Source organism: Lytechinus pictus, chromosome 2 (assembly GCF_037042905.1).
Source record: "Lytechinus pictus isolate F3 Inbred chromosome 2, Lp3.0, whole genome shotgun sequence".
Lineage (NCBI taxonomy): Eukaryota > Metazoa > Echinodermata > Echinoidea > Temnopleuroida > Toxopneustidae > Lytechinus > Lytechinus pictus.
The window spans coordinates 28569468-28827878 of NC_087246.1; the positions used below are offsets into that span (position 1 = coordinate 28569468).

Below are 258411 nucleotides of genomic sequence, written 5' to 3' on the forward strand. Positions count from 1 at the left end.
GGGAGTTTTGAATTCTAAGGGGGGTTTGGGTATCAACAAAATTTAAGGGGGGGTTTGAACCCCTGTAACCACTACACTACTGAACTGATATGAATTGTAATGCACCCACTCTCCAGAGTGCTCATGGTGCGAATGTCTATATTACATTCCCAAGTCCAACATTTCTTCCTATTACCATTTTGTAATATTCAAAATGAACTCATCGCCATTGAACTCACCTATCCATGAGAACAATAAAGAGTAGGATATTGATGATAGTACAGGCGTCTCCTTTTAGAATATTCAACTTTGCTAGATCCCTCTCCCAAGCATTCCTTGTGAACAAATTAAAAAAGAAATAAAGAAATCATTGTGCATGATAAATATAGTGTAAGTACAGAGTATACTGATTATTGAGAAATATGATATTAATGATGCATGAGAGCTCAAAATGATACACTATTAAAAGCGAATAATGATTTCATACTTCAAGAAAACATAATTAAGATTTGTCATTAAATGGCGAACAAATAACTGCAGGCAGAAAGAATGAAAATGTGTCCAAAATCATACTAAATACTGCCGAAATGGCATGATATCTACAAGAGATATTTGGGAAGATTCTGAGGAGTTACTTCTATAGTAGCATAGAAATCACGAGAATAAACCATGCATTCTTGATATAACTGACCTTTGATTACTTATTTAAGAACCACCCTGTAAATCAATCTCTCCTTACCTCACAGGTTCTTTGATACCCTCTGCCATGGTTGTCATGGTTGGCTGCTTCTGTGTCTGTTCCTCCTTTCTTCCTCTCCTTGTGAAAGACTGGTTCCTGGTCTCACCTTTACTACGGCCCTCTTTTGTTGATGCTGCCCTTGTGGTCGCCCGTCCTGTTGGATCGTGGTACCGTTTGAACCCAGCAACATAGGCCTCGGCATCTGCTTTCCGCAGGAAGATTGATGAGAAGAGCGTCTCGTAAGGGTGTTCTGCAAAACTGCTGAATCTGCATTGATTTTTAAGAAATAAAATGTCAAATTTCTTAATCGAAGAATAATAATTCTGATAAAAAAAGGATAGGCATTATGGTATGCACATTCCCAAGAATTTGCAATTTAGTGATGTTGGTAACTTATTCTCGATCAAATATTATCTGAAATCATGATGCCATGGATTGGCCTAATAACATTAAAAACAACTCTGTTGAGGGGGGAGGAGTTCCTGAAACAGTATAAAGATAAAGCAGTCTGTGATGTATGTATTCAAAGTTTAAGCTCAGCAATGCAAAAAGATTTCAGCAAAGCAAAGATGATAAAGAGCTATGTTAACTGCATTCTGGTTGGTGTAAAATAAAGTGCTTAAATACTTACACTGCACAAGCATGTTGTCTAGATGGAAAATCAGTGCAATGCTGACCTACTTAGATCTACAGATTGTTTCAGGAAAGTTGTCTGCATTTACTGAATTGTTAGCTCTGACAATGTCAGTTAAATCCTTGGTTTTGCTTGGCTGAGAAGCACCGGTCTCTTGACTATTATTCTGTCAATAGTCAGAGTGTTAAAATATATAAGAGCTGACAACTTTCATGAAATACCCCCCAGCCAAGGTCTGTCTCAGATTTTAACCCAGTTTTCATGGTAACATCTTTGTGGTCCACTTCAAAAGAGCCTAACTACTTGGCCTCCTCCCAATACATCACTCTTTTATAGACCAGGGGATATGTCTTACTGTTCAACTCCTGTATCCCTGTCAGTCTCAATAAAGTGAAAGATGTATTTCTTAGAGCCCCTTTTGTACTCTCTTCCTTCTTCAGTCAATGAAAAGATAACCTATATAGAGACATGATCAAGAAAAAGAGGACTCTGACTGATTAGCATATATACTTCAATACAAATACCCATTTATTTAAATTATATAACAACACTTTTCCATTCCATTTTCTTTTTAAAGAAAATTTTCTTAAAACTTTGAAGTGCCAATATATACATAACCTGAAAAAAAGAAGACTGATCATCATGAATAATCCACCAGACAAATATATAGAGTGATGAAAATTTATCAATAATTAGAAGAAAAATCTTGTGTTTGAAACACATACTAGTTATAATAGTGCTACTATATCACTTACATCAGAAACTTACTTAGAAACCTGCAGAATGCTTTGAAGGACTAACAACCATGTTTAACTTACACATGTATATATTAGCACCTGCACTACACAAACAAGAGCTTAATTTATCATGAAATAACAGTATGTGTAAGTTCCACACATACACACACAACCAGTGGGTTTATTTTCATTACCTTGAAGCAGCACTCACTCTGGAAGAAGAGTTAGAACCACTCCTTCAATGATCGAGAGACTAAAAACCATTCCTTGAATATGTGATGGCCTAGGAACGATTCCCTGAATGCTTAATGAACAGGGAAATATTCCTTTGAATGGTGAAGTGCTTGATGGCCAAAGAACTATTCCTTAAGTTTTCAATGGACAAGGATTCATTCCTACAACATTTGATTGACTACTCATTTGAATGGTAGACTATGAGCCATTCCTTGAATTGCTTGACGGACAAAGAACTAAGTTTTCAATGGACAAGGATTCACTCCTACAACATTTGATTGACTGGGAACCATTCTTAAATTGCTAGATGGACTAGAAACCATTCCTTGTATGCTTGATAGACTAGGAACCATCCGTTAAATGCTTGATGAACTGATTGACAAACCACGAACCATTCCTTGAACATGTAATGGACTAGGATTATTCCTTGAATGCTTAGACTGTGAACCGTTCTTTGAAATCTTGATAAGACTAGGAACCATTTCTTATATGCATGATGCAAGTAGAAAACATCCCTTCAATGCTTGACGGACCAGGGGCCCGTTTCATAAAGCTATTCGTAAGTTACGAATGACTTTACGCACGACTGGTCACCATTTCTTGTGCTACATGATATCTCTATGTAACTGATTTAGTGCCTAAGAACAGGTTCCAGTCGTGCGTAAAGTTGTGCGTATCTTTACCAACAGCTTTATGAAACACCACCCAGGAACAATTCCTTGAATGCTAGAGAAGGCAGGGACTCAGTTTTAAGGGGGGTGAGAGTGATCACTTGCTACCGCTCTCCCTAATCCATTTTGGTAGAGCGATTTATCACTCGCCTCAGCAATTTTGAAGAGTAACGGTCAATTATCAAAGTGTTAGAGTCAACCTTGAAAACCTCATTCTCTGTCAAGGTTTTGTAAATAACACACAATTATATTGTAAGCAATGCACACTTGCAAGAATGACATTAAAAAGCTCAATAAGATAAATACTGCATAGATCTACATGTATATCTGATTGTTTGTCTCCTTTGGTTGTGGGTTGTAACTTAGTGTACGTTCCTCCATCCATTTTGAAATCGGACAAGAGAGCTCCCCCTGTATGTCAAAGAAGAGCTTTTTGTGGTGCTCCCCTAAAAAGTTTTAGGAGAGCTTTTTATTGCTCCCCATGAGGTTGATCTTACCTTCATGATTGGAGGATTGCGCTTCTTGACGGCTTCTTCCACAGCAGCAAAGAATGCATCTTTCTCCAATTCAACTCTCTTCTTATCCCAAAGTGTTGGTTTGCCACCAGTAGCTGTCACAATACCTTTACAAGATGGATTTGAAAACATAAAACCATTAATTCTTTATAAACAAAGCTATTTTGCATATGAAGTGTTACTCAATATCTGAAAATATGTGGATTAACATGCTCATTAAAATACTATATTTTCAAAAAGATTGCTAGTCGCCACTCGACTACTAACTAAATCATAATAAGGTGGTTTCAAACAGCCTCGATCACAAGAATCCCCGTTAAATTACGAGAACTTTTTTAGGCTGAAAAATACCCATTAATTATTCCTGCATTCACACCGCCCTGAAACATATCCTTCGGGATAAGTTTCTGAAGTTACGAGCATGCGCAGTATGGTCTGATAAGCAGCAAGGCGCGAAATTCAAAATCACTAGCCCAGCAGCAACCCATGCACGGCGCCGCACCCAACGACACGCTGGGCTAAAAGTTCCCGTAATTTGCTTTCAGACCGCCAAAATACCCACGACCTTGGAAAAATCCCCGCGAAAGTTCTCGTAATTTCGCCAAGTACCTACTATTTATCGGGTATTTTCTTTCGGGGATATTACGCGTAGTTTGCTTTCACACCGCCAAAATACCTGGTATTTTCTGATCGGGGTAAATTTCCCGATCAGAGAATACCTGGAACTGGCGAACTTCGAGGCGGTCTGAAACCACCTATAGACTATAAGCACTACTAAGTGCCACATCATCTTGAAGACAGTCTGCTGACATTTTCTCCACAAAACCTGTTTTTTAAAACAAAATATGAATAAGCAAGATTTAATAGATAGCTACATGATATTCTTTGCTTTTAAGAATGTGAATCCAAAGACGACTCATTTTGTTGAACACATCTCGTTACGTTTACATGCCACATCTGTGTCAAATTTAGAGCACTTGGTTTGATATGCAAAGAATTTAACAAGAAGTTTCGAAATTCTTTTTCACGACAAGAACTACTGCCATCTAAATTGATGCCTAAACCAAATGCAGCAGAGAATTAAGACAGAAGGAAGTGCTACTTCACCCCATTTTGGGGTACCGGTATGGGCACCATTAGCATAAATAAGGCATTGGACATGCATTATCTATTCAAATAATCAAGTACAGCTCCTATTAACAGTTGGAAATTTGTTCAAAATTTTTAATGATGAAAGGATCTTACCAAGAAAGCAGTGTGGAAATTTGCTAGAGGTCATTCTCTTGACATCATCCCTCAAGGTCTTGGTGAATACCTTCAAGGCCTGAAAGGATCAATTTATCAATTCAATTAAACTAGTCACTATTAAAACTTATAACAATCAGAATGTTCATTTCAAATTTGGTTTAGTACCATGAAATTTGGATGTACTAGATGGGCCAAAGTTCATGCTCCCCCTTAGAAATTATATATTGTCTTTCCATTTGATTAAATGCTCCAAGGCACTTAGGAAACAGCAAAACAATAGGTAAAGGTAAATACAAGAACAAGCACATTACATTATAGGAAAAATTGTCCATCTTCAAACCAGGCCCTGCTGGTGAACAAATGCAATTTTAGGTTGCCCTTAAAGGATGTGGCAGAGTTTGTGAGTTTTCCAGCTCCTGTGGTAAGGAATTCAACAGGGCTGGACCGGCGTGAGCAAAGGCTCGATTGTCCCAAGATTTTTTTGGATAGTGGAATATGTAAAAGACCTGATATACAATAAAGATTACATTTCTATTATACATGTACAATAATAATTCAATATTAGATCATCAGTGACATGTCCCAGTTCCCTGAATTTACACTCATCATTTGTAAGGTTTAGACAAACCATTATGTGTGTGGTGAACATAGGGGCAACAAGCATCATAAATTCTGTAAAAGCAAGTCATGTGATCTTATCAACTTTAGTATCACATGAGAAACATGATCTTACCATATCAAGCTTGGTGCCATACATCATAAACTCAAGACTGAAGTCAATGGTAGGTGGGTCAGGATAGAATGTACCACTAAAGATTGCAGGACCAGTAAGAGCTAGTAATATATCCCCCTATCAAGGAGAACAATAATTATACTAATGATAATAATAATTGGATTCATAACGTGAGAGGATAAAAATTGCAACTATTATTGCACTGGCTAATCTTGATTTATATGTTGCAGACCTGAGCTAAAAGTGAAATTGACAAATGAGAAACATGGAAGCAAATTTATACAGTTACTATTGTACATTATTACCTATACAAGGCATTTTAGGAAATAAATAAGTCATATTTCGCTCGCTACTTTCAATTCGAGACCAATGAGGTAAACATTTGCCATGTTGCCCTCCCGGGCTTTGCCCATAGAAATCCTGTACAAAATAGAGGGCAATATTGGCCATATTTCTGCTAGTGCACTTGCGCAATAGGAGCCGATTTCAATTGCTAATTTCAGTATTTCAGAAATCTGACTGGAACCAGTTTATGAACCAATGCATTGTAGATAATGCGTAACGCGACCAGTGCATGCATAAACGTAACCCAAATGCAAGATTTCTACGCGTTGAGTGTATGTGCGCGCACTGCTTGATGCGCGACTGCAAGGTAACAATTACGTCACAGTTGCTTATAAAGGGTTACTTCGCTAAGGTCGTGAATAACTTGAAATCAGAAGTAGTGATAAGCAAACAGGCATATAAATTGTTCCAAATAGTAGCTTGAGTTACACATTGTACAGCCTCTTGTAATAATAATAATATTGACTGGCTCTTCTTTCGGGAAACATCAAATATGTCGCCCTTAAAAGAACCACATTGCCCTCGTCTAAAGACTCGGGCCAATATGATTCTGTTGCGGGCGACATATTTGATGTTCCCCTCAAGGCCAGTCAATATTATATATATATCTACCCACTACCCAGCTGGCTGAATGCAAGTTTATTGGAACTGAAACAAGCAACATTTGTGCCATCGCACCACATACCCTCAAAAACATATCACTGCAGAGCAACATACATAATTATGATAATAATAGGCACTTTATATAATTCATTCCTAGATGTAATATTATCAATACCCGGCTTTAGCTCGAGCTGCCGTTTCCAGTGCTCAGTGCATTCACAGAATTTAAGCTGCAGTGTAACCATTCACTTCACCTGGGTCGGGTACGGCACAATGTGGGTAAATTAATTGCTGAACGAATCATGGCAAGGCTGGAATTTGAATTTGGAACCCTCTGATTGAAAGACGAGAGTCAGAACCAGTAGATCAAGATAGGTCCCAATGATGGTGATGGTAATGATAATGTAACAACAATGACTAGCTGTGATGGTGATCATAATAATGAAATGAATATGATGCTGATGGTGGTGATGATGATTATAATGATGATGATTATGATGATGATGATAATGGTTGTGATTATGATGATGGTACAATGATGATAATGGTATGATTAAGATGATTATGGTTATAATTATGATGATGGTGACATTATGATAATGATGATGACAATGATAATGTTTATGATGATGTTGGTGATAATGATGATAATGGCCATGATTATGATGATGATGGTGATAATGATGATAGTGATTATGATTATGACGATGATAATGTTTATGATTATGATGATGGTGATAATGATGATGTATGGCTATGGTCTATTCTTTACCTTCACGCCGCTGTTCTCAACCTCAGCAATCTGAGGAGGAGGAACAGAAGCCAGCAACCAGGAGTAATCACTGATGACCTTTGGGTCCACAGCATGGACAATATCCTTTAAACCCCAGACATTGGTGTGACCTTTGACCCCCCATATCACTGGTGTACTCGTCTTCTGTAAGGGGTTGGTAAGAATGGCAGCAATTGATTCTGGCGTCTCTCTGTGCATGTGGAATCTGGAAGAAAATATAAACATGATAGCCATGGTCAGGATTAGGCATACAATAAGTTCCTTCACAGGTAGCAATTGTTTAAACTTTAAAGATATAAGAGCTTCATTTCAAAATCTTTTGATGACATTTGAGTTATTGATATAAAACCAATCTTCTGGTATACACCTCTTGTTGAACAAGTTTGAATTGTATTATTTGAGAACCTGTAAAAATGCACTTTCTAATGTCATTTTCGAAAGAAATCTGTAAAAAATATATATAGAAAAAGAAGCATTGTACCGAATAGAAAATTTGTATCTTATTGGACTCAGCTTTACTTTCCTCAAAGGTAGTAATGAACTTTCAATCTACAGACAAATCATTAGCAATGGCATTTTTGGGCATTTCATAAGGCTGTTATGCACAAACATACACACGACTCTGCATGGCTTTGCGCACGACTAGCGCGACTGGTGACCTACATGTACATGTATTCTAGGGGTGGTAACCCCAGTTTCTCACTGTTTTAACATAGTAAGACTGAATGCTCTGCAACCCTATTTATACACTCTACATCAATTCACTCATCAACAACACGAACTGCAAATGATAAAGGTAAGATTTTAGCTTCAGCTTAAAAAGGGAGTCAAAATGATTGAGAATCTAAATAGCACCAAAGAACAGTTGTGTTTACTGCCATTTGTAACTCATTTAACACCTCTATGAGACACCACAGTGCATGTTGTTTTTAATCATTCTTTCGCTTTACAATAAACCATTCAGACCATATTACATTCAATACTCATATTGATTTAGATCTCTTGGAACATGAGACAAAGAGGGACTTACGCTTCAGCAAGGTGTCTCAGCCGAAGGAGGAACGCCGGGTAAGGGTTGTACGGTAAGTTTGGGTTTGTAAGTAAACCTTGGCAGAGAGAGAGCATGTGAGCATTGACAAAGGCATCATCTAGATACTGTGTAACGATGTTCATCTCACTGGCTGCCATGTTATCTACAGGAGGGTTGTAGGTGTAGCGAGGCTTCGGAATGTCACTGGTCAACTGAAAAAAAAACAACACAAAAATGCATACTCGACAAATTAATAAAGGTTCGCTGCAGCTTGGTAAAATATTGAAGAATTGGCTTGCCACCGTAGGAAAAGTGGCTCCAAATGTCTTGGTTCTGCAATGCAGGTGAGACAAAAGATAGCCCTGTGAATTTTTCAATTTGGTAATCCATACTTTGCTTTACTTCACTGTACTACTATTTATAATAATTTACATAAGAATTTTGCAGAGGGCAATACTGACATACTGAATTTTGGCTTGAGGAGGTAATTTAAAAGAACTACATGTATGAGGGAAATAATCCTTGATCAACTCCTCTTTTCCATTCTCCTCGATACTCACTGCTGTGATGATTGAATTGGAGTCTGATCGGTCTTCATCAATAGTACTCAGCTGATCTTGATGAAGTGTGTCTCTTTGGCTGGGTCCACGAGGCTCGGCCGTTGACGCTCTGGTGCTCCTGCTTTCAGAACGACGTGGCGCTACGGTGACCATCGGCCGATAATGAGCCTATTCCAAGAAACCATAACAGAAAATTTATCTATAGCTAAAATGTACTCTAAATCTCTTTTTTGAAATTATTCTGCCTTTACAAGTTTTCTATGATATCAAAGAAAATAAAAATATGATTTAATCTTTCCACAATTACTTTAGGGGTTGTGATTGCATGGTTTACTTATAAGAACAAAAAAATTAACAATATGATCTCTAGAGAAAATATAATCAATCAATTTATCTTGATCAGTTTATCAATCCTTTATTGCTGAAGTTAAATCAACCCCCAACATAAGGAGATACAATCAATCTTACAATAAATTCTTACTGATTAGAGTAGACCCAGATTATATACATCTCACAATGCATATTACAAGATTAATTTCTTCTCCTACATGGAGGGCACAATTATTATTTCAAAGGTCATACAAACCTTTTTGTTACCCCTGAAACTTTGACCACGATGAAGACTAGACTGTCTAGACCTTGAAGCCATACTTGGTGGTCTTGTGCTCGTAGCTCCATCTCTAGGTCCCGACTGGGCCCTGGTAGGAGCACGGGAGGGGTTGCTTGACATTATGGAGTTGTGGGGTGAGTTGTTAAAGGCACTGACATTCTTCAATCGATGTTACATCATGCTACAGTACATGTATGATGATCAAAATAAAAGAAAAGCAAGATGATATAGTTGATAAAGTAATCAACTTGGTGACAAATGTCTTTAGGTATTTTTTCATGTGTAGATTGTTCGCAGATAAAAAGATATACTGTACATCCTCCACAGATATCAGACCGGGGGTGTTTTACAAAGAGTTAAAGTATGACTTAGAGTCGCACTTAAAATCCTAGTTGCGTGCGGTATAAAAGGCATGACCACATTGGTCAGATCATATGATACCAAAAGGATATGACTACTGCGTATGGATCAATAAGATCGTGCATTTTATATCGTGTATGCGTCAGCATTTAAGTGCGACTCTAAGTCATACATAAATCTTTGTGAAACACCCCCAGGTTTGAAATGCGATCACAACGTCATTTCACTTTAATAACTAAAAGAGCAAAAACAAAAACAAAGTAATGGATGATGAGAAATACATTGCTGAGACAGAAAGTCAAGACACATGGCCGTAACTTAAACACTATTCATGTGAAAAGTACGAGATGATTTTACATACGATCTCGCCTTATAATAATTTGGAACAAAGCAATATACTTAAATTATATTAAGTGACAAAATCATGAGCGTGTGAATGAATGTAGGCATAGAGGCTATATACAGTAGCTGCAATGATTTATTGGTCAATCAGAATGTACTTACCAAGTTAGATGATAGAACATCGAAAATCCTTTTTTTTTCTTAGTCTAATAATAACAACCTGGTGGTATGTATGCTTGTGTTTTTTCACCTGTCTTCACCAAACGTTCATCTAGAGAGTGGATGTAAAAGTCAGTTTATTCTTTTTGTAGGAAGGGGGCATTTTCTTAGATTGTGTTGCCGAACTTTACTGGTTTAAGTTTTTTATTTATTATTCAAAATAAACTATTATACAAAATAAACTGTTAAAAGGCTAACCTACTTTTTTATTCTTGGCTCCTGGTAATTGAAGCATGTCTCTCAGATATCCCAAACTATGTAGTTTCAAATCATAAAGTAACACATGTTCCTATTCATTATTATGTTCAATAGTTTATATACACTTTATGGGCCTTAAAGGGATGGTCTGGGCTGAAAATATTTATATCTTAATACATGGAGTAGAATTCACTGAGCAAAATGCCAAAAATTTCATCAAAATCAGATAACAAATAATAAACATTTTGTGAAAACAGTCGTCATGAATATTTATTAGGTAGGCTGATGTCACATACCCACTTTCCGTTTTCTTATGTTATTACATAAAATAATAATTTCTTCATTATATCATACTTGTTTGAATAATATGTCTCCCTTATAATGAAATAGGTTGTAGCAATAAATATCTAATGCACTAAATCAGTTGTCGATTCAATTTTTCTAGTTCTTGAAAGAAAAAATTTGAATAAACCTTATTTCATATAATAAAATACAAAAGAAAAAGTGGAGATGTGACATCATCAGCCCACTGAATGAATATTCATGAAGACTGTTTTCACAAAATATTGCTAAACTTTACAATTCAATAACTTTGTTATTTGTTATCCGATTTTGATGAAATTTTCGACATTTTGCTCAGTGAATTCTACTCTATTTATTAAGCTATAAATACTTTCAGCCCGGACCATCCCTTTAATTTTCCAGGGTTTGGCGACTGAACAGGAGCATGGGTGATCTACTTGAAATAAGAATCACTCAAACTCAGATTTTTAGGGGACATACAATATTTTTAACCTTTACTAGAGACTTTTCTTTCCTCTTTTTTTGGTGCAGGAGTCAAATAATCAGAATCTTCAGATTCAACTTCTTCAAAGCTGTCTGGCATAAATGTGTGCTACACCTTTGTCATATCCCTTGGACTGCTTGGACCTGGCCTGTCTTCAGAAGCCATGAATTGGAAGGTCATCAGTCCCTGAATCCCATTTAAAGGGCATAACTGTGCTAAATTAGAATGGTCTGGACAGCTTTGTCTACATCTGCAGGTGCGTGTGTAAAGTTGTAAATCCGGTGGATGCTAATTTCATCAACACTCTGCCCTAATTGGAATGTGTCAAAGAGGGGTCTCGGTGCTGTCATTCTCAGGAGCACAAACCATGGGTAGAAGTTTGTCATCTTGGAAGAAAATTCCTGGTATATGTAATATTTTGGATTATCTCGGCCCTTTGTGAAAATTCCTCCAAATCACCTCAGATAAATGAGCCAAAAAATTTTCTGTCATTGTACCATGAATGTGGAGAAAATGGGCCTTTGAGTGGGCCTAACTGCCCTCAATAGTGATCGATTCAAATAGCATCATGTGACCAAATATATTTCAACTACAATGTTGCGTGACGTCAGACCCACTAGCGTACCTACGGGGGGGGGGGGGGGCAGTCTGCCCCCCCTGACGAGCCACAACCCATGCAAAGGACGTATCCCTGCCCCCCCTGACGAGCTTGAAGACCTTTTTTTTTTGCTTGCCAATTTTTTTTTCTGGTACGAAATCCTTTATTTGTGATTGAAGACCTTTTTTTTTTTTTTTTTGGCTTGTCAAATTTTTTTGGCGGACGGTTTTGCCCCCCCCCCCCCCCTCCTGTGGAAAATCCTAGGTACGCTACTGGTCAGACCTCGATATATTTATCGCTATTCCAATATTCTGTCATTATTTCAGAAAACTGGAAATTTAGGTAAACTCTCGGGCGCACCGGTCAGCGAGCTGTCTCTCCCAGGAAAGTCCTGTTTAATATGCTTTGACACAGGCACTAATCCGCGTTCTGCTGAGCGCAGTGGCTTGGGGAAAAGTAGATAATTTAACGCAAGTAACCGGGCTCTGCAAGCTCAGCGCATATAATAGTGGGAATGATTAATCCTCGGTTGGACTGGCAAAGCTACTATATTTCCCTTGGGGCTTCGCCCTTCTGGAAAAATAGTCATTGCTAGACCAACCTCGGATAAATAATTCCACTATATTTTCTCAAAGCCTGATATATTTGTTTACTGTAGGCTAGTGGCCAAAAAAGGCTTTATTATAAAGCCTATTTATTTAAAGCCAGGGCAGTATAATACTGCCCTGGGAGTGTGTTTAGCTTCCCGTAGGAGCTGTGGAAACATGTCACATTGATAGACCATCAACTGCCAGCTGCCAGAAAATGTGAAGATACCTCTAAAGATACTCTAAACATAACTAAATGAACCACTCAAAATATGCAAGAACACTTGGAGCCAACTTAGCCTTGAGGACTCTGTGATTATATTCTAAAATTATATACTTTTTCATGACGGAGCCTTGAAATAAGCATAAGCGAGACTTGAATACAAGGATGGATTTCCCAAGGAAATCCATATTTAGAGGGTGAAATCGGTTTGTTTCTGTCTTGATTTTATTTATTTTATTTTATCTATGAACCTTCATTCACCTAATGCGTATGAAGGGATTAAAATATTGTTAGTATAAATATGAAAAATGAGAGTTTTTGACCAGACCGATCTCGTGTAGATCCCTCTGTCCATTCGTAAACACCGCAAATACAATAGGCTTGACCCTTGAACCGCTTTGTTATTATGTAGCTTCAATAAGCGAGTTACAAAATGCCGTTTCGAAGAACTATTTATAGATAAAAATTTTCATTTAACAAATAATCAAATATGAAACTTGATTATAAAAATTATTTATAATCAAGTTTCAAATTTTTATTAGGACCCTATTTGTTAAATAATAATTTTTATCTATAAATTGTTCTTCAAAACGGCATTTTGTAACATTGCTTATCGAAGCTACGTCATAACTTTGTTAAAGTTGAATTAAGAAGACGATTCCAAATATTGAGATATTTACATTAATAGCAACCTTACAACCCCCCAAACACTAAGAGGTGATTCGACCCCCCATTTTCTTTTTTCAAAATAGTGAATTTGAACGATTTATCCCTACCCATTTCCCCTGAGTTCGCTCCTGCAATGCCTACCGAGACGGGTGTTCTTTGAGTGTGACGTCACCGGGGGTATTCGGTCTCGGTGTAGTAAAACAAGGCAGTGCCGCTTTGTGTACTATGCACTTACGCCTTCATATGGAATAACTGCAGTTGAAGTTGTATCTGCGAGCCATAGAGCTTGCAAAGAGGAAATGATTAAAATATTTGTGGCCGTACTATTATTCCAAATATGTAAATTCCCTCAGAATGATACCATAGACCCTAAAGGAATAATTTCAAGGTGAATAATATGAAATTTGATCGAGATCTTCTCACCAGTCGATAACGTAGCAGACGTGTTATTATGACATATTTATCCGCGTGTGACGCGGCTCTTGCAAAAAAACACAGTTGGTTGCGGAATTGCTTTGTGCCGACCGGCCGCCCGCTCCGGCGCAGCTAGCTGTCGAGCTACCGTACCGCATACCTTTCTTGTTGTCTTCAACCATAGATATGTATACTAATTACTATAATATCCCTCTGTCTTCAACTCACTTGCGAATTGCGTTTGTATGTGTGACGGTGACCCCTATAGCGTAATTAAATATAGAAAACAACTCAGAAGGCCGAGAAAGAATAATACGTTTGGTTCAAGATTGTTCTGTGGAATGAGCTATGAGTGGAAATGATCCAGAGGATATAAAAGTGGAGTCAAAGACAAAAGAAAAGAAGAAAAAACGCCAGGGGATCGCTGCACGGCCATGAACTAAGTCGACGTACCAGACCATAACAGTACACTCAATGCCTGGGTGTTGTGTCTACTAGTATTATGCGTTCAGCGCGCGCTGAGCGAGAGCTGAGCTAGCCGCCGGAATTACTTTCCAGCTATTCACTTGATTGAACATCGTGATAAAATAAATGAGAAATAGTGAAAATATCATTCAATAACTCACTGTTTGCTATCTTACATCATGATTGAAGAGTTCATGATGGTTATTCATACTGTTTTTTATACAGGGAAAGTAAAGATTTGTACATATCAGTCCTATTTGTTTGATTTGAGTTGCTTTGAAAAAAAATTGTAAAATATCTTTCTCTCTCTGCATAGCATTTCTGTATGACATTCAGGCACCTCTTATACTAAATTCCCCCCGGTGACGTCACACTCCGAGTGGCTTTTCTGTACACTCGTCTCTCGGGCTCTGACAGGTGGCTAATTTCATAGACTTTCAAAGCAAAATATCGAGAAGGCAGAGGATTTTTGTGACATGCTATCTGTTTGAACAACTTATATATACTATATATTGTGTGTAGAACCTATATTTATGGAAACTCACCCCCTTCTTAATTCAACTTTAAAGTGAATAGCCTAGGGCGTAGAGTAGATCTAGACCTATGGAGCAAGTTTTTCTTTGTTCAGTCTTTCAAGAACGGTTTAGGCCCTAGATCTAGATCTATATAAAAACTAAGAAATATTTCTCTCAAATATGAGATTTTTGATTTGGCACACTTACTCAAGAATATAACTTATATTATAAGGAACATTATTAACTAAATTTTCTCAAATACCGAAAAATCATGTCCTCATGATTAATATTAATCTAAACTAGATTTTAATTCGTCATGCGGACGAATTAGGTGGTCTGTCGTAGACAGACAAATACTAGTAGATAAACATACATAATTATTTAACAAATGAGTAGATATAAGATTGAAAGATAAATATACAGTCAGATAGACATACATATTTAAACAGAAACACATAAGAAAGATAGATAAACATACATAGTAAATGAAACACATAAATATATATTAAATTGAAAGATAAATGGATCGATAGACAGATAGACAAATTCAAACAGATAGATATACGATAGATAAATAGAACATAGCTAGATAGAAAATAGATAGATAGAGAGACAGACATACAGATAGAGAGATAGAAAGAAAGATAGATAGTTAGATAAATATATCATGTAGGTAGATAGATAGATATAGATAGACAGACAGATATAGAGATAGAGAAAGAGCGAGAGACAGACAAATAGATTGATATAGAAAGATAGACATTTTCAAACAGATAGATATATATTAGAGAAATAGATAGATAGATGGATCGATACATAGATAGACATATTTAAACAGATAGATATATATATATTAGACAGAGAGAGAGAGAGATCGATAGATAGACAGATAGATAGATATACTGTAGGTCTACAATATAGACAGACAGACGTATGGATAGATAGATAGAGTGAGAGAGAGAGAGAGACATATTCAAACAGATAGATATATATTAGATAGAGAGATAGATAGATATGTCATGTCAGGTAGATAGATAGACAGACAGATAGATAGATTTTAACATAGACAGCGGATAGATAGACGGATATGATTAGATATCAAAAAAGTAATTATAATCTGTTTTATTTTGCAATATTTTAACTATTATTTATCAGAATTCTTATAATTGATCGTGCACAAGTAAAGAAAGAAAAAAAAAATGATAATCATGTTCAACCGCGGACTCGAACCCCTGCCCGCATGATTGAATGAGATGCAAGTCTGACGCCTAACCGATTGAGCTAGAATATTTCCCATAGACTTTACACGTAAGGAAAATACGAGAATCTCAAATCCAATTTTGCAAGTGAAATACGGGCATGATCCCGGCATCTGATCGAAAAATAAAGGCAACACTTCCGAAAGCTTAGAATCTCAGCTACCACATACTAAGAGCTCAGGGATAACTGACAAGAAAAAATGGAGATATGACTCACGAAATAAAGGAATGTAGAATCTAGTTTTGAGAAAAAGTCATGTCCCATAGAGATTACACGCAAAATGAGTAAAAATGACATGCCTTTATTATTTGCAATTTTTGAGGATGATTCGTTATTAAAATGAAAAATAAAGGGAATAATTCAGAAAGAGTAAGACCTAAGCTACAACATATAAAAAATTGGGCGAAATTTGATCAATATTCACGGAGTTAGAGCCAAATTTGCATAATTATAATGACGTCATAACACGCAAAATGGATATTTTGACTTCCGACGCCATTTTGATGACGTCATAATATACGTTAGGGTCAAATGAGACATGAAATCATATGTATGATTCATATTCTATCGAAATATGAAAAAAAATTGGGGGTCCTCGTTTGTTCTGAAGAGCTACAGTGAATTTTTAATAGGCATGTTTTTGCCCATATAGAGCCTATGGAAAGAGCTCGCGCGCACGTGTGCTGCAAACTTTAATGGGTGCTCATTCCATCATTAATGATCGTAAAGAGCTTATCGAGGTATCAATTTGATCAGAATTATATCAATAATAGATACTCATAGAAAAAACAGCGAATTTATGCTACGTAACGCCGTTACGCACGAAAACTTGAAATGCTTGAAATGCTTAAAAAATCTTGAAATGCTTAAAATGACCTGAAACGTACCCCAAAAAAAATTATGGGCCATTTGGAGATTTTTTTTAGCTTTGACGCGCGCGTCATGACCTTTGATGACATTGACAGACGACCTTTGACCTAAAGTTTATTTGATGTGAATATGATTGACTATCGATTATCACTCTAGGCGACACCCCAATACTTACCCGTGCTAATAAACTGGGACTCCACTCACGCGCATTTGGGCCGCCCTAGCTTAGAACTAAGCTTTGTTTTACTAAAAAATAAATCTTGTAATGATTCAATAAATGTTACTTAATAAATTAGTACTGTTAAATCGGTACTCACCGGTTCTTTTCTTGAATTTTCTGGCAATTTCCCACGCTTCTGGCTTCAATTCTGCGGCTGTTCCTGTCGCGGTAGACAGCTACATATGCAACTTTATTTATAAATAGAGCGCCCTTTACGATAGTTGTTAAGAACGCGGCCAAATTGTTAGGTTTTTTGCACTGTGTCCAAGGCGTTTTTATTTTGTTTGATTTTTTATTTTTAATAAATATTTTGTTAAATAGCGATTTTTACGTCAAATATTAAATTCATATCACAAAATATTTTTAATTGTAGAAATATATATAATATCATGCAATTATTCATTCTATATATATTTTATTATAAAATTTATAATTGTTGCGGTCTTTAAAAAAGGATAGTCGATTGATCAGGTGATGACCACACGTATCACGTGATCTGAAAATCAGCTTGATACCGCTTTGATCGCACTCGACGGTGACCGGACTGACTGCCAAAAAAAGAACGAAAAATGACTCAAATGTAAGTTTCCCTTTATTTTATTAAATTCAAATTAGGAATAGGAATATATTTAATGGGCAATCTTTTAATAAATGATAAACAAACGAGGACAAAACTCATATTTTGGGAGTAATATCATACTTGGGTGCAGGAAACAGTACGTTTAGAAGTTCTAACCTGTTTTTAACGCATTGTCGCCTATGAGGTCCATACATGTTAATGTTTGGACCTCATTGGTAGGATGGGGGATCGGGTGTCCGGACAGTTTATATTTTTTCGGCCTTCTTTTTTGTCTTTGGATTGCACTAAAAATATGAATTCGATAGTTGTAATCATCTTCTATTTTGTTCTCTATAATATTTCCTAACATTTTGTAATAACATTTGATGAAACTTCACTTGTAAATTTTTCCAAATGATTTTCTAAATTGATCGTCCGGACACACAACAACTGGGTATACTATTACTAGGAGTGATCGATTATCAGTTATGTAGATATGATCAAATTAATAATTTTACAAAATGGCGGGTAGCTGACGTCATCATGACCAGGTGACCTTGAAAAGCTACGTATGCCGTCTCTATGATGGACTCTATACATGACAAAAATTCAGCAAAATTGATCTAGCCGATTCGGAGAAAACTTGGCGACAAACATAGGTGCGAAAAATAAATAAATAAATAAAGAAAGAAAGAAAGAAAGAAAATTCTGACGAAATTAAGAGGTGATCTGTCATAGACAGACCACCTAATTATAAGGTGCGCAGATATAGGGCCCCTTCATCATACAGTCAGATTAGTTATTCAGATTACATACAAAGCTTTGAGTTTGGTCCACTCCAAGGTAAGATCATCTAGATTAGTCCCAAATTGCAGTCCCACTAATACAATTTTATGTTTGTTCAGCCTGAATTTAAGTTGGTTTTGATGTTTTTCAACAATACAGTGAATGTAGGCTAGACTTTGTTTGAAAGTGGTGTAGCTAGTCTTGGTAAAAAAAAAACTAAAATTATACATTACTGAAATTCATTAGTCCAAAATACAAAAAAAAAAACTCACCTAATAAACTTCCCCTCTTATCTGAGTGTAACATTCGGAATCGGAGCTAGGCCTACGTCAAAAGCGTCGTTCGTTTCCGTGGCTCCGCAAAAAGTAGATTCCGGTAACCGCGGATGGGGGGGGGGGGGGGGGGGGTACAACTTACAGGTAAACAGGAATGACCGTCTCTTGGGATTTAATTCCCGGATTTATTATTTTTTTTTAAATGACGTTTGACTATTTCCATCACATGAACTAGTCGAAACTCGAAATTCTAGTAGAAATAACAAAATTGAGATACAAGTGAAGTTGCATGACAATAAAAATTGTTCAATATAGGGCCTATATATCCCGGGCCTAAATGGCAAGCATATTGTAGTGAATTGTAGTAATCAAGATCCATAATATAATCAACAGACAACATAGTTTGCATGAAAATAAATATATTTGTATAGTGTATAAATAGTAATATATCTAGACAGTATAGATTTTTATTTATATATTTATCAATTCATTTATTTACTTTTTTTTTGGGGGGGGGGGAGGGAGGCAATATATCCTACAGTCTTTCAAATGCACCGACTCACTATAACACCACACCCATTATAATATCGATTGTATAACCACTACAGACAATCATATCAGTTAGCAAAACTACTTTTGTTCCATATTGAAATAGGTCGCCTCTTTAAACAAGCGTCAAAAATCATTGATAAGTGCTATGATAAATGCACAACATGTCATCATTCCACAGTATTATAAGAACCGATTACATATTTGACAGCTCTTATCCAGATCAATAAAAATCGTTATGTACACACTTGAAATGTTGGGCAAAATACTATCCACTGTGTTGGGAAATGTATGTTAGTAAAAAATATATATATTCTGGGCTATTATTATCTAATTGAGCAAGTCTATTACCCAAATATTAGTTTTTATTACCCAATTTGGACAGATTTTAACCAATTCCTACTGTTGTGTGGCAAGTATGTTGCCCAGTGATGGTTAAAATTTGGTCTTTTTTGCCCAACCTTTTTAAGAGGTTAAATATTAAGACAATGATGCTCTGTGTATGTAGTTTAAGTATTCAACTTTATTTCCATGAAAAGTTGCACTTACAATCTTTTAAAAAAAATCAAAGCTATTCAATAAGTTAATTTGAATGTAGTAATTAAACCGTTGAATGAATAAAGTAAACCGTGAAAAAAATCCTGTGATAGTTGATATTCCGGCCCTAAAATGGAACATTTTATAAAGCAGGGGCGGATCCAGGATTTTTCAAAAGGGGGAGGGGGACAGAATTTCCCGAGGAAAAAAGGTCCTCGCTTTCAAGGGGGGGGGGGGGTGCGGCAAGGGCCGACTGTGCCCCTCCATCCCCTGGATCAGCCAGTGATTTTAAGTATGTTTTTGAGAGATCGAGAACAAGATGCGTATCTCTAGAAGCGCTATATACTATAAAAAAATTAGACCGGGGGGGGGGGGGGGTTTAAGACCTAATGATAGGACATTCTACAGACTTTTGTAATCATTGAATAACTTAAGTATTACATTTTATTCAATCTAGCTTATCTACAAAATAATGTGTAATATCTCTAGGGTATCAACTGTTTCTTCATCAAATTTCCTTAAACATACATACTCTTGATGCATTTCACATTGAAAATTGCCGTTTCTTTTGACATTATTTTTTAACTTATTTTCAATTTATATCAATGTTTCTAATTCACTCAAAGTAATGTGCTCTATACAACCATGACATGTTTTTAATTAATTCAATCACATTTGGCATATTGACCTTAATAAACCATTTATTTTCTCTTATTTTTTTATATTTATCTTTTTGACCATTTGCTTCTGTATTTGAAGTAAAAAATAGTAGAAACTAATGAATTATATTATTTTATCAGTCGCAGTTGGCATTTTATCTATGTTAAATTAACCCATTATATGTGTCTTACCTTTGCACACTAATACTATTTCTTTCATTTTTTTGTAAATTGAACATTTTGAGCCTGTGAGCCACCTGTTTCATTTTTTAATAAGCCAATTCAATTCAATATTATTAAATTGAGAAAAGGAAAATAATGTCACCTTCCCCCTTCTCCTTAATTGTCTTCCCCTTGTAACATTGAATCTCCCCTGTGTATGTCTATTTAGATCAAGAAATCTCTGAAGTAAGTTGAAATTAATATAAACATGATTATCAGAACTTAAGTAAAATTCTGTAAAGAACGCAAATAATCAAAAACACAATTGAGTGCAATAAGGTTGAATTGCCTCGAGTGTGTCTTCTGTGCTCATTATATTCGAGGATTCCCCGGTGTTAATTAGCTGAAAAGGAAATGAAAGAAATGGGAAAAATCATGATGATCGGATTTTTTGCTTAATGGAAAAATTCTGACTGAAAAAGAAATAACTAAACACCTGTGTCAAGAAATCATGAAAAAGTGCTTTAGAAGTGTATGTATGGTAATACAGAGCAAATTTTTTTTTTTCTATATATACGGTTACGGAAATAGAGTACTGGCCATTGGTTTAGATATCATTAGATATCTCCTTGAGCTACAATGTCTAAACTACGACAAATACATGTATAAGAAGAGATTTGCTTGACTCATAACGTCTTAACTGGGATATAAGATTAGCTTGACCCATAACATCGTAAATACGATATAAGGAGAGACCCATAAACGCCATGACTACGATGAAATAGAGATTAGCTTGACATAATTATAACCATGATAACAACTCAACGATTTTAGAAGAGGTATTCCGTACTCTTATACTAGTACATGACCCTGAATGTCTCACCTACGATGTAAGAAGAGGGATGTTTGACCCAGAGTATTTACTTATGAGATACATAATAATGACATGGAATGTCTTACCTCCGATATAAGAAGAAGTCTGCTTGACCCAGAACGTTGAGAAATATTTCACAAACGTCGCCCTAAAAGGTAACAAGTACATTCTCCAAATAACTCCTTAAAACAAATGCATGAATATTCACCGGCACGAACGGTGCTTAATTTTTTTTGTCGCTGGAATGACATTCATTACCCCCCCCCATTGGCGGCGGAAGCCAAAAAAATTAGGGGTGGCCCACCTGAAATTTTTGGATGGACAGAGGGAAAAAAATTGACAAGCCCCCCAAAAAAGGTTATCAACCTAAATTTTAGGAGGGGATCGCGGAAATTTTTGACAAGCAAAAAAAAAAAAAAAAGTCATCAACCTAAATTTTAGGGGGGACCACAAACATTTCAGGGGGAGCCCACGTGAATTCAAGGGGGGGGGGGGGGGCGGAGGAAACAAAATTGACAAGCAAAAAAAAAATCAACAAAAAATTTAGGGGGGACTGTCCCCCCCCCACCTCAAATTTAGGGGGGGGACAGGTCCCCCCCCCCGTCCCCCCGCTTCCGCCGCCTATGCCCCCCACAAATTCAAGAAAAATGAAAATAATGCAAGGATGAATGGAATTTTATTACGGCAATATCCATATCAATTTTAATTGATAAAGGTATCACTCATCAGTTATCACTATCTATTACTGATGTCTGCATATGCATGTGTAGACAGTTATAATTTGTCTACGACTCAAAATCTGCGGTTTGTTCATTGTTGTTGTTTATTCATCTTCATGATCTAAGCTAAACCCCCTTTACGTCCATCCTAGATACCCACTACTTTCTGATTATAAAATTAACTATTAAAAGATTCAAAGATAAACGGAAATGTATTTTAAGAAATGTTAGCAATAACCAAGCAATCATGGCTTACAGTGTAAGTCACTAAAAGGTAATGACTCAAAAATGTGTTTTTAGCGTACTCCCGTGTTTGGTGTAAACGTTTATTATGATACGATCAAAGCTAGGTTCAAACATTGGCATTTCACAGCAAATTTGTTTATCAAATCATCAGTTCTATACTGTTTTTCAAAGCTGAAAATGAAAAAGAGGTGAGTTCAGCTTGAAAAGAAGTTAGGGAACATAGTTTTTTTCAAATTTTCTTCCCAAATCCTTCCTTTACATTCCCTTGAGGAGGCCTATCCATCTTTATATTCAATTTGTTTAGTCTGATACACCCCTGCTATTCTTTTGTTCTCTCTTCCGCCTTCATGAGTTTCCTGATTTGCACTTACACAACGTAAACGTCACCAAGATTTGAATCTTGTGGTGCGTTCCACGTGAACGTGTTGGTGGCCCCTTTATCATTCCCATTTGCATGTGTAACGGCATCAGGGTTCCCGTCACACGATATGGTTTTGAAATTAGCAGTATGCACTGTCCATGTACCAACGACATCATCGCTGTCCTTGCTACGCATCTGCATCAGAATTCCTTTGAATCCCGACGAAACAGTGGATGTGACAGTGACTGTAACAATTAATAAAGTTTGCACACAAAAAACAAAACAAATCACCTTCCGAATATTTTCGGGACTTTGAGAATTTCGAGTCCATGACTTCCAACAATGTATGCTTACTTTTATGATAAGCAACTCGTTATGTTGGCACACTAGTTACCAGAGGTATTGGCATATTATTTAAACTGAAATATTGTCTTTCCCAAAGATCACTATTTATGCTGTACGATTCTTTTATTTTCATATATCATATTGCAATATATTGTGGGGGTTAATAGCAATAAAACGAAAATATACTCAATTCTGCGCCTCCAGAAGAAAGCACTCCGCATTTGTTCCCACTCGCATTTTTTTGCACATACTGATCCTATTTATCGAATATTAAAACAAATTTACGACATTCATACTTGCCAAAATGAGATTATTATGTACAAATTCTCAACCAAATCTATACCTACACCCTTTAAAGATAATACAATAGCAACATTCATCTATATACACGTCACTCATCAAACATTCACATAACAAACCCGAAAACAATATTAGCACACAAAACCGATCAGACATCACTGCCCAAATATTTGGAATGATTTGCCTAATGATATTAAACTCACTATCTTTTCTTTCAAAGCTTCATTAAAAAAGTATTTTCATCCAAGTATTCTTAAATATCTCGCCTGCACTTTCACCCACTTGCACACACACGCACACTCCATTTCTTTTCTTTCTCCTTTACCATGTTTACTGATGATTTGTACAGTCAGATTTTTCTTCTAGACCTAAGCAATATAATTGGTTTCCATAGCCCTTTTCCCTTTTGGCTACTATTACTCAAGTATTTATTTTGCTTATATAGTTTGCCACTGCATATTTTTTTCATTACTTCGTCTTATGCATACATTTTTTGTATTTTTATAAAACCATATTTCAGTACTTGGCGTAGTTTATAGTTTTGTTATTACAATATATTAATGTTTTATGCTAACAATAGGACCCCATTGGAAATAAGCCTTTCGGCTTTCATGGGCTATCCTGTCAAGGTATTCTTCAATTTCATTGTAATCTCCTGTGATATTCTTGACGAATAAAATCAATCAATCAATCGATTAAATGTATTTATGAATAAGTTTTGTTATTATTCTGTTGTAAATTTATCACATTGCTATTAACTTTAATATCATTCTACGATTATGTTTACGTATTGTAAATTTATTTTGACTTTACAACAAATGCAGAAACTCCTGCAAAAAAAATCACTATGTGCCAAACGTTTTCAAGGAACAGAATAGTGATTGGTTTATCAAGTATTCCTTCGTTATACAGTTTACAACTGATGGCAGATCCTCACACAAATTCTTACGTTTATTTTTTCATATGAATATTTTGAACACAATAGGCACATTTGTAAAACAAAAATTCACTAGTTACTTTCTATAAATCACCTTTTTATTGATGAATCACACAACTAACTTATACAAATTAATCAATTATTAATTAAAAAAAAATCAAATATTAGTAAAGCAATAAATTAATTAATAAGAGACCCATAAAGGATAACCGTTCTTAGCGAACAAGACGCAGGGGTAACACAACATAACAGTCCAACAAATACATGTAAGAAACATGATTGTAAACAGATAAAAAAAAACATGAATAATAAGCAAGTAAATTCATTGCATAACAATGATATTGAAGAAATCATCAATACTAAATCATGTACGTTTGATTACGCTTCTACATTGTAATGGTCATAAGTCTAACCGAGCAGCTTAATGATTGTGAAGTATTTGGCTGTAACAAAGAAGATGGGGGAAATCGTGAGTAACATGCAGATAGACAAAGAAAGAGAGAGAGAGAGGGGGGGGGGAAGGAGCGGGGTGGGGGGGGGGAGATAGAAAGATGGGATGGATGTCAGTGCATGGAGCTATGTTGACGAACGATGTCGTGTGTCGTGCTCCCCCCAAAAAAAAAAAATAATAATACCCCCTCCATAAAAAGCTTGAAAAGTGTAACCCACCAGATAAGGTCCCTCCAGGTAGGTACTTATCACTTGATGTCGTGATGGAATAAGGACTACCCTCGGTCTGTGGCAACACGGAGTGACCAGGCACCATGGTGTCACATTTTAAAACAGGAGCGCCGAAGGGATATCCGCTGGTCTCTATGGCAACCAAGAAGACGAAGGCTACTGTCCTTGCAATCTTCATGTTGGGCTTTGAATTAGAATGCAATCATTTATCAGCTTTATGTTATTATTTATTTAGTATTATTGTTATTATTAATGTTTATATTATTATTTTATTATTGTTATTATATTTTTTATTATTATTGAATTGTATATTTCACAAATATACTGAAAATAGCAGCCGAAATGCTGAATTACAATCAGTTTTATTGCACAAAATAAGGCAATTTTTTTAGTACCCAAATTGAAACCTGGGTCATGTATGGAATTGTTATAATAGCAAATGCAGAATTTCTACAACAAGTTTGATATCAGCCATTCAAGTCGAATGATATCACTAGCTTAAAAACTTTATTGTAAATTTGATATTATATCAAATTTAATTAAATTGACCCATTCTCTGTCAATTTACTCACCTATGAAAATGAAGACGAACTTTGATCAACGTTGTTGAGTCTGATTCCCAGTCATCTGAATTCAGATGAACCGATTGGTCTGCTTTTATATCTATGATAATGTGTGATTATGTCAACCTTCAATAGCATGTGTTTGCATTACCTATTGTTTTGATGGATCGATATCGCTTTAGGATATTACACATGAAATTATAAATTTTTAAATGCTGGCCTTAATGAAAAACAAGATAAAACCGACTTGAACCGGAATACCTTGTGGAAAAAGAAATATCATGCCAGGACCTCTTATAAAAAAATGCAGTGATTCATTCTATCGAATACATTTGACTATATCAAGCTCGTATCTGAAACAATATCGGTTTGAATCCAAACTGGTGTTGTTTGAACGGCTCACCGTTTCAACACTTCTCTGTTGTGTTCAAATATAGATACCAGGCTGGTGTTAAATTAACACTGGCGTTTTTGCAGTGTACTCACAAGCCAAGGGGAAAGGATTTGAAATGTTCACCTTTGTTCTTATGAACCAATCAGAAGAAATGTGCAAATGAGGTCATTAAAATGCACATATTCCATCGTCACTTTGCATGGTTTTCACCTGCACTACACACTTGCCGAGCGGCATCGAAATCGGAGTTTGCTTTATTGGTCTGATTCACCTTTTGGGGTTGAAATGGTTGATGAGAGACATGCATCCATCCATCCATCAATCTCCCATCCGTTCAAGCGAAAAGATTCAAGATTTATAAAAACTTGTGATCGCATGATTTACCTGATCTTATATAATTTATGCATTTAATAAATATAGTATTTACAATCATTTATCAATACAGAGTTGAAAAATCAAGTAAAAGTAAAATAATCCGAAAACAACAAGCATTGTTATAACTGTATTACATTTATATTAACGTTTTCCATATCACGATGGCAAAATGCATACAAAAATATGTACTTACTCTTACCATGAAATTTTGTCATATCTATTTAACACACTGATAAAAATATAGGTCGTTACGAAGACCCAAGATCAATAGGTTCAAATTCAAACCCAAATTCATTTATTTCAAACACAATAAATATACATTACATTAAGATAAAATCAATAAAATGATTCCATGATAATAGAGTAAAATAACAATGAATTTAGGCTATTTAACATTCATTACTGAAAATCTTGCAGTTAATTCTTTTAGATTGCAAGAAACATATAAAGATATCAAAATCAACCAAAATAGTAAACTAGTAAAAAATTTGAACAAACAAGAAGAGAAAAAAGATGCACATATGCCTTTTTAATCAATTCATATTCCCTAATCATATTCAATAATGAAAATTCAACGAATTTATCGTCATTGCAATGGAAGCATACAAACAGCTAAAACAAAATACAATTTTATAACTACTTGACAATTGACGATAAACTGAGCAACGATTCTCTATGTCAGTGTCTGTCGTGTAATTCTCACATAAATCATTATCTAGGTATTTTACCACTCATTGATAAAATCAGTTGAAGTAAATTCTGACTTGCAATTACTCTTCTTCTGAAGGTCATTGATATGAAACAATGTGAAAATTAAAATAATCCAAGAACATAAATTACTACTCCAATATGTTACACTGACCATCAGAGACCTCAGTAAAGCAGAAACCAAATCAAATCAATTTATATATATTTTAGCTCTTACTATGTAAGAAAGGAAAATTTTCAGTCTATTTGAATTGTTCCGTTTATTTCTCATAATTTCTTTTTTATCTCAATAAGTATTATGATATACAATACCAGGGGGTAATAATACGATAAATGTATTCTTACGTAAACCTCATCTCGATACTGATAGAGTTTTATAGCAGTAATCCTCTCTCTTATAAAGTGTATATATCTGCGATCGTTCTTTTTTGTTATATAAGACTAAATTTTCATATCAATCCTATATTAGTTTTCAACATCGTAAAATTCTTAATTATATGTTTTACTCATAATTTATATATCTTTTATTGTGAATTGCACAATCCTTGGTTGCCCCTCCCCTCAAATCCGTGTTCCTACAACCTGTCTTTCTTACAGCTATCTTCCCCTTTTCTTTCTTTCTTTCTTTCTTTTTTATCTTTCTATCTTTCTTTCTACCTATATGTTTTTCTTTTACTTCTTTCATTCTAATATATTATTCATATTCATTTATTTGATTACAAAAATGCGATTAAAACCATAAATGCGGTCATCATCAGATGCATACTGCATAGCAACTGCCTGCCATTCCCTGTCGTTGATGATCTGTCTGTTAATAACACGGTCCCACTTATTGATTCTGTCGTGGATGGGAGATCTAAAATGAAAGTGAAAATATAAAGCATTTTCCTTCATAACACTCAATGAGAAATAAATGTTTTTATCATGTAGAATTATTGAATGTAAACAATATTGATGCTTCACTTACTCAAAAATTGCATGTAGATACAAGAAAACACTGACAGAGAAATTATGCAACCCAGATTTCTTCTCAGTGGAGGTGTTAAAGGAATATAAATGTTGCTATTTAGTAAACAATGAACAATAAGCGTGAATATATATCGAACGTAACATTGAAGGTGTATCATAACACCTCAAACAAAATTAATATTATGCACACTACAAGTACAACTATTCGTAATACTCCAACTACAAAGAAAGGTAACTAGGAGGTTCATTATGATAAAACTGTCGATTACGAAATATAAAACAAGAAGCCTGAGCACTTCCAATTGTGGTAAAATAAATAATGATCAAATACGTACATAATAATTTAAATTTAGCTCAATGCGATTTAAAATAACGGAGAATCATTAATTGGCACATTAACATATTTTGTAAAGTCAATTGTAACTCTTTATATTAGCTTGAGGAAACATCCCCTGGCAAACTGGCTTTGTGTTGGTATGGGAAAAGGGTTTATAGGGAGGTATCACTTTACCTGGTAGGCATGTAGCTCCTGTATAATTGAAAGGACAGTTACACAAGAAAGTTGCATTATCCGCAGAGTTCGTACAGTTTCCTCCATTAAGACACGGATTCGAATCACAGGGGTTCACTGGCACGGACAGAAAATGAATTTTAACATTGGGAGGATAAAACAGAGGAATATGCAAAATCAATCTTGAAAGTGGAGAATATTCCTCAAGCTCTTATCAGGAAGAAAAATCAAATCGACCTCAATTTCTAGAACTATGTCTAACTCGAGAAAAATATATGATGCTGTCCACTGCCTTTGACAGTTATTTTCATTTTTCAAATATATTTTTAGAGGTAACTCATTCTCTTCCTCTTTTAATGAGACAATGGGGATACGAAATAAACTCTTGCAAAAGTCGTTCTCGACTTTCCTTGAACATAATAGAGTTAGGGTGAGAGTTAAGATGTAGTTTCAGGGTTCAGAATGATAATTATGATTAGGTGTAGGGTTAAGTTCGAGGCTCGCCTTTTTTTTAGATTGACTTATTATGAATATCTAACAGAGGAATGGTCGTCGCATCAAATTTCATGACACCAATCACGTAAGCCTAATATTTAATTCAAAACGTTTTGCTAAGATTGTGCTTCATGAGTACTTAGTGTATATTTGACATTTCAAGCTCTCCATAACGTATATTGTGATGATACAATTTATTTTTGTGACATCGGAAGACAGTTTTCTATAGTTCAATGATGACCTTTACAGGCAGAAGTAATAGAAAGGAAATCCCAAACCACAAAAACACAACTAACCTTTTACTTACATGTCATTTCACATGTTGATCCAGTAGTGAGCTCTGGACAATTACAAGTGAACGTGTCTCCATTTTGATTGCAATCCCCACCGGAAAGACAGGGATTAGGGTTACAAGGGTCAGACGCTGGATCACCTTTTGAAAATAAACATAAAATTGGAATAATAAAAGCAATAATATTTTCATCAGAGTCCAAATAATTTTATTTTACATGATTTGCCATTATTTACTTACATACAGTATAGCACAAGGATAAATGAGTCCAAACTTTCAATTTACCTTATTCTTATATCATGATAATACCTTGGTAATGAATAATGATGGTGCAATCAAGTTTTTTGTCATATTATCAATCTTCTACGTGAGATGCAGTCTGTGAACATATCACCACAAATGAAATAGGAAACATGCACTGTCCAAGAGAAAATTACCTATTTCATACCATTTAAACCTCACTTTGATAAAAATGCTAATTCTTGTATTAAACACTAACAATTTAACTAACAACTAAGTATTCCAACTCATGCATTCATGCATATGTTGAAGTTAACTTTCAATCAATATAATACTCAATAGCAAATACACATTTCAGGCATGAATTTAATGATATATCAATAATTTATTTTAATATATACATATCAAATTGGTGCATGAGCATGGTGTGTGATCATCTTTATACATGTTTTGTCCAAACATTATATTTCAGCTATATAATCTGAGGAAGGGAACTCACTTCGTGAGATACACGCATTGAAGTAAAATACAACAAAAAGACCCTATCGAAAAACAAATATTCGATAGTAGCATGTCTTTTGTGTCTTTGATTGAGAATGAGGATTTTCACATTTCTGTGAAATGTTTTTATTTACATGTTATGCAACAAAATCACTTACGTTCTATACTGCTTGTTGTCTCTGCCACCCAAAACACGCTTCTTGACTGGACAAATGTTGCCCTGAAAAAAAAACTATGCTGGTCATCTCAAAGTAAAGATGTACAAGTCGGGATGTGAGCCTATCATATCTGTTGTTGGATAACAGTTCTCATGTCCATGGGAGATTTGACAGATATGTAAAGACCTCTACCAACCAAAGGGAAGCTTTATATATTCATGAAACTATAATTTCATATTGCCACATACTTTTTTTTTCAATCTATAGAATCTAATGACCAAACCTCACTATTATTTTTACAATATACAAAAAAACTTCCAAAATCTCGGAGACAATCTTAGCTAATTGAAATGGTAAGAGATCGATATGAAGTACATGTCTAGGGAACCACTGAGTCCATACAACGGCAGTGGCGTAGCTAGGACTTTTTTCCTGGGGGGGGGGGGGGCACTGGGGGTCCTTGCTTTTTCAGGGGGGGGGGGGCACCATTTTTTCCGTTGTGTGTGTATGTGTCACAAGGGCGGATCCGACTTTCGCAAATCGGGGACGGGTCCCGAAATTATCTTCACCTATATTTCCCCCGATTAGTCACTTCTTAGTTTTATTCTGATAAAACAACATAAACATGAAATAATCTCATATAAGCCTTATAAAAAGTGTGAGCGCGAAGCGCGAGCGATTTTTGTTTTTTTACTTTCATGTATTTTGTCCTGAAAATTTGATATTCTGGGCAGTGGGCAATGTTATGTGTGATCCTGAACAAGATTCGTATGTAACTAGATGGTTACTGCGAACGCCAAGCGCGAGCAGAAATTTTTATTAACTGTTCTAGCATTATCGAAAAGGGGCCTGTTAAGGACTGCTTACAGTTACCCACGAAGACGGTTTATATTTCAATAATGCGAGCGCGAAGCGCGAGCAGATTTTTTTGACATTCCGACCTAAAAAATGGTCATTCTAAGCACTTTTTGTATTAATAAATGGGATAGGTATGTAACTAAACAATTGATGTGAGCGCGAAGCGCGAGAGGAAGAAAATTGAGATTTTAGATCTAAAAGCGGGACACTCTATTCATATTTTGTAAATCATAAATAGGATATAGTTAATTGGGTATCATTAATAATGCGATCATGAAGCGTGAGCAGACAATTATTGATATTCTGATGTGAAACTGGATAATTTAAGTACATTTAGTATAAAGAACATGCAGGCTATCGAGCATGTTTTAGAATTAGACCTAGAATCTGGGCAGTCTGAATACATTTGTTTAATGGAACATTATGGAATACACGTAGACAATAGGAACTTGGCAAATCAAACAATTTGACCACGCAGCGTGCATGAACTTAAAAATGCTGATATGTAGACTATAAAAGGGACATTTTACAGCTAGAGCACTTAAATTTGTTAATGAAAAAAAATTGCTGAAAGCTCGATGTCCGAGCTAAAATATATTTTGTATATTGACTTCAAAACTTGCTCCATATCAGCCTATGGAGCAAGATATGAATCTCATCGAACAGGCAATTTTGGCGCGAAGCGCAAGCAAAAGTTTTATATAGTAACATGAAAGATTTTTTTTTTGCAAGTCTTCCCTTCACATTATTCCATTCACTCGTCTTCCTCCTCTTATTTTCCTCTTCTTTTTTTCTTCTCTTTCTTCTTCTTTTCCTTTTTTCTTTTCTTCTTTCTCCCTTTTTTTTGCTCTGCCAATTTTTTTCTTCTTCTTTTCCTTTTTTCTTTTCTTCTTTCTCCCTTTTTTTTGCTCTGCCAATTTTTTTCAGGGGGGGGGCACCTGGGGGGGGGGGGCACACCAAATCTCAGGGGGGCACCTGGGGGGGGGGGCACACCAAATCTCAGGGGGGGGCACGTGCCCCCCAGGCCCCCCGTAGCTACGCCACTGAACAACGGTGCCGAAGGTGACATCTGGACAGACTGTCCCTTACCTGGTGACTATAGTGACAAAAAAGAACGGGAAAATCGAAACAGATTTGATACTTTACGTGAAATAGACAGCTCCATTGGTTTCAGGAGGTGTCCAATTGAATTCAATAGTAGCTGCTTTGTCGTCATTATTAGCATGAGTTATGGCCGAATTAGCACTCTCACATGCCAGATATTCAAAATTAGTGGCGTCCCCATGCGACCATGTACCAATGATCGGGTCTCCATCGCTGGAAGTTTCTCGTCGAGCTTGGATCAGAATACCCTTCAAAGCTGCAGAAGCGCTGTCCTTCGAAATTGTGACTAAAGAGAGAGAGAGAAGGGGGACAGGACAGAACAGACAGACAGAAGAGACCGAACAGCGAGTAAAAAGTAGAGAACGAAATGCAAGTGAAGAACAATACTGACAACATGAAATAAAAAAAGATTGGATATTGTAGGCCCAATTATTATTTTTTCATTTTTTCCCTTTACGTTGATTATATTTATTTCTCAACATGACAATACATCTTTCCAGTGACGATCAATTTTATGACAATACCATACACTTCATTATCGCATTAAGAACAAGAGGTTTTGAACTGTTAGGTTTACACAGTGACTAACGTATTTTTAAAAATACATACAAACCAGTAATAAAGGAGGTGTTTGAATGCGCTTGCTCACTCGCTCACATAAAAAAAAAAAACGCCACAAGTTGTTGGTTTAGTTTTATTCATCCAATGATTAATACATTGTAAATTTACTTTGTTGGAAAACGAATTGACATTATTTAAATATTTACTCAGATGCGGATGGATTATTCTTTTCAGAGCAATTGATATATTGGTTTTATTCTTACCCATTTATTCGAATAGCACACCAATGAATCATGCCTTTAACAAATTGAACATTATCCTCAATGCAATTTTATTTAGGTAAGGGATAATTTAATATTCGAAGTCTTGTTGTTTGTGTTATTTTTGATATGTAGATATTTCCTCATGCAGCTAACATAAACGGAAACAAATATATGCAATGTCATAATACGATTGTTCGCCTCTTGTCATGTGAACATTAAAATAAAACATAGTGCCCAGTTGTTGACTATGACACTATATTTCCACTTTTTCACCAAAATTTGAATAATCAAATGATATATAATTTGCTATGAAATGAGACTTCAAAATTTGGACTAGTTAAGGCAAATAATAATTATCCTATATCTTTCGTGTGGATGTTTAATTGGCTAGTGGTAAATGATTGTATAGTTTCCTGGGCTCGTATTACAAAGTGTTGCTACAGATTCAAACCAAACTCAAATTGATATTGATGATATCTCATAATTACACGTATTTATATAGATCAATCGCAATTTGAATTCATCGTAACTCTATGTGAGACGAGGTCCTGAGGCCCGTAACACAGCTTAGCAATCATCGTAGAATAATACCTTTACGATTGATTGCATTGACCAGAATGTTCAATCAATCGTGAAAATCAAGCGTATGATCAATTGCTAACCTTTGTGTAACGGGGCACACATTCATGCGTGATATTTGTTGGCATAATCAGGATGGTGACACGACCAATGACCTGTGCAAAACCTCACTATGTTTGTCACAACAACTCGTAGAATATCCCTCTCTGCCTACACTTTTGTACTCCTCGAGCCATGCAAAACCATTATCTTTCTTTATTTCGAGAACCAACCTGCTTTGTATCCAGAAATGATTATATATAACCATCGACGTATACTATACTTATATGCACCCGACCTTAATGCTCACTGGTATGAAATTTTCCTAACCGATCATGGTATTTCTTTTCCAAGATTGAACTAGGTATGGTAAGTAAACTATCAATGATAAAAGCAGGATTGAGTCTGAGGTTAAAGGGGAATCCAGCCTTGGCCATAAATTGTTGTGCTGGGAAGGAGAAAAATAAATTAAACAGAATGGTGAAAGTTTGAAAGAAATCGGACAAGCAATAAGAAAGTTATAGCTGCTAAAAATTGAGATCACTAATACTATGTAGATTTCAAATTGGCAACTGAGTGAGTAAATTATGACAAGGGGCAAGGACAACTTTCCCATAGGCCATGTACTTTATTCTCAGGGATTTGTGGTTTTCTCCTAAGTACCCATTCCCCTGGGGCAGTAATCTCAATATAACCCAGGTAGTAAATTGTTTTATGTCCTCATGAAAGAAAAATATAATTTGAAATACAACTTTATGGGAAAATGACATTTTAGCCAAAATATGTATTGGAGTACATGGAAGAGTAGTCCTTGCCTTACATCACTATGACATCCCATATGCGGCCAATTTGAAGTCTCCATGGGTATAGTGATTACCAATATGTACAACTTTAAAAATTCATTACTTTCTTGTTGTTTGTCCAATATTGTTCAAACTTTCCCCTATCAACTTGTCTGATTTTTCTTTTCCCTATAAAAACAAGTTTTTATTTGGGTTGGATTCCCCTTTAATCTTTTATTTCATAGTGACAAAAGAGAGCAAGAGGGGTGCGCTTACCGGTTATCTGCTGTCCTGGGGTATAGGCTGCATGACTTATTGACATGGTATAGGGGCTACTCGATGTCTGGGGACTTGCAGGATAATGCTGCGGAGTCATATGGCTGCAGGCTTGTATTGGAGCTCCACCCGGGTAGGCTTTGCTGTTGTGAACTTGACACACGATCATGACAACAATTTTCGAAATGACAAGCAAGTTAAAAGGTTTCGAGCTTCCCGCCATTTCCCCTTTCTTCCTATCCTCCCCTATCCTCCAATTGCGTAAACAAGCAAATTATTTTCTCAGGCCTTTCCCGTTAATCCCAATTAACGTTTGATATGCTACAAAATCGGGAATAACCTCTGCGATTTAAAGAATACTAAATCACCAAAAGTCTTTGTTGAAGATTCCACTGCACACAAATAAAATACAAAAAAACTCCGCAGCATTGTGGTAGGTAGTTTCCGCGTAATTCGTGCTATGAAGTACATGTATACTTCCATGGTTTTTCACAAAGTCACGCATGGGTGTTCAAATCCTTGATCTGTAGAGATGTACGTGCATGGTACAGATCGAACTCACTGTTTTGTTTGTATCTTTGTGATTCCTATTCTGCGCATTGATCATTATGACACAATATCACTGTATTCACTGTACAAGTATGCCATACCTTATTAATGTCTACAGTGAAAAAGTGATCGTACACAATAGAATTATACACCTCAAAAGCAAACTTTCGACGTTTTTTTAGACTTGAAACTTTAATTTCTATTTACTTTTCAAATTCTCGAGGGAAATATTTATCAACTCCATTCTAAGCGCTCAAGGTCGACCGAATTTATTGACGTGGATTAATTTTTTGCAAAGTGCCCTCTCAAGCAAGATTATTATATACCAAATCCACTCTCGCTCTCTCCTTTCTCACACATATACCTTATTCTTAAAATGTTAAATGATATTTTATTTCTTCCTCTTCAAAACATGAAAAGTATTACAATATGTGTCTAATCATACATGATCTTTTTCCATCAGCATACACAGAGAAATGAGGAAATTATTACAAATTTATTCAGAACTACTTAACATCTGTCAATAGAAATTAAAACTCGCATCGACACGATTTCTTCATTCCATTAATGCAATTAATGAATATCATTTTCTTAAATGAAACAGTTTAAATTACACAGAATTATTCATCCTCTTAATATCCCTTCCCCTCACCCTCCTTCATGCAACCCTTTCCCCTCACCTTTGATCCCTTACCACTTAAAACACACACCTACAAAACGCACCAAGTTCCACACCCTCACATACACTTGCATCAGAACAAGACTTGAGAGGGGCTAGTACATTGGCCTGCATTTATCATTATTCATAGTTATTTATTTATTCGTATATACACGGAATTATTGACAGCAGCACAGGATGAAAGGGTCATTCTATAAGCACATTATATAGAATTACAGGGCCTAATGATTGAATTGCATCTATAATAGACACCATCCTGCAATATAATGATAGAAAGAAATGGATATACAGAGAGGGGGAGGTGGGAGGGAGAGATAGAGAGAGAGATAGGGAGGGGGGATGAGTGGAGAATGACGTGAGTAAAAATTGAATGTAGAAAAAGAGGGGAGGGAGGGGGAAAGTGAGTGAGAGAGATAGTATGTGAATTTCACTTTGCTGTTTAAGAAGGAAGAAGTTTTTTTTTATCATTTAAAAATGCAATTAGATCTGTGAAACGTCGAGTATGCATAAGTTTACAAATGGCAAACAAAATATAGTGTACAAACATATTTCATAAAGTCTGGGTTTATTGCCTACAAACATCAACAAAGCCCGCTATTCTTAAGCAAAAAGTCAATTTGTGTATGTCAAATGAGTAATTTGAATCTAGCAGTATAACAATATATATATACATTTATATGAATATTCAAAATGTTTCATTGGATTTAGATGATTTTTTTCCCAGTTACTTCTTTCTATTCTCATTCTGTACTCTGCTAGAGGATTAAATTCCAATTCTAAAACATAACCGTACCGTACATAATCATTTTCCGGTACGTTAAATGTTATGATTAAAACAAAATTGAATACTACTCTAACTGCATCAGTATACATGTCTTCACTGAATACAGTAAAATTGACAAATGCGATGATTAACATTATTGTTACGATTTCTCTACATATTCAACGGAAATGTAATATTTCGGAGTACATCGTGAACAGTACCAAAGTGACGACGTCACTCTCTCTCTCTGAGGTGCCGTGGCCGAGTGGTCTATGGCGCTTGGCTATACATAGAAAGTCCGGGTTCGATCCCCGGCCGCGGCACCTATGTCCGTGAGCAAAGCATTTAATGTACAATGCTCTTTTATCCTGCTTTCAAAAAAATGGAAATGTTATATGCATTATTGGTAACTTGGTGTGCACTTGTTAAAAAAAAAAAAAAAAACCCTTTCCCGCACTTCAGCGTTTTTTATACCATATTTTGGTAGAGCATGATGAAATACCTTCACAACCTAAATAATATGTTAGGAACTGGTCCATTGGGGCCTTAGATATGACTTCATGAATACAAATAGCCCCATTGAAGTCAAAGTAATGTTGACCTGGTTCCTAGAATTTAGAACCAGGCCAATAATATATTGATTCCAATTGGGTTAATTATGCATTCATGAGGTCATATCTAAGGCCCTCATGGACCGGTCCCTACTAGATATGGGTTGTGGAAGTATTTCACCATGCTCTACCAAAATATGGTACACAAAAACGCTGATATGCAAAAAGTGACGTCACACGTCGGTACTCAATAGCATAGATTAATTGTGTTCTTGTTCTTAATCTGCTTGTACAAAAGTGCTGGTTATAAAAGGATGACACATTTACTCTAAAAGTGTTTGATTATGCAACAAAAACATCAACATGGTTATTCAACTTAAACGGCTTCTATAAAGACATATTGCACAAATCTGAAACTTAAATGTACTATGTTCAGTAGAAGTTTGATAGATTTTGAAAATGCATAACAGAGTAAACCTATATAAGAAAATGAATTTGATGATATTAATGTTTTAACAGATTGATCTTACAAACTAACAGACTTAATTGCCAATCAGTACAGTCAGATACAATCAATTCAACGTTTAGATTGATGTTGTTGTTGTTGTTTTTTACTGGGAGATGCATGTTGCCCCCTTCAAATATCCTCACAATTGTTTGGATTTGAAGAGTATTACTGAAATTAAAGTTCCCAATATAAGGAAAACATTTGAAGACAGCTGTCTCCCTGCGCCCGTTGTATTTGTACTGATTGTCGATGATGATAACGTTACATTCATGGATTCTGTCGTAAGTGGAACATCTACACATGGAAATAAAACGAGAATAATTAACCAGATACATTAAGTGACTTCTACATGTAGCTCATATTTACATCCTTATATACATTGGCTCTCTGTAAAAAAGCGTATTATGTTCAAGATTTTGTTGTTAACTTTTCATTGTGTTCATGGCTCATCTCCCCAGTACCTTATTTCACTTATCAAAAGTTATACCCCTTCAAGATCCTTACGTTCCTCCTTTTCCAATTCTCTTATTACCCCCAAAATTTCAAAAACCTGGGGTGAAAGATCATTTGTTTAACTCATCCTCTAAGCTATGGAATAGCCTCTCTCAAAACATCAAACAGTGCTTGACTTCTGAAACTTTCAAACATTTTTTTACCTCAAAACATTTCTGTTCAATTCTTCTTAATTTCTTTTATAATTTCCTAAAAAGCGCCTTGAGCACTCTACAGAGTGGATTTGGCGCGATATAAGTCTAATTATTATTATTAATATTATTATATTTCAGCCCCAGAAACAGGGCATCATTGTAATTACAATTTTATTTCGATACAATCTGTCATATAGTACAGATTTAAACCCATTGGAATACACATGAAATGTGGCATATCGAATAATTTGGTCAAAGAAGGTTTTGTAGTTTAAAATTCAAGTACCCGAAGCGGATGTCCCAATTGGAACGGTAAGCCAACGGATGACATTTCGCCATATCTATTGACAAGCAGTCATTAAATCATATTTTTATTAACAAATGCAAATCTATATATCAAGAAACATGATTTTATAATAAAACGACTTATCATACGTGCGTCAGCATTACGTTAGCTAAATTGTCAAGATGTGACGCAAATGCTTACCTTTTTCTTCTTCACATCGTATCCCTTTAAATCCAGACGCACATGCGCAGTAGAATTCTGTTCTTAAGTTGATATCATAGCATGTTCCTCCATTGGTGCAAGGGTCAGGATGACACGGAGACACTGTAAAGGTATACCGAACTATTTATACATTATCATATGAATATTCATATAATAAAATCACGGATTTTGAACCCAATGCCTCCCAGAAAGAAAAGTTCTACATGTTATAATACAGTTATGGTAATTTTATGAAATATGATCTTCATTCAAAATAGGCCATATATCCTATACCATATTCTTGTTCAAATATATTCAACTGTATATGCCATTAAATTATCAAAACACAAAATGAATGGTAATTACATACTAATTTTGATAGTTTAAATGAAAATAGCAGTATTAGAAATTGAATAAAAACCCGGAATGAAATCAAAGTGAAATCAATATGAACTCCATTTTACATTTCTAGTTTGCAAAGAACCGATGTAGCAGGTATGTTGTTATCTATTCTTGAAACATAATTATATGGTATTTGGCCTAACCTAAGTTGTCGCAGGTCTTGCCCCCATACGAAGGTGGACAATCACACATGAAGTCCCCTCCATTAGGCATAGGTGAGCAAATCCCTTCCCGGAGGCATGGATTTGGATAACAGGGATTGTCTGAAATAGAGGTATGAATAAAAATCATGAAATATGATTGACAGACGGAGATCAAAATTGTGTTTCATGCACAAGACATAATCATGCACTTAACATCACTTCTTCTCTTCCATTTGTATAAACTTAGTAAGCTAAGCAAGGCCTCCTCTTAAAGATCATTGATATGATAGAGAGTCTTTATGATTAATTGAACATTTTTAAAGCATATATACTTTAAATATTTATATGTTATATTCTGCTCATAAACAGAATATAAACTCAAAATTTGACACACCTGGGGCCCGTTGCATAAAACTTTTTACCTGAGAAAACTCAGGTTGTTTTAACCGGAGTTTTTGCCCTGTGTTAAGGTCAATGGCAGAAATTAGACTAACCTTAGTTTTCATTTTTACCAGAGTTTTCTTAGGTAAAAAGTTTTATGCAACAGGCCCCTGGTGGGTGTTTCATACAGGTGTTCTTAAGTTACGACTTACGAGTGACTTTAGAAACGACGGGTGATCCTTTCTTGTAGTAAATTTAGCGCCTAAAACGTTCACCAGTCGTTCGTAAAGTCACTCGTAACTTATGAAACACCCACCTGCTTGAAAGAAAACAGTGTATTCACAGTGATGTTTTCACATTGTGCTTACAGTTGAGGAAAAATTTGAAATCATCCTCACACATCTATATATTCGAGCACTCTAACAGGGTAAATCAAATCTTTCTTCACATAGTGTAAAATGTGAACACACTGTGAACACAATGTTTAACACTGTATTCCCAGCATGGATGTTTTGAATGGCATACTGTTATCCACCTCTCTGCTATTAAAAGAGTTGACGCCCTCTGCGTTCGTTGCCCCTTACCTATTTCACAGACTGTTCCGGAGAATGCCATCTGACAAGCACAAACGAATTCTGTTTGCATGTTAACATCTTGGCACAAACCTCCATTCTGGCAAGGACTTGAGTCACAGGGTAGAACTAGTAGAACGCCAAAGTTTCATCAACAATATTCCAGCACAATTAATAAAAGAAGATACCAATAGCAAAAGAAAAAAAATGTAGAAGTATTAACCACGGTGGTAATGATGATATATAGGGTTGATGTAATTCTAGTAAAAATTAGATATATTTCGAATTAGATTTAAAGTGGAAAGTTCTTTATCTTCAACGTAGATGCCCCATGACACACCAAGTATTATCTCCTAACTACGGTATTACAGACGGTTTCTTGGAGGTTAGAATCTGAAAAGCTGAAATGACTATAACCGGGGTAAACACCCATTTTAAAAGTTGATTTAACATAATTTTTATTGATGTAGTGGTTATGCTGCAGCTGACGATAACAATTAACGTAACTTTGACTTCCAAAAAACTCTTATCCATATATACCTACCTACTTAATCATACGTCCTGCCAGTAGAAAGAGAATGGCAGACACAAAATAATGCATTCAAAGCAGTGATACACGGTCCTTGTTCAAACAAGGATTGGGGATAAATGGATTGCTAGGTACTGGAATGTAAAAAAAAAGAACAACATACATGGATATGAAACAATTAAATGGTAAAGTGAGGTCGATTGAATCAACCAAGCTTAGATCAGATATTGAAGAGTTGAGTTTACTTGCTGATGTCTCCAGCTCTGCTGAAGAATAAGTTCACCAGTGTACGTTATGAGGGAATCACTGGATACAACGTATATGTTTCATTATGGAACAACCTGTGGTGCATTGGTACAACGAATGTATCGGCAATGCCAAACGGAGACAACTTGAACAACGATGCAGGCGAGCAAAGCTCACAGTTAATAAACAATTGACCGGAGAAACGTGGACAAAACATTGTTTGAAGATGCGAAGGCTAAGTACAACAATGAGCATATAGTCGATTGTGGAAATGATCAAAAAGCACTCTATGGAATCGTCAACAAACTTCAGCTGATGGGCTTTCACTTCACTCTTCAGTTGTTGAGTTGGCTAGTGACTTCTCAAGTTATTTCACTGGAAAGATTGAGTCTATCATATGTAACCTACAGTCAAAGGCATCCAAATCTGCTAAAGAGGAATCAGAAAGAGAGTTGGACAAAACTGTACCTTCCTAGTGTGATGATTATCTAACTGCATTTATGCCATCATCTCCTTTAGAAATACAGAGAATCATAAGTAAGACTCCTTTAAAGTCATGATCCCCAAGTCCTATTCCAACTACAGTTGTGAAGAAAAACGATGACTTGATGGCTATGCTGTTCTCGAGGATTGTCAATGCTTCCCTGCAGGAAGGAAAGTTTTACTGGAGAACTGAAACTCGTAGATGTTACTCCTGTGCTGAAGAAGCCGTCACTTGATCGGGAGGAAATGAGCTGTTACCGTTCCATATCAAACCTACCTTTTCTTGCCAAAGTTGTTGAGAAAGATGTTGCGAAGAGACTGACGACACATCTGCAGGACAATGACCTTCATGAGACCATGCAGTCTGCCTACAAACAGCTCCACAGTGTCTAGACAGCTCTTCTTAGGATATCTGATGACATATTGAGAGCAGTTGACAAGAAAGCAGTCATAGTAGTCCTCTTAGATCTGTCAGCAGCTTTTGACACGATAGACAATGAAGTCCTTCTACAGATATTGCATGTAGACTTTAAGGTTGATGCCACTGCCTCAGCATGGTTCCGGTCGTATCTCCACTGCAGACGGCAAATGGTGAATGTCAACGGGACTTTGTCAGAGGAGGCTCTCTTGAAATACGGTGTTCCGCAAGTTTCTGTCCTTGGGAAGCTGCTCTTCACTTTGTACACTGCACACCTTGGGGATATTGCTCGTCATTATCGATTGCAAGTTCATTTCTATGCGGATGATATGCAATTATATGTGACATTCGACCCAAGAGTGAGTGATGATGATGCTGATGCTATTTCACGTCTTACTATCTGCCTAGCAGAAATCCGGCAATGGATGGTAATGAATTTTGTGAAGCTGAATGATGACAAGACTGAATATTTAGTCTTTTCTTCACCACATGTGCGAAACAAGATTGTCCCACAAAATCTTCAACTTGGCAGTGTGTCTGTCCCTCCTTCACAGAATGCTCGTCATCTGGGTGTCTTCTTCGATCAGTGTATGAAGATGGACAAGCGTATTTCCAAGGTATGCCAAACGACCTACTACCAGCTACGAAATATATCGGCTATAAGATCGCTACTTCATTCCTTAATCACCTGTAGGATTGACTTCTGTAACAATCTGCTGGCTGGTCTTATTTCCACTATGCTGAACAGACTCCAGAGCGTACAGAATGCTGCTGCTCGCCTGCTAACAGGTACGAAGAAATATGACCACACCAACCCTATTCTCACGGAGTTGCAATGGCTATACCAATTAAGTACAGGATCGAATTCAAAATCCTTCTAATGACTTTCAAGGCTGCCCATAGTTTAGCTCCCGGATGTGATTTCGCTAATAGAACAACGCCGTCTACGTCCTGGCTTGCGCCCATCTGGTACTGGTGTTACTCTACATGTACCCATCACACACCTAAAGAGGTATGGAGACCGTGCCTTTTCATCTATTGCTCCGCGTCTCTGGAACTCCCTCCCTTCTTCTTTGCGTGAAATTCACAACACTGGACTCTTCAAATCGTCTATCAAAACTCACTTATTTCACCAGATGTGTAATAATGAGCTTAATTGGATATGCCTGCGCCGCTGCGCCTATGATTTTTTTAAACAGAAATATGGTGCAATATAAAAGCTGTGGATCATCATTAGTACAAACAGCCATATATCATTGGCTCAATTCTTCATCTACACATACTGACTAATGGGGAGCAAGAAAGAAAGACAATTACTGTACTGCCAAATAATTGTATAAAAAAGGAATTTGGGAAAGAATAAGTGGGACATAATGCGATTGAACTTCATATAACTTGTGAACGAGATACTGTCGGAAACATAATGACATATCTGAACTTTAAACCATAATCCAAGTTTGATGTTGATCCATCGAACGGTTCTTTGATTATCGCAAGAGCTGGTCCGACGGACGGATGACAGAGGTTGAAAACTGTTTCTATCTGACAACTTATGAATATCTTATTTCTATTATTGACATTTTATTTGATGAATATTCACCTGACAGTTCACATCTTGTTCCACTGAAACCAGAAAGACAAGAACACATAAAAGCAGACTGTTGATTTACATTCACACAAGTTCCTCCGTTAAAACAGGGATTGGAACTACATGGAGAGGCTAAAAGGAAAGGAAAAAAAAATATTCAGCGAGACAGAATCATGGTAAGATTTCTAATTCAAGTTATGAAGTAGATGGATTTTCTACCGTAGGCAGTAAAAATCAATGTCTCCATCATTCAGGGACCAAGAATATACTACAGACACCTAGCTTCATTTTGTATAATGCCCTTTTGAGATCTTTGAATATGTCACCCCAAATCTGTCTCATATATGCACACATGATCTAAGTTTGAAATGATCCCCAAAAGGTTCTATTATCATTGCGTGCAAGATATATTTTCAAGTGTATACTGACATTCGTGACATTTAACATCATGAACCCTGAATCTGATTAGATCATCATTGTTTCTCCGATATGCATACATGAATCAATATTAAAGATGATCCTCAGACGGTTTGTCAGTAATCTCGAGAACCATGTTATCAAATTTAATTCGTTAAATTAATATATTTGGATTTTCACCTGAGAGTTCACATCTTGTTCCAATGAAACCAGGAAGACAAGAACACATAAAAGCAGATTGTTGATTTACATTCACACAAGTTCCTCCGTTAAAACAGGGATTGGAATTACATGGAGAGGCTAAAAGGAATGATAAAAAGGAAGATTTCTTCAGCGAGACAAAATCATGGTAAGATTTCTTTTCTCCTAATTCAAATTACGAACTAGATGGATTTTTTTACTGTAGGCAGTAAAAATCAATGTCTCATTCATTCAGGGACCAATAATATACTACACACGCCTAACTTCATTGTTTTATAATGCCCCTTTTGTGATCTTGAAATTTGTCACCCCAAATCTCTCTCACATATGCATACATGAGCTAAGTTTGAAAATGACCCCCAAAAGGTTCTATTATCATTGCGTGCAAGATAATTATATTTTTAAGTATATACTAACATTGGGGACATTTGACATCATGAACCCCAAATCTGATTAGATTCTCATTGTCTCTCCAATATACATACATGAACCAAGATTAATGATGATCTTTAAAACGGTTTGTCAGTTATCTCGAGAACCAGGTATTCAAATTTATTTCGTATAAAAATTGTACTTGGATTTTCACCTGGTAGTTCACATCTTGTTCCAATAAATCCAGAAAAACAAGAACACATAAAAGCAGATTGTTGATTTACATCCACACAAGTTCCTCCGTTAAAACAGGGATTGGAATTACATGAAGAAGCTAAAAGGAAAGAAAAAAAAGATTTCTTCAGCGAGACAGAATCATGGTAAGATTTCTTTTCTCCTAATTCAAATTACGAACAAGATGGATTTTCTACCGTAGGCTTTAAAATCAATGTCTCAATTTATCAGGGACCAAGAATATGCTACAGACACCTAGCTTCATTTTTTTATAATGCCCTTTTGAGATCTTTGAATTTGTCACCCAAATCTCACTCATATATGTACACATGATCTAAGCTTGTAAATGATTACCCAAAATGTTCTATTGTCATCGCGAGCATGATATATTTTCAAGTGTATATATACTGACATTCGTGACATTTAACATCATGAACCCCAAAGTTTTATTAGATCATTACTGTCTCTCCGATATGCATACATGAATCAATATTAAAGATGATCATCAAAACGGTTTGTCAGTTATCTCGAGAACCAGGTATTCAAATCTATTCCTTTATTATTATATTAGGATATTCACCTGAGAGTTCACATCTTGTTCCAATAAATCCAGAAAGACAAGAACACATAAAAGCAGATTGCTGATTTATATTCCGACAAGTTCCTCCATTTAAACAGGGATTGGAATTACATGGGGAGACTGAAAGGAAAACGAATATCATCATCATAATCATGTGTTGTCATGATGTGATGGCTATACATCAGACACCATCAGATACCATGACAGAATTATAGACCTACTTAATTTGTAATTGAGTGATATATTGCTTTTTCATGATCGACACATCGACCAACCAAACATAAAACAGGCAACTTTTTTTTATTACAATTCTATAAGTCACGGTGTAAATCAAGTAATGATAAAGGCAATGGTGGGGAATCTGACAGAGAACTTGACAGACATTCAGTTTTACAACACGATGTATCAGTTCAGATTCATTTATTAGCCCATGCATATTAAAACACAGACATCTGTCCTCCACAGGCAGTATACATACAATACTAATATTAAGTATATATATAATAATACTATGTCAAGTACAATCATATACACCTGGAATTGAAAATTTGTTTAAAAGCCACATTTCTATTTCTTAACGTGGGCGGGGAGTTTGATTCCTTTTTAATATGAAGTAAGTCCTACTTACCGGTTGCAGTTTGACATGTTTGACCGGTGTACGGAGATGGGCAAGTACAGGTAAACGAGTTCCCATTTTGTTTGCACGATCCGCCGTTCTGGCATGGATTCGGGTTACATGGACCCGATACTTTTTAGAGGAAGGGGCAAAGATTAAACCGACATCCATTAGTGTTTTATCAAATCTCAGACAAAGTCGGAGGAGACCCAAAAGTAGCCAGGAACCACTCCCAAAAAAGTGTGCAATCAAACATGCTTATGTTGAATGTTTATTCTCATTCAATACCATAGCTTCTTGAATCTACTCAATGATTTAATCAATTAATCAATCAAATAACCAATATTAATCGATTAATCTAAATGGTTCATTGATTGATTAATTGTAGATTTACGGGTTCAGACAATACAAAAAATCCAGGTTATCTGTTCAATCATGTCATTGCAAAGTCTGATTGATTCCAAATGTTCAACATTGCTTTATATATTCCGTTTTGTCATGTTGGTCATGAATTTGTGATATATTCTTACATTCTTAGATTATTATCCAACCTTTCATTTTTAACTCTGCCAAACAGGTCATCTGCATTATTCCCAGATAAAAATTTTCGGTGGACATCATGTCCCAACCAGATCCGGCTGTGCATTTGCATGGTTACTTGAACATAACACCTTAATAATATATCTTATGGCTATCTGATCAGGTTTAACGTAATGGCATTTGCCAAAAAATAAATAAATAACAATAGCTAGAAAACAAACAGTCATGCTTAATTCTATCAAGTTTTTATTCCAAGTCTATATTGTTCATGGAATATTTTTTAAGACTCTCCAGTGTATAGTCATCAACTAGCCTGATTGTTATTTATGATAGTTTTTGTAATATTCTATCGATTTTAGCCTGTATTACTGCGTCTAGTTTCGGCACGGGTTTGGATAACTGACTTGAAATCATTACCGACTTATAAGCACTACTCCTAGGCTAACTAGACGTTCGAGGACTAGGTCAAGGCCACACTACTCACCTCAAGACCGTTTTCAGAGAGAACAATACAGCGTTAATGAATTAAAAGTACCGATGAGGTAGGATGAGATTGGGTCACCGTGTCCGGTGTGGTCGTGTTACATATACTGTAAGGAGGATTGAATAGAAATTACTAAATGAAGATGTGGAAGTCCGATTGAGGACTAATAACACTGGAGGACAGTGAAGTCATTCAGCGTTGATAAAACACTTTTTTACGTACCTGAACTTGAGATGGTTAGGCCAATTTCTTTCACCCAAAATATGCTGGTTTGATCGACGTACGTCGCTCTACGGATATAAAATGATTTAAGTAAAACATGTAGGCCTATTGTTAATTATCTTCGAGCACTTTGCCAGCATGATGGCGCAGTGGGATAACATCATTGGATGATCATTGTGTTTGCAATGACAACTTTGCAGCTTCGAATTTCATTATGAGCAGGAACTTAATATGCACATTTTCCCTCGTTTTGTTTCAAAATGGGGTACACGTGGTATGAAACGAAAAAGGTACCGAATCTCGAAAAAAGAGTTCAAAATTAATTTAAATCTGTAGGAAACTGAAAGGATTAACCTCGGTAAGTCGTTGAAAATTCGAAATCCACGATGTAAGACGCCGGACAATTATGTTATAATATAAATATGTGCAGACCAAAGACACAGTAAATACAAAGGAAATTTCTTTCGAACTTTCTTGTACACGCCTCGGCCAGCTACGCACACTAAAAATTCGGTTGTTGTATATTTAGCTGACAGGAAGATTGTTTTCATGGTTGTAGGTAGCTGCTGCTGTCGCATAGTACATTTTTAGAACGATCGGCTACTCGAAGCGCCTCACGCATTCACAATGTCATATACGTCTTACGTAATATAAACAATAAATCCTTTTTAAAAAGATCTTATCTTAATTTAATTTTCTCAGAATCCTGGTGCTCGAAGAGATTTTATCGAGAGCATACAATATTGCCAAAAGGAAATTTGATGTTTAGCCAGCGGCGTAAACATATTCTGTAACTTCTGCTTCATTTTATGAAATACAATCTCCTGATCGACCAGGGGCCCGTTGCAGAAAGAGTTTCGATCAAACGCAACAAAAAAAAAACTTGCGCAACTTGATTTTCAGCCAATGAAGCACCTGTATTCGGGACTTGCGTTTAAACGCAACTCTTTGAGCAACAGGCCTTTGAAAGAGTTGTGATCAAACGCAACTCCTAAAATCAAACACAACTTGACTTTCTACCAATGAAATGCATGTATTAAAGACTTGTCCTTGAATTTGTGAGTATATCTCTATCTGAAACAGTATGCAAGCGGTTAGATTTATACAAGGACAAAAGGAAGAAGTTTGCACTAGCAGTATAGCTTCGCTATATTGGGCTTCAGTTTCGTTTTGTTGTTCAGCGTACACAAGTTTGAAGATTTTTGTTTTTGGAACTTGTTTATCCCTCATAACTATGACGATTTAAAACATGTAATGTAGGTATACTTATAAGGGGCCCAACGATTGGTTCTTTTTCGCCCAGCCAAGGGGTGTGGGAGTTATACTCACACAACATTCACATCTGCAGACTCACTCAAGGGGGCGTTCCATGTGAACGTATTCAGGAATACCTTTTGGGAGTTGTTCTGATGCGTCACAGCATTGTTGCTTCCTCCTTGGCAAGAGACAGTTTTGAAGTTTGTTTGATCGTTGACCGACCATGTACCGGTGATTTGTTCTGTTCCTGTCCGTCTCATCTGCATGAAGATACCTCTAAACCCTGAGACGGATGGATCGAACGTACTCTTGGTAACGGTAACTGCAAACGTGGAATCACAGATTAGACCATTCATCTTTATTTTTTCCAAATTATTTAAAAAAGATTTCAAGGTGATGTTTATGAGGATATCTTGAAAATAGTGCTAAATGATACACAATTTAATATCATCCCTTTGTTTTTATACAATAAGAGAGAATCTATTTATCCTATGAATCTAATCATATTTTGACAAATGTTAAACGGTGCATTCATACACATTCAACAACAACAGTTTGACCAACCAAAGATCAGATTTCTATTATGATTGATGTTATCAAAAATGGTTGAGAATCTTCCATGCATCCAAGAACTGGGCCCAGATTCATAAAAGGTTGCGGAAATAGCAACTCTTGCGGGAGCCAATCAAAAATTAGAATTTCCACTGTTGTCATGGTAGTTGACATTCCAGCCAGACTTGCTATCATAGCAACGTTTTATGAAATGGGACCCTTGGATTCAGTCGTTTAAACCGTCGTAAGAAATCTAAAAACGGCAATTTAGAACACTTATCAGGTTTTACTCCAGTTTCAGCCTCTTCGTATGAATGATGCATTTTAAAGACAGACATGCCATTGTATGATTTATATAGATCATAAGTCAAAAAGCAACCTGAATGTGGTGTCATTCTTTATCGTAATTAAATAACACGGGTAATATTAATGAGTAACATGACCTAGACCTCTCTTTGTGATGTCCTTTTCCCCACTGTCTACATCTTGAAAAAAAGGTCATTGATGTAGGGACCGCCCCTCTCAAAACACAAATGTACTTACTGGTTAATGGTTGGCCAGGAGTGTACCGTGTACTGCCTACCGATATGAAGTATGGACTTGAATCAGATTGTGGCTCTACCTGATGGTTCGGTGTCATGGTATTGCATATATCGGGGTATTGACTGGTAGGTGCGCCACTAGGAAAGGCTTTGACGATGAGGAAATACCAGGACAACGAAGACAGTATATATATTGTTGTCAACATCCTGTTCCTTGCCATTCTGTTTGGGGAGATGTGGTAAGTCAATGAAATAAAGTAAGAAAACCAAAACAAATTCATTCTAAATACGCGAATTGAGCTAGGATTGAGTAAAAAACAGGCCTAAATTTCTTTTTTATTCTTCTTACAACATAGATCATATAGATCATATCATAATGGTTTTTGGTTCCTGGAATTGCATAGTTGGTTGTATGAGGGAAGATAACAATTGTCCCCAATAAGCAACAATATTATTGAAATACTGTTAAAAAAAATCTACATATCCTGTTCATATCTTTTAGAAGACAACCATAAAGATATTCTTTTTAATCGCACCGGTAACTTTTGGTTACAGTAAAAACGACATGAAAATGTAGGACAATGCAATGACAACAATTTTTTTTTCATTTTCTATGGTTGGACCATGAGTTAAAAATAAGCAAAATATATCTTTCAGAAATTTTCGACACATCACTTTAGATGATTGCTCATATCTTATATATCGAAGTAAACTATATTTACAATTAGAATGTCATACATACCTTTCAAGTTATTTTAGGCGGTCCCAGTGGAAGAAACATTTATTTGTAAATCTCCCACTTTCTTTGCAGATTTTGAGCAATTAATTCAAATGGGAGTGGTTGTTCCCCTTTGCAGTTATACTAGATTACCAATCCATTGTTCTAATACCATGGATCATGACAGCTCGATCGTCGCACACGTCTCATGGACATGTATTTTTGTTCGCATTTGCAATTAATATATTGTAGTCTGGATTCAATAAATAGACAAAAATATGTCGGGAATCTGAAATCACGAACGGATCCTTAAACCGGGTAATGAGGGCGAGAGAGTGAGAGAGAGAGATGGGCAAACATTCGAAACTTAAATAAAATGTGAATGAAAAGTGAAATGCATTTCGGATATTTCATATTGTGTCTACTATTTATAAATTTTGCGTGGAAGGAAGACCATATAGAGAATATTGATCGTCATAAAAACTTTTCACACGTGCGCGCCTCGCCTGTGAAAATATATATTCTACGTATTCATTTTGTCATTAGGTCTTTTAGGATAACAAAGAGAGAGATTCAATGACTGACGTGGAAAGTCTTAAAGCACACTGAGATACACATTTCATGTAGTATGTGCTACATAGTGATTACATAGTGCAATTTGTACTTGAAATAAAACTAAACGTGAATTTATGGCGAATATAAGCACGAAACAAAATGGATATAATATACTTGAGTGTATCCATGTGTAGGTGTAGCCATAAGGAATAGAAATGTGACATAAATTTAGATTACCGGTTAGTTTATATTTAGAAAATACTCACGTAAGTACAGGGGTCCGTTTCATAAAACTTGTTTCAATAACAAATTTAAAATAACAGTTATAAGCTACTGAAATCCTTCAACCTGATTGGCTGATAGGTAATTTGTTATAGAATTCTTGCATTTGTTATCATAATAAGTCTTTATGAAACGTGACCCAGATCTAAACCTGGGTTTACATACATGCGTAATTTGCGCCATTTCTTTGCTATTTTGAGTTACATTGTGTTTTATTTACCTTCATGTTATTGTTGTAATTAATGAAGCATTTTATTGTTTATATATTCATATTTTCTATCCATTATTGTAAAGCACATAGAGGGCTACTCTCTACAGAGTCCACTTTTCAAACAGTGGACTCGTGAATGAGATAGCGTACTTAACCATGTGTTTGATAAATAGGCCTACCCTCTACATTAAATACTTAAATAATTGAAAAATCGTGATTCGAAAACAAATAAGAAAAAAGTACAACATAAAAAAGATCTCAAGTCACAAATTATTATTTTACAACACGCCACAGAAATGTTTGGAAAGGATATACTTCTCTCTCTCCCTCTCTGCTTTTAGGTCTCCCTTTCCCCCTGTCTTGTCCCTGTCTAAAATATCGTATCTAAATTCTGCTCTTCTTTTTCACTGCAGGAACTATTTGGGAGATTATATTTTCCTTCCCTGGCCCTCTTTCCTGAGTACATCTCCATTCTTCATCTAAGATTATCATCCGCCACAATTTAACCTGAGAACACCTAGGCTTAGGCTTGTTTTTCTTTCATGTTATGTTGGCTTTTAACTTTATTTACTTTCATTTAGCAGGGTTTATGATTCAATATAATATTATTTAATATATGGCGTGTTATTGATGTAACACAAGTCTTCCTTGTCATTGATGCATCTATTTCTCCAATATTATAAATAGCTATTTATTCTTTTTTATGCACTACAAGAACTACGGCATTTACTTACCGCCAGCCTGGAATCTATGTGTCCACACCAGATAAGTGTTTATACAACACCAATTAGTATCAAAACAGCATCGGTTTGATTCCAAACTAGTGTTGTTTCAATACATCTCTGGTGTGGACAGGCCTATATAGATTCCGGGCTGGTGTTAAATTAACATTAATTACTGTGTGTATGTGTATTCAATTAGATGATCAAAGTGTGTGTCACCCCGTAAAGAGTCACACAATTCTTTACGTTTAATTTTCTTACTTTGTATTCTAAGAAGTATAAACGAGAATATAACACAAATTAAGATTAAAATCGAATTGTCATAGCTTTAAATATCCTGATCACCAGTTTTATATGTGTATTTGTCTTTCTAATTCTTTTTATAATTCCTAAAATTGGGAAATTAGAGCACATCGGAACAAAAACATGGTCGTACCCAGTACGACAATACACCAAACGGTGGACTGTACTTTTTCCAGAAGAAGAAGAAAAGTATTTTAAAAAGGAGAAGAAAAACCATAACAGGGAAATGGATTATCAACTTGAAACAAAAGTTTCTGAAATTTCATTGTAAATTATTCTTTCCATACTTATTTGGTGTTTTGAAAAAGACCATATCATGCAGCAGCCATATATCATGTGTGATAAGTGTTTTTTTTTAATTGACCGTAATCTAATGTATTACATATTTAACATAGACATGATAGAGGGCAGCATTGTAAAGAGTTTTTTCTACCATGTTGCAAGTGTTGCATTGCACGTAGCATTTTTAAGGAAAGAGACGCCACAATTCCAGCTGAATTTGAAACGCGCACTCGAAGATACATATTATTTCATTGATGTAAAACGAAATGGTTAGATATCCATCTAGATTTCCCTTGTTATGCACATCTTATACCCCAAAAGTTAGGGTTAGGATTAGGGTTCGCTCTAGACCAAAAGCTTTGATCTCTGGTAGTTCCACTGAACTCCGTTGATATTTAAAAGCTCCTCGAAACAGACGGCTGCCAGCTGCCTCGGATTGTCTGTCGCAAAAGGAACTCTTTTCCATAACCGGGCCACCGGTTTTACGGCCATGACAAATCAAACCGGCTTTATGCCAAATTTTATATGTTTACATTCATTATACAGTATATTTAGTTATATGGATGAAGTAAGTGTTTTGTTATAAGAAAATGAATTATTTTGAATTGAAATAAAAAAAAACATGTTTGGGGGTGGAACAGATAAAAGCCACCCTTTTCATATTATAAAAGATACAAAAACCAAAAAACAACAACAACAATTTCAGAATTAAAGAACATCTTTTCAATAATGAGCCGTGTCCGTTCTTGCGGAGTGATCTATAAATATTGAAATATTGGCACCCGTTTATTTTTTGAAATGATGAATTTAAACTAAAAATCAAGTCTAAAAACGATAAGTGTTTTGACTTAAAGCTTGCAGCATTGAATTGAATTGCTTTAATCGGTGTAATATTAGTTGAAGATCACTATTGTTGGCTGAGACATCCCGAAAATGTATTCAAGAGGATTTATTTGAAAACAAAGGAAACAGAAAGCTGGTTATTTTAATTAATATTATCACTCAATATTTTAATGTTTTTTAACCTCATCTTCATCCATAGATCTGAAGATTGAATGTTTACACCTGTTTATTAACACCGGCGTTCATTAAGTTACTACATGTAACATCGGCGCAAAAAAGTAACACATCTTATATGGATTTTATACAGTTCTGAGAATGACCGTTGATTAAATTGATAAACGATCAATTCGAGAAGCCTTTCTGAGAATATTTTTTTAGTTGTCTTTATTATGTTAATTCAAGTAAATACATCTATACAGTATCATCATTTTACGAGTAACATAGTGCAAATAAAGTAGACACAATTTTCCAATATTCATAAATATTCATTTAGTAGACTTACCATCGCTATTGAACATTTTTAGTTTAAATCACTTTGTTGTACTATGGAACCCATGTTAATTTTGTGCTACTCTGTACAGGATGAATACATTAGATTGAGTAAATAAGACACACAGTAGTACGATACTAGAACTAACATGGTACCCCTTCCAATGATTCTAACTCATTGATCCGTTACAATGATAACACAAGCAAGGTGTTTGATTATTAAAGCTAATGGCTACTTTGTAATGTAGAATAAAAATCACAACAATAAACAATGTAATCTTGATAAATCTGATTTTTTAACTTAGCTAACCTTCTAAGGAACAATAACATTTAACAAGTTAATTATTCAATATGCATATGTATATATGCATATATATATATATATATATGTGAAGTTATACATGTACAACAGCTTTGGCATCTCTTTTATTTAAATATTGTAAAGAAATGGATGCAAAGAAGAATGATAGGCGTAGCTTAAATCAAGGTTCCCCAGAACTATCTACCCTTTGGACAAATTGGTGATGCCGAAAAAATGTCTATAATTTCCTTTGTCGGGTGAAGGTGGGTTTTGAACAATGACAATATATATATATTTGTCTTTTAAAATGACGCTTTCAATTTTCCTTTTTATAACACGTTCGCATGAAGTAAATAACATCTAATAATGCCCTATAAAGAACATGTAAACATCAGCTAAGATATAAAGCGATTCTGGACTTGGTTCCTTTTGCAATTGAATGTCCTTTTTGCTTACTGCAGATAAATATAATTTTTTATTAAATGGAATCATTTTAGCATAAATAATCATAATAATAGTCATTACAAATTATATAAATAACAAGCATAAAAATAGCATAAAAAATCATGCGATGTTCTCCTCCACATACCAGCCAAAGACGATTCTCATTTAAAAAGCAAGTTAAAAGTAAATGATTCTAGTCTAATTCTTCTCTCCATACTGCTCCTGAAATACTGCCGGATTCAATAATTTTTTCTGCTTTATTACGTAATCAGAGAACATAGAGGGGGATCGAAATTGTGGCAACCAAGGTGCAGATGTTGTAGGTAATCTTGCTTCCATGTCCTGTTGTTGATGCTGAAGTAGAAGCTTGTGTAGTGACAAGCGCTGTTTAAGAAATGTTACAACGGTAAAGGTAAGAAAATTGCGTATTCTGATATGAAAATCGCATATCAACATAATCATTGATAACAATGTTCGTGATTGGTTTTATTTAGCGCTCTTCACACTCTGCGATCTTTCGTATTTCAAGTCTAGTAATAAAACAAAATACATCTCATTTAAGCATCACAAGTTCCTTGTGTGCTGATGATGTCACATCCCCACTTTCCGTTTTCTTACGTTATTACATAAAATCATAATTTTTTCATTATTTCATACTTGTGTGAATAATATGTCTCCCTTATAATGAAATAAGATGCAGCAATTTATATCTATTGCACTAAATCAGTTGTAAATCCAATTTTTCTAGTTCTTGGAGGAAAAAAAATGAATAAACCTAATTTCATATAATAAAATACAAAAGAACAAGTGGGGATGTGACATCATTAGCCCACCTTATTAATATTCATGACGACTGTTTTCACAAAATATTGCTAAACTTTAACATTCAATAACTTTGTTATTTGTTATCCGATTTTGATGAAATTTTCTACATTTTGCTCAGTGAATTATACTCTATTTATTAAGTTATAAATACTTTCAGCCCGGACAATCCCTTTAATATTGAGCAATTACTCTGCTGGCACTCCGATCCGAAATTATTAAGAACTTTATGATAAAAAAAAATGCCTTATGTTGTAATTTCGATTTAAATTACATGTACATCTATTAAGAAAGTCTTGAATCATATTGAACTTGTCATATTGTAATAGTAGGTCTATTTAGGCTTTTTATTTTTTTATCGCATGGCAGCGGATTATCATTCGAATGGAGTTGGGTTGTATGTAATACAGATATCTTACATGTTTCACATAGGGTACCAGTATATTCTGGAAGACAGGTGCAGGTGTACGCCTCACCACCAGGAATCCCATTGCAGGTTGCCCCGTTCTCGCAAGAGTTTTCCTCGCATGGACTGACAGCTACAGTTAAAATGTATCAGAATGAAAAGATAAAGTTCGAAATGACAGAGTCATGATAGTATTGATTGAACGTTGACAGTCTTAACGCTATTCGAAATTGAAATGAATAAAATGGTAAAGCAATGGTAATAGTATGCACCGCTTAGAAACACTGTATTCAGGGCTATATGAATGTTGCATATTTTTAAAATCATTATTGTTATTACTATTATTATTATCATTATTATTATTCTCACCATCATCATCATCATCATCGTTATTATTATTATCATTATTATTATTAACATTATTATCATCAAGAGCCCATCCCTCACAGACATACAAAAATACGTGCAGAATCAATCAAGAATTGAAATGACGTGAATGACCTGAGACGGAATATTTATTTTGGTGGTGTCACTTTGAAATGTCAGTACCCACCTTTTATCTCGTCTGGAAAGCTAAAAACCTTACTCGAGCTCTGTGCAAGCTTCTAACATAAAATTTATATTTTACTGACATTAGGAGTCAGGGATCATTAATTTGAATGCATATTTTCTATTTCTGCTCAATTTATATTTTGTTAAACGGTTCATTCTTTAACCATGCAAACGTTTAACGGGAATGCTATGCTAGATATTGTGGTAGACTATAAACATACCTGTTCCACATCGTGTGCCAGCATATCCCACGGGGCAGTTACATGTATACTCAGAATCCTGGTTACTGCCAATACAAGTTCCTCCGTTCATGCAGGGGTCAGAACTACAGGCAACGACTTTTCAGAAGTAGGGAGAAGAAAATGCTTCTTATCAATATATGCATACATGGTCAAAAGCATTTTGAATAATTAAAAAAAGAGCAAAAGTATCTTTATTTGATTAATTTGTTTGGTATATTTTTCACGTTGACCAAATCACACTTAACATATTACCTGAAGGCCCTATTACCACTCCCGACTGTTTGATAATTATTTTTTGTCCTATTTTCATTTTCTATTATCCGATGTGACATGAGGCAAATAAGCTCTATTCATATATTAGGCATTTAGTTATTCGGCTAAATGAAACAAGACTAAATGTTATAATCGCTGATCTGGTTTATAGACGAACCTAATTCATATTATGAGGCTATAGACCAAGGGTGATCTTCCGGTGTATTATAAAAAACAGGCAAATTTAATTGATCATACTAATTGCATTTATAAATCTATTTGGTCATTTGTAATCAAAGAGTGAACTCAGTGACGTTTTGGTTGAAAACTTTCAACACTTCATTGTAAATGATAAAACCCAAGACACATATTACACGAATAATAACCATTGGCATGGAGCGATTGGATTCATAAAAAACGGTATTGGGGCGGATCCGAAATTTCATAGAAGTGATGGCAGAAACATTTTTAACATTGTTATGTAGCCTTTTCCTAGAAAAATTTCTGCGTCTGAAACTGAATAGACATTTTCAGAATTTTATTGGGTTACACAGCCAATTTTTTTTTCCATCTACTCCAACCCCCTGGATCCGCGTTTGATAAAAGTTATAAATGTCATTGCTGATGAATTGCTGTTACATTTTACATTTTTGTTTTTGTTTATTCATGAATATCAAAACGTTATATTCTTCTTCTTTTCCCCATTTGATATCAATTATTCAGTTGTGATGTTTGCTGAGGAGAATTCTTACAAGTGATTTTGAGTTATGATTTTGCTGAGAGGTAATATGTAGTATATGTACGATATATCAAAAGTCAGCCAGGGGCCCATAACACAAAGCTTAGCAATGATCGTAGAACAATTTTTACGATTGATTCCATTGACTACAATGTGCAATCAATCGTGAAAATCAAGCTTAAGACCAATCGATAACCTTTGTGTTACGGGCCCCAGGAGTAAGGATCTTCATAAAAAATTTACCAAATATAAATCTTATACTATTATAGAAGTTTTAATTGCTTATTTCCGAATTATTTCCGAATTAAAAAAACACAATGAACTTGACTGCGTTGACCTGAATCCATAGGACCATATTCTTAAGTCGGGTTTAATCTAAACTCTGGTCTAATTTTGTGGTTTAACTATGGATAGCCAATTGTGACATAAATCTCTAACAGTAGAGTGTCATAGTATCAGCTCATTTGATTCTCAAATCATTCTTAATTGTCTGGAAATGACGAACAAGATAAATGTCTTCACCATTAAAGAATCAGGAAAGAGCACAGTAAAAATAAGAAACATCCCATGTGACCAAATTTTGACACATTTGACTTCCAGTAATTTTACCACAAAGTTAGACCACGGTCCAAGTTAAAGTTCAGAATATGGGCCATATACTTTTTTTCGAATTATATTTTATTTACCGTCTGCACATGTACGTCCCGTGTAACCAGTTCCACTACATTCGCACAAGAACTCTGTGTTTTGATCTACATTCTGGCACACCCCTCCGTTTAAGCAAGGCAAGGAATCGCAGGGGAAAACTTCACATGCAAGGAAATAACATTTAGACGGAGTTAATAGTTTGGAAAAGAATTTTTTGACATGCAAAGAAGAACTGTAGCAGTAAACATGGCTTATATTATCCTACTACAACCAGACAACTGCAACTCCCCAAACGACAATACTGCTACTGACTCCAACATGTTACTTCTACAACGAGTTCTACTGCTATTCTACTACTACTTATATAAAATAATGACTTTTTGCCATAATCTGTTTATTCAATATTAACCTAATCTTATTTGATTCAATGTCGTTTTACAATATTTCATGATCACATAAAAATATACACACACACACCCACACATTAGTACATCTACCAGTAAATTCCTTGACATCAACTTTGCCAAAATTCATTGTCACCACTGTTATCTCGATAACTCAGTTGTTTTGTTTTATTAGTTACTAATAAGAGCAAAACAACTGCCATTACTACTGTAGCAGTGATGTTTAAGTTGTAAGTATCATCATAGTCATCAGCATCAGCTACATTTTACATTTATATTTGTTGAATTATCTTACCCCTTAGTTCACAAAACCGCCCAGCTTGCCAAGGAGGACAGATACAATAGAAATTAAGCGAGCCTAATGCACCGCAAGTTCCTCCATTAAAGCAAGGGTTAGGGGTGCAAACATCCGCCTCTGTCATTTCTGTCGATATAAACCAAAATCGTTTTGGGAAATGCAATTTCTGTCGTGTTTTTTTTCTTTGTCTAGTGCTAAAATAGCGTTAGGTATAATTTGTGCTGCAGAATTTTGATTAACCCTATTGAGTCCAGGCATGTGATCTGACCCCAGATATGCGTTCACACCGTAACATTGTGTCAGAAATGGATGTCAGCAATGGGCGCTCAGGTTTTGGCCCCTCCTAGACCCCCTCAAAAAATACCCCCTTGTTCTATGTATATATTTTTTTACCCCAAGTTTCCCATGACCAGAAGTATGTTAATATGATAATCTGGGTATAAATTACAAAAATAATTATATAATTATGATTATAATTATAATTATAGGCGGTCGGAAAGGGGGCAGCTGACAACCCCCCCCCCTGTCGAAAATGCATCTGGTTTGTTAAAATTTACCCCATGAAGCCCATGAACCAAACTTGATATGAATTATAATAGGTATACGTAACAAAAATATGGAAGCATAAATACGTTTCCCTCGTTCCGTATTGAAGTTCCTTAAATGTTTGTTTCCAAGGTTTACAGTCTGTAACGAAACTCCCTACTGAATTCGTTAATCCCTGCCAGGCTGGAAAGACGACCCGGGGGGGGGGGGGTCTATTGTGTATGTAATTTGGATGATTTTGTCGACAATAACTGCTGAAGAGATTTATCAATGATGAAAAAATAATTTGTCGTATTCTGAGGTGTTATGACGATAAACAACTACATTCTTGATAGTATATACATACACGGATATTAGCATTGACAAAGTAAAGATACCCATTATCTTCCTTACCTTGGAAAAATGCTCACAATTATGTAAGGCATATAAGAAATTAACTATTTTCTTGTGTGAGAGGGTGTGTGTGTGTATGTGTGTGTGAAAAAAGATCATGCTCGTGACAAACACACTCTTAAAACCTTTCAGAATTTTGGTTAATATTGATCATTTTCATCTGTCGGACACATGTTTCCCAACAGATTCTTATACTTTGACCAATCCTTTTTGAGAGTTTTATGTTTATCCGTTACTTGATTTCCATTGTAATGTGAAGTACAAGAAATTCTTCTCTGACTAGTGTGCATATAAAGGAAACAAATACCTCCAGGGAAAGCCTTTGCTATCACATCATCATCATCGTCATCAACTTCATCATCACCAGCCCATTACCTTGATTGTCACATGTAGTACCGGCGTAGCCAGGCGCACAGGAACAGACAAATTCTGATTCTTGATTCACATCTTCACACGTCCCACCATTTTGACATGGATTGGAGTCACAAGGAAACACTGAGATGAATATTAAAAGAAATAGAATGGCAATTTTGAAGTAAGTTCTCATTTCATTAAAATAATGGAAGCATGATATTTATTCGTGTAGAATAAAAGAAACCACGAATATATCAACTCAATCTTCACAAAAAGATAAAATAGTTTGAAAACAATTAATATTTTTCAACTGAATTCCGATGTAGACTATTTTTGGCCAGTTTCTCAACATTTCAACTCTGTATTCATGACAACCTGAACTATCAAATCCAAAGGAGTCTATCCTTAACAGTGAAAGTCTAACACCAAATCCATTGTATTTTATTTGTTAAATTACCATGTAAACGTCAAATTTGCCACATAACTGTAGCAAATGACAAATCTGTATTATAGTTGAATACGAGTATTATCATCATAATCACGGTCATATCATACGATTCAAAGGAATATGTAAGGTTGGTCTAGAAGTACTTTTCTAATCATACTTTAAGAGTATAATGATTTAGATAACGCCGTTCATTACTTTGTAACAAAAGACTGCCAACGAATCATAATCAAAATCAAATATCGTTATCATATCGCAAACGATTTTCCACTAAGGTGTGCACTTGTTTGAAAAAATTATATATATACAGTACATGTATATATATATATAATAATCATATATACATGTATATATAACAGGTTGGTGGCATAAATCACAAAGATCAAAATAATTAATCGTCCTCAGCGTGATCATCACCCTTATTAATCTTCTTTACCACAATCAGTATTCTCACCAAGGTAATGACAGGTTGGTCCAGCGTATGGAGGTATGCAGTTACACATGAAGCTCCTACCTGATAGTTCGCATGTACCACCAGATAGGCACGGGTTCGGATCGCAGGCATTTGAAACTGATAAATAATATATGCATAATATTATCATTAGTATTATTATCATTATTATCATTATTATCATTAGTAGTAGTAGTAGTAGTAGTAGTAGTAGTAGTAGTAGTAGTAGTAGAAGTAAAAGTAGTAGTAGTAGTAGTAGTAGTAGTAGTAGTAGTAGTAGTAGTAGCAGTAGCAGTAGTAGTAGTAGTAATAGTATTAGTAGTAATAGTAGTAGCAGTAGTAATATTAGTAGCAGTAGTAGTCGTATAGTAGTCGTAGTAGTATAATTATTATCAATGGAAAAGATTGCAAAGTTTTGCTTGCTTATTTCCGAAAAAAAAAACACAATGAACTTGACTGCGTTGACCTGAATCCATAGGACCGTATTCTTAAGTCGGGTTTAATCTAAACTCTGGTCTAATTTTGTGGTTTAACTATGGATAGCCAATTGTGACATAAATCTCTAACAGTAGAGTGTCATAGTATCAGCTCATTTGATTCTTAAATCATTCTTAATTGTCTGGAAATGACAAACAAGATAAATGTCTTCACCATTAAAGAATCAGGAAAGAGCACAGTAAAAATAAGAAACATCCCATATGACCAAATTTTGACACATTTGACTTCCAGTAATTTTACCACAAAGTTAGACCACGGTCCAAGTTAAACCCGAGTTCAGAATACGGGCCATATACTTCTTTTCGAATTATATTTTATTTACCGTCTGCACATGTACGTCCCGTGTAACCAGTTCCACTACATTCGCACAAGAACTCTGTGTTTTGATCTACATTCTGGCACACCCCTCCGTTTAAGCAAGGCAATGAATCGCAGGGGAAAACTTCACATGCAAGGAAATAACATTTAGACGGAGTTAATAGTTTGGAAAAGAATTTTTTGACATGCAAAGAAGAACTGTAGCAGTAAACATGGCTTATATTATCCTACTACAACCAGACAACTGGAATTCTCCAAACGACAATACTGCTACTGACCCCAACATGTTACTTCTACAACGAGTTCTACTGCTATTCTACTACTACTTATATAAAATAATGACTTTTTGCCATAATCTGTTTATTCAATATTAACCTAATCTTATTTGATTCAATGTCGTTTTACAATATTTCATGATTACATAAAATACACACACCCACACATTAGTACATCTACCAGTAAATTCCTTGACATCAACTTCTTTGCCAAAATTCATTGTCACCACTGTTATCTCGATAACTCAGTTGTTTTGTTTTATTAGTTACTAATAAGAGCAAAACAACTGCCTTTACTACTGTAGCAGTGATGTTTTAGTCGTAAACATCATCATAGTCATCAGCATCAGCTACATTTTTGATTTATATTTGTTGAATTATCTTACCCCTTAGTTCACAAAACCGCCCAGCTTGCCAAGGAGGACAGATACAATAGAAATTAAGCGAGCCTAACGCACCACAAGTTCCTCCATTAAAGCAAGGGTTAGGGGTGCAAACATCCGCCTCTGTCATTTCTGTCGATATAAACCAAAATCGTTTTGGGAAATGCAATTTCTGTCGTGTTTTCTTTTTCTTTGTCTAGTGCTAAAATAGCGTTAGGTATATTTTGTGACTGGAGGCTGCAGCATTTTGATTAACCTTATTGGGTCAGTGGAATTTGACCCCAGACATGTGTTTATACTATGACATTGTGTCAGAAATGGATGTCAGCAATGGCCCTTCAGCTTTTGGCCCCTACTAGACCCCCTCCAAAATACCCCCTTGTTCTATATTTTATTCTTTACCCCACGTAGCCCATGACCAGAAGTATGTTAATATGATAATCTGGGTATAAATTACAAAAATAATTATATAATTATGATTATAATTATAATTATATGCGGTCGGAAAGGGGGCAGCTGACAACCCCCCCCCCTGTCGAAAATGCATCTGGTTTGTTATAATTTACCCCATGAAGCCCATGAACCAAACTTGATATGATAATAGGTATACGTAACAAAAATATAGAAGCATATATACGTTTCCCTCTTTTCGTATCAAAGTTCCCTAAATGTTTGCTTCCAAGGTTTACAATCTGTAACGAAACTCCCTACTTCCCTACTGAATTCGTAAACCCCTGCCAGGCTGGAAAGACGACCCGGGGGGGGGGGGGTCTATCGTTCAATGTTCACCAAAAGATTCGTTACCTTGACCTATCCTTTTTAAAAGTGTTTACTTTATCCGTTACTCGATTTCCATTGTAATGCGAAGAGCAAGAAATTCTTCTCTGACTAGCGTGCATATAAAGGAAACAAATACCTCCAGGAACAGATTTTGCAAACACATCATCATCATCGTCATCATCGTCATCATCATCATTATCATCATCATCATCATCATCATCGTCATCAACTTTATCATCACCAGCCCATTACCTTGATTATCACAGGTAGTACCGGCGTAGCCGGGCGCACAGGAACAGACAAATTCTGATTCTTGATTCACATCTTCACACGTCCCACCATTTTGACATGGATTGGAATCACAAGGAAACACTGAGATGAATATTAAAAGAAATAGAATGGCAATTTTGAAGTAAGTTCTCATTTCATTAAAATAATGGAAGCATGATATTTATTCGTGTAGAATAAAAGAAACCACGAATATATCAACTCAATCTTCACAAAAAATATACTAGTTTGCAAGCAATGAAGCTCTTTCAACTGAATTCCGATGTAGACTATTTTTGGCCAGTTTCTCTGCATTTAAACTCTGTTTTGATGACAACCTGAACTATCAAATCCAAAGGAGTCTATCCTTAACAGTGAAAGTCTAACACCAAATCCATTGTATTTTATTTGTTAAATTACCATGTAAAAGTCAAATTTGCCACATAACTGTAGCAAATGACAAATCTGTATTATAGTTGAATACGAGTATTATCATCACGGTCATCCCATACGATTCAAAGAAATATGTAAGGTTGGTCTAGAAGTACTTTTCTAATCATACTTTAAGAGTATAATGATTTAGATAACACCGTTCATTACTTTGTAACAAAAGACTGCCTACGAATCATAATCAAAATCAAATATCATTATCATATCGCAAACTATTTTCCACTAAGGTGTGCACTTGTTTGAAAAAAAAAAAATTTATACATGTGTATACATATATATAATAATTATATATACATGTATATATATATATATATATATATATATATATATATATATATATATAACAGGTTGGTGGCATAAATCACCAAGATCAAATTAATTAATCGTCCTCAGCGTGATCATCACCTTTATCAATCTTCTTTACCACAATCATTATTCTCACCAAGGTAATGACAGGTTGGTCCAGCGTATGGAGGTATGCAGTTACACATGAAGCTCCCACCTGATAGTTCGCATGTACCACCAGCAAGGCACGGGTTCGGATTGCAGGCATTAGAAACTGATAGATAATATATGCATATTATTATTATTATTATTAGTAGTAGTAGTAGTAGTAGTAGTAGTAGTAGTGTAGTTGTAGTAGTAATAGTATTAGTAGCAGTAGTCTAGTAGTCGTAGTAGTAGTAGGGGTCACTGTAGTAGTCCTAGCAGCAGAAGAAGTAGTAAAAGAAGTAGAAGTAGTACGTGTAGTAAAAGTGGTAGTAGTAATAGTAGTAGTAGTAGTAGTAGTAGTAGTAGTAGTAGTTGTAGTTGTAGTTGTAGTTGTAGTAGTAGTAGTAGTAGTAGTAGTAGTAATAATAGTAGTAGTAGTAGTAGTAGTAGTAGTAGTCGTATAGTAGTCGTAGTAATAGTATAATTATTATCAATGGAAAAGATTGCAAAGTGTATGACAATTGACAATATCAAGGATAAAGATAATGCAACCACTTCAACGCCCGGGATTGACAAAGTTAACTTAAAAACTATTAAAAACTAAGTATAATATTGAGATCATATAAACGATAAGCATGGAACCCACATATCAATGTTCAACTCAAACAATGAATGCATGCAATTTAAACAATTCTTGATCAGTTCATAAATATAGTAAGGCAGGCCGATGATCAATGATTACCCTAAAATTGTTTTATTTTTATAGATTTGGGAAGTAGGTCCAAATCCTTGTACTTTTGAAAAATTAGGATGACATTTCAAAATTGTAACCATGTGTAAGGCCTATACACACACACACGCACACACCCTAACACACATATATACATATATTTATATATATGTGCATATATATATATATATATATATATATATATATATATATATATATATATATATATATATATATAAGAGTTTATATATATATATGAGTTTATATTTAAGATAATAACTCCCCCCCCCAAAAAAAAAACACGGCCTTTTCGAAATATAAGGTTGTTTTTTATGTTTACTCAAATCATCTTGATTTGGGGGTAAGACTTCCCCCTCCCTCATTCAAACGGTCAACCATACACATAACATGTATGCTTATGGTTGTTCCAGACTCTTAGGGCACTCACTCATCGGCGTGCAATGCATTCTGGACAGAGTAAAGATTACATGACTTTATTGATTAGAATAATTCATAAGAAATAGACAAAATGTTTGTATATCAAAGAATAAATGATAGAAATAATGCTAATGTTCATACTCTTTCATAGTTAAGGCCATTGAAAGACTAGACTGCATTTAAAAAAAATCTTATTTCAATTATTACTATCCACAATGCAGTTCTGGTTTTTCTCGCATACCGAAATTATGGTTAGTCTTATTTCAGGACAATAACTTTCGTCAAATTTTCCAGCCCCTGGTCCCCCTACCTTTGGGGTGAGATTTCCGCCCTTGGAGAAACCCCCATTAAAGATGGGATTGTGTTCTTTTTTTAATCCCATATTACAAAGAATCTTACTCCCTATCACAGCTACATGTATGTGGCAAGAATGTTACCAAAATCCACCCCCCTAGGTTTGAGGTTGTTCGATCAAGATTAATTAATTACCCCTTCATGAAATATATCTGGGAAAATGCTAAAAGATCCCTATTTCAATTATTTCTAGGATTCTTTTTCTCGGAACTGTGCCCTCTGAATAGTGGCAGTGACCTTTATAAACCTTCAGCATTATCGGGTACGGATGATTTGAAATTATTACCATGGCTAAGCGCGATCTTATCAATGATTTCACATTTTTTAAATAGCAAAATTACTTACTTTGAACATGTTGAATCGTGGGTCCTTGAACCATAACCCAAAATGTATTGTACTGTTGTACAAGTGTACCGCTGTATTAGGGATGGAAAACACACAATGTTATCAATGTTTTGACATTGCGAAAAAAATCACAATTTAATGACGATGCAATTTGACATTTATTTAGCATTTGACAAAGATAATGGAACTCAAAGACTGAGCAACTTCAAGGTACATGGAGCAGATGGAACAGCCCTGCGTGACCCGACACGCAGAGCCGTTGGACTGACGTCTGCCGGCGCCGACAGTTAGTCGGGAACAGACGTTAGTCCGACAGCCCTGTGCTTGCGTAACTGACAATTTATTTTTTTCCCCAACATCTCAGACTCCGCAACTTTATTTACACCGACACACAGGTTTACATATTTAAAACCTCGTCGACCCCGTCCCCTACTCTCTCTGACTTGCTCCTTTTGTTTTCCTTTTCTCTCTTCCTTCCTTTCTTTCTTTCTTTCTTTCTTTCTTTCTTTCTTTCTTTCTTTCTTTCTTTCTTTCTTTCTTTCTTTCTTTCTTTCTTTCTTTCTTTCTTTCTTTCTTTCTTTCATTCTTTTATTCTTTCTCTCTTCCTATTTCTCTTTCTTTTTCTCTTCCTCTTCTTTCTATTTTCTCTCTTCTTTCTCCTTTTTAAAAACCCCTTTTCTCCATTTTTCCCGACGGCAGCGCAGATTTACCGACGATATCCAGGGGTAGTGTGGGGGGGGGGGGGTGTCGCACCCCATCCCCTATAGCGACGCTCCTGCTTCGACTGCGATCAATTGAAATGAAATGTGTTCACATTTCTATAAACATTAAGTACGGAATTTATACAACGACAGGAAAGTTTTATAAATTACAATATATAAAAATATTACAGGTAAACTATATATTTTTTACAATTATAATGTAAAACTGGACGTGTGATCGACCGATCTTCATTCCATTTAATCAAATGAAACATTCATTTATTTTTTTATATAAATTATACAAATCAATAATACCTCACAAAACAATGAATGCATATACAGTATGTAAATTATGTACAGTATGATATGGAAGAAGGCGCAAAAGCCCAGAAAGCAGGTGTTTGTGTAGGGATACGCCTGTAAAACTATTGACTAAACAACAAAAGAAAGGGCTGGTATAAGAGAAGAGAGGAGAAGAAAAATAGAGAGGCGAGCATATGCACGATATCGGGTCTTGAAAACGGGAAATTTGATAACAACTCTTATCTGAAGTCAGTAGCTAAAGTATAAATCCGATCCGTATTTCTTCATTTATTTCGAACTTGACATTATTTTGCTTTGCAGTAAGATCATATACTCTCTCTTTCTCTCATTCACAGTAACATGGATTTTCTCTCTTTCTGTTTTTTTTTAAGTACTAGTACAAGCTAAATTATACATTTCTAACTCACACGACCTTGACATCAGACAGTTTGGTTGCAGGTGCATTCCACTTAAATGTGTTGGTCAGACCTTTGGGGACAGAGTTTTTGTGTGTAAGCGCGTTATTTGATGCCCCATCGCATGACACAGCCTGGAAGTTAGTGGTATCCTCCACGTTCCAAGTCCCCACAATAGCATCGTCATCTACGTTCCTCATTTGCAAGAAGATTCCTTTAAAAGGATCCGACATAGCATCTGTGGAAATGGAAACTGCAAGAAGAAAAACCAGGCAACGAGGATCTCTCATAAAAATCGAGTTTACAACAAATTGCAACGACGAAGCAGTTTCGGTCCTAATCGATTATATGTAGCTTTGATAAAATAGACCTAGATTTGATCTGAAATATGGAAAGTGAATTGTGATTTGCTGACCCCGGGGTAATGAAAAGAACTAGAAATATCTCAAATGAAGTCATTTTAGTGGAACCCGCTAATTTTCTGTCTCAGCGAAAAACAGTATTCACTTCGCCCTGTTGTAATTTTAGTAAACATATTAAGTCGTTACATTTTATTTTTAAGATGTCAAAATTTAATTTAATCATAATTGTGTAACGATGTCAGATTTCATGTTTTCGATTTTGAATGAAAATGTTGTTATTGCTATGGACTTGTTAATAAATGTACAAACTACTATAAAAATGTTATTCAGATACAAGTTAATGTAATACCTGTGACTTGTTGACTGGCTGAGAAGGTGTTGACATCTGCCGTTATAGTATAGGGAATAGGTTCACTCGAAGAGCCGATATAATGACCGATAGGGATCATTGAGGAGCATATACCAGGGTTGTCGGAGACAGGAGCTCCTGTAGACTTGGCCTCACAGACCCGCAGGGAAGAAGCTGTCAGTATCGCAATCACGACCAGCCTAAACCCACTCTTCACTAAATTAGCACTCTCCTTCATGTTTATGATGGGATGGCCACTTTACTTCTTACTTTAAAGGGCAGAAGAAAATATCAATTTGGTGTTATTTAATTAGAAACAAAAAAATCTCATTTTGTTAAACCCACACACGAAGCCGACCGATGGCACATCTTTGAACATAACGTAATAGGTTTGATTGGTCTGGAACATTCTGTTGATGCGACTGCGGCATGCATACACGACGTGTTACCGTGTTACTGTAGAATTTAATATGCCGTTTGGAGGAAAATCTTCTCTTAACTTATGATATTATACAGGGGCTTTATTGGCCAAATAATTTTGAGAAGCACATCATGGTGCATGGCAAAATTTCTAAAAAATTGCGAGCAAACGATTTTTTCCCCACTTCCCCCTCCCCTTCCTGCACGCCAGTAACATAGTAATCGTTAAATCGTTTTTGTTGTTTTCATATAACCAAATACAAAGGAAAATTTGAGTGGATTACGTCATCGTTTCCCTAATTGGAATACCGACCAGGATGTGCATATATCTGTTTTTGTCAAATTAAAGAAACTCTCAAAACAAAGTTACTTTGTTTTCTTAAATCAGATTTTTGATATTGTCAGTGTAACGTTTATTTGATTTTTCTACTCTGTGGCTTGCCTTTGAAGTGAAATACTAGCTTTCGAAGGATTATAAACTTCGCATCCGTTATATACAGTACGTGAGGCACAGATCATAAAATGCAATTGGAATCACGGGCGGATCCAGGATTTTCCAACAAAAGGGATGGGGCACATTTCACATCTTCCCGAGAAAAAAAAATTGACAAGCAAAAATAAAGGTCTTCTCTTTCAAAGGGGGGGTGGGGCACACTTTTGTTTTAACGGCATTTTTACATTACAAGATTGTGCCTCTCAACGGGGAGGGGGGGGGGGGCACGGGCCGGTTGTGCCCCCACCCGGATCCGCCAGTGATTGGAATAATGAAGTGTTGCTGATAGTATAGACCTTCATAAATCATTTTATTAATCGGTCACTAAGTGAAAGATGCCAGAAATGTTTTTTTTTTAATTGTTAATCAAGAATAGACAAAATCAATTTTAATTACTTGGGTAAATAATCTTAAAGGTTATCGTTGATTAAGTAATGTAAAAAGCTTAACCACCTAATCGACAACTTTGAGAATGAAACTAACCTTTATTATGCGATTCCTTCCTGGTAATCTCCGAAGTGAAGACAATAAACTTTATATGCCCAACGGAGATATGAATTATGCAGTATAAAATTGATACATTTTATATAAATAATATATTCCTAAATACCAAAACCAATATGCTGCAAATACTGCGATGAGGAATAGTGTTGAAGATATTTCTACGTACAAGACCATTTCATTTTTTTTTTAATTGATCAGATTTTGTTTAAATGCGATCAAGATAAAATGAATGAGTTGAGTAATTTATTCCAGACTACTCTGTTTGACTAATAATAACAACCCCTTTAATGCGAAAAGAGGATAAATTCATGATATTTGATAATTCAAAAAATCAAAAAATAAAGACTAGTGGCTTGAAAAAGAGATAATGACTAGCCGCGCCGTCTGCCATGTCTGCGAAACCTGTGAAATTCGTTACCTCCTTTCTCTGGCTATCTCATCTGCAAGGTCATTGTTTCTATTACTTTTCTGTTATTTTACTGAATATATTGTGATTTCATTTATGGGCCATTGGAGATTTTTTTCTCATTTGAATGGCCATTATAAGCTTCCACTTACATAGTGGAGACTAAATTATATAGAGCGCCCAATATACGAAATAACATTCGTAATGCATATTTCAAATAAATTGTAAACCTAATAAAGATACTTTTGACGAAAAGAAAACTTTTCACCATATTGAATAAGGGAAGGGGTTTCTTACTTTTGATGAACATATGCCTCAAGATTGCACACAATGTCAATGAAAGAGACAATCAAACTTTTAACGAAATTTAATGTTTAAAGTCTTATGGAGGTTTTGTTTAATTCTGCTTTGTGTTTTTTTAATGATACTTTACAAATGGCTCCAGAGTGACACTAACAATTTAATTCAATTCTTACAGGAACACACGACAAAATAATCATAATATTAACACACGCCAAAATAATTATCAGATTATATCAGCAAATTTTGCTTAGTGCTCATTCAACGGTGAAATTTAAAGTGAGGGTTGTTTCGCATTATAGAAAGTTCATTTTCTAAGCCTCTGAACATGCCTCATATTTGGAAATCTGAAATTCGTTCTTATAAAATGGAACCAAAGTCATGGTTTTATGCTTGTCACTTTGCCTTCTGACTGTGCTCAGTGTAGTTTCCCGTGATATTCACTTAGAAGGTATAGCTTTTTAAACATTTCCTTCACGCATATGTACTACAATTAAGATTAAAGCAGCCAATTTCAATGCAAGATTAATTCATTAGAAAGATCGGGAGAAAGTGAAGTGTAAAGCGAACGTAGTATAGGGAGATGTTGGATTTGTTTCCATTTCTTTATTTTCTAATTCAATCATTAATTATTCATAATATTTATTTTGTTTGTTTGTACTTGTTCATGTCAATCTTCAATCTCGTGATTTCATGTATTTCTGAAAGAATTTTCATTTGAAAATCCTTCCCTTAATCTTTAACAAGATGTTCATGAATAAACCTATAGTCATAGTAGTTGTGTACCGCATACATGTACATTCGTAATTCCGAAGGTTCGTTATTCCGAAGGTTCGGACATTCCGAAGGTTCGTTATTCCGAAGGTTCGTATTTCCGAAGGTTCGTAATTTCGAAGGTTCGTTAGTCCGAAAACGAAGTGAGGTTCGTAATTCCGAAGGTTCGTTAGTCCGAAAACGAAATGATTAACGAACCTTATTTCATTTTCGGACTAACGAACCTTCGGAATAACGAACCTTATTTTGTTTTCAGATTAACGAACCTTCAGAACAACGAACCTTATTTCGTTTTCGGATTATCGAACCTTCGGAATACCGAACCTTCGGAATAACGCCACAAATGTTCGGATTAACGAACCCTTTAAAGTTTTCGGATTAACGAACATCGAGGTATAGGCAATTTAGGTGTTTCGGAATTACGAACCTTCGGAATTACGAAGTGTAACCGTTGTGTACCATCCCCGAGACTTTCGATGCTTTGTGCTATTAACCGGTAAAAGGGCCAGGGAGTACCAATACAACGTAGGACGCAGGCATTTCCAGCTTTGTAATTGAACTTAAAACGGCATGATTCACTCGTTTATAAATAATTCTCATCAGAAAACATGATCATGAACAGGCCTATAGTTGTGTATAATCCCTTATATACTTCCGATGAAGCCTTGTGCTATTAATCGGTAAAGGGGGAGCGCCAATTCTCCGTAAAGCACCGGCCTTTCCATGCACCTTATGTAATTGTAGGCCTACTTAAAACGGTGTAAATCACTTTTTTAAAATTACTCATTAATCACTCACTAATTACTCATCAAAAAAAGATTAAGAGATATATGACACATAGTCTTCACAAACGATATATATCCAGCCATTTGGCATGGCGAACTCCAAAAGAGGGAGCGTAAATGTACTTCTAAACGTAAAAACCCTAAGCTACTCCCTTATCATAAGAGGGACCTTTGGGGTGAACTGTACATCCTTGCATTATAGCTCCTTCCGGAGTGAACTCTGCATTTTAAAGACATATCAACTCCCCAAAAGGGTACAAATATGGAAACACTTTGACACCCCAATTTTTTTTATAAAAAAAAATAATTTAAGATAATTTACATGCCATTATAATAAGCCAGTTCACGGTTAGCTCATGATCAACTTTTCTCCAATGACCTTTGTGATTTTTCATTAGGATAAGCACTATCTATTTCAAATGTAGATGTTGCGTAAGCTTTACTGGTAGAGTATTCAAATTCTAAGAACAAAAGGCATTGTATAGTCCAGGTGACTAGAATAGTACATCAGGGATAAAGTTTGGAAATCTGTTTTATTGTCTGCCTTTGGCACATTTGACTATTGTTTAGGCTACTGTCAAATACCAGTGATTATGAAGGCTCTATTTATTACTCTTCAGCTTGGATGTGATAAATATTTTGAAAGGAATACATGAATAATCATCAAATCACAAATGCCTATGTCAGTGAATTTGAAAGCCACCTTCATGGTTGTCTCCAATGACCTTTTTCTGCTCGTGCGCAGTTTACAACCGTGAACAGGCTTATTGATTTCAGTTGCCAACTTCTTATTTAAGCCTTTCTTAAAGTCGTATGTATAGGCCTAACTTTAACGAAAGTGTCTGTGAAACACCCCTCTACAATTTGGACCATTATATCTTCTCTGTGTCTTTTTGTTTTGGTTCCACACCTCGACTAGGAAGAAATGACATTGGCGGACGTGCACGAAGTGTCATCTTCCCATCGTTAGTTTAAATGTTGAAAGCATAGTTGACAAGGATAACAATTGCAAAGAAAAACAAATTGGTTAGTCTCCCCATTGTGACAATAGCAACAGTGATTTATACAGAAACAGTCATTATAACAAAGAAGTCTCTTTTGTATTATAGGCCTACGTCAGGTCGAGTTTCTTTTTTTTTAGAGGCATAGTCTACAGTTTTGATTTTCATTTTCATTGACACTTGATCTATCTAAACACATAACGCACATATAAAGAAAACAAGTCTTTTTTATTTAAAGGTGGGGGGGGGGGTGGTGGTTGTATCGACGTTAAATTCGTATTCCCTGTAATAACCTCATAAACTGTTCACAAGAAAAGTTTTACTCTGGAAAATAGCGCTCTTGAATTGAATAGAAGTTGCTCGTAAAAACTTTACGCTCACTCGCAAGTGTAAACACCTGAGAAGCTGAGAAACAACACACACATAATTGCCAAATTTGTTTCCCTCATTGCGAAACGAAATCGCAGGCCATACCACGGCGGATATTCGGATAATGTGTTTTATTTTCGCATGGTTTCAAAGCTCTCTTGCATGTTTAAACCATGCTTTCAGGGGGCAGGGGTCGAGAAGTCGAGCTCATATAATATATACACCGTCCTCAGCTGCCTATATTGATTAGACTCCCACCTTCTCGCAGCCTTCGATATGCAATTTCCATTGTATCGAATCTACCATCCTCACATAATTTTTTCAGCCCAAATAGGCCCCAATACATACATGTAGGCGCCTTTTTGGGTTTGAAAAATATGTATATTTCAAAGTGGCTGAAATATAGAAATATTAACAAAACAAAAATGAACATTAGTAATTCCCTTTCTTGTCATGGCCTTGTCATGTTGATGTTATTACTTTTGGGGAACGTTTCATGAAAGGACTTGTCAGACGTTTTATTTGACAATTGTAACAGTGCCTCTCAGCCGATCAGAATCAAGGAAAGTTGTCAGAACTGACAACTTGTCAGACAAAAATGTTGATGAAACACTCCCCAGATATAAAGCAGAGTTCATATTCACGAGTGTTTTTCATGAGCATTACGTATTAAGATGGCGGGGAATCAGAGCCTTCTCATGTATAATACATCTATGCCCACATTATCTGGTGGAACTACCATGCACTGCTGGAGTTAACAAGTGTTCTTTTTACCAGGCAAAATGTTATTGTCATAATTGTTCACATTCATACTGTTCAGCACGGATAATTATCTTTTTTTTCTATTCCACAAAAATATTTCAGGCAATTGTTCATCCTCTCCCCTTCTAGTTCAGATTGAAAAGGTATATTTTAAGCTTTGTCCTTTTTCACGCAAGAATAATCCGCTTGAAACCGATTTTCTACGTCAGCGCTGGTAATCAATTAAGAAGTCATTACAAAATGATAAAAGGGTGTTTTCGCTCCAAGACTCACCACGAATTCAGGAACATAGAAAATGTATTGCCAAATGCCCTTCATGATCACAATGAACGTCCAAGAAGTATTTGTCGAAAATTGGTGAATCAAATCAGCAGTTTTGTCCTGGACTCTGGACAAACGACATATATTTGCAATTTTTCGTCAGCAGGACGATACTGCTGTCTAGGTTCACCAATTTTCGACAAAAACCTCCCAGCTGTTCTTTGTCATTTGGCGGGCGTTTTCAATGCATTTACTCTGTTCTTGAATCCGTTGTGCGTCGGTGCGAAAAGTCCCTAATACCTAGACCGACGTGGGCCAGCTAACTGATGTGCACAATATATGCAAAAGCATTGCTTATTATGGCCGGATATACTAATATAATAATAGCAGGGCCCGCTGGGAGAACAGTTTTCGGAACTGAAGTGGCTACCCTGGGTAAATATGCCGATATTATTATTATTATTATTATTATTATTACTCCAAAATAACTGGTGGGTGTTTCGTAAAGTTGTTCGTAAGATAAGAGCGACTTTGAGAACGACTGGTGATCCTTTCTTTTGGTAAATGGTATACACCATTGGCGATGGTTTAGCTCGTAAGAAAGGTTCACTAGTCGTTCTTAAAGTAGCTCTTAACTTACGAACAGCTTTATGAAACGGCCCCCTGTTCTCTTTAATGCAATATGAGTTTTTTGTTAAAGATGAGGAAATGGTTGTGTACATGCAAAGGTCCCGCCATCACATTCACGCTTCAATGGAGGAGAAACACATAATTACATGTAGGTTTTGTTGGCTCCAAAGTCTCCGAGGAAAAATGCCGCAAAATCATTGGACATACGAAAACCAATTATTTGATTCAATGTACAATGACTGCATGATCTGCATCAAACTTCCTCCCTTTGAAAAAAAAATCTTTAAACATACTTGTTCATTTTGAAGCATTTATTAAAGGTTTTATATCAAATCTATGAGATTATTGTTCATTTGCAGAATTATAGTACATTAACAGTTCAACCCAAACAAAGCCATGCCATTTTACTGTATTGCCTGAGGGTATGTGAGCTTTACTCTACAAAATTCGTAAACAATAGAGGCACAATGAGCGGTACCTGATGGTACAATTGTCTTCGTCGTCAATTTTACTCTGACTGGTATACTTCTCCGACTGCCGTCAGCCATCTTTATCTTAAAGACTACCGGGTGCTCCGGCAATATATATTATGATCAAGAAAACTTTGATCTTCGGCACTCAACATTGAAGAGATATTTCAATCCCTCATTATCATAATCACCATTGTCATCCCCATCATCTTCATCATGATCATCGTAGTCGTCATCATAATCACACTCACAATCATCATCGTCATCACCACCCCGACATGGTCATCGCGACTATCACTATGCCATCATATTGAGAAAACAATATTCAAGGGGATGGGGAATTCGAATATCCTACTAATTATTAAATACATACAATGCTGTATGTAGGCCTAGAATCATTGCAATCATTTCCTCTCCTCGTCATCATAATAATCCCCATCATCATCATCATCATCAGACATTAGTATCATTACCATAGACATTGATGTCAAGTCACCACGCTCACATTTTGTTTATTCACATATTTTTCTAGTTACCTGTTATTCATTCTTGTATCTTTCACCTCTTGTGAATTAATGATCCCCTCTTTCCTATCCATGGATCTGTCTAATTTTTCTTTCCTTCACTCTAGTAACAACTTACTCAAATTAAATAGACATGTTGAGAGATTTTTTTTTTACAATATGATTTATGACTGTAATTCTGGTCGATTATTTGGCTGAAAAAGCAAAAAAACTTTTGATTAAATGTATTAATGTTTACGAGCATCTTTCCGTATTCAGATTCAGATTCATTTATTTAACACCTCCTTTAAACTACATAAAAATACATAAATACAAATAAAATACCTATACAACAGAACAGGTATTGACAAGTATATAGTATAAGTAATCAAAAAACAGATAAAATATATTTTTTCTAGTTACCTGTTATTCATTCTTGTATCTTTCACCTCTTGTGAATTAATGATCCCCTCTTTCCTATCCATGGATCTGTCTAATTTTTTATTTCCTTCACTCTAGTAACAACTTACTCAAATTAAATAGACATGTTGAGAGATTATTTTTTTTTTACAATATGATTTATGACTGTAATTCTGGTCGATTATTTGGCTGAAAAAGCAAAAAAACTTTTGATTAAATGTATTAATGTTTACGAGCATCTTTCCGTATTCAGATTCAGATTCATTTATTTAACACCTCCTTTAAACTACATAAAAATACATAAATACAAATAAAATACCTATACAACAGAACAGGTATTGACAAGTATATAGTATAAGTAATCAAAAAACAGATAAAAAATATTTTTTCTAGTTACCTGTTATTCATTCTTGTATCTTTCACCTCTTGTGAATTAATGATCCCCTCTTTCCTATCCATGGATCTGTCTAATTTTTTCTTTCCTTCACTCTAGTAACAACTTACTCAAATTAAATAGACATGTTGAGAGAATTTTTTTTTTACAATATGATTTATGACTGTAATTCTGGTCGATTATTTGGCTGAAAAAGCAAAAAAACTTTTGATTAAATGTATTAATGTTTACGAGCATCTTTCCGTATTCAGATTCAGATTCATTTATTTAACACCTCCTTTAAACTACATAAAAATACATAAATACAAATAAAATACCTATACAACAGAACAGGTATTGACAAGTATATAGTATAAGTAATCAAAAAACAGATAAAAAATATTTTTTCTAGTTACCTGTTATTCATTCTTGTATCTTTCACCTCTTGTGAATTAATGATCCCCTCTTTCCTATCCATGGATCTGTCTAATTTTTTCTTTCCTTCACTCTAGTAACAACTTACTCAAATTAAATAGACATGTTGAGAAATTTTTTTTTTACAATATGATTTATGACTGTAATTCTGGTCGATTATTTGGCTGAAAAAGCAAAAAAACTTTTGATTAAATGTATTAATGTTTACGAGCATCTTTCCGTATTCAGATTCAGATTCATTTATTTAACACCTCCTTTAAACTACATAAAAATACATAAATACAAATAAAATACCTATACAACAGAACAGGTATTGACAAGTATATAGTATAAGTAATCAAAAAACAGATAAAAAATATTTTTTCTAGTTACCTGTTATTCATTCTTGTATCTTTCACCTCTTGTGAATTAATGATCCCCTCTTTCCTATCCATGGATCTGTCTAATTTTTTCTTTCCTTCACTCTAGTAACAACTTACTCAAATTAAATAGACATGTTGAGAGATTTTTTTTTTACAATATGATTTATGACTGTAATTCTGGTCGATTATTTGGCTGAAAAAGCAAAAAAACTTTTGATTAAATGTATTAATGTTTACGAGCATCTTTCCGTATTCAGATTCAGATTCATTTATTTAACACCTCCTTTAAACTACATAAAAATACATAAATACAAATAAAATACCTATACAACAGAACAGGTATTGACAAGTATATAGTATAAGTAATCAAAAAACAGATAAAATATATTTTTTCTAGTTACCTGTTATTCATTCTTGTATCTTTCACCTCTTGTGAATTAATGATCCCCTCTTTCCTATCCATGGATCTGTCTAATTTTTTCTTTCCTTCACTCTAGTAACAACTTACTCAAATTAAATAGACATGTTGAGAGAATTTTTTTTTTACAATATGATTTATGACTGTAATTCTGGTCGATTATTTGGCTGAAAAAGCAAAAAAACTTTTGATTAAATGTATTAATGTTTACGAGCATCTTTCCGTATTCAGATTCAGATTCATTTATTTAACACCTCCTTTAAACTACATAAAAATACATAAATACAAATAAAATACCTATACAACAGAACAGGTATTGACAAGTATATAGTATAAGTAATCAAAAAACAGATAAAAAATATTTTTTCTAGTTACCTGTTATTCATTCTTGTATCTTTCACCTCTTGTGAATTAATGATCCCCTCTTTCCTATCCATGGATCTGTCTAATTTTTTCTTTCCTTCACTCTAGTAACAACTTACTCAAATTAAATAGACATGTTGAGAAATTTTTTTTTTACAATATGATTTATGACTGTAATTCTGGTCGATTATTTGGCTAAAAAAGCAAAAAAACTTTTGATTAAATGTATTAATGTTTACGAGCATCTTTCCGTATTCAGATTCAGATTCATTTATTTAACACCTCCTTTAAACTACATAAAAATACATAAATACAAATAAAATACCTATACAACAGAACAGGTATTGACAAGTATATAGTATAAGTAATCAAAAAACAGATAAAAAATATTTTTTCTAGTTACCTGTTATTCATTCTTGTATCTTTCACCTCTTGTGAATTAATGATCCCCTCTTTCCTATCCATGGATCTGTCTAATTTTTTCTTTCCTTCACTCTAGTAACAACTTACTCAAATTAAATAGACATGTTGAGAGATTTTTTTTTTACAATATGATTTATGACTGTAATTCTGGTCGATTATTTGGCTGAAAAAGCAAAAAAACTTTTGATTAAATGTATTAATGTTTACGAGCATCTTTCCGTATTCAGATTCAGATTCATTTATTTAACACCTCCTTTAAACTACATAAAAATACATAAATACAAATAAAATACCTATACAACAGAACAGGTATTGACAAGTATATAGTATAAGTAATCAAAAACAGATAAAATGGAACAATTATCACCGCTCTACGGCGGATGTGAAGGAAAGACGGAAAGCCATATTCATCTATCAATTGCCTTTTGAATTACGTTTGTATTCATAATTTAGTACATTTTTAAGAGTGCGAATACGAAATCCGAAATTCATACTTTATTGTTCGAAATTAAAAAATGAAAGAGAAAAACTCTGAAAATGCATTTTGCTCAATTGATCTCTCGTTCGTTTAAGTTCCTCCGCGGTTCGGAGATTGGCAGGTATCACTTCAGAAGCTGAGTCAATGGAGAAGTTGAGTCAGTGCTGAAGTTGATCGTGGGCCTGGCAGCCACTGTGCAGATCCAGATCGACGTTGGTCGATCTCTTAAATTGTTGCGAGCCAAACAGCGTACATCAACTTCTGACACGACTGGGGCTTGAACTTCCGACCTTCCGGTAGTAAGATGTACCTTGTACGCTCTATCCAACACACCGGTTATACGTCACGTTAAGTTGTTTTAAAAGAGTTTTCTACTTTCCGAGATCTCCTCGTTCAATACTCGTAAACAGCTATTAATACTTACCGAATCTTGAGAAAAGTTAGTGACTGAAGCAAAGTATGACCTTACAGAAATGTTTATTTCAATTTCTTTCCTGTTTTATCTGTTGAGTAAATCAGGGGAGCCTACTTTTTAGATGCATCTTCCCATAATCACAGTATTTCATTTCGTCATATTTCGTGAAAGTTGCCAATAAATAATGTCAACGCTAAGTTGAATTTTAAGTTAAAGGTTTTAATTTGAAATAATCGAAAAGGTGTGAACTTTAATTTCATCAATTGCTAATGAAGATTCTAAGTTGAGGCATCAATTTAATTCAATTCAATTCAATTTATTTTTTCATTCTTCAACATAATACGAATAATTACAAGATAAATCAATTCAATTTAAATAAAAGCATGAACAAAATTCAACATTGAATAAATAATATACATATTCAATAAGTGATTCAAATATAAATTAACATGCATGTCAAATTTAAATCAATATAATCAAATATAATTAAATCAATATAATCATGCATCATGAGAAGAATGGAGGGGTCCACTGAAAAGCAAAGCTTGTAAAATGTGTACCCTTCAAAAAGTTAGGATAGAAAGAATATTGAAATATACGTAAAGGAATACATGAAGATAACGAAAGGGGCAAAAAAATCTTATATACAGGATTGTGAAATTCAGAGACAAAAGACAATAACACGACACAACACAACACAGGTACATGAGGGTGAACAATAGTACGATGACAACTGCCTAGAATACAGAAAGAAAAATAAGAAAAATAGAGATAGGGAGAGGGATGTAAAGCTAATCTGCTGCATATATATTATGTCTACACATACATACACATCGTGTACATATATATATACACACACACACACACATATATATATACATGTATATATATATATATATATATATATATATATATATATATATATATATATATATATATATATATATACATACATATACACACATACACACGCACACATACACACACATACATACGGACATACACACATACACGCATACACATATACAATATAAAAAGTAGAATATGATGTATAGACAAGCTATAACCTTTGTATTTTAAATGAAATTACTCAGGTGTGATCGATTTAGTATTAATGCGTAAATTCCTTAATATATTTTTCTTTCAGATTATTATTTTTTCTACATTACTCCGAAAATATTAGAAGAAATATATTGTTTATAAAAACTTTTCTTATTCTCTCTGATCAAAAACAATATTTTGTTATGCTTTCCTCCTTTTCGTTTTTATATGTGAATGAGGGTGTGTTATGATATAGTGTGGTGCGTGTCCGAGTGTGTGTGTGAGGATGTATGTGGGTGCTTGAAGACACTCCGACTTACATTATTTATTCTTATTTTATGTCTATTTGTATTTAATATATGTGAATATGTACCAAAGAGTGGTCCATTTTCCAAAGGCGTACTCCAACCGTTTATATTTACTTTGTGATATTCAGGTAAAAACATATTTCTATGTACTGTAATTTTCCTGTTTCATGGCCAACATTCGAAACAAATCGGTTTGAACTTAAACTAGAACTTTTCAAAAAAAGATTTAAGGACTCACCCTTGTTATTTCTATTGTAGTTATTTCCCGAGAATGAAAGATGTGGTATGGTTTGGTGTGATTTTTCATATAGCAGACGTATCCTGACTAATTTCCAGCGGAGCGTTTCTTGAAAGGACTTGATCCGACAAGTTATCCGATAGTTACCATAGCAACAGTGCTTCTAAGCCAATCAGAATCAAGGAAATTTGTCAGATCTGATGTGTCGGATGAAAATGTTGAAGAAACGCTCCCCAGGATATTAAAAGGATAAACTATATAATTGTGCCTTATGTTTTCTTCTACTGGAAATAATCAAGGTTATTTTTCATTCCTGACGTTGCAGTGGTTGCACTATCTTTATGAAATATTTATCTTTACAATTCTTTCGGTTGCCAATATATGATAACAATCATGATAAACATAATAGCATCAACTATCTTTGTGGTGAATGAAAGACGATTTGGTATACATGGGGGCAGTGTTGTTGTATAAACCTGTTTTGCTTTAAATTACATATACCAAAATTAAGAAGAAGGTATATTCCAGAGCTTTTATATCGTACTCTCTATATAAACCTCGTTTGTAAACCCAAAATGCAAATTACCTTAATACTTATGGTGGTTAAATGTAAGAAAACTGGTCTAAATGTGAGTATCTGATCATGCTGATGGTGGCCTATAATATGGTAAAAGGATTTGATAATGACAGTTTTAATGTTTACCATCAAAAGATGCATCTCTATCGGATTAATGGAGCGCAGTGGGTGACATCATGTTTCGAGGTGTCCCCCACAATGCATTCCAAAATGGTATCAGTCTTAATCAAATTGATTATTACACTGAATTTATCACTTGATGATCGTCTCCGCTGTTTTCGCGGCCAAAGTGATGACTATAATGGGATATATTAACATAAAAGCTTTAAAAAAAGCTAAGAAGCAAACTCTTCTAATACCAATATGGCGTCCCCCCCCCCCTCTCTCTCTCTTTCTCTATGATTCGAGTTCTTTATATTCTGAATGAATGTTTGGTTATGTGTATAATCTCCCATTTCGTAAATCGTTGTTATGACGGACGTATTGACATGCCTCCCCTTTAGTAATTTGGTATTTTTTTCTTCCTTTTTATTTCTCTCTAATTCAATCTAACTTTTTTTATCACAGACTTGCCACCAGTCGGCAGTGTGTGTTACTCGCACTGTTGACTTTGGTGGTGCGATTGTTGACTGCGTGTTTGTGTGTGTGAGTGTGTCTTTATCTTCTGCATGGTCCATTCGTACTATAAGTTGATTCATATCTGAATAAATATGATCAATGCACAAAATATGAGGTAGACAATACAAAAGGGGTGAGAACGAAAAAATAGTTCGATGCCAAGCCCATCCCATAGATCAAGGTTTCAGTTAGTTATGGTCGCTCAAGCATAAAGGCGTGTACACCCATGTATTTGCGAAAGCCACGGAATGAGCAAACACTATTAGAAAGGCGGGTCACAAGGAGATTTTCCGGTATTAGTGTTGTTGGAATCTTTCCTACTCATTTGGATTATTTAGTGGATTTTATAATATTAATCGCCATATATTGTTTCAAATATATCTCGGATACAAATCGCAGCCTTATACTGGCGCATCTCTGAGAAGACTTGGATGTTTCTTCCAAATAACAGACGTTAGAACATAAACCGGAGTTCAGGAGGAAGTGCTATTCCAGAAGCTGACGTACCCGAATAGGAGGGTAGAGCAAGGGTGGTTTAATGATGGAAGGACACATGAGGACCTCTGCTTTTTATATCACCGGCTTACTTTATTTCTTGATATCATGCCTGGTTAGAAACGGCGAAGGTTTCCCCACTGGAGCTCCAACATCGGCTTGCATTAATTTGACACCAAATCATGGTGTATCCGCCCAAACATCAACCAGCCCCTATACCATATCAGTGAGTGCTGCATTTTATACACCGGGAGGGCAGATGGACGGTAAGCACTCCTCTTGTCACATTGGTATCAATAAATATATAACTCAACTTTGTCTCCCGTGGTATACACCACACTAAAAATCAATTAATTCAAACCCCTTTGCCAGGTTTGATCGCCATCTTCATGGCTGTCTCTCACGCCTAAATCTGAGATGATTTGGCTGAATCCAATGATTATATTATAAGAATAAATCAGTGATCCAACGACCAGGTACGCTCCGACGAGATGGCCTTTCTTGTAACACAACGTGGATAAGAATTGTTTCCAATTAGGAGCAGTGGTGTTTAACATAATAGGTTGGTAGGTCCACCAACGTTGATTTAGCACGTTACCAAACCCTTCTCCAGGCCAAAACCAGAAGTTAGATTGTGTGACAGATTTTAATGAAAAAGCATCTCTTGTTGGTGGTGTTGGTATTGGTGACACTTATGATGATAATATGATAATTTTATTGTAATTCAACTGATTGCAAAAAAGAAGAAGTATATAGAGCGTCATAATGATTCAGTCCGATATTAAATTGTTAATGTGTAATGTATATTTCGACAAGTACCTTGGCATTTCTTATAGTATTGTGCAAGTCGATAGGAGCTAGCCACAATGGCCAAGGCAAGCTTATTGCTCTATCCAACTCGCCACTGTGCTTTATGTCTTAATGTAGATGTACATGTATAGACGTCATTTATGTTAATGTTGTTAATGTTAATGGTATTCGTGTTGCATCCATGTGCAGTTTATACCTCAGTCACATTTGCTCTACGGCGCCGTGCGTCGAGTCGAAAACAGCCGTTTTAACATTTCTTGTACCAGCTATATAATATGTGGCGTGAATGAAAATAAAAACAAGTGGACTGCCTCTGGCTGTCTCACCTGCATCACGCAATTCAGTATAGCAGCAGTGCTGACTTTGAAAACTACTATAAAATAATTATTCACAAAAAACACTATTCATATAATGATACAATAGTACGTTCATTGACAGTTGACCTTGATCATGTGACCTAAACTTGTCAGTGATACTTCATTACCCCTATATCCACATTTTATACACTATATCTATAAACTTTGAAAATTATGACAGCAATCTAATAATTACCTCTAAAATGGGCAAAGTTCAATGACCTTAAATTACCTTTGACCTTAGTCATGTGACCTGAAACTCGCATGAGATGTTCAGTGATACTTGATGATTCTTATGTCCAAGTTTTATGAACTAGACCAATATACTTACAGAGTTATGATGGTAATTCAACAAATACCCCCAACATGGCCAAAGTCCATTGACCTTTGACCTTGGTCATGTGACCTGAAAATCGCACAAGGTGTTCAGTGATACTTGGTTACTCTTATGTCCACGTTTTATGAACTAGACCAATACACTTACAGAGATACGATGGTAATTCAACAAATACCCCCAACATGGCCAAAGTTCATTGACCTTAAATGACCTTTGACCTTGATCATGTGACCTTAAACTCGGATGGGATGTTCAAAGATACTTGATTACTCTTATGGCCAAGTGTCATGAATCAGATCCATAAACTGTCAAAGTAATGATGGTAATTCAACAGATACCCCCACATGGCCAAAGTTCATTGACCTTTGACGTTGGTCATGTGACCTGAAATGCGCACAGGATGTTCAGTGATACCTGATTACTCTTATGTCCAAGTTTTATGAACTAGACCAATAAACTTTCAAAGTTATGATGGTAATTCAACAAATACCCCCAATTTAGCCAAAGTTCATTGACCCTAAATGACCTTTGACCTGAATCATGTGACCTGAAACTTGCACAAGATGTTTAGTGATACTTGATTACTATTATGTCCAAGTTTCATGAATCAGATCTATAAACTTTTAAAGTTATGATGGTAATTCAACAGATACCCCCAATTTGGCCAAAGTTCATTGACCCTAAATGACATTTGACCTTGGTCATGTGACGTGAAACTCAAGCAGGATGTTCAGTAATACTTGATTAACCTTATGTCCAAGTTTCATGAACAAGGTGCATATATTATTTAAGTTATGATGACATTTCAAAACTTAACCGTAGGTTAAGATTTTGATGTTGATTCCCCAACATGGTCTAAGTTCATTGACCCTAAATAACCTTTGGTCTTGGTCATATGACCTGAAACTCAGGCAGAATGTTCAGTAATACTTGAATAATATTATGGCCAAGTTTCATGAACTAGGTTTATATACTTTCTAAGTTATGCTGTCATTTTAAAAACTTAACCTTAGGTTAAGATTTGGTGTTGACGCCGCCGCCGTCGGAAAAGCGGCGCCTATAGTCTCACTCAGCTATGCAGGTGAGACAAAAACGGCTGTTTTCGACTTACTGTACGGCTGCCGTAGAGCAAACGAGACTGAGGTATTACTCTTTGTAATGCTCATTCAATCTCTATATACTGGATATATTTTAACGTTGTATATTTCAAACGAGCGGGATAAATATTACATTTTTAAAAATCGTAATATCATCTTATGGAGCTCATGGGAGAAGTGCAGTATACAGTGCATTTCAGGAAAAAGATAATCCAAATATAGGGGGCCGATAATTAAAGCACATTCAATTCTGTAATTTATTTTGCTAGAATATGAAAGAAAAACTCTTCAGCTTTTCATTGATACCCTATATGTACCAGTTGTGTCACATATGACCGAAATAATTAATGTTGAAGACAACACGTGCATATACCACTCTTTCCAAGTTTTTGAAAACATGAATCATGATTAAAGGGCAGGGGTTGGTGTAAATACTTTCGTCGATGCCTGGTTTAGCAACAATCTTTTGATTGGACCCTTTTCTTCCAAAGGAGTGTAAATGTGTGAATGTACTTGCAGATAAACGAGGAGATCGTACCACAGTTGGACCAAAATTTTGAGAGACAGGTTCGAGGAGTGTATATGCATCTTTGTTGGATTCTGGCCTGTGGGTGGCGCTCCTGCCCATCCTTCCAACATTATTTGAGATAAAATAAAAAAAAACTCTTTGGACATCGAGTTTTTGCCCTCAACCATGACGTAGAATGGCCATCAAGATCGCATGACCTCATGCCCTGTGATTATTTCCTTTGGGGACACTGAAAAAACGAGGTGTTTGCAACTCCTCACACCAAGATCTTGATGATTTGCAGGGCCGAATTCAACATGAGATGGATGCTTTGCGCAATAATCCAGCAATGGTGAGACTAGCTGTGCAATATATCTTTCCACGCTGCCGGCTTCGTGTGCAAAGGAGAGAAGGACATGTTGAAAGTGTGGGTGAAGAAGACATTAACCTTTCAATCAGCATTTCAGAGGAATGCCTTGACTCTTCATTCCAAAAATTACTTTGAAATACATTTTATTCTATCAAGCCCACATTTTACCAACTTTACCAAAACTTGGAAAAAGTTGGTATCTGCACCTGTTGTCTTTATCATGAATTAATTCGATCATGCGTGACACAAAATGGTACAAATATGATATCAATGGAAAGCATATCCATGCAGAATAATTTCACAAAATTAAATATGATTCGAATATCAGCCCTCTAGATTTGGATTACAATTTTTTTCTGAATATGTCTTTTCACATTAACAATAATTGTATAGCAAAGACATTTTGTCAAATGGTTGGTGATTTTTTTTACCAGATTTGCTAAGAAAGCATGAGTGCTTGTAAGCAAGCAACCAGAGAACCGAAGGCTTAAGGTCCTCTCCGATGGACATGGTAATGAGGATTAATGCCTTACCAAAGGGTAGCGCACAAAGTGGGAATTGAACCCGGGTCACCGGAATCTGGGACCCCTGCTATCGCGCCTTCGCCGAACATATTATGAAACATTTAACACATTATAACACAAGTAATTAAAATCATGCATAGAATTTTATTATTTTCAAAGTTAGATATCAAATATACGTTTTTTTTTTTCATTATCAAACAAGGTTGCCCTTTTAGTGATAGAAATTACTTACTAAGGAGTCTTTCATAACAAGCATAACTAGAAACATTTACATATTAATGTGTACTACACTCTTAAAAATGTTGGGCAACATACGGTCCACACAACAATTGGTTAAAACTTTATCCAATTCTGGGTAGTTTTACACCAATACTGTGTAGTTTTCACCCAAAGCACACATTATTGGTGTAAAACTACCCAGAATTGGATAAAGTTTTAACCAATTGTTGTGTGGACCGTATGTTGCCCAACATTTTTAAGAGTGTATAAGTATCGAAAAGATAAGAATATAACGCAATATAGAAGAACATAATTGATAAATTTCAAGGTTTGTTAATAGGCTCTATAAATAACAGGATTGATAGGCTAATATTTTAAACGTTTCATAGCAAACATGCGTAGGGATTTGGGATTTGGGATTCTATGATTGTTTTCATATATGTATATGTTTAATGAACTGAAATAAAATTGTTCTCAGATTTGGATTTGGATATAATGAGGGGAGTTAGATGCATATCACACTAGAGGCGCATCCTTAATGAGATTTGAGTGATTCTAAACTATACCGTGTGGTATTTATGTGTCAATTCTTTGGATATTTAAACAGAAGCTATAATTGATTCCAAATTCCTGAATAGAGGCATCAATAATAGATCTTAAATCATGCAAACTAACATTAAAATTGACATTTGTATTTTCCTATTGTAACATCGCCTCGAGACATTACAAAGTTTTATTTTTTAACAGAATTATAAGGAATATTTTTTGGAGGTCCAAGTATTCCACTTTTTAATAGCAAATAGAGATGACCTTTGAGCGATCAGCGTCACACCTATTTCTTCGATCGCACATTGCATACGACCACACACATTTTAGAACTCTCACGCATACAGGAAACTAGGGGCGTAACGCTGTAGTTCAAAATCATTAAACCGAATTTATACAATGGTAGTGGTATTGTGATAGTGAGAAGTTAAAATGGAACTAAGTTTGAGAGTGCATTCTAAAGGGGCAACATATATTAACTATTTTAGTCACATATATCAATGCATAGTCAAAAACTACATACACCTCACGAATATTCATAAACACGAACCGTAAAATTAAAATGTGATTTTAAAAAGGACTCGAGCAACTCGTCGGCGTGGCGCAAAGGGATAATCCTTACGCTTACAATGCTAATTAAGTAAGTGGGTTCGAATCCCAGTATGGGTAAGGACTTAATTTGCAAATATTCTCTCTTAAAAGTGGTAGGGAAAAAAGTCGCTCAGGGAGGGGGTAGGCATTATATGCCCCTTTCCCAAGATCTAAATTTCACTTAATCTGTTTTACTATTTTTATGTGAATCAAATATGCCAATTTAGGCATTCAAAAAATTGAATACATGGACTTTATTGTTTTTCATTTTATTGTTTATTTATTAGATGTGATTTGGCAGTGATATATTTTTGTAATAATAAAATGCATGAAAGTAAAAGGAATTTAATCAGTAAGAGAAAAAAACAATGATGCATTTATGAATTTTGGCTTACCTAAATTTAATAACCACTTGAACATTTCATGGACAGATTTTGGCATATTGCAATAATTATACCTCAGTCACATTTGCTCTATGGCGACCATAGGCGAGTCGAAAACAGCTGTTTTAATATTTTTTGTACCAGGTACAGGTGGTTTGAATAAAAATGAATAAAACGGCTGTTTTCGACGGCCGCCGTATAAAGCAAATGTGAATGAGGTATTTGGGGACATACATTATGCTGACATAATTTCCCATTCTCAGTAGATTGACGATAGGCTATCTGAGATATCATAAACCGCCTTAAATTTCATAATTGTAATCTACCGGCTGAGAAACAAGGTAACTTTTTGCAGATAAAACATAATGCACATATTCGAAATGCATTCATTTCTGTGATTTCGAATATGTCAACTGAAAAGAACAAGAAAAATGTAATTTTGATTACTTACGCGGTGACACGTAATTAAAGTTAAAGGTCACCTTGAATATTTTTGCTTAACAAAAGGCATGTTATTCAGTCAGCTGAATACATGCCTGTTGTATGCTTTCACGGTCTCTGCAATCGTTCAATCTTTTGTTAATCATAAATTAAGCCGTTGAGAAATGTGTGAGATAATTCTATTCCTTTATAAAAGAAAAAAAAAAACGTGGTTCATGGCATTAAACTATGAGCCACATAAATTCCATCTTTCATTCAATTACAATCCTTTCAAATCGATGATCTTTATAGGACAGTCACGCTTCACTCTGGTGATTAAATTTACTTCAATTAGAAAAAAAAAATCTGTATTTGCATTTACTTATACAAGCTCGAAATAAATCATTTCGTTATTTAACATGGTAACTAACTTCAATGTGGTTATTTTCTAAAACATATTTTACTTTTGTTGCATCATGGATCCTACAGTATGATTCATGGTTGGATTCAGAATGTATTGAACACTGATAACAAATATAATAATTATACAGGTTATAATGCTTGTAATAATGGTGATAAGAAGTCAATTATCTATTGCATTACACCATTGTAAAAGCTGTACCGAAGTATTTTGAATTTGACACTGGACCTCCCCCCCCCCCCTATCCCCTATTTTTCCCCTTTTGTTCTAAGAGATTTTTTAAAGAATTTTCTTTATAACTTGTGTTTTAATCATTGGACCCCGTGGAAGAACAGTACTGTCTATGGGCAGAGCTGAACTGGATGTCCTTCCGATTTCACTATTCTCATGTCTCTTTGATATTGTTGTTTCTTTGTATATGTTTGTTCTAACTTGTTATTTTTATATCTTGCTTTTATATGTTCATGTGTACCCTTATGTTTTTTTATTGTGAATTTCGGAGAATAGATAAATACAAATACCGACATGTAAAAAAAAAAACATTTCAGATGAAATTAAGATTAAATTACAAAACAACACTCACGTGTTTTTTTTTTTTTTTTTGGGGGGGGGGGTTACGAAGTAAAATGCTTGTCTGTAAAATTGTACTTGATTTGTATTAATTTATATTACTTTTTATTATGATTTGAATGGAAATGGAATAAAGAATTGAATTGAAAAAAAAAGAATTGAATAATCTTATGTGCACACACAGGTTAACAACCTAGTGGCGCGTGAACTTATCTCATTTGCTCTATCCATTTTATATTTCACATTTCTATTTTCGCCCAAAATTTCACCAGTCTCTTACTCTTATCGATTCCTTATATCAAACCAACATGACGTAATTTTCTACTTATCTCCCAATGATTGTTCGTGAATGATCGTGCAAAAAAAATATATATATTTTTCATTATGCTGATTTTGTTTCTTTCATATACGTTTTTAACCTTTTAATGCCACCGCACACCTAATGATTGTTCTGCGACCCGATTTGGAAATAAACGTAGTAACGAAAGACATAGCACACCTTACTGTGCAAAGCTCTAAATGCTTATAAGAATACAAGATCTGAATATGACGTTATAGCATTCGTAAGATCGGCTACGATTTTAAACCAATTTGGCCCCTACTCCAAAATTAGGGCTTGCAATCATCCAAACTATTTATTGTTATATATAGTATTTCATTCTTTACAATACATTTATTGAGAAAATATGAGATGATTGTAATAGGAATACATAAATATTGCAATTAATTATTTATTCAATTTTTCTAGAAATAGTTTGTGGTGATGCATGCATTAGCATTTGTGTTTGGTCGTATTGCACTTTTTTGAAATGTTTTCAAATCTACCTAAACAGCAATCGGAACAATTCTCCCTAAACATTGTGTTAAGCAGGATGTTCAAATGTTAAATAAGTTTGACTCTGTTCATTTGACCCTATATGTTTCTTATTTTACATAAGTCATTTATATGATCTCTCCATGTTAATCTCTGGAAACCACATGTCATTATTCTGCAAAAGAAATTAATTTTCAGTGTACACATCATTAACATATTGATTATCATCTAGGAAAAATGCATCACTCACACAAGTATTCATTATGAAAGAGTTATCTGCATTTTTGATTTAGTCAAAATGAATTCAAAACGCATAAACATAATCATAATATGACATAATAAAGCACCTTACCATGTGAAAATTTTATCATCGAGGAGTGATAACAGAATTTAGACATTAATACAATACTCTAAGCTCAAGATATAATACTGAAAATTGGAGAGGCCAACCGTCATAAACAAAAAAATGCTTGAGCAATAGTAGCCCAATAAGGATGGACTACAACGAAACCCCCAAAATTACTTGGGTATGTAAGAAGAATAGTGTTTTTGGACGCGCACTTCTGTGTATGGATCAATAAGATTGTGCGTTGCGTATCATGTACGCGTCGGCATTTATGACCGACTTAAGTCATACTTAAATCTTTGTGAAACACCCCCAGGATAAAAGAAAAAAAAACATTCTGAAATCTGGTTCAACTTAAACCGTAGTCTAAAGTTGTAGCTTAACTATGGGAAACCAATAGTGACATCAATTTCTATAAAAAGATAAGCAATATATTATTACATTTAAATTCAAAGCGTAAAGAAATTCTTGAAATGATAATTACGACGGATACACTTTTTTACAATGGGAAGCATCCTAGTAAACACATTAAGCGTTAATATATATACAGTGCGTATAAAAAAAAAATTTACACTTAGAAAAGATCCTGTAAAATTATACATTTGTAATATCCTGAAGATTTTTCCACAATTTAACATTGGTACAGATCCATTTAAGCTAATGACGATATAACTATCGAAAAATACTTCCGCTTGAGTGAGCACCGCTTACTTTTGAAAAGTTAGCGAAAAATTATTTTCGCAGAACTTTGAAATAGTTATGAGAATAAAAGTAGACCTTAATCACGAAGAACACGTGGAATATAGCTAGTAAAATTGAGTTGAAGATATCTTTTACCTTTTTTCACTTGTTTCCTTGCCCAAAATGCTTTGAAGATTGCATTCCGCCCCACCCCACTCCCCAACACACCTAGGCCAACGTGACGATATTTCCTTTACACTGAGCTGTGATTTACATGAAATGGCTTAATTTTCATTTTGTTAATCATTGTCAAGCTTGGGAAAAGTGAAGAGAAACAAGTATTAAATGAAAAATGAAATGTAAACCCACTTTAAATGATAAAAACTTGGTTTAAAAATGCTTGAGATGTCTGATATAAACTTTTGTTCAGATTCAGTTATGTCCTCAGATCCAGCTGGCACAAAAAGGGTAAAGGTTGTGTTTACTAAGTGTTGAAATTTCAATTAGGGTGGCAAAATTGTTACAAAATGCTTGAATGTATCCGTCTTATTTCAATTGACTAAAAGTGCAAGGGAAATGTATGAGAAATGTTTCGCAGGGTAAGTTTGATTTTGTCCTTTCCCCTTGACACAGCGTGAAAACAAGCATTTCTGCGCAAACAGATTTCTGCGAGCTTTACAAAAATGGACAGTGCTCACTCAAGTGGAACATTCTGTCAAAACTTTTACTATCATTGGATAGATAAGACCCAAACCCAAGATTATATGTGAAAAAATTACCCACATGTTGTATATTTTTTAATTCCCAGGGCTTTTTCAAAGTGTAAACTTTTTTTTGATACGCACTGTATATATATATATATATATATATATATATATAAACAAAGGAAGAGAGCCCTTTGCACAACGTGTATTGCAGCGCGTCATGTTCTACGTATAGGCGTAAATAAATCAAGCATTAACGCTAGACGTAGCTTCCAAGTATCTCTTTTATTGCGAGCTTTCGGCCAGTGGGGCCTTCATCAGGCCTATAATGCATTGAAACAAACAAAATAGAACAAAACCATACAAATAAAATCGTAATAACAACAAAGTAAATAATGTGTAACAAGGGGTACAGAACAGAAGGATTACACTAAGATAACAAAAAATAACAACAGAGGGGGTTGAGTACAGAACAGAAGGGTTACAGTAAGATAACAAAAAATAACAACAGAGGGGGTAATGGCTTAAACGAGATGGTGGAATACAATAGAAACGATTGGGAAACTTAAGTGTGTGGAAAGACAAGGTATTTACCAGCATTGAAATTAACTTTGGTTTCTGTTCATCTGGAGGAGTAGTAGTCTTGTGTAGGTAATACTGTGAAAAAGGAGGATAATGTTACAAGTAAAATGGCAACTCGTTTCAATATTATTCTATATCTTGTATTTGAGTACATAACTATATTGATCTGTTTACATAGTATTCAAGTAAAGTCACATGGATTGGAAAGGAAGACCTTCGGGTTATAGTTATTTAGTTAATCTTTTTCCTTTCCCGGCATCCATGTGACTCTCCTATTCCTATTGTTTGTATATGTTGTTTATGTATTGATTATGCCGAATAAAATAATAATAATAATAATAATAATAATAAGTAACTGGTGATACAAGTTATAGTTTGAGAGCTTGACATAAAAAGGTACATTGTCATGCGCAGGGAAATATATACGTATAATTTATATTGATGTTTGAGCGGTAAGCAACATAATGAACAGAATAAACATACTGCCATAAGGAACAAAGTAAACATACAGCCATAAGGAGCAAAGAAATCGTAATAATCAATCAAATAATCAGATATAATCAAGTGATCAAGATACTAAGCATACCAAACTGTATGGGGGTAAAGAGACGTAACTATAAAACTATATGAAGTGGCCTGTTGGGGCGGGTGAGACTGTAAATTAAACAATGAAATTGGTCGAAAAGGTATGCAGAGGTTCAATAATTACCAAACATATTATGCATATATATATATATAAATATGTATATACAAGATCAGATATATTAAGTACGAAAGTGGTTACCTATAGTTCCAGTGTCATGGAGAGTGTGTCGACTAGGTGTGCAGGTATGAGGTAAAGTGAGGTGAAGTGAATGTGTGTATGTGCGTGTGTGTGTGTGTAGGTGTGTGGGGGCATGCAGTTCGACTAATAGAAGATATATTATTTTACTCTAGACATTACTTGGAGCAAGGACAAGGATTTTTGATTGCGGTAGATTTTGAAAAAGCTTTTGACTCTATATCTCATCAATACTTATTGAAAGCACTCAATTTTTTTGGTTTTGGGGAGTCATTTTGTTCTTGGGTGAAAATACTATATAAGAATATAAGTAGTTGTGTTATGAATGGAGGGTATTCCACCGGTTACTTTAATGTAGAAAGGGGGGTCAGACAAGGTGACCCACTGTCGCCCTATCTGTTTTTGATTGCAATAGAATTACTGGCGCATGAAATAAGAAGAGACAAAATTATTAAAGGGATAAGTTTGGGGGAGCATGAAATAAGACAGGTATTGTATGCCGATGATATGACAATCTTTTTGAAAGACATGGATTCAATAAAAAGGTTGCATTATATTTTTGAAGAATTTGAAAAAGTCAGTGGCTTAAAGGTAAATATGGACAAGACACATTTTATGTACATGGGTAAGGAAAATGGAAAAACAAATGACCCTGTATATGTATTTGGAAAATATGTTAGGGAAGTTAAAATTTTAGGAGTAATATTTTCAGTTGATTTTAGATTAAAAGATGATCTGAACTACAAAGAAATATTAAGTAAAATAAAAAAGCTTTTAGGTTGGTGGAAACAACGAGACTTGACTATTATGGGAAAAATACATTTATTGAAAACATATGCATTGACAAAGATAAATTATGTTTCATCCATCCTTGTTGTCCCCTCATGGGTGTATATAGAAATCGAGAAATTATCATTTGATTTTATATGGGGAGGGAAAGATCGTATTAAAAGAAAAATTATGTATCAGAACTATAATTGTGGTGGGGTTAAAATGATAAATTTTAAAATATTTGTTAGAACGCAGCGTATAATGTGGGTAAAAAGACTTTTGTATGGAGAAAAAAATCTGGGGTGGAAGTTATTTTTTGATTATTCCCTAAGTTCAGTTGGAGGAAGGTTAATTTTTCTATGTGATTATGAAATGAAAAAGATAAAAAGTAAGTTGAATATTCCATCTTATTATTTGGAAATGCTAGATGCTTGGCAAGAGATTGATAATTTAAGGCATTTCAATGGTTCTAAAAATCCAATCATTTTCAATAATAAGAATATTTGTATAAAAAATAAGATGATATTTGATAAAGATTTATTAGAACGAGGGTTAATTAAGGTTGAACATATCATTGACAATGGACAGGTTAAACCGGTCGCATACTTTTTGAATCTTGGTATGGGAAGTGATCTTTTGTTTACCATAGGTGAAATATATCATGCAATTCCAAGTGATTGGAGAAATGATTTAGGTTCGATACAGTTTTGTGAGATAGACTTAATTAATTTTAATATAAACTTGCTTCTGTTCGGGAGGGAAATTAGCTTTAAGGAGGTACCATCAAGAAAAATATATGAATATTTTATTAAAGAACTGCAAAAGTCATATGATTTACAGATAAGAGATGGAGAAAATAATTATAATTATACAGAGAAAGAAATTGGTGAATGTTTTTTTAGACCAAGAATAACATTATTAATTGGAAGACATAGGGAATTTCAATTTAAGCTTCTGCATGGGGCAATTTACACTAGAGTTAATTTGTTTAGATTTGGATTTGTTGAAGATAATCTCTGTTCGTACTGTAAACGGGAAACAGAAACATATTCACATATATTTTTGTCTTGCTTAAAGGTCAAACTGATATGGGAAACTTTGATACAGCGATTTGAATTAGATGAAATAAAGGACTTGAAATGGCGGGATATATTTGTTGGTTTGTCAGGCAATACAAATAGAATAAAAAGTTGTAATACTATTATCTTTATGGTAAAATATATATTATTTATATTTAGAAAGGAGGGGGTATTACCAACCATTGACGATATACATAAACTTATTTTAGAATATAAGGATCAAGAAAAGAAAATAGCTATTAAAATGGGGAAATTAGGGCGGCACTTGCAAAAATGGGAAACAGTAAAATTGTGTTAAGGTTAAGTTGTAAGTCTTTAGTTACTTTCAATATATGTAATGCTTCTCCCGTGAGCTTGTTATATTCAAAATTGTTTATCGAATTGTTTTGTACGTTTAATTTATTTATGATGAGTGTGGGCAGATCTTCTGGACAGTGGTGTGTTGTGTGTGTGTGGTGTGTATGTGTGTGTGTTTGTGTGTGTGTTGGGGCGGGGGGAGGGAGGGGGAGGGGGAAGTTTTGGTCTTTAAGTTTTTTTTTTCATAATAACTGATTTCATTGTTTTCTTTAAGATATATATGATTCATGATTTTATTAAGTTAGTGAAAAAAAAGTGAAAATATGAAATGTCAAGTATTATATGTGATTTGAAATGTTAATTTGAAATGTTATGTATTTTTTTTGTTCATGAAATCAGAATAAAAACATTATTCAAAAAAAAAAAAAATGCAATGGGTCATTGGTTCTAATTGTCAACATTGATTCCGTTTGGGGCGAGGGTGCGTAGAGTGGTGATCCAGTATGATTCTCGGTGTAAGATGATTGAGCGGTATTTATTGTCTATCTGTTCTATTGCCATGATTGAAACATCGTTTATAGAATGATCAGGGAGGTTAAAGTGGAGGACATAGGGGATGATTTTAGTGTTGTGATTGGTGGTGCGGTTGTGGTTGCGGATTTCTGATCTGGTGTTGCTGAATCTGGTGTAGAGTGTGTTTTCTGTTTTGCCAACGTATTGTTTATGACATTTTTTGCATGTGATGAGGTATATGATCCATTCAGATTTGCAATTGAGTTGTGAATTGATAGGGTATGTTTGGCTGTTGTGTAATTGTGTAACATGCATCTTTTGGAATGGCAGTTGCGGAAGCCGTTAATGCTGTTATTGTTGTCGATGTCTTTGTGTCTGTTGTGTTTTGGTGTGGGGTCAGCCGCTTTAGTAAGGAGGTCACGTAAAGTGCGGGCTCTCCTGAAGGCTACCATGGGGGGGTCATGGAAGGTCTCCTTCAGGAGAGCCCGCACTTTACGTGACCTCCTTACTAAAGCGGCTGACCCCACACCAAAACACAACAGCCTTCAGGAGAGCCCGCACTTTACGTGACCTCCTTACTAAAGCGGCTGACCCCACACCAAAACACAACAGACACAAAGACATCGACAACAATAACAGCATTAACGGCTTCCGCAACTGCCATTCCAAAAGATGCATGTTACACAATTACACAACAGCCAAACATACCCTATCAATTCACAACTCAATTGCAAATCTGAATGGATCATATACCTCATCACATGCAAAAAATGTCATAAACAATACGTTGGCAAAACAGAAAACACACTCTACACCAGATTCAGCAACACCAGATCAGAAATCCGCAACCACAACCGCACCACCAATCACAACACTAAAATCATCCCCTATGTCCTCCACTTTAACCTCCCTGATCATTCTATAAACGATGTTTCAATCATGGCAATAGAACAGATAGACAATAAATACCGCTCAATCATCTTACACCGAGAATCATACTGGATCACCACTCTACGCACCCTCGCCCCAAACGGAATCAATATTGACAATTAGAACCAATGACCCATTGCATGCCCCCACACACGCACACACATACACGCACATACACACACACACATTCACTTCACCTCACTTTACCTCATACCTGCACACCTAGTCGACACACTCTCCATGACACTGGAACTATAGGTAACCACTTTCGTACTTAATATATCTGATCTTGTATATACATATTTATATATATATATGCATAATATGTTTGGTAATTATTGAACCTCTGCATACCTTTTCGACCAATTTCATTGTTTAATTTACAGTCTCACCCGCCCCAACAGGCCACTTCATATAGTTTTATAGTTACGTCTCTTTACCCCCATACATTTTGGTATGCTTAGTATCTTGATCACTTGATTATATCTGATTATTTGATTGATTATTACGATTTCTTTGCTCCTTATGGCTGTATGTTTACTTTGTTCCTTATGGCAGTATGTTTATTCTGTTCATTATGTTGCTTACCGCTCAAACATCAATATAAATTATACGTATATATTTCCCTGCGCATGACAATGTACCTTTTTATGTCAAGCTCTCAAACTATAACTTGTATCACCAGTTACTTGAATACTATGTAAACAGATCAATATAGTTATGTACTCAAATACAAGATATAGAATAATATTGAAACGAGTTGCCATTTTACTTGTAACATTATCCTCCTTTTTCACAGTATTACCTACACAAGACTACTACTCCTCCAGATGAACAGAAACCAAAGTTAATTTCAATGCTGGTAAATACCTTGTCTTTCCACACACTTAAGTTTCCCAATCGTTTCTATTGTATTCCACCATCTCGTTTAAGCCATTACCCCCTCTGTTGTTATTTTTTGTTATCTTACTGTAACCCTTCTGTTCTGTACTCAACCCCCTCTGTTGTTATTTTTTGTTATCTTAGTGTAATCCTTCTGTTCTGTACCCCTTGTTACACATTATTTACTTTGTTGTTATTACGATTTTATTTGTATGGTTTTGTTCTATTTTGTTTGTTTCAATGCATTATAGGCCTGATGAAGGCCCCACTGGCCGAAAGCTCGCAATAAAAGAGATACTTGGAAGCTACGTCTAGCGTTAATGCTTGATTTATTTACGCCTATATATATATATGAATATATATATATATATATATATATATATATATATATATATATATATATATATATATATATATATATATTACACACAGGCATTGCTTCCCATAATTTTAGACCATATTTAGTCATTTAGTCCATGGTTTTAAGTTAAACCGGAGTTTAGAATACGGGCCAATGAGTTTAATAAGACTGTGCAAATCGTTCAATTTATCTAGGCCTTAGTGTCTGATCTTATTGTGTGCTACGATTACTTTAGAGCTTGTTAAATGAATGTCTGAGGCGCGACGTGCAGGATACGAATGGATGTCGTTATTGTTAAGCAGAAATATTTCGAAAGAAATGTAGGTATAGATTTGGTGGGGAATTTGTACATAGAAATGTCAGTTTACAAATTATGAATATCATCAATTTTCAATGCTTTAGTAAACATGGTAAGGCGATGAATTGTCATTCAAGTATAAAACAGAAAAATAACTTGTTTAATGATGATTCATGAGGTACATTTAAAAAAATGAAAGAAAATTATGTATCAATTAAATAATAAACTTCTATCAACCTTTAATATTTCATTTGACAAAAGCAAACCTCCTCATAAATACCCACACGCCAATCTGACTATTCATCTACCACTATACACCGGACCATCCTTGATATATCAATTAGTGCTTTCGAATGCCCTAGGCTGTGGGACACTCTTGATAATAACAACAACAAAGAATCCACAACCCTAAATTCTTTTAAATCTAAGTTTTAATGGTTTTTCTAACATAATTATCAACTTAATTGACTCTTTATCAATCAAACACACCTATTTTGGATATAGCATTGATATCAATGCGTATAGTAATGCGTTATGCTGTTGATCAGCGAGATTCGTTGTCAGTGCCGCGACAAGATTCTGGAGACCTTTTATCTCCCTCTTTCTCATTCTCTCTTTCTTTATTAAATGCTCAAGTTGTTATCTTGTGGTACCTAATGAGTTTATTTTTTCGAGGGGAGTGTACTATTTCTTAGAATATTTTCAAAAAGGAGGTTGCACCTCGTCTTTATTAACAGCCTCCTCTATATACTCCCCCAACCTGTTTGTATAATAATGTTAACTATTTACCTATTTTTGGAATGTACAAATTTGTTATAGGCTTTATTGCTTATCAAGATGCACGAAAAAAAATCATTGTGATCGTTGGAAATATGAATAAATGAAATGAAAAAAAAAAAGATTTTATTTCAGAAGATACATTATCGACTGAAACATGAATTATTGATGTCTTTTACTTAAATAACATAAGAACCAATCCAAGCAAAAACCAATATAATTTTTTTCTTAAAACATTGTGGTTTTTACATTCAAATTTCCTGGTTTCTTCGTCACTTTTATGTTTTCATCCTTTTGAGTTCATTTTCTCTCTACTCAAAAAGTCACCCCTGTCCCCTCCCTTTTTTGTGGCGACACGCCGCACCCGGAATAAGTACACTGTGACACATTTTAGGCAATGTGTTGACTATTTGATACACCATGTACCCTGACAATATTTTGTGAGCACGGAACATATATAAGTTTTAAAGCTACAAGAGAAAAAACTATCATTAGTAAAAAAAAAATAAAAAAAACATTAAGGAAGAAAGAAAATATCGTGCAGAAACTTTCAAGATATCTGTGACTGAGAATATCATTTAATTTTGTCTCATTGGGAGACACTACACTTTAACTTATATTATAGTGTAAAGAATGAAATCGGTGTGGTGTTTCAAGTCACTTTATATTTTACCTTTTGATGCACCAAATAACGATTTCGGTGCGAATTTTTCAGGGTTTAATTTTGCAAAACATCACAGACATAGGTGGCGAACGTGATCTTGCAGCCAATATTTTTTTTAAGGCAAATAAAATTAATGTTAATAACGGTCTCTAATTCCGATCATTATCCTACTGAACTTTCTTTTGTTGGTTTATTTGCTTCGATCATTCGTGTACTTTGTCATTTCGAAAAGATTAATATTAGCACACCGAATTGGAATGTCTTCTTTATGTAAACGAATTATTTTACACGCATGATGGCATTTCCTAAATTGATGCCATTCAGTTACGAGTTATATGAATACAAATTTCAATAGATCGTTGAAAAGAAGAAAGCAAATAGTTCTTTTGTGGAAAGGGTTTGGGAGATTTATTGAGCTGTGCTCATGGTTAAACCAAACCAGGACAAATATGTCTAAGCAATGGAGATTAATACGCTCTGATTGTCCGATACACGATAATAAAGCGTGATAGTACGTCTACAACATGTATGATATACCGTTAAAATAACTTAAGTAAACCCATATAAAACAGGATTGGTTTAGTAAGAATTGATATTTAAAAATTGGAGTAGGCTATGTCACGGGTAGGTCCATGCCACTTAATGGCACTGATCTGGTGTTCGTAGGCATTATGCTGCATAATAGTATTTACTGTATAATGGGTTAATTTGTCATCCAATAACTTTCCTGAAATTCATGAATCTGGTTACCTAGTAATTAGCATTATAACCTTGGTAGTATACCAATGGATGACAAAGCATATTGTAACTTGTTTGTTTGTTTGTATTGTTTGTATTTATTTCCATATAAAAAGATAAAATATATACATGCTCAATTTAACATAACATACAGATCATATGGAGGATGGCCCATTTCAGCGGTATTAATAAAATACCGCTGTTCTTCCATGGGGTCCTTTAAAACATAAATACATGCATATAAAGCAAATATACAAAAATATACACAAAACTTCAAAACTTAATTTAATGCATGAAAAGAAAAAAAATCACTACCCACCCTTAAAAAAAAAAAAAAAAAAAAAAAAAAGCAACAACAGGCAAAATGATTATGGAAAACCGAGATACAGTTGTAGATTTGATTTAAAGGACTGAATCGTTGAACTAGACGATAAATGAATTGGTAATTTGTTATAAAGTGTAGCCCCCCTATACAAAAATGTCCGTTTACAGCTGTTTGAATTTGGTTTTGGGAGACTGAGATGATTTTAAGTACGCAGAGAGTAAGGGTATGATTTACGAGAAAATTGTGTTTTCATATAATCAGGTGCAAAATTATTCAAAACTTTAAACATCATTACGTACATATGTTCCTTTTGCCGGGTATTTAAAGTCTTCCATTTCAAGATATCATGGATGTATGAGGATGAAGTATGCAAATATGGATTGATTTTTAGAATAATTCTTCCTGCACGATTTTGTAGCTTTTGCAATAAATCCAAATACTTTTTAGATGCAGATTGCCAAACAATATCAGCATAATCAAAGTGTGGAAGGATAACCGAAGAATATATTAGATTTAAACTAGATTCATTAACAAATCGCCTAAGTCTGCCAAGGAAACGAATCATTTTACCGATTTTTGAACACATGTGATCTAAATGAACATTCCATTTAAGTTCCCTATCTATAAAAACTCCAAGATATTTAACACTTTCTACCATTTGAATATCTGTTTCGCGAATGCGTAAGTTAAGATTTTTATGTCTTGCCAACATATGCCGAGTACCTAAAATCATACTTACGGTTTTATTACAGTTAAGTTTTAATCGATTTTTGCTCATCCAATTTGCAACATTATTCAGTTCATTATTAAGTGTTCTTTCAACTACAAGTGGATTTTTGTCCGAGAAATATAAAACAGAGTCATCGGCATATAAATGAAAAGAACATTTATGAAGAGGGCATGACAAATCATTTATGAATATGACAAAAAGAAGCGGACCCAATATATAGCCCTGGGGTACACCATTTGAAATTACATATGCATAAGAAAAGACATTATTCAAACAAGTTTTAATTTTGCGATCGGAAAGATAGCTTAAGAACCAATCGAGTGATTTACCAGTAAGTTTAGATAAAAGCATTTGGTGATTGACTAGGTCAAAGGCTTTTTGTAAGTCTAGAAGCCATTCATCAGTAACCTTTGATAGGGCTGTCGTAGTTGAGTGTTTAGGTCTAAATCCTAATTGTTCAGAAATGAGGATTTGGTTTTTATTCAGATAATGCAATAGCTGTTTTTGAATGACCCTTTCAAGTAACTTAGAAACACATGGGAGTAATGAAATTGGTCTAAAATTATCAGGATTCGATTTTTCCCCCTTTTTGTGTAAAGGTATTATCTTGGCAACTTTCCATTTACCTGGTACTTTTCCGTCTACAATAGATTTATTCATTAAATAGGTAATTGAGGGGACTAATTCATTTGCACAAGTCTTTAGAATAAATGTAGATATACCATCAACCCCAACAGACTTGTTGTTTTTAAGTGTATTGATTTCTTTCAAAATATCACTTTCTTAAACGCAACAGGCCCAGAACATGCTCTGTTAAAGCATAATACTTTAATGGCTAGGTGAGATAAACTTTGTGGGTATGTCCCACTGTGGAGGAGCCTTGGTGTAGTGTTTCTGACTCTCGCCTTGTAAACAGAGGAGTCGTGTGTTCGAATCCCACCACGGTCTGGCGTCCTTTGGCAAGGCGTTAATCCACAGTTTGCCACTCTCGACCCAGGTGCTAAATGGGTACCCGGTAGGATGTGTAAATCACTGTAGCTTGTCCAATACTGTGTGCGCCTCACCGGCGACTGACTGGAATACTCCCCAGGGAGTGGAGGATGTGCACACATTGTGTGCGGAAATGACTGATTGAATCCGATGACTGGGGTAATAATATATATGTAAAGCGCTTAGACACGTCGTTCCGATGTATTAAGCGCTATATGGATGTTGTGTGAAATGGGATGTGTGGGGTTGTAAGGGTGTATGTGTGTTTTTGTGTATTAAAAGATGACAAGCCAAGTTTAGTTTTCCCCTTAGTTTGGTATATATTACTGTATAATGCTGCTCCTCAACTCGCATGCATTCCTTCTCGGAGTCAACACCTTTCATTTATTTGTATTGCGCTTGTATAATTATTATCATTTTTTATGATTGGTCAATTAAACTGTAACTTAAAACTTGAAAGATTCGTATTTCATAAATTTAGTAAGCATAGACAGTTGGCATTTACCGTTATTGTAATAATTAAAATTAAGCCCTACAGTCGCAAAGTTCATGAACCTTTTGGAACTCAATATTGGAATTGGCATTTACACAATATTGGCATATATGGAATGTAATAGATACCTTATAGTGAATAGAATTTAGCATTTTCAGTGTTTCAATCAAATTTGGGATTATCCTATGTAAAGTTTGATATATCCGATATTGTTTGAATGGCGGTATTAACTTAGCTTCTGCATGGATTTTGGTTGGTAAATGGGACGTGAGTTTCTAAATGATTTGCTTTCAATTCTTTAGCCTTATACCATGTATACGTCATGGGACATCTCGAAGAAGAGCCAATTCGCAAATTGGTTTCAAAATAGATGTTTGCATTAAGTTCTCAATTTCCCCATCTCAGACCGATTGCACAAAAATTCAAATTCATTTTCGATAGTTTGGGAATATCTGGCTAATTTCCACCAAGCTTTTGTGTTGAATTGGATAAACGTATCGGAAGATAGCTGTAAAAACTTTATTGTAAATTCAATGCATGTAATTACCAATTATATCGCTTTGAAAATGTTTGCTCTAGACATTAATTGAATTGTTGTCATTGTTCTTGTTATCTTTATTATCACATATTCAGTCGAGATTGTGACGAATGACAACGCTCCAGCTTTGAAGGGTTTTATGTTGCAAGCTCGTCATGCACTTACCAGCGGTAGCCATCCAATCATCGGTACATGGTCGCTGGGGGACACCTCGAATTATAAGTATCTGGATTGTAACGGCGCTAATTCGGCTGTAACCCATTCTAATAATAACGACAAGCCAGCTTCTATTCAGTTTAGTTGGACAACTCCTAACGATGTCGTCACAGGCAATATCTATTTCACGTGAGTATCACTGCTAATGTAAGCTTCATGATTTTACAGCTTTAAATGTCATTGCAATAATTGGAAACCTAATTTCAAAAGGCACTTAATCTAGCTTGGTGATAATGATCTATATATTAATGAAAGTTCTTTTCTCTACCTCATTACCGTTTTTTTTCTTTCGTTTCGATACCAAAATATGAACCTATCTAATAATTTTTCGTCAATGGTTACAATGTAATACCGTGAGCCCGTTGCAGATGGAACTGTATTTAAAAGCAACTCTTCCATTGTGGAAAATCAAACTTATTTTTATTTATTTACACCCTACAAACACTGAGTAAAATATTACCCAATACAGTATAAAGGGAACATGCATGTTTGCTGGGTAGTTTTTTAACTCCATATCGGGCTATTTCAACGCAGCATTGCATAAAATTTACAAAATTTTGTGCATCTTTTTACCCAACCAACACGCATGTTCCCATTTGAACCAATATTGGCTAAACCTTTCATTAGAGTGTGTATTTAGAAATTGCGTTCGATTGTTTTTTTTTTCTTTATATCAGTCCAATTTTATTAATATCTTCGCAAAATGCGAATGTGTTCGAACAAAAGGAATATGGTACGCTTTAATATTCTTGTGGATTATTTCTTACCTCATCAGTTACTGTTCAAAAGGGGATTAAAATAACATATTTGCTTAAACGTTGATAAATGTATCTGAAACACCCCCTTACAACGCGTTTTTAATGAAATAATATGACTGTCTCTACCATGGACATACCTCGATCAGTCACATCAATTCAGTTGGTAGCAAATCGAAGAGTAAAGACGTTGGTAATCATATAGGTCGGGTTACTCTCTAGCATCACATATGATGCCCTATTTGCAATTAATTCGTAATCTTATGTGTAATGTTAGGATAGTTTTATGAAACGCCCCTTATACAATAAGTTTTCAATGAAATAACAAATGTCGATTAGGTGTGTGCATAATTGGTTTTGCATATCTTTTGCATTTTCAGGCCACCCAGTAAACTATTTTTCACCATAGACCGTCTACCCAGTAAACTATTACAATTAAAGTTAATTTTGATTGATCTTAGTTATAACTACGTGTTTTATGATACTATACCCCCTTTTTGCACTGATCATTTCCAAAGTGAATAACTTTCATTTTTAATTTACCTAATATATATATATATATTTTAACGTTTACTTTAAGTTATTATTTTTCATTTCTTTACATAACCTTTAATTTACTTTTCACTTTTTTTTTTTGGGGGGGGGGGATGGGGGGATAGGGGAAGAAAAAAAATTATGAGAATCTGTCATCAACATACATAGACCTACAGGGAAAAGAAAGAATACAACAACATTGGTCCGTAAAGGTAGACAAAAATACATTTTTTTCTTACCGGTCAGAATCGAGAATAGACTAATTAATTAATTAATAGTTTTAATTGTGTCAAAATATTCACACATGTCACGGGCCAAAAAAGAGGGTGAGGTTGCATAATTCATTAGCTACCAACTTCAATTGATTATGCTATTATATGTTATATTGTCCCAAACCCTCTTCCGAATTTAATTAATGCGTCGTTTACCTTCACTGACCCGATTCGTAAGGTGAAAGTCTCGAGTACACGAAAGCCTTCTTTATTTTACACTTTAATTCAATTAATTGTCTCAATGATAAATTCATTAACCCATAGGTGGATCCAGGGGGGCCCCCCTATTGGCGGAGCAAAAAAAAGAAAAAAAGGGAAAGAAAGAAAAAAGAGAAGAAGAAGGGAAAAGAGAGGAGAAAAAAAGAAAGGGAAACATAAAAGGAGGAAGACGAGTGAATAAGATAAGGGGAAGACTTGGAAAGTAATAATAAGAAATCTTTCATGCCGAGATATAAAATTTTTGCTCGCGCTTCGCGCTGGCATCGCCTTTTAGGTGATTTACATATCTTGCTCAATATGGAGCTTAAATATCAAATCATATTTCAGCTCGAAAATTGAACTTTCATTATTTTGTTTGATTTACAAATTGATTTTTATTAACATTTGATAATATATTAACATTTTCTGCTTGCGCTGCACGCTCGCAAAATTCGATTTGTCAGGTACCTATTATTTTCCTGTATTCCATAAAGTTATCAAAATATCCCTATTCAGGTCAGATTGTCAAAACGTATCAGCTAGCGCTGCATGCTCGCATTTTGATTGATGAGTTATGTTTATCTCAATATTAATTCTAAAACAAACAACTTAAAATCCCCATTTGATCACAGTTTATCAAAAATTTCGGCTCGCGATTTCCGCTCGCATTGATTGTTGAAATATATCAACTCATGCATCTTATTCATAATTACAAAAATGCTTTAAACGCGGCGTTTTGGCATGCCTACAATGCATATTTCACCAACATGCCATTCATACTTTGTGCTGAACGTCGTGATAATCGAGTTTACCCATTTTGTTATCTAGAAGTTTTCGAATCTTTCAGAAATTTTCAGTTCTGTTTCTCACATTATTTCATTGTGTTTCTTATACTTTGTTTTCATCGCACTAAGGTCAGTGCTGTCGTCTTTAAGCGGATGTGACGTCACTCTGCCCCCGGCTATACGTGATTTCATAAACATAATCGCAACATGTAATTACGAGCCAAGTAATATAGGCAATCAATGTCCGATTAAAAAATCGAATGACATTTTGATATTGAACGCGTGTTCTTTTTTTTTTTTCTTTTTTTTTTACTCTAATAGGGCAACCTTTGTTCAGTCAAGGAATGTATTTTGGGTCGGAGAGACATCAAGCAACATTACAAATCGTAAGTCATTTTATGTTTCATTCAAGAATGTATCGCAGTAAAATGTGAATATGCACCTCATAGACACCTCTGCATAGAAAAAAAAATAGTTTTTCAGTGTTTAGATTAACATTAGAATTCCAAGTATGATCTAGGATAATAAGTCGCCAAGGTCTTTTGAAAATTCTATTAAATGTGTAACTGCGAATAAAAGGCGTTGTTATATAAATTTTAATATGCGTCTGACTTTCTTTGATTTTTTTTAAATAGTTGAGTATTTGTTGCTTTTTGATAACAATGCCTTTAGCATAAGTTCCCGGCATGCTTTTGCAAAATAATCAATATGCGTCCGTGAAACATGGCTTTAACTTACTTGTTTGCACAGATTGACATTTAGTTTTGTAGAACAAAGAGATTGTTTTGAATTATTGCATGATAATACAGTAGTTGAATTATTAGTTTATGGACGTAGTTCTGTTTCTGTATTAATATTGATATTAATATTGTCATCGTTGATTTATCTCCCTCTCTCTCTTTCTCTTTCCCTCTCTTCCTTTATCTATTTTCCTTACTCTCTCTCTCTCCATTCATCTATTTCTCTCTCTCCCTTCCTCTTCTCGTATCTCTCCCTTTCTTTTTGTCTGTCTTTATTTATCTCTTGTCTGTTGCATATTCTTGTCTTTATCTCTCTTTGTGCCTTTGATTATGCCTATCATACAAATTCTAACTAATGGCTTTATATGAACAGAATGCTTCAACGGAGATATATGTGGTGATAATGGCATTTGTTCGGTTATCAATGGAGGTGTCAGATGTACTTGCACAGACGGATACACAGGCATCATTTGCACCAGTAATTCTTTACTTTGTTCTTTAAAATTTAGTCCAGTGACCCCATTGCAGAAAAATTCCCTTAAACTCAAGTCTAAAAAAAAACGATATTCGACCAATCAGAAGTTTTCATTGCCACTGATTTTTTTTTAGTTGTGTTTAACGCCAATCTTTCTGCAAAGGGCCCAAGGGAATGGTTTACGTTAACACCAAACTTTTAGAATTTGTATCATTCAAAATAATAATAAATCTGTATCACTATTGACTGCCAACGTGAACCAAAGCATACACTTGTAATGTGACAGGCTTTCCACGTGTTACATAATAACAAAATGCCGGAGTGGCGTCTAATGCGTATCAAAAAATCAAACACTTTGAAAAGAGGTCCGTTTAAAGATGTTACCTCTTTATAATAATGCGAGTTTTTTTAAGGGAATGAGAAAGTGACAGTCAACAAAAGTTTGCATGAGGAGTAGGTTTTACTTCGTCGACACTGCGTTTTATTTATTAGAGACGATAGAAGTAATACATGTAAAAATGCAATAGACCAGTTCGTAGTTACTCATGGACAATTTTCGGTCAAATGACCTTTCATTTCTTTCATTATGATAGGCAAATTTCAAAGCAAAACATTACGTAAGCTTGCCTCACATAGCAGGATGAAGAAATCGAGTAGATCAGGTGACTAGAATAGCACACCAATGAACACTTAATGAAGGTATTTGTTGCATTCCTACTTTGAATGCATATCATAGCATGTTGCACAATGTATTGGCAAACTGTGAAAACCAGTCGTTCGTGGACGCGTTGTTGTTTTTTGTGGATGTAAATGAAAACCACAATTCAAAAGAATATATGAATAATCAAGACATCAAAGTTGGTGCTTATCTCATTAGATTTTAAACCACCATGTCACTTTAGTACAAATGACCTTCCTCTGATCATGCGTAGAATCTTTTGATCATGCGCAGAAAGGAACTACGAACTGGCTTATTGCATCTCTGTACCGACCTTTTTAAATGTAATCAAACACACTGAATATGATGGATATTTTACATACATTACTTGTGTCTTTTTCGCACCCCTTTACTAATTTGGTATTGCAGAATATGAAATGGGTATAATCCTAAAACCTTAGGTGATTATTTCAATGGCATGATGTGTGTGTTATAATTACTCAGTATAATACCAACCAAGAATCTGAGCATTTAAAGAAACGATCTACTAATCAATGGTAAAATTTTAGTCAACTGTCAAAAATCAATCAAACTTATCATTTGTTTTTAATCGGAAGCTCCGCCAGCGTCTGACCTTTGTAACCCTAATCCCTGTCTGTCCGGTGGGAATTGTACCCAAAATGGAAACACGTTCACGTGTACCTGCCCAGACCTCACTACAGGATCAACATGTAATATAAAATGTAAGTGAGAAACAAAGTAATTTAACAAAATATTATGTCACTGCTTATTTTCTTAAACGCCATAGTTCTATATGTTACAGAAAACACGAATTCATTGAATTAATGAATTAATTGAAACAGAAGATAAAGATGAAATCAGGAAACACAATATGGAAATTCCGGTCTGCAAATGAGCCAGGATATATATTCAGTCAGTATAGTGAAAAGCTATTTTAACGTGAATTATCTTCATAATATAAAGATAATTCACTTTAAATAGCTGATAATCGAATGTTATTCGATTGTACAGTCAGTGGACCTCAGCAGGACGTCTGACGTAATTTCATTCGACTGAAGACGATTATTTATGTTATCAATATCCAAAAGAGCATTTATGCTCCAACCTCCCCTTTCAAAAATGTAGTTTATGAGCTTATTCAAATTGCACATCGGACAACACAATATTTTTTAAAGTTTTTAATGAGCGATGTGGAAGAGTCCGAATTCACTTGAATTGGAGTCCCTATCCCTGTAAATACCATCTATTGTTTATTGTACATAACTGTCTGTGTAGTGACTCCTTGCGATTCGGATCCGTGTCTAAACGGAGCGACCTGTACGAACTCGGCGGATAATACAACGTTTATGTGCGACTGTCCTTCCGATTATACTGGAACCACGTGCGATACAGGTAAATTCATGACTGTCTGTACCATGTACATACCTCAGTATCATCAATTCAATTTGCACCAATTCGAAGAGTAAATACCCGAATTCAAGTCCCATTCATGTATTGGTCGGTTTACTCTCGATATGGCGTCGGTTTAAATCAAAGTGTGACTGACGTATCGTTTCCACCTGTCATTTGTTTTCATCCCCCAAATCCCATCATACATTAAAGCTCAGAAATATGATGAAATTTCATGCAAAAGGAGCTAAAACAATCACCAAGCAAACAAACGCAAGTTTATGTGTAAGCAAAATAAAATAACAGTTAAGAAGCAAAGAAGTGCGCGTAAAAACATTTAACCATAATATCACCATAACAAATATAATGACCGTTGTAAAATTCCATGTACATTGCTGATTCATTCACTTTAGTAACAAGTAAAATCATATCTCACTTTCCATATAAAACTCCATACTATCGGTGAAATCATTTTCATATCGATGTCATAGCAACATATAGCATAAAAGAAGTAAAGACCACACAGTTTGTATTGTGATATCAATGTCTCCCTGTCGACGAATGTGGACGCAGCGTAGTATTATATTCACATATACCAGCGTGCAAAGATTGTTTGCAATAATTGACTTATCAGTTTCTATCTATGCTACGTCACATGACACATGCCAAAACGGCGCTACTTGTAACCATGTAGCCGGTTCTACTACTAACTACACGTGTCAGTGTCCCACTGGATACACGGGCGATTATTGCCAAACAGGTTTGTATAATACAGTTCTTTTTTTTTTTTACCATTTATTCTTTTTGATAAAGGTGTAAATTTCTATGTAGCCAATTCATTACTCAATGTGCTTTCATAGTATGATTTGTTTAAAACCTTTTGATGTGTTCTTTCCCCGTCATGCTTTAAGTGTTTATTTCATGATAGTTGGAAGTCTTGTTTTTAGTATACATGTAGATATCCTTACTAACAAATATATGTAATCTACCTTGCAAATCACTAAATAGCAAATGTAACTATTGATACCGTGCCCGTATAATCACTTTGTTGTACCTTTATGACATTTAGAAATAGACCCGTGTGATAACAGCTGTTTAAATGGCGCTACATGTAACCCTGTAAACGGTTCTACTACTAACTACACATGTCAATGTCCTGATGGATTCACCGGAGAATATTGCCAAACAGGTTGGTATCATTTTTGTGTGTGTGTGTGTTTTTTATTTATTTATGTGTGCACATGTTTTTGTTGTAGCGCCATATCGTAGTTATTGTAATAGTCTTAACATCTCAATATCCTACTTTAGTGGATTTTATGTTTAACTCATTAAGTACATTTTATTTTCCATGAATATATTTTGTTACAAACCTTCCATCTGTCCTGACACACAAATATCTATATTTGTTACTACATTTTAGTTTTGGTGGTCATTGTGCTTGTCTTGTTAAACCCATTTATGTTCACTTGTGAGTTTATCACACCGAATCCTTTCAAACATACCCTATGTAGAAACGATTATACATTACATTAGAAAAATGATATCATATAATCTTGCATATGCATGTGTGTTATGTAATAATGTGGAATTACATCTGTGTGCTAATAATCCATGTGAGAACGGAGCAACATGCCTCCCAATGCCAAACTCTATGAACTACTCGTGTGAATATGTCGCTGGATACACCGGAGAACGTTGTGAAATCGGTGGCTATTTCAGATTTTTTTGTAAAAATGAAGAAGATAAGATTGAAATATTGATTGGAATTGTGAGGTTCTATAACTTCATAGAATCTGATTTTCAATGACCAGTTAAAGCTAATATAAGTTACAAGTTATGATGATGTATAGCTGCCAAGTATGATTTTATAGAGACTTTCGGCATTTTCCTTCTAGAAACCTGTATATGTAGATATCCTTACTAACAAATATATCTAATCTACCCAGTGTAACTATGGATACCGTGCCTGTATAATCACTTTTTTGTACCTTTATCATGTTTATGATCTTTAGAAATAGACCAATGTAATAACAACAGCTGTCAAAACGGCGCTACATGTAACCCCGTTAACGGTTCTACTACTAACTACACATGTCAATGTCCAACTGGATATACAGGAGAATATTGCCAAACGGGTTGATATCATTTTCGTTCATGATTATTTACAATATATCCACATTTTTTGTAGTTTTTAGTAGAATTGTACAATAGCATGATGAATGTATACACCTAAAGGCCACCGTACACTTTTATTTAGAAATAGACCCCATCCCTTTTACAAGAATATAACGTTTACAAGAGAGTTGGCAGAGGGGGCGATATGAGAAGGAGTATGTTGATAGAAAGTGAATATGTGAATAATAAGAAGTGTATGACTTTGTAAATAATTGTGTTTTGTTTTCTGTGTCAGAAACAACACCCAAAACTTTTAATGTATTTGGCGATATGGCCATGGAACACGAAGTTACAGCAGTTGAGCCTAGATTTTTGTTTCAAGTACACACTTTATAGTTACCAATAATGCATATAGCATTTCCATTTATTTGAAAGCAGGATAAAAGAGCATTGTAGATTAAATGCCTTGCTCACGGGCATAGGTGCCGCAGCCGGGTCGAACCCCGGACTTTCTAAGTATAGCCAGGCGCCTTAGACCACTCGGCCACGGCACCTCCATGGCCGAGTGGCCGAATTGATTGTTTAAAATAATTACATCAGTCACTATCGAATACATCAACGTTTTGTGTGAATATTTGCCAACCCTTGTGTGAAAAGGCGCGCGGGAGCCTGGAAGGAAATCTATCTTTTTTTTCTCTCTACACCTAGCTGACTTATATATCTTATAAAGTTATACAATGCTCCTTTGGGGGTCTGTGCGGTAACTCCGTAACCACTCGGTGTTTTTTTTTTGCCTCCCGAACAAGAATCAAAATATTCGTCAGCCATGTTAGTTATTTCCTTTTGAATTTAGACGCCTGTTTCTTCCGCAATGGTACGTGTAACTGCACTTCTTCCCCCCCTGCGTTACCAGATAAACCAGAATTTTGCAAGCCCAATGGTAAGTATAGCCTTAGGGAAATCATTAATCGAAACCTTGAAAATTTCAATTGCGACCACGGCCCAGATATATTGCAAAGTTGGATTTTCATTACAAACCAAAATATTCATTCAGAACTTGAACATCAAGACATTTCATATTTTACATATCTTGTCGCATGTACTTGTCCTTTAAATTTTGGTAACCTTGCTAGCTAAATCTACTTCCATATCCATTCTGAATCCGATTATTTAGGAGAGAGCACAGTGACCGAGGTGAAAACCGTAATATTTTCATGGAAAAGTGTAATTCAGTAGATATTGAAACTTACATTTTCTGTCTTTCAAATGTATGTAATTTTCCCTTCAAATACTCGAGTACGCTATGCATAGTGTTATCCGTTTAACGGATATGCCTTCAGACATTGAAAATTAACCTTGCAATGAACACAATAATAATCTTTCTCTGTAAGAGCAAATACCCTTTCCCCCATACGCATAATAAAACACAACATAAATTCCATCAGCTGCTTGATTTGTACATTACAATACATATGCCTCCCCTCCTCTCTCAGAAATTTTCAAAACCTATTTTTCATTTGTATATTTTCATAAATTACACTGACAGTGTGCACCAGATGCTTCAGATTTAATCTTAAAAACAAATAAAAAACTTCCGATCTCAACTTGGTCACTTCACTTCCTCTCTTTCTCTCTCTCTCTGCGCTTATACTACGATGTGTCCCAACGGTTCGATTTAGGGCTGAACAATCCTATGGTTTTCAAAAAATAACGTTAAAAGTGATAAACATGTTTTGCATCATCAAAACATCATTTATGCTGTAACACGTTATTTAAGGAAATGCTTGGATCTATCGCAAACTTTAAAGATTGGCTTTCGTTCCTTTACCGTTTTAGTTTTTAGTAGAGTCATCGTGTCGCTATTGCCTCGCTGTATGCTCTCTTATCACTTTTTCTTATTATTCTTACATAATTTTATTTTTCAACCTTCTAGAAATAGCCAATACGTGTACTAACAATACCTGTCAAAATGGCGCTACATGTAACCCTGTAAACGGTTCTCCTACTCATTACACGGATGCACAGGCCTAAAACAGTGGCATTAAAAAAATCATAACATCATCCACATTTATATAAATTGTTGTGTTACAGACACACTGGTGATACCGACTCCAGACCGACCAAATATACTGTTCTTTCCAATGACACACCATCGTTAGGTTTGGAGTCGGTTTTATTGGACTGCCTAAAATCATGCATAATGAACGCACACGTATAATACGCCACCTCATTGATGGCTACGTACGCAGTCGGGCACGCTCATTGAGCTGAGCGTGAGCCGGCACGAGCCACCCCCCCCCAAAAAAAACCCATATAACTTGGAGATTAAGAGCGATGTAACAGCTGAAATCATCTGTCCGGCGAAAAGGTGCTCCACTTCATGCTGCGCATCCAAAAATGATCGCCCTAATTATGAAGCAATGTGCAGCTCTTTCGCTGCTCTGCGGTGGTTGAGCTGTCTGTATGAGTCGCAATGACTATAGCAATAGCGTGCAGCTTTCTTTCTTTTGGTCTTTTGGTCAAGGGAGGGGCACGTCCCCCCCCCCCCTCTCTCTCTCTCTCCGCCCCGATATCACCGTCCGAGAATTGGCATGGGATAGACGTTCAGTGCCAGCTAAGCTGTACCACCTGCGCAAGTTTTGGTACCGAGGCTGATTCACTCTGATAAAGCAACTTATGATAACTGCGCAAGTAGGACAGGAAGTTAATATCTACTGCCCAGCGGCCGAAGGGTGCGTTTATCCGCCACTTTTTTACCCTAGAATCATGATTTGAATCATGATTCAAATCATGATTCTGCAGAATCACGATTGCGTTTAGTCGAAATTGAATATAATCATGATTAGAATCACAAACATGAAACACGAAAAAGGGGGCGTTTGGAAAGACGTTTCTGCAGAATCACGTACGAAAATGTTCGAATACACGATATCGTGATTACAATCATGATTATATGACCTCACTGTTGTGTCGGGCTACTTTCGGTTTGACTCTTGCCAAGCTCAAGGCGCTCTATATGCTCATTGTATGTACATGACTATGTACTATGAATTCATTTCTTGTCATGTTCAAGTTCTGCGTTGGTCATCGCATCGTCCACTACTTTTCATTTTTTGGTCATGTCTTCAACTTCAAGTTCTAGTAAATGAATTAACTGGACAGACAATGATCTCAGTTGTTGTTGAGTATACAGTATCAATATCAAATTGGATCTACGCTGAAATTCACTTCCGAACACCATTTTGGATAAACTAACAAGATGAATAGAAGCATATGGACCCTTTATGATAGAAGTAAACAAAATGAGGTATAGACTGAATTCTGATGGAAGCAAAAGAATTTTCGAGAGCCGAAACACGTGCGAAAAACTTCCTCTGTCAAACTGCGCACTAGTGATGCGCACTGGATTGGCCCGAATCTGAGGAGAAACAGCATTGGAATGAAGGTCGTCTAAACGCTGATTCTGTGATATTGTGATTCATGTTTGTGTTTTAAATCATGATTCAAATCATGATTCAAATCATGATTCTGGCTTGAGGTCGCATAAACGCAGCCGAAGTTGCACTAGGCGTTCTGGCGGAGGGACTACCTCCTCTGATTTTTCAAGAATGAAAAAAAAATTAAATAGAATAAATATTTTTTTTTTCAATCCACTTATTATGAGCATAAGAGCATAATTATGATGAGCATTATGGTTGGCATCATCTTTTAGATCGGCTTGCGCCACCCATTTATCAAAATGTCCTTGTGCTGCCCGTGATTACGCAATCAACACATATACTCACAGTCACCGATACCAAAATTTGTCGACGTGTTTTATCTGAGAATGATTATTATATTTTGTATACTACATCTGTGTGCTAATAACACATGTGAGAATGGAGCAACATGTGTTCCAATGCCTAACTATATGAACTACTCGTGTGAATGTGTGATCGGATTCTCGGGAGAGAGATGTGAAACAGGTTGGTTATTTCATATCAAATAATTTTCTCCATCCATTTCCAATCAAGAATGGATAATTTAATTAATCATGTTAACATATCATGTTCCTCTTGCAATGTGTATGATGCAGAGAATCTATAATCTCCAACAATCACTTTAAATCTACTCAAATTTACTTATTTTCTTTTAATATTGTGTTTCCTTCTACACCAACATCAATAGTTCCAATATTTCAAGTTTTATTTCAGTTTGGCTATTGCTTTTTCATACTTTCCCTCTTTCATTATCTTTTACATGTTTCCATATGTCATGGTAAATATATTTTTAAAGCGAACAAGACTGCAAAAAGGACTGCCAAGGCAGCGAATAAAACCCGATGATCCTTCTTATACAATTAACAATAAATGTCAGATGTAAAAGTATGATTATACTGGATTGTCAGAGGTAATTGGGCTGAACAAGGAATCGATTCTGAACAAGATACATTTATCAATTTGTAAAGACATCAAACTTCTATTTGTTATATATATTTTATTTTGTATATGAATTGAAGTTGTCAATAAAAACTACTTGATACAAAAAAATACAGCGCTTGCATGACTTTTACCGCTTTACTATATCTTTACACACAAATAGATCAATGTGTTAACAGCAACTGTGAAAACGGGGCTTTTCTGATTTTTTTTCATAGAAAAAAGAAATAACTATATATTTACCAAAAAAAAAAAATGTATTTGTGATTGTAACATCATACGTTTAAAGGATTGCTGTGGTATCGGTAATTAATTGCATTCCTTCTTGTGTCAAATTTGAAAAATTGTCACTCGGGATTCGTCATTAAAAAAAGTATCCATATATGATTAACTTACCAAATCAGGACCCCCCCCCCCCCTATAACATTTTAGAAGAAAGTTGGATCTTTCTTTCTCTATTGTCAAAAGTGTTAGAACTGTGTTTATTCTTCTGTAACCTCATTAGTGTTCTACTTTTAACATATATATCACTGTGTCTCTAATCTTGTAGAAATAGATTCCTGTGATAGTAATAGCTGTCAAAATGGCGCTACATGTAACCCTGTAAACGGTTCTTCTACTAACTACACATGTCAATGTCCGACTGGATACACGGGCGATTACTGCAATATAACGGATTCGTACTTTATTACTTGTCTCATGTTCACTTATATTTGTTTATTTTTCAAGATTTTTGTAGGACATTCAAGGGCAACATCATCAATTCAATCATCTTAGAAAGAGACCTTTACAATAGTTTTTTTTCCCCTTTTTCATTAGGACTGTAGATAAGTATATCTTGGTGTTGAAAGTGCGTACCTTTTTAACAAACCAACATTTCAGAAGAAAACATGACATCACACCCTCATTTCTATAACAAAACTGCTGGTTATTATAAAAAATATGCACACAGTTCTCGGTATAATTTAGTTTTAAATACCTCTTACAACCAAGTGCAGTAACAACTTTGATTTCCACATTCACTATGTTCATGTGGAAATATATCCCTGTGCTAATAACCCGTGTGAGAATGGAGCAACATGTGTTCCAATGCCTAACTCTATGAACTACTCGTGTGAATGTGTGATCGGATTCTCGGGAGAGATTACTGACGAACATCGTACGATTTGTGTTGGATAATTAGAGAGCAAAAGACAAGCCATACTTAGGCCATACGAATAACGTGCGACGCCTTTGTGTCCCGATGATACTAGGAGTTCAGTTCAATATACCTTGCCCCCCCCCCCTACTGTTAATAAGCTTGTTTGTAGTCATTGCCAATGCCTCGGTATGCATTCTTACATTTTTTCTTACATAATTTTTTTATAACCTTCTATAAATAGGCCCTTGTGTTAGTAATAGCTGTCAAAATGGCGCTACATGTAACGCTGTAAATGGTTCTTCTACTAACTACACATGTCAATGTCCGACTGGATTCACCGGAGATTATTGTGATACTATGGGTTTGTATAGTCGTTCTTATATTCACTTTCCTCATTTTTACAAATTGTTATGTCACTAACACACTGGTGAGACTGACTCCAGACCGACTAAATATAAGTGTTTTTTCCAAAGACACACCGCTGGAAGGTTTGGAGTCGGTTTCACTGGACTGCGTACTAATTAAGGATTGATTTGGCTAAGTCGTTTAACAATAACAGGAATTAATGCCAATTGTTTCATTGCATTTGCTAGTCATATGCCTACATTTCATCACTCTCTATATTTAATTTCTAATACATTCTGTCCATTTGGCTTAGGATATTTATTGCATATAATACATGTATTTAGAAAGTGTTAGGGCTTATTGGGATAACGACAAGAATACCAAACGAATTTAATTTTGTACTGCTCTATTATAATGTGTGTATTTAACAGTTCCCATTGCATAACTTATCATGCTTTTACATTTCTGTCATATGTTCATGTAGAAATAGATCTGTGTGCTAATAACACATGTGAAAACGGAGCAACATGTGTTCCGATGCCTAACTCTATGAACTACTCGTGCCGTTGCATAAGTGGATTTTTTGGAGAGCGATGTGAAACGGGTTAGTATTTTTAATAGGAAACGTTTAGGCAATTGGGTACTTTTAGGAGGTAAAGAGTTGGAGAGGATTATTTTGTGGATTAAAAAGCCTTGTCCCTGGTACTAAATTTAGTTTACTTCCGAATTCCTCCACTAGGATGTATTACTCGGTGTTCATGAGAGTGGTGGTATTATTTTTAAGTTTTGGCTTTGGGATTAGGGAGGGCCTTTTTTAACTTTTGAAGACTTCGGTGCTTTTTAACTTGTCACTTTCCCATGTGAGTTTGTTCCAATGGGCAATTTTGGCAGTAAAGCACGAGTCTGCCATCTGCGTCGTGTAGATTAAGGTAGAGTTAACCTGTATTGCTCGCCGTGAGAGTGTCACAATCTTGTTGCTTTCTTTGAGACGTATTCAGGTAAATCATGGTTGGTTATTTCATGACTAAATTATGATTTGCTTTTGGAATCAGGTACTCATGATTCGATGAACAAATATTTGAGGTATTCACAAGGTTAAGATTTGAGTATATTTAAGTGAATTTACCTCATGTGACAGTCAACGAATGCTAAGTCAACGCGGTGGCTTTTATTCATCATATATACACAGATACCCTCGACACCAGAGCACATGACAACCTTCCTCGAGAAGAACGCCAGGCTCTCTCATCACTCAAAAACAGGTCCGACATCATCATCAAGCCTGCAGACGAAGGATCAGCCGTCGTTGTTATGGACCGCCAGCAGTACATCGATGAAGCCATGAAACATCTCAATAATCGATCTCACTATGCACTCCTCGATTCTGACCCTACTTGTAATTTCTCCCTACAGATCCAATCGACACTGAATGACATGAAAGACCACAAGCATCTCTCCGAGAAGGCCCACAAATTTCTCTCCCCTACTAATGCTAAACCTGCCCGCTTCTATCTCCTCCCGAAGATCCACAAACCTGGCAACCCCAGTCGACCCATCCTCTCAGGAAATGGTTCCTCAACAGAGAACATCTCCCTTTTTGTTGATTACCACATTAAGCCCCTTGTCTCACGTGCACCCTCTTACATCCACGCGGCATCCACGACACTCCAGACTTTCTCAGGAAACTAAATGACATCAAGGACCAGATACCCGAGACTGCGATCATCGGCACTTTCGATGTTTCTTCACTGTACACCAGCATTCCCCACGACGAAGGTATCCAAGCATCATGTGAAGCCTTGGCCGCCAGTGGCCATTCCAGTCCCCCCATACGCGATATCAAATCTCTGAAGTCTCATGTACTAACAAAAAACAACTTCACATCCATGGGCAAGCACTACCTACAGATATTCGGTACATCAATGGGCACCCGGATGGCTCCTTCATTCGCCTGTCTCTTCATGACCAAGCTGGAACAGCAGATGTTAGATTCTGCCCCCTGTCGCCCATGGATTTGGTGGCGTTACATAGACGACATTTTCTTCATCTGGACTAGGGATGAAGATAGCCTCCATACATTCATTGACCACATCAATTCCTTCCACAGGACCATCAAATTCACTTCTGATTTCTCCCAACAGGAAACCCACTTCCTTGATGTCACAGTCCAGAAAAAGTATAACGTTATCACCACTACCCTATACTCTAAACCCACAGATACCCACCAGTACCTCCACTCATCCAGCTGCCACCCCCGTCACTGCAAAACCGGCATCGCTTACAGTCAAGCCCTCAGACTTCGCCGTATCTGCTCCGAGGACCCTGATTTTTCCTTCCATGCCAGGAATTTGCAGAAACATCTCTGTGCCAGGGGCCATGGGGCCAGGGCAGTCCAACTGGCAATTAACAAAGTTCGTTCTCTCCCCAGATCTGAAGTTCTCAAACCAAAAAGTGACAAGGAGACTACCGACAGAATACCGCTTGTGACCACCTTCCATCCCAATCTACCCCCTCTCCGCAAAATCCTGTGTGATAACCACCACATTTTACACACTTCTGATCGTCTCCAACAGGCCGTTCCCGATACTCCCCTTCTAGCATACCGACGCACACCGAATCTCAGGGACCTCATTGTTCGTGCTGAAGTGCCCTCCCTCACTAACCATTCTTCTCCCATACAGCATGGCACCTTCAAATGCACCAGCAACAGGTGCATCATATGTGAAATACTCCTTCACGAGGGCGACACTTTCACCAGCAACTCTACCAGCCTGTCTCACCAAATCAAGGGCAACATCACATGCACTACCACTAATGTTGTATATCTCATCACTTGCAGAGTTTGTAGGGTACAATACATAGGGGAAACCAAGACCCACTCAAGAAACGATTCTACGGGCACAGATCCACCGTCAACACAGCAAAGCTGGACACTCCAGTTGGCCGCCATTTTAACCTCCCCAACCACTCCATCACTGACATGATGCTACAGGGCATCGAATCTTTAGGTACCCGTCCTGACTCAGTCCGTACTAGCAGAGAGAAGCTCTGGATGAGACGACTTCGCACCACCCAACCTCATGGCCTGAACATCCAAGAGGGGAACGACTGATTATTCTTTCCTATCCACTTTCAATTTATATACACATATAATTTTTCCCCTCAGCTCTTTTGAATAGTTACATTATAGTTTCTTCCTCTACTTTCCTCCCATATCTCATACAAGCTCAGCTCCAATTTTTCCTTCCTTATTCAGGCGATATAATAATTATTATATATATATTTTTTCTCCACTCACCTCTTTTAGATTTACCACATTTGCTTATTTACATGTATACTATGGTTTCTTCATAATACACCCCCTCTCTTCTATATTTGCTTTTACCTTTTAGGCAATTTGCTTCCTCTTTTTCACATATACAGTTTTTTTTTTCCTACTATATAGTCTTATGTTTTTTTTCCCGTCACACCTAGCGGATTACAATATCAGTTACACCATATGTGTATTTATATTTTTTCATATACATTTCCTTTTTGGATATATTTATATACATATCACTTATAGATACATATTTACACTTACCTTCTTCTCTTAGTTTGTTTAATGCTTTATCATATATACTTATATGTCTTTTGCACATTATCAGTTGTTCCCCATTCCTTTCCCTTTTTTCCCCCACTCTTATGCACCAGTTTATTATGCCTTTCTTTGTAACCTGTTTGACCCACCTCTCACTAATTCTCTTGTTATTCATCCCTCTATCACTGTTTGTTCCAGATCCTGTTTGATGTTGCCTGCCTCATTATCTTAATCCCTCTTGGCTTGAGGTCTTTTACTGGCCTTACTTACACTAACTTCCCTTTGTGTCTGCCTACTCCTTTTCTTTCATCCCCTTCACTAACCTGATTGGTCTTACACTAACTTCCCTTTGTGTCTGCCTACTCCTTTTCTTTCATCCCCTTCACTAACCTGATTGGTCTTCTCTACTCACTAAGACCCCTTTTGTCTCCTTGTTTCTAGTGTTGCTGTAGCTTGTTTGTGGTCTATATTATGGTTGTTCCACTGTATATGTTTGTCATTTTGCCTCCGACGAAGATTCTGCTAGGATCGAAAGCTTATGCCCCTTTTTGACTTTCTAATTTACTCCATTGGTTCTCTTGTATTAGATAAGCAGTTTTCAGCAGCTTCTTTTTGCCATCATATATACTAATTAGTTAGTCTAAACAGTGCACTGTTAAAAAAAACACCGTGATTTTACAGAAAAAAGAAGATTTTGCAGAAAGCAATAACAACAGAATCATTCTGTAAATTCATAAAACAGGAATTTTTCTGCAATTTAACAGAACAGGTCTCTTTAAAAGGGGGAAAAGGGTGTTTTATTCAAGGAAATTTGTAAGATTCCAAATACCAATTTCCTGTAAGATTACGCAATCTAGTAATATTACAGATGTTCTCGAGACTCTGCTGCAGGAATTTTTATTTTAAGGATAAATTTTTTAACAGTGTGGGTCAGATGCATAAAAAGTAGCAGTTGCTTCAAGCACATTGAACTTTGGCCATGTTGGGGGTATTTTTTAATTTCTATCGTTACTTTGAAAGTTTATGAATCTGGTATCAAGAATCATTGAACACCCTGCCTGAGTTTTAGGTCACATGAACAAGGTCAGAGGTCATTTACGGTCAATAAACTTAGATTATGTTAGGGAATCAAAACGAGATATCATACTTGTAACTGTGAAAGTATATGGATATAGTTCATGAAACCTGGACATAACAGTAATCAAGCATCAGTGTATATCCTGCGTGATTTTCAGGTCACATGACCAAGGTCAATGTACTTTGGCCGTGTTGGGGGTATTTGTTGAATTGCCATTATAACATGAGGGTAATCAAGTATCACTGATCGTCTTGCACAAGTCTTTGGTCACATGGTCAAGGTCAAATGTCATTTAGGGTCAGTGAACATAGTATTTTTTATCATATGAATGGTGTTTTTGTGAATGATAATTCTATAGTCGTTTTCAAAGTCAGCACTGCTGCTATATTGTATTGCGTAATGCAGGCGAGACTGCAAGAGGCGCTCCACTTGTTAAGGCAACCGCACACCTCAGTTACGACTGCTTGCGATCCGATTTTGGAACAAATCGCATTTTGCTCATTTTCTGAAAATATTAATGGAACATATCATTTTATCTCAGGTTAAAATTGATTGAAAGAATACTGATATAACCATTTTGAAAGATTGCAAGCCTTTATTTTGGAATAAAGGCCAAATTAGTTTCAAATCGTAGCCAATCATACGACTGCTATGACGTCATTACGACTAGATATTAAATTCGCTTTTATTCTAAGAAGGATGATATCATAGTCACAGATTTGAACATAGGTATGCGTAAGAATATTTAAAACATTACACAGTAAGATATTCCAATTCTGAATACTAGCATCAAATTCTACAACATTTTATTCTGAAATCGGGTCGCAGACCAATCGTAAGGTGTGCGGTCGCCTTTTTGCATACGGACTCAAGCAAAAGTCGAGCAAAACAATTGCTACTTTTTATGCATCTGACCCAGTATCAGAAAGGAGAAACCACCTAAAAACAATGAGTCTCGGCGCTTTTCAGTTTTTAGTGTTCACAAATGATGTTAATCATGGTAGTAATAGGTGAATGGGTACCCGGCAGGAGTAATTCCTTGCATGCACTGAGCGCCGGTGATGGTAGCTCGGGGTAATAATAGCAGCGCTTTGTATCCTCTGGCAAAAAGCGCTTTATAAATCGTAGCTATCATTATTATTATTATTATTAATACTAAGCATATCATATTAGTGGCGACGACGATGATGATGAATATTTAATACCACTATCATTATGAATAGGATTTCATCATCATAATCATCATCTTTGCCATAAGAGTTTAATGATTTTCCAATGTTTCTACTTCTTGATAGATATATGTGTAAATCTTGAGGACCTTTGTGTCAATGGAACCTGTGAAGTAATTCCGGATGGTGCCGGTGCAGTCCGATGTAACTGTTTCGAAGGTTTTTCTGGGACCATATGCAACAGTAATTAGAATTCCGCTTATTTTGGACTTGATTAGATTGTTTTCTGTTCAAAACCTAATACTTCACAATAATTTGTTGTTGTTCTTGTTGCTTATGTTGCTATTTGAGGGAAAATGTTCGAAGCTATGGTAATAAGAGAAAGAATAAAAATCTTGTTTAATTTCACGTTGAATGTCGGGAAGATATTAAAATAATAAACGTGCTTTAGTTCTAAATAAATTTTCGGCAATGGTAACAACAATTAAATGATACGCGTGCTTAATTCTAAATGGTTGTTCGGTTAGTCCTATTCACATTATAAACGGAATAGGCCGAAATGCAATCTAAATGGGCCGAAATGATAATTCGTTGCATAATTCGCCATGATGGAATTACAACTGTGAAATTCTTGACTGATATCTGAGAATGTGCAAACGACTCCAGTCTGTTTTTAGTTGTGAAAAATGTTGTCACGATCGTAAATTAGTAAGTGTATCTATTACACACCTACAAGAGAAGTGTCAGGAACAGAATGCTGATCTCTACTCAAATAACGTCGATCTCATCAAGGCTTTTGAGAGGGTCTCTAGAGAATCATGGCGAAGTATTGATGCCCCAAAAAGTTCATCGCCATCGTACAAAAGCTTTATGATAGCATGATGGCAAGACCCGAGGACAACGGCGTGACCTCCGATCCATTCCATGTCTCCAACGGTGTGAAATAAAGTTTGTGTCCTTGCACCCACCTTTTCAGCCTCATGTTCTTAGCCATGCCAACAGATGCATTCAGCAATGTAAACCCAGGCACCGTCATCAGGTTCAGGACTAACTGCTCTGTCTTCAACCTTGTGAGGCTTCAAGCAAAAACCCAAGTCTCGACTGATACTATCAACGACTTCCTGTGCCCTCAACTGACATGCAGCATAGTGTTGACAAGTTGAGGCCTGCGGTAACTTTTGCCTTACCACAAGCACAAAGAAGACCCTGGTATTGCATCAACCAGTTCTCGGAAGGCCATAATGTTGAACCTTACCTAACTCTAAATGGACAACGCCTAAACGTGGGGGACAAGTTCACCTAACTCGGCAGCACACTCTCCAGAAATTTCATTGACGATGAAGTCAACGCCAGACTTGCTAAGGCAAGTGCCTCCTTTGACAGACTGTCCAAGAACTCTTGGTTCAGGAGAGGAATCACGACAGTGACCAAGATGAAGGTATATAGGGCCATGATCTTCTCTACATTGATGTATGGCTGTTGTGAAACATGTAGAGTATGCCAGAAAGTAATAATATGTTCTCATCCAGTAATGATCTTATTCAGTTGGACTTGCTTAAATTCCTATCCCTATCCAGACCGATATCATAAGAGGCTTGGTCAGTCAGTGTTTCGAAATAAACACGGTAATCTGGTGGTGTTTCATAAAAGAACTTGACGGATGATTTATCCGACAAAGTATGCCGTATCCAACAGTTGCCATCGTGACCATAGAAACTGTGCTTCGCAGCTTATCAGAATCAGGGAAAATTGTCCAGCTAATCGGACCACTTGCTAGAAGACAAATGTTGATGAAACGCTCTTCAGTTCTGAGTACAATCAGCAAAGTCCAACTAGGTCTAGTCCTTTATTAGGGATGATCAGAAAAAAATATATTAAGGGGACATAGCGTTTGAATTGATGAACGTTCAAATCCATCGCGAATTCACGAGACGAATATGTGACCAGGCCTCGTGCACCACTCGTACCGGCATTGAAGAGACATTTGCCACATTTCGCAATCCTCACGGACGCTTATATTAGGGTCCCCTAACACAAATAATCATACACTTGATTTTTAAGATTGATTGTACATTATAGTCAATAGAATCAAACGTAGAGAACTGCTCTACAATCAATGCTAAGCTTTGTGTTACAGGGGGGTTACAGGCCCTACAGATCTGCTTTTCGTGTGCAAAATTCTTTCCCGCGACACCCGCACATACATGCATGTACATTACGACTGATAGCTGGAGATATTCAAAATGCAGGACCTAAAATAGATTATGACATGGATAAGAAAGTGGTTTTTCAAACAAATCGAGTACATATTGAGTGAGGAAAAAGTTACTGAATTAAGGCTTAGATATAGATCATTACAGTCCATCGAATCGATATTGCATTTAATGTGGATTATTGGTGGATCTCTGGCAATTGATTCCATGGGTCAAATCACCTCTCCATCCGAAACCATTCGCATGCGTTGATTATGTACACAGCATGTATACGTGCGGGTTTTTTTCTTTTGTTTACTCCTACACGAACGATATGCCTCTAGCACACAATGTAATGGGCATCATGCTTTACTTTCCCCAGAAATGGGGGATTAGATTCGAATTCTCGGGGGGACCACTTCCATTGATGAGTGGATACCAGGCACGACCATGCGGTTTCGAAAAGCACCCTAAACAAGGGAAGCAAGGTTTTTCCAGATTATGAAAATGCATCTCTTAACAAGTATTTAGCTTGTGAAACCTACAAGTATTGAAAACATATCATCCTTTTTCAGTATTTTAAACATCGTTTTTGACACCCTTATAACGTTTCATAGGCCTATACGTAACGTACTTGCCCCCTTATTCCCTTTTTACGCGTGGTCGCGCCTGGTATCCACTCTTCAATGGAATTTGGCCCCCCGGGCGGCCTCTCGAGCTCTGGGAGGAACCAAATGTGGCTTTGGAAAGTCGCCCTAAATCGGATATATCGCTGTTACCATAGTAGCAACCAGAATTTTGCACACGAAACGCAGATTGAATGTTTCCGTTCCAGATGCGAAACGAAAAAAAAATCTCATGTCACACAATTTGCATTGCGGGACAGAGTTTTACGAGCATGACGACGGGCCCAAAAGTCTCTTCCAAAATCAACTACCGTCGCAAATAAGCATTCGCGTTCTCCAACGAAACGTCGGGATTGTCAATGCTTTCACAAAGAATCAAAGTCATGTTTTAAATGTGCCCAAGCTATGATCATATCGATCTGCACATATTGCTCAGAACTGACCTAACACATTATGAGTTAATGTGAAAACGAATTTGTTACGCTACTAATGTCAATTCAAACCAAGATAGATTTTCCTGTCGGCTCATTTAGATTGTTATTGGCTGATTACGAATAAATGTGAAAGGGCTATACATGTTGATATTTTATCAAACAACAAACATCAGAGCATAGGTTATGATATGTCATAATTGGTAGATTAGAAGAGCGAATTGATACCTACCGATTACATATGAGTCTTACAAACGAAAAAGAAATATCGCCTTTCTTAAACCTTGCAAATGAGCCTTTGTCACGTGATTATAAATCAATCGGTGACGTATGTTAATCTTCTCTTGCGAAATATAGTCTCATCCTGTGACGAGAATGAGTGTTCAAATGGAGCTACATGTAACCCTGGTACATTCCCTGAGTACTCATGCACTTGTCCACAAGGATTCATGGGAGATTTCTGTGATCAAGGTATGTTTCTTCTAAAAAAACACATTTATTTTCGGCAAGTAAAACAGACTTATCAATTAGTTTGTGACTTTGAGTTTCTCGATGTACAATATCGCTCAAAAACATATGCTTTTTGTGTTTTAGAGCTATTTGAAATGTTTGGGGTTTTTTTTCAACCGACTTCGCAATTTCCTTTAATACATTTATAGAAACAAATTTATGTGCCAATAGCACATGCGAGAATGGAGCAACATGCGTCCCAATGACTAATTTTATGAACTATTCGAGTGCTTGTGTGGATGGTATCACTGGAGAACGATGTGAAATAAGTTGGTATTTTCGTTGAAATATGTAAGCTGTTCTCTTTATATATTTTCTGATAGCGCTGTTAATAGATCCAAATCCTCTTGAGGTCATCATAACTGTGAACATGTTATCTTTGTTATTTTTTGAAAGTCTTTTAGATATTTCACAATGCAGTGTTGGCCTGTTCACTTTATTACTTTTTGCAATGGTGCCCTGGCCTGCAGTATAATACACATTCCATATGAAGATACAGAATATATAACAATAAGGAAACCTTGTAAACAGACAACTACAATAATTTATTAACGATGTAGGGACTTTATCCAAATATAAAATGAGAAAGTTATATGCAATCATTAAAAAAATGCAATGAGCATGGCGTCTTTTCCAATATTGATTTTTCTTTAAGTTATAGGTCATACCAATTACATCGCTTAGTACCATTGACAGTTTATGTTACCATGGTTACATAAAGTAATTACAATTCAAACCCGGGATTCAAACGCCTAGGTTGTCGGTGACCTACCATTATAACCTAAATTACTATGTTTTCTTTGCATATCAAGATAAACAAATTTTAGGGAGACAATTGATATTGTGTGAGTGTAAAAGTTTTTTGCTCAGTTCCTAAATCCATGAACTACTTTGATCGATTTTTTTCCCGAATGGTGTTGATTATCAGCTTGCTATCCCGGTTTAGTATAACAATGAAAAATACACATTGGCATATTCTTCAAGAGTGGAACAAATCAGCTTTAATACTGCACACCGTATAAAACATTTCAGCTCTTGAAACAGTAGACTCGAACACAAATGATTCAGTTAATCAAGTCAGCCACTGACTATGTAAGTTTTACAGTAGATCCTTCGACCGGTCTTCATCGAATCGTATTTCAGTCATCTTATCTTCAAAGATTTGTTGACATCTTATCACATCTTATTTATCTCTATATCTTTATGACCAATCTTCGTTTCGTTCCACCCCCAAAATATTACACTCACATAAACAAATAGGCTATAACAACAATGCACGTTATTATATATTCCAAACGAATCACATTCATTAATAAAAATATCATTTTCAACCAAATTAAGCAACAACTTTGCTTTCCATCCTGGCATATAGTTATCGCGCGTGAGAAGAGAATAACATGCATTCCAACGCGTATCTTTTTGAACTACTTATGTGATAGTGTGAGATTTTTCGTGAGATCTATGTGAAATAAGTTTGAATTTGCAGTAGAAACATGCACACACACATATCCATACTACCTCATGTTCATGCACCCCCATGTTAAGAAACTTACCCACACACATATTTAATATCATGGACAATCCACCGTTTTTTCACCCATTTATATACCACCTCGCACACACATTTACCAACAGGATTTCTTGAGAAAGTTGTATTGAATGGCAAACTTTCATTCAGAAGAAATTACATTAAAATTGCCTTGTAATTATGCGTATCATTACACACACACACACACACACACACACACACACATATATATATATATATATATATATATATATATGTGAAAGGAATGGATGAAGATAACAATGGTAGCCGTAGCTTAAATCAAGGTTCCCCAGAGCTATCTGCCCTTTGGAAAAATTGGCAAAGAAATCATCCATTTCTTTCACAAAATATTTAAATAAAAGAGTTGCCAAAGCTGTTGTACATGTATAATTTCACACATTTATATATATATATATATATGTAGTCCCATGTATATAATTTTTGTATGGTTCTGATCCTCCTATAAGGAAATGCTTGAGAAAAACAAATAATTATGAGCCCGTTTTGTGTTTTTGAACTTCCATATGAGTTTTGATAGAAAATATTGATCCAGATTTGAAATGGAGCCATTTGTAATTTTTAGAAAATGTCAGTTTTTTGGAATCGCTCATTAACATTTCAACTGCAAGACATGCGGTGGTATTATTGTCATATTGATTTGACCATCAGATACGTCAATCAGTATTTAAGCATAAATCTTGTCGATATCCTTTAGATGGTATTTGCTGACGGTACCAAGCCTCATTTCTGTCATATTTTTTTTTTATCTATCGTCATAGAAATAGGCCCATGTGATAACAATACCTGTCAAAATGGCGCTACTTGTAACCCTGTAAACGGTTCTTCTACTAACTACACATGTCAATGTCCTATTGGATTTACCGGAGAATATTGTGAAACTGGTTTGTATAACTACTTCCCACACATTCACTTTTATTCATGGTGTATTATTAACTTGAATATTTCATTTAGATGATCATGATGACAGGTATTATTTTCATTTTCCTTTAACAACGAATTATCGCTAAATCTCTACATTTATATCAAATCATTAGATTTTGTTGTTAATCAGTCATCGATCGTTCAGTATGGGTATGTTAACTATCTGTTAGCTATTTGTCATCTTAGTAGTAGGTTTAGTTAGAACAACAATCATCATAAATGTAAAAAAAGATAATTTTGCAATGCCTCTAGTATATGCAGCTATGGATTTGAAAAATTATTCTTGCCAGGGATTGTTTTAATCTTACCCTCTGTTTTAGTAAAAATAGATGTCCATGTATTAATATCTTGAAGTAACGTAAGGTCTTACGCCTAGCTCTATTTCAACCTAATACAAAAATGTCAGCAATCCTTTAAACCGATCCATTTCATCAACGAATAAATTCCATCTCTAATATTGTCCTTTCAGTTCCCTACTCACATCAAATGATGTGAAACGACAATGAACAAGTATTTCTTAGATATAATGAAAAGAAAAGAAATACACGCTCAAATATATACGTTAAAATAATTAATAATGTATTTGCGACAGCCTTAGATCCCTGTGACGGGAATAACTGTTCTAATGGTGCGACCTGTAACCCTGATACTTTCCCAAACTACAACTGTACTTGTCCTCCTGGATACACGGGGGAGTTTTGTGACGAAGGTATGTCAAGTTTTGTTGATAATTTTTTACAAAAAAATATGCATTTGTGATTATAATATCATACATCTAAAGGACTGCTTTGGGATTAGTAACTAATCGTTTTCCTTCTTGTGTCAGATTGGAGAAATTTGTCACTCGGGATTTGTCATTGTTAAAGAGGTATCCACATAATTATGATTAACTGACCAAAACAGGACCACCAACCCATACAATTTTCAAAGAAAGTAGGGTCTTTCTTTTTCTGTTGTCAAAATTGTTAGAACTGTTTATATTGCTGTGCCCTCATTGATCTTACATAATTTTATATCGCTGTGTCTTTAACCTTGTAGAAATAAACCCTTGTGATAAAAATACCTGTCAAAATGGCGCTACATGTAACCCTGTAAACGGTTATTCTACTAACTACACATGTCAATGTCCTATTAGATACACGGGAGAATATTGTGAAACTGGTTTGTATAACTACTTCCCACACATTCACCTTCATTCATAATATATTATGACCGTAAAATTGCATTAAGATGATCATGATAAATAGGTATCACTTCCCCTTTCCTGAAAATACGAATTATCACTTAATCTCTTAACTTATATCAAATCATTTGTTAGATTTAGTTGTTTTTCAGTCACCGATCGTACAACATGGGTATGTCTACTACCGGTTGGCTATTTGTTCTTTATATTAGTAGTGGTAGGTTTAGTTATGATTGCTTTTCAAAAATGTAGAAAATAACTTTGCTATGCCTCTAGTATGCAGTTTTAGAATTTCACAATCCTTCTTGCCAAGGCTTATTTGAATATTGCACTCTGTTTTTAATATCTTGGAGTAACATAAGTTCCAATGCCTAAAACTGTATTTAAATCTAAATTTCAGATTATTAATACATTAAAAAAAATTCGCTATCCTTCAAACCGACTTCAGTTGATCGAAGAATAAATTCAGTTTTCCATCCTTGGCCCTTTCAGTTCCCTTTTCTCTATAATATTCACATCAAATGGGAAACAAAAATTGACTAGAAATTTTTAAATGTAACTGCTGTTAACATGGTTAATAATGTATTTGCGACAGTCTTAGATCCCTGTGACGGGAATAACTGTTCTAATGGTGCTACCTGTAACCCTGGTACTTTCCCAAACTACAACTGTACTTGTCCTCCTGGATACACGGGGGAATTTTGTGAGGAAGGTAGGTTTATCATATTGCTTTTCAAAGACCCCCATCCCATATACACAAAGAAACGTGTTTCTTTAAATACTTAATAACAGGGTATTTATCATGATTATAAGAGGCACATTCACGTTGTTTTCCTATTTTAAGATGGAATGAAAAAGTTGAAGGCCCATATCAAAAGCTACACTTTCTATGTATATTCACACACAAACAAATAATCCATATACATTTCCATTGCAAGACGTCACCGTGTCATGCGGTGGTATTATTATGTTGATTTTATCATCAGATTCATTAATCAGATATTAAGCATAAATCTTGTCCATATCCTTTAACTTGTGCTTGCTCTCTTGTAGTATCAAGTCCCATTACTGTCATAATTTTTGTCTTAACGTCATATAAATAGACCCACCTGCGCTGATATTACGATGTCCCTACGATTCGTTTAAGGGATATACAATATAATATTCTTACATCATTTTGTTTTAACCTTGTAGAAATCGGGGTAGAAATAAACCCTTGTGATAACAATACCTGTCAAAATGGCGCTACTTGTAACCCTGTAAACGGTTCTTCTACTAACTACACATGTCAATGTCCTATTGGATTTACCGGAGGATATTGTGAAATTGGTTTGTATAACTACTTCCCACACATTCACTTTTATTCATGGTATATTATTAACTTGAATATTTCATTTAGGTGATCATGATGACAGGTATTATTTTCAATTTCCTCAACAACGAATTATCGCTAAATCTCTACATTTATATCAAATCATTAGATTTTGTTGTTAATCAGTCATCGATCGTTCAGTATGGTTATGTTAACTATCTCTTTGATATTTTGTCATCTTAGTAGTAGGTTTAGTTAGGATAAAAATAATGGACATAAATCTAAAAAAAGAAGATGAATTTGATATGCCTCTAGAATATGCAGCTATGGAATTAAAAAATATCCTTCTTGCCAGGGATTGTTTTAATCTTACCCTCTGTTTTAGTAAAAATAGATGTCCATGTATTAATATCTTGAAGTAACGTAAGGTCTTACGCCTAGCTCTATTTCAACCTAATACAAAAATGTCAGCCATCATTTAAACCGATCCATTTCATCAACGAATAAATTCCATCTCTAATATTGTCCTTTCAGTTCCCTACTCACATCAAATGATGTGAAACGACAATGAACAAGTATTTCTTAGATATAATGAAAAGAAAAGAAATACACGCTCAAATATATACGTTAAAATGATTAATAATGTATTTGCGACAGCCTTAGATCCCTGTGACGGGAATAACTGTTCTAATGGTGCGACCTGTAACCCTGGTACTTTCCCAAACTACAACTGTACTTGTCCTCCTGGATTCACGGGGGAGTTATGTGACGAAGGTATGTCATGTTATTTTGATAATCTTTACAAAAATATATGCATTTGTGATTATAATATCATACATCTAAAGGATTGATGTGGTATCGGTAACTAATCGTTTCCCTTCTTGTGTCAGATTAGAGAAAATTTGTCACTCGGGATTTGTCATTGTTAAAGAGGTATCCACATAATTATGATCAACTGACCAAAACAGGACCACCAACCCATTAAATTTTCGAAGAAAGTAGGGTCTTTCTTTCTCTATAATTGTCAAAATTGTTAGAACTGTTTATATTGCTGTGCCCTCATTGATCTTACATAGATATCACTGTGTCTTTAACCTTGTAGAAATAAACCCTTGTGACAACAATACCTGTCAAAATGGCGCTACATGTAACCCTGTAAACGGTTCTTCTACTAACTACACATGTCAATGTCCTATTGGATACACGGGAGAATATTGTGAAACTGGTTTGTATAACTACTTCCCACACATTAACTTTCATTCATGATAAATTATTACCGTAAAATTACATTAAGATGATCATGATAAATAGGTATCACTTCCCCTTTCCTGAAAATACGAATTATCACTTAATCTCTAAACTTATATCAAATCATTTATTAGATTTAGTTGTTTTTTAGTCACCGATCGTACAATATGGGTATGTCCACTACCGGTTGGCTATTTGTTCTTTATATTAGTAGTGGTAGGTTTAGTTATGATTGCTTTTCAAAAATGTAGAAAATAACTTTGCTATGCCTCTAGTATGCAGTTTTAGAATTTCACAATCCTTCTTGCCAAGGCTAATTTGAATATTGCACTCTGTTTTAATATCTTGGAGTAACATAAGTTCCAATGCCTAAAACTGTATTTAAATCTAAATTTTAGATTATTAATACATTAAAAAAATTAGCTATCCTTCAAACCGACTTCAGTTGATCGAAGAATAAATTCAGTTTTCCATCCTTTGCCCTTTCAGTTCCCTTTTTTAAAAATAATATTCACATCAAATGGGAAACAAAAATTGACTAGAAATGTTTAGATGTAACTGCTGTTGTTATCTTTTCGGATTTTTTTCATGAAACAAGTAAATAATACAGACTAAAAGAGTTAACATGGTTAATAATGTATTTGCGACAGTCTTAGATCCCTGTGACGGGAATAACTGTTCTAATGGTGCTACCTGTAACCCTGGTACTTTCCCAAACTACAACTGTACTTGTCCTCCTGGATACACGGGGGAGTTTTGTGAGGAAGGTAGGTTTATCATATTGCTTTTCAAAGACCCCCACCCCATATACACAAAGAAACGTGTTTCTTTAAATACTTAATAACAGGGTATTTATCATGATTATAAGAGGCACATTCACGTTGTTTTCCTATTTTAAGATGGAATGAAAAAGTTGAAGGCCGATATCAAACGCTACACTTTCTATGTACACTCACACACAAACAAATAATCCATATACATTTCCATTGCAAGACGTCACCTTGTCATGCGGTGGTATTATTATGAAGTTGATTTTATCATCAGATACATTTATCAGAAATTAAGCATAAATCTTGTCCATATCATTTAAATTGTACTTGCTCTCATGTAGTATCAAGTCTCATTACTGTCATAATTTTTGTCTTAACGTCATATAAATAGACCCACCTGCGCTGATAGTACGATGTCCCTACGATTCGTTTAAGGGATATACAATATAATATTCTTACATCATTTTGTTTTAACCTTGTAGAAATCGGGGTAGATATAAACCCTTGTGATAACAATACCTGTCAAAATGGCGCTACTTGTAACCCTGTAAACGGTTCTTCTACTAACTACACATGTCAATGTCCTATTGGATACTCGGGAGAATATTGTGAAACTGGTTTGTATAACTACTTCCCACACATTAACTTTCATTCATGATATATTATTACCGTAAAATTGCATTAAGATGATCATGATAAATAGGTATCACTTCCCCTTTCCTGAAAATACGAATTATCACTTAATCTCTTAACTTATATCAAATCATTTGTTAGATTTAGTTGTTTTTCAGTCACCGATCGTACAACATGGGTATGTCTACTACCGGTTGGCTATTTGTTCTTTATATTAGTAGTGGTAGGTTTAGTTATGATTGCTTTTCAAAAATGTAGAAAATAACTTTGCTATGCCTCTAGTATGCAGTTTTAGAATTTCACAATCCTTCTTGCCGAGGCTAATTTATATATTGCACTCTGTTTTAATATCTTGGAGTAACATTAGTTCCAATGCCTAAAACTGTATTTAAATCTAAATTTTAGAATATTAATACATTAAAAAATTCGCTATCCTTCAAACCGACTTCAGTTGATCGAAGAATAAATTCAGTTTTCCATCCTTGGCCCTTTCAGTTCCCTTTTCTTTTTAATATTCACATCAAATGGGAAACAAAAATTGACTAGAAATTTTTAAATGTAACTGCTGTTGTTATCTTTTCGGATTTTTTCATGAAAAAAGTAAATAATACAGACTAAAAGAGTTAACATGGTTAATAATGTATTTGCGACAGTCTTAGATCCCTGTGACGGGAATAACTGTTCTAATGGTGCTACCTGTAACCCTGGTACTTTCCCAAACTACAACTGTACTTGTCCTCCTGGATACACGGGGGAGTTTTGTGAAGAAGGTAGGTTTATCATATTGCTTTTCAAAGACCCCCACCCCATATACACAAAAAAACGTGTTTCTTTAAATTCTTAATAACAGGGTATTTATCATGATTATAAGAGGCACATTCACGTTGTTTTCCTATTTTAAGATGGAATGAAAAAGTTGAAGGCCGATATCAAACGCTACACTTTCTATGTACATTCACACACAAACAAATAATCCATATATATTTCCATTGCAAGACGTCACCTTGTCATGCGGTGGTAGTATTATCATGTTGATTTTATCATCAGAAACCTTAATCAGAAATTAAGCATAAATCTTGTCCATATCCTTTAAATTGTACTTGCTCTCTTGTAGTATCAAGTCTCATTACTGTCATAATTTTTGTCTTAACGTCATATAAATAGACCCCCCTGCGCTGATAGTACGATGTCCCTACGATTCGTTTAAGGGATATACAATATAATATTCTTACATCATTTTGTTTTAACCTTGTAGAAATCGGGGTAGATATAAACCCTTGTGATAACAATACCTGTCAAAATGGCGCTACTTGTAACCCTGTAAACGGTTCTTCTACTAACTACACATGTCAATGTCCTATTGGATACTCGGGAGAATATTGTGAAACTGGTTTGTATAACTACTTCCCACACATTAACTTTCATTCATGATATATTATTACCGTAAAATTGCATTAAGATGATCATGATAAATAGGTATCACTTCCCCTTTCCTGAAAATACGAATTATCACGTAATCTCTAAACTTATATCAAATCATTTATTAGATTTAGTTGTTTTTTAGTCACCGATCGTACAATATGGGTATGTCCACTACCGGTTGGCTATTTGTTCTTTATATTAGTAGTGGTAGGTTTAGTTATGATTGCTTTTCAAAAATGTAGAAAATAACTTTGCTATGCCTCTACTCTAGTATGCAGTTTTAGAATTTCACAATCCTTCTTGCCAAGGCTAATTTATATATTGCACTCTGTTTTAATATCTTGGAATAACATTAGTTCCAATGCCTAAAACTGTATTTAAATCTAAATTTTAGAATATTAATACATTAAAAAATTCGCTATCCTTCAAACCGACTTCAGTTGATCGAAGAATAAATTCAGTTTTCCATCCTTGGCCCTTTCAGTTCCCTTTTCTTTTTAATATTCACATCAAATGGGAAACAAAAATTGACTAGAAATTTTTTAATGTAACTGCTGTTGTTATCTTTTCGGATTTTTTCATGAAAAAAGTAAATAATACAGACTAAAAGAGTTAACATGGTTAATAATGTATTTGCGACAGTCTTAGATCCCTGTGACGGGAATAACTGTTCTAATGGTGCTACCTGTAACCCTGGTACTTTCCCAAACTACAACTGTACTTGTCCTCCTGGATACACGGGGGAGTTTTGTGAAGAAGGTAGGTTTATCATATTGCTTTTCAAAGACCCCCACCCCATATACACAAAAAAACGTGTTTCTTTAAATTCTTAATAACAGGGTATTTATCATGATTATAAGAGGCACATTCACGTTGTTTTCCTATTTTAAGATGGAATGAAAAAGTTGAAGGCCGATATCAAACGCTACACTTTCTATGTACATTCACACACAAACAAATAATCCATATATATTTCCATTGCAAGACGTCACCTTGTCATGCGGTGGTAGTATTATCATGTTGATTTTATCATCAGAAACCTTAATAAGAAATTAAGCATAAATCTTGTCCATATCCTTTAAATTGTACTTGCTCTCTTGTAGTATCAAGTCTCATTACTGTCATAATTTTTGTCTTAACGTCATATAAATAGACCCCCTGCGCTGATAGTACGATGTCCCTACGATTCGTTTAAGGGATATACAATATAATATTCTTACATCGTTTTGTTTTAACCTTGTAGAAATCGGGGTAGATATAAACCCTTGTGATAACAATACCTGTCAAAATGGCGCTACTTGTAACCCTGTAAACGGTTCTTCTACTAACTACACATGTCAATGTCCTATTGGATACTCGGGAGAATATTGTGAAACTGGTTTGTATAACTACTTCCCACACATTAACTTTCATTCATGATATATTATTACCGTAAAATTGCATTAAGATGATCATGATAAATAGGTATCACTTCCCCTTTCCTGAAAATACGAATTATCACGTAATCTCTAAACTTATATCAAATCATTTATTAGATTTAGTTGTTTTTTAGTCACCGATCGTACAATATGGGTATGTCCACTACCGGTTGGCTATTTGTTCTTTATATTAGTAGTGGTAGGTTTAGTTATGATTGCTTTTCAAAAATGTAGAAAATAACTTTGCTATGCCTCTAGTATGCAGTTTTAGAATTTCACAATCCTTCTTCCCAAGGCTAATTTATATATTGCACTCTGTTTTAATATCTTGGAGTAACATTAGTTCCAATGCCTAAAACTGTATTTAAATCTAAATTTTAGAATATTAATACATTAAAAAATTCGCTATCCTTCAAACCGACTTCAGTTGATCGAAGAATAAATTCAGTTTTCCATTCTTGGCCCTTTCAGTTCCCTTTTCTTTTTAATATTCACATCAAATGGGAAACAAAAATTGACTAGAAATTTTTAAATGTAACTGCTGTTGTTATCTTTTCGGATTTTTTCATGAAAAAAGTAAATAATACAGACTAAAAGAGTTAACATGGTTAATAATGTATTTGCGACAGTCTTAGATCCCTGTGACGGGAATAACTGTTCTAATGGTGCTACCTGTAACCCTGGTACTTTCCCAAACTACAACTGTACTTGTCCTCCTGGATACACGGGGGAGTTTTGTGAGGAAGGTAGGTTTATCATATTGCTTTTCAAAGACCCCCACCCCATATACACAAAAAAACGTGTTTCTTTTAATTCTTAATAACAGGGTATTTATCATGATTATAAGAGGCACATTCACGTTGTTTTCCTATTTTAAGATGGAATGAAAAAGTTGAAGGCCGATATCAAACGCTACACTTTCTATGTACATTCACACACAAACAAATAATCCATATACATTTCCATTGCAAGACGTCACCTTGTCATGCGGTGGTAGTATTATCATGTTGATTTTATCATCAGAAACATTAATCAGAAATTAAGCATAAATCTTGTCCATATCCTTTAAATTGTACTTGCTCTCTTGTAGTATCAAGTCTCATTACTGTCATAATTTTTGTCTTAACGTCATATAAATAGACCCCCCTGCGCTGATAGTACGATGTCCCTACGATTCGTTGAAGGGATATACAATATAATATTCTTACATCATTTTGTTTTAACCTTGTAGAAATCGGGGTAGATATAAACCCTTGTGATAACAATACCTGTCAAAATGGCGCTACTTGTAACCCTGTAAACGGTTCTTCTGCTAACTACACATGTCAATGTCCTATTGGATACTCGGGAGAATATTGTGAAACTGGTTTGTATAACTACTTCCCACACATTAACTTTCATTCATGATATATTATTACCGTAAAATTGCATTAAGATGATCATGATAAATAGGTATCACTTCCCCTTTCCTGAAAATACGAATTATCACGTAATCTCTAAACTTATATCAAATCATTTATTAGATTTAGTTGTTTTTTAGTCACCGATCGTACAATATGGGTATGTCCACTACCGGTTGGCTATTTGTTCTTTATATTAGTAGTGGTAGGTTTAGTTATGATTGCTTTTCAAAAATGTAGAAAATAACTTTGCTATGCCTCTAGTATGCAGTTTTAGAATTTCACAATCCTTCTTGCCAAGGCTAATTTATATATTGCACTCTGTTTTAATATCTTGGAGTAACATTAGTTCCAATGCCTAAAACTGTATTTAAATCTAAATTTTAGATTATTAATACATTAAAAAATTCGCTATCCTTCAAACCGACTTCAGTTGATCCAATAATAAATTCAGTTTTCCATCCTTGGCCCTTTCAGTTCCCTTTTCTTTTTAATATTCACATCAAATGGGAAACAAAAATTGACTAGAAATTTTTAAATGTAACTGCTGTTGTTATATTTTCGGATTTTTTCATGAAAAAAAGTAAATAATACAGACTAAAAGAGTTAACATGGTTAATAATGTATTTGCGACAGTCTTTGATCCCTGTGACGGGAATAACTGTTCTAATGGTGCTACCTGTAACCCTGGTACTTTCCCAAACTACAACTGTACTTGTCCTCCTGGATACACGGGGGAGTTTTGTGAGGAAGATAGGTTTATCATATTGCTTTTCAAAGACCCCCATCCCATATACACAAAGAAACGTGTTTCTTTAAATACTTAATAACAGGGTATTTATCATGATTATAAGAGGCACATTCACGTTGTTTTCCTATTTTAAGATGGAATGAAAAAGTTGAAGGCCGATATCAAACGCTACACTTTCTATATACATTCACACACAATCAAATAATCCATATACATTTCCATTGCAAGACGTCACCTTGTCATGCGGTGGTATTATTATCATGTTGATTTTATCATCAGATACATTAATCAGAAATTAAGCATAAATCTTGTCCATATCCTTTAAATTGTACTTGCTCTCTTGTAGTATCAAGTCTCATTACTGTCATAATTTTTGTCTTAACGTCATATAAATAGACCCCCCTGCGCTGATAGTACGATGTCCCTACGATTCGTTTAAGGGATATACAATATAATATTCTTACATCATTTTGTTTTAACCTTGTAGAAATCGGGGTAGAAATAAACCCTTGTGATAACAATACCTGTCAAAATGGCGCTACTTGTAACCCTGTAAACGGTTCTTCTACTAACTACACATGTCAATGTCCTATTGGATACACGGGAGAATATTGTGAAACTGGTTTGTATAATTACTCATTCATTCGTGATATTATTACCGTGAAAATTGCATGAAGATGATCATGATAAATAAGTATTGTTTCCCCTTTCCTTACAATACGAATCATCACTTAATCTCTAAAATTATATCAAATAATTTTATTAATTTTTTTTAATCACCGATCGTACAATATGGGTATATGTCCACTAATGGTTTGCTATTTTTTTTTTTTTTTTAGTAGTAGTAGGGTTAGCTATGATTGCTTTTCACAAATTTAGAAAATAATTTTGCCATGCCTCTAGTTCGCAGTTATAGAATTTCACAATCCTTCTTGTCAAGGCTAATTTGAATATTGCACTCTGTTTTACACACAAAGATACACGTTTTCTTTAAATATGTAAATAACATGGTCATCATCAGAACTATAATAAACACATTCTCGTATTCACACGTCGAGATGGAATTGTATAAATGCCAAAGGGACACATAGATGCTACACTTTCCAGGAACATTCACTAAGAAAGTTACCCATTGTATTTCCATTGCAGGTTGTCATTATTGCCAAGTGGTTTTATTGTCGATTTGATTTTACCATCAGATTTACTTCAGTCATTTACCATAAGTCTAGTCGATATCATTTAGATTGTACTTGCTGTCAATATCAAGCCTTGTTATTGTCATAACTTCATTTCTAACCTTCTCGAAATAGGCCCATGTCCATGTTGTAACAATAGCTGTCAAAATGGCGCTACATGTAACCCTGTAAACGGTTCTTCTACTAACTACACATGTCAATGTCCTATTGGATACTCGGGAGAATATTGTGAAACTGGTTTGTATAACTGCTTCCCACACATTCACTTTCATTCATAATATATCATTACCGTGAGACTTGCATTTAGGAGATCGTGATTATAGGTATTATTTTTCTTTCTTTGAAAACGAGTTATTACTAAATCTTGAAAATTATATCAAATTATTTATTAGATTCCGTTGTTATTCAGTCATCGATCCGTCGGTATGGGTATGTCCTCTATCTGTTGGCATTTGTTATATTTGTAGTAGATTTAGTAATGATTGCTTTTAATAAATTTCGAAAATATTTTTGTAATCCTCTAGTATGGAATTACAGATTTCAAAATCTTGCCAAGCCTAATTTTTATATTGTACTCCATTTTAGAAGAAATAGATGTCCTTGTATTAATGTATTGGAGTAACACAAGTTCTTATGCCTAACTCTTTTTTAACTAAATTTAGATTATTAATATATTAAAAAAAATTACCAGTTATCCTTCAAATCGACTACAATTCATCCACCAATTGTCCGTTCCCTTTTTCTCTATGATATTCACATCAAATCATGTGAAACTAAAATGGACAAGAAGGATTGAGATACAATTGTTCTTATCACACTTTCCGGACTTTTTCTTTCATGGATAAAAAAATTAAATAAAAATTAAAGATATACGTTAACATGGTCGATAATATATTTACTACAGCCTTAGATCCCTGTGACGGGAATAACTGTTCTAATGGTGCTACCTGTAACCCTGGTACTTTCCCAAACTACAACTGTACTTGTCCTCCTGGATTCACGGGGGAGTTATGTGACGAAGGTATGTCATGTTATTTTGATAATCTTTACAAAAAAATATGTATTTGTGATTGTAACATCATACATCTAAAGGATTGATGTGGTATCGGTAACTAATCGTTTCCCTTCTTGTGTCAGATTAGAGAAAATTTGTCACTCGGCATTCGTCATTGTTAAAGAGGTATCCACATAATTATGATCAACTGACCAAAACAGGACCACTAACCCATAAAATTTTCGAAGAAAGTGGGGTTTTTCTTTCTCTATTGTCAATGTTAGAACTGTTTATATTGCTGTGCCCTCATTGATCTTACATATATATCACTGTGTATTTAACCTTGTAGAAACAAACCCTTGTGATAACAATACCTGTCAAAATGGCGCTACATGTAACCCTGTAAACGGTTCTTCTACTAACTACACATGTCAATGTCCTATTGGATACACGGGAGAATATTGTGAAACTGGTTTGTATAACTACTTCCCACACATTAACTTTCATTCATGATATATTATTACCGTAAAATTGCATTAAGATGATCATGATAAATAGGTATCACTTCCCCTTTCCTGAAAATACGAATTATCACTTAATCTCTAAACTTATATCAAATCATTTATTAGATTTAGTTGTTTTTCAATCACCGATCGTACAATATGGGTATGTCCACTACCGGTTGGCTATTTGTTCTTTATATTGGTAGTGGTAGGTTTAGTTATGATTGCTTTTCAAAAATGTAGAAAATAACTTTGCTATGCCTCTAGTATGCAGTTTTAGAATTTCACAATCCTTCTTGCCAAGGCTAATTTGAATATTGCACTCTGTTTTAATATCTTGGAGTAACATTAGTTCCAATGCCTAAAACTGTATTTAAATCTAAATTTTAGATTATTAATACATTTAAAAAAATCGCTATCCTTCAAACCGACTTCAGTTGATCGAAGAATAAATTCAGTTTTCCATCCTTGGCCCTTTCAGTTCCCTTTTCTTTTTAATATTCACATCAAATGGGGAAAAAATGACTAGAAATGTTTAGATGTAACTGCTGTTGTTTATATTTTCTGATTTTTTTCATGAAACAAGTAAATAATACAGACTAAAAGAGTTAACATGGTTAATAATGTATTTGCGACAATCTTAGATCCCTGTGACGGGAATAACTGTTCTAATGGTGCTACCTGTAACCCTGGTACTTTCCCAAACTACAATTGTACTTGTCCTCCTGGATACACGGGAGAGTTTTGTGAGGAAGGTAGGTTTATCATATTGCTTTTCAAAGACCCCACCCCATATACACAAAGAAACGTGTTTCTTTAAATTCTTAATAACAGGGTATTTATCATGATTATAAGAGGCACATTCACGTTGTTTTCCTATTTTAAGATGGAATGAAAAAGTTGAAGGCCGATATCAAACGCTACACTTTCTATGTACATTCACAAACAAACAAATAATCCATATACATTTCCATTGCAAGACGTCACCTTGTCATGCGGTGGTATTATTATCATGTTGATTTTATCATCAGAAACATTAATCAGAAATTAAGCATAAATCTTGTCCATATCCTTTAAATTGTACTTGCTCTCTTGTAGTATCAAGTCTCATTACTGTCATAATTTTTGTCTTAACGTCATATAAATAGACCCACCTGCGCTGATAGTACGATGTCCCTACGATTCGTTTAAGATATATACAATACAATATTCTTACATCATTTTGTTTTAACCTTGTAGAAATCGCGGTAGAAATAAACCCTTGTGATAACAATACCTGTCAAAATGGCGCTACTTGTAACCTTGTAAACGGTTCTTCTACTAACTACACATGTCAATGTCCTATTGGATACACGGGAGAATATTGTGAAACTGGTTTGTATAATTACTAATTCATTCGTGATATTATTACCGTGAAAATTGCATGAAGATGATCATGATAAATAAGTATTGTTTCCCCTTTCCTTACAGTACGAATTATCAATTAATCTCTAAAATTATATCAAATAATTTAATAGATTTTTTTCAATCACCGATCGTACAATATGGGTATATATCCACTAACGGTTTGCTATTCTTTTAAATATTAGTAGTAGTAGGGTAAGCTATGATTGCTTTCACAAATTTAGAAATTAATTTTGCCATGCCTCTAGTTCGTAGTTATAGAATTTCACAATCCTTCTTGTCAAGGCTAATTTGAATATTGCACTCTGTTTTACACACAAAGATACACGTTTTCTTTAAATATGTAAATAACATGGTCATCATCAGAACTATAATAAACACATTCTCGTATTCACACGTCGAGATGGAATTTTTCAAATGCCGAAGGGACACATAGATGCTACACTTTCCAGGAACATTCACTAAGAAAGTTACCCATTAGTATTTCCATTGCAGGTTGTCATTATTGCCAAGTGGTTTTATTGTCGTTTTGATTTTACCATCAGATTTACTTCAGTCATTTACCATAAGTCTTGTCGATATCATTTAGATTGTACTTGCTGTCAATATCAAGCCTTATTATTGTCATAACTTCATTTCTAACCTTCTCGAAATAGGCACATGTCCATGTTGTAACAATAGCTGTCAAAATGGCGCTACATGTAACCCTGTAAACGGTTCTTCTACTAACTACACATGTCAATGTCCTATTGGATACTCGGGAGAATATTGTGAAACTGGTTTGTATAACTACTTCCCACACATTAACTTTCATTCATGATATATTATTACCGTGAAATTGCATTAAGATGATCATGGTAAATAGGTATCACTTCCCCTTTCCTGAAAATACGAATTATCACTTAATCTCTAAACTTATATCAAATCATTTATTAGATTTAGTTGTTTTTCAATCACCGATCGTACAATATGGGTATGTCCACTACCGGTTGGCTATTTGTTCTTAATATTAGCAGTGGTAGGTTTAGTTATGATTGCTTTTCAAAATTGTAGAAAATAACTTTGCTATGCCTCTAGTATGCAGTTTTAGAATTTTACAATCCTTCTTGCCAAGGCTAATTTGAATATTGCACTCTGTTTTTAATATCTTGGAGTAACATAAGTTCCAATGCCTAAAACTGTATTTAAATCTAAATTTTAGATTATTAATACATTTAAAAAAATTCGCTTTCCTTCAAACCGACTTCAGTTGATCGAAGAATAAATTCAGTTTTCCATCCTTGGCCCTTTCATATCCCTTTTCTTTTTAATATTAAAATCAAATGGGAAACAAAAATTGACTAGAAATTTTTAGATGTAACTGCTTTTGTTATATTTTCTGATTTTTTTCATGAAACAAGTAAATAATACAGACTAAAAGAGTTAACATGGTTAATAATGTATTTGCGACAGTCTTAGATCCCTGTGACGGGAATAACTGTTCTAATGGTGCTACCTGTAACCCTGGTACTTTCCCAAACTACAACTGTACTTGTCCTCCTGGATACACGGGGGAGTTTTGTGAGGAAGGTAGGTTTATCATATTGCTTTTCAAAGACCCCACCCCATATACACAAAGAAACGTGTTTCTTTAAATTCTTAATAACAGGGTATTTATCATGATTATAAGAGGCACATTCACGTTGTTTTCCTATTTTAAGATGGAATGAAAAAGTTGAAGGCCGATATCAAACGCTACACTTTCTATGTACATTCACACACAAACAAATAATCCATATACATTTCCATTGCAAGACGTCACCTTGTCATGCGGTGGTATTATTATCATGTTGATTTTATCATCAGATACATTGATCAGAAATTAAGCATAAATCTTGTCCATATCCTTTAAATTGTACTTGCTCTCATGTAGTATCAAGTCTCATTACTGTCATAATTTTTGTCTTAACGTCATATAAATAGACCCACCTGCGCTGATAGTACGATGTCCCTACGATTCGTTGAAGGGATATACAATATAATATTCTTATATCATTTTGTTTTAACCTTGTAGAAATCGGGGTAGAAATAAACCCTTGTGATAACAATACCTGTCAAAATGGCGCTACTTGTAACCCAGTAAACGGTTCTTCTACTAGCTACACATGTCAATGTCCTATTGGATACACGGGAGAATATTGTGAAACTGGTTTGTATAATTACTAATTCATTCGTGATATTATTACCGTGATAATTGCATGAAGATGATCATGATAAATAAGTATTGTTTCCCCTTTCCTTACAATACGAATCATCACTTAATCTCTAAAATTATATCAAATAATTTAATAAATTTTTTTCAATCACCGATCGTACAATATGGGTATATGTCCACTAACGGTTTGCTATTTTTTTTTATTTTAGTAGTAGTAGGGTTAGCTATGATTGCTTTTCACAAATTTAGAAAATAATTTTGCCATGCCTCTAGTTCGCAGTTATAGAATTTCACAATCCTTCTTGCCAAGGCTAATTTGAATATTGCACTCTGTTTTACACACAAAGATACACGTTTTCTTTAAATATGTAAATAACATGGTCATCATCAGAACTATAATAAACACATTCTCGTATTCACACGTCGAGATGGAATTGTAAAAATGCCAAAGGGACACATAGATGCTACACTTTCCAGGAACATTCACTAAGAAAGTTACCCATTGTATTTCCATTGCAGGTTGTCATTATTGCCAAGTGGTTTTATTGTCGTTTTGATTTTACCATCAGATTTACTTCAGTCATTTACCATAAGTCTTGTCGATATCATTTAGATTGTACTTGCTGTCAATATCAAGCCTTATTATTGTCATAACTTCATTTCTAACCTTCTCGAAATAGGCCCATGTCCATGTTGTAACAATAGCTGTCAAAATGGCGCTACATGTAACCCTGTAAACGGTTCTTCTACTAACTACACATGTCAATGTCCTATTGGATACTCGGGAGAATATTGTGAAACTGGTTTGTATAACTACTTCCCACACATTAACTTTCATTCATGATATATTATTACCGTGAAATTGCATTAAGATGATCATGGTAAATAGGTATCACTTCCCCTTTCCTGAAAATACGAATTATCACTTAATCTCTAAACTTATATCAAATCATTTATTAGATTTAGTTGTTTTTCAATCACCGATCGTACAATATGGGTATGTCCACTACCGGTTGGCTATTTGTTCTTTATATTAGCAGTGGTAGGTTTAGTTATGATTGCTTTTCAAAATTGTAGAAAATAACTTTGCTATGCCTCTAGTATGCAGTTTTAGAATTTTACAATCCTTCTTGCCAAGGCTAATTTGAATATTGCACTCTGTTTTTAATATCTTGGAGTAACATAAGTTCCAATGCCTAAAACTGTATTTAAATCTAAATTTTAGATTATTAATACATTTAAAAAAATTCGCTTTCCTTCAAACCGACTTCAGTTGATCGAAGAATAAATTCAGTTTTCCATCCTTGGCCCTTTCATATCCCTTTTCTTTTTAATATTAAAATCAAATGGGAAACAAAAATTGACTAGAAATTTTTAGATGTAACTGCTTTTGTTATATTTTCTGATTTTTTTCATGAAACAAGTAAATAATACAGACTAAAAGAGTTAACATGGTTAATAATGTATTTGCGACAGTCTTAGATCCCTGTGACGGGAATAACTGTTCTAATGGTGCTACCTGTAACCCTGGTACTTTCCCAAACTACAACTGTACTTGTCCTCCTGGATACACGGGGGAGTTTTGTGAGGAAGGTAGGTTTATCATATTGCTTTTCAAAGACCCCACCCCATATACACAAAGAAACGTGTTTCTTTAAATTCTTAATAACAGGGTATTTATCATGATTATAAGAGGCACATTCACGTTGTTTTCCTATTTTAAGATGGGATGAAAAAGTTGAAGGCCGATATCAAACGCTACACTTTCTATGTACATTCACACACAAACAAATAATCCATATACATTTCCATTGCAAGACGTCACCTTGTCATGCGGTGGTATTATTATCATGTTGATTTTATCATCAGATACATTGATCAGAAATTAAGCATAAATCTTGTCCATATCCTTTAAATTGTACTTGCTCTCATGTAGTATCAAGTCTCATTACTGTCATAATTTTTGTCTTAACGTCATATAAATAGACCCACCTGCGCTGATAGTACGATGTCCCTACGATTCGTTGAAGGGATATACAATATAATATTCTTATATCATTTTGTTTTAACCTTGTAGAAATCGGGGTAGAAATAAACCCTTGTGATAACAATACCTGTCAAAATGGCGCTACTTGTAACCCAGTAAACGGTTCTTCTACTAGCTACACATGTCAATGTCCTATTGGATACACGGGAGAATATTGTGAAACTGGTTTGTATAATTACTAATTCATTCGTGATATTATTACCGTGATAATTGCATGAAGATGATCATGATAAATAAGTATTGTTTCCCCTTTCCTTACAATACGAATCATCACTTAATCTCTAAAATTATATCAAATAATTTAATAAATTTTTTTCAATCACCGATCGTACAATATGGGTATATGTCCACTAACGGTTTGCTATTTTTTTTTATTTTAGTAGTAGTAGGGTTAGCTATGATTGCTTTTCACAAATTTAGAAAATAATTTTGCCATGCCTCTAGTTCGCAGTTATAGAATTTCACAATCCTTCTTGCCAAGGCTAATTTGAATATTGCACTCTGTTTTACACACAAAGATACACGTTTTCTTTAAATATGTAAATAACATGGTCATCATCAGAACTATAATAAACACATTCTCGTATTCACACGTCGAGATGGAATTGTAAAAATGCCAAAGGGACACATAGATGCTACACTTTCCAGGAACATTCACTAAGAAAGTTACCCATTGTATTTCCATTGCAGGTTGTCATTATTGCCAAGTGGTTTTATTGTCGTTTTGATTTTACCATCAGATTTACTTCAGTCATTTACCATAAGTCTTGTCGATATCATTTAGATTGTACTTGCTGTCAATATCAAGCCTTATTATTGTCATAACTTCATTTCTAACCTTCTCGAAATAGGCCCATGTCCATGTTGTAACAATAGCTGTCAAAATGGCGCTACATGTAACCCTGTAAACGGTTCTTCTACTAACTACACATGTCAATGTCCTATTGGATACTCGGGAGAATATTGTGAAACTGGTTTGTATAACTACTTCTAACACATTCACTTTCATTCATAATATATCATTACCGTGAGACTTGCATTTAGGAGATCGTGATTATAGGTATTATTTTGCTTTCTTTGAAAACGAGTTATTACTAAATCTTGAAAATTATATCAAATCATTTATTAGATTTAGTTGTTTTTCAATCACCGATCGTACAATATGGGTATGTCCACTACCGGTTGGCTATTTGTTCTTTATATTAGTAGTGGTAGGTTCAGTTATGATTGCTTTTCAAAAATGTAGAAAATAACTTTGCTATGCCTCTAGTATGCAGTTTTAGAATTTCACAATCCTTCTTGCCAAGGCTAATTTGAATATTGCACTCTGTTTTTAATATCTTGGAGTAACATAAGTTCCAATGCCTAAAACTGTATTAAAATCTAAATTTTAGATTATTACTACTTTTAAAATAAATTCGCTATCCTTCAAACCGACTTCAGTTGATCGAAGAATAAATTCAGTTTTCCATCCTTGGCCCTTTCAGTTCCCTTTTTTAAAATTATAATATTCAAATCAAATGGGAAACAAAAATTGACTAGAAATGTTTAGATGTAACTGCTGTTGTTATCTTTTCGGATTTTTTTCATGAAACAAGTAAATAATACAGACTAAAAGAGTTAACATGGTTAATAATGTATTTGCGACAGCCTTAGATCCCTGTGACGGGAATAACTGTTCTAATGGTGCTACCTGTAACCCTGGTACTTTCCCAAACTACAACTGTACTTGTCCTCCTGGATACACGGGGGAGTTTTGTGAGGAAGGTAGGTTTATCATATTGCTTTTCAAAGACCCCACCCCATATACACAAAGAAACGTGTTTCTTTAAATACTTCATAACAGGGTATTTATCATGATTATAAGAGGCACATTCACGTTGTTTTCCTATTTTAAGATGGAATGAAAAAGTTGAAGGCCGATATCAAACGCTACACTTTTTATGTACATTCACACACAAACAAATAATCCATATACATTTCCATTGCAAGACGTCACCTTGTCATGCGGTGGTATTATTATCATGTTAATTTTATCATCAGATACATTAATCAGAAATTAAGCATAAATCTTGTCCATATCCTTTAAATTGTACTTGCTCTCTTGTAGTATCAAGTCTCATTACTGTCATAATTTTTGTCTTAACGTCATATAAATAGACCCACCTGCGCTGATAGTACGATGTCCCTACGATTCGTTTAAGGGATATACAATATAATATTCTTACATCATTTTGTTTTAACCTTGTAGAAATCGGGGTAGAAATAAACCCTTGTGATAACAATACCTGTCAAAATGGCGCTACTTGTAACCCTGTAAACGGTTCTTCTACTAACTACACATGTCAATGTCCTATTGGATACACGGGAGAATATTGTGAAACTGGTTTGTATAATTACTCATTCATTCGTGATATTATTACCGTGAAAATTGCATGAAGATGATCATGATAAATAAGTATTGTTTCCCCTTTCCTTACAATACGAACTATCACTTAATCTCTAAAATTATATCAAATAATTTAATAGATTTTTTTCAATCACCGATCGTACAACATGGGTATATATCCACTAACGGTTTGCTATTTTTGTTAATATTATTAGTAGTAGGGTAAGCTATGATTGCTTTCACAAATTTAGAAAATAATTTTGCCATGCCTCTAGTTCGTAGTTATAGAATTTCACAATCCTTCTTGCCAAGGCTAATTTGAATATTGCACTCTGTTTTACACACAAAGATACACGTTTTCTTTAAATATGTAAATAACATGGTCATCACCAGAACTATAATAAACACATTCTCGTATTCACACGTCGAGATTGAATTTTTAAAATGCCGAAGGGACACATAGATGCTACACTTTCCAGGAATATTCACTAAGAAAGTTACCCATTAGTATTTCCATTGCAGGTTGTCATTATTGCCAAGTGGTTTTATTGTCGTTTTGATTTTACCATCAGATTTACTTCAGTCATTTACCATACGTATTGTCGATATCATTTAGATTGTACTTGCTGTCAATATCAAGCCTTATTATTGTCATAACTTCATTTCTAACCTTCTCGAAATAGGCCCATGTCCATGTTGTAACAATAGCTGTCAAAATGGCGCTACATGTAACCCTGTAAACGGTTCTTCTACTAACTACACATGTCAATGTCCTATTGGATACACGGGAGAATATTGTGAAACTGGTTTGTATAACTACTTCCCACACATTCACTATTATTTGTAATATATTACCGTGAATATTGCATTTAGATTATTTTCATGTTTCTTAAAAACCCAAACATCACTTAAAACTTTAAAATAATGTCAAATCATTTGTTACATTTTGTTGTTTTTCAGTCATCGGTCATTCAATATGGGTAGTTTTATTATTTTTTTTTTCATCTTAGTTTTTAGGTTAAGTTAGCATGGTTAGCATAATATTCATAAATTAAAAAAGAAGTTTGGTATGCCTCTTGTACGCAGTTATAGATTTTTAGAATCCTTCTTGCCAAGGGTAATGTGAATATTGCACTCTGTTTGAGTAGTAATCGTAAAGAAACATAAGTTCCCATGCCTCTTTGAATAGCTAATCAATACCTTAAAAATTAACAGCTATCCTTCAAGCCAACTCCGATTCATCCTTGAATAAATTCTATTTGCCAGCCTTGCCCGTTCAGTTCCATTTTTCTTTATAATATTCAGATAAAATTATGTCAAATAAAAACTATCAAAAACATGTAAACATTATTGTTGTTGATATCACGCTTTCCGGATTTTTTTTTATGGAGAAAATAAAATAACTACACACTAAAAGAGTTAACACGGTCAATGTATTTGCGACAGCCTTAGATCCCTGTGACGGGAATAACTGTTCTAATGGTGCTACCTGTAACCCTGGTACTTTCCCAAACTACAACTGTACTTGTCCTCCTGGATACACGGGGGAGTTTTGTGATGAAGGTATGTCATGTTATTTTGATAATCTTTACAAAAAAATATGTGTTTGTGATTGTAACATCATACGTTTAAAGGATTGATGTGGTATCGGTAATTAATCGCATTCCTTCTTGTGTCAGATTTGAGAATATTGTCACTCGGGATTCGTCATTTAAAAAAAAAAGTATCCATATATGATTAACTAACAAAATCAGGACCCCCCACAACATTTTAGAAGAAAGCTGGATCTTTCTTTCTCTATTGTCAAAAGTTTTAGAACTGTGTTTATTCTTCTGTAACCTCATTAGTGTTCTAGTTTTAACATATATATCACTGTGTCTCTAATCTTGTAGAAATAGACCCTTGTGATTGTAATAGCTGTCAAAATGGCGCTACATGTAACCCTGTAAACGGTTCTTCTACTAATCTGATAGCCAGATAGTACTTGATGTACTTTTGGCCAAAATTGAGCTTTTAGTTAATCAAGTGTAATTAAGACACACCTTTACTGATATAATATCAATATCAAAATTTCTTAGTAGGCCATGGGGAGGAATCATATTAAACCATAAAACAGTATTCCCATGCAAACGTTTGCTTGGTGAAAGAATATTCAAGTATATATTTTCACCTTGTCCTGGCACGTATAGCCATAGATCCATGTCAAGGGAATAATTGCTCTAATGGAGCTACGTGTAATCCCGGAACGTTCCCTGACTATAACTGCATTTGTCTTACTGGATATACTGGAGAGTTTTGTGATGAAGGTAGGTATACTTTGTAACATGTTGACAACAATTATAATCATTTAACGAAGAATGGCACTGATATAATTAATTTCGTTGCATAACATTTTTGTTACGATATTGCACTTTATTGGAGGTTCTATGGCTTCTTGACATCATAACGCTACTCATTTGATACAGCTTTATATCCCACTTCTAACGTATAATTCGTTGGCATGATCATTAAGGTCATACTTAAATCAGGGTTAGTATAATTTAATGACCTAACGTAATCGCATAATTGATTGATACGTACTTATGCTTTTAGATTATGCACCAAATCTGTATGGAACATTAATGAATTTACAGGTTATATATCCGTTGCTGGTATAACAAATCTTATTTTAACGTCTTTTTCTCTAACGTTCTAGATATAGATCCTTGCGGTAACAATATCTGTCAAAATGGCGCTACTTGTAACCCTGTAAACGGTTCATCTACTAACTACACATGTCAATGTTCTACTGGATACATCGGAGAATATTGTGAAACGGGTTTGTATATCTAATCCTACATACATATGGATCTCAGATGTTTTCAGTAGTCATTAGTGTACATTGATAGAAATAACTTTTCACATCATAGGTCTAATCATCCCGGATGTTATATACTAATCAGACTAATCGATGACCGTATTGTATAACTGTAAATTTATCTATGTATCGATCTATTTATTTATTTTTAATTTGTATCTCTTCATAATCTATTTTACCATATAACCTTAAGCAGGTGTTTAGGTCTAATAAAGGCCGTCACATATCCAAATCGGAGCCCAATAAGACAGCGATTTTGCTAGATCAGTGCGTGTGGCGCCGGCTACGCTGCGATTATTCAGGGGCCTTAGCGTTTAGCCGTAAAGCCTGTTACGATGGCGGCTATAGAATACAGGTGGTGGTTGGTCTCGGCAACTATGTTGTGACCGTAGAGAACAGTCACTTCCGGTCTGCCGTCCACCGCGCTCCGTTGTGGTGCTAGATGGGCATCTCTATCTGGCAACTTAGCTTCTATATACTCCCCATGCCATCGATGCACACATATATAAACTACCACTGGTTTGAGTGATTTCGATTCTCGGGAGAACCAGGTAACTCAGGTCTGTATTTCAAGCTGGAAACTAATAACATTTAGTTTAGAAATGTATTATTTTGTTGATGTAGTTCATAGAGTGTGTTATGTGCTTTCGTCTGTAGCATTCCTACAACAATTATAATTTTCATGCATACAAATACAAGCAAAGCTAAAACAAAAATCATAATTAGGTATGGCTGATCTAAGTTGCAAATTGATTGTTTTAGAGTGTTAATTGCTGTCGTCCAATGTGAAACGTTTGTGTCCCGCTCTATGTATCCGACTCTGCCACCAATCATTGTGAATGTATAATGTATTTTACGTGTTTTAATATTGTTTGTAACTTTCTAGAAATAGACGCTTGTGATAGCAATAGTTGTCAAAATGGCGCTACATGTACGCCCGTAGTCGGCTCATCTACTAACTACACATGTCAATGTTCTACTGGATATACTGGAGAATATTGCCAAATGGGTTTGTATATTTCTTTGATGCTTTTCGTACTTATCTAAATAACCTATATACTTTAGAAATTTTATTCAACCAGTTATATGTACATGTATATAGTTATCAAAACAATTAAGATATACTTGGCGTTTAATTGTTGCTTGCTTATATTGTCACCTAATGTCTAGACTATTGTTATGTACCCGGTTAAACGATTCATGTTACCTAAGTTTTGCTTTGTTGTATATAGTTTTTGTAACCATGGTAATGCTCATCTTTTGCATGTAATTATCATAAGTAATATATTCATATTTCATGTAATGTCAATTATGTTAAGCTCCATAACGTATCCTAATTAACTGATGAAAGATATGTGTTCCACCATCCGCCTAAAACATGTATTTCATATCATCTCTAGTTTTGTGGTTGGTTTGTTGTTTTTGTTGTTTCTTACATTCATTAATTTTGATCAATACATCTCTTCCTTATTAACAGCTACTCAGATGCCAAATCTTTATTTTTTTTTCTAGCTGTTCCGTCTTGAACGGCAAGTGAGGGTTCAGCCTTTGTTATAAACATGACCCTTGAAAACCTTTGTATATCATGATAGTGACTTTGCCATGTTTGCTAAAAAAAACTGAATTTTTGATCAAGTTCAGTATGGTATTTGCTTATGAAGGCTGAGCTTTTTTTTCAAACCAAACGCTGACCAGAGAGCGTCGAGAAAGTAGATACACCCTCCCGTTACATAAGTATTGCCAAAGGATAAACGGTTATTATTCTATCGTAGTGAATTAGGGCTTTTTGCCAGGGTTCGTTAAATGTCTCAAATTGTTCGTAAACACATGAAAAAATCAGGAAAGATCTTCAATAGTTGTAATTGTTGCCAACATTTTTCTTGTCGCAATGAAATTTTCTAAATGTGCCAAATTTCTTTACGAATTTATTTTGACTCAAACAGTTGGCAGCGTTTGCAAAACCGTCGTAGGCCTTTCCAAACGGTTGTTTAAGACGGTGTCGCTGAAGTTGAATTTGATTCGCTTGTGCTAGCAACCACATGGCTTCTATATTTCCAAACAGCAACAAGTTTTTGATGTTACAAACATTCTTAAGCGTTGGTAACACTCGTCAGAAAAGATGGCGAATCCAAACATCTCTATATATTCACAATCATTGATTGCAATAAACCAAAGCCCGGGGTAAAGAGATTTCCTAGCTAGAACGTGTTCAGTGATTCCAAAATGTAGTTTGGAAATATCTTTAAAAAACTCGGCTTCTGTTTTATTTCACCTTTTGGGCAATACTGTGAGCAAAGAATGGCAATAACCTTTATCAAAATTTGATAATCTCTACATGATATGCCAACGAATGTGTGCATTGTGGGCGCTAATTAATGTTTCCCCAGTAACATCCAGACCGGATGAGCCTCACCCCCTAAAAATAATAACAAAAAAAGAAATGAATTTTTAAAAAAGAAGGATGAATAAATCAATTGAAAAAAAAAGTATAATTGACATTCAGTATTGAGGTTGGCGTTTTTCAGGCATATCAACAAAATCCTCAAAAGAGAATTGTCCCGTCGTTATCAAAATTAATAATAATAATAATAACAATGTTATTAATAATAATAATAACGGAATGTTTACACACTTTAGTTCCTAAAATTTGTCTCCCAGCGTGCCCTGCTATGATTATTATTGTTATTATTGTTGTTGTTATTATTACTATTAATAGTAATTGACCGATAACATCGAACCACTTTTAAGAGAAATACCTTATCGTAATTCCGTACAATGCCCAAGATGTAAAAATGAGCTTGCCTCGTAATGTTGGTAACTTTGGGTATGCGTTGAGAATTAACATTTTAGTCAGGAAACCATCTTCCATTTTATTGTCGCCTTCATATTCATTGGTCTTCATATAAATCATCTGGTGGCAACTATTAAAGTGGAGAGTCGATGATGAATAAATCCTGATAATCCAACTACAATTTAGATAAGCATCACTTTAAATTAAGTAAATAGTAATTTTCCCCGTTAAAAAAATTTCCGATGTGGCAATACTTGTGTCATGGGAGGGTATGGACTCCTTGTAACGCAGTCGCCATGGCGATGACGGTGGAGATCCTATGATTTGACCTGGTCAATGAACATGGTTGATATATCGTTTTATTTTGTTTCTCTCTCTCTAATTTCAGTTGTAACAACTCCATGTAGCCCCAGCCTTTGTTTGAATGGAGGTGCTTGTACCGTTACTGGAGCGTCTACCTATTCCTGCAACTGTCCTTCAACTCATACTGGAGACAACTGCCAAAATCCTGGTGAGTCCATTGTATATTTGGATAGAATCTTTTCGTTACACCTATCTATATTAATAAACTCGATAATGATAATTTCGTGATAATAGACTTGATTGATCAAAGCACAATGAAAGTAATATCTTTTTCAAGCGATTTAAATTCTAGTATTTGAGGAAAAATATTAATCTTAGTTTGTTTAATTAGTACAGCGTGTCCCAAATATGATGTACCTTTCATAAACCCTGTCCTGATCTACATATTAAATGCTTATAAAAAATGAGGTTCATATATAAAGCCCAATTCATTTGGTAGTTAGTGTAAAAATCACAGGTCTCGTTTAACTCGTTTTGGAATTCACAGGCCCTCAAAATGCAAGTCCACACCAAACAAAAGTTGATTTGAATAAGAAGAGTACATTACAATAAGCATAACACTGAAATTGCATCAGAATTCGATGTAAAATAAAAAAGTTATGACATTTTTAAGTTGCCGCTTAATTTCATAAGTCGTTTATAAATGCACATCCTGGTGGGTGTTTTATAAAGCTGTTCGTAGAGTTACTTTAAGAACGACTGGTGATCCTTTCTTGTGGTAAATGATATTCAACATTAAATGTTCATTGGTGATAATTTAGCATGTAAGAAAGGTTCACCAGTCGCTCTTAACTTACGAACATCTTTATGAAACAGCCCCCTGGTCGGTATGCAAATGAGGAGACTGATGACGTCTATCACTCATTCTTTTTATTTTGTATTTTATCATATGAAATATGAAATATTCTCATTTTCTCATTGTCAAGTGAAACAAAGTTTTGTTCCTCCTTGAAATGGGGAATCACCTTTGTATTGACATTTTATGGTTCAGTCAGGTTGGTCCTCCTTATCAAATCTGTAAAATTGAAATGTTGTATTATCCAAAAAAAAAGAAAAAGAAAAGGTGAGTGAATAACATATTCAACTGTCTCATTTGCATGTTACTGAGTTGTGCATATAACTGTTTTATGCAAAATAAGCGATTGTGAAGTGCAGGAGGGGATGACATGATAGAGACAAGTATATAGAAATACAGCATTACTGCAAAATTCGAATGGGCTGAAGAAATCACCATAGTTAAATAGATTGTGTATTAAAAACTGCTGAAGCGAGACCAAAGTTTTTTTCTGAGAAGTAAAAACATGAAATGAGCTCTTTAGTTCCACACATTTAATTGGAATTAATACATAATTTGGGGATTAATGTCTAAGGGGCAATTTTGAAGGGGTACGCTGCATAACGCTTTGATAATGCATTACTGCAATAACAATTTCATTGCTTTTTAGTGATATTCTTTGAGAAATGACTTTAATACTATGGCTTTTTAGCATCTGCATTTGAAAATTATCAAAATCCAAATATTTCTTCCTTGAACATTCTAAACTTTGATTTTTTTTTCTCGCTCGCATAGCAGTAAAGGAGACAACGGCGCTCTTTTCGGGCGAATTTGAATAGAAATTGATGATAATGTTAAAAGTATAAGTCCTATTACCACAAAAATTATCTTTGTTATAAAGTTTTTTCATAAACATGATTGCAATTTCAGGTCAGAAGGAAAGATCAAAGGTTGAGGAGTTAATAAACTGGTATCAACTTAAAATTTTACTGAAGGTTGAAATTTAATTTTTCAATGATAATTGTAAGTTTAACGGTTTCGTCTTTTGCATTTGAATATAATGGGTATAAGGTATCATGAATTGAATAAGTTTTGTTGTAATAGGTCACCAGGTCAAGGTCGAAGGTCATTCTAGATTAATTGACTTTGATAAAGATTAACATTTATTTTTATAATATTATGCAATGGATTGACTTAAAAAATGATTTCTCTGTAATGTTGTAAGACTATTCATGCCATGTGTTTTAATATTCAATTAAACTTGAATATACTGTAATTGTGCCAATTATCAATCAATTATGTGATTAAACCTTAAGATCATCGGACCAAGATCACAGGTCGTTTCAGGTCAAAAACTTGGATTTATTTAATATTTTATCCTAATTTCAAAATGAAATTGTGATATCAAATAATTTTATTATTCTTTGAAGTTTGTATATTAAGAAAATATTGTTACCGTTGCACATACAGTGTACATGCATGTACATTTTTTCTCATAAATATCAAGTCTAGTGCGAGGCCTTAGATTTCAATAATTTTTAGGGTTTGGCCACTTTGCCATACTCGAGCACATTTCTTCATTGCAGCACAAATGGTCCAAAATTAAAAGATCATCAAAAACTTCCAAGTCCATTGCGACGCAATAGCCTGTTATTATTGAGATTTTATTATATATTTGTCACAAAGCCTACAATACTGCCTTATTGAATTTCACACTGCATGCAGGCAAAACTGCCAAGGGCGTTCAACTTGTTTTGAAAATGAACAGTACTATTATTTGCTTATCAGCGCATTAACAGATATCCTGTTTCCATGGTTATTCAAGTAACCATTAATTTAACCGTATTATGTTTGCAGTCGCTGGAGATTTTTGTACCAATAATCTGTGTCAGAATGGAGCCAACTGTACATCAGCGCCGGGTTCGAATCCTCAGTACACATGTCAGTGCCCACTAGGATTTGGTGGTGATTTCTGCGAATCAGGTAGCGAGATATATTGGCAGCGATATTGGTAGCGAGAGATATTGACAGTTACCCTATTCCAGTCCTTTGACTTGAAAATTGATCAACATCGTTTAATTTGTTTTCAATGGGAAGATGTTATTAACCCTTAGGTCAAGATGGTTAATTGAATGTACGTCCCTTGATATTTAAATTTTCTATTTTAAGAAGACTATTAACATTTCATTTTATTTGACAAAGATTGAATACTCTTGCCAACTGTTTGCTTTTTCTTGCTTCTAAAGTCGGATTAGAAGAGTAGAGCATAGGGCTTCTTTGAGTGATATGTTCAGTTCATAATATTGTTGCACGACATATACCTTCTCCTCTAATATAATTATCTTTACAAGCCTACTTTTCGCGTTAACCCTTGCCTGATTTTTGATATATTACTATCATTAATTATTTTTTTATTGTTGTGTGGCTATAGTATGATAGATTTATCTCTTAATTGATATGAATTAAGCGATAGTCAATTGCAAATGTACATGTTATAGAATTTCGATTTTATGATATTGAAAAAACAAGTTAATAACATGCATCTAATCTAACCCTGAACTGCTTGCCAGATAACTGCGTAGACGTAGATGAGAATACGCTATGTAACAACGGCACCTGTGAAACAGTTCCAGATGGGACCGGAGCGGTTCGGTGTAACTGTTACGGAGGATTTACCGGGATTCTTTGTGACGAACAGAGTAAATACAAAAAAGAGCTACTAATTTTCTAGTTAATGAGTATTTTCATGTGCATAGAAAGTTTTGAATACATTTATTAGTTGCCATTCTTTTCAAGGAAACTACACAGAAGTTAACATAATAGAACATACTGTAAGCTTAGCTAGTAAACGTAGTTAGTGTTGAAACATATACTCGTAAATTTAAGTCATATTCTGAACATGACCAAGATAAGTGGTTTGATTATTGACACATATTTTTCTACATATTTTTTTACGTTTGTACAATGTTAAATGTATATGTTCGAATTTTCGACCATTTCATTGTCTGGAACTCTTGAAGTCATTACTACTATAACAACGTAAAAGTTTTAGCTCAAAGTTACCTGGACTCATGATATGGGCTTTTATCAGCCAAACGCCTTCAAATTCGAAAGCCAAATTTTCCTGGTATTATGATCATGACCACTCTAAACGCTAAACAATCATAAATTATTTAAAATTTAACTTTTGTTATTTAAGGTTTTACACTTGTTTAGATACCATTGTATCTTTCCTTGCAATATATATGTGTCTCATTAAACAAACTTATCAAACACAAATGCTCTCGGAGGCACGCACACCACCACCTATACCCACACATGTATACTTTCCTTCGGATAAAAAAATAACAAATAAAAATAAAAAGTTGTGAAATAATGAGAGTTTGATTCTGTGAAATACAAAAGATAACAGGCAATATCCCAAAACAAGACTAAAACTATAAGGAGCTGATTGGATTGGTAGAGTTGACTTTATATATCTGACTCCTTAATTCCAGTATCGACCGGTCCGTGCAGCCCCAACCCTTGTCGAAACGGGGGAACCTGTACTCTGAGAGGTGACAGTGGGTACTCGTGTAACTGTCCAGCTACACATATTGGAACCAACTGTGATATTGGTGAGTAGGATTGTTGCCCATACTCGTAATACTACTATTTTTATTACTACTACTACTACTACTACTACTACTACTACTACTGTTATGTAGTATGGATTTAACTTCCTGTTATCCTTTCAGTGATTCACCTTCACTTGTTTACAAACTCCCCCAATGTCATCTAAGAATCCCAAAACCCCCAATAACATTTAACTCCTAAACCCTGACCATAAAAATACCAACCCTCAGTGACGTCAGCTAACTTCAAGGAACTTAAGTTCTAAGAAGTATGACTCACACTTCCAGCCCCAGTCAATTGAACAGAGTATCACCACACCCCTTATATCAGAGAAAGTTTGATAGACAGTTACCTGTAGACCAATCAGAACAAGTTTAAATCACTCCCACCTTAAATTGTTAGACCCCAAAAACTAATGGTATAAATAAGACTTCTTGATTATTAGAGAGATATACAGTAGAATACGAGACCCACACTCATCGAGATAGACTGACTGACTTCAAGAATTCCATCAAATATTATCTGAACTACACAATCTCAATCTTATACTTCTAAATTATTTTATATTCATCGTCTCCTGTTATATCCGAATCTCCATGTACTTGTAAACTGTAACTGATGATTAAATACCCTGTGATTTTGAACTGTATAACTTTCTCCAAAGTTTCTTCATTACGCTTCCCTTCTTATAATTACCGATCCCAACGCGACACTGCTACTACTAAGTACTACTACCACCACCACCACTAATACTACTTAACTTCTTAATGCGCGAATTTTTTTTCTTTGTACTCCTACTACTCCTCCCTCTTCTACTTCTACTACTGCTACTCCTCCTCCTCCTACTACAACATGTACTCCTAATACTCCTACCACATCCACTCCTACTATACAACTACTACTCATATCAGTGGCGTAATGAGTCAAAAAATTTGAGGGGCTAGATATGGCGTATCGCTTAAAATTCATAAAAGTTGCGTGGGAGCGAAGCAAACGAGCAAGAATTTAGACATTTTTATCACAGAAATCCAATTTTGTGAGAGATTGTGATATAATATTCACAAAATAATGTCATATTTCACCATCCTTCATGTCCTTTTCTTTCCGTCTTTCCTTTTCTCATTTTTTCTGAGTCATGACGCCACTGACGCATAATACTACTATTTCTAGTTTTACACGTTCAATATAATCAATGCAATGTTACACCCCCCCCCCCCCTCAATGCTTGGAATGCAGAACTGTGTTGTCGGGGGGTTGCGCACGCAGCGCCGGAATAGTATCCCACACAATTTATTTAAGTCAAGTTGATTCAGTTGCGCAGTTCAAATCTGCATTGAAAACATATTTATTTGACTGATAATAATTTCATCATAGCATTATACCAGAAGCTTTCTATAACCTTTTCTTTCTTCATTTTCCTAACTCGCATTGGGGCCTTTGTAGGATACAATGCGCTATACAAGAACTGTTCTATCATTATTACTATTTCTTTATGTGCTTTTATATGATTACACCGCACACATAAATTATGCTTGTTTTTATCTTCCAGTTATAACAACTCCATGTAATCCAAGCCCTTGCTTAAATGGAGGTATTTGTACCATTACTGGAGCATCTACATATTTTTGCAACTGTCCTTTAACTCATACTGGAAACAATTGTGGAACTCTTGGTGAGTCTATTGAATATTTGGAAAGCATTTAATATTTTAGTATATAAATTTTTGTTGTTTATCATAATCAATTATAATACCATAATGATAGCGGTCGCAAGTCTGAAATATTTTTGACTGAGATATCAAAAGACGCTCCTATTTTTTAATGTGTGTACTAATATCGCGAAAAATGAGTTTTGTCCGGTTATATGTTTGTACAGTATTTGTGGTATTTGCAACATGAGTACAAGTATGTCCATTAACATGCGTAATTAGTATCGAATGATTTTCAGTGTAACCAATGTAACTTAAACACTTAAACGTTAGCTGCTTGACATGTCTTTTACACTAGGATGCCTGGTTCAACTTGAAACTTGATAGAACAAAAATCTTGACATGGTGTGATTGCAACTAAAGAGCTTGTCAAGCAAATTAGCTATATCATTCATTTTTTTAATAATAGAAATAATTTTAGACAGAAACCAAAGAACTATGTAATGTTAACTTAATTTATTGACGAACTTCATTCACGTAACATGAACATTTTGTTTTACAGTAATATATGATAACATAACAAATAATTATAACAGTATATACGTGGTAGATCAATAATCGAATAATACAATAATAGAATGTAATGTGAATGCGAAAAAAAAAATTGGAAGTGTTGTGACTGTTTAGTTGTTAGTGAATGGTAATGTATAAAAGCCAACTTTAAGAGGATGTGTATGTGGGTGTGTTAGGGTGTGTGTGTGTGTGTGTGTGTGTGAGCATTAATTGTTGGCTTTATTGTTCATGCCAAATGTGTGCCTTATATAATAAGATGTTGAAATAAAAAAGAATGGCCTTTCCTTATCGATAGCTTTTGGCTTACCTGCTACATTATGTTTTCGTCAGTTTAGCATCGATATCGATGTCTCACTTTTCGAATCGACTTTTTAAAATAGGAGCTGTTGATGCTATGTTCGAACTAGTTGTTAAAGCCTCCTTTAACATCCTTAGTCTTAACACTCGAGAAAATAGTTTTTATGAAAGATTTGTGTGTTATTCTGCCATTCTTTTCAGGTAAAGCTTCTTTACTTTTGCTCACAATTGTACCTTTTCTGTTCCTATTTTAATGTGTATATAAAATTAGCTTTTGTCTGTTTAGCCTTAGTTTAATATATCTGCAGTTGAAGCCCCTTTTGTTCCCCTTCAACGACAAATCTTATAAGTAAGAGAAGTAACGATCAAAAGCAAGCTTTACGAAACCAAAATTTCTTCTTGATCTGCTAGTTACAACCATGCTCTCTTTCCAAACAAACTGTTGTTTTTGTGGGGGGGGGGGTAACCATAGCCTACCTATATATTTCATTCGAAAACCATAGTAGTCGATTTGTGTGGAGGCAAGTCGTAAAGTCGATAGTGCAGATGTAAACAGATTATGATCATGATGATAACGAAAAATTGCCCCCGCCCATCGTCCCGATAAGTCGTTTCTTAATCTTCGCTTTATTCGTTGAAACGCTTAAAATGCTTAAAAGTGCATGAGTCAACAGTCAGATGTCTTCCTGTAGCCTAACACTACGAGCTTGATATTAACGGTACGTAAATTGCGGTTGTAGATTCTCTTTTGTATTGCATTTTCTGTATTTAGTTCAATAACACCTCTTATCCTAGGCATTTAGTCGGTATGCAACTTCGGATTATTTTCTGTAAACCTAGACGAGCTATAGCACCAATTAGTTTTAAAGTTTGATGTCTAAGTAATCCACTTTTTGCCTAGATCTATGGAAGACCGAGCTCTCGCTACTCGGTAGTGACCTTTCCAAGATCTTGACTTTTTCATCGTTCTTGGTTTGTCTCCTTTCGAATGATTCTCTTTAAACTTGATACAGCACACACTAGTTCTAACAAGACAAAATGGATTGCATGCCTTTTTTCCAAAAGCAGGTGATCCCAAATCCTTATTGAATTATGATATTAGTTCTTCAAGTAAAAGAAAAATTGACGAGATGTTGTCCTTATGCTAAATATACAATAGCTGGTGGACCATTTTGTATTCTGGAATGAAACATATTTTGTAATCTATGATTATCTCATTCCTAATTTGTTTACTGCCACCCTCTCCAACCTTTATTGATTAATCGAAATATTGAATACAATTTTAAAAAATATAATTTTTGTATTACAGTGGTTCTCATTAGTTTTTTGTTCTCATGTAAATTTATTACTCTTTTACCGTGAATAATTAATATAATAATGATTAATAGATCAAAAGAATAACCAAGACTGTTCTTTTCATTTCGGAATAGTTATTAGATATAGCACAGCAAATTGCAAAAAAAAATCCAGCATGAAAGATAGTTACCTTATGCCGCCCACGTATTTACAACCTGTATGTGCATGATCGATAATAAATTCGTCGTGTTGACAAACGTAAAATTTACTGATTTCCGTTGAACTACTTTAGATTTGATTAACGGAAAACCTTGGTTGCTTAAATCTCAATCTCGAATTTTTTTTTTACAGTTAGTAGGGACAAAGACAAACTTGAAAAATATGAAATTGATGAAGGAATTTCTACGAGTTTTAACAAGTTTTAACAATTCATATGCCTTCTGCATTCAAAGACCATTATTCCTCTTTTTCAATTGAAATGTAAAACAATGCTAAGACTTTAAAAAATAAGCTCCTGAAACCTGATTAGACTAATAAGTAAGTAATAAGGTAAATGATGGTTAGAGCCCGAAACTATTGCGCTAATAATACAGTAGGCAATGTCATTAAGATGTACATTTTCGATGAAATTGGGAGACCTACTTAAAATAAGTGACCCCCCCCCCCCCCGTCCTTGCTCAATCATCATAAGGTGATAGAACGTATTTGTCAAATTCTTTGATCTAGCAACAGGGGACACGTCACCACCGGTTATCTTTAACTGCCCTGCGGATATCACTCGAACTACTTCAACTGGACTACCCCAGTCAGTATTCTGGACGGAACCAATTGCTAGTGATCCTTCCGGGGTTCGAAGCCTTACATCAAACATCCAATCAAATACGCAGTTTCCAGTTGGATTCACGACAACAATTATTTACACTGCAGTAGACAACCTTGGAAACTCTGACAGTTCCTCCTGCACATTCACGGTGACGATATTGTCAGGTATTGGTAACTTTAGATGGCAAACTTCCTTTGTATATAGAACTTGAAATTTTAATCGCATCAGTCTTGGTTCGATACAAACCAAATTATTGATTAGACCTGTAAATCAAAGCAATGCCATGCTCTTTTTGTGAACATATCTATAAACAGCATGATAGTGTAACTGAGGAACACGTCCCAAGGACCCAACTCGCATCCTTGTTTAGAATGCAGTATCACTTTCCTAGAAGGTTATTCACTTTCTATAAAGATGTTGCGTGTATCATTCTATATTAACGTTTTATATTACATGTACTTAAACATTATATCAATCGCCTACACAACTGCAGAGATTTTAAAATTTTCACAATCCCCCTCCTTTCCTTCCTTCCGGTTATGATTAAACTATACATGTGTTATATGTCCATTATGAAAAGGATTTTGCACTGGATCTATTTACAGACGACACTTCGCCTCCGACAATCAGGGACTGCCCTGTGGATATCACTGTAACGGTATTACCTGGACAACAGCAAGCGGTGGTGACATGGGTAACACCTACTGCCAGTGATCCTTCCGGAGTCCAAAGTCTAACATCAAACATCCAACCCAATACGCCGTTTCCGTTGGGATTCACGACAACTGTTGTTTATACTGCAACAGACAATCTGGGAAACTCTGATAGCACATCGTGCACTTTCGATGTAACGGTGGTATCAGGTAGTCAATGTAATTTATATAGATGTAGTTACAGGTAAAAACTCCGGCTTTGATTGTTCCTATGATTTTCAAAATTGTCATCTCATTTGAAGATTCCATATCGGTCACTTCGAAACAAGGACTCATGACCAGGCAATTCTTGATCAGAATTGCCAAAGTTTGTATCGTTAATGTGGTACTGTTCTACTCTTGTTCAAACAGTATTGGTCCTGTGCGTATCTACCCAGTGTACTCAATGTAACTGAGGATGATGTGCCAATCTATGTTCCAATAAGAATAATACGAAGAGTGATGAACTATACTTAATTATGCTCTTGGCTTTCTGTCAAAATGTTGCTTCTGATACACGAATATTAAGATAAGCTGTTATTCTGTTTGAACCCTCTTCCAGAGAAAAATTTACCTGACTGCAGTTTACTTTCGAACAGTTCTGTTTTCTTACTGTAATTTTATTTCTACAGTCATTTCTTTTTAAAATGGTAAGTTATTACAATTCTTGTGTACGTATTCAGGTGAAAAGGATGAAGTGAATCAAATCACGATTTTTCACTACTTTAGAACATTCCTTCACTCCGTCGTACGCTGGTCGTGATTAAAAAGACCGAATTAAGACCGAACGTTTTTCTATCTTCAATTCTAGTTTCCTCCGTACCTTATTCATGCACACACTAACCGTTTCACAATGGAGGATCACGTGCGCTAAATTTCCTCGGGTTTCTCATGTAGGCATATGTCTTTCTGGTAAATCAATCATTACGATCGTGTTCATAGTACCTAAATCCATATTCAATAATCATTTTCCACACTTTATAGGTGAATATTCAGTTCAGTTTTGAAATTTTGCTAGGTAACACAGCACTCTAACTGGGAATGGGGCTCGTGCTGGTTGAACTATAACATGATTGGTTTCATTTTTATAATCACATGTTCTGTGTTCAAGCAGGGAGTTGTGAGGACACTCCCTGGTTTAAGCAAGGTTCGTTTTGGATCTACACACATGACACAAAATAATATCTACCTCAACAATGAAAAGGATATTGTTATTCATCAAAAGCGGGTGAGAAAATTAGGACCGATGCCAACCAAAAAGTAAAGTAATTGGACAGAACGCTTCAGTTTTGAATAGGTCTAGATGTAGGCCTATAATTAATATTTGAACTGATAGATGTAAATAAATATTGAGTGATTTTTTTCCTTGTGCCTTTTATTTTCCTTTACTTTGATCAATATTTGCGAGTGTGTATGTGTGTTGGGTGTGGATGTGAAAAAGGTGAGGGTGGTGAGTGTGTGCTTGTGTACATAGGTGTATAGTTTATCCATATTTTGATTTACATTGGCGTAATTGTAAAGGAATCCATGACTGACACTTATGCATGCCATGTTTATAATTTACTCTTCAACTTTAAATGTCACAGATACGTGAACAGATTAACTTCCAATAAGTATTACTTTGGTGAACACCTCTACTTACTAATAATCTTTCAATGGCCTATTATGGGGCATCGTGATACACGTTATACAAAGTTGAGATATCGAGGTGCAAATATTAGTTTAAGTGATTGCTTTAATTTTTTAAAGAAGATTGTATTAAGATGATTCACAGGATTACCATTGAAATTATGCATTTCAGTAAAAGTGTGAAGTACATTATTTTATCGATCAAGAAAGATACTTTTAAACATTGAAAAACGTGATTTCGTATTCAAAAAGAAACATAAGAGCATCGATTGTATATTAGATTTGAAGATATTTTTATCACTCTAATGGCCTTATCAGATGTCAAGTAAACTGTTATTTTAATCAATTTTATGACCACAGAATGTTGTATAGAAAAGGTTTGATTTTAAACCAATCTAATGATCCATTAGGTATGTGATAGAGCGCACATGCGCTTAAAAATTTGTTCCACTCGATAAACGCGTTGACTGTTCAATAGTGATGACATTTCAAAAGACCAATTGAGTAATATACTTCATTTATCATTTCTCTCAGTACTTTCATTGTTTTTATTGTTGCACACCTGTAATAAAATGACTAGATTAAAAAAGGTGTACTTAATGGAAGGGATCAAAAAATTATATTGAATGATGGGAGTGATTTAACAATTGCCGGTCAATAAATTTTTGATATAGCGTATCTCTCAAGTTTAAGTAATTAGGTGTGCCAAAGAAATCAAATGACAGATGTAAATTAATTATTGATACACTTTAGAACTTGATCGTATCCAAATATGATTTTGTCCTTTATCTTACGAACGGTATATATCTGATTAATTTGCAGTTGACACATCAGATCCAGTGATTACAAACTGTCCACAGGACATCTTAGTCCCTGCCTCTCAAGCTCAAAGTGTTTCCTGGGATGTGCCTAATGTCATGGACGATTCTCCTATAGCATCTTTCACTTCAAATTACAGTCCGGGTTCTTCGTTTCCTGTTGGTGAAACGACTACAGTTACGTACAGAGCAGAGGACGTCGCCGGTAACGATGCCACGTGTGTCTTTACAGTGACAGTCAGCCCAGCTCCAGGTGAGTATCATCAAAGAACCATTAGAAAGACAACGGGAGACAAAGATGGCAGCAGAGTCGGGGATCTTTATCTGACTCCACAACATCTACGTCTTTTGTCGTGTTTCGAAAGCTCCCTACTAGTGTATAGTTATGATTGCGTTATGCAAGGAACATTTTGCATGGAGATATCCTCATGTAAGGAAGTTTTCTGTATACATGGGGTGAGAATCCCCCCCCCCTCCACCGAAAGGGGGGGAATACATAACGATAAGAGCAATCCAAAATATGATTTTAATAGGTTTTACAACTATCGTCAATAGAATCATTACGTGTAGCAAACAATTACTATGACTTGATTGTATATATATATTATCAAAGAGCTTTCGGTAAGTCGATTTTAGATTGTTCAAAAAATTCCTCAAGATAAGAATATCAAAGATGGTTTCAGGCAGGCAACAGTGATTCATATTTTAGCAAATTTATCACATTTGGAAAGACTAATCAGGGATGTCCCTAAGCCACGTGTTAAATTATTTGCACATCTGTCAAAATTTTGAGTCGCGAACTAGTCGCATATAGCTCGTTTGAAGCACTGTAAGATACCTCCTTTAATAGTGAGAAATCATAAGGAAAATTTGAATTTTCGATCAGTCGCTTGCCTCGCTTTCTGTTAGGAACAAATTAATGCAGGGTGCAGGACAATATGCAATTCGTCATGAAGTCTTATTCAGCAGTGTCTAGATTTATATTTAATTATGAACATATCTTCCACAAGAGGTATCTTCCTTACCTCGCTGCGCTCACTCGTACTATATCAAGATGTACGTAGTTTAAAAAGCAAACAAATTCAGCGTGTGTGGTGACCTGGGGTTGTTTCAAAAAGACTAGAGTATGGCTATAGAGTCGCTCTTAACTCTTTGCACGCTGAATTAATTTTTAGGGAATAATAAAGACAATTGTTTCCATGTAATTTTCTTTGAATCAAGATTTTATTTTTTAACAATTGACACTGATAAGAACTTTTATAATTTATTAGCTCCTCTAAAATTAAGTTAGGGGAGAAAACTAATTATTACGATTGTTGAATTTAATTGTCTGAATGTGCACAGTTGCAAAATCATCGTGCAAAGGGTTAAATTTTCAGTTGCGTGTGCATGGCCCTGGGAAGCGGGGGTGCTGCCACTGCTGCGTATATTATTTTCCATAGGCAGCACCCCAGGGACTATTGTGGTAGGTGTGCCAAATTTTAAAATATAATGGCCTTCATTTAATAGTGACAATTTTTGTTTGCTTGTCAAATTTCTCGGTGCCCAAATGACCTACATTTTTTAATGAAACCTCTTTTACTTTTTTCTTGTCAAATGTACATCAGCACCCCCTGTTAAACGAATCGTTCCTAGGGTTCTTGCAGGGTGGCATGAACGTGAGGTTCCAGATGAAAGATCATTTAGGAAAGAAAATAAAATTCGGGATTTGATATAAGAAATTATTGAAAATATACAATTTTTTATCGATCTTAATTAGGATGGTTTCGGAATCTAAATGTAACCAGTGAGGTGCAAGTAAGTTATCCGGCATTGCATTCCAATTCCCGCTTATCTGTCTTAAGTAAAGAGCGAAAAATCAAACAAGCAGATCACAATATTTTACTAAAGTTGGATGTAAGATAAGAAAGTAATGACATTTAACACACATATTCAAGTGGAATGTATAAAAGGATCCGGTAACATGGCCCACTCACTTTTAAGTTTGTATTTCATTATCAAATATAAAATGTATTTTTCCTCGTTATAATTTGAAATAAAGTGTAATTGTTCATTGAACATGAGGAATTTACATTGTTTTAAACCATTGTTATTCAATGAAGGGCTTTCTTATTTTCAGATCTGCAAAAAAATGAATTATGTTCTAAAATATGAAATAAAAAGTGATTGCGTAATATATAGCTTTCTCTCTCTCTCATTTGCATATCGGGCGTGTTATAAATACAATTTTTGGTGAAATTAAGCGTAATTTTTTAATGTCTTTACTTTTTTTTATTTTGCATCCAATTTTGAATTTTTTTTCGCATTATGTTTAATTAATTTTCTTTATTCATTCCAAATCAACGTTTCGGTATGTGGACTTTACCCTCAACTTTGATAAAATATGAAATGTTCACATTTTTCACCGTTTCCTCTCCTGTATTAAAATTCAATTTGATATACACTGCAAATAATACTGACGTTGGGTAAAGAGATAATACGCCAAGCGTCTAGTTCTATAGGCCTATTGCCCGAGTGCTAGGTAGGGATTAGTAATTAGAACTAAAATTAAATATCAAAACTGAGTCGGTTACATGTCTTTCAACAGCTTGCAGTTCTTCGCCGTGCCTGAACGGTGGGACTTGTCAACCATCTGGGACTGGGTTCATTTGTGCTTGTCCGATTTCCCATACCGGTCAACTTTGTGACATCGCAGTCGGTATGTTCGCATGTTGAACATTATTCTCCAATTTATCATTTCGGGATATTCTTTTTTTTTCACTTAACCTGTCTAAGGAAGGGCATCATTTTTCGAGGTTTTCCCATTTCGTTGCGTTCATCATGCCATTCCTTGCAGTAAAGGTCTGTTTGGTTATTTCGTGTGTGATCTTCACCGGTCACGTGCATGGATTATCGGGGCTCGAGACTCTGGCTATCTGATCTCACCCCCTCCCCACTCTCTCTTTCTCTTTCTCTTTCTCTTTCTCTATATAGATATTTATATCTTCTATGGCCTGTTACTATCTCTCTCTGTCTGCATCTTCTTCTCTCATTCAGACGCCACTGTATTTGGTATAATACCTCTTTCCTTTCTAGCTGCAATAACATCATGCAACACTTATATTTTCTCACATTAATAAGAGCTAATTTCATTCATATTTCTCATATAATTATCATTTATTGCCTATTTATTAATTGGTACATCCACCTCAACGAAACAGATTCCATACAAGCACACCAATTGTTAGTCATTGGTAATGACGTAATAGATGGGTCGGTCTGGAGTCTGTTCCTCTTGTGTGACTGTGTCGTGGAATATTACTGTTGGGTATCCATTGCCTCTCCTTGTGTTCACAGTGGTTTTCTTCATTTCCAGTGCTTTTGTGATAGTGTTCCGTGGAAAGGTTTGGATGATTCATTCATTTGTGGCTTAGTGTATACATGGTATAGGAGACTTTGTCTGATATTGTCGACTTCTCGTAAAATTTTGGTTTTGATATCTTCATTTTGGCATTGCACGCATATAAAATTATCCTAAATTACATTTCATGTTCAAGTGTTGGTGGTATTCTTTATGAGTTAGTGCGTACGCGAAATTGAGTCGGGTTTAGATAAAGATTGGAACTTTCATTTTCTGACGCTGCAGAACGGGGGTTTGCAATAATAGACTGAGGCTTAATGATAAAGGTGATAGCAATGAAAAGGAGAAGAAAAGAAGAGAGAACTGAAGGGGAAAAGAAATAAGATTTCAGGAGGAAAACAGTTTTAATAAGAGAGGCATGCGTCCAGTAACCGTATCATACCCCTTTTATTCAGGTGAGAAAAATTCGTCACATTCTGTCGTTCTGGCCCCCACCAACAAAATACTCTAGCGCCGCCCCTGGTAGAAGTGGTTGTATTAGAACTTCATCTCTTTAGAAGTAGTAGTAGTAGGAGGAGGAGGAGTGATGGTGAGCTACGTGATAAAAGGGCATTTTACAATCAATTCGCAGACGCGTTCTATAACTCAGATAACTTTTGTCCAAAGCCCTTCATAACAAAGCATCCTTTGTCGAAAATAGGTGAATCAAAATACCAGTGTCGTCCTGGACGCCGGACAAGCGATATATCTACAATTTGTTGCCCGCTCTAAATCTTAAGACGATGTGTTGTCCCGGTCGGCCAACTTTCGACAATGACCTCTAATCTGTCCATTGTGATTTGACGGGTATTTTCAAGATATTCTGAATGTTTTTGCACAAAGCCTCTGCGAAGTGGGTGCCGAAATACGCTAGTGGTGGTGGTGGCGTCTGCGGGAGTAAAAAGGGAGTTTTCGCACGGCGACGCATGGAGGATTCAAGAGCAGAAAAAGTGTATTGTCACTCGTCATGACAACGAACAACAAAGAAATCTTTGTCGAAAATTGGAGGATCAAAGCCGCAGTTTTGTCATTCATTCCGGACGAAAGACATATTTAGCAATTGTTCGTCAGCTCTGAAACTTATGACAAAACTGCCGCTCTTGTTCACCAATTTTCGGGAAAGATCTCCCAGCTGTTCTTTCTTATTTGAAGGTCATTTACAATATATTTATTTTGTACTAGATTGCTTCATACGTCACCGAGCGAAAACTCCCCACTGTGGCAGTAATAACAAACTAATTGCAGCAGTAATCATGACAGTGTTGTTTTTATTATGAAAATGATAATGTTAATAATAATGATAACAACAGTGATCATTTTTATCGATTATGATTAAAGTATAACAATAGTGATGATTATGATAACTATAAATCATAATAATGATGGTATTCATAATCATCATCAACATTCTTCATCATTATTTTAGTTATTATAACAATCAAAATTATTGGTATTATAGTAATAGTAACAGTAATAACAATAATTTAAATAATATTCTTTTTTACATTCATACCTACTACATATGCCAAATGTTGTCGTTTTATTGCTAGAATAATTATAAAACAGGTGCAGAATTATATCTCTCTCTCAATAAATAGAGGCCTAACAGTGATTTTTCTATAAATATATGACGATTGTTTGAGACTGACAGGCCTGATCGTGCTTTTCGATGTCAAAACGCTCCTATCTAAACTCCGTCTTGTTAATGGTGTCTTCTCTTTGTTATATTGCGTTCCATAGATTTTTGTCTGCAGGCCAATGCTTGTTTAAACGGTGGAACCTGTGTATCTCTTTCGAATGGTTTCGAATGCACCTGTCCTGCTACACACGCTGGAACAAACTGCCAGAATGGTATTCTCATTCCACACATTCCATTCTATTTATATAAATATGATAACAATTGATAATAATGATCATGCTACTTGGGGAGGGGTCCGGCAGCAGCTAAATTTCTATAGCAAGGTATTAGGATTGTGAGGTCAAGAGAGAGAGAAAAATAAATTTAGGTAGTTTCCGCATTTACTCCGTGGAAACTCTCTATAACGCTTCAATTCCTTTGAAACTGCAATTAAAATCACAAAGGAATGCTGAGAGGCTTTTGTCGAAAGTTGGTGGACTGGGACTGCAGATCATCCGAAGATTTGCACCGGACGAACAATGCGACTATGCCGTTGTCCAGAGTCAAGAGATTCCACTTTCGACGAATGTCTCTCAGCTCTCCATTGTAATTTGACTTGCATTTTCAAATGAATTGGTGCGTTGCAGAGAGTTTCCTCGTAGTAAATGCGAAATGTGGAGTGTTGTGGCCCAGTAGATTAGTCTTCTGACTTTGAAACAGAGGGCCGTTGGTTCGAATCCAAGCCATGACGTAATTTTCTTCAGCAAGAAATTTATCCACATTGTGCTGCACTCAACCCAGGTGAGGTGAATGGGTACCCGGTAGGAAGAAATGTCTTGAATGCTTGAACGCCTAGGCAGCCCAGCTAAAGCCGGGGTAATAGTTGGGAGAACAGTTTTCAAAACTGAAGTAAATTCCCTGGGTAAATATACCTATATTATTATTATTATCAAAGTCCGGAATAAAGACATAGAGAAAGGGAGAACAAAATGGGGAAAGATATGTGTTGACCGCACCTGTCTGCAACACAGGTTTCTCGTGTCCTCCTACCCCCTTCCCCGCCCTATAAAAGGGTTCAAAGCTACAGGTTCAGATTTAAAGCCTATTAATTGAATTCCACAAAACTTGATGATTTTTCAGTTTAGATACAATAACAATCAGTAACATAATCATAGTAAGGACTATTTTTTTTGCGGCATAACTTCTCACGGGCCAAGACCACACCAAGAAGTTAACTAAATAAAAATGGAAAATGAAAGATTTCTAGATAGATGGCGCTATATGAATGCTTATTATTATTATTATCATTATTATTAAAGAAACATTACATTGAATTTTAAAGTTTTTCATTAAGAAAGCAGAAGCACAACACAAGCCGTATGAACATGATTGAATCGACAATGTCATACACACACTCTCACTATTTCATTTGTGTTTATGATACGATGTCACGGTGATTTTTTTCCTATAATTCAAAAACATGGTTTGCCTGCTCAATGAGCATGTGAAGTAAATATCTTCGCCACTGATGATTCGTGAGTGTTCTGGTGATATAACTTTAATATCACCTCGCCTCCCTACTCCTTCAAACTCCACCGCCCTGATAAGTGTATCAAACATCATCGGCAAAAACACCATGAACTTACATTGTATGAGATCTCAGTATTTTCTTGCCATCCAAAACTATTCTATTTCTACCTGTGAGTGGATCGAACCGAGCGACGCAGAATAACACTCCTTAAAGCCCCCATCACACTTATTCCGAATCAAGCAGAATTGGCCTGAATGAAAGGACTATTGTTTGACCACCAGTTGGTCATTTAAATCTACTTCGAACACCGTTCGAAAATATCCCTCGAATGTTTTGAACATGACCAAAACCTTCGGGACGGCCAAAAGAAATGACAAAAATATTTCGAATGCACTCAGAATGCAGTCAGGATATTTAGAATGTCCCTAGAATGTCCAAGAACGTAGCACGAATTATCAATCTGACTCCATTGCGGTTCATTTTGACTAGTGTATGATGATACACGTGGTCAATTTACTGAATTTCAACTCCAGTTTGGTGAATTCATAAGTTCCTCCCAAAAATTTCTAGATTTTTTGAATATTTTTTTTCTTTCCCGCTTCTGCTTGATTCCTGCTGATTCCGAATAAGTGTGATGGGGGCTTTAGAAACAAATGTAGGTTTTTTATTCAAACTGATGTTGGCATATTTTCGTTCAAAAAGTCAAAATCATACGCCAAAAAATTTTAATAAAAAATTTAGGGATCTTCATGCTATACATGAATAGGAGGGAAAAAAGAGTTTTAAACCTCTGACCAGGACATACTGTAAGTTCTTTCTTGATGTTATTGAACACGATTCAAATCATTAGTTTACCTCCCCACCAATATAATGTTTTATACTGAGAAGAGACTTCAAAAACTAAGTAGCACCTGCTTAAAACTTAGTCTACGTGTAAATAAGAGTGATGTCCAGGCTACATTGATGAGGTCACCTTTTGCGTATTTATACGTATATGGACAGACTTTGTCTTCTGCTAGAGAAAAAAAATCCGATTCTATCTATTCTTTTTTCCCTCTTTAGTTTATTCCTAAAGATAACTATATATATTTTGCATAATTTACCGTTTAGTCACTGCCACCTATCATGCGGAGCAAGTGATTTTTTGTCGTCCAGGTGTTATTTGTTCGAAATATTATACTGGATTCTTGCCAAATGGGAGATTACACTTTACCTATTTTCCAAGTTGAACACATTCTACCATTTCCCAATTAATACCTTTAATACCAATATTATTATTATTATTATTATTAATATGTATTATTAGGCCTACATTAAATTTCCAAAAGGTGAGCTCGTGATTCGCTCGCAACATCTCACAAGGATTCCCTTTTAACAGTAATTAGGTCCATAATTGTCCAAAAAAGCGAGTTTTACAACTTCAGATTTGATTTTTTTTCCAAACCGCTTGCTCGCGAAAATAAAACCGAAATATATATCTTATCAATCAGGAATCAATTGAAATAACTTTGCTCTACTTAATTACTATAAAACACACAACTTCTTTACACAGATGATAATCTCATGGTGAAAATATCCGTTTGCACCAAAATGCCCGTTTTGGCATATAAGTGCACCTTTTTTGGCTTTGCCCCCCCCGCCCCCCCTCCCCAGGAAAATACGTTCCACCGCCCCTGGTTGAAACATGTATCGTCTTCCAGGCTAACTGCAAAAATTCCTTAACATGTCCCTTTTAGATCAGGTCAGAGCTTGTATTTAAAATTTCTGCTCGTGCTTCTTGCTCGCATGTTCTCTAGTTACATAAGATCTTGTTTTGAAGATCACAAACATATTGCCCATCATAATTCAAAATAGGAAATTATAGCTCACGCTTCGCGCTCGCATTATTCAAAGAGTGCTTATGATATTACATATTTATCTTATTTATAAGAATAAAGCTAATTATTGACTGTTAGGACTACCCTTTCAAAGAAATAAACAAAAATCAACTTTGAGCTGCCGATCGGGGAAATTATGGGTGAAAAAATTTCGCGCCTCCCCCCTATTGGCGAAAGTTTGATCCGCCGGGGGGGGGGGGGGCAGGGGGCACTTGCACCCCCAAAATAAATAACAGGGAAATGCTATTTTTCCAAAATGGGAAATTCCCTTTTTTCAAAATAAACACTCTTTCTAAAGTATACATTTTAGATTAATTTTCAGGCTGGAATAATGCACTCGCATTATTCGATTGGTGAAATATGTATCCTAAAGAGGTCACTAAATGCAGTCCTTAACAGGTTCCTTTCTTGTCAGTATATTTAAGCTCGCGCTTTGCGCTCGTGTTACTTCTTTAGTTATATCTTGGACCCTAGGGTCCATGGTTAGATACACATCTTTTTAATGATAGCAGAAACCTGCTCGGGATTTTTTATTTTCATTTCTTATTGAAATGCCCTAAAGTTTGAGCTGTGATTCACGCTCGCAACACCTCGCAATAATGCCATTTTAAAAGTAATTGACCGCAAAAACGAGTTTTACAACTTCAGCTTTGAATTTTTTTCCAAACCGCTCGCTCATTATACTCTCTCGCGAAAAATAAAGCCTAAATATACATCTTTCCATAATCAGAAGTCACTTCAAAAAGGTTTTTCTCTACTTATTACTCTAAAACACACAATGACTTCACGCAGATGATAATCTCATGGTGAAAATATCACCAAAGTGCCCATTTTGACGTACGAGTGTCATTTTTGGCTTTGCCCCCCAAACGAAAATTCGTTCGGCCGCCATTGCCTTCCCATCATTACAATTGAACAGCAACGGTGTTTCTCCCCCCCCCCCCCCCCCACCATCACACTTGCCCTTCCTCTGCTTTCCCGGTTTTAATTTTTCGGATTAACGAATCTTCGGAATAAAGAACCTTTTCGTTTTCGGATTAACGAACCTTCGGAGCAACGAACCTTATTTCGTCTTCGGATTAACGAACCTTCGGAACAACGAACCTTATTTCGTTTTCGGATTAACGAACTTTATTTCGTTTTCTGATTATCGAACTTTCGGACAACGAACCTTATTTCGTTTTCGGATTAACGAACCTTCGGAACAACGAACCTTATTTCGTTTTCGGATTATCGAACCTTCGGACCAACGAACCTTATTTCGTTTTCGGATTAACGAACCTTATTTCGTTTTCGGATTAACAAACTTTGTTTCGTTTTCGGATTAACGAGCCCTTTTTCGTTTTCGGATTAACGAACATCGAGGTATAAGCAATTTACGTGTTTCGGAATTACGATCTTCGGAATTACGAAGTGTAACCCCAAATTGATGCCTGTTACCATGGTTAGATACGCTATTTCATTCATGAGTCCTCTGTTTTATTCAAGAGTCCACTCTTCAAACGGTGGACTCTTGAATAAAATAGCGTATCTAACCACGTAATGGTAACAGGCGTCAATTTGGCGCACTGTGACAAAAGCGCGCATCAGAATTGGACATTTTTTATACACGCGCCAGATACGCGCTAAATTAAGCGTAATTTATACAGGAAATCTTCATAAACCATGGACTCAACCGTGGGTTTTCAAAACCACCTTTGTGAATTCGGGCCAAGGATTTTTGTTATACAAATCAAAACTGATATATTCAGTAACTGATTTGCCTCCGTTTCTCCGTTTGTCCTTTACTTGTGTTGTATTGGTTTCTCATTAGGTAAATTGATAAAATCGATTAAACGGTGTGTATTCAATAAATTGCTTTATATATAAGGATCTTTTAGTCTATATTAGTAACACGTCTTTTATGATATAAAGCACATTTTTTATGTATATATATATTATATATGAAAGACGTTTGGGGTCGAAATCTGCTATTCTATGTGACTTTGGCGTTGACCTTCATTCTTGAACTTTCCTGTTTTATTGTGTATCCAGCGAACCCCTGTAACCCAAATCCATGTCAGTCGGGAGGGCAGTGCAATCCGTCGGCAGATTTCTCTTCCTTTACATGTCAGTGTGTGCCACCCTACACAGGAACAACGTGCAACCAAAGCAAGTATCTTGCATTAAGAATAACAGTAATAATCCCTATTTAATATTGCTGTAATAGAAAATTACCAAAACGCATATCATCATGATGACATTAATAATCGGTAAATGATAACAAATAAAAAAAAACTCTGCATACAAAATGAATATAATAATTAGCTTTACGGAATAGCTTCAGACATGTCAGAACAAGAGGTCAAATTCGAGCGTATCCATGCTCAACATGGTTTACCTAGTAAGTTGTCTTCTTTTGTATAAAAAAGGATAATTGTTTTTTCGAAAGCTGATACGCACAACTCTTTATATATTCTTGCCTTAGTCAATTTAGAGGGGTGATCCCTTTTCCGATTATGTAGCAAATGGTTTAAGCATGTATTGATGAGGATGTTTTACATTCCTTGGCCTAGGTCCATGTGACTCTAATCCATGCATCAATGGAGGAACGTGTGGAGTGCTTTCTACAGGATTCACATGCAACTGTCCGTCAACCTACACCGGTGACAGATGTCAAACACAAATTGGTAAAACCGAGACTCATAATCTACGCTCGAAAATATGAAAATTGGTATTCCGTTAGTCACTACCACATGTCATGCAGAGCGATTGAAACAAAAAATGTATATCTTATGCTGGCTACTTGCCAAATTGGGGGTTACATTTGAGCTATTATAGCTTATTTTTCCAAGTTGAACACATTCTACCAGCTATGGGTCTTTAAAAAATTGCGGGCATGTCTTATTGTGTCTCTTAGCCTAAATCTTATCTGGGAGGAAATTTCTTTTGTCTTTTTTTAAAGTTTTTTTTTTCAAATTTCCTTTCATTTGGCGTCGTTGTTTTCGTATTCTAAACCCTTCTTCATATATTCAGCAATTTTTTTCCTTTCTAATTCCTGGTCGATTCGTTTTATGGATTCAACAATTTATACAAGACGATGGTCATTTCATCTCTTTTGAACAGAAAAATATAAATCCATACTATCATCATGTTACTTAGCAACATTTTACTGCCTGTGTATGGCTAACTCAGTCCTAATTTATTTTTTTATACAAATGAAACTGATATATTAAGGAACTGATTTGCCCCTGTTCCTCCATTAATTATGTTGCTTTTTTCTCAATAGGTAAATTACTCAAATCGATTAAACGGCTTGTATTCATTTAATTTCCTTGTATATAACTATGTGGTATCTTTTAGTCCTCGTTAGTAAAACGTATTTCATAACATAAAGCATCAAGAAGTTTTACAAATGTGTGATATATATATATGTATATATACATAGGCGGATCCAGGTGGGGGCCCGAGGAGCCCGCCCCCCCCCCCTATTGGCGGAGCAAAAAAAAGGAAAGAAAGAAAAAAGGAAGGAAAAGAAAAGAGAGAAAAAAAGAGGAGTAAGACGAGTGAATAAAATAAGATGAGAGGAAGACTTGGAAAAAAATATGTCATGTCACTATATAAAATTTTCGCTCGCGCTTCGCGCTCGCATTGCCTGTTAAGTGATTCACATATCTTGTTCAACATGGAGCTTGAATATCAAGTTTGGAAGTCAATATACAAAACATATTTCTCCTCGGAAATCGAAATTTCATTAATTTGTGTGATATACAAATTGATTTTTCAAAAGTGTTCTGTAAAAATATAAGTTTTATGGTCTGAATATTAACATTGTATTCCATCAAGTTTTCAAAATATCCCTTTTCAGGTCTGATTGTCAAAACGTATCAGCTAGCGCTGCCATGCTTGCATTTTGATTGGCGGATTATGTATGTCTCAATATTGATTATATAACAAACTACTTAAAATCCCCTTTTCATGACAGTTTATCAAAAATTTCGGATCGCGATTTGCGCTCGCATTAATGGTTAAAAATATATCAACTGATTACTGATGCATCCTATTCATAGTAAACAAGTGATTTAAATGTACAGTGTTCAGGCCATAATATCATCAGATTCCGCGCCCTCATTATGCATTAATGAATAAGATATCAATTTAATAATTAAATTGTTCCTTTTGTTTAATCTCGCGCTTAGCAAGATGAATGGGAAGATATATAGTCATCATATTCATATGATAACATGTCCTAAGGATGTCACGGTCCTATGTCTCAAACTCAAAGTAATAATGAAAAATATCAGCTCTTTATCAAGTGAGATTTATATTCACCTTACAATTTTCCTACAAAGTGTTTGAAATATAAAGCTGAAATTGACCCCTTTTTTCAGATCGGAATATCAAATATTTTAAGCTCGCGCTTCGCACTCGCTTTATTTTCATGATAAAAGATGTATTTAGAATGCCTAGATTCTAGGTCTAAATATGAAACACGCGCGCGCATGTTCATTCAGTTATCCAGTTTCAGAACCAGAATATCAAACATTTTCTGCTCGCCCTTTGTGCTTGAATTATTAATGTATGAAGATCCCCCCTTTCTCATCCCTTTCATGATTTACAAAACATGAATAGAGTGTCCCGTTCCAGGTCTAAATCTCGAATTTTTCCGCTCGCGCTTCGCGTTCGCATTATTTGATTGTTGAAATATGTCACGTCTTCATGGCTAAGTGCAAGCAGTCCTTAAAAGGCACTTTTCGATCAGCTCAAAACGTATACAAACATTTTCTGCTCGCGCTTTGCGCTCGCATTATTAATGTAGGAAGATCCCCTCTTACTCATCATTTCCATGATTTACAAAACATGAATAGAGTGTCCCGTTCTAGGTCTAAAACTAGAATTTTTCCGCTCGCGCTTCGCGCTCGCATCAATTGTTTAGTTATATAGCTATCCTGTTCATGATTATAAAAATTAATTAAAGTTTTTCATTCTTTATGTAGAAATGTTAAAATATTTCAGCTCGCGCTTCGCGCTCGCATTATTTGATTGTTGAAATATGTAACGTCTTCATGGCTAAGTGCAAGCAGTCCTTAAAAGGCACTTTTCGATCAGTTCAAAACGTATATAAACATTTCCTGCTCGCGCTTCGCGCTCGCATCAATTGTTTAGTTATATAGCTATCCTGTTCATGATTATAAAAATTGATTAAAGTTTTTTCATTCTTTATGTAGAAATGTTAAAATATTTCAGCTCGCGCTTCGCGCTCGCATTATTTGATTGTTGAAATATGTAACGTCTTCATGGCTAAGTGCAAGCAGTCCTTAAAAGGCACTTTTCGATCAGTTCAAAACGTATATAAACATTTCCTGCTCGCGCTTCGCGCTCGCATCAATTGTTTAGTTATATAGCTATCCTGTTCATGATTATAAAAATTGATTAAAGTTTTTTCATTCTTTATGTAGAAATTTTAAAATATTTCAGCTCGCGCTTCGCGCTCGCATTATTTGATTTTTGAAATATGTAACGTCTTCATGGCTAAGTGCAAGCAGTCCTTAAAAGGCACTTTTCGATCAGTTCAAAACGTATACAAACATTTTCTGCTCGCGCTTTGCGCTCGCATTATTAATGTAGGAAGATCCCCTCTTACTCATCATTTCCATGATTTACAAAACATGAATAGAGTGTCCCGTTCTAGGTCTATAACTAGAATTTTTCCGCTCGCGCTTCGCGCTCGCATCAATTGTTTAGTTATATAGCTATCCTGTTCATGATTATAAAAATTGATTAAAGTTTTTCATTCTTTATGTAGAAATGTTTAAATTTTTCAGCTCGCGCTTCGCGCTCGCATTATTTGATTGTTGAAATATGTAACGTCTTCATGGCTAACTGCAAGCAGTCTTTAACAGGTATGCCTACCTTTCCGATCAGTTCCAAAACGTGTATCAAAAATTTCTGCACGCGCTTCGCGTTCGTAGTAATTATTGCAGGCACATTTTTTTTTCAGAATGTTCAAATTTTAGGAAAAAATACATACAATTTCAGAAGAAAATTGCTCGCGCTTCGCGCTCGCATTATAAAGTAAGGATTTTGATATATATTTATGTTGATTTAAAGAATAAAGCTAAGAAGTGACTTATAGGACTACCCCCTTCAAAGAAACAAGCAAAAAATCATCTTCGAGCGGCCGATCGGGGAAAATATGGCTGAAAAAAAATTCCGCCCCCCCCCCTATTGGTGAAGGCTGGATCCGCCCCTGTATATTTATATATATATATATATTATATGAAAGACGTTTGGGGTTGAATCTGCTATCCTATGTGACTTTGGCGTTGTTCTTCATTCTTGAACTTTCCTGTTTTATTGTGTATCCAGCGAACCCCTGTAACCCAAATCCATGTCAGTCGGGAGGGCAGTGCAATCCGTCGGCAGATTTCTCTTCCTTTACATGTCAGTGTGTGCCACCTTACACTGGAACAACGTGCAACCAAAGCAAGTATCTTGCATTAAGAATAATAGTAATAATCCCTATTTAATATTGCTGTAATAGAAAATTAACAAAACGCATATAATCATGATGACATTAATAATCGGTAAATGATAACAAATAAAAAAACTATGCATACAAAATGAATATAATAATTAGCTTTACGGAATAGCTTCAGACACGTCAGAACAAGGGGTCAAATTCTAGCGTATCCTAGATCAACATGGTACACCCAGTAAGCTGTCTTCTTTTATATAAAAAAATTATTGTTTACCGAAAACTAATACGAACAACTCTATATATTCTTGTTCTTAGTCATTTTAGGGGGATTACCCCTTTTTATATTATGCAGCAAAAGGTTTTAACATTTATTAATGAGAATGATTTACATTCCTTGGCCTAGGTCCATGTGACTCTAATCCATGCATCAATGGAGGAACGTGTGGAGTGCTTTCTACAGGATTCACATGCAACTGTCTCTCAACTTACACCGGTGACAGATGTGAAACACAAATTGGTAAAACCTAGAATCATAATCTATGCTCTAAATTATCAAACTTGCTGTGAATAATTATAAAGCATGTTTCTGCGTTGAACTTTGCTGTTGATATATCAATTATCTTTTATGCTTTTGCTTACCGCTGTCACAACGTGTACCAGGCGTTATGAGACAAATTTGCTTCCCATTCTGCTAAGTCAACAAAGTACAATAACGCGTAGGGAAATTCCTAACTTTCTGCTTAATATATAGCAAAATTCATGTTTCTGAATTTATTTCCAACGAATTTGTTATGTAAAGTGTGTATATTGTTTGTCTTAATTACGTTTGTAAGGCGTAATGTGTTTACAACTAACATGGCAGAAATATCAAATAATAAGTATTCTATGCATCTCTAGAAATATATTACCAATACTTCATAAGTCTTATTAAATTAATTTGTTTAATCTCAAGTACTTTAAGTTTATTAGCTGAATACCAAACTGCATATTTTGCCAAAACAATCGTCGCATATGTTTAGCTATCTCCAGAAGGCTTATAGCCAATCGTAAGTGAGAAACCACTTTACCCTGAAGATATTCAGGTCCAAGCAATAATGATAATTTAACGCTAGCATTTTTATATTTATTGGTGTTGTCTTATTAGAATATATGTTTCTCATTGTAGGGGGTTGAGGGCTTAATTCCCCTTGTCATATTAAAATACAATGTCAAACAATATTATGTAGCAGTCTAAATGGAACTATATTTTAGTGTTAGGCTATGAAAATTTGGTCTTTCGGATTTTCGACTTGGGCATGATGATACATAAGGATTCGTTGGTAAACACTCATTAGTATTTGGTAACGCCATCGAATTTTGATTTGCCCTTGGGCTTATTGACCTCAATACAGATGTTGCATTTGGATAATTAATTTATGAAGAAAATGAGCTGTTTATATATTTGAATATTTTGTTATCTTCCATGAATTTTTGTCATTAATTATAAAGAATCAATTAAATATTTTGTTATCTTCCATGAATTTTTGTCATTAATTATAAAGAATCAATTTTTCATGAGAGAATTTTGGAATATGTCTTATTATACAAACATATTTTTTAAGTATTAAAATTTTCAGAAGACAAAAAATCGGACAGAGCATTCAATATCATGACAATTCTTTATGTTATGGATTTCACTTTTTCGATGCACATGGATGGATTCCAACCACGTTTAATTTCATTTGTTGTTATAGTCCAGCAACCATGTGATCTAGACCCATGTAAAAACGGTGGTAGTTGTAACAATACTGGTTCTACTTTCAAATGTTCGTGCCCGGACCCGTTTGAAGGACCAACTTGTGAAGACAGTAAGTTCTTGGAGAAAATATGGAAAAGTACTACATATGACCGGTAGAAATAAGTACTAAATCACAGTACCCAAGTATTACAATCTAAAATATGATGCCCTTGGAATTGCTATTTATACATGTATTCAGTAAACATGTTGTTGTTAAATCAACTTATTCTTGCCAGATTCGCTAAATGCCTTCCCATCCTACTGTCAGACAGAATTCCTTCTTTTCTATTTCTTCCCCCTTTCCTCTCTGCATAATTTCACTTTTTATGATTCAATTTTGAATATTTCAAAATCGTTATTTCTACGATTACTTATATTGCCCTGCGGGCGTTTCATAAAGCCTTTTAAAGTTTTGCACAACTTCACGCACGACCAGTGACAAGGCGAGAGACAAAATAAATAAGATCATTTTTATTACCATCTACGGATGTTTTTTCTTAATCGATCTTTGATGAGTACAGTTGATGTATATTATTTATATGTAACGTTTATTAGGTGCCAAAATTTGTTTAGGGTCATATGAAACTCAGTCCCACATTTAGGACTTCCAGGAAAATAGAGGATAATCTCATTAAGCACAAGAGCATGACACCAGTCGTGGGTAAAACACGTGTAACTTTAGAACAGCTTTATGAACACCCCCGAGATGCTTATTCCTAACAACCAATAAAGATGATGAATAACTTCAGGATTTTCCCCTTTTGACAGAGGTTTTTCTTAGTATGAAACATTCGGATTGAATTGCAATCAGGATATTGTAAAATTTAGACCTCAAATCCCTTTAAACTTTTATCCACATGTATGACAAAAACTGCACCATGTATTTCTTTTTCATTATCGGTGATTGTATTAAAGTTTGATATATAGGTATACAAATCTGATAGTGGGCCTATTCACAAACCTCATGAGGAACGGAGGGAGTCAGAAATTTACCCTCAAACAATATTACCCCACTCAAACAGCGGACCCTTTTTATATTTGTCATGTTGCCATGTAAATGAGATAGTTCAAGGCTTTGTGATTGAAAATGTTTATGTCATAAAAATATGTTACTAACACTTATTACTAACAAATTAACACCCTCTGTTCTAGTAAAACAAGATTGTAGGACTGCTACCTCCTGCCAAAATGGTGGTGCGTGTCTTAACCAAGGCGATGTCTACCAATGCGTGTGTACTGCTAGTTATATTGGCGACTATTGTGAAATACGTACGTATATAACTAGCCGAGGTTTGGGGAAAATCTGTCATGTAAATTATATATTGTGTTATATGCAAGCTTTTAAGAAAGGTTGCACTTGTAATTTCTCGCGATGAGTGTCCTTTGGTGTTAAAACAACACAGACCCTGAGCCCCCACACATACAAACACACCCTCATACTCTCACAGTATGACGCACACATACCCACACTATTCATCTCTTTCTTGTCACAACATATCCATTAAAATAACAATCGGCAATTGATTTGGGGGTGCCCCAGAATTGGAAATCTCAGCGAAGTAAAATGCTTTCTTGATTCCCTGCTCGAACTTGAGTTACGTCACTGACTTATATTCACGCTGTCGTGTTTCTTTCTGCAATTCAAACCTGGTGGGTGTTTCATAAAGCTGTTGGTAAGTTAAGAGCGACTTTAAGAACGACTGGTGATCCTTTCTTGTGGAAAATGGTATAAAGCAAAATGTTCATTGGAAATGGTTTAGCGCGTAGAAAAGGTTCTCCAGTCGTTCTTAAAATCGTTCTTAACTTACGAACAGCTTTATGAAACGGCCCACTGCTAAAATGGTTTATGTTGTGCACCTTGTTTTTTTAACTGCTTAAAACAATAATAAACGAATGTATGCTGGCCTATAGTGCCAATAAAAACATGTATTGATAAATTTGTAATATTTTTAATACAAGTGCTTGCAAAAGTAGTGGTTTTAGTATATGCGGAGTCACATATAAGTAGTAGTTGGGGCAGTAGTAGTAATAGTAGCAGTAGAAGAAGTAGTAAAAGTGGTTGTAGTAGTAGTAGAAGTAGTAGTAGTAGTAGTGGTAGTAGTAGTAGTAGTAGTAGTAGTAGTAGTAGTAGCAGTAGTAGTAGTAGTAGTAGTGATTAAGCAGTAGAAACTAATATTTTATGTAAAAGAAGGTGATAACAAGGGCTGTTATCAATACTGAAATAAAATTGAATGCTATATTAACGGAACTTAAATGGACCCAAAACAGGCAGTTTGCATGTGTTTCGTCATGTAAGCCTCTGGCAGACTTCGATATTGCCCACAAATTTTTTTATTTAAATTGTATGCATGATATACTAATGTCAGTAATCATTTAAGTGGATGATCTAGTCGAGCAAAGAAGCGGGTAAAAGTCAAACAAGGCACCACTTCCGCTTTTAATCGGCAGGGAATTGATGTTGCAGTGCAACTAGTTTTTCAAAGATATGTGTCTAAATTTGTGAATGCATGTACTTACATTGCTCAGAATTCATTTTTTACGGAGAGCTTCATTAACAACTAAATGAATTTGTAAGAGCATAAGGTAAAATTTAACTTGTTCTACACTCGCTTAGTCATTATACATTATATGTAATCCAACTATATGTAATCCAATCCTACCTCAGTGTATATACATGGTCTAATCCCATTTGTCTACGACACGTTTGTTCACACTACCTTCGTCTACCAACTGTTTGGTCAAATTGCCAACTATCCCATTTTTTTGTCTAATTCAAGTAAGGCTTAATCCATTTCGTGTATAATCCCTTTGGTCTATCTCCGACATTTTCATTTCAAAAAGTGCAAAATAATAAGCAATAAATGATAAATCGGACCATCTGGGCATTACACTAAATGACAGTTAGACCAAGGTACATGTAATGGTTAGAACAAACGATAATAAGACGACGGTCCCGTGACGCCAACGTTAGCGATTATTTAAATCGTACGCTTCATTTTCAAGAATAATTGTACATCGTAGTCAAATGCAAAAATTCTTTTTTTTTTTATATGCGATGGTTGTATTGTATTTATTTAATTACGGCTAAAAAAATGATAACAAAACACAATACAACAAAACATGAAAATAATATAATGATTAGCTATGCTTTATGTGTCTGGCCCCTGATTAATGTAGACGATCATGTTAGAATTAGATCAAATATTAATATGCAAAGTGTATACAAACCGAGAAAAACCCCAAACAAAACTTTTCTAAAAATCTATTTATCTCATAATAGAATTGATTTTGACTGGTAGTGCTTTATTAAAGCAAGCATCTCACTAACCTGGCATGATAGACTAACATTCGCTTTTCTCTCCTATTTAGTTGCAGACTGTACCAATATTTTACCCTGTCTTAATGGTGGAACCTGTGCCCAGTCAGCACAGCAAAGCTCAAACGAATGCTTATGTACTTCTGACTTTGAAGGCGACCAATGTGAAATACGTAGGTATCAGTTCATAAGCTTGACTTAACAAAACTGAATAATATAGAAAGTGAGCATAATCACGAATTCCATGGCATAATAATTTTTGTGGCATTTGATTTCAATACTAGAAACATACATATACCCCCTTGATTTGGTATTGTGTAGCGGAAACCTATTACTTGACGATTCAAACATAATTTAATATTGATTGTGGCAATCTTCCAACCCCCTCCTTTTACTCGTTCTATGTAAATTCTCCGTGTTCTCCTTTTTATATATTTGTCTTAATTTGCATTGTAACAATGTAATATTATTTACTTGTACGAAGTGCGGAAGTAAAGGTTTTGCAACGTGTCAAGCTTAAAGCTTATGCTGCGACACATTTGTGTGTTCTATATATTAACAATGCTGTATTTTTTCATGTATAAAGCTTATTTATGCGCTAAACATGTATATATCGTTCTGTTATGTTTCATCATGTTATTGCGTATGTGATTATAAATTTGAACACGCATGAAACAATAAACAAAAAAATAAATGTAGGGTATTTTGGCAAACTTTAAATTGAACGTAGAATCTGCAATTTGTGCGCAAAATAGAGGAGCTTTACCGTAGAAATAGCTGGCTTGCTAATTATTTCGATTGAAAGGCTCTTGCCAAATCAGATCTCGGTCGCAATCCTGTTTCCTGAAAGCAAAAAAAAATTAAACAGAAATTCAGCGTGCTACGTATAGGCCTGTTTACTTAGTGATTCAAATTTATTGATGTTTCGTATGAATCAAGTAACGAGGCATACCTTCTTCTTCATTATAATGAAATCACTACAGTAGGCTTAATTTTTCATCCTGTGTGTTTACCTTACACATGGCTATGTCTTCCAAGCATAATGCAAGCATTCAGTTGTGAAGAAAGTATACTTCGTTTACAAAGTATGATTGAAATCGGATACTGTTGGTAAACATGTATATTCGTAAGATGTCACACTTACGGACGCTTGGAACATGTTGAAGTTGAGAAAACGGTCTGGACGAGAGGGTTCTTGAAGTACGGCAGACGGATGCATTCTCTACATTTCGCGCTATGAAAACACGATAGTGTCAGTCCAAACGATGTCACAACATTATTTTGATTTCTGTAGACCGAAGAGATCTTCCATTTTTAGCAATCACGTAATCTTTGTTTATTAGTTAGAACCTTATTTTGGAAAGTGTATTTGTTTAAATTCCCCATAAAATTAATATCTGATCCAATTCAATTTCAATTTAGTTCACCTAGATTCTAATTGATTTCAGTTCAATCTACTTTCCATTAACCACATCCCATGAAAGCTATTATTTTCGTAATGTAACCTTTATATCATTTCAGCAATAACTGACTGTCGTGCACCTGCGACCTCGTGTTATAATGGTGGTACATGTCAGCAGCAGGCGGGGGGCACTTATGAGTGTGATTGCCCGGAATTTTTCGAGGGATCTCAATGTGAATTTAGTAAGAATTAATATACATATTCAATTTCATTCTATATTATCATAACCATTCCACATTATTTTTTACTGTCTTGATTCATTTTGGTGACTTTTATATCATCATGATCATCATCGACTTTGATATATATTAGAAAAACACTTTATATGTTTTATCATCATCATTAACATTTTCTTTCACGTTTGAATTCATTATGTATTATATTCATGCATTTTCCCTCAGCGTCGGTTTTTTTTTCTCGAAATAATCTTTATTTTTCATGCACTCAATTTTCCATATAAAGAAATCTAGATATATTCATGCTACATGTTCAGTAATTTTCCATTTTCTTTCATTATATATACCTTTAATTTCGTTATGATTATTTTCAATCATTTCATCATCCTGTTTTGGTGTGGTATTTATTTCCTCTATGCATAAGCAATCACTGTCACATAAAATTCATCTAAAAGGTTTAGGAGGCGTAAAGATAAATTTTTGTTTCTTGACGCCTTCTTTTTACACGATTCATAATTTTTTTAAATTCACCACTCACCATTTTAGGAATTCTCTTCATGCCATAAATCTTCATTTTCAGCCTGGATGATACATCGTCTGTTGTCAATAAACCGCCATGTCAGTCTGTATTAAAGGTGAAAATGTCATTTTCGAGATTTCGAAAAAAAAATAAATTAAAGAACATGTATTTTACATCTTGCCAAAGCCAAATTGGTATTTTAAGTTTCCGAAATATAGCAACAATTCCCAAAGACATGCAAATTTTTGTATCAAAAGATTACGACCGTCTATTTTCCTAAAACACCTTTTTCAAGTATACTAAATAAAGATTGGGCAAAAACAGTCAGTGAAACAACAACTTAATAGGTATGAATACACGTGTCGATGCGATCAGCATTAATGGAGATGCCTGGCGTTGTGTGCAGAAGAATTAAGACAGCTCTTACAAAAAAATAGAAACAAATTGCTCCTTTTCGATATCTCCTCAAATCATTTTTTTCATCTAAATGAAGGAACGAATGTAAGTGATTGCATGAATAACAATTTTAGATAGCTTTGGAAAATAATAATGTAAATGTTTTATTGATTTATTCAATATTCCCGAAAAAATAGGATTCATTATCGCACCGTCGTATGACGACGCGACGGTTTGTGTGACTCCAGACATGTTTGACCATTTGGTTTTGTTTACTATTTTCGTATTAATTGGGCTTATTACATTCTTCATAAGTTTATATCAATAATTGGTTAAAGCGGGCGGGAAACTTACATCATCATTATCAGCCCCATCGTCATCATCATCACTTCTTCCCCTCCTTTGCTTTCTTTTTCTTCTATTCCCTTTTCCTTTTCGTTTTCTCCCTGTCTTCCTCTTCTATTTTCTTTTTATTCCCTTTCTCCTCTTCATTCTTCTTCGTATTTTTCTGATTCGTATTGCTCTTCTTCTTTCTTTCTTTCGTTCTTTCTTTCTTTCTTTCTTTTATTCTTGTCTTCTTATCTCCATCTTCTTCTTCCTCCTCATCCTCTTCTTCTTTTCTTCTTGTCTTCTTCTTCCTGTCTTCTAATCTCTTTCTTCTTCCTCCTCCTCCTCCTCTTCATCTTCTTCTTCATCTTCATCATCATGAATCATTTAGCATTGAGGGGTTGTTTCCGTGACCCGTGTCAGAATGGAGGAACCTGTGCCTATGTCAATTCGCTGCCGGAATGTATCTGCCCTACGGGTTTTTCAGGAGATAGCTGTGAAAAGTGTACGTACCAGGGCCCCGTCTTATAAAGAGTTGCAATTGATCCGATCAATCACAACTATGGACGGCCAGCAACGTCAACATCTAGTATGCATGTTTGTTCATGCATTCATTGTTTTCTGGAAAATTCACTTTGCTTTTTTTGTTTACAAAGGACACTCTGTAAATTTCCTGTAGAAAAAAATAATGACACTGACGGATTTCCACAGAGTTACAATTGATCCAATCAATCGTAACTCTTTGTAAGACGGGGCTCAGGTTTCCTAAAAGGTGTGGGGTAATTAGCAGTAGATCATCTGGTCTACTTTCTTTTCACTCAGGCAAAAGTTTTGCTTCCATTCCACCTCGGGTGTTAATTCCCATCAATAAGAAATTTATCGATATTATTGATATTGTGTTGTACTCAGCTATAAGTGAAATGTTACCGGGGAACAGATAGGAATTTGTGGGTTTGATTTTGTATAACAGCTGCTTCGATGAAGTAAAGATCATTTATGCAGTATTATTGTAGATATTTTATGATTCTCACAAAAAAAATTATTGGTCTTATTATGTGGCAGTAATGTTTATAGCTTGCGCAATTTCGTTAAGATGTACATATCACTGCATATACACCTACTGTATCCATTCACTGATGTGAGAAAAATCGTAATCATGAGTAACAACATTAATTTTTCATTGGGCTAGAACGTCTAGAAATGGTGGTAAAACTGTGAAAATGTTTAGTTATCAAGCGTACAAGAGTAATTACTATAAACAAAAGCAGTCGTAATAGCAGTCCATTATAGACTCTGAAATTAGTATAAAACATTGTTCATCAAGATAAGTATTTCTCTTATTGTATTGGCTATAAGTGAAAGCTGCATGAAGACTATATTTATGCAATCACTTATTTTGATCGGTAAAATTAATTTTGAATACATCACTTTTGAAAACGGGAATTCGATTCAGCCTACATCTGCTAGCACTTTTTCTGATTATCCGCCGCTTGAAGATAGAATTTTTTTTTACAATTAGTACCGAATTCAAAGAGGACCAAATAATAAGTTTTCATTTCTCACATTTGTTTCCTTGATTATTAAACAGACGTTACGTGTCAAAGTTCACCGTGTCAAAATGGCGGAACATGTTTCGAGATAGGAAGCGGAACAGGATATACGTGTCGATGTGCTACAGGATACTCCGGAGACAACTGCCAAACTGAGAGTAAGACTAGTCATCTTTCCCATTAGGCGCTTACAGTGGGCGGTGTCATGTTCGATTTTTCCGACAAATGATGAAGGAGAATAAAATGATTTTACGGGGTATTTTTTAACAAATTCTCTTTGAATAGTCAATGAGGCATTTAAAAAAAAATCAAAATCCACATCAAATACCCGACCGCCGAATGTATGTATAATTGCGACTGAGTCTCAATTCGCGATTCATTCTTACCACTTACATTCAATTTTGATTTCTTTTCTCCGAATGTGGCTTCTATCTAATGGCAGAAGTACACTGTAAAAAATGAAGTGCTAATTTAGCCCTTACAGTGCCTGTATGGGTGACTGCACTACGAGTGCTGATTTTCTAGTTCAAAATTAAACCAGAAAATCAGCACTCGTAGTGCAGTCACTATACAAGCACTGTAAGTGCTAAATTAACACTTCACTTTTTTACAGTGTATGGAGCGAAGAAGCCTCAAGCAAAAATTCACATTTAATTTGTTTGAGAATGAATAATGAATATTCATAAAAGAAGACGAAACGCCCGTAATCTGGCCTTATTACATTTTCCTAAAATGAACAAATGAGAAAATGAATATTAAATTGAATTGAATTTATTTCCGTTAAAAACAAATAACAATACATATAAAATAATAAATTTGAAAAAAAATTGACGAATGAAAAAAGGGAGGATGGCCCTACTCACTGGCATTAATTATGATGTTGTTGGTTTACCTAAAATTATGCAAATTCCTAGAAGCTACAATGCACAACAATGCGAGTTTTCTGCATATTTACTTTTTGCCATATGAGTACTGTCCTCAAGGAAAATTCAAATTAGTGGGTTTGGAAAATGTGTTTTATTGTGCTTCTTAACATGCTGAATCTTGTGAATCTGTACTGTGTCTGGTAGGTTGTTAAGTACATAGAAAACGTCAGTGTCGCTTTTTTCGGTCGAGGGTCTCTGATTTAATTCCTCCAAAATATATTTCAGTTTTGCTTATCCTTTCACTATAGTTATCACAACTTAATCATATTGTTCAAAGATGCTCATTCGCAATTTTTATAGATGTAAATCATGAATTTATTCACATTATATTTTTTTTAGTATGTACCAGTTCAACTTGTCAAAATGGTGCTACCTGCCTTGATGAGATCACTGGATTTATGTGTCAATGCGCTTCTGGATTTAGTGGAGAGAGATGCGAAGGTAAGGCAAAATAAATCATTTTGTGTTTGGAGGTGAGTGGGTGCGAGCGTGTGTGTCTGAGTATAGTTCACGTGTTAGGTAGGTAGGGGTGTGGTTTTTCGTTGTTGGTAACAAATAAGCTATATATATGATTTTATACTGGTATAACTTTGTCAACACGTGTTTTAGGAATGAACAAATTGTCTATATCTCATTGGGTTATTTGCATATAGTTGAATTTATTAATTACCAAATGTCTTGATCACGTACATTTGTCTGGGCTTATGATAATTATAGATTGAATAAAAGGCGTGTTGGGTATTAATTAGCCAACTGGGTATGTGTTTTAACTGGAAATATGCAGACGTAGATTATGATACAATGTAAAATTTTCAAAAAATTCAAGCTATTGTGAATAGGGCAGACGAATTGCCACATTTTACCTGCTTTAGTTACTTCTGGAACAATATCATGGTGAAAAAGATATTTGATTCTCTTTTAAAGACCTAAATTGCTGACTTGCATTCCGGCCACTCTTTCTGAAATAAATATCAAACTTATACTTGTTCTGGTCTCCTCAAATGGTGTCCCCCATTACACGAGAAAATATTTTTTGCCCCCTAAGCCAATATGGTAATTGTTTTCTGCTCTGATTTTAGTCCTGTCTATTTTGTTTATTCCCATTTTGAAGGCACTTTCTCAATAAGACCATTTCTGATCTTAGGGCCAAAATAAGCATGTCACAAAGGGGTTCTTTTATTTCTTGAAATACCGATATATTAAATTGCCCAGTGAGTATAATAAAGGGGGCATGGAACCTGTGGCATTTGGCGTCATTTTGATTATGACAAGAATATCAAAGTGACCTTTGCACGTCCTATGTTATAATCGTTTACAGATACCGCAGAACCGTGCGACAGCTCCCCCTGTGGTAATGGTGCAACCTGTGTGCAAAGTGGAGACGGATCATCGTATAACTGCATTTGCTCTCCGGGTGGCGGTCTTCAACAAAATTGTGACGGTAGGCGTGGGAAAGCCATGTCAATAATGCAGCTATCTTCTCTCTGGGCTCAAACAGAGCAGTTCTATCAGGAACAAGGGCTGTATTTTATCGACAATCACGGCCTCCGAGGTCGCAATTATTTTTATTTTCCTAATATTTTATTGGGATGGTGAGGAGAGTCGAAATACGTCCGAAAGGCACCCAAACCTTTTCTGATAAAGCGATTTCCCTAAAGCTACTTATAACATGAAGTTCAAACGCGAGACGACTTATTAGAAAAGCAAGCAGTCGTAAATAATCGTGCAGCGAACTGACAACCTCGCCCGACTGCAGTCCGCTGAAGAAGACTCCGCATAGTTGTATTAATGGCTGATCAAGGGCAGATCCCAAGCCCCTTTCGATTCATGGCTTGGTGTTGGTTTGGCCAGAGTCTACTCGTATATAAGCTTTGGATATGTGACGCTCGCCTGTATCTTTAGATGTATTCTTAACGTTTTAGTCTATCTAATCATAAGAGTCTTATCATAAGAGTCATCTTAGATCTACCTCTATGAACTGAACGTTTATTACCAAATAATATCAAAGTACATTTGATACAAGGTAAATCGTTATATATACTTCATTGGTAAAAGGACTCCACAGAAATAGCAAGTACTGCACATGGAGCCCCTATCCTACAGTATCCATAATCATAATTAATAGTATGAAATAAAGTTTACAAATTATGCTGTGCAGCAAATAACATATCTAGTGTAAATCAAATGAAAATGTATGAATAGGTCTAGCATAATGTAGAAATCATATCGTCACCTTCCCTCAGAAAGGATGTTATTGACATTTTCTATTAAAAAAAACATAATTATTTGATTGCTGAAATTGAAAAAAACATGTCCATAAACTTGCTTTTGCTTCCTTTTTCCCAATGTGACGTAATAAACAAAAACATTCCAAAGTGCTTTACGCACGTAGTTTTATCGATGCGTCCTTTATCTGGGAACTGGATCGCGCATTTTGTTCCCGGAAAAAAAAAACTATTCGCTCACCGTGCTTACGCGCATAGACCGATTCGCTTGTGGCCTTTCTCCGGGAACTGGATTGCGCATTCGCGCTTACGTCTTTCCTCCTTGAACTTTATCAGTGGATTTGTTCCGGGGGAAAAAGGGCATACGGGACTCGTGCTTAAGATAAAAAAGCGTTTAGAACGTTTTAACTAAAATTTAAAAAAAATGTAAATGAAAAATGAATTTGCTCTGTCAGGAAGTTTGAGAGTTAGGTCGGAAAATAATACACTAGCTGCTAAAAGCACAAAGGTGAGGTCAAAACAGTATTTATTTGTCTATAGTCAAAACTTCGTTTGCGTTTTCTCGAAAATGTACGTTTCGCGCACTTACGCGTTAGTGGCCTTTCTGCGGGAAGACGACGATATAATGTCACCCTATATTAAGAAGAATATTTTGAGTATATTCAAGTGATTTACGATTTATACTGTTATCTATGGTTACAAGATATTTAATGGTTTGTTTTGATTCATTCCGTTTAGAATTAGGTTGCAATTCTTCACCTTGTCAAAATGGTGGGACTTGTTCAGACGTTGGCAATAGTTACTCTTGTCAGTGCCCAAATGGATATGCAGGAACCGACTGTGAAGGTATTTTCTGTTAAATAACTTTCAAAATTTCGAAGATTTTGAATAAACCCAGAGAAGTTGCGAATAGTGGCCAGCCGAATATTAAAATGAGATTAAACCCTCTATAGGTTTAAATTCAACGGTAAAATATTTGAAATTAAATCTTTTGTAATTTCATTTCAAAAGCAATTCTTAAAAACCTACAACTCCACATCGCATGCATCCTCGACCGCTCTGGATGTATTTCACATCCTTGATAAATCCAACATGTCCAAACCTGCGTCGAACAAATTTTGAATCACTTGGGATCGTTTTGGGGGTGCAAACATCAGGTAATTATGAAATAGTGTTGAGAGGATCGAAATAAATCAGTGTATCAGATACATTTATTTGTGATGTATAATAACTGACATGATTAATAAAAATGTTCAGATCAGCTAAAATATTTACAACACAATTGATCGGTATAAACAAATTATTTGTAGTTTAAAACACCAATATTGAAGTCTCATACTGAAATAACATGTTGGATGAAACTTCATAGCTAGTATTAGCAAACTACATCGCCAAGTTTTAACTTTTTGTTGTTTTAACGGCTGTTTAATTCAATGTTCTAGTCAAATATTCTCAAGAACCTGATTTTTTCAAAATTGTTTAAACATGAGTTATATTTATGTTTATATATGTCATTGAAGGAAAACAAAAATATTATTTTTAAAGTAAAAAAATGTGCCTCTGTTTGAAAATGATAATGATCGATTCTTCCTACTGCAGTTTGAATTCTTATCTTTTTCTCAAATTATCATCATTTCACAAAATCTCTATTGAAACCTAGCTTACATATTACATTCTTACTTGGAGATTTTTTTATTGTATGCTTATCAGGTCCAAATATATCGGCACTTTTGTATATAAACATGTATGTTAATGTCACCGCTCCTGTAAAATTAACTCTGCTCATTCTATCCCAGTTTTACCTTGTAGTTCTTTTCCATGCTTAAATGGTGGAACGTGTTTAAATGAGGCCAGTGGATACTCATGCCGATGTCCCAATGGATATTTTGGAACGTACTGTGGCCAAACAGAAACAGGTATGACCTTGAAATAGAACATGTTCATTAAAGCCTCCTGTTATATTCCCGTTGACTTTATGCTCGTGCACGTATCACGTATATTAGAGGGACCCACACAATACAAGCACTGCTCTTTAGTGAATCCCTCCATTTTCTCATAATTTTATTTTATAATGGTTATGATATTTTGCTTATATATAATACTCTGTTTTGTTTTACTTTTACTTATAGATAAATATCATATACTGTACATGCCTGAATTTATTTTGTCTGTATAAGTTCACTGTAACTATTTTGACCACATTACTTCGTTCTGTTGAAAATGAAATAAAATAATTTGAATTGAAATTGAAATCGTCAAGTTTCATTTTATTCCATTCTCAAGAAGATGATTTACCACCATGTTAACCATCTTCCTTGTGTTAATGACTAAAAAATTTAAGACGCAAAATATTTTGAGGACGTGGTCTTCTTTCTACTGTTCCATCTAACATGAATAATGAAATCCTTGATCATTCACTGGCCGTTCTGATGGACTTTGATGAAAAACATATACCTTATAACTGAGAAACGTATTCATTTTAAGTTCGTTTGGTGATCAATAAGACCTTTTTTAACTCTCTCGTTTGGAAATTAATTTCCTATTGTTTTCATGATTCGTTTGTCGTATTCGTTTCTAACTTGATGTATGATATCATCCCCACGAGTACATATTCATGTTCCTTTCATTACGAAAAACATATAGTAACCATCATAGTTTTGATGTCAATATAGAACAGTTAGCAAAGGGGTTGGACTTACGCATGTTGAATTCATTATGTGCGTTTTGATTTATCCTCCATTACGCAAAGTTCACACATATTGCAAATAATTGATATGCCTCCCAAAAATGTGAAATTGTATTTTTAAAGAAGGACGTTAATGATCTAGATAAGTTTTAAAATAGTCCTAACCTCAAGCATTCAATTTGAAGCACATATACCGAAATGATGAAAAGGTCCATTCGCGTTAGACTACGACCATTTGGTACTGAAATGAACATACATTGTGTGAGAGACTTGCGCATCAGGTCACATTTGACGTGGGTATATTGTTGTTGAAGTTAATTTGAAAACTTGTAATTACTAATTGTTCTTGTAAACTTTACTTTGATATATTTGAGTACTTTTTGGAAATTCAAAGTGTCTCAACTCTAAATCTATTAATCAATGTATTCCATAACTTATCCCCCCCCTTTGTTTCCACCTTAATTGTTTTGTATTATACTCTTTTTTTTCATGTATATAGTGTCTATGTCACGGTGCGCTCATCACAAGCTGTGCTTTCTGAGTTGCTACCTGTATTGTTTCGTTCAAGTTCTTAAAAATGTATTAATGCTTTTATCGTTGGAAATAAATGTACTTTCATTCATTCATTCATTTTTTTAAATTCCAGCTTGCTTTTCATCACCTTGTCAGAATGGAGGAACTTGTTCCTATGGACCTGGAGGTTATACATGTCAATGTCCAGTAGGGTATACAGGAACAAGCTGTGAAACCGCAGGTATGGCATTCGTACAATTCCAACCAATTTATATTTTGTTGGTCTCATGCACTGGGCTTGTCATGTATTATGTTCAGGGCTCCGTAGCACAAAGATGACCGGTCATGGTGGCTCAGTGGTAGAGCGTTCGGATCATGAACGGGAGGTCGTGGGTTCAATCCTCGGCCGAGTCATACCAAAGACTTACAAAAATGGGACCTTCTGTCTTCCTGCTAGGCGCTCAGCATTTAGATTGGAGAAGGGTAATAATAACATTATTATGTTATGCAGGGCCCGCTGGCAGAGCAGTTTCGTAACTGAAGTGGCTACCCTGGGTAAATAAAACATTATTATTATCGATCAATCGCTAAATGAACTGACCAATCAAGATCAATTTTACCCGCGCATTTGGCGCAAAATACCGACCATAAACCACTCGGAAGTGTTCCTTCATATTTGCTATACATCGGTAAGTTTTATGTTTCAGGGCCTTGTTTAATAATGCCTCATCCCTCCTAAATTTTTAACTTGATATGTAACCATTTTATTACTATTAATTTTATCCTAAATGAATTTTGTTTTGAAAGTGAAATCGTGCCTTCTTTAAATGGATTTTTTTTAATGAAATCAAGCATGACATGAATCAAGACGTCGAGCCTAATAATCATTTTCAGTTTCCATTTCTTCCATGCGAATATCTACCCTACCTTAATGTCGAATCTGCCTTAAGGGTGAATGGAGGATCTGAGCAGTTTCCATCCATATACAGGCCGACATGAACACACTGTGACACGCAAAGTACTCATTCGGCTCATTGTTTTCACGATGTTAATGTTGTACGAGGTTAAAAACATTGAGTCGCCTGATATATTACATACATTTACATTGGTGATTATACAAGCAAAGAAGATATAATTTCTGATTACTGCAACTATATTGTTTTTCTTTTACATACGTCGGTGTTATGTTTAATATATTGGCTGCATCAAAATGTACATTTTAATCGGGCGTCGTGCTCATTTTTGCATTGATTGCATTGACGCCCAATGGCGACAATGCATTGTTCTTGTTCCGTATTCCTATTCCGTCGTCTTCTTCTTCTTCTTCCACAAAATCCCATTTGTTTAACACATGGTTTTTGTTAGCTCTGCCCTGGCTCCGTCCCTTATCCAAATTCATCCAAACTTGGTAGACATGTTGGACAGCATCCCTAGTTGTGCACCTCGTCTTTCTTTTTCCAAAATCACTCATGCATGACCATCCAGGCGCCATTTTGTAAATTTTAAGTCCATTTGCATACCATTACTAATCTCGTCCTAACTCCCCCATCCTACATGTTACAGACTTCTAACAAATTGCTATAGATAGTCAAAGAGTTGCTCCATCATCTGCGACGTATAACTTGACCTTTAAAATGCCATCTTAATGCCCTAAATTCAAATCCGAAATAGCCTTCCTTCAAAAATTTGATATTTATTGAAATGTAAAGTAAAAAAATCGTAAAATGGCCATAACTTTCTTGTTTTTATTCATTTCAGGCTCATATTTTTAGGAATTGATACTGATACCATATTATACATACGGATTGGTTTTCACGCATCACCAATCTTCTATAATTGAAATAGCGCCCTCTAAAGTTTCAAAAGCGCTTATCTTTGAATGCTCCTCATTGCGTCATGCATGGCCAAACCCGTACCCTTTTTTAGATTTAGGGTGTTCAAGATATGCCCTTTCATGCCATTTAGAAAAAAATATACCTTACCACTGACGAAATATCTGAAAAATGCTCCCGAAAATCAGCAAAATACGCAAAATGCACTATAATGCCAGCACAACTTCAACTTGCTCTTATTTCCTTATTATTGAAGCTTATCCTTTCTAACTTGGCAGATATGAGTGTTGATATATACTTCAACCGTTCGTCAACGTTTTGTGACAGAAACTGACATAGAGCTGTCGTCAGCTTAAAATTATTGTGCAAAACTGTCATTTTTAATGTCTTTCTTTATATGGCATTTACTTCCGGTCTATTGCTTGCGCACAAATAAAAGTGGTATCAATGTCACCGCATTGGAATGTTCTATCCAGTGATACCAAATACGACATAGGTTACAACAGAAAATTTCAAGATAAGCCATTCTGAACACATGGTATACTACTCACAATGCACACATTATCAACAACAGAATTGTACACAATGTCTATGGCATAACGTATTATGCATGCACATCGTTCTGCTATGTACTTTACACTGAGTTACGTTAATGAACTGTCAGGGAAATTTGTATGCTTATTCATATCACTCTCTGTGTCTTTCTCTCCCTTCTCTCTCTTTGTTGAGCGGCCATATGGTCTAAAAATGGACGAAATCTGTTTGACTCGAGACTGTAACTTCCTATGGAGGGCAAAATGTACCAAAATCCACTTTGATTAACATGTAATTTTTGTTAGTCCTCCCCTGCCTCCGCTCCTCATCCAAATTCATTCCGATTTGGTAGACATGTTGTCCATGATGCATTATTGTGTACCTCTTATTTCATTTTCTAAAATCATTCATGCATGACAGTGCATGCACCATTTTGAGTGAGTGACATCATCATCTCTCTCATTTGGATGTAACTGGGTCGTTCATATAACTCTTTTGTTAAAAATAAGCGAAACTTTGAAATGTCATAACTTTCTTATTTTACATCCGATTTTGATGAAATTTTCAGCATTGTGCTTGTCTGATTTTTTCCTGTTGATTCAAATCAACATTTTTCTGAGGTGGACTTGACCTTTCAATCAGACGCGTCAATGCATGCACATCGTTCTGAAACGATTGCAGTTCTAGTTTCCTCTTTGAATTGTTCATTGAGATCTGTTGTGAAATTAACCTAACATAACGTATTACGTTCACGAAGAACTTTCCTACATTCTTATAGCTGACGATTACTGCAGTTTGTATTAAGTGGAATAGTTTAAAGGCTCTAGAGGTTTATTGTAATCTTGAAATTCAAGAAAGCGTTGATCTAATTTGATTTTATTTTCTTCAGATTAGACATACTTAACAATTTAGATTTTGTTCACTTTAGTGTGTGATTCAGCCCCCTGTCTGAACGGAGCAACTTGCAGCAACATCCCAGACATAACAAACAGTCTTCCCTACACTTGCAATTGTGCGCCTGGATTCGTTGGTGCCACTTGCTCGGATGGTTAGTTGCACAGTCTTTATGATATCAGAGATCTTTCACCCGTCTTTCGGGACACCGTTTCACATAGATCAGCACTGACATGTTGTCTTTTTCTGACAGTTATCAAAGTAATAGCCATAGGCCAGTGCTTCCCATCTTTATTCAAAGACTGAAGATTTTACTTTGAAAAATGTCAGGGAATGAATACCTCCATGAAACGATTCTCAGGAATAATAACTGACATATTTTGCTTTATATTTGCACATTATACATTACTCTGCATGATGGATCCAGCAAGCCTACGTGGTTACCTTGTTCATGTTGTCCAAGTTACTATTATATCATGTATATGCATGTATAGTATAGCAGTAACACTGGTGGTGTCAGTAATAGGTCTTGTTGTTTGGTGACGGTATTTGCTACCGTTGGTGTTTGTTTTTATGGTGACGATGATGGAGATGGTATTAAGTTTAACATTAAGGGTAGTTGCATCAGCAGGGTTGTTTTATTGGTTTTCTACCTGCTTGGTTTGTAATGTATATTTAACGTTCGAGATTCCGGTAAACCTATATTTGCTACTAAATTCCTGTAACGAGGAAGCTTAAAAGTGCCACCCAGAAGTACAGATAGTCATCATTGTGTCATTATTATGTAGAAGAGATGGACAGAATGACGAAACCATTCCTACAGAATTGGGACATGACGAGATGACTATCAGGACATCTCGTTGTCACTTTAAGACTTGCATATTTCAGCCAGGGTTAAGGGTAAATGTGTATTACACAATACTACAAAGAAACTGCATTGATGCACTACGAAAATTCCGGCGTTGATTTACCAACAGCCTGGAATATATATATATGTCTACACCGGAGAAGTGTTAAACAACACCTGTTTGGTTTGGTGTTTATACAACACCAATCAGTATTACATTAGCATCGGTTTGATTCAAAACCTGTGTTGTTTCAATATTTTTCTGGTGTGGGCATAATAGATTCCGGGCCAGTGGTAAATCAACACCGAGTTTTTGCTGTGTGAATATGAATATAGACGGTGCTACAGGAGGCAAAGGTTGTCAACATGGTTTTCGAATTAGTTCGAAACTGGAAATGTAGAATAAGAACATTAATCAAAAATACAAAGAAAATATAAGAATAAAACCCCACGAATAATGGGATTGGAGACGGATGATGTGTCGTGTAGATATGCGATATCCTTAATGTAAGAAAAATCAAGTCCTATTTGGATCATCTTACGCCTTTTCCGAAATACCCCAACCATGAATTCTCTATCTTTATATAAGGGGACGTGTATGTCTAATAATAGGGAGTTTTCGCAAAAAAAAATCGATGAAGCAAAATAGTAGTCTTTCTAGACTCTGGACAAACGACATGCCTGCAATATTTCGTCAGCTCCGAATCTTAGGACGATCTGCTGACCCGATTCTCAAATTGTGATCTTCAATAGATTTACTTAGTTGTAGACGGCTAATGGCTTTGAGGGTTATGATGGTTAGGTAATAAAGTTAATGGTGTTGCGCTTTGTGAAATAATTAACCCTATGGCTAAGAAAGCCTGAATGTTAGTTATCAACAGGGGGACCAGCGATACGAGCTATTAATCAGGCCGATGAAACAGTATCACTCTTGTAGTAATGGATATGAAGATCTCCTAAAGATTTCGTGAAATCACTGTATCAGAACGAAAAGAATCCATAACTACAGGGGAACAAAATTGCGCCTCTTGAGCAAAAATGAACATTGTAGACAAAATGGCAACGACAGAATTCCAGTAAGATCAGAGGTATACCTGATGGCCGATGCATCTATTGTTGCATCTACTATCTATGCATAAATCCCGTGCACGCAACGGATATAATCCTAAAACAAAAAGATTTGATATTTAATTTCCCGTTGGTATTGAAAGGGTCACTCGGAATGTTGTATAATGAACTAACGCAGAGTCCACCTCCATGAATTTATTCAATGAAAAGAAAAGGGGAGTGAAAAATTAGAAAAAGAAAAAAAGTAAGAAGTATATCCAAAAAGAGGCGTGAGATGAGTAACTTGACTTGTTAAAATAACAGTTTTGCCCCCCCCCCCTCCGTATCAAAATACCCTGACGCTGTCCTTTCGCAGAATACTTGTTATATTTAGGAAGTGATTATAATAGGGGTGGTGGATATTATAATACAACTTTCGTTTTAGGTGGTTTTGATAAGTATAATAATATACTAGTAATTATGGTGATGGTGGTCATTATCATTATGAAGGCCTTTGTATTTACTGCTTTTAAGGTGTATATATTTATATAAATTTGCACATTACAGTGATATCATTGTTTTTGCAAATTTCACTGAGAAGGTATCCCTCTTATTCCTGTATAAAATTGAATGTATTACTTGTCCTTTTCCTCGTGTGGGCTCCGTATTATTTCTCGTTTGTACTACCCCCCCCCCTTCTTCTTCTTCAAATCTTCTTCTTCCTCTTCAAATCTTCACTGTCTTCTATTGCTGATGGTGCTATCTACTAATTTCTAGACTGATATCAACGTTCATTAAGTTGAAATGCTGAATTGTTAGCTATCAAAATAAAAATCGAATTTATTTTGGCTCTGCCACCAGGTGAAAATGGTATCATGTATCCCCAGCAAATCATTCGACAATACCTTTGAATTATTTTGATGTAAGTAAATGCTTGACATGCCGTGTACATAATATATTCGCAGACCATGCATAGTTTTCAATGTGCTAATTTGTTTTTTCCCCCCGTTTACCCCCGACAATCTTCAAGAACCATGCACTTCAAGTCCCTGCCAAAATGGAGCAACTTGTAGAAACGTCCCAGATGATATGAACAATCCTGAATACACCTGTGATTGTATTTCTGGATACACTGGTCCCAATTGCGAAGATGGTTAGTTGTTCTATGATCGTCGATCATGACTGTGTAATGTATGGTGTATTTAACATTATTTGTTGGATATGGTGGTGGTTGCAGCAGTGTTGAGTGTTCACATCTACGGCATACGTGAAAATAAATGTGACAAATCACTGGTGTATGGCGTAACTATGTGTGATGCCCCCCCCCCTCCCCCATCTGCTGGAAATGAAAAGTTAAAAAAACAGCTAGAAATAATGTAGAAGTATAAAGAAAGCATGCCCTTTTTTCGAATTTGGGTCAGTTCAACATTTCCTCTCTCCATGTTCTCAAATGTTCCTTCTGTCATTATAAATGGATATTATAAATAATTTTACTTCGATGTCCCACCTTTCCTGCTCTCGCGTGGATAACTCCGCTTTGGGTCCTTATGACAAACATTTGACACGGGTTATAGTGCTGACCACTGCCGTAAATCAAAGAGGCTGTGGGATAAGACTTCTACACCTACAGCTAAATGAACGTAGTTGCAGTAAAACACTAATTTCGTGAGAAAGTCTGTAAAACCAAGGTTAAGAATGACTATATCATCGTGGATCTAGATCTGGTACAGTTACATGAATTGAACTGTGTGAAATCATAAAATCTAAACTGAAATACGATCACACTGAAGATCGCCAACACAGATAGGCACACGTGGGACAATGTATTATTATTGCTGGAATAAAGACCCGACGGAAGTGACCGAATCCGCGCTTATATTGCTTATTTCTCAGCAATTACACAATTTCTTCCAGAATCCTTTGGCACATATTTTTTATTCATACAAACAGACACTTGGGTGTTCATTATATTAGATTCTGTAAAAAGTCATTTTGAGATCGTTACCAAAACTGGAATTTACCTTTAAGAATGACGTGATAATTTTATATCGCAAAAAATGATATCATGGTTAACATGGCTACAGTCGAACAGATTCTTTTTTTAATGCCATTAATTACCTATAATTGACTAATTTTTGCTAAATATATGGCGAAGTGATATTGTTGTATCTGATACATAAAGTTCCCCGTGGTTCGATTAATGAATGTGCCATTATTCTTGGTGGTGAGATTTGTTTCTCTTTAAATAGTTAAATGAATTACACCCAACCATTTTTATCTCACCTCTGATCAGAATGATCATTAATACTTTTTTTTCTCAAATTTGAAATCGACATGTGAAACGACTGAGAGCATTGTTTTATTTGAAAATATCACTTCCTTTCCTTCTCACTCTCGCAATAATATTAAATGAAGTTACATTTATTAGATTGTATGGTGGTTAGGACTGTCGTGGTGCTATATATTATAAAAATAAGAGAAGTCAAGAACTAGTTGTTAAAGACCGTGAATGAATAGGTAATTAATTTCTTTCTGGTTTCACCATGTTGTCGATAAGTTATTTTTTAATCATATTTCAATTTAATTTCTCGGTATTTTGAATTTCGGAATCTCGTAGTTTTATGCATTGTCGGTTTTTGTCATAAATTATTTGAAAAACAAATATTGGGATTTGATTAAAGCTCCTTTATGTAAAAGAGCAAAGTATCAATAATTGAATGCGCTAATTTGAAAACAGTTTCATAATCAAAATAACCTCGTTAGTGATGTGATTATAATAATATTGTTCGATATACTTGATGTCCTAACCTTTTTTGTCCTTTTGTGCATTTTCTATGATCATTAAGAACCATGCGATTCGATTTCCTGTCAGAATGGCGGCACTTGCGAAAACATCCCTGACGTGTTGAATAATCTCCCATATTCATGTTTTTGTCTATCTGGTTTCACCGGAACGCTTTGTGAGACAGGTAATTAGAGTCTACTAAATGATAAAATGCACATTGTATGCATGGCAAGTTTCGGAACTATCCATAATTTGGGTTCTTGGTCATGGTTATGGTGGCATTCTTTTTTTAATGTATTTATTAAAGTCAATGCATAACATATAATACACAATATAATCAAATCTCCAATGTTTGGGTATAAAACAGATCAATGAAAATTAAAATATATATACACGCGATTTAAATTATTTGAAGAGAGGAAAAAATTAATTATAACAAGAATAAAAAGGCAGAGAAAACGACATAAAATAGACAACAGTATATTTATAATGAATAAACATATGAAGCAAGAACCTCGAGAATTAATTGCTTTAAAATCTTAAAAGCTTATTGGGCTCCCAGGAAGATGCAAAGTCCTTGATCGGATGGGATTGGATTTAACAGTCTGGATGTCTTTAGGTTTTGTAATGATGATGTAGTTTACGGTGAATAAAAAGTAGCTTGCGCGGCGGTTTGAATTGAATTGAATATTTTTGTATTACCAAATATCCCTGTCAGGTACAATTACAAGGAATAGTACATCACATAAAAAATAAATACGATCTAAATATTCACGATATTTTCAATCATTACCAATATTTGATAGGAGTATTTATGCACGATTTAATTAATAATCGGTTGCCGCATAGTTTTATTGATTATTTTTCATTTATAGACCATCCTTACAATACAAGAAATAGAGAAAAGCGAAATATTAATCTTGACAAAAATAATACCAATTTGGGAAAACAATCAATTTCATTTTCTGGTCCTACTTTATGGAATCTTCTGCCAAGTAATATTAGAAACACCCCCAGTCGTAAGATATTTAGCAAATCGTTAAAATTAATGCTACTGGAAAATTATAATTAATTTGGTATGGTAAAATATAATATAAAGATTTTGTGAATAATTAAGATATTTTTTCTGTAAGTAGTGTAAATATGTTCACTGAAAATGATCGAAATTTTCTGCAACAGTAATAAGTAGAATTAGTATTGAATTTGATGTACAATATTGAGATTTAGTTAAATTTATTGTTTAACTATGATAATGACATTATTTGGGGCTAACCTCGATTAGCATATTGCTGTTATGTTAGCTCCAATTACCAAATGTTTTGTTTATATGTGATGTACTATTCCTTGTAATTGTACCTGACAGTGATATTTGGTAATAAAATTCAATTCAATTCAACAGGAGAAAAAGCAATGACGTGGTGGTGGCATTCTTTGGATTTTAATTGGAATCTAGTGGTAATGTAGCTTAGAAACTTTGGAAAAGTTAAGGAGTATAGATACTTCATAAAATCATTGATTGAATAGAGGATCCCAAAACGATATCAAAATGAATCAAGTGATTTCATTATACCATACCAGAATATCAATAATGCTATAGATAGACTAGACTATATATACGAAATGCACAAATTGTGTTTAACTTTATGTCACAGCCAAATTTGGAGAGAAAAACGTAGGCTTCATTGTGAATTGAAATATTTATTACCAAGAAAATGCAAAGTCCTTGATCGGATTGGATTAGATTCAACAGTTCGGACGTCTTTAGGTTTTGTAATGATGATGTAGTTTACGGTGAATGAAAAGTAGCTTGCGCGGCGGTTTCATGAACTCATGAACATGAACGATGCAACCTTTTCAAATAGGCTGCTGTACAAATTTTTAAATTCGAGGGGGTACAAAATAAATCATCTATTAGAAATGTTATTTTATGAATGAAATTTATATTGAAAAAATTATATTGCTGATGCCCTTATCGATGGGGATGGTGGTGGTTGTAGCCTGGTAGGTTTGATAAAAATGCTGCTGACGATGAGGATAATGGTGGTAGGTTTGATTATAATGGTGAGGGCAGCGGGGATGATGATGGTAGGTTTGATTATCATGGGGTTGATGGTGGCGATGGTGGTGGTGGTAGGTTTGATTATAACGGTGTTGACAGTGGGGTGGTGGTGGTAGGATTTATTATAATGGTATTGACAGCGGGGTGGTGGTGGTGGTAGGTTTGATTATAATGGTGTTGACAGCGGGGTGGTGGTGGTAGGTTTGATTATAACGGTGTTGACAGCGGGGTGGTGGTGGTAGGTTTGATTATAATGGTGTTGACAGCGGGGTGGTGGTGGTAGGTTTGATTATAACGGTGTTGACAGCGGGGTGGTGGTGGTAGGTTTGATTATAACGGTGTTGACAGCGAGGTGGTGGTGGTAGGTTCGATTATAATGGTGTTGACAGCGGGGTGGTGGTGGGAGGTTTGGTTATCATTGCATTGACAGCGGGGTGGTGGTGGTATGTATGATTATAATGTTGCTGACGGTATGAATAATGGTGGTAGGTTTAATTATAGTGGTGTTGAAAGCGTTGTGGTGGAGGGAGATTTGATAATAGCGGTGTTAACAGCGGGAATGTGGTGGGAGGTTAGATTGTACGTTCCATTATAATGATGTTGACGATTGAGACAGTTTGGTAGGTTCGAATATAACGTTGATAACGAGATGATGGTGGGAGGTTTGGTTATCATGGTGTTGTCAGCGGGGTGGTGGTGGTGTGTATGATTATAATGTTGCTGACGGTATGGATAATGGTGGTAGGTTTAATTATAATGGTGTTGACAGCGGTATGGTGGTGGGAGATCTGATTATAATAATAATGACGGTTGGGATGGTGGTGGTACGTTCAAATATAATGATGTTAACGATTGAGATAGTATGGTAGGTTCGATTATAACGGTGTTGGCGGTGAGGATGGTGGTGGTAGGTTTGATTAAAATGGTGTTGACTGTGGGGTTTGTGGTGATTTGATTACAACGCTGTTGATAGTGTGGACATTGGTGCTATGTTTAATTATAACGATGTTGACAGTGGGGATGGTGTTGACGGTCGGAATATTAGTAGTAGGTTTGATAAAGGTGTTGAGGGTTGGGGTCACAGTGACCTTTTTTTACGGTGGAAATGATGGTGGCACTGGTAATTAAAGTGACGGAGACGTAGTGGTAAAGACTCTCGTCTTTCAATCTGAAGGACGTGGGTTCGATTCCAAGCCATGGCGTGTTTTCCTTTAAGAAATTTACCCATATTGTGCTGCACTTAACCCAGGTGAGGTAAATGGTACCGGCAGGAAGTAATTCCTCAAAAAAGCTGTGCGCCTTGAGCACCTAGCAAGGTGGATACGTGCGCTATACAAATCCTATATTATTATTGTGTTGATGGTGGTAAATGATCGTAAATCTGGTGGTAGGTTTGATTACAATGATGATGAACATGGGGTGGTGGTGGTATTCTACCTGACACTTTTTTTCTTGATGTATGTGAATGTTACGATATTCTACCTTAAATATTTCATATCAAGAAGGAGATGAAGTCAACTATCAACACATTACTGAGCACATTTTTTTGCACCAGGGTGCCATGCCAAAAAGGAAAATAACCCGATATTTATAGGCTATTGTATTCATAGTCCAATATTTTTAGGTATTTCCACGAATTGTCCGGAAAATTAACGACACTTATTAAAAAATTAGTTATTACTACCTCGTGATAACTTTTTTTTTCATTTGTGACTCACATAACTATGTTTATCTTTCATACGATAAATTCCAGCGCCATGTGATTCGAGTCCATGTCTGAACGGAGGAGAGTGCTTTAACTTCGAAGACATGTTCCATGGTCTTCCTTACTTTTGTGTTTGCCCTTCTGGATTCGAAGGACTCAACTGTGCGAATGGTTCGTTGTACACTATTAGAGAGTTTTCGCAACTACTACGAAGGCGCTTTCTGGAAAGTTGAGATTCTGTTGAAAATGCTCGTAAGATAAGAGGTCATTGTCGAACATTAGGAAACCAGAATAGCAGATTGTGCTAAGATTCTCAGCTGACGAAAAATATGTCATTTTTCCAGAGTCCCGTACGTCGACAACACTGCTGTTTTGATTCACTGATTGAAGGCCTTTTTATAACAAAGGGCTTTTGGCAATAGAATCCCAATGTTCCAGAAAACATCTGCGTAGTGATTGCGAAACTCTCTAATATTGGCTTCTGAGACGGTGGCGGCAGTTCATGTGATTTATTGGCTAATATGTTTGTGATGGCGACAATGGACTTGAATTGGTGACGGTATAGGACTGTAATGGTGGCGCAGTGATGGCTTGCAATGTCTGTATGGTTACATGTAATCCATCTCTTCATTTCTCTAATGTATTCAAATCATTGTCCTGAGCGTGTGCAACCGGTTTTACTCGGCCGAGTAGCGAGAATCATTAGTTTAAAATATGATTTCCGGGTGTTAAGGCATTAATATGTGATTTTGGGGTTTGTTGTATAACACACGGGATCGATGCCATCAGTTTTCATGTACGGAGCTTGTAGCAGTGGTGGTGGTGGTTGTGGTGGATCATGCTATAGTGTCGATAATTGCACGAACATGTAATCAATTCATTTCTTCTTCTTCCTTTTGCAGCCAATAAATGATCATTTTCATACTTTACATTTCGTTATTTATATATTTCATTATTTCATGCTGGGCTTTTCTTTGTTAGTTTCTCTTAGAATCTTAAAAGGAATCGATGGAAATTAATTATTTGGTATGCGGGCCCAGTTTGCCATGCCTTCCATAGGGCTAATTAATATTCTTTTGCAACCATGCATACATTTCGGGTCGTGATATCAGTAGATATAGATACCGTAGTCCAGAATCAAAATTTGTTAACATGTAGAGGAGGGGTGGCGTGTATATTTTTGACATTCGACAATATTGTGATGGTGTAGATATTTGAATTGCCGCTGTGATTATATGGGCTAAGAGATTGTGTTCATTGCACCCAAAACCAGTATGGGCTGATGGTGATAATAGACAACCGGGTATTATCCCGTAACTAAACAGACTGTGATATAATTGGCTGGTCCACATCACATCTTTTTCAACAATTTGTTCTCACGTTTCTTCATTGACGTTGATCGAACTATATTTTGTTGGGTTGGAGAGATTGACTGAGTAACTTTGTTTCTTATAATTATTATTACAATGTCAACATGAACCCCCGTCCCATCCCAGTGTTATGAGTTTGCGCTTTTAAAAATGGTGGTATTATCATGCATATTTGCGTTTCCATTAATTTTTTGTTCATGCTTTTGTTTTTACATATAGTTTGTTTATATGTCATGTTTATGCTTTCTTCTTACTTTTGTGGTATCAATAGTTCATCAGGTTATCATTACCCTCTGTCATCTTCATGAAGCCATCATACAGAATACCAATCACAGTTTTCTACGCTTTCATACACACCTTCGAAAACGTTGTGTTTTCACTGTATAACCTTTGCATCGCTCCTTTTGTTTCGATTTCATCCTTTTGTGCAAAATTGTTCATTCTTTGTTAATCTTTTTACTGTGATCATGACCATATACAGAGAAAAAAAATCATACACGTAGATGTACATGTACGTTCCGAATGTATCCCATGCAAAAAAGATCATAATTTCACAATAAACAGATTGATCATGCCTGTTTCACGTTTTGAAATGGTAAAGAGGGTCGTGATTATTTTTTTTTAATTAGATCCAGCAAAAATCAAAACCATTAATTCTACTTTTGATAGTGTTGGCGTAACAATTAGGGGCCCAGTGTTTGTATTTTTTTGCATCATTCTATCATAAATACCAATGCAAATGTATGAAATCAAATTGTGACCATTTGTGCATGCGAAATTTGCTCTAAAGACAACCCTTAATTATTATTTGGACTCGATCACAAATTATTTGAGGGTTCAGAGTCGCGTTGCTTTATAAAAAAAAACGTTCTGTTATGGTAATATTGTCATGGCTTTTTGGGGAACCTCAACTTAGATCGGTAGCTGTGTCGTTTTACAATTGCATTAACCATTATGACAAGGATACCATGGGAGTGAGCGTTTGTGCCACATGGCCATCTACCTGATTTAATCCACTATGGTAAGATATTACAAATGAAATTTTTTTTACGGCATGAAGAAAATTAGGTAAATAAGTTCGCGAGACTTTTGCCCATGCTCAGTACGTTGCCAATAACAGCAGTCACTTTTTCTTAATTTGAAGAAAATGTCAGTCTTTGTCAGATATTTTGCCTTAAAAGATATGATAAATTCTGGGATATTCGGAAATTAAAATTTACACAGTATTTCAACGTTATGATCACATCGATATTTTCCGCTCGCGCTTCGCGCTCACAAACTAGGCCTACTTCAGGCTTGCTGCATTACCTTACACATTCTAAGATTCTAGGCAATACCACTCAATTCGGGATATTTAGGTTTCAGTTTCTTAACAGTGGAATGAAATGCCGTAGCAGTTACTGTTTGAATAATTATAAAGCAACGTTGTGCAGTTATAGCAGGCGTTGATCCGGGGGGGGTTAAACAGAAGCACCCTCCTTAAAAAGATCATAGAAAGCCTCGCGAGATGATTTACTTAATGTTCGTTATTGTTCAAAGAAGAACTTTCATCTCTTAGACCAGGGGTGGCTCATGTAGTTTGGGAATAATCGTCAAAGTACACGCATTTCAAAATTTATAGAAAACAAAGAAAAAAAATTCGAAACTTTGATCTTGGTTTAAAACAGTGATAGTGACGTGTGATGACGAGCCTTGCGGGCCTGATGGCTCCTGTATTACTTTGTATGCATTACATGAGTTTGGTGTGTACTACATATGCTTTTGCTCTGATGGTAGCAGTGGTCCCGATTGTAGAAGCACAGGTAATTAAGTGTGGGTTAATAAAATCAACGTTAGAACATACTTATGCACACATAGTTCCTACACACTGTCTTTCGCTGTTTCTTTTTCTCCCCCACCCGTCGTTCTCTTTCCCTCTCTATCTCATCATACACACACCACATGCACACGCTCCCCCACCCCTCTCTCTCACACACACCCACACCTGCCTACATAGCCGTTTCCTCAATGATTGAGAACTGTCATAAAGCCTATAATGATTCTGTACAGAATCCCCAATTGCTAGAATATGTCACATGAAATAAATAAATATTTTCCTCACGAACATATGTCTTGATTCGAGAAGAATTTTATTTCTTTTCTATTTTTCCCTGCATTCCATGCAATCAATATCGTTCAGTCTTTGCATATTCTCTAAGCTAATCAAGAATTCACCCCATTAAATGAATATTTTTCCTCATGGGGATAATCTTACTTGATGCGAGAAGCATTTTCTTTCTTTCTTTTCCCCTGCATTCCATGCAACCAATGTTTTTTATTTCAATATTTGCATATACTCTAAGCTAAACCATTGTTAGTCTGTTTTGTGGTGTATACCTCCGCTTTCTGCCCCTTTCCCGTATAATCGCGATTCCGCTCACATTGCATTATAATCATGTGCTGTATTTCTTTCATATATTTATCTTGTGATGATAAACTCTTTTTGGGAGTCAATTTTTTTTAGAAGTGCCCCCCCCCCTCTCTCTCTCTCTCTCTCTCTGGTCAGTCTTGAATCCATCCCTGTGAATGTATAATAATCTGATAAGATTTTGTAGCATGGAAGTTCTATAAAGAGCACATATTGGCTTTATCTAAACTCATTCCTTGGAACTGAATAAAATACAAATAAAGCACTACACCTCTTTAATTAAGATTATACTATTATAAAATAATTCCTACTACAGTGCGTCCCAAAAAAAACTATACACTTTTGAAATGGCTGCCAAATAGAAAATATAGCACTTTAGGGGAAAAGACTTATAGATATGGAAAGCCAATAAAGTCAACTTTCAGATGACACCAAAAAGTTGGAAAACTATTCAGGCTTGAGCGAGCACTGCCCACTGAAACAAAGGGTATGAAAATTAGGGTGGGCCGGAATTAGCCTTCCAATTTCTTTCAGGTTTTTTGTTTGGTACATGCAAAGTTGAGGGTTATTTGGTGAATTAAAGATCATTTGTGATCAGTTTATTGTTTGTGAAAATTTAATGCGTTATTAAATTGAAATTTAAAGCATGAGTGATCATGAATTGCAATTTTTAGTGCAGCATTTTGTCTTTATCATGTGGATCTTAACAATGTGTTCATGACAGTCAGGAGAAGAGGGGGTAATATGACTTAGGTAGGTGAAGTACGTTGATGGGATAAAGGTCAACAGAACATTTAGCAACCCCTCTCTCCATCTCAACCCCCCTCCCCCCCCCCGCTTCTCTCCTGAGAGACTAAGCTCGGCTAGGCTGGGCAGGAATTAGCCTTACAGTTTTTTTGAGTGGTTAGTCCTTTGGAACTTGCTAAGCTAAATTAATGAGTGAGATAAGTTTTGGTTTCTTAGGCAAATTTCATGAGTTACTAAATTGCATGAGTTACTAAATTGAAATTTAATCATGAGTGAACAGCAATTGTAATTTTAGTGTAGCATATTCATCTTGTGGACCTCAGAAGTGTGTTCGTGAGAGTCAGAGTAATGTGATGGTACATGTTACAAGCAAGAGGGCGAGATATGCTAAGACTTGGTTAAAAGGGCATTCCTCTTCCCTTTGTCCTTTAAAAATTACAAATTAAAAGTCATATGTACCCTCCCCTCTCCACCACCATTTCCCAGCCCCCCCCCCCTCTCTCTCTCTGTCTCACTCCCTGGATTGTAACGTATTCAAAACTTATAACTGCCAAGTGACCGGTGGCTGATGGTCAGTTTTGTTATTGAATGATTACCAAGAAATTTAATGATTATGATGATTAATGAAATAATTAATTGAAAAAAATGAATGTTTGATTGATCACATTGCACATTGAATGAGTTGATTTACTGATAAATTGTTGATTAAATGATTGATAGGAAAAAGTTGATGCCCCAATTCAGAATTAATCATTAAATCAACATTCTGCTCTGGACTTCACGCGTTCATGACAATAGCCCTTAGTCTCTCAACAGGAGGGGAGGGCGGGAAAAAGGGAGGGGGCAGGGGTTGAATGTTCTGTTGAGCCTTATTCCATCAACCTACTTCTCCCACTTAAGTCCTATCTCACCCCCTATTCTCCCGACTCCCATGAACACATTGCTGAAATCCACATGATAAAGTTGAAATGCTGCCCAGAAAGATATCCAAATAATAAAGTTGAAATGCTGCCCAAAAGTGTAATTTGTGTTCACTCATGCATTAAAGTTCAATTTAATAATTTATAAATTTGCTTATGCAACCAATACTGGTCACGGTTTATTATTATCATTAATTTATCACAACGCCCTTAACTTTGCAAGTTTGAAAGGATTTGCTGCCTCTCAAAAACTGACATAAATTGGAAGGCTAATTCCAGCCCACCCTAATTTTCATACCCTTTGTTTCAGTGGGCAGTGCTCGCTCAAGCCTGAATAGTTTTCCAACTTTTTGGTGTCATTTGAAAGTTGACTTTATTGGCTTTCCATATATGTAAGTCTTTTTCCCCAAAGTGCTACATTTTTTATTTGGCAGCCATTTCAAAAGTGTATAGTTTTTTTTGGGACGCACTGTATAACTAAGAAATTTGACACGAACTTTCAAATCGACCGTCTTTAATTTTGGTTCAACTTTTATTTTGAATATAATCAGAATTTTTTCTGTATTTTGTCTTACCTATCATCCCATAGTTGTTACAAATGTCCACTGTGGCATCAAGTATTAATATTTCCAATTTCAATTTTAATCTCTAAGTGTGTTTCCATTCAATTCCTAAAACGTTCATCCATTTCATTGATATAAATACTATTTTAGCAATAACAACACCAGAGGTAACCACTCCAACAACACAGCAGACTACCCCATCAATGCAGCCCACAACCCCATCACCGTCGACAGAGCCAATAATTCCATCAACTCAGCAAACGACGCCATCACCCCAGCCAACGACGCCATCACCCCAGCCAACGACACCAACTCAGCCATCACCCCAGCCAACGACGCCATCACCCCAGCCAACGACACCAACTCAGCCATCAACGCCAGCTTTATCAACTCTGGCAACTTCTCCCACTCCAGAGCCTACCACAAATTCTGGTGCTACAGACTCGAGTATGTGGCATTATGTTACTATATTGGTATTCACTGAACCTAGAAAAATTTGTGATTTCTTATTTAACTAATCTTTATTGCGGCGTGAATTTATGGAAAACCCACAAATACTGCATTGAAACTTTGCCATAACTGCCACTGTTACAGATCTCGACAAACAATTAAAATCAATGTTACCCAGGTAAAGTTGCATACTGAGAAGTTTTATGCAAATTGACGAAGATAGAAAAAAATACGCCCTCGGTCACCTTTAGCTGTTATGCATTTATATATAAGAATTGATTTCGTACAATGTTTCTATATCAGGTCTATATTCAATGCACTAAAACACTAAAATTGTTAACCATAAGTTGTCGCTTTTTGAAAGTCACAAGAGTTTCTTATATCTCTCAAGACCACTGAATAAAAATTATTTTAGTATTACAAGTGAGTGGGTGCACATATAGAAATAATCAACAAGAAATGCTCAATTCCACTCGTTATGTGGCATAACATGGCTGTGTGCTCATTCAAGCAAGACTAAATGTAATGATATGATATTTACACGGAATGTATATAGTTAATTAGGGATTCTACCAAATCTTATCTCGTAAAACTGTCCGTAAAAACTTTACGCCATTTTGAACAAAGGGAAACAAAATCTGTATGTTATGTTTACTTAGGCCCGTATTCTTAAGTCAGGTTTTATATAAACTCTGGTTTTAAATTGTGGTTTAACTATGGAAAGCCAGTTGTTACATAAATCTATAACAGTAGAGGTTCAATGTATCAGCTCATTTGACTCCCAAAACATTCTTAACTGCCTGGGAAGAAGTATGACAGTTGTCTTCACCATTAAAGAATTAGTAAGGAGCACATGAGAAGCATTCACTGTAAACAAAATTTTGAAATGTTTGGCTTCCCATAATTTTAGAACAGATCGAGTTAGACCATGGTCTAAGATATACCAGACTTCAGAATAAGGGCCTTAGTGTTTAGCCCAATAAATGATCTGACTTCTTTCCTCTTTTCTAAGATTTGATTTGGCATATATATATATTCCCAAATATCTTTGTTGGTTTTAAAAGTTTTGGGTATAAATATCTGTAAAGCACTAAGACACGCTGTTTCGATGTACCAAACTCTAAATGAAAGTGAAACATTATTTTATTATCTTTGTTTCTCTAGCTTGCCTTAATGGAATGAACTGTGACAATGGAAGGTGCATGAATAATATGTGTGTCTGTGATGCTGGCTACGAAGGAGATTATTGTGAATCAGGTAGGCCCAGCATCGCCAGCCTGAGGCGCATACTTAAGGTGTCAAAAGGGTGTACCCCCCCCCCCTCCTAAAAAAAAATCACAAAAAGGGTCAGAACCAACTGGATCTCCTTTTATTCTGTTACTTTGTTGTTATTCCTCATTTTCCTAACTAAAAGGAGAAATATATTTAAATCACCTACTGAATCTATATGTACATATATTTTTAATGTTGATATTTAGCTTGGTCTCCTCGCCTACCTCTATTTCTCCTTCAAAAGTCATGTCCATATAGAACCTCATCCAAAATTTGAGGTCTCATTTTCTTAGGTCCGTAGACTAATAGACAGACCAAGTGAATCATTCACATACTGTTTGACATAATGAAAATCAAAATTTTGGATGAGATTTCTGGATTTTAAGATTAAAAAAAAAAGAACACCATAATTGAAATGAGAATCACTTACATAAAACACTAAAAGTCAATTTAAATAAAACACAAGAACACAGCACATTATCATAATTTTGTACGTATTTATAAGTTACGATTGATTTTGATCAAATTTATTGTGTACTGCATTTGAGTCCCCAAATGTGAATTCTCTCCAAATGTATGTTTATTATTTGCATAAAGTTCCATGTCGTATTCAAAGATCAAATATTTTCATGCTTTAAAAGAAAGAAAAATATTATGACCATAATTAGTACCTGATTATTATTCATTTTGATTGGCTGTGTAGTCATAGCTTACTGGATAATAGTTTGAACATAGTTATCAAGAGAAATACCTCGGTAAACTATATATCCATTCCCCAATTAGCTACTTTTTTAACCCCCGACATGTTGGAGAAATTTCAGCCTTCCATGGATTTGGGTATAGTTTAGTTACTAGTAGTGGAAAACAAAACCTAACAAATGCATCCGGGAATGTATTAGGAACACCAGTAAATATTAATTTGAATTGTACAATTGACGAAATAATCTACGTGAGATATAGCTGTTGATATCCTCTGCATAATCCTATTGTTCTGTGTTCTAGACATCGATGAATGCAGAGATAATCCTTGTTTAAACGGTGGTGTTTGTGTCAATCTCGAGGCCCGCTTTGCTTGCAATTGCAACGATGGATTTACCGGAGACAGATGTACTGAAGGTGATTATGTTAATATACATACATATAGGTGAAAGAATAATGATATTTCTTTCACCGTTATTCATCCAAATATCAAACATCAGTGTTATTTTGTTCATGAACCATTTCTCATGCTTTATGTAGAAAACTGTATCGCAAAAATGAGAAAAATCATTTTAGTATCTTAAAGGGATGCGCGGGCTGAAGATATTTATTTCTAAAATTCAGAGCAAAATGCTGAAAATTCGATCAAAATCGGATAACAAAGTTATTGAATTTTAAAGATTTACATTATTCCAGTGAAACAGTTTGAGCTATGTCTTCATGAATTTTTCATTATGTTGGCCGATGTCACATCCCCATTTTCGTTTTTCTTATGTTATTACATGAAATCATAATAGTTTTTTTATTTTCATAATGGTGCAAATGATGTGTCTCCATTATGATGATATAAGTTGCACCAAGAAATAACTAATGCACATCATCAGTTGTCAATCCAATTGTTTTAGTTCTTGGTAGAAAAAAATTGAATAAACCTATTTTAATAATGAAATACAAAAGAACATGTGGGGATATGACATCATCAGCCCCCCTAATGAATATTCATGGGACATGCCTAGAACTGTTTCACCGGAATAATGCAAATCTTTCAAATTCAATAACTTTTTTATTTGTTACCTAATTTTAATCAAATTTTCAGCATTTTGCTCTGTGAATTTTACTCTATTTGGTGAGATATAAATATCTTTAGACCGGAGCATCCCTTTAAGTGTACATAGCAAAGGTCATGAACATCGCTCATGATGAAGATGTGGACTTCCTTACCATAAAATGAAATCAAAGTCATGATATTAGGCTTGAGACTTTGAAAAAGTGACAGTTTGGCCTTCCAGTGGTGCTCACTGAAGCATGAAATAAAATATGTCAGTAATATTCACTCATTGGGTAGCTGATAAAATTACTTACACACCCATGTAAAAAGATTTTTTTTTAATCCTCCTGGTTCAAAAATTATATCTGTTTCTTTAAGGGGGGCTTACTTTTTTGTGTACAGTATAGATGCGGTTCCCCTTGGCATCATCACCTGACCTATTGCTTTAATATGGAACAAACCCTTATTTGCAGTTATACTGGGTTAATGATGATGATACAAAACAAATCATGATGATGCTAATTTAAGAAGAAAGATGCCCAAACAAGATCCTGCAGTATTTGTTAGTCTCCTTTATTGATGTCAATTTTATTCCTCAGGATCAGGATCTAATCTTCCAACCACAAATGGCCCTCTTATACCAGTGTGGTGGATTGTCATCATCGCTGTCATCGCTCTCCTCATCGTCATCCTACTCTTCATCGTGGCCTGTACATGCAACCTCAGCAGTAAACCAGCAGACAAAGAGGCACTGGCATAGACATTGTCCCTGCCAATTCGATTCTAAAAAAAAGCTTGCAAAAATCATTTACAACAGCAGCAACAACAAAGAGAAATATGAAAATGATAACATCTTATTATGACCAGTTTGTTCAGACTAAATCATGGTTAATCCAAAAACAAACATGCAGATTCAAATTTGTGGATATTCCATTCCTACCTCCGATTTTCATTTCATTATGACACATTTTGTTCCTTCCTTAATGAATTGAAGAACCAAATTTAATATTTTTAAAATCTTCAACCAGGATTTAACATTGCATCCAAGAAAGAAATCTAACTTGTAGTGATAACATTTCATGTTAATGTATGATACAAATATGTTGACAAATTACATTTTGTGTAATCAAGAATAATGGTGTCTCATCAAAGTTTGCAAAGTCTTTTCATCCAAAATCTTTCAGTGTTTGAAATATTGTATTTTTATAAGCACACTTTTTGCTGAAATTTTTATCAAATTTTATGTAAATTATTAAAAAAGTAGGTACAGTATATATGTAGTAGATGTGTATCTTATTTTACTGTTAAATATGATTATGATGCAAAATCAGAGTGTGTGCGACTATTTGTGTCATTGCAAGGCTTTCTTCTTTCTACTTTCACTATCATTGGTACTTTCTTCAAATATATTTGTCTTGTTTTTTTACGGATCATTCCTTTTCATGAGAATTTGAACCTTAATGTGATTATAAACAACAAAAAATATAATTTTCTGTGAAAAATTATGTATCAACCAATTAAATGTGAAGATTTGATAAACATTTTTACAATAATAAATATTTGTTCCTACAATAATTTTGCAATTCATCCTCCAATCAGAGAACTCTTGAATGTAAGAATGGAGTTATATATTTTTTTTCGTTCTAAAAGTTATATTTACTATCAATGATTAAGTTTGTTCAATAATTCATGAATACTGAAGCCTCCAAACTTTGCTAATTTTTTACTCTTCAAAATATATTCTATTTGCTTAATTTTAGTGAAACTCTGGTAGTATCACAACTAAATGCAAAATATTAAGTTTAGAAAAAGCGTAGTTACAGATTTTCTGTGTGTGTGTGTGTGTGTCAGGGTGTGTGTATGTAATTATGTTATGTTCAATATGATGTTGGTGACTTTTTTTCTTTATTAGGCATTCACATTTTATATCATTCAATTTGAAATAGGTAGGTCTTGGTAAAAAGGCACATTTTGGTATTGCTGCAGTTTAATTGTCTTGAAGTAAAATTCTCTACTTTCATTACAAGGTGCAAAATGTTAGATATAGATACGTGTACATTATGTCAAGAAATGTTGTCATATTATTTGTTATACTCATTCAAACTTTCAAATTACTGCCAAATTATAATACTCTTCTACAATGGATGATACCATCAACAATGATCTGATAAATAAATTAGTAAACATGTCTGACGTAGTTCATACTGTTTTAAACTGCAGATTTGTTTCCAACTACATAACATTATGCTTTATTCATTACCGAGTCAGATACTGTTAGTGTGGACAAGCAACATTTATTGTAACATTGCTAAAAGTGATATGAAAAACGTAGAGGTGTACAGGAAACAAGTTCTTCCATATTAAGAATATAAGTTTATCACATCAATCAAGATACACATATTCAGCTGTAAAATAAACCTAGAATGAGATGGTAGTTCAATTTGTTTTATTTCTGATATCATTCCAAGCCTGGAATTAGTTTCATGAGAACCTTTTGGAGTCATAGAATAATATGAAGGGAGGGGGCCATATTTGTTTGTTCCACATTGTGGCATCATTGATCCATTATTGGAAATCAAGTGATTTTACATATTTCTATTCAAATTGGGGTGAAGTAGAAGATGAGGAATCACACATCTACTTTCAGTACGGTGATACAAAATATAAAAACTAAAAGATGGGTCATTAATGGAAGGGAGGGTGTATGATCTGAAATATAGAAAGAGTTTAATCAGAGGAGATGTAATTTCTTAGCCTAATGTAAGAAAAATATGATCATAGCCTTATTTGGTTGACGATATTAGTATTCAACAGTGTTGAGTCGATTGAAAAATCATGATTGTTTCTTTGGCCTTTGTCCAATCTATTTTATTTCTGTTTGTTAATCATCACCCCCTCCCTCCCCCCCCCCCCCTCTCTCTCTCTCCCTTCTCTCTCTGTAAAAAAGAATAGACATTATGTCCAGTAGTCACTTGATTTTGCCTATCTGCTTGATCACACTTTAAAATCTTGGCACATGCATCCTTTTCAAAGTTTGGTTTAAGAATGAATGATAAATGTGAGATACAGATATAGAGCTATGCAAATAATCTTCTTTTTATTTCTATATATTTGTATATAAATACACATGTAGTCAAGAATTGCTTTGACTAGGGACGTGAGAGGGAGGAATAATGCTTCCATTCAAATGATGTACAATTACGAAAACTGATATTAAAATGCATAATGTTTCTGGTACCTTATATACTCAAACAAACACTCAGAAAAACAATTATATGCGGAATTTATGAGAAAATACATTGAAATTTATATGCTGATATTTTTCATGAAGCATCAGAAAGATGTTATTTCAATAAATAATTTACCTTGGGTTTACATGAACTGTGTCACTTGTGTTTTCTTCAAATTGTTCTCAGTAGATTTTAATTGAAATTAGATCAAGTAATGAGAAAAAATACAGTAAATAGAAAGCTTTAATATGCAGAATTCTAAAAAGTAATCAAAATCTAATCTAATTTTCAAGAGTATGAATATTATTAACAGTCAACATGTAAGTATCAAAAGCAGGTGAATGGGAAAGTATTTCCTTAATTCTCCCATACAATTGTTTGAATTCATCGTAGCAATTCAATGATACATGATTGGATCTGCACAAAACACTAGTTTACATTTTCTTTTAACAGTGTTTTTAAAGTAACGTTTACACATAAAAACCCAATGTAATAAACAGAGATGAATGTGTATGTTTTATAACAATGATCAGATGCATATCTTTGGGGATTTTCATATTGCATGATGGTGGATAGTTTGAGGTGGGGGCATAACGTTTCAAGTAGGCCTGAATTATTACATTTATTTTGAAAAATATTTAAATGCTATTAATAAACAGGCATTTACAGTTAACCAACGGGGGGTGAAAAAAAAACCCTTCACACTATTAAAAATGTGATAGTTTGCATCTTTAAATCCACGAAATGGCCCATCTATTTCCATATTTTCTTGAAATTGTGTTGAGATTGCGTCGAAGCTATTAAGAAAATGAAGAATATTCAGGTCTTTCTTGACTCTGAAAGATTGGTAGTTTCCAACTAAATCTAAAAAATATCAAGGAAATATAGAAATTTGATGGCCATTTCATGAATATAAAGGTGTGAAATTTCAGCAACTTTTGGGGAAGGCTTTTTCCCCCATCACGTTTATGCTTTTAATGATCGTTTTAATAGCATTTAAACGATTTGACTCTGCCCTTATTAAAGGAGACATAAAAAAAGAGAATGAAGCTAGTTGTTATCTCTATCATACCATGTTCATCTTAATTGGGTGATGAGCCTCGCTACCAAGGTAATACCATTAATGTTAAGTCACCCTATTAGTAAGATTACTTGGATAGGGCCTTAGGACCACTATATGGGAGCAGGCTGTATTAAATTTAATGGGTAAACCACCATTGAGTGCTAAAAAGAAGATTGAACACAAATGCTTGCTCAGATGCTTATCACCGATTCATCAGAACGGCTTTTTACTTTCTGGAAGGCCTATCCACTTTGTGATGGTGAATCATTCAGTCAAGAATAAAGTTTGATAATACAAGAAAGCCTTCACTAACTGGTTTTTGCTTCAAATGAGAGTACCCAGATGATCTTCCAGATCTACAGATCATACCTTCCAGAACCTTGCATCTAACATGTCCTGTCCTCCACCTAGCAAACCTTTAGCAGGTTGGAACTGGATCAAACTGCCCAGAATCTTGCATCATATATATCCTGTCCTCCATCTAGCACATCTTCAGTAGGATCAAACTGGATCAAACCGCCCAGAACCTTGCATAAAGCATGTCCTGTCCTCCACATTGCAGACCCTTTTAAGAGGTTTAAAGTAGATCAAACCTCCCACAATGTTGCATCAAACACGTCCTCCTCCACTTAGCAGACATTTAGCAGGTTCAAACTGGATCAGAACCTTCCACCAAACATGACCTTTCCTCCACCTAGAAGACCTTCAGTAAGATCAAATAGGATCAAACCTCCCAGAACTGTGCATCAAACATGTCCTGTCCTCCCCCTAACAGACCTTTAGCGGGTTCAAACTCAAGAGGCATGGTCTTCATCTTCTTCTTGGTTTCCTTAGCGACCATCTGAAGGCAAAATCAAACAATCATTAAATGAATACTCCATGGGTTAAAATCTTGTAAGGGAATGAACCTTGTAAGACTTAATGCACTGAAGATAATTCCAAATGGGTACTTGAAAGAAATCCTGGACAATGACTAGCAAAAATGAGACATGACTCAGATTACAGAAATGTGCCAACACCAGCATTTGCTGCTGACAGATTGAGATTCAGGCAGTTTTCTAGTAAATGGCAAGTAGGAAGTCATGTTGTTAAGGGCAAATTTTTTTATCTGTATTCTCTTCTGTGCAACATATTTGAAAGGATTACACCAGAAATGACAAATTACAGGGTAGATCTTGGAATAATATTTGAATATTATACTGGCCGAATGCACTTTAAGAGTGTATATATTTAAGTTTCACAACAAAGCTAAACTGACATCAATAAAGAACAAGTGGAATGCCTCTGGCCGTCTCACCTGCATCACGCGATTCAATATAGCAGCAGTGCTGATTTTGAAAACTACTATGACTCGCACAAGATGTTCAGTGATACTTGGTTACTCTTATTTCCACGTTTTATGAACTAGACCAATACACTTAAAGAGATATGATGGCAATTCAACAAATACATGTACCAGCAACGTGGCCAAAGTTCTTTGACCTTACATGACCTTTGACCTTGATCATGTGACCTGAAACTCGCACAGGATGTTCAGTGATACCTGATTACTCTTATGTCCAAGTTTTATGAACTAGACCAACACACTTTCAAATTTATGGCTGTAATTCAACAAATACCCCAATTTGGCCAAAGTTCATTGACCCTAAATGACCTTTGACCTTGATCATGTGACCTGAAACTTGCACAGGATGTTCAGTAATACTTGATTACTATTATGTCCAAGTTTCATGAATCAGATCCATAAACTTTCAAAGTTATGATGGTAATTCAACAGATACCCCCAATTCGGCCAAAGTTCATTGACCCTAAATGACCTTTGACCTTGGTCATGTGATGTGAAACTCAAGCAGGATGTTCAGTGATACTTGATTAACCTTATGTATAAGTTTCATGAACTAGGTCCATATATTTTCTAAGTTATGATGACATTTCAAAAACTTAACCTTAGGTTAAGATTTTGATGTTGATTCCCCCAACATGGTCTAAGTTCATTGACCCTAAATGACCTTTGACCTTGGTCATGTGACATGAAACTCAGGCAGGATGTTCAGTAATACTTGATTAACCTTATGGCCAAGTTTCATGAACTAGGTCCATATACTTTCTAAGTTATGCTGTCATTTCAAAAACTTAACCTCAGGTTAAGATTTGGTGTTGACGCCGCCGCCGCCGTCGCCGCCGCCGCCGTCGCCGTCGGAAAAGCAGCGCCTATAGTCTCACTCTGCTATGCAGGTGAGACAAAAACACCAAAAGCTCAACATTTTCATTAAAGTTTTTATTTTCAATAATTTTGCTCGTCCAACTTGCAAAATATCCAGTTCTATTCATGTACATTATCATTCAGGATTATTGAAATACAATTGTTTAAAAACTTAAATTCCACAAAACTACTGACAATCATTGTACATAAAAGTAAACTGGATTCAAATTATGAATATACAGAATAATAAAAAGCAGCAACAACATAAACACACAAGATCAGTCAAAATATTTTTGCCTGTTCTGTTGGTGGCCTACAGAATAGTAAAGACTTCTCACCTCTGGTATGGTGAGTTCCAAGTACTCATCCAGGTCCCACTCCATCTTGGGAAAGGGTTTCTCGATGTTTGCTGCACACCTTGACACACCGGGGTCATAGTGAGATTTCAGTGTCTGGATCTCCCATAGAGAACTCTCAAGGGCGTTACACTGGGCTGGATTGGGCTCATCCATCTTGTAGGGGTCATCGGACAGCTCTGGTGGAAGGGGGAAAAGTGTTGGTTCAAATTGTGAAGATGGCAGGCAATATTATCAGGTTGAGAGTGTGAAAGCATTGCTAGGTGATGTTTGTCCTTAGACATTTTCTTGAGCAAGAAGAAGTTTTGCAAAATTATGAAAGGTTCAGATGAAATATGCGAGGAATTGTGTGATTACAGTGTGTGGATCTTCAAAGGGTATCACACTTTGCAAAGGTCAAGCTCACCAATCGTGTTCAGCTTTGGAGAGACACAAGGAGGTTTTTCAAGAGTGTAAACAAGGTCAAACATTTACGCAGTGCATGACAACACTTTAAGGGGAATCCAACCCAAATAAAAACTTGTTTTTATAGGGAAAAGAAAAATCACACAAGTTGATGGGTAAAAGTTTGAATAATATCGGACAAACAACAAGAAAGTTATGAATTTTTAAAAGTTGTAAATATTGGTAATCACTATACCCATGGAGACTTCAAATTGGCCGCATATGGGATGTCATAGTGATGTAAGGCAAGGACTACTCTTCCATGTACTCCAATACATATTATGGCTAAAATGGTTTTATTTCCCAAAAGTTTTATTTCAAATTATATTTTTCTTTCATGAGGACATAAAACAATATACTACCTGGGTTTTATTGAGATTACTACCCCAGGGGAATGGGTACTTAGGAGAAAACCACAAATCCCTGATAATAAAGTGCATGGCCTATGGGAAAGTTGTCCTTGCCCCTTGTCATAATTTACTTACCCAGTTGCCAATTTGAAATCTACATAGTATTAGTGATCTCAATTTTAAAGCAGCTATAACTTTTTTATTGATTGTCCGATTTCTTTCAAACTTTCACCATTCTGTTAAATTTATTTTTCTCCTTCCCAACGCAACATTTTATGGCCTAGGCTGGATTCCCCTTTAATATTCCCCTCGTCCTCCTTCTTTCCCCACCACCCCCCTCCCCTTCACAATCACAGGTTTTGAATAGCCCACTGAAGATGAGCAGCCAAAGAACAAAAAGTGCTGGCTAACCTCAAACTACAGCTCACAGAGCTCTAACAAACACTAACTCATCACCTTTTCCATCTTTCACAAAGTTAGCTGTGTTGATAGTAGAGGGTTTTCACTCAGCAGCGTCCAGATGATTCAAGAACACAGAAAATATATCATTAAATGCCCATCACGACAAAGAACAACCAAGAAGTCTTTGTCGAAAATTGGTGAATCAAATCAACAGTTTAGTCCGTGATTCTGGACAAACAACATATTTGCAATTTTTGTCCGCTCGGAAACTTAGCACAATATTGCTGTTTAGGTTCATCAAGGTTTGACAAAGTCCTTCCAGCTGTTGTTTGTCATTTGCTGGGCAATTTCATACATTAAAGGGGGAGTGAACTGTGTGTGGTCTCTCATTGACTGTGCGTTATAAATACACAGTCTTAAAATATACATTTTCAGATATCTACTAATACTACAGAAAATAAATTGACCTATGATTGTAATTGTATAGAGAAACTAAAATGTTTTGAGAGGAAAAGTAATTGTTTTGCTACTTGGTAACATAATTATTGCGGTATAAATGTATTGAGTAGTTAATAAGCATGTTATCATTAAAGTGGGTCTCTATTACTAGACTAGACTAGCATTATGGGTCAGAAAACTGGCCAGGTATGAGTAGTTGAGGACTCGAGAGGGCGCTATTGGTTCGTATACTTGAATCATCCGTACATTGCTAAGGGCAAACTCCCTCACGAATGACGACTTACCCCTTGGTCCATGTGGTCTATGAACCAACACCTTACAGTTGGGATGCCTCATGAGAAGATTACAAACAAATGGAATGAGCATCATGAGGGCATGTGGGGGCGCTGTCAAAGATTGTAGGCTATTGGAATTGACTGAGTTAATTGCATCCCTTTTTAAGACCACACAACAATCACCCATTAATTGATGTGGATGTTATATTTGGTGTCATACTACAGAAATTGGCCAGACTCCTATACCAACATCTGCTTTTTAGTTTTACACTCGGTTTCATTGTAGCAATTAAATGATACATGGTTGGTCCTGCACAAAACACATTTGTGCATCATTTGTATAATGAATCCTGGTTAGAACAGGCTTTAGCACAAGTTGGACCAACTCTGTGGAACATGCTTCCTCAAGTATGAATAACACAAACACTACGATTCAGAAATCCTATATGTTTGAAACTGTAATTTGAATGATTCGTAAAGTGAAAATTCAGATTCTTTTATCTAATCATACATTTGATAAAAATAGAAAATGATGCTATACATTTTCCATGTATCATTAATAACATTCAGGCAAAGATAAAAACAGCGATGTCAGAGGTTTTAACCTCTTGGTATCAATCAGCGGATACCAAGGTTCTCAAGAAACCACTGGGATTGATCTTGCAAGGACTGTAGGAAGGGTCAAAGGCACTCCACAGCCTAAACCCTGCTGGAATCACCTTGCAATACTTACAATTACAATCAATTTATGGGTTTCATGATACACGCCCAACCAACGTTCATTATCATTACCAAGAGAGGATTGATTATCCCATCAGTTTAACATATACTTTTCCTACATGTAGCACATGCAGAGAGAAATGACAATTAAAGAAATAAAAAACTGAATTTTTAATAAAAGGTAAAAGTTTGAATAATATCGGACAAACAACAAGTTATGAATTTTTTAAAGTTGTAAATATTTGTAATCACTATACCCATGGAGACTTCAAATTGGCCGCATATGGGATGTCATAGTGATGTAAGGCAAGGACTACTCTTCCATGTACTCCAATACATATTATGGCTAAAATGGTTTTATTTCCCAAAAGTTTTATTTCAAATTATATTTTTCTTTCATGAGGACATAAAACAATATACTACCTGGGTTATATTGAGATTACTGCCCCAGGGGAATGGGTACTTAGGAGAAAACCACAAATCCCTGATAATAAAGTGCATGGCCTATGGGAAAGTTGTCCTTGCCCCTTGTCATAATTTACTTACCCAGTTGCCAATTTGAAATCTACATAGTATTAGTGATCTCAATTTTAAAGCGGCTATAACTTTCTTATTGCTTGTCCGATTTCTTTCAAACTTTCACCATTCTGTTTAATTTATTTTTCTCCTTCCCAACGCAACATTTTATGGCCTAGGTTGGATTCCCATTTAATATTCCCCTCGTCCTCCTTCTTTCCCCCACCAACCCCCTCCCCTTCACAATCACATGTTTTGAATAGCCCACTGAAGATGAGCAGCCAAAGAACAAAAAGTGCTGGCTAACCTCAAACTACAGCTCACAGAGCTCTAACAAACACTAACTCATCACCTTTTCCATCTTTCACAAAGTTAGCTGTGTTGATAGTAGGGGGTTTTCACTCAGCAGCGTCCGGATGATTCAAGAACACATAAAATTTATCATCAAATGCCCGTCACGACAAAGAACAACCAAGAAGTCTTTGTTGAAAATTGGTGAAGCAAATCAACAGTTTAGTCCGTGATTCTGGACAGACAACATATTTGCAATTTTTGTCCGCTCGGAAACTTAGCACAATATTGCTGTTCAGGTTCATCAAGTTTTGACAAAGTCCTTCCAGCTGTTCTTTGTCATTTGCTGGGCAATTTCATACATTAAAGGGGGAGTGAACTGTGTGTGGTCTCTCATTGACTGTGCGTTATAAATACATAGTCTTAAAATATACATTTTCAGATATCTACTAATACTACAGAGAATAAATTGACCTATGATTGTAATTGTATAGAGAAACTAAAATGTTTTGAGAGGAAAAGTAATTGTTTTGCTACTTGGTAACATAATTATTGCGGTATAAATGTATTGAGTAGTTAATTAGCATGTTATCATTAAAGTGGATCTACATTACTAGACTAGACTAGCATTATGGGTCAGAAAACTGGCCAGGTATGAGTAGTTGAGGACTCGAGATGGCGCTATTGGTTCGTATACTTGAATCATCCGTACATTGCTAAGGGCAAACTCCCTCAAGAATGACGACTTACCCCTTGGTCCATGTGGTCTATGAACCAACACCTTACAGTTGGGATGCCTCATGAGAAGATTACAAACGAATGGAATGAGCATCATGAGGGCATGTGGGGGCGCTGTCAATGATATCCTTGATAACCGCTTGGCAAATGCCGCAACAACATATGACGGTAAGTGCCTGGAGAGATCAATTAAAGAGAGAGATTTAGTGCAATATCACCCCAAACTATCATGAAAGATAATTCATTTTTGACATTTCTTCAATTGTAAATTTCTAGATGTTAATGTTGAAAATAAGATTTAAAAGGTAACATAACATCAATTACTTTTTTTCAAGATGCATTAATTCATGAAGCCATATCATATAGATAGTAAAGTTAGTAATAGTACATTTACAGAATTTCCAAAAACCAGTTAAAGAAAACGATTTACACCAAAATACAATGAGTGAAATCAGCATCAAGAATCTTTAAATAAGGTAGTGGACACTTCCTTATCTAAAGTATGATTTTGATTTTTCTCTCAAACTACAAAATCATCTTTGTCACTTACGTTGATGATAGGAACAGGTCGGCAAGATGGAAGAACCTGGCTTTATACTTCACATGGAAGATCGAAGGCTCAAACATGGCATACAGCTTAGAATAGAATTCTGGATATTCCCTGAAAGATTAAACCAATTAATACATTCCTACAGTTTTTTTTGTGTGTAAAAATAGACTGTTACAACATGTACTTGTACATAGAAATATAATCATCAACAAATTAATCCACATGAATACACATATTCATCTCTGTCTATTATATTGGGGTGTTTATGTGTAAACATTACTTTAAAAACACTTAAAAGAAAATGTAAACTAGTGTTTTGAGCAGGACCAAACATGTATCATTTAATTGCTACAATGAAACCGAGTGTAAACTAAAAAGCAGATGTTGGTATAGAAGTCTGGCCAATTTCTGTAGTATGACACCAAATATCACATCCACATCAATTAATGGGTGATTGTTGTGTGGTCTTAAAAAGGGATGCAATTAACTCAGTCAATTCCAATAGCCTACGACATGATCAACCTTGCGAGAATGTATCTGTTCATATTTTTCTCTCAATATGATGAAAACGTGTGCAAGTGCCACTGTTGTGACATATCAGTAAGTCTGGTTTCATCACAATAGGTACGATGCATAGATCGACTTAAAGGGGAAGTTCACCCCGAAGAAAAGCTTGTTGTAAAAATAGCGGAAAAATATTGGTGAAGGTTTGAGGAAAATCAATTAAAGATTAAGTTATTAGAATTTAAGTTTTACATGTAGATTTGAGACGTCATAAACGAGCAGCTGCCCCATACGTTATGTAATATAAAATGCATGAATTTCATTTTTTAATGGTTCCTGATGACTTATTTTTGTTTCCTATTCATAATCGGGTGTGAAATGATTTGTCTATTGATATACAAAAGGTACAGTAAAAAAAAATTTTACTTTTCTGAGAAAATGACTTTTTACCATTTGCTATGTAGGAATGCTGCTCACATAAGACGTCACAAATCAAATGATTGAAATTCTGATAAACCTTTAATTCTTTGATGGATATTTCTCAAACCTTCGGCAATATTTTTTATTATCTTTTCTGCTATTTTTACAATAAACTCTTTTTCAGGGTGAACTTCCCCTTTAAAGATATATATGTGAGTTGTGGTAATGATTCAAAATGAGTTTGTACAGAAATCAATAAAATGACCACCAGAGTGTCAGTATACAATGTACATGAATTAAAAATATGTGCTGAATAATTGTGGAAGATATTGCTAAGAAATAAGCCAAAGGATGATAAACATGTATCACTGAATTGTCTGGACTTTTTCCAAGCAATAACAATACACTATCCAAAATGTGAATATCTGTGTTGGCAATCTTCAATGTGATCGTTTTTCAGCTTAGGGGTAGATACTTACAAGTTATATTGATTGATGAGGATGAATATTCCATTTAAAGCAAGCAAACTAATCGCACCACCTACAAACAAGAAATACATATACAGATTGAAATTCCTGTTAACTTTTATAATTGCCCAGTTATGTACAATTATTGCAGTTTTGGTATATCCAATGATTTTTCTCTTCCTAAGTTTGAATGCATTGTCTGATAAATGAAGATTATTTCATTTCACATTTTGCTTGATAGATGCAAAGTGTGTTTTACAAAAAACTAGTTATTAAAGTTGCCATAGGTAAAATATTCTTATCCCAATTTTTCTAACGGTATAAAACTGTTTCTCAATCATGAAACAAGATGAGAATTTCATGATAAAATCTATATCTAGAGTGTTTTTTTTTAGATATAATAACTAAATCTATAATGGGGCTGTAAAACATGGACATTTTCGTAAGTGTATGCCGACATAGAGAGGCTATGACAAGCCGTTATCTTAATCGCATATCTTGATATTATTTAATCTACATGTAGGAAGACCTTCATATCCACATTTTCAAATTCATAGGAACACTAAATGGTACGTTTACATCAATTTCGTCAGATTATGACAAAGTCCATTACCCCTCCATCATGGAATCTTATACAAAGCTTTATAAAACTTAAAAGTTTTCATTTAACTAAGCTAACAATACTCATGGAGTGCCTGTTGCAAACTCTTTCACCAAAACGAAATAATTTTAATCCTATAGTAAAAAGCAGACAATTGATTTTGCATTGAAAATTGTTGTGTAGCCCAAAAAGTCTGGAATAGCTTATCTCCAGAAGTCAGGAAGCACCATCAGTGACTTGAGATATATCTACTTAATTAATAATCAACACATTAGCATATAGCACAGGAGAACCTTGTTGGATAGTTTCTGCACTCATTATTCTTATAATTAAAGCAACAATGTACAAACCTATATCATACGAAGCTGTGAGGAAGTCAGTTAGTAGAAGGGGCGTGGTCATATGGGGCATCACAGACTCATGCATATTCACAAGTATCTGTTTGTAGACAGAGGTAGGGAGGGGAAACCTCAGGAAAGCCAGCCAAGCATTGGTAAACACCTTGCGATGTTCCTGTGGGGTTCACAAACACATTGAATGATACAGTAAGTTGAAGAATATAGAATACAAATAACAACAATAAATGGTTATGGATCAATAGCTGTAACTATACAAGCTTGAAAATGTAGCCATATGCATTCTTTCATTGTCCCCCCAAATCAGTCACATCACTCCCTCCTAAAAGTGTCTACACTGGTTGCCGGTAAAGGAACATAGTCTTCAAAATCATTCTTTTTTAATCTCTTGCAGTATTAATGAAACTGCCCCAAAGAGTAGCAAGTCTTTGGTCCATCATTACTGACCCACAAATATCTCAAGATTCTCTGCTTCCGATCTATTCTTGTTCTTTTACAAGGTCAATTCTCTTTATAGAATTGGTATCATGCATAAGTAATTAACGACGTATGGCCAGCCATGCATCCGTTATATTTGCCATGCGTCTGGTAATTACTAATGCATGGCATATTTACCGGATGCAGAGCTAGCCATGCGCCAGTAATTACTTATGCATGGTTGTAAGAAAAATAATTTGTAGCAAAAAAATTCCACCATTCTATAAAACAAATGATACACAGGTTTTTTATGCATTGGTAGACTAGTGAGAATATGGTAACTATGGAAACTATTCTCAATCCACTCGGCTGCCACCTCATGGTTTAACAATTCCATAGTTACCTTACGCTCAAAAAACCTACTGATGCACTCACATTTGTGCATCATTTGTATAATGAATCCTGGTTAGAACAGGCTTTAGCACAAGTTGGACCAACTCTGTGGAACATGCTTCCTCAAGTATGAATAACCCAAACTCTATGATTCAGAAATCCTATTTGTTTGAAACTGTAATTTGAATGATTTGTAAAGTGAAAATTCAGATTCTTTTATCTAATCATACATTTGATAAAAATAGAAAATGATGCAATACATTTTCCATGTATCATTAATAACATTCAGGCAAAGATAAAAACAGCGATGTCAGAGGTTTTAACCTCCTGGTATCAATCAGCGGATACCAAGGTTCTCAAGAAACCACTGGGATTGATCTTGCAAGGATTGTAGGAAGGGTCAAAGGCACCGCACAGCCTAAACCCTGCTTGAATCACCTTGCATTACTTACAATTACAATCAAATTATGGGTTTCATGATACACGCCCAACCAACGTTCATTATCATTACCGAGGCTTGATTTTCCCATCAGTTCAACATATATTTTTCCTACATAGCACATGCAGCGGGTGAGAATTAACAATTAAAGAAATATAATAAAAATTAATGTTGAATCCATAGCACAGGAATTATAAGGATAAATCAGTAGGACAAGCAGTCAGATCCTAGTCTGCAGGCACAGACCCTGATTGAAACTTTGATCTAACAAGTGGGTCTCCATGCAAAAAATTACAAAACTTGCTGTTTCCATTCTGAGTGAGAGGGCCTTTAGTACACAAGGCATTAATAGGCTGCACATTCAGACCCTTAACTCGAGTGAAGGGATTGCACAGCAGACTAGTCAGATCCAAGGAAAATTTTGGTTTTTAAATGAGGTTTGTAAACACTAATGAGACAAACACAGTGATACATGTAAATGCAGGTGTTCAGTACACTGTTGTTAACCAATCTATCAGGATTTACATGAAGTGGGGATGTTACAATAAGGAGTTACACGACCCAGGCCTCTCTTCATTATACCCTACTTGCTTCCTTTTTCCCCTTTGCTTTTTTAAGTCTCATCTCTTTTTCTTTTCTTTTTTCCACTACTTGAAAAATCATAGGGAGGTCAGATAATTTCTTACTTTAAGAATAGTTATCCTTGCTCCTTCGTCTAGATCAGGACTCATTCCAAGGAAGTTGTTGATACTCTCCTCATCAGTTGGCATGGTAACGGTATGCAGGAGGTTCACAGTGTTGTTACACAAGGTTGTCATCTCCATCTGATATGCATGTTTTGATCATGAGATAGAAACATATAAGAGGAAAAATTATATTATCAATTATTTATTATCGTAACAAGTACATGCATTGATTCTTTAAATGATCATCATATACAGAAACCCTTTAAACAAATTAATATGTGCCCTTTTATCCTTTTTAGTACATTTTTTTTCAGATCAATCATGTTTTCTTTTGAATCAAACACCTGTTTAAAACAGTGTGATTTAAACAAGAAAAGACTAATACATGACTAATAATAATACTAGTACATGTGTGTACTGAATAAGACATTACATGACCAATTCTGGCAAGACAAGCCATAATTCATCATTCTAATAGGCATCTAAAATTCCCTAAAATCAATATTTCAGAGTTAAGAAAGGGACTACTCCCCATTTTCTTGGTAGTTCCCAACTAAATCAAATTGTTCAGATGTGAAATGTGAAATTTCAGCAAGTTCAAGGGAAGGTTTGTTTGTTTGGTTTTTTTTTTTGCTTGTTCCCTATTTCTGCCAGTTCAACGCAACTATCCCCCCCCCCCCCTAAAAAACATGAAAATAAATTACTTGACAAAATGATAGGACAATTTGCTCAATGGAGGAATAAACGATAGACGAAATGCTAATTTACGACGATGCTAGGTAATATGGACAAATGATGTTAGACGATATGTAAAAGTTATTGAGAAGCAGATTTAGCACAAGAAAGGATCATGGGTCATGCATGAAATTGTGCAAAACATATGAATAGCCTTGTGAAATACCACACTTCACTGAGAAAGGGAAAGAACATTGTACACACCTGGTTTAATTTTTCTTTTGACTGCTTTGATATATGATGCTGAATGTGCTGTAATACATGGTACCTGACGTCATCAAACTCCATGTACTCCCTAAATCGACCAATCAACTCACTGGAAACTACACTCTTGGAAAGAAGCTGAGGTACCAATAGCTGTTAAAGACAACATTTCTTTTAAATATGATATCTGAATTCTCGTTAATACTATAAATCAGAGATTAAAATTTAAGACAAATAGTTAAAGTGCATACAAAATTAAATCAAGCAAAGTCAGAAATGTATCATTGGAGAAAGATTTGTTTATGTGTAATTATTCGATGTTAAAGAAAACCAATACAATAGCAATGACTCTGCACAGGTAAATAACCCACTAAATACTTGATTCACCAACGCACTTGCTGATAATTCATAAATAATTCCATGTGTGAACATCACATTGTTATAATCATATGAAAGAATGTTTTATTACAAATCATTTCATATCATGTTTGTGTGGAATCACTTCACGCTTGAAGGGATATAAAACATTATTTATGCTAAGAGAGCAAAATTTGACTTGCACCAACTAATCCTAGCTAAAAGCTGTCATTTCATTCGGAAATAAAAGAGGTACATTAATTACTCACTTAAATGAAGACATTATTCATTGTAATCTGTATGTGACAACATCATTACTGTAGAAGCCAATTTGATTATGAAAAGGCAGCTAAATTTGGCACAACTCAAAGTTTGCATTGTCTAGTATGTCTCCCCAATGTATTTGTTCAAGAATCAACACATTATACTAACGATTAAGGGGTAAAACATTTGTTCAAATGATGTGGGCCTACATGTATACTTCTTTGCAAGCAATTTTCCGATTAACTTTATTACACGCTCTGTACGTATATTTGAAATATCAAATATACTTATTATATGATTCAGCTTAGATGTTAATGATGTAATATAAAATCAGAAATGAACTCACTGCGATAATGTGAATGGGAAAGAAGAAGTTTGAGCCTTCCTTCTTAAAAGGATGTTTCGATTCTTCTGCTAAAAACTTCATCAGCGTCCTCATAGCAAGTTCCTTGAATACAGAAATAAAAAAACAAATCCCTGAGAAACCTTAACAATTATTAAATTATGACAATATGATTAAAACATCAACTACGCAAGCTACACAGCTAGAGTGGATAAATAATAAAGAGGGAAAGTGATGTTCAATTTCATAAAACCTAATTAAACTTTTCTGTTGTATTACTTTGTAAAAACAACAAATATGTTATGAGTTTGGATAAGCATGCCTGGATAAAAAAGACACACCTACCTGCAAGACGGGTACTGTCACAAAGGTCCCGACCACGTTGCAGAGACACCTGATGGCATTGTTGTACCTGGCCTGTAACCAAAGCCGATACTTCTCCTTGGCACCTGATATAGCAGAGGTACAGACCATTCCATCTTCAGCCAAAACATGACAGAAGATCTTCGATGTAGCCTGGATGGCAGCACTGACAATGTCCTTTTCATCATGCTAAAGAATTGAACATGGAAGAAAGAAAGGCATTTCATCATCAGCACAAATGCACACAAAAATTTGCTACATGTACGTAAGTACCACATGGCGGCACAGACAGGCAAATTTACAAGAATTTTGAAAGTAAAATGAGATCATTGTGGTCCTTTTGTCTACATTTGGGGATGGAAATATTTAAGTAAGTTAGTTCACTTGATCCCTCATGTAATATGTATGTTTTGAGTGTACAGCTTACAGATCAAAGTTTATTATTCTCCAGAATTGAGGAATATAATCTCCCAAAACATATGTCAATATTCTGATTCATTTCTAGATTTATATGAATGTTAGAGGAGTAGTGGAGTACTATTACCCTTGGTACCTTCCCACAAAATGGCAACTAACCCGTTGATATCCATCTACCCCTCATTTCCCTCCTCTTCAAAACCAGTTTTAGACAGTTTGCTAGTGATAATAAATGAATATTTACAATGAATATGAAACTCCAAAATCAAAAGGATCAAATTAGGAACCACTATAAAACTGTCTTATTAAGTCCTCGTGGAGTGAGTCCCATTCCTGTGTTAAGACCATCCAATATCCTAAACGTGTCATATATAGGAGGGGACTCAGATAACGAGGAGTACTCTTAAAGGTTGTGATCTAAAGTCTTCTTCTTCTAGTTCTATGGGAAACTGAATAGATGAAAGAGGACTCGCACCATGAGGAGTAAGACAGCTTTATAGAGATTTAGTGACAGTGTTTTTAGTGAAATTTTTATTTTATAGTTTATAATTTGTGCATTACCACATTGCACACGGTCACATACATTAAAAAGTAATTAAGAATATATATTAATCTTATTAATATCTGATTACACCAAAAGAAAAAGCAATCTAAAATTACTTGGTTTCAGTGATTTCCTTAGGATACAGTGACAGTCTACATGTATATCAACATTGCCATTGGCAAATGTTTTTGTTACTTTACGTCCGTTCCTAGACTGATACATCCACTGTTTCAGAGCAGTTTTTATAAAACTTTTTTTTTGGTCCTCCTCCTTCACAGATGGATGTCTGCCATAGGCTTCGTAATGGTGGAGGTTCGCACAATGCTCAACTACAGCGTCTATGGAGAAAAGGGTGCACCCTGCTTGATTACTGTGTACATGTTATTCCTCCTTTTAATGGCCATAAAGGAGCGCAATAATAAAGAGAAAATAATAGTGAAGAAAATCAGTTTACCATTTTCCAGCACGCATATTGCGATATGCGTGCTGTAGCCTTGGCAAGAGACATAGAAATCAAGATGGCGATGAAAACACGGTGGCAAGTTTTCCCTGTCTTTTCATAACATTTTTATCGTTTTTTTAATGAATTCTTGTTTAAAAATGACATCAATATCGTAGAAATGTTGGAAATGAAGTTGTATCCCATTTACATGATATAGGGCTAGATCTTCTAGAAGTAGAAATCTCGGGGGCGAAAGTTTCAGGGTTTTTTGCGGTACACGCACATGAATGGGATACAATCCCTGGCTCCATGGTCGAGTAAGCATACGTTAGAAAATGATTTTTACTCTCTAGGAGTAGGAGCCTCCTGGCTAGGGCTGCCTTGGCTTGACTCGAAGGGTTAGACATGTACATGTACTGATGTAGATTAGACCCACTCACACGTATTGCGTGGTTAGTATACTAGTATACTGCCTCGGGCGAAGTTCGTGCAGGCTCCACTCCACCTCACTACCGCTACACTACGCTACACCTACCCGAACTTCGGGACGGTGAACTCGATCGGATATTCCGAGTGACAAAGGTGGGATAAAAATCTGGTTTATTGTAAAAATTAAAGAAACGAGAAAGAAAAATAGCTTAATTTCTTACTCTTCACCCTTATTTCACTCCGTGTCCATCCTCCGGTTATCCTCAAAATTGGCGATTTTGGGCCAGTATCAAATTCCTCACACGTATTATTCACAGCCGATTTCAAAACATTGTATACGCGTATCGAGTGGACCTTCCTAATAGCAACACTGATGTGTGTTGCTGCCCTCTACGTTCGTTGCACATATTCATTTGAAGTACGAGGATATGTATTTCGTTTGTTAACGCCCACATGAGTTGCTATTATTATTATAATTGGAATATCGTTGGATAAATTGTTTAATTTTATGCTTTATAAAGAGTTATCTTTACAACGTCGTCAGCCTAATTACCGCGAGTGGTTGATTTATGAAATGAGTTGGAATGTGCGGAATTACGAGATGCCCCAAAGCCGATGGTACGTGATCAAGTTTAATTATAGTATTCACTTTCTGGGTTGAGCCAATCATTGTGCTTGAAAACGGGTTTCCCGGAATTCCCGCCCTGTGCCACGTGCCCTGTTAATCTGTTGTTTGAGTGCGAATCAGCTGATTTCGTGACCTCAAATATTCTTCATGTTGTTTATGCTGGGTGGGGGGCTATAAAATTAAGATCGTTCTCTTTTTTTTTTCTTTTATTATCTGTTCGTGAATTTCTGTAACTTTAAAACTGCACCTATGGTTATATTGTGTTGCAATATATTGAATCACGTACCTCTTCCCACTCATGGTGCAAGAAAAGATTTTTTAAATTTAAAATCGCCAAAATATACATGTAAAGAAAGATTATTCAGCCGTTATCATCAGTAGTGTAGATACGTCTATAATCGCATACATTCGTAATTCCGAAGCTTCGTTATTCCGAAGGTTTGGATATTCCAAAGGTTCGTATTTCCGAAGGTTCATATTTACGAAGGTTCGTAATTCCAAAGGATCGTTAGTCCGAAAACGAAATGAGGTTCGTAATTCCGAAGGTTCGTTAATCCGAAAACGAAGTGAGGTTCGTAATTCTGAAGGTTCGTTAATCCGAAAAAGAAATGAGGTTCGTAATTCCGAAGGTTCGTTAGTCCAAAAACTAAATGATTAACGAACCTTATTTCGTTTTCGGACTTACGAACCTTCGGAACAAGGAACCTTATTTTGTTTTCGGATTAACGAACCTTCGGAACAACGGACCTTATTTTGTTTTCGGATTAACGAACCTTCGGAACATCGAACCTTATTTCGTTTTCAGATTATCGAACCTTCGGAATAACGCCACAAATGTTCAGATTAACGAACCCTTTTACGTTTTCGGATAAACGAACATCGGGGTATAGGCAATTTACGTGTTTCGGAATTACGAACCTTCGGAATAAGGAACCTTCGGAATTATGAAGTGTAACCATCTAAAATTATAAATATGTATTCGTTTCGAATGGTGACTTCTTCACCAATCCCACATACACGATCTCAAAATCTCCTTTTCACTGTCCACGACCCCTCCCCTTTCGCTCTCTCCCTTGGACCATCCTACAACCCCCCTCTTCCTCTCTCTTTCACACACGCTGTATTTGTAGGCCTACATAGTGTATGATGTAAAAATAGAAGTCTGCTTTCCTGTCAATTAAGCTATACTTTCAAAACATATTTTAAATCGCAATTCATTTTATAATAAGAACAAATCGTAATATTAATAAAGTCATTATGAATGACTAAAAATATTTCTCACGCTCGTGGTGAGCACATTCATTATTTTATAGGTGAGTAAATAACAATACAAATGAACATAGCAATAACTGATAGTGAGAAACGAATCTTGATTGGATCTTTATAGGTTCCTTGTTTGTATGTGTGTGTGTGTGTGTGTGTGTCCCTGTGTGGGTGTGTGTATGGGTGTTTCTAGGTTTTGTATGTATGTAAGTATTTCTTAATCGATTACTTGTTAATTTAATTTGTTGACATTGTTTTCATAATGTATTTTATATATTTTATGTAAAGGGCCAATATTCACAAGCTTCGGCTTCATTTTGGTCCTAACCATCTTATGATATATGTTTTGTATTTGATTTTATACAACACTATTGTTTATTGGTTTTAATAAATGAACTTGAACGTATTATTAGTATAAACATCATCAACAGAAGTCTTATGAGAGTTATAGTTTCATTGAGTATCGTATCTGAAAAAAAACCAACAAAAAACATGCAAATTATATAAGTTGGGAACCCCGTCTCATGATACCGATGCCCATTATTTGGAAGCCTCAGAACTTCCGAGGCTTTGATAAAGTCAGAACAATATTTGGATTTTGATAAGGGCATGGCGCGGCGCAAGGGGCTACCCATGCAGCGCATGCAGTAGTCAGTCATTGACATAAGAAGCAACACGTATTCACAAAATAAATTGCACTTTCTAAGGATGTAGCGATCTAGACATTGGAAAGTATGGAGTAAAAGTAGCGATATCATCGATGTGAATAAATCTATAAACTGTAAGAATAAAATGAGATTGACTTTGAATCCTTTCCTTTAGTTTGTGTTTGACCTTTTTGACATTTACAATCGCAATTCGCGCAACCGTTACGGCTGTGTGGCCGGCCGGAGAAGCATTAAATAGACATAAAATGTGTTGCATTTAGCAGCAATCTAAGCTCGTCGATATTGATATTTTCGCTGCGCGGGAGGGGGGACACCCCCCTCCAGAACCCTCCCCAGCCCCCGCCGCTACGTGGCTTGCGTCGCTTCGCGCCGTCAGCATGGTCAGAATCAATGAACCTGGCGAGAACGTTGTTTGGAATATGGGTGTTTTGGCATTATCGTGGTTTATGTCACCAGTCCATTCATTGCCGTTTATTTCGTCAGCGGTGGTGACATCTTTCCTCTCCCATTGACTTTGTACACAACGATCGCGCACACACGACAAGAGAGGTGACAAATTTCACGATAAGGCCGGTGTTTTTGGTACCTAGATTAATACTATAGCTAGGCACGGCCGTAGTCACTAGATGGCGCTGTCGCGGAAGTGCTCAAAATTTGTACGCAAGCTTCGTTCGCATGTCAATCATTGCAATCGCATAGCGATGCGATATCGTCAAAATTAAGCCCCTGTTAGCGCGGATGTATATGATATTTTCTCTTTGTGATTGTCCTCCCGTGCGATGAAAAATATGTCATCGTATTGCACAGGACTTTCGCGAGCTACCGATACCATTTTCGTGCCCCAAATTCCATGAAATCTTCCAAAAATAAACATGAAAGTGTCGGTAAGTCGAAAATGTCTTGAGTTGCTTTCAATTCTTACCTTATTTAGTTGTATTTCTTGTAAAATGGGTCTCGAAGGGTTCCGGATTTTCCGTTGATTGTGAAACTTGAGTTGATTTCCTTTCTGTGTATTGCAGTGAAATTGCAGCGCGGGGAATCGCAAGGGCTGGGGAAGCCCTTCTCAGTGAGGTTTGCAAGCTGAGCTGCCCTTGAATTTGGTCGAATTTCGAGCCATTTTAATCGCGCGCGGGATGATTAATTTACATCATAATAGAGATTAAGATTACGTCACGTACGTGCGTACCTGTGATACACACAGAAATGAAATTGAACTTGAATCACACGGAATCACAGTCAAGAAATGCTTTGTTTTCTTCGTTTGCTGAATGATTTCCTGAATTCAAAATCATGAATAAACACCAGAGTAATGACATGAATAAGATAATCATGGTCATATTTGAGAAATAACTAAATATTTTCTGAAAATGAGTGAAGATGATGGGGCAGTGATGTGCATGCACTGGAAAATGAACATTCACTGTCAGTGTCAGTGCCGTGGTGTCAGTGTTTTACTGCCAATACTGGCTTTACTTTTGCACTGGTTTTTCTTTTGCCAACTAGATTAAAAACTCATTTATTGATATGTTTATTGCAATTTTTGAATAAATGGTAATACAAAGTGGGAAAAAAAAGATAAATGAAGATAAAAATAATTTTGACTAAAAACTTGTCATGCCATGATTGCCATCACCCCCCCCCCCCTAAAAAAATACCCACTATCTTGAATGACTCAGGTAATTTAATTTGTATTGAAAAAAATAATTGTATTTATGCATTTTATATTTCTGATTCTTTCTGCCAGAATACCAGATGCCATCATGAATAACCTCACCACCAGGTTGAACTCCTAAACATCTTGATGATGACTATCTCCCGAGATATATCTTGCCTTCTTGAGATTGGAAGTTTTAAGTTCAAGTCAGAGCGACCTAAGGCCCTACTACCAAGAAGAATCCAGATTTACATAAAAACAAATCCCACTAAAGATACAAACTGATTTTACTATTAATGTGTAGTGTGTGTGTGAGACACTGTGTTTGTGTTTATTTTGATGAGGATCTCCTGTCTCTTTTTATTATTTCATTGACTGAATGAATGATCAATACCTAAAAGTGAGAACTGATTTTTGAGGAGAGTAGATAAGTGTATGGTTTTGAGTGAATTTGAGTAACTTTTGTTTTTATTACCGGTATTTTTTTCATCATTATTATTATTTTGCCTTTTATTACATATTTTCAGTTTATTTAACATTAAGTTTAAGTAACCAAACTTGATCATTAAGTGTTCAATTTTTGGGATAGAATTTTGTAATTTCATTTATCAGGTAATAAAACTGAGTTTGGTAAATCTAAAAAAGGACACTAAAAATATGAACACTTGGAGATGCTCACTAAGATGAGGAAAAAACATGAAAGGAACTGGAACTTAAGTGGATGTTATAGCATGCCTTTCGAAGATCTCCAAGCACCTGGAATCATAGGCGGTGGAAGTGGGGGGGGGGACGTATCCCCCTAAATTTTAGGTGGGGAGGGGATGACCCCCCCCCCTCAATTTTTTGTTGATAACCTTTTTTTTTTTTTTTTTTTTTTTTGGCTTGTCAATTTTCACTTTTGTTTCCTGTGTCCCCCCCCCCCTAAGATTTTTGGTCACTATTTGTTTTTTTTTTTGTCAAAAAGTTTTGGCGGTTCCCCCCTAAAATTTTTGGCTTCCGCCGCCAATGCCAGGAATGATGATGTTCAACTGAGAGTCGCTGAAGTGGAACTTGTTGCAGAGAATGATTATTCCAGGACAAGTTAGATGATATTACCCAGCCCATACATCACAACAATGGAAGGGAGACAATATACCCCTGTACTACGTGAAGTATCATATTATCTTCAGGTTGGTTTGGAAAGTAATAATAGTCCTCTTGTCAATATTAACGTCTGTCCAACATAATGGTACTATCGAGCGATTTGGGGGTTCAATCACAAACAGCAAAAGTTTAGTAAATTGACACTAGTAAGATAATTAAACAAATATAATACAGCCAAACTGTCTGACCCCTTACTTGACTACTGACTTAACTACTTATTAAAAAATGACAAGTGATGCTTAGGCCCTTTGTAACCATTGTATTGGGCAGACTTTGAAGCAGATGACTAGAATTCATACTTTCATGAAGATGAAGGAAGATCAAAAGAATTATTACAATTTAGCAAATATGAAATTAGAACACTGTCATGGTTATAAAAAATAATGAATTTCTATCAAGTAAAATGACAATACAATGTAAGAAATAATTGCAATCAAGTAATTTCATTTGCAAAAGATATTTTCCATAATTTAATAACCAAATTTCTCAAGATAATATTCTTCTGCACAGAAGTGTATGACACGCTCAGTGTAAATCATGCTGTTTATAAATCTCTAGGAAACCTTTTTTTTTCAAAATGAAAATACATGTAAACTTAATAAAAACCAGGGGTGGATCCAGGATTTATCCTGGGGGGGGGGGGGCACATTTTCATGATGAAAATTTGTCAAGCAAAAAAAGGGCCTTGCTTTCCGGGGGGGGGGGCATACTTTGGTGAAAATGGCATATTTTCATTACAAATCTCGACTGAGGCTCTCTAAGGGGGGGGGGGGGGATGAGCCAGATGTGCCCTCCCCCAGATCCACCAGTGATAAAAATCAACATTTGTGAAAGATGGCATACGTACCTTATACTGAATTGGTAAATTCAATGCATATGTCTACAAAATGAAACTGACATGTTTGAATAAATTGCTTATTTTTGTTTCTAGAAAGAATTCATTAATAACAGCTTAGAGTTATTGAGAAAACATCAGGCAAACATAACATTCTGATATGCAATAACTAAATCTGTTTTAAATATGCTTTGTTTATGTCAAAGGCTTTATCGAAATAAGATTATGCTATAATTTATAAATAACTGCATTTTGGAGCCCATTAAAATTCAAAATGAATCATATAGGGCAGTGCCACACCTTATTCACTAAAATAAAGGAGGGGTGCAGCTGAAAAATCTCATCAGCAGGGGCAATAATTTTCACCACCATTTCAATAGTACTATTAGATATCCTGAAAACACATAATTAAAATAAAATTAACTTTCTCTCAGGAAGTGCCCCTGTATACTATTACAGCCCTTGACCAGTATATTCTCTCAAGAGGTTCAATAATTCCTTCTCTTCCCTTAATTGTAGAGTCGGTTCGGGTGCGAATGTGTCTGGAAAAAATGATAAGCCAAAAAAAAAAGATCATTAGTAAAAATTGTAGAGTGAACAGAACATATAAAAAAAAATGACAAGCAAAAACAAAGATTGATCTGGCATTGGAAAATAAAAGGAAATTAATGAACACCGCCCCCCCCCCCCCCCCCCGCTTCAACATTTTTTGTTGTTTGCTTCTCCTGCTTACAACTTTATAACTTTACCTGATACACCATATATGGACCTTTCAAAACGTTTGGCTCCATTATCATGACTTTGCCACTGTTCAAGTATTATTTATTTGAAACCAATGCTAAGACTATAAGGTGAAATGAAATTATATAAAGAAAAAAAAAAATTCACAAAGTATAAAATCATAATGATGTAGGTCATGTTGAAATTAGACCCTGGACTGGACTCAAAATTAGATCAAGTGTAGTGTAGACCAAATGTAAATTACACAAAGTGTAGACCAAATGGCAATTTAAAAAAATTTATAGACCAAATGGTCAAGCCCATTTGGTATAAAGACTAAAAAAATATATATAAGTAAAAAAAATATAATTAAGTAGGTCATGCTGAAATTAGACCAACTGGACATTTCGCAAAATGAGGATTAGACCAAGTGTAGACCAAATGGGTTTAGCCCATTTGGCATTAGACTAAATGAGAAGTGGGCAAACTGCATGTAGACCAAACAAATATATACATATTTCACACTGTGGAACTGCATGATATAAAGCCAATTTTATGTACCGGTATTTGACAAAGTAAAAAAATTGTAATTATGTAGGTTATGCTGAAATTAGACCAACTGGACATTTCGCTAAATGAGAATTAGACCAAGTGTAGTGTAGACCAAATGGCAATTCAGTAGACCAAATGGGTTTAGCCCATTTGGCATTAGACTAAATGACAAGTGGGCAAACTGCATGTAGACCAAATGAACATACACCATGTACACATATTTGACACTTGGGACTGATAAAGAGAGCCGTAGCAGACGACGGAGATGCGTACATGATCTGCGTCCGCAAATAACGTGCACGCATGTATGTACTAACATGAAAAACAGCATATGGGACGATCTTACAAAAAATTGCACATGCGGGGCTATTGGAGAGTCACAGCAGATGACGGCTAGCAGACGCCGATGGGCGCGCGCATTTAGCGAGCACATCGTGATCGTTTTAACTATCGATAGTACGTACAGTGTATTAAAACGAGTATGACCATCAACGAGTAAGGACGTGCCGTGTACCCTCTCCCGAGCTGTTTTAATCTACATAGGTATATGTCGGGCATTCAGCATGAGCAAACACGCATCAACGAGACAATCCGGAGCTAAGCGGCCTAGGCCGTCGGCTACCCCGTCTACCCCGTCCGGCCCTGATGCCAACTTGGGCGTGTCATCGGAAATGAAGTTATATCTAGATGACTATTTTGGGAAAATTAATGAACGGTTGTCATCGTTGGAACGCCAAATTACTGTACAGAATACAAGACTTGAACATAGAATGGAGGAATTGGTTGCATCGCTAAATTTTCAAGCAAAAGAAATGGATGATTTGAAAACGAAACTGAGGAAAGTACAAGAGGAAAGTGATATGAAGGGGAAAAAACTTGAAGCTGAAATTGATAGACTTTCCGCCTACATATCGCGAGAGAACCTCGTCTTTTTGGGAATCCCAGAAAGTGGAGAGGGTGATGAGAATACGAAGGAAACTTTGAATAGATTTCTCGTCGAGAAATTGAAGTTGAGACAAGATTTTGTTAAACAAATTGAATATCAACGAGTTCATCGGGTGCAAGCTATACACAGACCACGCCCCATCAAAGCACGGTTCCTTAGATTTGCAGACAAGTTGACAATTGACAAGAATGCTAAATTGTTGAAGGGGAGTAAGATGTACATTGCACAAGATCTGCCCAAACGAATTCGAGAAGAAAGGAAAGCGCAGGCACCGGCCTTGAAAGCGGCACGGAACGCAGGGAAGCTTGCTTATTTCTCACGGGCGGAGCCGACTAAACTCTTCGTCGCTGGAAAATGGATCCCACGGGAGGACCAAGAGGAGCTCATCGGAATATGGGGGAAACAGAGTGGAGCAGGAATGAATAACGCCTCCCTGCAGATACATCGGGATCAGGCAGGAGTTAGGATGGAGCGGAATGGAGGAATACAACGAGGAAAAGCAGGTGACAGTGCATCGTTTACAGCGAGGAAGATATGGGCAAGGAGTGACGAGGGTCCGACCGAAAACGGCATCGAAGCAATGGAAAGCATCGGCGCTGAAGCAACGCAACATGAGGGATATCTCGCAGGAGCAGTAGGAGGAGAAAACGTCAAAGAATCGTAATTCTGTAAATATTTTCAGTAATAAAGGAAAATTAAAGCCGATAGGATTACTGGATGTGGAAGCTGTACGGAGGAGATAGGCCCTAAGGAATACAAGCAGTTACAGAAGCTAAGAAGGAGAAAGTGAAAGTTTGAGGAATAAACAGACCTGATGCCAACCATGCCATCGAAAAGTAAGATTTGCCTCATCTCTTGTTTCTTGTTTAATATACCATTCTCAGTTGCTGATAAATATATAACGAATTACACGTTTCCGTTTTCTCTATACTAGACGAGGAAGCATTCGTCGCTTTAAATGTTATTTTGATGACTATACGTTAAAAAGTCGATGAATTACTCATCTTATAACAATATACCGTCAATTCTCCTAAAGAAGAAGAGAAAAGAATTGTAAAGAAGAATTTGAGCTGAGTATTTGGAAGATATAGGAAAGCGATCATGAATTCGAAGCCAAAATATTAGTTCACTAACATCGGATTGCAAGTATCATCATTTACTGAAGGAAATACGTCAACAACCCAAAAAAAAAAATACGAAAAGGAAAGAAGAAGAACACTAAAAAGATAAGACGCTGTGTTGAGCGATGTTTGTGATAGTAATTCTTTTAATTTGGATACATTGCATCAGATTTATTTGGTATTGAATATAAGGCTTCACAGTATATATTGTATATGTTCTATTCAATGGCAAAAGTAACCATAGTTGTGAAAGGTTTGAATAGACTCCCCCCAAAAAAGGAGTTATATGGACGGTTGAAGGGTCGAAGAATATTGTTCCCCATCTCAAATTAAAAGTAAAGCAGAGAGAAGTCCTTTCTTTGTTGATGTGTTTCATTCTTCTCATCACTTTGAAATATTAAAGACATTAAACTGTGGCTTAAAGCCCATGAAATTACTCTAATCTATGATAACAATTGCTCCAATTTTATCTGGATTCAAGGCAATGCCATCTAATTCAAAGCTATAAGAATTAGTCAAACAAAATAATGATTTTTAATTTGTTTAAAAATTTTGGCGAGGTAGTTATTGATTGAATAAGATAAGTCACTTGTCCATGAGGAAGAACACGATATACTCTCAAGGAATTATGCACACAAAAAAGTAATGATAAAAAAAAAAAAAAAAAAAAGGGTTTGAAGAAAGGAAGCACTTTTTTTTTTTTAATTATTATAAATCAGAGAAAAAAAATATATATATGAAATACAACAAGAAACAGACTGGAGTGTAATTTTGACACAATCTTTGGTTCTTGTAAATGAATAAAAATGAGGGGAAAATTGAATGTCATGTCAGTTATAATTGATCATACCACATCAGATGGAATTTTGCTGTTTGTACGTTATTCGGAAAAATAATAATAATGACGAATGTATTTAGAGGACAAGAATGGACAGAGAAGAAGAATTTGAAGTTTAAATTTCTTGATCTATATATTGGTCGATGTAGTAACTTTCAAGAAGTTTATTAATTAGCGTGAAAACACATTCCTCTGTGTATAGGCCTATGTGTGTGTGTGTGTGTGGTGTTTTTTTTTTTTTTTCATCATGTCATGCCTTTAAGAAGAGTTGAAGAAAATATGAAATATATTTTCTTGTTTCATACATAATCATTAATAGATCAGTTTAGGTCATACATGCATGTAAGGCATGTTATTTAAGCTGGATGAAGCCCTTTTTCTTTATTTAAACCTGCAAACAAACTGAAGCTTAAGCTTATATTTTAAACACACACACACACTACATAGGAAAGTTATTGATTCATAACGGGGTTTTTTTTTAAGACGACAGATTGTAACTGATTGGAATTTTGTTGCTGTTTTTTTTTTCAAACTAGGTTAATGTTGAAAAATAATGAATAGAAAACCTTCATCTAAAGTTTATTTGATCATAATACTACGTGTAAAATGGAAATAAAGGATGAGAGGAATGGAGGGAAAAAATGCCATTGATGACTATTTCGATTTTTGATACTTTTATGAAATATTGACTCATGATTTTTAGAAAAAGAAAAAGGTAATAGGAAGTGCATGTAGAAAATGAAGGAGGGAAATGAAGAAAAACTCATTCCCAAAATTTGTGGGGGTCTTTTCCGCTCATCATGTCACACCTGAGACGAGAGACGACACTTTCGTGTAAAATATGAAATATATTAATTCTGTTTCACATTATCTAGTTTGATGGAATATAATTTATGTTATTTATGTTGGCAATCAAACTGCATGTAAATTATCAGCAATTAAAGACAGATTAGTGTAATTCTAATACTACATTCGTTGATAAATAACAAAAGAAACTAGGTCAATTAAAGATTGTAGTTGATAAGAGGTTGCGGGTGATTTGCATATCTTGTTACTTATTGAAGAAGCGCCTCTGATACAGCAATAACCTATTTGTAGGTTAATGCCATGTAGTTTGATATCAGTGACCTCATCACATTTACATGTTTCAAATGAAGCGTATATATGGACACACCCAGTTCAAAAGAATGAATTCTATAGGCCATAGGAAAAAGAGATGATACAACTTAAGAGGAATCTTAATTGCTCTTTTTAATTGCAGCGTATAGTCATTGATATCAAACTGCATGGTATTTATCAGCAATTAAAGACAGATTTGTGTAATTCTAATACTACATTCGTTGATAAATAACAAAAGAAACTAGGTCAGTTATAGATTGTAGTTGATAAGAGGTTGCGGCTGATTTGCATATCTTGTTATATATTGAAGAAGCGCCTCTGATACAGCAATAACCTATTTGTATGTTGATACCATGTAGTTTGAAATCAATGACCTCATCACAGTCATGTTTCAAATGAAGCGTATATATATTATATGGACACACCCAGTTCAAAAGAATGAATTCTATAGGTCATAGGAAAAAGAGATGATACAACTCAAGAGGAATCTTGTTCTTCTTCTTCTTTTATAATTGCAGCGTATATATAGGTTTGATTATTCTATGTAATCAACGTAATTGGTAGAAAATATTTTGATAGGGTAAGGAGAGGAATGGAAGGAGGAATCGCTGGAGTATATAATTGTTAATGTCAATTGCTACAGCATGACTCCTTTCTTTCTTCTCTCTCCCCCTCTTTCCCTTCTCTGCAAGATATGTTGTGCGATTGACATGCATATTTTAAAGAAAGATCCAATGGTTAGAGTGGCAATTGGTGTAATGTGTAAATTCCATTATGTTGATTTGAAAAATTCAACTTGCGCTTACTTAAAGAGACATTCTTCAGAACTTTAGAATCTAATTTTGAACTGGACGTCTGGAATGAATGTTGATAAGACGCTAATACTTTAAAGGCGTCGTACAGTAAACAATAGTCCTCTGGTATGTTCTTTTACACGATTGTTTATTCTTGTTAATGTCATTTAGACTGCAATTTCCTTTATTCCTTGTAAATGTTTAAGATGAAAGATTCCAAATGATTCAGCATGTTCAATATAATCCGACAGTGTATTATAAGAAATAATGATATATGGTCGAGTGGCCACATTAACTCGATTGTAATGGCAATCAGTGAATCCACTGGTATTTTAATAGACATTAGAATGAAAAGGAATGAAAAGCAAATATTTCAGAGACAAAACACAATAATTCTTGTAAAGAGGGTGTGTTATAATACGCCTCACGTGTATTCAATAGATTGTTAAAACATAATGCAAATGATAAGTCTGTATAATGCAACGAAGATTCCTTTTCTCTTCCTACACCTTTTAGGTGAATGCAATGTCTGCTTAAGGATTCAGTGGTATATTTGATTAGATAATAGGTAGCCATGATTACATAACCTTACTGATCATGGTTTGAAAATCTTAATTGAATCGTTGGTGGGATCTCATATACTCTTTTAAAATCAAACTGAATTAGAATGAATGTATCTTAGATGCAAATTTCGAAAAGGTTTAAGGTTCCAATAGTGGTCCTTTTGTATTATCCTTTTCGGTCTTAAAGGAGAAGGTTTTCAAAAGAATGTAGTTATAGAAGTTGCAAATCAATTGGGTAAACATTGAACTTTTAATCCATATCTTAGTATGTGGGTCGCCGGTATTTAGGGCATGAATATAGTCGAGAGGCAATTTCCTCAGGATAATGTTGTAGTCCACAGGGTTTTTTTTTCTCTTTATTTTCCTTTGCTCATTATTGACTTACCTTCAAAATAAATCTCAAGTTATAGGGAGAGGGGTTGGCGAGACATCATGAAGATGTCTAAGACATGTAAGAGGGGTTTCGTTTTAGACACTTCCTTTATAGGAAGATCTCCCTTGATAGTCTTGCTTGTTGATGTTTGTTTTATGTGCACTTTGTTTTTCGTTTCCTTTTTCCTTTCAGGGTCAGTTGGCAGTGGCATTTTGATCATGATCAGATTTACATGTAGGCCGGGCGGACAGGGTGCGGCGCTCTTCCACTTCTCATCCCACGATTTATTATCTTGTCCATACCCCTGTGTTTAATTCTTTAATCTGCAACTTCATATCTTTAAATGTTAAGGGAATTCGAGAACGTCATAAGAGGCAAAATATATTTAAATGGTGTAAGGATAAAAAAGGGCATATTATTTTTCTCCAGGAAACTTTTAGCACTCAAGATATTGTTAGTAATTGGAGTTCCATGTGGGATGGCTTTTGTATTTTTAGTCACGGTACAAACCACGGTAAAGGCGTTATGATTTTAGTAGATAAAGGGTTTGATATCTCAATAAAACATACAATCATCGATACAGGAGGTAGATACATTTTTATTATTGGATCTTTGCAAAATCAGGAAGTAATATTGGGAAATGTTTATTTCCCTGTTAGTAGTAAAGTGCACGAGCAACTTGAGTTTTTGGATTCTATTATTAAGATTTTAGGAAGAAAGGAGTTCCAAAATAAACCTTTTATTATAGGAGGAGACTTCAATATGGTTAGGGATATTTATTTAGATTATGATGGAAAAATCGTAAACAAGAAGCAATCTAAACTTAGTTCAATGTTCGAAAATTTTCTTACGGATTATAAGGCCTTAGATATATGGCGTGTTAAAAATGATTCCAAGAAACAATATACCTATCATCAAGGAAATCCGTATATGCAAAGTCGATTGGATTACTGGGTGGTTTCAGATATTTTAGAAGAGAAAGTGTTGAATTGTAAAATAATACCTTCATTATCACCTGATCACTCAGCAATAGAAATCAATATTAATTTTAATCATATGGTCAAACCAACGATTAAGACTGGTTATTGGAAATTTAATAACAGTTTATGTAAGGACGAAGAATATGTTAAAAGTATGAAGGAGGAAATTATTCGTTTGAAACAGATGTTATCAATAGAGATTATGGACAGCAGAATTTTATGGGATTATATTAAAATGGAAATCCGAAGTTTTACTAGGAAGTACTCAAAGAAAAAGGCAAAAGAAAGAAGAGAAAAGATTACAAAGTTGGAAAAGGAAATTGTAAAATTAGAAGAAGAACTGCAACAAAGACCAAGTAATAAAAATAAGGATTCAATTGACATTTTAACCAGGAAAAGAAATGAATTAAAAGCAATTTATACTTATGTTAATGAAGGTATAAAAATCAGATCTCGAGCGCCGTGGTTTGAAAGTGGGGAAAGGGAAACCGCATATTTTAAACAATTGACAGATTCTAATGGGAAAAAATGTGTAATTAAAAAACTTAAGGTGAATGAAAATATAATTAGTGATGAAATTAATATTTTAAATGAAATCCGAAAGTTTTATTCATCATTATACGCTAAATCTGAGGCAGGATTATGCGACGATAATACGTTTTTTCCCAATAGCTTACCCAAACTAACAAAAAATCAGAGTAATCACTGTGAAGGAAAAATAAACCAAGGTGATTGTATTGAAATCTTAAAAGAAATGCAACTTAATAAATCTCCGGGGAATGATGGACTGAGCGTCGAGTTTTACATTACATTTTGGTATGTTGTAGGTGATTTAGTTATTAACGGGCTTAATGATAGTTTGATTCATAAAGAATTATCGCCCTCTCAGAGGCAAGCAGTAATTACACTAATACACAAGGGGGATAAAGACCCTACAGTCATTAGCAATTACAGACCCATTTCACTTCTCAATGTAGATTATAAAATTCTCACTAAGATACTTTCTAAAAGAATAAAAGCGATTCTGAGTAACATTATTTCAGTTGACCAGGTAGGGTATTTAAATGACAGAAATATTGGTGAAGCAGTAAGATTAATTAATGACATGATATTTCATACCTCACATTTTAATAAATCGGGTTATTTATTAGCAATCGATTTTGAAAAGGCTTTCGATTCAATTTCACACGCTTTTCTTCAAAAGGCACTTTGTTCATTCGGTTTTGGAACGATGTTTAGGGATTGGGTCAAAGTAATTTACACTAACACACTATGCTGCGTTTTCAATGGAGGGAGATCAACTGGCTATTTCGATGTTGAGCGGGGGGGCTAAGGCAGGGGGGCCCCCTGTCCCCATATCTTTTTATATTGTGTATAGAGTGTTTAACTCACTCTATTCGAAACGATAATTCAGTAAGGGGTATTTGCTTTGGCGATACAGAAATTAAGCAGGTTCTTTATGCTGATGACATGACACTATTTGTGCAAGATTTAGACTCTATAGATAGATTATACATAATCCTTGAGAAGTTCAAGAAAATATCTGGACTGAAAATTAATAAAAATAAAACTTTTATTTTGCCTCTAGGGCCTCCTGTTCCACCGGGGAACAGCTTTCCATTCGGTAAAAGAGTTGATATTGTGAAAATACTGGGTATTTACTTTTCACTCAATCCTGATGTCGCTGAAGAAATGAATTTCAAAGAAATTTTGAGCAAAATCAAAAAGTTATTAAATTGGTGGAAACAACGAGATCTCACTTTGATAGGAAAAATTCATTTGCTTAAAACGTATGCGTTTTCCAAATTGACTTATGTGAGCTCCCTATCTTCAGTTCCAGACTGGGTTTTCAAAGAAATTGATGATACATGTTTTGACTTTTTATGGCGGGGGAAAGACAAAATAAAAAGAAATACTTTATATCTGGATTACCGACAAGGTGGGCTAAAAATGCTCAATTTCAAACTATTTATAATGGTACAAAGAGTGATGTGGATTAAAAGATTAGTTACTGGTGACCAGAGAGCAAAATGGAAAAGATATTTTAAATTTCTCCTGAGAACATTTGGTGGTCTTTTAATATTTTACTGCAATTTTTCCCCTGATATGGTCGATGTTAAATTACCAAAATATTACCGAGAAATGTTATGTATTTGGTCTGATATGAA

At 35.2% G+C, this 258411-nt stretch overlaps 9 protein-coding genes across 13 annotated transcripts in view; 2 read left to right on the forward strand and 7 right to left on the reverse strand.

The window, feature by feature from the left end:
- The window catches only part of LOC129282025 (uncharacterized), a 41619-nt gene extending 22702 nt beyond the window's left edge, over positions 1-18917 (reverse strand). The window contains exons 1-11 of the mRNA XM_064114857.1: positions 18776-18917; positions 9408-9612; positions 8822-8989; positions 8262-8473; positions 7211-7436; positions 5491-5607; positions 4755-4833; positions 3492-3616; positions 1708-1808; positions 719-985; positions 219-314 (exon numbers count right to left, since the gene is read on the reverse strand). Coding sequence (XP_063970927.1) covers positions 219-314; positions 719-985; positions 1708-1808; positions 3492-3616; positions 4755-4833; positions 5491-5607; positions 7211-7436; positions 8262-8473; positions 8822-8989; positions 9408-9551 — 1535 coding nt within the window. The 5' untranslated portion in view covers positions 9552-9612; positions 18776-18917. The remainder of the gene's footprint in view (positions 1-218; positions 315-718; positions 986-1707; positions 1809-3491; positions 3617-4754; positions 4834-5490; positions 5608-7210; positions 7437-8261; positions 8474-8821; positions 8990-9407; positions 9613-18775) is intronic.
- A 913-nt stretch (positions 18918-19830) lies between these two features.
- On the reverse strand, positions 19831-25791 carry LOC135157847 (putative defense protein 3). 2 transcript variants are annotated; one of them, XM_064114897.1, is made up of 5 exons: positions 25721-25791; positions 25137-25332; positions 22896-23130; positions 21646-21707; positions 19831-21088 (listed from the first exon to the last, which is right to left on the reverse strand). In XM_064114897.1, exons 2-5 carry the CDS (start codon positions 25324-25326, stop codon positions 21081-21083), a joined length of 495 nt encoding a protein of 164 aa, XP_063970967.1. In that variant the 5' UTR covers positions 25327-25332; positions 25721-25791; the 3' UTR covers positions 19831-21080. The 2 variants fall into 2 exon arrangements, with proteins under 2 accessions (XP_063970967.1, XP_063970968.1); XM_064114898.1 differs by lacking the exon at positions 25721-25791 and having other exon boundaries at positions 25137-25410.
- Positions 25792-26989: 1198 nt separating this feature from the next.
- LOC129254454 (putative defense protein) lies at positions 26990-35297 on the reverse strand. The gene is made up of 6 exons (XM_054892919.2): positions 34817-35297; positions 32359-32602; positions 30355-30416; positions 29471-29596; positions 28669-28785; positions 26990-28044 (listed from the first exon to the last, which is right to left on the reverse strand). The coding sequence occupies exons 1-6, from the start codon at positions 35037-35039 to the stop codon at positions 27905-27907; spliced, it is 912 nt and encodes a 303-aa protein (XP_054748894.2). The 5' UTR covers positions 35040-35297; the 3' UTR covers positions 26990-27904.
- A 2210-nt stretch (positions 35298-37507) lies between these two features.
- LOC129281984 (delta-like protein 4) lies at positions 37508-44459 on the reverse strand. The gene is made up of 6 exons (XM_054917917.2): positions 44360-44459; positions 43775-43894; positions 40511-40627; positions 39546-39665; positions 39001-39123; positions 37508-38160 (listed from the first exon to the last, which is right to left on the reverse strand). The coding sequence occupies exons 1-6, from the start codon at positions 44406-44408 to the stop codon at positions 38006-38008; spliced, it is 684 nt and encodes a 227-aa protein (XP_054773892.2). The 5' UTR covers positions 44409-44459; the 3' UTR covers positions 37508-38005.
- Positions 44460-44889: 430 nt separating this feature from the next.
- LOC135153211 (fibropellin-3-like) lies at positions 44890-49041 on the reverse strand. The gene is made up of 5 exons (XM_064095587.1): positions 48758-49041; positions 47429-47496; positions 46195-46314; positions 45567-45686; positions 44890-45086 (listed from the first exon to the last, which is right to left on the reverse strand). The coding sequence occupies exons 1-5, from the start codon at positions 49039-49041 to the stop codon at positions 44890-44892; spliced, it is 789 nt and encodes a 262-aa protein (XP_063951657.1).
- A 4797-nt stretch (positions 49042-53838) lies between these two features.
- Positions 53839-70381, reverse strand: LOC129282003 (fibropellin-1-like). 3 transcript variants are annotated; one of them, XM_064095813.1, is made up of 13 exons: positions 70279-70381; positions 68883-69151; positions 68184-68424; positions 66752-66822; positions 64895-65011; positions 63988-64107; positions 62302-62421; positions 61485-61601; positions 60607-60726; positions 58629-58748; positions 56931-57047; positions 56171-56290; positions 53839-55313 (listed from the first exon to the last, which is right to left on the reverse strand). In XM_064095813.1, the coding sequence occupies exons 2-13, from the start codon at positions 69118-69120 to the stop codon at positions 55198-55200; spliced, it is 1617 nt and encodes a 538-aa protein (XP_063951883.1). In that variant the 5' UTR covers positions 69121-69151; positions 70279-70381; the 3' UTR covers positions 53839-55197. The 3 variants fall into 3 exon arrangements, with proteins under 3 accessions (XP_063951883.1, XP_063951884.1, XP_063951885.1); XM_064095814.1 differs by lacking the exon at positions 62302-62421; XM_064095815.1 differs by lacking the exon at positions 58629-58748.
- Positions 70382-94603: 24222 nt separating this feature from the next.
- Positions 94604-225443, forward strand: LOC129281904 (fibrillin-1-like). The gene is made up of 80 exons (XM_064095588.1): positions 94604-94631; positions 105066-105315; positions 108052-108116; positions 108844-108948; positions 110221-110346; positions 110900-111016; positions 112083-112202; positions 113982-114068; positions 118929-119048; positions 119517-119636; positions 124986-125102; positions 128466-128579; positions 130947-131069; positions 131702-131818; positions 132148-132270; positions 132888-133004; positions 133487-133621; positions 134262-134378; positions 134707-134829; positions 135503-135619; positions 136105-136239; positions 136909-137025; positions 137511-137645; positions 138320-138436; positions 138921-139055; positions 139725-139841; positions 140327-140461; positions 141734-141868; positions 142557-142679; positions 143347-143463; positions 143786-143908; positions 144584-144694; positions 145179-145313; positions 146000-146122; positions 146796-146912; positions 147397-147531; positions 148218-148340; positions 149014-149130; positions 149615-149749; positions 150436-150558; positions 151235-151351; positions 151836-151970; positions 152657-152779; positions 153420-153536; positions 154163-154279; positions 154669-154791; positions 155717-155839; positions 158010-158132; positions 160617-160742; positions 161330-161458; positions 162257-162376; positions 163924-164046; positions 166915-167175; positions 167617-167874; positions 170155-170403; positions 172738-172848; positions 175270-175380; positions 180590-180706; positions 181111-181224; positions 184904-185020; positions 185419-185532; positions 186749-186862; positions 187945-188061; positions 190162-190281; positions 191630-191752; positions 193381-193494; positions 194578-194697; positions 195805-195906; positions 196784-196906; positions 198429-198536; positions 199487-199606; positions 201023-201130; positions 204184-204303; positions 207074-207196; positions 208890-209012; positions 212641-212763; positions 218750-219046; positions 220214-220306; positions 221324-221437; positions 222668-225443. Exons 1-80 carry the CDS (start codon positions 94604-94606, stop codon positions 222826-222828), a joined length of 10200 nt encoding a protein of 3399 aa, XP_063951658.1. The 3' UTR covers positions 222829-225443.
- LOC129281937 (notch homolog 2 N-terminal-like protein R) lies at positions 117027-118725 on the forward strand. Its single transcript, XM_054917864.2, has 3 exons — positions 117027-117093; positions 118097-118216; positions 118580-118725. Exons 1-3 carry the CDS (start codon positions 117027-117029, stop codon positions 118723-118725), a joined length of 333 nt encoding a protein of 110 aa, XP_054773839.2.
- On the reverse strand, positions 225141-240429 carry LOC129281874 (nucleolar complex protein 4 homolog). Of its 2 annotated transcripts, XM_064114908.1 has the most exons (11): positions 240197-240429; positions 239855-239956; positions 238888-239040; positions 237949-238086; positions 236008-236170; positions 235069-235129; positions 233666-233776; positions 233128-233291; positions 228903-229099; positions 227092-227202; positions 225141-227027 (listed from the first exon to the last, which is right to left on the reverse strand). In XM_064114908.1, exons 1-11 carry the CDS (start codon positions 240323-240325, stop codon positions 226971-226973), a joined length of 1386 nt encoding a protein of 461 aa, XP_063970978.1. In that variant the 5' UTR covers positions 240326-240429; the 3' UTR covers positions 225141-226970. The 2 variants fall into 2 exon arrangements, with proteins under 2 accessions (XP_063970978.1, XP_063970984.1); XM_064114914.1 differs by having other exon boundaries at positions 225141-227202.
- Between the last annotated feature and the right edge of the window lie 17982 nt (positions 240430-258411).

Excerpts from the sequence above, each read along its gene's own strand:
- LOC135157847 (XM_064114897.1), bottom strand. The coding sequence starts at position 25,326 with ATGAAGATTGCAAGGACAGTAGCCTTCGTCTTCTTGGTTGCCATAGAG. Across the intron at positions 23,131-25,136 it reads ACCTGGAGGGACCTTATCTG|TCACTGTCACATCCACTGTT; the intron begins GTGGGTTACACT and ends TAATTGTTACAG. Across the intron at positions 21,708-22,895 it reads CTTGGTGACGTTTACGTTGT|GGCGACGTTTGTGAAATATT; the intron begins GTAAGTGCAAAT and ends GTTACCTTTTAG.
- LOC129281937 (XM_054917864.2), top strand. The coding sequence starts at position 117,027 with ATGCCTAACTATATGAACTACTCGTGTGAATGTGTGATCGGATTCTCG. Across the intron at positions 117,094-118,096 it reads GGGAGAGAGATGTGAAACAG|AAATAGATTCCTGTGATAGT; the intron begins GTTGGTTATTTC and ends CTAATCTTGTAG. Across the intron at positions 118,217-118,579 it reads CACGGGCGATTACTGCAATA|TGGAAATATATCCCTGTGCT; the intron begins TAACGGATTCGT and ends ACTATGTTCATG.
- LOC129281904 (XM_064095588.1), top strand. The coding sequence starts at position 94,604 with ATGGAGAGTGTGTCGACTAGGTGTGCAG. Across the intron at positions 94,632-105,065 it reads TGTGTCGACTAGGTGTGCAG|TCGAGATTGTGACGAATGAC; the intron begins GTATGAGGTAAA and ends TCACATATTCAG. Across the intron at positions 209,013-212,640 it reads CGGAACGCTTTGTGAGACAG|CGCCATGTGATTCGAGTCCA; the intron begins GTAATTAGAGTC and ends GATAAATTCCAG.
- LOC135153211 (XM_064095587.1), bottom strand. The coding sequence starts at position 49,041 with ATGAATGGTCTAATCTGTGATTCCACGTTTGCAGTTACCGTTACCAAG. Across the intron at positions 45,687-46,194 it reads AACATGTCAAACTGCAACCG|TCTCCCCATGTAATTCCAAT; the intron begins GTAAGTAGGACT and ends TTTTCCTTTCAG. Across the intron at positions 45,087-45,566 it reads AACAAGATGTGAACTCTCAG|CTTCTTCATGTAATTCCAAT; the intron begins GTGAATATCCTA and ends CTTTCCTTTTAG.
- LOC129254454 (XM_054892919.2), bottom strand. The coding sequence starts at position 35,039 with ATGGCGGGAAGCTCGAAACCTTTTAACTTGCTTGTCATTTCGAAAATT. Across the intron at positions 32,603-34,816 it reads CCCAGGACAGCAGATAACCG|TCACAATTTCGAAGGACAGC; the intron begins GTAAGCGCACCC and ends CTCTCTCTTTAG. Across the intron at positions 30,417-32,358 it reads AATGGAGCTGTCTATTTCAC|GGCAACATTTGTCCAGTCAA; the intron begins GTAAAGTATCAA and ends TTTTTTTTTCAG.
- LOC129281984 (XM_054917917.2), bottom strand. The coding sequence starts at position 44,408 with ATGTGTTCTTGTCTTCCTGGTTTCATTGGAACAAGATGTGAACTCTCA. Across the intron at positions 43,895-44,359 it reads AACAAGATGTGAACTCTCAG|CCTCTCCATGTAGTTCCAAT; the intron begins GTGAAAATCCAA and ends CTTTCCTTTTAG. Across the intron at positions 40,628-43,774 it reads AACAAGATGTGAACTGTCAG|TTCTACCCTGTGACTCAAGT; the intron begins GTGAATATTCAT and ends GCGTTCTACTAG.
- LOC129281874 (XM_064114908.1), bottom strand. The coding sequence starts at position 240,325 with ATGGTCTGTACCTCTGCTATATCAGGTGCCAAGGAGAAGTATCGGCTT. Across the intron at positions 239,041-239,854 it reads TTCCCATTCACATTATCGCA|CTATTGGTACCTCAGCTTCT; the intron begins GTGAGTTCATTT and ends TGTCTTTAACAG. Across the intron at positions 229,100-233,127 it reads TAGACCACATGGACCAAGGG|AGCTGTCCGATGACCCCTAC; the intron begins GTAAGTCGTCAT and ends CCCTTCCACCAG.
- LOC129282003 (XM_064095813.1), bottom strand. The coding sequence starts at position 69,120 with ATGAAGGAGAGTGCTAATTTAGTGAAGAGTGGGTTTAGGCTGGTCGTG. Across the intron at positions 62,422-63,987 it reads TACTACCTGTGATAATCAAG|TTTTCCCCTGCGATTCATTG; the intron begins GTAATGGGCTGG and ends TTGCATGTGAAG. Across the intron at positions 55,314-56,170 it reads TGGTACCCTATGTGAAACAT|CGCTTGTCACTACACAAGCT; the intron begins GTAAGATATCTG and ends TTTCTTAAACAG.